At 39.2% G+C, this 248,171-nt stretch overlaps 34 protein-coding genes across 58 annotated transcripts in view; 27 read left to right on the top strand and 7 right to left on the bottom strand.

Annotated features, from left to right (window-relative positions):
- The first annotated feature begins 7,484 nt into the window (after positions 1-7,484).
- Positions 7,485-12,978, top strand: LOC108044082. The gene is made up of 2 exons (XM_044457072.1): positions 7,485-8,097; positions 11,873-12,978. The coding sequence occupies exons 1-2, from the start codon at positions 7,629-7,631 to the stop codon at positions 12,307-12,309; spliced, it is 906 nt and encodes a 301-aa protein (XP_044313007.1). The 5' UTR covers positions 7,485-7,628; the 3' UTR covers positions 12,310-12,978.
- Positions 12,979-14,459: 1,481 nt separating this feature from the next.
- LOC108044085 (glycine-rich cell wall structural protein 1.8) lies at positions 14,460-15,271 on the bottom strand. Of its 2 annotated transcripts, XM_017122949.2 has the most exons (3): positions 15,221-15,271; positions 14,946-15,159; positions 14,460-14,879 (listed from the first exon to the last, which is right to left on the bottom strand). In XM_017122949.2, exons 1-3 carry the CDS (start codon positions 15,224-15,226, stop codon positions 14,668-14,670), a joined length of 432 nt encoding a protein of 143 aa, XP_016978438.1. In that variant the 5' UTR covers positions 15,227-15,271; the 3' UTR covers positions 14,460-14,667. The 2 variants fall into 2 exon arrangements, with proteins under 2 accessions (XP_016978438.1, XP_044313176.1); XM_044457241.1 differs by having other exon boundaries at positions 14,460-15,159.
- Positions 15,272-17,463: 2,192 nt separating this feature from the next.
- Positions 17,464-21,642, top strand: LOC108038628. Of its 2 annotated transcripts, none has more exons than XM_044457036.1 (3): positions 17,464-17,741; positions 18,265-19,165; positions 19,961-21,642. In XM_044457036.1, exons 2-3 carry the CDS (start codon positions 18,526-18,528, stop codon positions 20,323-20,325), a joined length of 1,005 nt encoding a protein of 334 aa, XP_044312971.1. In that variant the 5' UTR covers positions 17,464-17,741; positions 18,265-18,525; the 3' UTR covers positions 20,326-21,642. The 2 variants fall into 2 exon arrangements, with proteins under 2 accessions (XP_044312971.1, XP_044312970.1); XM_044457035.1 differs by having other exon boundaries at positions 18,241-19,165.
- A 1,032-nt stretch (positions 21,643-22,674) lies between these two features.
- On the top strand, positions 22,675-24,884 carry LOC108039102. Its single transcript, XM_017116027.2, has 2 exons — positions 22,675-23,177; positions 23,690-24,884. The coding sequence occupies exons 1-2, from the start codon at positions 22,907-22,909 to the stop codon at positions 24,061-24,063; spliced, it is 645 nt and encodes a 214-aa protein (XP_016971516.2). The 5' UTR covers positions 22,675-22,906; the 3' UTR covers positions 24,064-24,884.
- A 7,213-nt stretch (positions 24,885-32,097) lies between these two features.
- LOC108042809 lies at positions 32,098-33,887 on the top strand. Its single transcript, XM_017121264.2, has 3 exons — positions 32,098-32,449; positions 33,053-33,258; positions 33,323-33,887. Exons 1-3 carry the CDS (start codon positions 32,208-32,210, stop codon positions 33,676-33,678), a joined length of 804 nt encoding a protein of 267 aa, XP_016976753.1. The 5' UTR covers positions 32,098-32,207; the 3' UTR covers positions 33,679-33,887.
- Positions 33,888-34,860: 973 nt separating this feature from the next.
- On the top strand, positions 34,861-36,881 carry LOC108042810. Its single transcript, XM_017121265.2, has 3 exons — positions 34,861-35,291; positions 36,013-36,165; positions 36,225-36,881. The coding sequence occupies exons 1-3, from the start codon at positions 34,973-34,975 to the stop codon at positions 36,395-36,397; spliced, it is 645 nt and encodes a 214-aa protein (XP_016976754.2). The 5' UTR covers positions 34,861-34,972; the 3' UTR covers positions 36,398-36,881.
- Positions 36,882-36,978: 97 nt separating this feature from the next.
- Positions 36,979-37,697, top strand: LOC123037216. Its single transcript, XM_044456993.1, has one exon. It carries the CDS (start codon positions 37,320-37,322, stop codon positions 37,629-37,631), a length of 312 nt encoding a protein of 103 aa, XP_044312928.1. The 5' UTR covers positions 36,979-37,319; the 3' UTR covers positions 37,632-37,697.
- A 927-nt stretch (positions 37,698-38,624) lies between these two features.
- Positions 38,625-39,911, top strand: LOC108038992. The gene is made up of 2 exons (XM_017115887.2): positions 38,625-38,989; positions 39,281-39,911. The coding sequence occupies exons 1-2, from the start codon at positions 38,674-38,676 to the stop codon at positions 39,802-39,804; spliced, it is 840 nt and encodes a 279-aa protein (XP_016971376.2). The 5' UTR covers positions 38,625-38,673; the 3' UTR covers positions 39,805-39,911.
- A 1,004-nt stretch (positions 39,912-40,915) lies between these two features.
- Positions 40,916-42,577, top strand: LOC108038991 (GATA zinc finger domain-containing protein 14-like). The gene is made up of 2 exons (XM_044457077.1): positions 40,916-40,956; positions 41,035-42,577. The coding sequence occupies exons 1-2, from the start codon at positions 40,916-40,918 to the stop codon at positions 42,575-42,577; spliced, it is 1,584 nt and encodes a 527-aa protein (XP_044313012.1).
- Positions 42,578-45,350: 2,773 nt separating this feature from the next.
- On the top strand, positions 45,351-46,238 carry LOC108043403. The gene is made up of 2 exons (XM_017122105.2): positions 45,351-45,366; positions 45,427-46,238. Exons 1-2 carry the CDS (start codon positions 45,351-45,353, stop codon positions 46,236-46,238), a joined length of 828 nt encoding a protein of 275 aa, XP_016977594.2.
- A 985-nt stretch (positions 46,239-47,223) lies between these two features.
- On the top strand, positions 47,224-64,205 carry LOC108043394. Of its 2 annotated transcripts, XM_044457168.1 has the most exons (10): positions 47,224-47,511; positions 50,199-51,837; positions 53,577-53,810; positions 53,970-54,226; positions 56,515-56,693; positions 56,821-57,213; positions 58,102-58,297; positions 60,708-60,818; positions 60,892-61,070; positions 63,567-64,205. In XM_044457168.1, exons 2-10 carry the CDS (start codon positions 51,171-51,173, stop codon positions 63,706-63,708), a joined length of 2,358 nt encoding a protein of 785 aa, XP_044313103.1. In that variant the 5' UTR covers positions 47,224-47,511; positions 50,199-51,170; the 3' UTR covers positions 63,709-64,205. The 2 variants fall into 2 exon arrangements, with proteins under 2 accessions (XP_044313103.1, XP_044313104.1); XM_044457169.1 differs by lacking the exon at positions 56,821-57,213.
- A 3,676-nt stretch (positions 64,206-67,881) lies between these two features.
- On the top strand, positions 67,882-69,589 carry LOC108038111. The gene is made up of 2 exons (XM_044457056.1): positions 67,882-68,408; positions 68,879-69,589. The coding sequence occupies exons 1-2, from the start codon at positions 67,967-67,969 to the stop codon at positions 69,331-69,333; spliced, it is 897 nt and encodes a 298-aa protein (XP_044312991.1). The 5' UTR covers positions 67,882-67,966; the 3' UTR covers positions 69,334-69,589.
- Positions 69,590-72,437: 2,848 nt separating this feature from the next.
- Positions 72,438-74,368, top strand: LOC108038114. 2 transcript variants are annotated; one of them, XM_017114832.2, is made up of 4 exons: positions 72,438-72,728; positions 73,079-73,328; positions 73,434-73,615; positions 73,968-74,368. In XM_017114832.2, exons 1-4 carry the CDS (start codon positions 72,528-72,530, stop codon positions 74,106-74,108), a joined length of 774 nt encoding a protein of 257 aa, XP_016970321.1. In that variant the 5' UTR covers positions 72,438-72,527; the 3' UTR covers positions 74,109-74,368. The 2 variants fall into 2 exon arrangements, with proteins under 2 accessions (XP_016970321.1, XP_016970320.1); XM_017114831.2 differs by having other exon boundaries at positions 72,439-72,728; positions 73,079-73,355.
- Positions 74,369-77,704: 3,336 nt separating this feature from the next.
- Positions 77,705-79,044, top strand: LOC108038113. The gene is made up of 2 exons (XM_017114830.2): positions 77,705-78,212; positions 78,270-79,044. Exons 1-2 carry the CDS (start codon positions 77,810-77,812, stop codon positions 78,707-78,709), a joined length of 843 nt encoding a protein of 280 aa, XP_016970319.2. The 5' UTR covers positions 77,705-77,809; the 3' UTR covers positions 78,710-79,044.
- A 697-nt stretch (positions 79,045-79,741) lies between these two features.
- LOC108038112 (protein D3) lies at positions 79,742-80,696 on the top strand. Its single transcript, XM_044457076.1, has 2 exons — positions 79,742-79,911; positions 80,193-80,696. Exons 1-2 carry the CDS (start codon positions 79,744-79,746, stop codon positions 80,694-80,696), a joined length of 672 nt encoding a protein of 223 aa, XP_044313011.1. The 5' UTR covers positions 79,742-79,743.
- Positions 80,697-80,970: 274 nt separating this feature from the next.
- On the top strand, positions 80,971-81,964 carry LOC123037238 (protein D2). Its single transcript, XM_044457086.1, has 2 exons — positions 80,971-81,111; positions 81,170-81,964. Exons 1-2 carry the CDS (start codon positions 81,031-81,033, stop codon positions 81,650-81,652), a joined length of 564 nt encoding a protein of 187 aa, XP_044313021.1. The 5' UTR covers positions 80,971-81,030; the 3' UTR covers positions 81,653-81,964.
- A 277-nt stretch (positions 81,965-82,241) lies between these two features.
- Positions 82,242-83,586, top strand: LOC108038115 (protein D3). The gene is made up of 2 exons (XM_017114833.2): positions 82,242-82,467; positions 82,962-83,586. Exons 1-2 carry the CDS (start codon positions 82,342-82,344, stop codon positions 83,439-83,441), a joined length of 606 nt encoding a protein of 201 aa, XP_016970322.2. The 5' UTR covers positions 82,242-82,341; the 3' UTR covers positions 83,442-83,586.
- Positions 83,587-84,004: 418 nt separating this feature from the next.
- LOC123037212 (probable small nuclear ribonucleoprotein Sm D2) lies at positions 84,005-84,707 on the bottom strand. Its single transcript, XM_044456969.1, has 2 exons — positions 84,563-84,707; positions 84,005-84,428 (listed from the first exon to the last, which is right to left on the bottom strand). Coding segments are annotated over exons 1-2 (360 nt in total). The 5' UTR covers positions 84,565-84,707; the 3' UTR covers positions 84,005-84,070.
- Positions 84,708-84,825: 118 nt separating this feature from the next.
- Positions 84,826-86,392, top strand: LOC108042149 (tRNA:m(4)X modification enzyme TRM13 homolog). The gene has a single exon (XM_017120290.2). The coding sequence runs from the start codon at positions 84,936-84,938 to the stop codon at positions 86,262-86,264; it is 1,329 nt and encodes a 442-aa protein (XP_016975779.2). The 5' UTR covers positions 84,826-84,935; the 3' UTR covers positions 86,265-86,392.
- A 2,641-nt stretch (positions 86,393-89,033) lies between these two features.
- Positions 89,034-91,285, top strand: LOC108048368 (nuclear receptor subfamily 2 group E member 1). Its single transcript, XM_044457187.1, has 2 exons — positions 89,034-89,761; positions 90,965-91,285. Exons 1-2 carry the CDS (start codon positions 89,137-89,139, stop codon positions 91,174-91,176), a joined length of 837 nt encoding a protein of 278 aa, XP_044313122.1. The 5' UTR covers positions 89,034-89,136; the 3' UTR covers positions 91,177-91,285.
- Positions 91,286-95,680: 4,395 nt separating this feature from the next.
- LOC108048370 (serine/threonine-protein kinase Pak) lies at positions 95,681-106,924 on the top strand. Of its 5 annotated transcripts, none has more exons than XM_017128957.2 (8): positions 95,681-95,762; positions 99,988-100,249; positions 100,335-100,489; positions 101,456-101,621; positions 101,769-102,368; positions 102,922-104,060; positions 104,374-104,592; positions 104,657-106,924. In XM_017128957.2, exons 2-8 carry the CDS (start codon positions 100,096-100,098, stop codon positions 104,738-104,740), a joined length of 2,517 nt encoding a protein of 838 aa, XP_016984446.2. In that variant the 5' UTR covers positions 95,681-95,762; positions 99,988-100,095; the 3' UTR covers positions 104,741-106,924. The 5 variants fall into 5 exon arrangements, with proteins under 5 accessions (XP_016984446.2, XP_016984450.1, XP_016984445.2 ...); XM_017128961.2 differs by having other exon boundaries at positions 95,718-96,149; positions 103,330-104,060; XM_017128956.2 differs by having other exon boundaries at positions 95,718-96,149.
- A 76-nt stretch (positions 106,925-107,000) lies between these two features.
- On the bottom strand, positions 107,001-113,823 carry LOC108048369 (transcription elongation regulator 1). Of its 4 annotated transcripts, XM_017128952.2 has the most exons (8): positions 113,536-113,823; positions 111,986-113,469; positions 111,461-111,794; positions 110,837-110,987; positions 108,557-108,979; positions 107,735-108,099; positions 107,345-107,674; positions 107,001-107,265 (listed from the first exon to the last, which is right to left on the bottom strand). In XM_017128952.2, the coding sequence occupies exons 1-8, from the start codon at positions 113,721-113,723 to the stop codon at positions 107,139-107,141; spliced, it is 3,402 nt and encodes a 1,133-aa protein (XP_016984441.2). In that variant the 5' UTR covers positions 113,724-113,823; the 3' UTR covers positions 107,001-107,138. The 4 variants fall into 4 exon arrangements, with proteins under 4 accessions (XP_016984441.2, XP_016984442.2, XP_016984443.2 ...); XM_017128954.2 differs by lacking the exons at positions 107,001-107,265; positions 107,345-107,674; positions 107,735-108,099; positions 108,557-108,979 and adding exons at positions 110,145-110,334; positions 110,393-110,562; XM_017128955.2 differs by lacking the exons at positions 107,001-107,265; positions 107,345-107,674; positions 107,735-108,099; positions 108,557-108,979 and adding exons at positions 110,146-110,280; positions 110,393-110,562.
- Positions 113,824-114,385: 562 nt separating this feature from the next.
- Positions 114,386-116,332, top strand: LOC108048372. Its single transcript, XM_017128964.2, has one exon. The coding sequence runs from the start codon at positions 114,421-114,423 to the stop codon at positions 116,308-116,310; it is 1,890 nt and encodes a 629-aa protein (XP_016984453.2). The 5' UTR covers positions 114,386-114,420; the 3' UTR covers positions 116,311-116,332.
- Positions 116,333-116,515: 183 nt separating this feature from the next.
- On the bottom strand, positions 116,516-119,555 carry LOC108048371 (carnitine O-acetyltransferase). Of its 2 annotated transcripts, XM_017128962.2 has the most exons (7): positions 119,317-119,555; positions 118,998-119,250; positions 118,837-118,915; positions 118,161-118,775; positions 117,655-118,103; positions 117,350-117,598; positions 116,516-117,294 (listed from the first exon to the last, which is right to left on the bottom strand). In XM_017128962.2, exons 2-7 carry the CDS (start codon positions 119,012-119,014, stop codon positions 116,736-116,738), a joined length of 1,968 nt encoding a protein of 655 aa, XP_016984451.2. In that variant the 5' UTR covers positions 119,015-119,250; positions 119,317-119,555; the 3' UTR covers positions 116,516-116,735. The 2 variants fall into 2 exon arrangements, with proteins under 2 accessions (XP_016984451.2, XP_016984452.2); XM_017128963.2 differs by lacking the exon at positions 118,998-119,250 and having other exon boundaries at positions 119,317-119,554.
- Positions 119,556-120,211: 656 nt separating this feature from the next.
- LOC108048367 lies at positions 120,212-125,614 on the top strand. The gene is made up of 7 exons (XM_017128949.2): positions 120,212-120,246; positions 120,335-120,812; positions 120,851-121,243; positions 121,329-121,475; positions 122,299-122,568; positions 123,179-123,573; positions 124,434-125,614. The coding sequence occupies exons 1-7, from the start codon at positions 120,212-120,214 to the stop codon at positions 125,530-125,532; spliced, it is 2,817 nt and encodes a 938-aa protein (XP_016984438.2). The 3' UTR covers positions 125,533-125,614.
- A 660-nt stretch (positions 125,615-126,274) lies between these two features.
- LOC108048375 lies at positions 126,275-128,536 on the bottom strand. Its single transcript, XM_017128970.2, has 2 exons — positions 128,295-128,536; positions 126,275-128,235 (listed from the first exon to the last, which is right to left on the bottom strand). The coding sequence occupies exons 1-2, from the start codon at positions 128,427-128,429 to the stop codon at positions 126,742-126,744; spliced, it is 1,629 nt and encodes a 542-aa protein (XP_016984459.1). The 5' UTR covers positions 128,430-128,536; the 3' UTR covers positions 126,275-126,741.
- A 500-nt stretch (positions 128,537-129,036) lies between these two features.
- LOC108048376 (general transcription factor IIF subunit 1) lies at positions 129,037-131,260 on the top strand. The gene is made up of 4 exons (XM_017128971.2): positions 129,037-129,202; positions 129,270-130,183; positions 130,260-130,850; positions 130,912-131,260. Exons 1-4 carry the CDS (start codon positions 129,179-129,181, stop codon positions 131,111-131,113), a joined length of 1,731 nt encoding a protein of 576 aa, XP_016984460.2. The 5' UTR covers positions 129,037-129,178; the 3' UTR covers positions 131,114-131,260.
- Positions 131,261-134,227: 2,967 nt separating this feature from the next.
- On the top strand, positions 134,228-136,571 carry LOC108048366 (phenoloxidase 3-like). The gene is made up of 4 exons (XM_017128948.2): positions 134,228-135,267; positions 135,329-135,424; positions 135,530-136,288; positions 136,350-136,571. The coding sequence occupies exons 1-4, from the start codon at positions 134,272-134,274 to the stop codon at positions 136,569-136,571; spliced, it is 2,073 nt and encodes a 690-aa protein (XP_016984437.1). The 5' UTR covers positions 134,228-134,271.
- Positions 136,572-142,285: 5,714 nt separating this feature from the next.
- On the top strand, positions 142,286-148,260 carry LOC108048374 (E3 ubiquitin-protein ligase RNF13). 2 transcript variants are annotated; one of them, XM_017128969.2, is made up of 9 exons: positions 142,286-142,590; positions 144,572-144,843; positions 144,949-145,121; positions 145,181-145,275; positions 145,543-145,736; positions 145,801-145,996; positions 146,196-146,552; positions 146,616-146,763; positions 146,917-148,260. In XM_017128969.2, exons 2-9 carry the CDS (start codon positions 144,739-144,741, stop codon positions 147,257-147,259), a joined length of 1,611 nt encoding a protein of 536 aa, XP_016984458.1. In that variant the 5' UTR covers positions 142,286-142,590; positions 144,572-144,738; the 3' UTR covers positions 147,260-148,260. The 2 variants fall into 2 exon arrangements, with proteins under 2 accessions (XP_016984458.1, XP_016984456.1); XM_017128967.2 differs by having other exon boundaries at positions 146,196-146,763.
- A 1,762-nt stretch (positions 148,261-150,022) lies between these two features.
- Positions 150,023-169,165, bottom strand: LOC108048373 (transmembrane and coiled-coil domains protein 2). Of its 6 annotated transcripts, none has more exons than XM_044457436.1 (11): positions 168,893-169,165; positions 168,673-168,827; positions 155,300-155,479; positions 152,788-153,438; positions 152,543-152,607; positions 151,975-152,483; positions 151,301-151,421; positions 151,120-151,224; positions 150,929-151,042; positions 150,667-150,842; positions 150,023-150,610 (listed from the first exon to the last, which is right to left on the bottom strand). In XM_044457436.1, the coding sequence occupies exons 3-11, from the start codon at positions 155,439-155,441 to the stop codon at positions 150,484-150,486; spliced, it is 2,010 nt and encodes a 669-aa protein (XP_044313371.1). In that variant the 5' UTR covers positions 155,442-155,479; positions 168,673-168,827; positions 168,893-169,165; the 3' UTR covers positions 150,023-150,483. The 6 variants fall into 6 exon arrangements, with proteins under 6 accessions (XP_044313371.1, XP_044313374.1, XP_044313373.1 ...); XM_044457439.1 differs by lacking the exons at positions 155,300-155,479; positions 168,673-168,827 and adding exons at positions 153,737-154,182; positions 154,311-154,390 and having other exon boundaries at positions 169,014-169,165; XM_044457438.1 differs by lacking the exons at positions 168,673-168,827; positions 168,893-169,165 and adding exons at positions 153,737-154,182; positions 154,311-154,390 and having other exon boundaries at positions 155,300-155,413.
- Positions 169,166-171,023: 1,858 nt separating this feature from the next.
- LOC108041297 (histone-lysine N-methyltransferase, H3 lysine-79 specific) lies at positions 171,024-218,440 on the top strand. Of its 7 annotated transcripts, none has more exons than XR_006417425.1 (9): positions 171,024-171,922; positions 206,853-208,104; positions 208,462-209,045; positions 209,170-209,345; positions 210,057-213,689; positions 213,841-214,059; positions 214,278-214,769; positions 216,020-216,527; positions 216,917-217,026. XR_006417425.1 is itself a non-coding variant. In XM_044457184.1 (9 exons), exons 3-9 carry the CDS (start codon positions 207,826-207,828, stop codon positions 217,939-217,941), a joined length of 6,408 nt encoding a protein of 2,135 aa, XP_044313119.1. In that variant the 5' UTR covers positions 171,024-171,190; positions 171,622-171,922; positions 206,853-207,825; the 3' UTR covers positions 217,942-218,440. The 7 variants fall into 7 exon arrangements, 6 of the variants coding, with proteins under 6 accessions (XP_044313119.1, XP_044313118.1, XP_044313116.1 ...); XM_044457184.1 differs by lacking the exon at positions 216,020-216,527 and having other exon boundaries at positions 171,024-171,190; positions 171,622-171,922; positions 216,917-218,440; XM_044457183.1 differs by lacking the exon at positions 216,020-216,527 and having other exon boundaries at positions 171,024-171,231; positions 171,622-171,922; positions 216,917-218,440.
- Positions 218,441-221,429: 2,989 nt separating this feature from the next.
- On the bottom strand, positions 221,430-227,652 carry LOC108041299. Its single transcript, XM_017119192.2, has 4 exons — positions 226,469-227,652; positions 226,157-226,399; positions 225,458-225,893; positions 221,430-225,402 (listed from the first exon to the last, which is right to left on the bottom strand). Exons 1-4 carry the CDS (start codon positions 227,206-227,208, stop codon positions 222,979-222,981), a joined length of 3,843 nt encoding a protein of 1,280 aa, XP_016974681.2. The 5' UTR covers positions 227,209-227,652; the 3' UTR covers positions 221,430-222,978.
- A 722-nt stretch (positions 227,653-228,374) lies between these two features.
- Positions 228,375-230,609, top strand: LOC108041296 (zinc finger protein 93). The gene is made up of 4 exons (XM_017119189.2): positions 228,375-228,642; positions 228,703-229,319; positions 229,905-230,039; positions 230,160-230,609. Exons 1-4 carry the CDS (start codon positions 228,499-228,501, stop codon positions 230,428-230,430), a joined length of 1,167 nt encoding a protein of 388 aa, XP_016974678.2. The 5' UTR covers positions 228,375-228,498; the 3' UTR covers positions 230,431-230,609.
- Positions 230,610-247,568: 16,959 nt separating this feature from the next.
- Positions 247,569-248,171, top strand: part of LOC108039748 (neurochondrin homolog) — a 2,307-nt gene continuing 1,704 nt past the window's right edge. Inside the window, exon 1 of the mRNA XM_017116835.2 lies at positions 247,569-248,171. This exon is cut by the window's right edge and continues 1,704 nt beyond it. Within this exon, the coding sequence (XP_016972324.1) occupies positions 247,614-248,171 (558 nt within the window). The 5' untranslated portion in view covers positions 247,569-247,613.

The raw sequence follows: 248,171 nt of genomic DNA, 5'->3' as shown, positions 1-248,171 counted from the left end.
TTTCCTTAAATTATACGTCTGTTTGTTTGCTTTGGCCCTACACAAGCCCGTTTTCACTTGCCCTCAGCGAGGGAGGACTTGCAGTCAATTCAATTTTATGTCTAATGTTTTGCTGGCAAATCTCTTTAGCAGGCGGCAAAAAATATTCTGTGGCGAATTTCAATTTCATTCGCCCTGCGGCCAGCGACAAGGAACTCAACTCACTTGACATGCCGCATTTATTTTTCTCGTGGAAAACGTTGCTTTGCATTTGCTCGCCTTGAAATTATCCCACAAAATCCCGAGGCGTGGGCCTGTCGTCGTTATGGCATATTTTGAGCACCGAAAAAAAACCTATTTAATTTAAAAATATTTTTTAGTCTATTAAATTCATAATCTCTCTTATAAATATTAATTTTGTTGTATTAATTAAATTGTGCTATAAGACTTTTCTATTGTATTTTTATTGCAATATAACCTAATCAAATCTTAATTTTAAACTATATAATATGTCTATTTCTAAATTTTTGACTTTTATTTGTCTTTCCAGGCCATGTGTCAGTTTATTGTCGATTAATATTTTTTATTGCCTAAAAAATTTGTTCTTAATTTTCCGGTGTAGTCGCGAAATTGTATGTTTATAAATAAATTTTTATCAATTACATCTGTGCTTAAATTATCATGGTTTCTTCCCGTGTGGTCATACATTTTTCTGTTTATAAATACATCTCCCGCGTAATTTAATCTGCCGCATAATTTATTTTATTTTTAAACGAATTTGTTCGTCATTTTTTCAGTGTGGACCTGAAATTGTTAACTTATAAATAGCTTTCTGTCGCCTATCAATTACATCCTTGTTTCAATTGTCCTTGTTTCCTGCCGCGTTGTCCTGAATTCGTCAGTTTATAAATTCGTCCCCCGCGTAATTTAATCTGCCGCATAATACTCAATTATGGCGGCACCACGAGAACACTTTGCAGCGTTTCGGGAATTTCGCAGTGCATATTTGCGGTGAAATCCGAGGCCCGATCAAGGAGTCCCACATGAATGGCAAAGCAAAGTTCACAGCGATGTTAAATGCCAATCAAGATGGCCGGCCGAGCCATCGACGTTTGCCGCTGGAGCAGTCGGCATCTGCTCATCAATCAACCTGGCAGTCCGCCACTGGTAACAGGCAACAGGCATCAGGCCACGGCCACAATAACCACTCTGACGTGGCTGGCGAAGAAAGTGGTGTGCGAGTCAATTGATTTAACAGACATCCCCAAAAGCAGCCGCATCACATTAAGCACTTGCGCATTTTCCTTTAGTTTGGCCACATTTTAGGTGAATTTAATGCCCCGGCAGTGTCGTTTTCATTGCCATTGCCATTGCCACAGGCAAAGACTTGACAGTCGGTCGGCCAAAACAAAATTTCATTTCATTGTGCGCATTATTATAATTTCTGGTCTCAGACAAACGGCGCCCGGGGCGGATACTTAATCCTGGGAGCAAATCTCACTTGAGGAATTTGCGCAAATAAATCACAATTTGAATATGGTTTTGGGGATGGTCGAAAAGGGATGGTCAAATGCGTTTTTTTCCTGCCTCTCTTTTGCGGTCGCCTAACAAATGACCAGGCTTAACCCCTTGCCTCGGTATTCCGTACCTTTTTGCAACAGAAACATTTTCGACTACGGTTCAACGGCCCCCACCGTTGGCCATGGATGATGATAAATTGAGCGGCAGGCGAACGTGACAACGGCCCAAAAAGTGAAAGCCTCGGAAGCTGGGACGGTGAAAATGCTGGCCAAGGAATGGATGGTTCCATGGCGGCGTTTTCCAGCAACCTTTACCACCGCTCCGCTCCAGAGTTCACTGCACAGTTTGGTGCATGTAAACATGTCGAGTGAGATCGAGATATATGCCGCCGCTCGTATCTGCAATTTCCAGCCTGGGAAGGCTGTGTCTGCGTTTTTATTTCACCTTTTTCGGATAGACGAAACTTTCGCGGTCCAGTGGTTTAGGGCGCCATTCGAACTTGACTCTTTAATTGTTGCTCGCTGCGATTTGATGGCTTCAATTAAAGACAACTCATTGGGGTCGAGAGCTCGACCATTACGCACTTTCGCATTGTAATTGGCGACACCTGAGGATTTAATTGCCATCGCACATGAGAGTATTCACTGGTCATCGGTCAGCGGTCAGCAGCTGCGAATGGTGGTTGCCGAGGTCTGACTGTACGGTGAACCCGCGGACATCTGCCGATTCACTGGAGTGAGAGGCGCCAAAGAAAGCGAAAAGCAACGCATAATAAATACTAACGGTAGTAGTAATGAGAAAATGCTTATCCACGATCCACTGAGCTCCACACACTCCAGTAAATCTCTATCTAAAGCTGTTTTTACGAGTGCATCCGTGTTTAGAGTTGAATGGCAAATGATGATGACGTGAAATTGTTTTTTTTAATAATATGAAGTACATATGCCATTTAACAACTTTTCAATAAACACAGCGTGTTCCTTAAAAATTCGCTTTTTCGTTTCTCGTCCTAATGTTTAACTAAAAGTTGCTTTAAAATTGAGAAAACGAATGGAACTTTGCAATTTAAAAACAACTTTAAGCTTAATACGGAGATGAAGAATCGGCTCCTAGAAAACTTTAAAATAAACCAATCTAAAGAAAAATAAAGTTATGAATCTCGAGTCTGTCACTTTACAGTTTAAAAATACTTAGCTTACAGACATAAAATTATCCTAAGGAACTATTTGTGGACAGAATAAATAAAAACTATGAATCAAATTTCAGGGTTCTTAAGGCCTAAGTATTTACCTAAGCCATCAGGTATCTCTGAATTTATTTATTAAACTAATTGATTTATATTTTTGGTAATATTGATACTCCTGTAAAAACATTTTAAATATGTTATATTTGGTTTAAATTTCCTATACTTTTAAAGAATGCCTTGTTGTTGTCTTTTTTTTTGTTGTCTCATTAGACTATTTTCTAAGCTCACGCTTTTAAAAAAAAATCCTGAAAGTGGGATAAATGGGCTCTCCCCACATTTGCTGCTGTCCACGCGACACTCGGCAAATAGACGGCTGTAAAAAATGCTGGCGATTTTTACTTGTAAAGTGCCCGAGCGAGCACAGCGCTTAAATAAAATGTTCGCAAATTTAATGAAAATCAGCAAAGCAGCAAAAAATATTGGCTCGTGACTGTCGTGCCGGAGCGGATGTCCAAACTAAATGGCCGGCTGGACAGCCGTGTGTTGATGCGGCTAAAAGCCGCCGGCTTATCGCACCCGTCGACGCTGATCCCATATAAAAGTTAATTAGCGTGAGATTTGTGCGAACGTTTGGCGGTTAACTTTGATTAACGTCAATGCGGCGTCAAAACATGCGATAAAAACCAACAAAAACATAGCCGCTAACAAGCAAATACAAAAAACTCACGCACACATCAACACAATAAACATTTTCTTTTCGCTTTCTTTTGTTGTGAAAATTGCAATTTTTATTGCACAAAAGCTGGGAAGGCAAACAACCCCCACGGCATGAAATAGAAAGTCCGCTCTGGCCAAGTGCAAATCGGGTTCTAAGCTATAACAAAAAAAAAAAAACAAATAAAACCGAAAGTTAATTGGCCCACAAACTTTAACCCGCCACAGTTTTTCGCACTCCAAGAATTTAGAACACACTTTTGCAGCCTTTATCGTTGCGGTAGGTTGTTGGTTTTTATATACTTTCTCTGGAAAATTTCACACACACTTAAACCGCAACGACTTCCATGAACTGAATGCAGCTGTTGCCGCTGCAATTGTTGTGGTTGTTGTTTATTAAAATGCAATTCTTCTTTTAATTTTTGTTGCTGTTGTGAGGTTGTCTTGTGCTTTTATTTTGTTTGGACTCGGCCGCAAAGTGGCACAGAAAAACTGTGAAAAATCTTTTGGCCAGCGGAGAAAAGTGCAAGGCGTGGCGACGATGGCAACTCAAAAAGTCACCGCGGGGCCAAAGGAAGCAGACAATGTTGTTGCCGTCGCCGATGTTGCTGTTGCAATTACTGTTGCTGCACTCAGATCAAATAGTCATACAATTTGTACTGGTATTTAAATATACTTATTCCTAAGGGAAATCATAACAAAGTAGTTCAAGTGTATAAAACTGTTTATATTTAGAAACTTTAAATAAACAAATTATATGTATTAAAAATATCATTTTTAAATCAAAAAAATTGTTTGGAAAAAAAGTGGGTCTCCTTGTCACTTTTAGTTACATGTGTTGTTATAGTTGGTTGATAACAAACTCCAGGTCAGCTTAAAAAAAAAACAAAAACCAATGTATGACTACTGTTGATCTTTTTATGTATTTTCACAAATTAATTGCATTATGTTTTTTTTAGTTTGAATATCTAAAAACCCTATTCAAAATATACAAATAATAACTAGATACTTGTAAAATATAGCTTTAGATCAGAAAAGCACATAAAAATAGTTATGACAAATGAAAAACAAAGGTTGTCCCAAGGCATTTTTAAAAATTTTTCAGTGTACTGTTGCTGGCCTTGCCCGCGGAAAACCATTGGCACGCAAAGGAAGGAAGACAATTGGAATTGTTTCACATGCTCATGCGCAGCTCCAGAGATATGGGCGTTTGATATGGATATGTGTCCGCCGTGGCACATTGTAGTCGCACAAGTTGCATTTGGTCGTGGTCCGCGGATGCGGATGTTTTCAGTTGCAGCTGCAGCACCCGCACAGTGAGTTGGAAAATCATATGTTGGGAAACTTTGGGGTACGAATAATGCCCCCAAGCTTGATGGACGTTTTGACAGGTCGACTTAGCATGGAATACAAACAATGATGCACATTAGTCGAATGGCTCAGCGAGTGGCATTTGGAAAGGCGAGGATAAGAATTTGATACGAAAGTGTCCAATGAAAACAGGCGAGGGGTTCACATTTACGTGTCGTAAAATTTCCAATTTATTCATGTTTGGGAATTAAGCGGTCTGTTGTACTGCGGAGATATTTCTTGGCAACGAAAAAAACGAATATCAATTTCATTCAATAAAAATATGTAAAACAAACAAAAATTATAAAATAAAAGTTTATAATGCATTAAACAATTAAAACATTTTTAAAATTGAGAATAATATTAATTAAACAAAAATCATCGGTTTCTTTTAGTAAGTCCTTGAAGAAAAAAAATATATATATTCTTTAGAGATTTTCTTCAGAGGTTGACTTGTTTTTGTAACATTAAGCTTACAAACAGAAATTAAAATATGTATTGTTAACGCTCACAGCCCATAGCCGAACTTGGAAAACTTGTTAATGGTCAAAAACTAAATGAGCTTATTAAAAAAATATAACATCATCAGTTTTCAGTACTCGAAGGACTGCCGCTTTTCAGGTTCACTGCCTTTCGGGGAAATCCCATAAACTTCCACTTGGTTTGGGACATTTATGACGGCTCCCTGGCGGCCAGTGAACCCAAAACGCTTTAGTTCTTCTTTGTTCAGCATGTGATACCTAAACGGAAACAAAGCTGTGTGCAAATAAATACTTACGCGCACTCAAGAGTGCTTCATGCAGATCGATGAACTGCCCCTGGAAAACCCCCAAGTACCTTTTCCATGGACGTTGGGCAGTGAAAGTGGCGTGAAAAAGAGGCGGTGGCCGACGAAATCAAAATCTAAGTGAGTGGCCCAGAAAAAAAAAGGGTAGCTGGGTAAAAGATACATTGCCAAAGTACCGACACTTAAACTGTGAAGCTGGCCCAGTGGGCAAAGTTGGCAGTAAGTAGCCGGCGTGGCTATTAGTCGGAAATCTTTGTGGCCGGCGGGGCATTAATTTGGCAGTTTATTAGTCGAAAATCGCTATTCGACCCTCTGGGTCCGGCTCATATTCCTTTTTATGCCCGACTGCCACATAAACCGATCGCAAGGCGAAAGCTTCAAAAAACAAGAATCCAGAAAATGCATTTTCCCCATGTTTTGTTTTTGGTTCAAACGTTTTGTTTTTATAGCAGCAGCATTGCCGCAAAAAAAGCCACAATTATGCGGCACAGCTTTCCTTTCCCTATGCCAGTCGCATGTGTGGAAGCACGTTCTATCAGATGCAGATGCATAAATAGCGTCTGTCGATACGAGATACACATTGCAGAGCTGTCAGCGAATTTCCATCTTGCAGGGCCAGTCAACGGCCTGGGGCCATTAGTTGCCTATCATCGTGGGATGCTGCCCACCTGAACAGCCTTCGATCTCATTCACACCCCCGCTGGCATTTGCATAACGTAGAAAAAATGGCCATTGGCCACTGTTTAGTGGCTGGCAATGACTTTCTTTATGGCCAAAACTCGTACTCGAATGGCGAAAATTGCTAAAAGCCGAATTGAAATTAAAGTGTCAACGGCAACGGCAGCCAGTTGCAGAAATGGTTAGATGGCAAAAAAGCCAACTCCTACCAAAAACCACTAATGCAACTAATATGTTTGGCCATAAACAACGAAAGCTATGGCTGGAAAAACTAGTCGAAACCCGTTGGAAATGATTTGGCCTCGCCTTCGCCTCACTGATGGGCGCTTTGGTTCATTGAGGAGTACTGCTGCCAACGATCATAAAGGCAATGGCGGTGACAGCTTGGCTTGATTCGAGCCAAATTTAAATAGCTGTGTTTAAGGGCCTTAAAGAAGCTACTATGGATAAGTTTGAAATCATTAAAAAAAATAAAAATATAGTGCCCTGGTTTTTATCTTCAAATACAACTTAATATATGTTAATAGTCAAAGTTAAAAAGCGATGTTAGGCCACCTCTTAAATAAAAGCATGTTCTCCATCCACGCCCAGTATTTTTAACTTGCAAGTAAAAGTGTGCTGAAATCTAATAAAAACTTTGTGATAAGAAATATAACCAATCATGACCTCGATTTAAGGCGATTAAACTTCGACTTGTATACACGAAACAAAAATAAAGTTTTTTTAGAAACACTCAGAAGTCTCGACTCATTTACCGCAAACTTGCAAACGTTTGACTAAAATTATAATACCCACTCCAAGGGTATACAAATACTCTTAAAAGCAATTAAAATATTAGAAATAAAGACGCTACACAAGGCAATATATAAACACAATTTTATAGTATTGAATTACTATTTAATTATTTGTTTACAAGATAAAGTTAAAATTTAATGACTTCCAAAATCATTTAAAAACACTTTTTCAAGTCGCAAAAAAAAGAAAACGACAGCCCATAAAAGAGCTCCAAAGGTGTTATTTCAATTAAGCAGTGGTAGTTGGCTTCTGCCGTTGGAAATCAGTAGTTACCAGCACTGGTGCTCATTCGTTCCCACTGTCGTGGAAAACCGAGCTCGGAAAAGAGCCAGCACGAACTGAAGCACCGAAGAAGCCGACGAAGCCGAGGAAAATCAAATTGCGATCAAGAGGCCGCCGAGCCGAGCAGCGCAGAAAGAAAGGTCTATAAAAGAACAAGGCGCGCCAAGGCTGGGCATCAGTTTGATTCGAGCCAGCAGCCAGAGCAGCTGCCCCCAGTGACTCCAGCCAGACTCCGATTTGTGGTCGAAGGACTAAACCCAGTGAAGCACCTGTCGCGCGGTGTGCCGCGAGTGTTGTTGTCGTTGCTTGTCGAGATCGAGTGTGAAAGTGCCCAGAATGCGTTTTAAGCAGTGGCCTTGGCAGGCCCTCCCCAGCCTGCTCGCAGTGCTCTTCCTCGCCGGCAGTTGTGGGGCGGCCACCGAGCAGCTGGGCAGTCCGCCCAGCCCCTCGCAGAACGCCGGGGCACGGACCCTCCTGCGGGTCTACGACGAGTGCACCCGCGCCGAGGCCGGCTTCGTGCCCTGCCTGAAGAAGAAGGCCATCTCCTTCATCGATCGCCTGGCCCCCATCGAGGCCATCAACGTGGCCGAGGGCATCAAGCTGGTGCGCCTGGAGACGGCGCCCCGTCCGCCGGCCACCAGCGAGAGCGACCTGGAGTCCTCGCTGCCCCGATCCGGCAGCGACCGCGACGCCAAGCTCACCAACATGCTGATCGAGCGGCTCAGCTACTTCTTCAACGGCCACTCGCTGCAGGTCAGCTTCCCCAAGCTCACATCCGATGAGATTGGACGCGGCTTAGAGGAAGGTAAGAGATCAGGGGGGAACTTTAGACTTTTCATCAATAAAGGCAATTCAATTAGGTTCCTTCATTTTAATCATCAAAAACAATAAACAATAAAACAATAATATCCGTATCCGAAGGCCAGAAAATCAAGTGCAATTCTTGACTGTTAACTTGACAACTGCATCAAAATATTATAGTCTTCCCAATTCAAGTCATTGAAAAGTTTTAAAAACATTTAACATCTCAAATATGGTTAAAACTAAAGAATTTAAAAAATGTGTTAACAAATTGTCTTATTTTAAATAAGCAAATTTGCCATTACAATTATTATTTTTATAATTTCTATTGTTTAAAGTATATTATAACAGTAATCATTTGACTTTTGATGGCCGGTTATTATATTAAAGCTCTGGTTACTGCCACGAAGTTTCCTACAATTAAGCTGGGATTTCTTCGGTAAACAAATCGATCCACCGAACAACGTACAATCATAATCATCACTTTCCGTGGGCGGTCTAATTGCGGTTACCGCTAATACCCCAGTATCCATTGCGCGTAACAGTGACATAATTTGACTCCGACCATGACTCTGGCTGCATCGCCGGTAATTGCCAGGCAGTTATTAGAGCCAAGAGAGCCATCATAATGCTCCAAAGTGTATCTTAGCCGACAATGACATTCGCAACTGCACCGTCAGCACCGCTGGCTGGCCCACTTCCTGGCTTATCATTCTGCATTGTATGTAAACAGGGCGAGTGGGCTGGCCGGGGGGTGGGAATCGGGAAACGGGGGGATACTAGCTCTGGGAAAACGCGCAATTGTTTTTATTTTTCGTTCGCTTTTTGTATAACGCACACACCAGAAAACTCGTTGAGCAACTCAGGAATGACCCAGAAACCTTAACAACGACATCATACAGACTGTGGCGACAACGTCGAATAAAAAATGTCATGCCAGAATTTCGTGTTGTCCAAAAACAGCCGAAAAACATAACAAGCGGTGCCATTTTGCCACCACGAAATTAAACCACTCTACGTTTTTTGTTCTCTTGTTACGCCAACGGAAAAAGTAAAGTAAAGTCACCTAAAGAATTTATTTCGAAAATTAATAAGCAACTCAATATTTATAATAAAGTTGTAATTATAAAGTGAAGGATCGACAGACATGTCAAGTAAAAAACACTTAAAAGTGGATAACAATTTTGTGCATATTTTAATCAAGAAAATGTTATAAAATACCCAATTTATATATACATTAAAATCACATTTTTTTATATATTAAGTTTTTACTTTATAAATCATAACTAACTAATATTATTTCACTAAATATTGACTACAAATAATGTATTTTTATTACTTCAAAACCATGACTTCCCATTTTGTCTCAAACCTAGTCTTTCCGATCTCAATCTTTCCAACCTTAAGCCCAAGTATCTAATCCCTGGAAGGGCAGAGTATGACGAGTTAAAAGCAAAAACTAAGTCATGTCTAGATGTCATGACCATGTCAAATGCAATGAAAGTGGCGACCACGTTTCTCCGTCGAGGCCACGAAAAACAACTCCTCGACTAAGCCATTGGCATTTCCATTTTGAATGCGAGCTGTCGTCAATTACAAATTTGACACAAGCACTCACTGCAACTTCCACATCAAGATCGCAATGCAATGCAATGAAAAGTGAACTTACTTTCACGCCACATGAAATTTTTCTTTTACTTTCAAATCATTGATCAAGATTTTTTAATCGATACGAGTAGCTGGAGTACAAGTTGTCCAACACTTTCCCAATGGCACAGCCATTTTTGGCTAATACTCGTTGCCAGAGATTGAGGGGATCGATTGAGATGCCTGTTTAGAGCTGGTTATGACTGTGCGATCATCTGTCTTTTGGGCAGCATCAGTGTCCGTTTCCATTTCCATTTCCATTTTTATCTTCATTTCCATTTCCATGTCCGTGTCCATATCCATGGACGTGCCCAAGTCGAAATGCAATTTTCCCCAGCCAGGCAGGTGAAATCGCCCGCAGTGTCCCTAATGAAGGCAGCGAAATGAAAGCCACACACGGTGCTGCCAAAACGGAATGCCAGAGCCTCAATCACCTGGGAAAACATTCTCGTATAGCCTTTGCTCAATTGAGCTGGCACTTTCACCGTCTTTTGAATATTTTCAGGTGTGGTCTGAAAAGCTCTAGAGATCTTGCAAGATCTTCAGAGATTTAATTATTCTGACTATTGTTATTGCAATACTTTCCTTAGGGCATTGTTTGAGCTCTTATCCTCTACATCATAAACCTAAATAATGAAGTTTACTTATCCGAATTGTATTATATGGCCAACTTTGCTTTTTATATATTTTTTTAGTAGGATTTAGCGCAAAAGAAGAATAATTTATAACGAATAACGTTTCTTTTGTTAGTTTTGTTAATGAATATTAAAAACATCTGACTTATTTAATTTGGGATATTTTTCCATAGTTTTCTTTTCTTTGTTTTGTAAGTGAAAATTTAATTTATACATTTTTTAGACGGAATGATTTTCAATTTTAAAGCCCTTACAAAAATGTAGCATACCTTTTTTTTTACCTTTTTTTCTCATTAAAATGAAATGTAAATATTTGATTTGAAATATTTTTATACCCTTGCAGAGGGTATTATAATTTCAGTCAAAAGTTTGCAACGCAGTGAAGGAGACATTTCCGACCCTATAAAGTATATATATTCTTGATCAGCATCACCAGGAGAGTCGATCAAGCCATGTCCGTCTGTCCGTCCGTCTGTCCGTCCGTCTGTCCGTCCGTCTGTCCGTCTGTCCGTTTCTACGCAAACTAGTCCCTCAGTTTTAAAGCTATCTGCTTGAAACTTTCCCAAAAGTTGTCTTTCTATTGCAGGTAGTATATAAGTCGGAACGAGCCGGATCGGGCTACTATATCATATAGCTGCCATATAACTGAACGATCGGAAATGCCATAACTTTGGTGTTTTTAAAGTTAGCAAGTTAGGAAGTTCTATGGGTTTTAGTTTTGGCTAATCAGTCTGACTTACCAAATTTCATAAGGATCGGACGACTATATCCTATAGCTGCCATATAACTGATTGATCGGAAATGCCATAACTTTGGTGTTTGTAAAGTTAGGAAGTTGGGATTATCTATGGGTTTTATATTTGGCCAATCAATCCAACCTGCCAAATTTCATAAGGATCGGCCGACGATATCCTATAGCTGCAATATAACTGAACGATTGGAAATGACATAACTTTGGTGTTTTTAAAGTTAGGAAGTTGGAATTTTTTATGAGTATTAAGAATGCATCATATAAATAATTTTGGAGAATATAATTTACAGAATATTCTGCAAGGGTATATCAACTTCGGCTCCGCCCGAAGTTAGCTTTCCTTTCTTGTTTTTCATTTGATTAGCAAAATAATATACACAAAAATAAATTAGTTGCTTCTTGGTAAAACTTTTTGTATTGGTATTTTAATCTTAAAAATATACACAAATATACACATTTCTCGGAATAAATTAAGAAATTTATTTTAATCAAAAACGACAAAAAGGATTCACTACTTATTTATCTTTGTTTCTGTCCTAAATGAATTTGTTTTGTGGTTTCTAGCAGGCCCAAAGTGCTAAATTTTATGTGACTTTTTAAGTTAATTAAAAGATACTTTTTCCCTACCTTACTGAAGTTCTGTGGTTAACATAAAAGTATCTTAATAAATTATGATTAACGTCTAGTTAGAATAGCCTGTAATTGTTTTGATAATAGCCCAAATTAACCCAATTTTTCTATTCCAGGCCGTGGCAAAATGAAGAAGATGATGGGCATGATGATGATGGGCATGGCCATGAAGATGATGGGCATGATTCCGATTGCCATGGGAGCGCTCTACATACTGGCGGGCAAGGCACTGATCATCTCGAAGATAGCCCTGCTCCTGGCGGGCATAATCGGACTGAAGAAGCTGATGTCGGGCAAGTCGTCGGGCGGCAGTTCCGGCTGGTCATCCGGCGGCGGCGGCGGAGGAGGCGGTGGCTGGTCCTCGGGCGGCGGCGGAGGAGGAGGAGGCGGCGGCGGATGGGACCGGCGATCCCTGACCGAGGCCCAGGAGCTGGCATATCGGGCCCACAACCACAAGCAGGAGCAGGCGGCACATGCGCAGAGCCATCCGCAGCTGCAGCAGTTGCAGCATCTGCATCCGAAGGCCGCGGCGCCGCAGGTGACCAAGTCGTAGGGCGGAGGAGAGGGAGGGGACGGAGGAGTGACACCAAGTGTTAGATAGCTGCATTTATCTTGTGGATAAATCACGGACGGCGGACGGATTGTAATTAGATATACATAAACTCTCTTTTTGCACTTGCACTGCGGGGCAGACAAGAGGACTTGATGCACTTCCAACGGTTCACTCGACGCACAGTGGCACCTATGGATACATGGGCTGAAATGTATCTAGAACGTGCGTTCCCACTGGGCATTGCATTTGATTTTTTATAATGATTAGTATTTGCTTTAATCGATTATGCTTTCTTCTATGTAACGCTCTGCCCTGCTCTGTTCTTCCACACGAGTTTACAGTTGCTGAACTCGGCCTCTGCATCTTTGAATCTTTGAATCTTTGTATCTGCATCTCGCTGTGCTTTACTTCTTAACTGCTAACTGCACTGGCTATTTTCAATTACCTATCGTACTTCCGCTTCTGCAGCTCCGTTTCCATCTCACTCCACTAGCGCACTCACATTAACTCTAGCTCTTCTAACTGTACGTAGCCACTAAGTGTAATAATTTATTTAACTTATTTATTTATTTACTAGCCGTAAGTGTAAATCGCATGTAAGCAGCAAAGTTTTCAAAAAACAGAAAAGCAAAAAAAATGTATACAATAAAATCACTGATACCAATCGAATTACAGGTTTCTTCGCTCAAGCATGGGAAGGTCAAGTTAAAGATACTTGGCCAAATACATACGCTTCCTGTAACCATTTGCCGGCAACTACTTCCGCTGCCCTTGGCCAAGTCCCAATAAAACCTGGACCCATCTCCGGCTCCCATAAATTCCACTTGTAGTGTCCCAGGGTGTGCGTCCCATATTCGGCAACCTTATGGAACATGTTTACTGCTTTGGCTCAAACAGACAAGCACACAGTAGATTTAAGCCAAGAAGCAAGTTGGTATACAGTTGGGCTGTGTAAACATTTTCCTGGCCATGATCACAAGGAGAAAAGTTAGTTAGATGTGCTAGTACTTCCCCCTTGACTTTAATCATAAGAGAATACACCCGAGATTCCAGGGTGGAACTGTAATGAATTACGCAAAACGAATCATCATCCAATTAGTAGTGTTCGAGTCGAGTAATATGTTCCTCAGGCAAATGAAAAACTGTGGGTGTGAGTTAAGTAAGTTAAAGCTGCTGGCCAAATCCACTTTAATTGAGTATTCTGCTTGCCATTGTGTTTCTGCATTTATAGACCATAAGCCGCAAGCTTATTAAAATGTGCTTCAATTAAGTGACCCAAAGATTTCGTAAATTTTAATATGGTAAATTTAAATTATATAATGATTATTAAATCACCCACAAGGAGCGTGCAGTGAAATTGCCTCTGCGGTATAAATATGCATTAACAGTTCATCTGTCAATAAAACTAGAAAGGCAAAACCGGAATTTTATTAGATTAAGTGCCGTCAATGCAATAAATTTAAATAATTATAACAATCAAAACCTATTACAAACAAACCTAAATAAGAATGGTAGATGCTATTAATTATGGAAATGTAAACTTATCAAGACTAATCCTATACAAATAATCTTTTTTGATTCAGATGAATATTCCCGATATTACAAGAACAATAATTTTAAATTTCACAAGGGAGAAGCCTTTCTTGATTTTTTTGCTACCCTTGCTTACATTTAATTTAAATAATAATTAAGAAATAGTTACACATTAGGTCTTTGCAATTACCGATTACTTCCTAAAAACTGTCACATAATATTTTTAGATTATTAATGGTAAGTCAAAAAAAGTTAACACAAAAATATTAGATATTATTAAATCCGGAAATTTGCAATTAATTTATGGCCTTAAAAAGCCAAGTTATATAATATAAAAACCGATTAAATCTCGGCGTGTGCAGTATAATGGCTTTTATTCAAGCTAAAAGTATTGTTCACCTTTAAATTATACAGAGTGTTATTTGTACGAGAAAGGCAGAAAAAGATTTTAATTTATAGTCCGGCTTCAGTTCCATAGTAGCAATTTATTTAATCTAAACGCTTAAACAAATTATGCTAAAAAAGGGAAGGCTCACTTACAAATGCAAATAGGCATTGATAAAGTTACAAGGCAAAAAAACGCTCTGTATTTAATTTAAATAAGATTCACTTTTTCTTTTATTAATGTGTTCGCCAAGCAGTCTGCCGATTATCTCAAACTAGTTTCGCTAATTTGGGAATAAATGACATTAAAGAGATTCAGACTGCTAGGCTATGGAAGATTTTTCAGGTACATAAACGAGTTTGTATCCGGATTGCAGATAAATGGAGGCGAGTTCTGGGGAATGGGGCATATATGGTGCTTGGTGAGCCGGCGTCTCCAGCTTACTTCTTTTTCCACCAGCCGGATTGACCACCGTAACCACCTCCGTAACTACCTCCGTAGCCACCTCCGTAACCACCTCCGTAGCCACCACCGTAGCTGCCTCCTCCATGAGTGGTCGTGATCACTTTGTAGACATCCACGCGGCTGCCGCCTCCATGGCCACCTCCGTAACCACCTCCGTAGCCACCTCCGTAGCCACCTCCATATCCACCTCCGTAGCTGCCAGAGTTCCAGCCACCTCCGTGGCTGCCGCCTCCGTAGCCACCACCGTATCCACCTCCGTAGCCTCCTCCGTAGCCACCTCCGTGTCCTCCCTCATAGGTGTTGATCACTTTGACGACCTGGACTCCACCGCCGCCACCACCTCCGTAGCCACCACCGTATCCGCCGCCATAGCCACCGCCACCACCGCCTCCTCCCTTCAGTAGACCCAGGAGTCCTGCATTGGCGGTTGCCAGAGTGGCGGCCAGCGCCAGAAGACATACAAACACCTAGGCAAGGAATAAGGATATCACTTCGAATTCAATCCTGTCCAGAATCCTTTACACTCACTTTCATTGCGGATTGCCAACGCTCGAGAAGCACAAGTAGAACTAATGCCAAGCCCGAAATCGCTTTCGGTTTAATAGCTGCCTGACCAAACCCCAGTAAAGGTGGCTTAGTGAGCGGCTTTATGTCGCACACGCTTTGCTCCTCTCTAAAAACAAGGTCTTTTGACTCATCACAGTGACTTTGCCATTAAGCCAAATCTTGTGCAGCTCTCTGATAAAAGTCGGTGTGGCCTGCACGGTTCCCGAAAATAAATTTATGATTTCCATTAAAGCAGGGCGTAGGAAGAGTTCTAAACTGAACTAGTTTTACTGCTAAATTAACCGGGTTGGACACAAAAGAACCCAAAAGAATGCAAGCTGTGATACAGAATAGAACTGTCGAAATAACAAAATCAATTTAATTTTTAATCTTATGCTAAAAAAAGTGGGAAAATAAAAATAAATAAAAACGGGAAGTGCAAATCACAGCCAGAACTGATTCGTGATAATTTAAGACAAATATTTTTTAAACCATATTCCACAATAATTAAAAAGAGATTTAAATACCTCACGGTTTTTAAAGCATAAATATGTTTTTGGTTACTTGACCAAGAAGTACACAATATAAAAACTAATTAACAAACTAACAAAAAAATATTAATGCACTTACAAGTTTTAAAATTTTTGTACGTTCGTCAAATAATGATCACATTTGAATTCGAAACTATGAAACCCTTAGGGTAAATTGGTAACCAGAAGCCAATACTTATTTAGTTATAGTAAAATCAAACAAATTATTAGTCTTAAATTCAGCAAATATTTTCTTAGTGTACTATTCTCTTGGTCGTACCATGAGGATTGCGAACAGAAATGCAAGACTGCTTGTCCCAGTTGTTAGCTCATCATAATAGTCAGCCGAAAAAACCAAAAACATGCAAATTTGCGGTGATAAAAATTAAATGCTATAAATGTCTTAAGCTAGCTTGAATCATGTTTGATCATCTGTTGCCAGCATACTCACACACGAGACAGCAAAACAATGGCAGATAAAATACGAGTTTTGGACTAGAGCAGACATCAAGAGAAATAAGCCACAGTCACTCTCCATTATGGTCTTAAGCGCCCCGAATGAGTTCCTTTGGCCACTATCAATCATAGCTAGCTGTTAATGGCCATGCTCTGAAAGCCATTTCAATTGCCATTCAGCCTAAGCCACAATTTGAGCCTACAACCATCACACTGGCCCACAAGCCTCCATTATCGCCCAGGCTATTTCACTTATTCAGTGCCATAAGCCTTTCTCATACATCACTCTGAATGGCGATAATGGAGAAACAAAGACAGGAAGGAGAATGAATCAAGCTAGGCACTGCATTCTGGTCAGGATTGCACTAAAGTTTCACATGAGTTCCAAAAATTACATCTGAATGGTTAGATGAACACTGACATGAAACTGATTTTAATGTATTAAATTTTAGAAAGCTAAGCTAATTATATTATGACCAAATTGATTTTTATTAATCAAACAAAAATATATTTAAATATTTCCCACATATTTATGCAGAGGAGAATTATTCAATGTATTATGGTAAAATACATTGTAAAGAAAAATTAAGTCCTTTGAACGTTAAGTTGATTGAATGGTTTGAATGGATATAGTTTGGTTAATTTCTTTTGCCAATAAATACCGAATTTACTTAATTTCTCTAAGACACTTTAAATCTTAATTGGTAAGAGTCATAACCAAGTTCAATTAAATTAGAATCAAATTTATACAGCATTTCGTACTCTGCTCTATCCATGCTAGCCATTTGCTGGTGGCTTTCTGTTTCTGTAAAGCGCAAGCCTGAAAGCAAGCTTCACTGAAAAGTGGAACCAGAGGAAAGTGCTTAAAAGCTGGCTAGGTATTTTACCCGGTTGTGGAGGGATGAACACATGGTGCCCAAAAGTATGTGACTACGAAACAGAATCTGCTGCAGAAACCGACTGACGGGGCACCTCCTCCGCCCACAGATTCACCTCTTGTGGCCCAGCGTCCATTTGGGAAGATTAACCGCACTGTGAGCACCTGAGATGTTGCATTTAAATAGAGGCAGAAACAACTTCATCCGCCAAAGGCAACAAGTGGCAAGTTCAGAGAGCCAATTAGCACGCACGGATCTACAATTACGCGAATTCACCCATTGGGCACACTTTCTCAGGGCCCAAAACCTATATAGAATAGTGGCAACGAGTGCAAGGCCACCAGTTGGACTTGTGGTTTTGAACGTGCAACAGGGCAATAAGGTAGTAAGGTAGTAAGGTGGTGAAAAGTGAAAACTCCCGAGTCGAGGCTTTAAAGCATTTTTTTCTAATTAAAATGGACATGCCTCAATGGGCTTAGCAGCACGTGTTGTGCTCCCTGGAGCGTCAATCTTCGATCTGCCAACGAGACCCCCACTCTTCATCTGTGAAAATTTACATAAGTGGGAACTGGGAAGTGGTCGGTTCTCTCCACCCAATCCGGTTTCGCCTGACGGATTACCCTTTTGGATGCATACACGGTAAAATAAACGGTGCCTAAAATTAAAAAACTCAATCTTACAAAAAATTATGATTACTTAAAAAAAAAGTGTTTGTGTAAATTAAGAAACGCTTGCACTTTTAACAAACATACTTTAACAAATGGCTTCCAATTTTGAAAAATAAAGAAAATTAAAGACAACAAAAAAACATAGTTTAAATAAATTAACAATAATAAATTGATGTTTGAATTACATATTTTTTAATATGATTAAAACATATTTTAATTACTTACATCGTATCTATAAAACACTTTTTCGCTGAAAATAGTTTTTGTAAATAGGTTATTATTTTAATCAAGGTTTCTTTATAATTGCTTTTCGTATACTTAATACTTATTTGTTTAACTAAAGCCCAAAATAGTTGACTATTGAGTGCTAGCCTTTCGATTCGAGATTTGGATACCTCGTATTTTAAACACTCCCTTTATACTACATTAGTTTGGAAAAAACACTTAAATTCCGTTTAAACCTTTATTAGACTATTTCTCTACGTGTGTGCTAGGTAAAAGTCTTGGACGTGAAAAGCTATCAGGGGGATCAACTGGGGGCTTGACCGCAAGCAAAAAGCCGCAGCACTTTTCGGCGAAAGGCCGCAAAATCACTCAACCAGCAGCGCCATAAATTGTCGAATGGCCCGTAGAATTTGGTCTACAGAGATCTCGAAACACTCACCTCCTCACAGTTTGATTCTTGACGTTGTGCGGAGTGCGTGTGTGAAGTGGGAAGCCCGTCCGAAGGATCCGCAACAAAAGTCCAATCCAAGATGTGGCAGCGACAGGTGTTGCTCCTCGGCATTTGCGGGCTCATAACAATGAAGGTGGCAAGGAGCACCGCCAGCCGCTTTAATGGCGCCACTTCCGCCGGCAGCCAAAACCCGCCACTGAAGCTGGAGATGAATGCATGGCAGCCTTTCACGCAGCACAACAATTGGCTCATCCTCCAGGCAACTGCGCCCAGTTCAATGCCGCCGGAGCGGCAGGAGATCCGGGAAAGGAGAAAGGAGCCGGAACGACGGCTTCCTGTCAATTTCTACGCCTACAACCATCGCTATAACGAGAGCTCCCCATCGACGGGCGGAAATTACAAACAGGTTCCTCCCAGCGATCCAGCCAGCTACGTTTTGGCCATCAGCCAGCAGATGCGACGGGGCCAACTCCTACGCCAGCTGCCGAATGCGGAGGAAGTCGAGCCGGAAGTTCGTAAGGTGGCTGCGACTTCAACTCACCCGGCTAATGGTGATGATGATGATGACGATGAAAGCGAAATCCTTCCCATGGAAGTCGGAGCGAGAGAACAGGCGTCGCTCCGGGGAATCGAATCCTTCTTGGCGCCCTTTGAACGCGCTTTAATAAAAGTGCGCAACTTCTGCGACACCTTGAGGAGTGTGATTAGCGACGAGTCAGGTGCGTATTTGCTCTGGGAATTCCCCTCGTGCTATTAAAAACCAAGAACTTGCCACATAAAACTAGTCTTGGCTATTTAATCTTTGCTATTAACATAAAACAGGTCTCAAGCCTTACAAAAATAAATTTTAATTAAATCTAAAGTATTAGAATTTACCATTTTCTTATTACTGTAATATTGGCAATTCTCGTAGTGGAAAGTAGTTAATAACCCCGTAACACAAAAGTTAAATAAGATTATGAGTTCAATAAGAAATTTCCACACCACAATATCGTCGTAGTTTCAGTTTAACTAAGAAATGTTTTTGATAAAAAATTGAAATTGAAGTTAAAACATTACCATTATCTTATATTATAATTACCTCTATTACGGTATTATTGGCATAGTTATCTGAAAATTAATTCCCAGAAGCAGTTACAATCATTATTAATAATGACAATAATGATTATGAATTCTTAAACATATCAATGAGACAATTTTAAAATAATTTTAATTAAATAAAGTATTTGCAATAATAGAACTCTGACTTAAAAAAACGAATTAATCTAATATGTTACATATATTTAAAATCTAAACTGTCAAGATGTTAAGGCTTCAGGAGGAAATAGTTATTAAAAAAGCTTGGCTAACTCCTTGAACGTTTTCTTCTCTATTTCGAAATCCAATTTATTCTGAATTAATTGCTTTCCAATCGCTTGCGATAACGCAAGGGACGTGTGACCATGACCTCAGGGCGCCTGCTACTGACCACTTAATTACCTAGCTAACTTATGACTCCACTTATCCACTCACAGATGAGGCCGGTTCAAGTAAATTGGATGCCACCACAAGCGAAGCAGCCACAGCACCATCAGGTGCACCGGCAACATCAAAGGAACTCCTGGTTCAAGGTCGCGCCCAACGTCTGGGCCCGGAATCGGAGGGCCGCAAGCTCAAGAAGCTGAAGAAGAAGATCCAGAAGCTGCTGTTCCCCCTGCTGATTGCCTACAAGCTGAAGTTCCTCACCCTCATCCCGGTCCTCATCGGCGGACTCACGCTGCTCGTGGGCACCACGGGTCTGGCCGGCTTCTTTTTCGCTCTCTTTACGGCCGTAATGAGCCTGAAGACCTCCGGCGGTGGCGGCCATGCCAGCAAGTCGCTCGTCTTGAAGAAACTCTGAGGAGTGCGGACTTTAAACACACTCGGATTTGGCTGTTCGCCTTGGCTTATCCAGCTGTGCAGCCAGCCAGTCGGCATTGATTTGTCTGGTCGGTGGCCATAAAACAAGCGACGCCGATTTTCTGAGATAGCAACGACGCGCCCTCAAGTAAAACCAAGTATGTACATAACAGCAAGAGTCCCAAAAAACGATAAACGAATTGAAAAGATTGCTTTTGCCTAGACGAATATAAAAGCTTTGCAGGAGAAATGTGGTATGGAATTTTATTAGGGTTTAGGTTTAGATTTTAATTATTTATTTATTTATTTCTGAGTTAAATCAAAGAAAATTCTAGACTATGTGTACACGTTTGTTCTATTTAAGCAACAAAAAAATGCAATCTTCTTTATATACATTTTCAATATTATTACTATTGCGGATAAAACTCTAATTCTTATGAATTTAAAATAACAATGTTCTATTAAGTAATTATCAAGGTAATGCTCAGTATGCTTTTAAAATATTTATACTAATTTATTTTACACATTTAAGCATCATTGTATTTATAGAATCAGCATCAATGATAGACTACTTTAAATGTTCTTTCCTAAGCTTGCGTACGCGACTTCTCTTATTTAAAATGAAAATGTATATTTAGTACAAAAATATGTAAGTGAAGAGGCATTTTCCAATTACTACAAACACACAATCCCCGAAAATTCCTTCGATGGGCAGTATATAGTTTCAGCAGCAACCGGATGCCAAATAAAAATACCGCTGACACCCAAACAACGATAAATTCCGCAGACACTTTGCAGTCGGTAAAGTCGGGGTTTTGGGCATGAAAAGTGACGACAGCAAAAGCGTTAACGAATGTTGACTGCTGACTGCGATTAGTTCCGAGGCACGCGTGTGCATTTAAATGTGTTTGGACTTAGACGGCCTGTGAATACATAGCATGCACATAGGCCAGAGTTACATATGTGCGGGTCAACAAGATAAGTCCATTTGTCTCGTCTGGGCCACACCTAATTCAGTTTGGAAGTTATTTGATTTCCCTGCGAATATACTCCCATCAAGCCAACTTGTGTAATTGTAAAAGCTCTGCTCGTTTGCTCCCTTAATATTGGGGAAATTTAATTAATCCTATTTCTGGCCCTCAGCCACGGGAGATTACCAAAAATTTACATAAACACGAGTTCAATAAAAGCCTTCAAAGCAAATTCAAATTATTTTCATGGCCATTCCTGTTGATGGCAATGTTATTAATGAATTTTTAATAACATTTTTATTGGGTCTGCTACGGCCACAGATTTGATTGAATTTCAGGGAAGCAGTTTTAAATTGAAAATTGATGACCAATTAATAAAGCAAACGTAGAAGCCTAAACTAAAGGCTTTTTAGAAAAGATATGCCAAGATAATACAAAATTATCTTCGGGCTATTATATAAAATTAATTTAATGTATTAGTTGGCAAATATTCGAACTTTTCAAAAATAAATATACTGGTTTATGTATTTAATTATATTTGCTTATGGACAATTTATTAGTTTATTCGTATTCTTTAAAGGCAATAGTGTTGCTTAGGCTTTAGCTTATACTATATTTTAATTTTTACTTAACCTAATTTTAAAATAAATAAATGCATACATCAATGAATGGGTTTGCGATTTTTTCTAAAGGGATAACAAATTGCCAGGGGGTAAATCCCTTTGTGAGTGACGTGGAGCATTTCCCCGAAAAGCTTTTCCTTGCAAATACGTCTCAGAAATGGGAAAACGTGGCAGCCAAACAAAAAGGGCAAGTGAACCGAAACGGACCGAGTAAAATGCTTTCCAACGATAATGAAGAGTTTTTACTTGTTGATGGTCGGAGCAATTGACCCCCGACAAGTGTGGTGCACACAGACACAACCCAGTAACAGCCACAACAAGAGCCACAGTTACAGTGAAACGTCTGCGGAAAGCCGCTCATTAAAGCAGGGAAAATTTAATGTGTCCGTTCACGCTCAAGTAAAACTGAATCGGCGGAGCAAAACAAAATCAGCGAAAACAAGGTAGAACACTCCGGGAAAAGCAGAATCATAAATCACCAGTGAATTATTTAGCTCAGAATGTTTCCTTCCTCAAACGTATGAGCAAGAATTTGAAATTTATTTACGTCCGGAAACATTCTTTAAATAAGTACATTTACATTATTTCAGAAAATGTTGCCATTGTTGTTTTAATTATTTGGGGATAACATTTTTATAAGTTCATTGCAAAGTTTTTAAATGAATAAGACATGTGCTGTATTTATGTCACTACGCAAAGACGTTCGTAGCAAATTAAAACTTTTACTATATACGCTCTATCGACCACATATTTCTTTTGAGTTTCATTAAATTGGCGATTTAAGTTCAAGTTCTGACTTAGAACTTTCTTTTTGTGTAAAAAAGAAGCGGTAGCGGTACAGAGTGGCCACCATTTGGCCAAGAATATACAGATACCAAATTAAATTGATATGCAGCGAAGTGCAACGAAGAGAGTGCCCCATTACTAGCAATCTGCGGTGGGTGCCCACTTTTGCTCAGTCGTCTGAGAACGGTGCAACGGTGTAAACATGTTGAAGATTTCGATCTCAATAACAATTTTCCAACTGCTCTGGCTGGTGTCCTTCGTTGGAGCCTACAGCCTTCCGCCGATGGTGCAGATGGGCGGTGCAATTGTGGCTGCCGTGGAGCAGGACGCCGAGCAGGAAGCTGCCTTGGAGGAGCGGCAGCGAGTGGAGCGGGAGTGGCTGGCGATGGCCGAAACCCAATTTCTCAGCCTGATCAACGACGATCTGAGTCCAGAGGAGGTAAACAACATGCTGGACAGCTGGTCAACAGAAGGTGGGTGTAACTCGAATTTCTTGAAGGATAACTGTTAGGAGAGGTTCAGGACCCCAGACGCCAAACAAAATATTTTACTGTATAAGTATAGGAAAATATAATTTAAAACATATTACAGAAAAATTTAAAAAATTACAAAAATTTTTAATGTAATTATCGAAAGTTTGAGGCTTGCCCCTATATTCGAGGTATTTTATCTCAAATATTAGGCATATATTATTCCTAATTTTGGCTTATTATAATTTATTTCGGTCCTCTTGTTTTTTTATTTAATAAAAGAAAATTCAAGTTTTTTTTTGTATTCAGGAATTACTTTACATGTTACTTAACACTTTTTATTTAAATTAAATATATTTTATTAATTTGGGTAACATTTTTTTCAAGAATAGCTATAATTTAATGTAAAGTAATCTGGAAATGCGGGGCTACTTGGTTAGTGTGATCTCTATTTTTTCTTCGTTGTTCTAATAACCATAAACTTACTTATTTAATAACTGTCTCTGGTTTTACAGGTCGCGGCAAGCACAAGAAGCAAAAAAAGCTAATGAAAATGGTTTATCCCCTACTGGCTGCGGCAGCTGTTGCAAAAATAGTATTGCTGCCTTTGGTTCTAAAATGGCTTACTGCACTTTCGGCCTCATCGTTTGTCATGGGTAAAATCGCGTTGGCCACCTCTGGACTGTTGGCCCTTAAATGGATATTGTCCGGAGGACATGGACACGATCGCCTGGAAATCGTTCATTCTCATGCGCCAGTCGTGAAGGGGTTGCATAGCACGGACCTCTCCGGCAGTGCCAGCAGTTGGATGCCCATTCGACAGCCCTTTATACCCTTGGGACTATCAAAAGATCATAACTTTGAGAACCTGTATAAACCATTTTTATAGACTCAGCCGGAACGAAAGTAAAATGGTTTAAAAGGAAGAAAAAGCAAAAGTCCTGTTACAAAAAAAAAAATTTTAGTTGCTCTGAAAGTATGAAAGCTAACAAATTGTAGAGAATAAATGTAAATATCAATCTAGTGTTAATATGCAATCATATCAGATTGACCATCATTACAAATATCACTTTTCCGGTAAAGTGTTGGCCAATAGGCAAATAAGGCCACGTAACTCCCAGCTTCATCAACGACTAATTAGCACATGACTCGCTCGACTTTGACGACGTTACGTGTGTACGCAAGGCAAAAATTAACAGCACTGCGGTTCCGTTATGCATAAAACGGTTTATTGCGCATGCGCACCGTCGGCCAGCCCTCAAATCCCCATCAAAAATCCCGGGCAATCGACCAGTGGGCAGAGCCAAGCCAAGCCATCGACGTTGTCGAATTGGAAGCGGCACTTCCGCAAGTGCCTGTTGCAATAAGCGCCGACAAACGACAGTCCGGCTTATGTAAAGAGCACGACCGAAAGCCAAAGTCAACAAACAGGTTGTCACAAATCAATCAGCATGCTGCAGCCGATGCAATGAAGACCCACGATCAACGCCTTGGGTGGTTCGAACTCTTTGATTGTGGGAGCGGCAAATCGAAAATAAAACTCGACAGCAATAGAACATTAGTCGACATTAAAAACTTTCTTTTCGTAAGAGTAAAATAAATATTTTATCCAATATATTTATAAGGTTAAGACATGTTGAGTTTATCTGCACAGGAGTTAGAACATATTTTTTAACATACAAGAAATAACAAAATTAGAAGGACTTTCAAGTTAGTTAAAATAATTTTGACTTAATTTTTGCTGTTTAATATAGAATTAGAATCCTTATAATATTTTTAAAATAATAATTAAACAAATTATTTTTTGATACTTATCTCTTAAACTAAAATTTTTTTTCAATTTATGTAAGCATTTTTGGAAACATTCTTAATTTTCTATATTGTAAAATATTCTGTAGATAAATAATTTTTTCTTTGTCAACACACAAATATATTTTTCAAAATATTGATATTTATACTTTTTTAGCTTCCAGAAATATTTATAATTTAAAAATAAAGAAACTTGTTTTAAATCACTACCATTTCCCGAAATTTATACTGTTCGTTTTTATAATTCGTTTTCATAGAGCTAAGCAACTTTCAAACAATTTATTTTATTGCAAAATGTTTAATTTTTTAAGAACCTTTAAGATTATAAATTTAAACTTTGTAACTAATACAATTTTTTATAGACCAAATAAAATTAAATTTTTCAAAATTATGTTTTGTATTATTAATTTGGCATTAATTTCTTGCTCAAAAGAGAACACGGATTACAAAAAGTTTGCCATGGTTGGCTGAACTTAAGGTAGCAGTCTACGCAAATCGAGCCCCCATTTCCGCGCAACAAGTGAAAGTTGTAGGGCGCCAAAAGCAAAAACACAATTGCAAGTATGACAGGGGCGGGGCAGCAGCTACAGATACATCTGCAGCCACGAGATACGAGGTACAAGACCCAGGTATGCGCATGCCTGTCGCGTATCTAACAGATCGATCAACAACAGGGCGTATCTTTCTTTCTAAGTGAGACGTTGAAAGTGAAGTCGAGACCCAAGCTGGGCAATTAAACTGAAGAAAGGGAGGGCGAAGGGAAACCCACTGGGCGGCCTTTGTCATCGCATCTCTGGCTTTGGCTATTAACAACATTCTCAGCTCCGCTGACTGCGCAATGTTTGCGGCTCTCACGAGATTACTTAACCAGGCCATTTAGCATAGACACCGCTTCGTATTTGTTGTCTGCGCATTTGTGTCATCAATTTCACTTTCTTTCGGGCCCAGCGGATGGGGTTAAACAAAGCGACGATACTTAGCCCTGAGTCCGGGCTAAAAAGTGATCCCACAGGCGCACTAAATCATGTTTTCCACCTGGCAAAAATGAACAAAAGCAGGAAATAAAGGCAGACCTGGGAAAACAAATATCAAAATACCCTTTCAAGATTATATTATATATTTATTTGTTAAAATACTTAAGTATTATCTTAAATATTTCCTCCCAAACCAAAATTTTACTTACCTTTAAAATATTTTATATGAATGTTTGTTTGTTTAATGTTTAAAAATCCTAAGTATGACTGCAAAACCATTTAAATAAAACCAAATAACACAGAAAAGATGTTCCTAAAATAAGAACCTTAAATTAATTAACTATAAATATAATCAAATTATTGATGCATCAATATTCACTTTACTTTGTAAGAGTATAAATAATATATAAGCTTCACAGCCCAAAATGGCAATTGCCCTAGCTCTCGTGGCAAAGTGAATTGAATTTGTTTTGGCTTTGAACCGCAGTGTGCCCGCAAGGTAATGGCTATGAATTTTTTAAATGCAAATACCATAACTAGCTACGACCCAAAAAAAACCTTTTCAGCCAAAAATACGTTATGTATATCCGCTCAATGCATGGAAAACGTTTCGCTTTGGCACTGCACTTTCTCAGCCGAGCGACAATGACAGAAACGAGTACGCACAATATTGACATTTCATATTTGCACAATTGAAAAGAAAATCAATTTCACCTGCTGGTATTTCTGCGTTTAACCCCAAAAGCTCAAAAAGATATAATTTAGCTGTGGTTTGAGTTTTCAGATGAGGATGAATTATTTTTGTGCAGCCGTGAAAAGGAATTAAAACACATTCTTTTCTTGCTTGAAAGGGGAAGATTAATGTTTAGGCTTAAGCTTACCATTTTTTTAGCTCTTACTATAAAAAATATATATACGCATTTTTCAGTAAAATAACAGTAATCTCTAATTTTACTCTTTTGTAAATTTGTTGACTAAAATAGCTTTAAAAATATCCATACGCAAAAGAAATGTTCAAATGTGTTCATAATTTATTAATGTATTAAATGTTTACTATCGGAAATAATTTTTATTGTTAAATGTAGAGTACGAGAAAATAATCAACCCTTTCAGGTTACCAACATATTCACAAATAAAATAAATATAAAAATCCAAGAATCAAATAAATAATAATACGGCATAAACAAAATTGTTGTGTTTCTTTGTCTGATTATTTTTCATAAATATCACATGCTTTAGGTTAATATTTTCCTTTTCAAATTTTCATTTTAAAATCGTCCATAAAACCACTTTTTATTTGAACTTAACATTTTACTTTTTTGAGTTAGATTCCTTTAAGTCATTTAAAGAATTTTGTTTCTGATTTCCAAAGAATTTGGGTTCTTTGCTCACGTTGGAGGGTCAGAGCTTGAATAGCCTTATGGCTGCCAATTTGAACTATTTTCCCTTTTGGTATTTGATTCAAACGAAATAAATGTATACCTCTTTCCATACACAAGCCCTCAGAAAATCCTCTGCTCTGTAGATTAATGTCTACCCCACTGTGTTGGAATTCCAATAATGCCGATGGCATTCCGATGGCTGAATTCGATGGAAACACACTCAAATGGGTCAGTAGAACGTACGCTGCCCAAAAATATAAAAACGAGCCGGCAGAGCCCAGAAATTCGACTGCGAATCGAGCAGGCTAATTTGAAAAGCAAACGCACATGAAACCGTCCGGCCAACCTGCCACACCCACATCACAAGAGTTTGAGGAAAGTGAGCTATCGATTTATGGCAACTTGTTGCCGGCTAATTGAGCGACGGCCAGCAACAAATCGCAAATCGAAAAGCGCACAAATGAAACGGAGCTAATTGACTTTGTGTAAATAATAAATGCCCACCAGGTTGCTGTCAGAAACGCATTAAATGAAGGGCAGGTTCAGGGAAAAAATCTTGGGAAAGGTTATCCCAAAATAAAATTACACTGTACAAAAAATTACAATTATAATTTTTTTTTTTTTTTTATTTTAACATACAAAATTACTTTAATTTATTACTGGTCTTACTAATCAACTCGTTAAATATTACATGTAAAAATATATATTTTTTATAAATATATCATAACTAATTAATTAAACCTTTCATAAATCGTTAAAAAAATATTTTAAATTATAAAAAAGTATTTTTTTTTTTTTGTTCTTATGTAATAATTTATTAATTTGTATTCAATATTTTACCTTTTCTATTTCATTGCAACGAAATTCATACACCGTTGGAGCAAAAGTGTTTTTTAAAAAAATATTTTTTGTTACCTTTCAGGATTACAATGTTATTTAGTTCAATAATAGATATAACAAAGTCTTTAAAAACTTTTATTTATAAAGTATAATTTAAATGGATCTGAAAAGCCTTGTTTTCCATTTTTTTTTGTCACTGCAACTTTGACAATTCTTGGAGGCAGAAACCGAAAAACCGCAACGAAGAAAAGAGAAATTGTTTATTGATTGGCATTTAGAAATTTTGTTTGATTTGACAGTTAGGCGGGTAATAAAACCCGACTCGTTATTGGCTGCGCGTTGGAGGTCCCCAGACATTTATCCGTCGATGTCGAATCGATGTCGATCCATCCGGTTTAGCAGTGCGCACTGCAGATTGCAAAATTCGCGCTAATATTACATAACTTTCACTCACGAAAACGATGACGCGAATCGTATGAATGAATGAAGGTGAAAAACTGGACCGCGTATGAGCCAAGCCAATGGCATGCGGTTTATCAGCGGCAGCGGCCCCGAATATCATCATCTTCATCATCATGAATGAAACGATACAATGCAATCTGGACTCCGCGGAACTATGCAAATTGGCGTGGCAAGTGAATCACTGGGCGAAATATGCTCAATAAGGCATGCCTAGCACACTTTCTTTTTTCGGGCCGCCTTTTGGCCGTTTTACGCAGCTAAAACAATAACCGAAAATAAAGGCGCGTCACTCATACGCAGCGTGTGACAAGCCGACGCCCGCGGCTGGTTTGCCCAGCAACAATCAGCCGGCAATAACAGTAACAATAAGCAAGACAAGAAAGCAACAATAGCAACAAAAACCCTAACACGAACAACAACATTGAGGGCAGGCAACATTTAGTGTCGCATTTCGTTGTAATATAAATGAAAGTGAGTGAGGCATTTTTTTTCCCCTCCGTTGAATGACTGTCTTTAATAAGCTGCTGCGGGACAATAAAAATACAAATTTTGTTGCTGCCAAAAATTGAAGCTGTTTCGATTTTATAGAGATCTTTTGTCAGGAACGCGAGATTTTACGATGCAATGCCAAGCAGAGAAACTCGGATAGCAACATAAACTGTCACAATGCAGGCCGTGATAACAGAACGTGACTGGGAAAATCTTCGGTGGCTGGATGTCTGAATGGATGAATCATAAAGTTCACACTACCGCTTGATAGACTTGTAAAAGTGTCTCAGGCTGCCAGAGAAACTATTTCGCTGGCTAAATTAGTGCAGATCCAGTTAAATGATAGGCAACATTTGTGGGTTGCTTGCAGAATTCGAAAGAAGGCAAATGAGTAAATTCTGCCTGTGAGTTCTCACAGTTTCTTTAACACAATACTGATGTTAATCCGCCAATCAAGAATTTTGATACCAAAATCTGACATCGATTTCTTTGTTGCTAGCGGCGTAGTAACTTTTTACTTTCTGTACAAGTTGTTGATGGAAATTATGCAATCAGAAAATAATTAACTCATTGTTAGCAAAAACTATAGGAATATTTTATTAAGTTTAAAAAAACTAACATAAAACAAGAGAGAACGCTATAGTCGGGTGCCCCGACTATCAGATACCCGTTACTCCGGTAAAGGGAGTGCGAGGGAGATGGAGATAGAAACTTTGATCACGCATAACTTTTTAACGAATGGTCCGATTTGAAAAATTTCTTCTACATTTCGATAGGTATTGATAAACACAATAAAACTGCATTTTTACTTTTCCGAAATATTTAAATTTTTAAAATCGTATATAAGCGATTGTGGGCGTTAAAGGGGGCGTGGCACCTTTTTGAAACAAACTTGCGCTGCGTAGGAACTTCTAAAATCTACATGCAAAATGCCGATCTTCTAGCTTTTATAGTTTCCGAGATCTCAGCGTTCATACGGACAGACAGACAGACAGACGGACAGACAGACGGACAGACGGACATGGCTATATCGACTCGGCTAGTGACCCTGATCAAGAATATATATACTTTATAGGGTCGGAAACGCTTCCTTCTAACTGTTACATACTTTTGCACGAATACAATATACCCTTTTACTCTACGAGTAACGGGTATAATAATCTGCAATACGACCATGCATTTGTAATTTCCTATTTATATGCTTTTATTAATAACTATCAATAAGGAGAAAAACAAAATGTAATCTTTGGACGAAACATAATTTATTTATATATAAGCAAATACTATATAATTTTGCAAATACATATAATTATTTAGATACATACCAAATTAATACATTTTTTTGCGTTAAATTCCTAACATAGTTGGCTTTTAAAGAAAGCTGTTTCAGTACAAATCGAGTGCATTAAGAGGTTAGCGGCAACGCTGTATTGTTCTACATACTTTGCTCAAGGCATTACAAAATATTTGCCATGTTTTTGTCAGTCCCTCAAACTGCTCTCCTCTCATTCCTTTAAACTTGTTATATAAATGCCGGCAAAAACATCTCATTCACCTCCACCTACTTTACCCACTTAACTTTCAATTATTACCACATAGACACATGCCCCACACAGTCCAGTTCAATCATCGAAGGTGCTAAACACTATTTCACCATATCCTAACAGTAACAGCAAAAACCACAGCAAATAAAAATGACCCATTTATGCTGGAGAAAGAAAAAAACACATTTTCGCGTTCATAAATGGGCTGCTTGAAATATACGGCAACCGGATCGGTTAAGAAGCGTCAATAAATTAGCAAATATGTGACTTGGGTATTGCGAGAGTCGGATGAAAGCTGGGCGCAAACGCGAAGGCGAGGGCTAACGCGGACTCAGACCTCTGGTAAACACAGCCTCATTGAGGGCGTGTGTGTATCGGACCCCGAAGCCCAAAAACCATGCCCATCTACACGCAGGGAAAATTAAAACTAATCTACTTTTTTGTATTCCTTTAACAATACAAAAATAATAGTAAGTTTTGTATTTAGAAACTGTAAAAATGCCTTTAATTTATATTTACTATTAATAATTATTTGGGTCGGGACCTAATATCCCATCTCCAGAATGCCAATCACCCACCTAAACCACTTATAGAATATTTATTGGCATTTGGCTTCCTTTAAATATTTTTTACTCGACATTATGTTCTTTTTTTTATGAATATTTATTTTTGCAATTGTATTTAAGAAAAACGGTATTAGCAATAGAACCAAGCGGTGTTCCTTTATACATATGTGACTCGAGTACTCTTCTTCCAATGGAATTATTTAAACAAGTTTTACAAATAATAAGATTACAATGTAAAAAATTAAATAGTAGTGGGCCTAGCAAAAACTTATCATTTATTATTAGTGGTAACAGAACTATAAGTTCAGCTTATTTAGCTGTTCAACAAAATTCTATTAAGTTGATATATTCTCAATTGTCTAAAATGTGTTTAAAACTAGCTTGAAGTGTTGTCTTTGGGTACTTTGGTTATGTAAAATCTGAGATAACAGATTTTTTTCGCCGTGCAGACCTTAGCCAATGATGCCGATTGTTTACTCCAGGGCGCCCCTTTTCGCCCAATGGCCAAGTCCAAGTACAAGTTTCTCTCTCCGCGACATTAACGTTGACGGATGACGACGTCGCCGGAGCGGCGCTGCCGAAAAAAAGGCAGCCCGAAATGAACATGTTCACTTAACAAACAAGTTGACTTTATTTCCCCGCCGTTCTCTAGATTTATGTGGCTGCGGCTGCGTCTGCGACTCTTTGGGCCGGTCTCCAATTCCGAGTGCGCTCTTTTCGCGTCTTTGCGTAGCTTCCGCCGTCTCTCGCCGGGCTTTATTTAATTTACTTTTGAATTGTTTTGTAATGCGCACCGACTGCGACGCCGACTGAGGGGCTGCAGCCGGCGGCCCAATATATAAGGCTAGATGTCCGCAGACGCATACATCAAACTCATCTCAGCGCTCCCGAAGAGAAGCAGCAGCCCGATCTTAAAAATCAGCCGGATCAGCTTTACAGCCAGGATTAACCGCGAATCAGCCGAAAAATGAAAGTGTTTGCCATCGCCTGTGTGACCCTCTTGGCGGCCAGCTGCGCCTTTGCCGCCCCCAGTGTCCAAGACAACCGCGTCGAGGGCGACAACACCCTGGGCCGTGCTGCTAGGTATCTGGGCGCCTGTCTGGAGAGCGACGACATGGCCACCTGCCTGGCCGTCAAGGGCATCACCGCCCTGAACCGCGCCGCCAGGAGCAACAACATCGAGCTGGCCAGCGGAGTCACCTTCCAGAGGTGTGTGTTTGTAGTGAAAGTGCCTAGTTCTTGAAACAAAAACGAATCCGAAAATGAAAACAAAATGTGCTTCGAAATGTAGTGTTTAGTAGTTAAAGTGTTTGCATCACAATTATTACGAGATATCTTATATGAAAGCTAGTTGAAAAGAAACTAAGTTATCGCCTAGATCAAGACAAAATCTGGGTTACATACGTACTAGAGAAATATTTCTCAAAAACGGAATAATAATTTAGAAGAGATTTCGAATTACATAATATGAGTTCCACAGTATATATCAATTACACAGATCATAGACGGTTTAAAGATAGTAAAAGTAATACTTTGCAATACTGAAGCATTTATGCAACGTAAGAGAATTTGAAATATTTCATACATGAGAAACCTTAAGTAGTTATAAACAGTGAATTTCATATAAAGATTTACATTGGTGAGACTATGTTAAAGCATTAAAATATTTGTTAATTAATGCTAAAAAAATGTCTATCTTAAATAGTCATTACGCTTTTTTGAAAAGATATACGTAGTAGATAAATTAGCAAGTCTTATGATGAGAAAATTAATTACTTAACTTGAAATTTCCAATTACCTCACTTCTTATAGAGATCCCGCCAGCCCCGTGTCCCGCACTGGAAAGTCCATGAGCGAACAGGACGTGTATGCCGAGCTGCCCCAGAATGCCGATGAGCGTACTGGTCGCCTAGTGGATCTGGCCATTTCCAGTGCCGCCGATTTCCTCGGCAGCCACAATCTGGAGTTCAAGCTGCCCGCTGAGACCACCCAGCAGGTGGCTCGTGCCCTCGATGAAGGTGGGTTCTTCCCCTCAATATAACCGCTGAAAACAGATAATAATTACCCAACAACCGATTACAGGCCGTGGCAAGATCAAGAAGATGCTGGGACCCGTGGCTCTGGCCATTGGCGCCAAGCTGTTCGCAGTCATTCCCCTGGTGCTCGGCTTCCTGGCCCTGCTGACCTTCAAGGCCGTGATCGTGGCCAAGCTGGCCTTCTTCCTGGCCATCCTGGTCGGCGGCTCCCGCCTGCTGGGCGGATTCGGCAACAAGCTCGGAGGAAGCTCCTACGGCGGAGCCTACAACTCGAACGCCTGGTCCGCACCCGCTAGCGCCGGCTGGAGCTCAGGAGCCTCCTCGTCCTATCCCTATGCCCGCAGCATCAGCGATGAGGCCGAGGCCCAGCAGTTGGCCTACGCCGGCCAGCAGCAGCAGTGAGCCGTGGAAATGGCCAGGAGTCAGGAAGCGCTCCAAGCTCCAAACGCCACAGATGTGCCTTCGTTCGAAACCTTTAGCCTGTAGTAATTTATTCGAAATGTAATTAACTAATTTATTGCCGCACAACGCACTCCGCACACCGCGACAGCATAGTCAAGTCGAATGTTTGAATAAAACCAAGAGTATTGCACCCGAAAAAAATCCGTAAATCCACGCACGTGTTTACCTGTGGGCAGAGACTTTCCCAGGGCTTAATTGAAATTCTGACAGACCCCAAAACAAATATCTGGAACTTTGCTCACTGGGCGGCAACAAGTTTGCAACTGGCAATTAAAACTTGTGGCAGGTTCTGTTGCTGCACAGCAAAACAAAATGTATACAATAAAGAGAAGAACTGATAAGCTGGGGAATTAGTTTTTGGCAAGTTTGTGGCCCTGCTCATAATTGGAGTTTCTAGTGGGCATGTGACGGCCGCTTGGCATGTTAATTGTTTACCAGAAACTTTCTACTTATGCTCATAAAAGTGTCACTTTGCGATTGAAAAGAGATATATGCGACGATGTGCTACAATTCAGCTTTCTTTTGGAGGCAGATTTAGAAGCAATTGAAATAGAAAACGAGCGAACGCCACTTGACAAAGGGAGAATGAAATCGAAAGCGTTGAAAGCGCCAGAGCAACTAAGTGGGCCAAATGGAGCATTAAGTCACCACCGACGGGGCATACCAAATACGGGTGGGTCTCGCAGATCCCCCACTAATCTTCGGGCCCTGAATGCCACGGGGAGGAACAGCCGGCCAAGAATCTGGCACAGGCAATCCGAACACGTCGCCCGAGACACCGCTGAATGCCAATTGGGACCCAGCTAACGGTGGACACCCGAAATCGGGCCACTTGCTTATATAAAATATATACAAAAATCATATTCAACCGGCCGACTGCCAGCCAGGCGGCCACTTCCCTTTCGTTGACATCGCGACGTGCGTGGAAATATGGTCAAGAAATTGCCGGCCAGGTAGCATACGCATATGCTTTGCATAAATTGTTTTTGGATTTTGGTTTTTCGGTATTGTTATTGTTATTGCAGTGCGACGCGGTGCGTTTTGGCCTGCCGCGCGATTTCTAGCCACAAAATTGGTAAATCGACGGCGAATCGAAATGGTATAAAACGCGGGGGCAGTGCATTCAATTAATCACAAAGCGATTCCCATTCACAAAGGCAGCACCCACCAGCTCCAGGCAGCCGTCCCAAGGATTATAACCCGTTCAAAGTACCGATCCCAAGTGCCAATCAAAATGTGCGCGAAATTCGTATGTGTTGTGCTGCTGGCCAGCCTTGTGTGCGGCTCCCTGGCCCTTCCCTCGCAGGACAACAGCGAGCGGGACCTGGTCAACATGCTGAACCGCCTTGACGGCGAGGAGTCCGTCTCGCTCTTCGGCGGCCTGAGAATCGACCGGTCGGAGGCGGGCCGCAGCTTCGGGGCCGCCAAGGCCGTCGAGTCCTTCGAGGACCGCGCCGAGCGCTACCTGGAGACCCACGAGCTGAACCTCTCCTTCTCCGGCGATGAGCAGGAGGAGCTTGCCGAGAACCAGTTCGCCGGACGCGCCATGGAGGGTGAGTGTTCTGTACTTTCACCAGGGAATCAATAATAGAGACTCCTAGGGAGACATTTTTGTGAGGTTTCAATAATATTTTTTTAAAGTTGCTTAGAAATTAAAGTGTTGTTAGAAATTCCTGATAATTATATTTCAAGACTTTAATTGATTGCGAGCTATTTACAAAAATATTATGAAATCGTCAATTTAATCGAAACTTAAACAGTACAAGTTTTCCCACTAATTAAATTTAAATAGAGTAATTTAAAAGCAAGTCAAGTTGATAATTATATTTCAAACCTTTAATTGATTGCGAGCTATTTACAAAAATATTATGAAATCGTCAATTGAATCGAAACATAAACAGTGCAAGCTTTCCAACTAAATAAATTTAAATAGAGTAATTTAAAAGCAAGTCAAATTGAGCAGATTATAAATGAGCACAGAAGCAGCGGCAACAGTACGTATGAGTGATTAGAAAACCCTACTGGCACTCAATTAAATTCATTTTGTTCGCCTTATAAGCACTTAAAGTTCACTTACAAACGGCCAAAAGTTTTACCAAAGTAAAGTCCACTCGACTGTGTACAAAGCCAACTGCCAGAGCAAAACTACTGGCATACTTAGTGGCTCTGGCCAAAAGCAATGTGAAAGCTTTCACTCGACTGCCAAGCATTGAATACTTTTTGGAGCATTTCTAAATTCCCGCTTTCACTTTGTTTTCTCCCTAAAAAAAACAGAGCCCCGCAGCAAGCGCATGAAGAAGATGCTGGTGCCCCTTCTTTTGGCCCTGAAGCTGAAGAAGGCCATCGTTGTCAAGATTATGTTCACCATCATCAAGTTCATCTCGCTGAAGGCTCTGGCCATCTCCTTCCTGGCCCTCATTCTGGCTGGTGAGTTTGTCTAAAGTGGACGCAAAATAGGACACTTTTAAAATTGGTCTTCCTCGCAGGTGCCACCTTCTTCAAGGATCTGCTGGCCAAGAAGAAGGAACACATCACCACTGCCTACATCACCGGCAGCCCCCTGAACGCCGACATCGTGCACTCCGACTGGAGCCGCAACGGTCAGGCTGGAGCCGCCGATCTGGCCTACAACCATTATGGCCTGGCTCAGCCCTTCTAAGCCCGAAACCACCAAGCGATCCATCCATACCACGCTGCACTAGCCCGAATCTTTCACCTGCTATATCTTACCCTACCAAAGCTGCACCCTTCTTCACCTTCCTCCCACTTCCCTCATTTCCTCCACCTATCCCTCTAAGACTTCCCTGAAGAATGGCCTAATTCGTAGTCAATAATTATTTAGTTACATTTAGTTAGATAGCTGCGACATACCAAAAAAAGAAAATCACAAAAAAAAGAGAACTATTGAAACGGTCCCACGACTCTTGGCTAGCTCAAGGACAATGCTTAAGGATACTAAAGTCAATCATGATTGCGCCATATTTATTGCACATTTCCACAATCCACATGTCTCTTGGCGGTTGTAAATGTCACTCAGGTTCATCGAAAACAACGAAGATTATGCCTGCTAAAGAGCTTACTTACTAAGTATTTATTCTGATAACTTAAAGCAATTGAATAAAAATGATTCATCAAATGCAAAACCAAACTTTTTTTCAACTTTTTTGCGGAAATCTAGTGCTAGATTAGTGCTCTTTATGTGAAGCAATTAATATCTAAAATGCGTTGATAAAAACAATGTCAAAAATAGTGAACAGAATATAACGGTTTATAACTAGCAAGCGGAACTAAAAAGAACAGACAAAAATGAAACTAGCAGCAAATAATTTATAGGAGTCCTAAATGAAATTGAAATCAGTTATTTCATTAGACTCTTTAACAAACACTTTCATTTTATCTTTTGCAAAAACAAAACCCATAAAAACATATTTTTGCTTAATTGTATTAGCAAATTTAATTGAATGGGCTTAGGCCCACGAGCTTTCTTTTCGTGAACTTCCTAATTGGTTTTTAATCAAATGTCCCACTTGGCGTTGGTATAAAACTGCCAATCGAGATGACCGAAAGTCAATAGATCCAAGATGAACGGCTCAAGCAACAAACTCATCGGCTGTCAGATTAAAATCGCCTTAATCGTTGGCCTGTTGGTCTCCTTGGCTTTGGCACTTCCTGTCGACGACGAAAAGAAGACACTTCCAGCCAAGGATGAAGCTGTGAACATTGAAGCTGCCCCGGTGGTTGAGGTTTCAGAAGACCTAGGACTACTGCGATTCCCCCCGTTCAATAATAATGGAACTGGATTTTTTGAAAGATTCGGTGAAAAGTTCAGAAACAAGTGGACTACAACTACGACAACTACAACCAAACCAACAAAAACTCCACCAAAAAACTAAGAAGCCCCAAAGGCAACAACTATAATCATCCAAATGATTGCCGTCGACATCACATAAATATTTATTAAAATTTCATTTTCTTGAATTATTATTTTAAATAAAAGTTGTTTTTTCTTTAAATAAAAATCTTTTATTGGTAAAATAAGAGGCTAAATTGCATTCAAAGGTCGAGCTTTTATTAAATATTTTTCCAATTAAACTAAATTTCTTATTTAAATTGGGCGACTAATCTATTGATCTAATATAGAATTGCCTTAAAATATTGGAAGATTTGTTTCTCATAATTTATATAAGCAGAATTTGTGTTTAATCATTGTACCCTTTCAAAAAGAGAAAAGTACAACATTATAGAGTATATAAGGTAATAAAACGTTCTATTGTTTCCCAATATTTCCCGACAGAGAATTATTACACCAGGCTGGCGATGAGCGAAAATCAAAAGCCGACCAACAAATTGGTCATTAGCACTGCATGTAATCTGAATACTAAACAGCCAAGACTTCGCGTGGAAAGATATATTACCTCATGGGCAATACGAGCAAAGAAAGTAGAGAAACGAGGCTAGACCAGACACAAATGAAAATGTAGTTATAATTAACAATGAATTGTTAGTTAGTCCCAGTTAGGCGGGCAAAATGTTGGGACTTAATTTATGGAGGTCCGAGGCACGCGACTTTTATCTGGCACTCTTAATTACCTCGATGCCCGAACCTGGGAGAGTTTTCTTCTCGGGCCCTCGGGAAATTCATTGGCTGGAACTTTTTGGTGACAGAGTTAGCCGGCCGATTCGCAAGACTGACCTGACCGCTGCCACCGAGGAAAGCGAAAGTGCCGCCCAGTTGGACGCAGCTGACTGACGCTGGGAAGAATTTCGACCACAAATCGTTTGGGTAATTAGAAAAGCACAGAGCCGTAGTGCGGAGTACGGCATTGGTGAAAGGGAAATGGGAATGGAAGTAGTGGCAGCGGGTATAAAAGCCAAAGCCATAAAATTGAGATGATGCAGTCTCTCAGCCAATCCCAAAAGCAGTAGATAGCAAATATGTTGGTGACCAAGACCCTGGAATACCTGTTTTATCTGGCCCTATTCGCCTTCATGTGCAAATACGCCCAGGCGGCGAGTGTGCAACCCACGGAAGCACCTGCAGTTGCAACGGAAACGCTAAGAAAACCCCAAAAAGCGGATAGCCTTCTCAATGGCTGCGAGACTTCTTCGTTCAGTTGGATGTGCCTCAAGATCGAGTTTGTCAAGATCATGGAAAAGCTAGCCGAGCAGGAGGAACTGAATGTTTTGCCCGGCATCAGTGTGGTTAAGGATGAGAATGCCACGGAGCTCAAGACATCGGAGTTAATGGCAGGTAGGTTCAGCAAACAAAAAATATGAAAAACATAAGCAAATATAATATTTCTAAAAAATGTATTTGTTTTTAAAATTGTTTGTATAAAACAAAAATACAATCTTTCTAAAAGTTTAAAAGTTACAGTTATCATCTCAACTTTGAAAGAAGGATAATTTGTTTCTAATTTGACATTTGGTCTTACATTTTGCACCTATAAGATAAAGTTTGTTTAGATAACGCAATACCTACCCATTTAAATTAAAAAGACCTTAAATTAAAATGTAGTTTCTTATCACTCTATTTTTGCAGAAGTGGCTCGCAGCTATCCTAGTGATCCCAGCACTCGTTTGAACGGCTACATAGTGGCCAAGCTGGAGAATCTCCTGAAAACGCGCTTCCTCCGATTTCGCCTGCTGGATGACAAGCCCCTGGTAGAGGGACGCAAGCACAAGTTTGGAAAGAAAGGAGGATTAGAGGCCCTGGTGGCAGCCGGAGTCATGATGAAGGGCATGCTTATGGCCATGGGCCTCGGGGCCATAGCCCTGATGGCCGGAAAGGCTCTGATGGCAGCCCTGATGGCCTTGACACTGTCTGGAGTTTTGGGACTCAAGAGCTTGGCCGGCGGCGGCGGAAAGTCCACCACCTACGAAATAGTGGCTAAGCCCATTTACACCTCCAGCCACTCGCACTCGGTGACCCACGAGGATGGGGGTCATGGACATAGTCCCCACTTTGCCGCTGGAGGTGGTGGAGGAGGTACCGCCAGTGGTTTCGGGTATGGGGGCTATGCCAGGTCACTAAAAGTGGATCAGTCAGCCAACCAAATCCAATAATATAATTCTATCTGACATTATCTCAATATCTCTATTGTAACATTATCTCATAATTTATTTATTTATTTTACTTATAAAAACGCAATACAAGCCAATCAAATTCAGCATAAAATCATCTTTTAGTTGGTGTGCATAATTTGGTGACATCTAACGAGAATCTAAATATGAGTTACAGGATCAAGTGACTGCATTTCTAGTAATTAAGAATTTATAAGTTCTGTGGATCTACCAGGCAGTCAAATTAAATATTGTTAAACACGTTAAGAAAAAATACAAAGTTATTTTTCGAGAAGCAACAAATAAATAGATCAAATGAAATATAAACCGGTTTCATTTGTTGACATGCTAATTAAAATTTCACGGAATAGAACTCTTATAAAATTAATGACAAGTACGATCATTTGTACTAAAGCTACAATACCCACAACAATTAAATCAACTTAATAGTTGAAAGCATTTAGTAACTTAATTTTAAAATTAGCAATTCATAAGATGCTCAAGAGTATTTATACACACTAACTTATTTGAAGACAAGACCATATCTTCACCACTATTTGAACTTATTAAGAATTAGTAGAAATTTTTGCTACATCAAAAAAAAACCTTCCAATTAGCAGAATTATTAGACATTGACTGTTACCAATGACACACTTTCCAATTTGCATTTCCATATAAAACGCCACATTTGTCAGGAGAACGTCAGATGATTTAGCATCACCATGGCGTCCATAAGTTTTGGTATGTACAGAAATATATTTTTACGAAAGTGGTTGCTAACAAATATTTCTTGTATAGCTCTCATCTTTTTAATATGCCTACTAAGCATAAGTTTTTCCCAAGCAAATGTGGATCAATTCTTGACCCCGCAAACGGGTAATAAACCAGCAGAAGAAGAAATATTCGATTTCGAAGTTCCGATTCCCATTAAGCTTAGCTATGGCAATCAAAAAATGTACAATAATATTAAACCACCGACGGGAGCATTAGAAGAACAAATTGTTAAACAAATCAATAAGATTAGTAATGACACTTATGACACAATGAGAGAGAGCACTTATCAAGATTATGAAGACCCTCCTTCTGGCATCGCCCTAAAAAGGTTCTGGGGAAAATGGAAACGAAGAAGAGCATCCAAGAAGCCACCCACAATGCGTGAGCAGTCCGACCCCAATGCAATTGAGACATCAACGGCAACTCAATCAATTCCGACAACTATAAAAACCACAACAGAAGACCCAGCAACATCCCCAGCAATTCCAACTACCACAACAGTAGATCCAACAACATCCCCAGCAATTCCTATCACAACAGAATCTCCAACAACATCCCCAGCAATTCCGACTACCACAACAACCACAACAGAAGCTCCAACAACATCCCCAGCAATTCCAACTACAACAACAGTAGCTCCAACAACATCCCCAGCAATTCCTACCACAACAGAATCTCAAACAACATCCCCAGCAATACCGACTACCACATCAACCACAACAAAAGCTCCAACAACATCCCCAGCAATTCCAACTACAACAACAGTAGCTCCAACAACATCCCCAGCAATACCTACGACAACAGAATCTCAAACAACATCCCCAGCAATTCAGACTACCTCAACAACCACAACAGATTCTCCAACAACATCCCCAGCAATACCTACAACAACAGAATCTCAAACAACATCCCCAGCAATTCAGACTACCACAACAACCACAACAGAATCTCCAACAACATCCCCAGCAATACCTACGACAACAGAATCTCAAACAACATCCCCAGCAATTCAGACTACCACAACAACCACAACAGAATCTCCAACAACATCCCCAGCAATACCTACGACAACAGAATCTCAAACAACATCCCCAGCAATTCAGACTACCACAACAACCACAACAGAATCTCCAACAACATCCCCAGCAATACCTACAACAACAGAATCTCAAACAACATCCCCAGCAATTCAGACTACCACAACAACCACAACAGAATCTCCAACAACATCCCCAGCAATACCTACGACAACAGAATCTCAAACAACATCCCCAGCAATTCAGACTACCACAACAACCACAACAGAATCTCCAACAACATCCCCAGCAATACCTACAACAACAGAATCTCAAACAACATCCCCAGCAATTCAGACTACCACAACAACCACAACAGAATCTCCAACAACATCCCCAGCAATACCTACGACAACAGAATCTCAAACAACATCCCCAGCAATTCAGACTACCACAACAACCACAACAGAATCTCCAACAACATCCCCAGCAATACCTACAACAACAGAATCTCAAACAACATCCCCAGCAATTCAGACTACCACAACAACCACAACAGAATCTCCAACAACATCCCCAGCAATACCTACAACAACAGAATCTCAAACAACATCCCCAGCAATTCAGACTACCACAACAACCACAACAGAATCTCCAACAACATCCCCAGCAATACCTACGACAACAGAATCTCAAACAACATCCCCAGCAATTCAGACTACCACAACAACCATAACAGAATCTCCAACAACATCCCCAGCAATACCTACAACAACAGAATCTCAAACAACATCCCCAGCAATTCAGACTACCTCAACAACCACAACAGAATCTCCAACAACATCCCCAGCAATACCTACGACAACAGAATCTCAAACAACATCCCCAGCAATTCAGACTACCACAACAACCACAACAGAATCTCCAACAACATCCCCAGCAATACCTACGACAACAGAATCTCAAACAACATCCCCAGCAATTGAGACTACCACAACAACCACAACAGAATCTCCAACAACATCCCCAGCAATACCTACGACAACAGAATCTCAAACAACATCAACAGCACTACCAAATACCATTTAAATATTTTTTAAAATGATTATATTTAATTTGTATTGTATTTGTATAAACCTAAAAACAATGAAGCTATGTAGATTTTTCGCTACATTTTTTGATTGTTCCAATGTCAGCTATTTTCTTGTAGGTTAGCGCAAAAATTATTCGGCATTAAAAATTGTTTCTAAAAAAACCCAGAGAAGAGATCATTTGATAAGTTAAGTTCCTGCTGATTACTCGCTACCCATAAATGGCGATCATGAACTTCTGGAATTACAAAAAGAAACCAATAAGTACATTTATAATTGCTCCCCTACTCGTTTTGTGTTCTTAGGGTCCAGTCTTGGCATCCTAGACTTTTGGTTCCAAAAAGAAAAAAGAATAATTCACCAGTGTGACCGTCTGCAATGGCTGAAATTTTAGTTCGCCCATATCTGCAATCATTTTTTTAAAGAACTATTTCAGACGTTAAATTTCAGGCTGCTGCAATTATTAAAGCACGACTTGGGAGACTTGGAGTGTTTGCTGTACTGCAGCTCAGATCCAAGCAGGCAAGCCGAAGTTCATATACACTTGCAGTTATTACAAAACGACTACATTTCGATTTCTATGCCTATATTATTAAAAACAAGAAAGGAAAGCTAACTTCGGGCCGAGCCTTGCAGAATACTCTGTAAATTATATTCTCCAAAATTATTCATTTGATGCATTCTTAATACTCATAAAAAATCCCAACTTTAAAAACACCAAAGTTATGGCATTTCCAATCGTTCAGTTATATGGCAGCTATAGGATATAGTCGGCCGATCCTTATGAAATTGGATAGGTCGGATTGATTGGCCAAAAATAAATCCCATAGAAAATACCAGCTTCCTAACTTTGCAAACACCAAAGTTATGGCATTTCCGATCAATCAGTTATATGGTAGCTAAAGAATATAGTCGACCGATCCTTATGAAATTTGGTTATATGGCAGCTATAGGATATAGACGGCCGATCCCGGCCGATCCCGTTCCGACATATATACTGCGTGCAAAGGAAAGAAGGGTGTGTGCAAAGTTTCAATTCGATATCTTTAAAACTGAGAGACTAGTTTGCGTTGAAACAGACAGACGGACAGACAGACGGACATGGCTATATCAACTCAGGAGGTGATCCTGATCAAGAATATATATACTTTATAGGGTCGGGGATGTCTCCTTCACTTTTGACCAAAATTATAATACCCTCTGCAAGGGTATAACAATGAAGCTAAGTCATCGTTTCTATGGCAGCTATATGATATTGTTTTCCGCTTTTGAGAAAACTAAAAGCATTATTTTGATATAGTAAATAATTACTATATCTCAAAGGCCTCGACGAAAAATGTCCGATTACTAGCCTTTTTATTTTATTTGAAAAGCGTACCAATGTATTTAATATCTTTGCGATCGTTTTGGTAGGATTTGGAACTAAAAGTATTCTTTTTTTTGTAAAGCGGTTTTTGTTTATTATTTTCTATTTTAACTCTAAAGCTAGCATTCTTGACAACTTTTTACGTGAGTATCAGACTCGGAATATATATTGTAAACTTTCCCTTTTATCAATTAGCACAGTAATTAAAAATTGGTTAAACCAGTAACCTAAAATCGAATTCTAGTTTGCTTTGCAGTATAAAAAGCTTTGCTTTTCACACAACTTGTATTATAATTTCGAGGCAACATGAAGTTTCTTAATAATGGTAAGTGTCAGTAAAAGCTTATGATAAATTTTCGAATGTGACAATTTTACTTTCAAGCTTTTTGCCTTATGTTCTTGTCAAGGATGGCATTCGGCCAGGCAGCTCTTAATGCTAGAGAAGATGATAGGAGTCCTTCAAACATATTACCAACCATTTAACCCGTTACAAAGGAAAAAGAATGTAGATCCATTTTAAATGCAGAAAAAACAACTTTATATAAGCTATAAAAAAAAAATCCCACTAAACCACCTAAAAAACCGAACCTTTTCTTTAATTATGGACTAGATTCTAGACCCCCTCTTCAGAATTTTTTGCAATCTCAATTTCTGTCACTACCAGGAATTTAAGAGAGTTCAGTTAAATTGCGACCGTCTTATCCACTTGTATACTTGCCATTTAACATAAATTTTCCGTTTCCTTTAATGCTTAACTTTGCTAATGACCATTTGAACAGTTCATTAAACCAAAAAATTAAGGACCAAATCGCTACTAAGATCAATAAAGTGAAGTCTCCAAGGCAGCTGGCTTAATAATAGCTTAACCAGTTTCCAAAACTACTTTTGAAAGTAAAATACTACACCAAACGAGCCCGTATAAAGAGTAATTAGGTTCAATAATCATGTCGTTTACTAAGCTCTACAAATAATTTTAAGCATTCTTATTTTTCTTTTATTTTGAATTTAAGATTTGAATGTAAAAATAAAAAACGATTGCTTAAAAATGTAATAAATGTTTAATTAAAAGTTAAGCGATTTTCTAAATTTTTGTTTGTACAGACATCTAATACAGTTCTTAAGAATCATATTAAAGGCAAATAAGCAAAAATCATAAAGCAAAGTTTTGTTCCAGAAAAAATTTATTTAATTAGCAAAATTATTACGAATTGATTAGCCGGAAACCTACTTTCAAATTCAACCAAAATCGGGCATATAAAAAGAGAAATTTATTGAAAGAAGATTAGTTTATACAAAGTCGCCATGAAGTTACTTTATGGTAGGTGGCAGACAAAAAACGATGAAAATAAAACATAAAGCTTTAAATTATATTTTACAGTTATCGTCTATATCTTATACGTAACAAGCCCAACTTATGGCCAATTGCGAAGTGAGCAGCCTTTGGCAGTGCTGCAAGCCAGTAGAGATGATCCAAAAACTCCACTGATTGTGCTTTCAAATCCCATTGCTAAGACAACATTTGCAGATTCAATCAAATCAGAACAGGATATTGAAACCACTTTGGTACCAGATGCAGCAACAACTGTTCCTCCAGTAACGGATGCAACGCACTCTACAGGAAAGCCAACTAAGAAAACTCGTCCTCCACAGAAGCAGAAACAAGATTTAAGTCATGGACAAAAACATAAGCTTCCACTGCAGGACTTTTTGCTTATGCCGGGAATGTGGGAGAGTTCCCCAATAACCGTTCCTCATGGACCGATGGAGGCAGTGGCTCCTCAACCGGTTTTCTATCCCGTGCCAGTCTACATCCCGTATCCCATTCCCTTCCAATTGATGCATCCGATGGGCAGACCGTCCAAGGAACAAGTGGAGGACCAACTCGCAATGCGTTTCAATGAGATGGTGTCTGAAAATCTTCTTACAAGCTCTTTCCAACTAGACAACGGATCTGAATGGCAGAAGATAACCAATAATCGGATAAGGCCGGCCAACCAAAGTGGCCCAAAAAAGTGGAGGGGTAAATGGCGCAAAACAACCACAGGTACAACTTCCTCAACAACTAAAGCTCCAGTTACAAGTCCGACAAAGCCACCAAGATTACTAATGAATAGCAGCAGTCAAAGAGAGAGTGAGGTAGAATCCATTGAAAACAATGCGAATAGTGAAACCACCGAAGCAGCAAGCTAATTGAATAAATTAAAGAAGCAGAAAAATATCTGGGAGCAAAATCGTGCTAATATATATGGCATGAAGGTCTACAAATAATAACTAATATTAATATTTAAATTGTTAAACAAATTATCAATTCCCATAAATACATACCAAACCATAAAAAAGTAGATGAGTATAATAATATTACGTCGGATTTGTTATTACATATTTTTTTGTTGTCCGTAAATTTTAGAAATGAATGAATAAAAAGACCTGTGTTCATCCGTCCGTCTGCTTGAAACTTTCCCAAAAGCGACTATATCATATAGCTCCCATAGGAACAATCGGAAAATTAAAGTAATAAAATAAAGGAAGAAAACATCGGCTTATATACCCTTGAAGTTAGTACAATACTACTACATTTCGATTTCTATACAATCTATATATTGTGACAAAACTAAAAGCGTAATTCTGAACTAATTATTATATCTCCAAGGAATATTTTGACAAATAGTAAAAGAGCAAAATAAATGTTTTTTTTTGTTTTATTCTATGGGAGCTATATAATATAAATGTCCAATTTTAATTTAATAAAAACCTTAATTTCATAGTATTTGAATATTACCAAATCTTATTGTTTGATTTCATTGATTGTTGGAATGTCGGATTGTTATATTGGCACATAGTAAACATATTTCAAGGTTTTACCGTTTCTTAAAGTTGTTTTCTTAAAATTTGTATATTATTAATTGCAAAGAGTTATAAACAAACTAATTAACACATGGGCTAAAGTAAGTTCTATTCAGCACTGCAGTGCACTGGAGCCTTTTGAAACAAAACAATAAAATTGTCGCATACTTTCAGGCTTGTAAAAGTGCTTACTTTCTCTCTATCTCTCTCATTGTTTCTGTGTGTTTGCTTGTATCTGTATCTGTATCTGTAACCGTACGATCAAACTCACCTACCAACACCCAAAGTTGGCCGCATCTTTCATGCGACGGCACCTCTGTTCAGTTGGTCTTCCACGCTCGCCGGTCTTCCACGTTTATCGCGCCTCTCTGGCTGTTTTTATTGGCAACTGTGAAAAGTGAAAGACGCCGCGGATTCTTGAAACCAAATCCACCAAATTATTTCTTGTGAAAACCGAGAGCGAAAGTGACCAGCGGACAAATAACAAAATATCTTGCTAATTAGACGTCACGCCATGGCCACAACAACAAATTGCCCCAAAGAATTATGAGTCAATGGTGATGGCGAGTGTTGGTTTAAGTGACTGTGCGTGTTAATTGCTGTTGGAACATCTTGCCAAGTGAGTAGGTAAAAGCAGGAAGCCAAATATTCCCACTCCAATCGAACTTAAATGCAAATATTTGACCCAGTTTCAAACGACTGAGTGACCAACAAAAAAAGCGAACAGCTGGCAAGCCGGTTGCACTTATCAACCGAAAAAACGGAAACCTGTTTGCCGGGGAAATGCGCTGCATGTCCATGTGCATTTAACCCAGTGGGTAAAAGTGAAATTTCCTGCGGTTCCAAGGCCCAGCCAGCTGCCTTCTTAAAGTTCTTAAAGACCCTCCCCGCCCATCTTGAGTTATTAGCGCATGCCAGATGGGAATCTCAACGCGCTCTAATACACATTAGAATCCCAATTAGTCTTTTGGCTTGCGTGCTCAACGGTTGTAGATTCTCGAAACAAAACAAACCAAAAATAATAGATTGTAAAAGCAATGATACACACGTTAAGAGCATGCCAGAAGAAAGTAACAAATGGTTTGGTCCAAGCTCAAATTGTGGTTCACTCAAAATAATCACATTTATTGAAAATGAAACCTTTCAGCTTAATTTGCAGGCGATAAACCGCAGCAATATATGCGAAGCAATGCGGTGGCAGAACTGTTTTTATTCCAATTGCGAGTTTTTACTGTTTCGCTGTCAATAATTACATTCAATTTGCTACGCTCCCCGGCAGATGGATCATAAAAAGTACGTTGAATCCGATCTATTTGGACTTAATAAGCCATTAGTGAGTCAAGTTGGTTAACCGCAACGAAAGTGAATTTGCTTTTTGGCTCGGCTTACCTATGGATTTCTCTGAAACGCAACCGAACAAATGTAGACAGAGTTAAAAAACTCTTTAAAATATTTGCACGCTAACACAAATCACACCACACTTGGCGAACTAAGTTACAAGCACGCATAAAGTGAAATTAGTAATCTATTAGATACATTCACTAGGCGTTCGACTGAAACCGAAAGTCAGCTCCGAACATTGATACAATTTAAAGAAATGTAAATACTTAAAAACTTTACATAACCGCTTGTCGAGTCGAGCATTCGCGATGTTCAGATGCGTGTGTCAGCCGAGAAATTGTCACATAAAAATGCAATAAAATCTCACGGAAATGCTGGGACTGACAGCGGCAAAACCAACGTGCAGGGAAAGCTTGTTACCTTCCGAAAACGTAATCTGCCGCCTGCCTGTTAACCGAGAGCTGGCCATTTTCGAGTGCCATTAAGATAGATGTAATTGAATCATTATTAAAAAGAGCAGAAAGCATTCGAGTGAAAGCCATCAACAGAAGAACAAGGCAGTCAAAAGCCAATGTATCAAGAGTCTTGCATAAGTAGTCCAAAAATAATCTTCAAGAGGACATAAATACACAGAAACGTAACTTTACTTTGTTTTGATGATATCAACATTTATTAGCTCAATGCTGTATTTAAAGTTTTAGCAACATGGGTTTTCTTATAAAATGATGCCAAACAGAATTCAAAAGCACTCGTACAAAAATTAAATAAAATATTTATTTCTCTGTTAGAAGTCTAAATTCCATGTTTCCAAGCCGCTAACCCTTAAAGACACCTAACGGTCGCACCTGGGTCTTCGACTCGACTTGAACCCGCGAAGAACTTACATCATATGGGTTTTTGGTTGGGGAGCGAGTTCTGTGGCTGCTGCCTTCCTAAACTTGATTTAGCTGGCCATTGTTTTTATAGCAATTGTGTACTCGCTGTTTTATGGCTATTTCTTTCGGCATGACATAAGCCGCCATGGCACTTTAATAGAATGTCTTTAATATGAAAAGCCATAACAACGCGACGCGTTACATGAAACATATGTCGTTTATGCACATTACGCATACGTACCGTCTGCAGAGAGCAACAAAGTAGCAGCTCGTTAAAAATAATAATCGTAAGTAGGTACTCCAGTATGCAGCTGTGCGCGTAATGCGGTCTAATTGATTGCATTGGAAACATGATTATAAACGGCTAAAACAGTTGGTGGAAGGACTCTTATGTCTAGGCCCATATTACCGACCATTTTCAGCTAATTAGAATGTAACAAAGGTATCAGACTTGTGGCAATTATATTCAGAGCCAGAATAATACAGCAATAATAAGGTCAATGTGCAAGCACCGAGATTGATATCTTGATCAAAGATGGAATATTACTTAAAGCCTTTTAACTGGCGGGTGAACAACAATAGAAGAATAATATGCCACAAGACACATCTTTTGTTGCTCATCGAAAGTGGTTCAAGTAATGGTGATTTTATATGACAACTTGATTGCTTTCTTTTGTTGCCGAGAACTGCTTTTCAATTCCGTTCTCAATTTAATCGCTGTGAATCCAAGTTAAGTTTTTAGAAAATTCTTATTTATGGGTTGTATTTTAGGTCGATGTTTGACCCATTTCCCTTAATATGTAACCAAAAAACACATTTTCTGTTAAGCTGCCAAATTTTTCATTAATTTTATGATCCGTTTGTCCTATTCAACTTTTTTATTGCAAATGTTGCTGAACTGAAATGACCATCTCACCAAAACAGGATTAAATTTATAATATTGATTAAATATACTCAGTTGTATGACTTTTGGCCTATTTTCTCTTTTGTCTTGAATTTAAGCTGCCGGAAAAATCAAACACTTGGTAACCATATTGGCGCCATAAAAACATAATAAAAATCGCTTTATATATGTACTTTGTCGTTGTAGGAAAACCCGTTTATTGGACACCAAATGGCCGTGAAAAGCGCCGACTAAGGAAGAGTCGCGCAAAAACAACGAGGAAAATTAACGTCAAACAAGCAGACAAACTGCACTTGAAACAATCTGAAGTTAACTGGAAAATGTATAAACAAACATAGAGAGGCGAGTGCAGACGGAACAACTTTCAGCCGCGGCAGAAAACTACAGTTAAGGTTTTGCGCGGCGGAAGAATCTGGCCCGAGCGACGTGCGAATGCAGGGGAAGATACCAGATACCAAATGCCAGATACAACCGATATTGCAGTGCAAAAAGTCAACGACAACTGAACGAAAACCACAAGAGAAAAAAGCGAGAGAGCGACCACTCTGCTGTTAGCCTGGCCGTGATCTTGGCCAGTCGTTTGGGCCACAACGCGCTCAGTTGTTAACCAGACGCGCACGCATGCGCACGCGAAACGCGCTAACAGGTGATTTGCATACCCACGAGATACAAGTTTCTGGCAGCCAGATACGAAATCCGTTAGACCGTAGGTGTGTCGCGATGAAGTAATTGCAGCTAGCTAGATAACCGACTAGAGCAAATAGAAAACGCGCTAAATGCGGCAGCGAAATTCCAAACAAACGAGTCCAAAACAAACACCACGAAGAAAGTACATTAAAACCAATAAAAAGAATTGAGTTGCTACAAAAAAAAACCCCGACCGACAATCAATGGAATTGTGTTTGCGTGCTAAGCCAAGTGCCCCATAAATTGATTTGTCAATTGGCTAACGATTTCGCCAATAAAGCCGGTCATTGTGTCCGCCGAAAACTCAGAGTTCCCGACCACGTAGCCCCAGCGAAATCAGCTAAATAAACAGTTGGGCTACAGCTAAATTGCAGGGCCAAGGTGCAATTGCCAGTGCAATTGCAGGTTGAAGGTGTGAATCGCCCGTCAGCAGTGCTAACTGGCTGAGTGAAACCGAAAACGAAACTGAAAATGCCCGGCACACACAGTGACTTGCCCCATAATTGGAGCTCGGGTGAGAGCCAGCGTCAGTGGACATCCTCAAGTAGAAATCACACCTGCAGTCGCCGCACTCAAAATCGCAGCGGCAGTCACCCAGTGAGCATGGCCAGATCAAAGAGTGGCCACTTGCTTTTCCTCCTCTTGATCTGCCTAATAAACTCGGCCGTCCAAGCGGATGGGACGGCTCGGAATGGTCGCCTTGGACGCCACCTCTCCACCACTCCGCTGAGCCACCTCGAAACGGAGGCTGTCGAGGAGCGGGATGCGGTGACCGAGTCGGCAACGGAATCTCCAGCGGAGTTTGTCACAACGGAACCGCCGCCGGAAGAGTGGCTGCCCGTGGTGAATGCCGCCGAGATTCCGGTCAGGGAGCAGATGGACAAGGCGGCTCCCGGCGATTCCCTGCTCCTCCGACTGGCCCGCCGATTCACCAGCGGAAACGAGCTGTGGGACGGCCTGGTTCGCGATTGCTATCTGAAGCCAGACGTCTCGTGCTTCCAGAAAAACGTCTTCAGCTACCTCGACGGCGCTCTGGATGTGCAGGATGTCAACCTAACGCAAAGGCTCAAGTTCTTCAAGAACCGAGTGGACTACGAAGTGGTCAAGGAGAAGGAGGAACACTCGGAGGCACGTGCCGGTAAGTGGGAATATTTTGTTTGAGGAGCTTTCCAAGGGCATCAAACAGACTTTCTAAGTGCCATTAATACAATACCGTTGCTTGGGTTAGCAGTTAGTGAAATTCAAGCTAAAAAATAACACAGGAATAAATATATGGTTTTGTTTTGCTTTCATTTTATTAGCATAGTTACTAAAAAGTTTTTTCAATTTTCTCAGCTTCTTATATTTCAAAACAGAAACAAATAATAATTTATTCAATTTTCGAATTCCGTACATAGGCTTTTGCTTTTGAAAAAAAAGTTTTTAAAGGAATAAATTTACAGATAACTTTACAGATAATTGAAATACCACATCTTGTAAACTTATCTCAGTTAGTTAACTGTCAGTTCTCGATTTGAAATTAAGTTTTTTCCTTTACGAAATGTTTAGCTAACAGCATCTTATGTAAGACCCCTTGCGGTCGATTTTTTGTGTGCGATCAGTTTTCACGTCGATTCTTTTCTTCGTTTTGTTTACTTATACCCGGGCACGTCCACAAAAAAATGCCGATGCCACTTCCAGTAACTTTCACTTGCCGCGTTTTGATTTGATTTTTTACGTATTTTAACTGCGCCAGAGAGCAGTAAAATATCTGCTGCGGCAACGATCTCTCATTTACGTGAGTCACGGCGCTTTGACTGCGCTCAATTATGCGGCTTTTTACATTCCGTCAGATGTTTTCTTTGCCTCGTATTATGGCTAACACTGTAACAACCGCACATTAACAATCATCGACTCGGTCAAGAATTATGTAACCGGCTGGAGATCGTTTAGAACTGCAAAGTTAATAAGATGTAGTGAAATTTCAGGCGAAATCTAGATCCAGATCTCATTTTAAAATATTTAGACTTTTAAGGGAACTGATATTAAGCGAAAAATATAAAGCATTAAATTAGGCCATACAAAGTAGTTTTGCTAAAAAGTCATAGCCTAATATTAGTTGGCACACAATATCAAGTTAAAGATATCCAGGCCAAGTGTGTGGACTGGCTCAAAGTTTAAATAAAGATTGGCCAAAATGAAAGTTTTGCCTTATAAAACAATTAATTAGGTTTAAGTTCATTGCAGTTTACTTTATTCCTTTCAATTCATTCATTTACGCAAAAATGGCAGACATAAATTTAATGTTTTCGGTTATTGGTTGGCACGAAGGAACCAACAAACCAAAAAGTTAAAATATTACTGTTCATTAATTATTACAAGTTGCACAATATAAGCAAATAAGGAAAAAGCCGCAGTGCAACCCGGAAAATGTAACTGCGATTTAGATTTCAGATTCTCATAGAAGCTAGTCAAACTTTATTTGGAGGTCCTCTGGCTTCGCTCAATTGGCTATCAGCCAATTTTTACTTTTAATCTTAACATCGCTATTAAATCCAAATGACTAGTGCTTGAGTACTTTCAGAATCCGATGTGAAAATTGCAGTTACACTGTTGCATAGTTTTATTAATAAGCAAAAAGCCCCAACAGAAAAATCCTAAATGGGTTTTGACAACTTTCGATGAAAGAGCTCAGAGTCCGAAGTGCAAATTTCGGTTAACCTGTTGTTTAGTGTTTGTAATAAGCACAGAGCAAAGATTAGGATGTGAACATTTACTCGCAGTTGCGCAAGAACTGCAGCATCCTGAGTGGTGGAAGTCGCCATCTGCACAACTTTCATTAACCCAAAAGCGTCACTCATGAATGTTTATCTTTCTAACTCTCCAATTCCCATGCAGCCAGTGCGGAAACCCCGATCGAGGAAGTGACCAGCGCTCTTTACGGCAAGAGCATCAAATTCGCCATGACCCACGATCTGGAGGTGGATCTGCCCGAGGTTATGTTCAACGGCGCCACATTCCGCATCTCGCCCCGGGCCATCGAAGGCAATGGAATCATCGCCAAGCTGGAGCTGATTCCCAAACAGGTAGTCAAGGCCCGACTGGCTGGCGCGATAATCCAGAAGAAGATACGTAAGTAATACTCGCAATTTGCATTCGCATCACGCAGTTGCAAATGCAGATGCAGATGGAGATGCGATTCTGCGGTCGAAGCCGCTTTCACTCTCTGGCCAATCTGCGCCAGCAACTGCATCCAAATGTCTGATTCGATTGCTACTTTCGTTTGTCCAGAAAAATTTCTACGCAGCAAACTGGTGCTGTCATTCCTGGCCTTGCTGCTGATCATCAAGATCATCAAGATCAAGTTGTTCTGGCTGCTGCCAATCGTCATCGGAGTCGGGGCGGCCAAGAAGCTGCTGTTGAAGTTCCTGCTCTTCCTGTTCCCGGCGCTTTCGCATCTCTTCAAGCTCTGCTCGCACTACCAGCAATCCTATCACGCACCCGCCAAGTACCACCACCACCATCACCTCATCGATCATCATCACACGGTGAGTGCAGATGGGCGATGATATTGCACAAATTGCATTGTGTCAACGGATATCTCTAGAAAGTCCAGAGGAAAATCGGTGGCTTGGTATTTATATCATAGTTACCATTTTATATCTTAAAACTTTACTAACTGTGGCCAAAACATTTGGTTTACGGAATGGCAGAGTTGATAGAGTATAGGCATAGGGTTACAACAAGTTTTATATAATTCCCTTACATGTAGGCCAGTTTTTTTAATTTTCCTAAAATATCTAGGCTAGGTTAACCTTAACTACATAAATGTTGTAGTTTTTTTACACATTTTCTTGGTAATTTGTTCTTTAGGTGTAGTTACCATTGACTGAAAATGAAATGTGGTTTTTAAAAGTAAGCAACCCATTCAAGGTTTTTATGACACTGACATATGACATTCGGTTAATAGAAATTTCTTCGATACAACCGAATCTATTAAACTGGTTTGGGTTAGGCCGATTATATTTTTCATGTTTTGGGCGTATTTTAGGAGAAATTTCATCAACAGTCGCGGTGTTATTCAGTTTTGTCTATAATTCTGCCGGTCGGAAATTTCTTTTGTTCACGTGCGAGCCCGCGCTCCCGGAAATTCAATTAGAAATGTCTGAGGCGCGTTCTCCGCCGGCAGTTGAAAAGTATTTTCATTGAAGATTCCCGGCTCAAAGTTGGCATAGCTAGCACGTGCCTTCGAAATGAGCTCACGCTGACACAGACAGCACCCGGCTTGACATATCGTCAAAGGAAATGCCGTCTTTCAATTGAGCCCATCGGTGGGGATTAGACAAGGCTGTTACCACCCATTTCCTCGCGAAAGAGTGCACACGCGTAGATACTCGAATTTATGAGCTGTTTATGTTCGCATTCGGAATTGTGGCTAGGAATGCCATTCCCAGTTCAATGGCATTCCTGAGCTCTCGGGATAATCCGGGTTCCCATGTTTGCATACAGCAATCTCTGCCTAAGTAGGCTTTCTTCGCGCATTGATTTAAGAATGCGAGCAATTTGGCAATTATAATCCTATAGCCACGTCGTTTATTGGGGGTTAGGCAAACTATAAAAAAAAATTTAACTGGAGAAAGCAGGAATCCATGGGGAACATTTGCAGTTTAACGTGTTCTTCAATAAAATACACGAATACATTATGTGTTGAAAGAGGAAAGCTTTGACGAGAATAAAAAGTGCAATATCGAAAGAGGAGTAGTTTATATGAATTCCAAGTGTGAATTTTCACCCGGGTGGCCAATGATATGTGCATATTTTCCAGCCAATTCGCAGTCTATTAAAGTTTTCTCGACATCCCTGGCTGCTTTCGAAGTCATTGTAAATTAAATTAAATCAAAAAGTGAAAGACTTCCCAACCATGAGGACTAAGAAGCACCCACTTTACATTTCGTCTGTTTGTGAGCGTTTGTCACCTCTTTACTAGGAAAAGTTTTCGGGCCGCACAGCATGAAATATGATTTAAAATTGGCGCACAATAAAAAGCAGAAATAATACGCAGAGCTTGAACTCAAAGTCGAGCTGCCAGGCAATGACATAGTCTCATTTTATTCGTTATTTACGACTATTTGGCAGTCATTGAACTGTGTTAAGGCGAGCAGCCCAGGCACCAGACAAAGTCGAGCAGCATAATACGTATTTATTGTCGATTCAAACATTGACTATAAATAGCCGAGGAGATGTCGCGCTGACAGCACTCGAATAAGAAGCCCTTCAGAGCAGAGTTTATTAAATGTCAAGAAGAAACCTCCCAGCATCCCTTGCTAAATTAAGTTTTTTAATTTGCGATTACTGTCTGCCCTTGTCGACACTTTAAGCAAAACGTGGACTATTATAATACTGCACTCTTATTATTTAAAAACTAATGTTTTTCCTTTTTATTTACTCTATATGCTGGACAAAGCATTATGTCCAAACATACAAATCTATCTTGAATATAAAAATATTAACTGATCTTTGTAAATCACCAAAAAGTTTACAGACAATACGTTGTGAGGGTATATTTATATTTAATTTTTAGCAAACATAAAAAATCTTAAACAAAAAAATATTACTTTTATAAAAAATATTAACATAACTATCCACTCAACCTATGAACGTGTGTTTAAAATAAGTGCCTAAGAGTTGGTTATTAAAATGCCGTTGATTGTATTAATAATAATTAGCAAACGCAAATTTAGGAAGAATGTTGTCTCAATTTATATCACCATTTATACTGAATGGTTTTTTTTACGAAGGTTAGTTATTTTAAATGGCCCTTTTCTTTCATTTTTAGGTGGTCCCGCCATGGCACAGTGGAGAGCACCACTCGGGTCCTGAAATCATCTACACGCACCCGCCGAAGGGTCATCCATCCGCCTATCTCCATGGAGCTCCGGTGCACGAGAGCCACGGCCCCGGATTCGAGCACTTCGAGGGAGCCTGGGAGAACAGTGGCCCGGGCCTGGGATCCGAGTAAGTTCCGCTTTTCTAGACCCCAACTCACGCTTTCCGAATCCGCATCTGTAACTGTCTGTGTATCTGTCTTGTCTCTAAACCACACTTACACATCACTCACAACAACCGACTTGAATCACCATAGCTACATAGGCGATATAAATCGCGTTGCACAAATTGAGGAGAATGCGCATTACTTTAAGCCCAACCCGGCGAATGATGCCGGGGTTCTGCATGCATGGGGCCTGGGCACCACACAGGGACAGCAGGCACAACAGGCACACCAGCAACATCAGGCACAGGCACAGGCACACCAGCAACATCAGACGCACCAGCAACACCAGGGCCCGCAGCAGCGATGGCCTGTCACCCAGCAGGCGAGGCCACCAACTCAGTCCAAACAGCAATCGCAGCAGCAGCAGCAGCAGCAGCAGCAGCAGCAACAGCTCAAGCTACAGCTGCAACAGCAATTAAGTGCTCAGAAAGTACAAGCCTCTAGTCACAGCTTAAACCCATTTCAAAGTCAGGACAAGCTAAGGTACATGTCACTTAAGGGCACCCGAAAACAAACAAACAAGTACACCTACGCACATGAAAAATCACTTGCACTGCCACAGCAAAACACACCCGCACTCCCATAATTTAGGTCGTAACATATAAGCCACTAACCCCAGACTTAAATCGACTGCTGGTATTTTCTGGTGACTTTATTTTAAAGTGCTTTTTTTACATTGCACTGTCCGCACTAAAACAAAGAAACCCTCTGTTTTGTTTGATATTTTGTTCCTTCAAAGTGAAGTAAAAATGCAAGGGTTAAAGACACTAATGTTAAACAAAAATATTCAATGATAACCATTAACTCTTATAAGTTTATTTATCAGAATTGTTTCTTTTTATTTTTGGCTTGCAATTATTAATTTTATTTTGGTAAATAAGAAATGTTTTTCTCTTAAAAATGTTTATTTGGCTTAGTAAAGTTAAAAAATACTGAAATAATTTATTAAATCTTTAATATAATTTCATACATACGCATTTGTACAAAAAAATCACTAATAGGAACATTTTTAACTTTTTAAATCCTTTTGAAACCTTTCTGTCCTTGACTTTACGTGTATTAAAACCAATAATGTAGTAGGTTGTGACTTACAATTACCGATCCGCTCGAATGGAAATTTTCCGCCATCGAATGGAACTGTTTTCTGTTTGTTTTCCCACCACTCCACATGTCCTTTCTGCTTATCCAAATGTAATTAAAAATTCTTTAATGAAAGCCAAACAACACACACTGTGGGGTGTGATTGTTGCCAATTAAAAAGAGCAACGATAGGGAAATTTTATTCACCGCTCCAATGAAACCATTGGCAACCCAAACTGACCGACCCACTCCCTCCGGCTTTCGGCACCTAATTGTCCCCGATTTTTCCAGCTCAAGGCCGGCACACACGCAGCACCATCCGGTGTTCGTTCCAGGACACCATCCGCCGCAGAGTGGACCCGGACTCACGGCAGCCGCCCAAATTGCCGCGCAGTATGATCCAGCTCGCAATAATCAGCAGCAGCAGCAGCAGCAACTTCAGTACCCACAGCAGCAAAATCAGGCTGTGCAGGAGCCACAACTTTCGGTGCGTATCACATTTCAGACCATTACGTTTAGATTTCTAGCAACCAAATGGATTCGGCGAATGTGCATTTGTTGTAACCGCAGAAATGTACACAAAAAGCGAGGCTGTGAAATCAGATAGCCCACGTATGGTTATGGGTGCACAATTTTCTGTTTAAAACACACTCAATGGAAAGAAACACCTTAGGGGAATCACACTCAGAAGAATTAGTTTAAATCAAACAAATATGGTCTATAAGAAATTCAGAGTAACAAAAGTATTTCACTTACAAAAGATTGTTATAAATGTAATGGCCCATAACAGTTTCAGATTAATTAATTGAAAAAAGAAATCCGTACACTTTTATGAATCATTGGTAGCTTTCCAAAAGGTTGCAACCAAATTAAAGCATAGAAATCAAGAACAAACAAATCTAAATACCGTGTTTTCTTTTAAAGTTTATTTAAAAATTCAAAATCTATATCGACGCTTTTTATTTATCTCAGATAAGTAAACTTCGTCAGCTGAAATAATGGAAAACATAATTGATAGAAATGGCTTGAAAATGATACCCAATTTGTCTAGAAATGTATACCTTTTTAATACTTCGCTTTTAAAAATATTTGTGAACCAAATTTCAATTTGCAATACAATATATCAAATATTTCTTAAAATTTAAGCTCAGCCATCTTGGTTCAGTAATTATAATATTTATTTAATTTATAAAATTTTAAAATTCACAACAAAAAAATCATTTATGAAAACTTTCCTCTTAAAGTATTAAGGAGATTTTAAATTTTATTGCTGTCTGTGCCACCAGCTACTGTGACTTACCCAGCTAGCACATTTCCCTGGTATCAAACTTGGGTGTCTGCGAACCTCCTCCTGGTTTACTACCATCATTAGTGGCTCCTATTTGCAGATTGCACATTTGCACAGCTGGACAACCAAGCAACAACACAATCAATCAGGCTGCTGCAGTTTCACTCACAAACAATCGTCTGGCACATGGCTGCATTTATTGACACTTTCCTCCGGAGTGGAAAATGTTTTCCTATGATGCAAATTGTTTTGTCCGCATGGCAGGTGTATTCTTTTCTCTTTTTACCCAACGACACCATTCGAGTTGCAAAGCCCTGCAAGGGGAATGGCTTGGCAAACAGTTTGGCCACAGCAGACCCCAGACCAACTGACTGACTGACACTCAATGACAGTTTTCACTTTCAAGTGAGCAGAGCCACATGTGGGCCGGGCTGTTAGGCACTTGGCTTGTCAACTAAGCCATAATTAAAATGCACTTTGCCATTGCACCGCCCGGCTGACAGCAAAATCCGTAGGCTTGCAAAACACCCCGCTGTTCACCTTAATTAAATGAGCACACCTTGCCAAAGCCACCCGAATATGATGGGAACTGGCCTTTCCTGAAAGTGGGTCTGCGGCACTAAACTCTGTCGGTTAAGCTGTCCGCAGCAAAAGGTCAGCAGCTCTCGCAAACTGAACCCTTTTCACACAAAATGACATTTGCTTTAACTCCATGAACAATTTGCATATAGTGGATATTTAACATACATTAACGCCCACAACAAGTTTATTTAAAGAGAAGAACGAATATATCTTGGGCTTTTAATGTTTGAAGCATGCTAACATTATTGGTCTCATTTTGACTTGAATGGACAAAATAGCAGGAATGTAGAAGAAGGAATGGTTAAATATGAAAACAATAAAAATAAACCTTAGTAAGAAACCGGTAACTTCATTTTTATAACAACTTAAAGGTCCTTTTCTTTTGGTGCCTTTAATGCACAACAGAACCTAAACCAACATTTTATCGACTTGCTAACACAAACATTGCAATTAATCTTTAAAAATAGAATAAGGAATCGCAATTTCATTTAAAATTTTATTTAAAAGTGTATAATATATACTTTTAAAAGAGTAGGTACTGGAAAAAAAACTTAGCCCAACAGCTGCGGAAAGTAAACACGGAGCCGGAAGTTTAATGGACCAGCCTACATCGAGCTGTTACGATACATAAAATAAGCTACCACTTAAGTTTCCTTTCTGAGCGGAACCAAAAAGTTGAAAAAGTTAGGAAAAGGAGAAAGATTCTTTTAACTCACTTTTTAAATGGCTTATGTTTCGTATGAGTGTGATTATGATTTGACCTAAGTAATTTTAAGACCTAATCGTTACCTTTTACCATTTAAAAGGCGACAATAATGTATTAAATTCGTACCACATAAGATCAGAAAACTAATAGAGACTCAGGTCCACACGTTTTAATTAAATAGTCTCCCATGGGATTTTCATAATTTTTGAATGTCTTTCAAATACTCTCTTTCTTTTATTTTAATCAATGGCAAACGATTAATTTTAACTGACAGAATTCTCTCCATGTCCTCCATTCCTCCCGTCCCCTTCTATTCCGCAGCCCGAACTAGCCGCCCAGCTGAAGGAGGCCATCCGCATTCAGGCCGAGCAGCGCCTCATCCAGCAGCAGCAGAAGATACTGGAGCACCAGCCATTCGTGCAGGATGGACAGGTTTGCCACTGCCCACATCCGCCGCTAAGCTGCTGGCATGGTGAATAATTTGTCCGCTTTTTGTGCCTTTTAGCCGCTGTATCCGCTCAACTACGATCCGTTCTACAGTCCCATTCTGCTGAAAATCGACAAAATCGTCGAGCAACTGGGCGTGAAGAACGACCTGTGCAAGGAGCGTATTGTGTGCAGCATGTACAAGGATCCGGCCACCTACAGTCCGCACAGCAACTTCATTTCCGCGGAGTTAAGTCGGTAAGTTATGGACACCAACTAGCGATTAACAACTTAGCAATAGCAGCACGGGAAGTCTATAGGGTCAAAACGTCGTAGAGGATTTACTTTTATTTATTTTTGTTCTTTTTCATACAATATAGTAATGTCGGTTTTTGTTTAAATAATTTCGCTTGTTTTGTTTGGAAATGCCGCTTATCAGTTACTCTCAAATAACTTAATATATTAATGCTAATTTTAACTATATATAAAAGGGAACTACGAAGTCTGCTCACAGTGAGGTACATTTCTTACAGTTTAAAGTCCCTTTTTAAGCAAAGATTAAAGTAATAAGCCTTAGGAACTTGGTTCTTATCAAAATACACTCAGTACAAAAATGCAATAGTAGGAAACTGTTATTTGACAGTTATCGGAAAATAAACAGCATATCACTTCATGTATATTCATCATAGTTTAAGTTAGATTTATTTCAGCTTTCAGTTTTCCAATCTTACTTTTTTAACTATTTTGGCCATAAACACATGTGACAGGAAGGACTAACCTTGTCATTTGCCATAAAATGTATGATTTTGTGCTCTAATTGCTCCTGAGCCATTGCAAATTGTGATGTCAGTCAGTCAAAACTAAAGTCATTTTGCAGCTAGCTTAGTTCGGTGCGTTTTAGCTGCGGGTAAGGCTTTAACAGCCCGCCCCGGACTCGGTGCCCCATCATTGCCTTTCAATTAATAGGCAAGAGCGTAAAAAGAAAGTGGAACTTGGAGCTGTCGGAGTGCAGTTTGTCGTCGCAAGTTCGTGGCTGTCGCGTCGCATCCTCTAATTGAACTGCACACTGCACATGGGCGGCCAAGTGGAACTCCCTGCCACATGCCGCGTGCCATCATCATCATCATCATCGGTATCGGAGGTGGTTCCACCCACTTCGGTCACTCCAGAGGCACTCGAGCATGTCGCAGGCCAGATAAACTCGCATTCGTATTCATCATTTTTCTTATGGCTCATTATCTTTTGGGGCATGTCTAGGCTGTTTTCACGCTGACAACAATGAGTGCAAAATTGTTAGGCCCGAGATAACTACGTTGACAAAATTGTGAGTGACAGCCTTTGGTCCCAGGAGAAGTCATCTCGACCTAGTCCCTTATGTCGCATGATTTATGAGTCTGCGTGCCCATGACAAGTCATTAATTGAGTGGCCCAAAGTGTGCCTAATTGCCTTAATTGCACTGACAATGGCCCGCAGCTCAGGTTTGTTGGTCACCGTAGTTGAAAATTAATTAAAATAAATTGGCCTAATATGTAATAAAAGGAGATGTTTGCTTAAAGCGCCTGCCGTCTGCAGTCAAGCGCATCCACAATAAAAGCATTCGTTATTACTTGATGAGCGTCCTGAAGTTTTTCGAGAATTTTCCATTCTATTGGAAAAGGATTAAGTTGTTAAAGAAAATTTAATTTTTGGCACCCAGGGGCATAGTTTAATTTTAATTGGGCTGTGCTTAGTTCGTATATAGTATCATAAAGCGAAATAATAGGCATTCTGAAGATAATTGTAAATCACAGAACTGTTAGAAAACAAAATATGTTGAGCCAAAGTAAAAAAAGAAGAATTCTTAATCTAAGTTTAAATTTGTTTGCTACCTAATATAATTAGCTTTACAAGTAACTGGGCTTGGAAAAGAATAAGTTACACAAGTTTGGCTACATTTAGTTCTTGTAAAAAAAGGGAGCCTACTAAAAAAACAGTGGAGCGCATTAAAAGTCAGGAAACATATCCTTGTCACGTCCTCCCATTCTTCAGTCGCCGGGCATAGAGCATAGGAAATCAGTTGGCTCTGGCTTATGTGGGTGCAATTTTACGGCCACCACCTCCCATCACGACTGACTAGTCACATAGAATCCATTAGCAGCACCCCGCCCCCTGAATCAATTGCCCCAGACGCCTTCAATTTAAGCTTGAATAGCTGAGCAGCACGATGGAGGATTGGGTGTGGGAGTTTTTGGGTAAAACATGGAATGTCTGGCGCACAAAAGGCGCGTGTTGGTAAGCCCAAAAGAACGCAGAAGCGATTCGACCTGCTTTCATGAAAACTTTGCTGCGATGGGCCAAAGTGGCAAAGTTAATTAGCCGACTTCCTGGCACCCACCAAAAAGGCATTCATGGGCTTTGGCCTGCAGCTAGGACTAACTAACTAAGAACACTAAAAAGAAAAACCGCCTTAAGATCTGAGAAATAAAATACGATTTATTTCCTGCACTATTCGTACAATATTGTATTGATTAATTTATATTTTTAAAAAAATATGTAAATAAAACAGGCAGTAACTATTAACAAAAATAAGGTGAGCTGCTGCTTTACCCAAATTTTTGAAGATTTGAAATGTTTAGAACGATTTAGTTTCCGAGTGTGCAAATATAAGCAAGAAGGGGAGCATCTGCTAAGGAATCACACAAATAAAAAATGCCACTTAATTAAATACGCCCAAAGTTTTTTTGCTAAAGTTTCTTATTTTGCGTCTGTTGCAGCGATACCAGCGAACTGGAGCCCGTAACGCATGCGAATGAGGCAGTGCGTCGTTTTTACCGACTAATTCAGGCTGCCCGAGATGGCCAGGATCAAAAGGACTGCGAAAGCCTGTATCCACAGTGCAACCTGCCGGCCAAGTGAGCCGGGAGTCCCTAATCTTTGTGAGAGGGAGACGGTAACCGAGTACGAGCAACTTTGAAGTCAACTTTTCCTTGTTAAAAACCGAACTGTAAATAGGATACTAGATCTAGGTTAAGAATAATTTATTTGTTAAACTCTTATTTATTTATTTATTTATTGTAGTCTAATGGTTCGTATACTTAATGTCAATTTCAGCTCTTCGGTCACTTAACCGCTGCATTAATATTCATTCTGATTTTGTTGAAGCTAGCCTACAAATTATTCATTAAAAATGGCTGCGGTCAGTACACTTTTTAAATTTTCCACGCACATACACAAACGTGAATGTCACACAAAGAATTCAAAGATAATTCACTAAAACTAGGATGTAATGAAATCAGAATATTTATTAAATGCCGGTCAGACGAATGAGGCTGAAAATTCAATTAGTCAATACGCAAAAATTGTTATTAAAGGAGTTTTTGTCGCCAGCACATAAAATGAGAAATAAATTTAAATTGTGTTAAATGTGTATCATTTTGACTTTGGGCCAACAGGTTTAATATCCTTTATTAGAGATAAAAAATAAAATATATACAGAGGTTAAAATAAATTCTTTGCTTAAGCTAAACTAAATACTCATTAAATAAATTAAATTTTTGACTTACTCTTAATTAACATCCTGAATATTATTATGCATTTGCAAGATATTTTATCTTCAAAACAACATCCACTGAAAATATTGATATGTCTTCGATTTTTTCAAGATAAAAATTATAATAAAGTTATTTGACAATATACATAAAATATTTCTAAGTCAAGAAAAAATTACCTGGAGGCTTAGCCTAATTTAGCATATATATGCTATATATACTTCATTGATTTCTGCTGCCTGGCTATAGATTCAATGCTGCTAATCCAAGGCAAGCTGCATGTATATTTAAACAGGCTACATTACGAACCCACATGCTGGGAAATCACTTACTCAGACCAGCAGATTCAATAATAACACGATTTCTTTGCATAAATCAGGGCGCCTTTGGCCCAGCAGGAATGACGTGCCAATATGTCGCTTAATTGTCGTTGGCAAACAGTCGGAATGGAAAGGAACCTATTTGCATAAATATATTTATTAGGCAGTGTATTGGCGTAATGGGCGACTTTGATGTCTCCATGACGAGCACGAACTCATCTGAAATTAATATTTATGTAAATTCCAGGCACAATTAACACGCAAATGGTAAGGCTTTCACTTTTCTTCCAGCACAAAAATTCCTTATTGCCCAAACAGAAAACAAAGGCAAAATAAAATCAGAAAAAAATATTCAAAAAAAAATTACAACAAAAAACGGAAGCGTAAGTAAGACATTAAGATTCGTGGGCCCAGCCAACTGCACTGACATCAAAACACCGATTGCCAAATTGGCAGCTCATTAAATGCCAAAGAGGCCCAAGTACTTCGACACGAGGGCCCAACGCTGTCGTTGTAATTTCCACGGACTTGGCTCATTTGTTGCCTTCGTAAATATTTCCGCTATCCGAACAATTTTTAATGAAATCAAGTTTCAATTTCCAAACGCTGTTAATTAGTGTAAGGATTTTATAAAATTCCAGCTATCGTTGACCTGCTTTAAATAAAATACAAGGAGAAAAACTCATTGAGACGGAAATTGATTGAGATTGCTTTTCTATTTGTTATATTATTTTAAAACCTTTTAAGACAACAAGAAAATATTTATTATACCCGTTACTCGTAGAGTAAAAGGGTATATTGTATTCGTGCAAAAGTATGTAACAGCTAGAAGGAAGCGTTTCCGACCCTATAAAGTATATATATTCTTGATCAGGATCACTAGCCGAGTCGATCTAGCCATGTCCGTCTGTCCGTCTGTCTGTCCGTCTGTCTGTCTGTCTGTCTGTCTGTCCGTATGAACGCTGAGATCTCGGAAACTATAAAAGCTAGAAGATTGGCATTTTGTCATGTAGATTTTAGAAGTTCCTACGCAGCGCAAGTTTGTTTCAAAATGGTGCCACGCCCCCTTTAACGCCCACAATCGCTTATATACGATTTTAAAAATTTAAATATTTCGGAAAAGTAAAAATGCAGTTTTATTGTGTTTATCAATACCTATCGAAATGTAGAAGAAATTTTTCAAATCGGACCATTCGTTAAAAAGTTATGCGTGATCAAAGTTTTTATCTCCATCTCCCTCGCACTCCCTTTACCTGAGTAACGGGTATCTGATAGTCGGGGCACCCGACTATAGCGTTCTCTCTTGTTTTCTCTTAGATTTGATACTGTTTGGACAAAATTTTAATTGGAAATTAACAAAAGCTGCGTTTCAACAACAAATGAAAGATTTATCGATGTCGTCAAGTTTTACACTCAAAAAAATGATTTGCCAAGTTATGGCGGAACAAGGAAAAAAATTAAAATATGGACTTTGAAATTCCCGTTTTAAATAATCCTTATTTAATTAATTTTTAACTGTACTTATAGCTATTAGGTTTCCAAATATCAGCATAAATATCTTTAAACACTTTGCGATTTTTTTTAAAATTTTATTCTGATGCTTAAAATTAAGTTCGAGTCGATAGCCAAATGTCAGTTATAAAAGTAAGAACGGCCAGGAGCGAAGGACTAGCTGCCCAAAAACATATTTAAAACCTTATGGCAATCGAGAAAAATCTGGATAACTTTCATATTTTGTATCTTTAAATATTAAATATTTCTTTAAATATTAAACAGGTCAAAAAGTGTATTGATTAAATAAACTGTTGGTCGTCGTTCTTGGAGTTTTTATTCTTTAAATAGCGGTCTACACCAGTTGTCAGGAAAAATCATAAGATAACAAATTGGTTATCTTAATAAGCCGGTAAAAATATTTGAACGATCTGTTACTATACATTCGTGTGTATAAATCTAAATAAACATAAAACAAGAAATAAATTTGGTTTAGCTGTATTAACTAATCTTATTAATTGTTTCAACCTCCGGGAGTTATTGGTAGACATTGTCATAAAAGTTATTAAGTAACAATTATAGGGAACTTTTTTTTTATTTAAAAACTATTAACTTTCATACCTAAACGCATACCGAACTCAAGACAGAGTTACTCAAAGGTTTTGATAAATTTATTTATATTAGAACATCGACCCTATTTGATTCCTATATATATGTACATAGATATACAATGTGGTACTCCATAGTTATGAGGATAAGGAATATGCCATAAAATGTTTAAAATACAATAATTGTACTAATTTTAATTTTTAATAGCTTACCTTAAAACCTTGTTTTTTACGGAGGCTAACAAGCTCCTATCTAAAGAAAATAAAAAAACGACTAACTTGTATCACTTATCGAAAAATGAATTACAGATAATTTTTGGTAAACGGCTAACTAGGATCGTATTATTTTTATTATAATTGACTGACATCTTATAAGACGTTCTGGTAACGAAAAAAAAGTATATTTTTCCGAAATGTAAATGTACATAACCCCCACCTCCACGATAAGCAAAATAAATTCTTGGTAAAGTGTTATTAACGGTGTCTTTGATGTTCTTCATATTAGCTCAGATACAAATTGGTTATTAAAAAGAATTCAAAGCGACTCGCTTCACAAAAGAGAACCAAATGTATTTCATCTGCTTCAGTGGTCAGCAGGTGCAATTGATTGCCCATGCTGCGGGCAACCAATCTGGGCAACTGGCGAAGAAACGAGCGCTGGGAGAGTCGTGCCGTATTCTAATTTGATTTCCAGGCACGCACCTCGGATTGCTGGGCACTTGATTTTACGATTTTACGAACGGAGTCCCCGGCCGTCGATGCAGAAGAAGCCATCAAATAACTTTCAATTATGTGCGGCATATTATGGAGGGTATTATGCGGGAAATCGTCGCGATGAATTCCTCCGACAAAGAGAACAGCGTGCCCATAAAACGTTCGCCTGACCCAATGGACTATAATCTAGGAATAGAATCAGAAGCCAGAAGCCGTTAAGGCCATACTCGCCCAAAGGTGAAACTCAGGTGGTCAACTTGCGCTTTCCATGACTTTGACAACAAAGCGAAATGGTCGCTAAAGCTGGAGCCCAAAGCGGCGTGGAAAAAGAGCCCCGTGCGTAGCTGGCATACGCAATTCAATTAGCAAAGTACCGCCGTATAAAAACCAAGCGGTGCCCGTGCGACATTTGCATAACCCGCTGAGTGGCCAACGCGTGCGCACCACCGAACCAGGAGAGAGTTCAGAGAGGGATCCACAAACCACCGCAAGGATGAAGAGCACCGCCGCCTGTCTGATAGTCGCCCTTGCGGCTCTGTCCGCCGCCCACTCGGCGCCCACCGAAGGTCACCGAGCCCCGCAGAGCGCCACCCAGCTGGCCCTGGACATGTACCACGGATGCCTGAAGGACCTCAGTGTGTCGTGTGTGCGCCCCAAGGCCCTGCAGTGGTTCAACTCGGCCCTCCAGCAGCCGGAGGTGCGTCTCACCGAGCGCCTGTCCATCGTCCGCACCTCGGAGAAGGCCGAGTCCCGCTCGCTGAATCCGGAGGAGCGCCTCTTCGACGACATCGACGGCTACCTGGGCAGCCACTCTCTGAGGATCCAGGCGCCCGAGTACTTCCGCAGCTCGGAGGCCCGCGCCCTGGTGCCCGACTTCCTCATGGCGAATCCCCTCACCCAGGGCGGAGTGATTCCCCTGGCAGCAGCCAGCGAAGGTGCGTACAGAATAATGTAGTCTCGATAGCAAAAATACCTCTGAAAAACTAAAGTCTTACTAAAGTGGTCATCAAAAAAAGGGCCTTCAAAAGGGATCGTCTTTAATCAAATTCCATGAATTTGTCTTACATATTGAAGCTCTCCAAACATTATAAGTAAAATCGAAAAAAATCTAAGTTTATGGCTTGGTTTTGAGTTTTGCTTTAAATCTTAAAAAACAAAAAATTATTTTTTTTGCTATTAGTGTATTTATTTAAATTTAAATGTTGCCAGGACCAAACAAGAGAAACGATTTACACACTTAACGAAATAGCTTATATTCCACATAATATATATAAATTTGAGATTAATGAGAATCAGATGACTAAATCTTAGATAAATAATTGAATTGCATTTAAGATTTGTGAATGTATACTGTATGGAAAACCGAAAACCATTTATAAAACCTAATTTCAAACCCTATTTCCAGGACGCGGCATGATCCGTAAGGCAATCCTACCCTTCCTGCTGGGTCTGAAACTGAAGACCACCGTCCTGGTGCCCCTGGCTTTGGGACTCATCGCCCTGAAGACCTGGAAGGCCATGACTTTGGGTCTGCTTTCGTTGGTATTGTCTGGCGCTCTGGTTATTTTCAAGATTGCCAAGCCCAAGATCGTCAACTACGAGGTCGTGCATTATCCCCACCATGTGGATCACGTAGTGCCGCACCACATCGAGCATGTGGTTCCTCACCACATCGAGCACATTGTGCCGCACCACATCGATCACCACCTGGAGCACCACATCGATCACCATGTGGATCTGCCCGTGGAGCACATCGAGCATCTGGAGCATCCCTCGCCCGCCTGGGATCCTCATGCTTGGGCCCGATCCTCGCAGGAGCCGCAGGATGCCCAGGACTTGGCCTACGCGGGCCAGAAGTGAGCCTGGGACTAGAAACCAAAACCCCTTTTACGAAAATTGGCCAAACTGCAACCTTATTTATTTCGCTCTAAGTTAAGTAGTTGAAACGCACGGCTCTCGGCGTATATGTTTATTTATTTATTTATTGAGAAGTGTACAAAGCAAAAATCCATAAAAAAGAACAGAACCCCAAGGGTGTTTTTAAAGGTACTAAGTGGGAATTAGCTCTGGTATCTTTTTGTGTAAATATTTCTGCAATAAAAACATGCAAAAATGATGTGCCAAATTGAAAACTTTTTTAGGAGTTGGAACCCCAAAGTGAAACGGGTAATTAACCCGAAAACTTTTCAAATGCGCGGAGTTCCCTTTTAGAGAGATCCGTTGATGGTTGCCTAGGAGATGAATACCACAGAATAATGAGCCCAACTTCTGGCCAAAGTGCATGATAAAAATGCCAATGAGCACTCATGTTAAATTCAACAGACTTTCAAGGAGGTGAAACCAGCGATAAAAAAAAAACAACGAAGAACCCTTTAATGGAATGCACAAATTGTACATGCGAGAAATAAAATGCTTCTCTATACTGCAAATACCTTAGGTACTAGAAAGGAAAGGGGGTTCAGGTGTTAGAATTATGTCTTTTTATATCATTTTATTCGAGCTATGACTATAAATAAGTAACTCTCTTAAACGTACAAAAATATTTCAGGTAAAACATAAGGTGAAAGGTAAGACATAACAAAAAAAATATTATTTTATTAATTTAGTTTTTATTATTAATTAGGTATTAATGTTATGCTATTAATAAAAATAAAATTACTGTGTTTAATGGCATTTGTGTTTAATGGCATATCAACATATTTTTAGCATACTTTCAGGAGATTCTATCGCCACTGGGTAAAAAAAAAATTTAAAAGCCAAATGGAACAATTTATATATTGCATTCTTTTCTTACTTTCTGTCCAACCCAGAGAGAAAATCAATGGCCGGTGGTGCGGTCATATCAATTGCCAATAGCCACCCAACAAAACCACCGCACCACCTGGCGCAGGTGGGTTGGAAAGCTGCCCCAAACACACACCTCTTAGCTATAATGTCGGTGGCGACGGCGTGAAAAAATGCAAAATGGCAGTGGCGCCAACAAAAAAGAACGTGAATTTCACAGCAGAAAACCTGAAATTGAAAAACAATAACACCATTGAGCGACGACACTTCATTTATATTTAACGGCATGCACTTGGCCGCCATCGCTCGGCCATCGTTTCTACGCAACAATTTGGAATATGAAAAAGTTTTCCAATTTCATTGGCTCGAAAAAGAAATGCGACCGGAATGGCAAATTGTCCGCCAATGAAATGGTGAAACTTTTGACCAAACGACACAATCGAAAACTGAAAAATGGCAGAGAAACACTGTCAAATCAATTTTCATGGCGAACAACGGGTAATCAATGCACGAGATTCATATTTTACCCGTATTTCGAAATTCAGCGCATGACTTTGATTAAACGGCGAAGCGGAGGTGGACATGTCACTTTCGCTTTCGCTAAGGAAAAACACTTTCTATTCATTGACATTTAGGCGGTCACTCTTTTTGGCCACCGACCAACCAAAGTCCATTGAGCCGTTTCCATATTCCTTGCCCAATTAATAATTATTATTATGATTTGAGTGCGGTAATTAGTTTGCGCAATTTGGCGTGCCCGGCTGTATAAAATTATGTGTTGCGATACTTAAACTGCTAGTTTTCTGTGGCCAATAAACGGTTTATGACCACAGGAGGTCCCTGGGATTTCCTCCCACTATAATGTTATGATTATTAATTACGAAAAAAAATATTTTTTATTATGGCCAATTAAAACTTTTTAAAGGCCTGCTAATCGATTTTCAGTTTGAAAAGAGCCAGGAGGTACACCTGTTTAATACCTAAGAGTAAAAACAAGAAAAGAGGAGAGAAGAAATATGGTTATTACAAACTTTTTTTCATACTTCGTAACTTTATATGCCCTATTTATTCTCTATTCCCTTTTCCCTTAGGAAATTCTTAATAAACAAAGTGAAAAATTCTGCTTGCAACTGAGTTTCTTAAATTAGTTCTTCCTAGTCATTAGGGTGCGTTAAGTTTACTTCGGGTCAAAAAGTTAAACAAGGTCTTGTATTCCTTTGTTTTGGAATAACAAGAAGCATCCCAAATATTCTAACTAATTACCAAAAGTAAGTGGGGGAAAATTTATTGTCACCAAATTCAATCAGTAAATGGTCCCCAACTTTGCTTCCTCGATGGCACTTCATAATCTAGGAGCAGACTGTTGATTGGCATTCCTACAGTTAGAAAAAAATTGTGAACCGGTTTTCAAATAAACTTTATAAACTTAATTTGGGAAATATTTATAAGATAAATATTTTATTTATTTATTATTATCGACAATTTAACATAGTATTGTCCTTTCTTTAATAATTATTATTGGAATTTCATACTTTATTTATTGTAAATTACAAAAGCAAGACAACTTAAAATACAAGAGAGATTCAAAATAATTTTCTACGTAAAGAGTCTTATTCATTTTATCTAATCTTACTTAAAAAATGGTCCGATGTAAAAAATGTTTCAATATCTATTATGTAATGTTAGTATTTTAAGCTTATTTAGGTTGGGAGCTTGAAAGGTTTTATGTTTCATCAATATTCCTGAGCACTTGTTGTTCCCAAAATTTTGACCTTCATACACTCCTATAAGCATACATACAAACGGACATGGCCGTATTTACAAATAATTGAATAAATTATTTATCAACCTTTCCAGAAATAAAAAAAGTTAAAAAGAACCAAAATTTCATAGCAAAAGGCCATATGTCAGCTTGTTTTGTTAAATAATTTTAAGTGCAGCCATCCACCCACATAGAAAACTCTTGGATGCGACCGGCACGCGTTCGAAATAAAGCCACATTAAGCATACGACACGTGGTGCGCCGAGGCACGCACACAGGCAAGAATAACAAAGTTGGAGCGGCTCTGTCGCCGTACGTTTCATTCATGTCTTCTCCGGCCATTTCTTTCGCCCAGCCATTCGGCAGCGAACGAGTTAAAGATCCAGTGAGTATAAAAAACGTGAACAATAGAAAAACGATTATTAAACGCAATTGTGCCAGCACAGAGGCGAGTTGTGTGTTAACCAGCGGCGAGCGACGAACCTGAACAAACAGCATAAACAGCAAAATGGCCAAGTTGCTCCTTGTGATTGTCGGTGTGGCGGCCCTTGTGGCAGTGGGACAGGCGGCAGGTGGCTCCACGGAGCAGCTGCAGCGACTCATCGCCGAGGAGCAGTCCAAGTGCGCCAGCGGCCAAGACTCGATGGCCTGCATCAAAGAGCGGGCCATGCGGTTCGTGGACAATGTGATGAGCAAAGACAGCTACCAGGTGAGCTTACATTGGAGATAAGATAGGTTTCTGAATAGAAAAAGTACATTTCAACCAGCTTTAAACCCTTATTGCGTTGTTTATTCTCTGCATGTTAAGATGGACATTTTGATTTTAGCTATGTTATAATAAGGAGATTATTTACTGTACATGTTTATTTCATTTAAAAATTTAATAATTCACAAGTAAAATACATAGCTAAAATCATTATGGAAATGATCTTTTTCACTTAAAATCATATAGGAAATTAAACATCTTCCAAATTCATAAAATCTGAGGAAAAAACCATAAAATCTTGCCGAACTTTAAATTTGGTGATTTTGTAAATTAAACTTATAATGTGTGAATAGGTTTCCAACCTGGAGGTGCGCTCCAATGGCCAGAAGACCACCCCGATCAGCGAGGCTCGTGCCAGCAGTGCCGATGGATTCGTGGATGCCATTGAGAACTACATCCGGGGACACGATGTCAGCATGGACTTGCCCTTGGCCGACGCCAAGGTCACCGTCTCGGCCCGCAATCTTGCGAGCAACCAGCTGAGCCTGAACCTCCAGCTGAATGGCGACGAAGGCGATGAGGGCACCGATGTCGAAGCCAGGGGTAAGAAGGGCAACATCTTCAAGAAGGGTGGGTTCACTTTCCGCATGCCTTTTGCCACACCGATTGGTTAGCACCTACTGACCCGCAAAACTCTAAAAATTACAGGCAAGAAGCATCGTCTCCGCAAGCTGGCCATGCCCATCCTGGTGCTCATCCTGCTGAAGGCCATCACAGTGATCCCCATGGCCATTGGCATTCTGAAGATCAAGGCTTTCAATGCCCTGGCTCTGGGCTTCTTCTCCTTCATTGTCTCGGTTGGTTTGGCCATTTTCCAATTGTGCAAAAAGGTAAGCCGACCAGGATATTAAAACCGATCTCCAATTGTCTTCTAGGCATTCGCTGGATGTGGTAATTAGTATGCGTTTTGTGTGTTGGGATGATGTTGGGCGTGGAGTTCGAAGTTCGAGGCAAGCTTTATTGCAATTAAGTGTCATATGTAGTGCATGTATGTATAAGAAGTCTAGAGGGCGGCAGCAGCAGGGTAAGTCGAGCCAGAACCCTCGCCCACACTCTCCCGCTTCCCAACTAAACCACAAAACTGACTACCCAACCAACACTAGCATTTCGAATATTTATGATGAACGTCAAGTCAAAATCTGATTTTCAAATTCAATATTTTCCCCATTGTTCTGCCCTTAGATTGCGCATGATCATCATCACACCGCCCACATCACCGCCCATGGTCCTTGGGACGGTCGCACCTTCGGCTCTGTTCCTGCCCCCGTTGTGGAGCAGCCCCAGAAGTTGGCCCAAACCCTGGCCTATCAGGCCTACGCCTAAGCCTCAAATACAAATCCCGGAAAACCAAGCGGAGCAGAGCAGTTTGAAGCCAACAGGTGGTCTCAAAAGCACAAAATTATTTGTTAATTGTTAGAAATGTTCTGTCACTTTGGGCCATTTTCCATCTTAACTGCGCTGCTCACTTCATTAGACTTTATTTATAATATTTATTAACTATTTATTGAAAACAAGAGATTAAGAAAACAGAGAAGCAAAGCACCAAAATAAAGTAGCAAAATAAATGCCTTGAATATGCTAAACTCGATATCATTTACTAAAGAACCTGGGCGGAGGTCAACATTTAAGTCCAGATTAAAGATTAACCCACGGCGTTTGACCAAAAACAGCCTGTGGTTAAGACCGCAACGGTTGTATGCTTAGGCCAGCAGGCCTAATTAACATTTCCACCCTCTGGCGATGTTCCCAGAGTCTCGGCCAATTTCACTTGGCATACAATATGTATAAGCCATCGCCGGCACAGCAATTGTGTCCTAATTAGCCAAATTTAATCCATTGCAAGCGCCGACCCTCGGCAGCAAATCTAATTAAATATTCCACTCAAGTCGCTTTTAAGGCCCGACTGGAAGAGTCGATTAAATTGATTAACTGCTCATAATTTAAAAATTTAAATTTCCTCTTTTCACTTGTGCGAAAGTTGCCAAGCGTCAGAGAGTGAAAGTCTTTTTCAAATTTTTTTCAACAGAAAAGAAGGCCAATAGATCAGGACCTTTTTTTTCTGCGAATGCCGTTAACTAAGGCATATAGATCGCTGTAGACACAAATCGATAAGTGTCCCAAATGAAAACGGGAAAATAAATTAAAAATAGAAGCTATAAAATATTTATAAATCATGAAAGCAAGACTCAGTTTTGATTACGTTCAAACGTGTAAGGTCTTTGCCGGAACTCGCAAAAATATTTGCTTTCGGAACCATCTTTTCGATTTCAACGAATTCGTAGTGATGGGCTTCTGAAAAAGTAGTAATTGGCTTAACTTAAATGTTTTTAAATTACAAAAATCGCTTAGGCCAAATATAAAAAAATATCAGACATCCTTTTGCAATGGTTATAAATTGCGTTAAAATCTGAAAATTTTAAATGAATTGGAAATTTAAAAAAAAAAACACCAGCACTTTCTATTGAAAACAAAATCTTTCAACAATTTTCTTGCACTCCAATCAACTTATTTTGTAAAGCTTTATTATTTTATGTTCATCCTGTAGATGAGATAATATAAATACATTTTATTGGACCCAAATTGAATTCTTACCGAGGGTCATGCAGCAATTTGCCATGCATGTATGTTTTGATAGCCAAGAAAGTGTGAAAATTGGCTTAATGCAGACATTTTCGGGCACTGGCCTCTCGCTTTGGCATTTTCACAGAATTTAAGCTAATTTATCAGGCGAATGAACTGGTGTCGGGGGAGTTTTACTGGAATTCGTGTGTTATGGCAGCCACCTGCTCAGGTGGCGGTGCCTTCAAAGCCGCTTGGCATGCATAAGGACGCTGTTTTGGTCAGCACACCATCGTCAGCATCGAGTTAAAGCCAAAGCACGAGCTTATGAAAATGTATCGTATCGTAATCTTTTTTTGGCACGATCCGAGCAAAAGTGTGGCGCTAGTGAAATAAACATAAAGCTGTCCAATTTCTTTTATCGTAGGATGCGAGTGCTTCACATAAAAATAACATGTCGCTGGTATAAACGCAGCAGAGACACCTTTTGAATTATTTAAGCTGACCATTAGGTAATCTATGATGATTTCAATGATTTTGGCAAGCAAAATAAGGAGATGTTTTCTTGTGTAATATTTGTGCAGTTGTCTAAAGAGTGTTATTTTTCAAACAAGCCAATCAAATGAAGTAGGTCGTTTTATTTGGTAAAAAACCTATATTGTAATATATGAAGTAAAAATTATAGTTTTAGATATATTGACATGCTGCCACTAAAAATTTAACGTTTTTCCCAATTTAATAAATGGTTTAAAATTCGATAAATATATATTTTTTTATTAAGAAAAATATTATTAGGTAAATATTAAACTTAATAAGTGGTTTAACTAAATTTTTAAGTAATGTTTAAGTCGTAAATGTATTAGCTTGTGGGCGTTACACAATTTTAAATATTAAATACTCAACATAAGTGATTGAATTTATTCAATTAATTTATTTACCCATTGAGTAAAATGGCGACATATATGGACAGGAACTCCCTTTTTATGTAAATCATTAAAAAGCGTGTCACCTAAATATAAGTGGCACAAATAAAAACGAAAATCTATTTCGTAATCTGAGAAAAGCAAACAAAATAATAATTGAAGCCGCTGCAAAATCGAAAAAACAGTTCCGTGTACAAAAATGAAACAGAAACGTATTAAATCCAGTGGGAAGTCAATACCAAATCGTAGTTGAGTTCCGTACTGATTTCTTGTATCGAAATTTGACACAATACGCCGAAGTATGTACGTGTCTTCGATTTGGCTTTCTTGTGGACGGTCGCGTAAGAGTAATGGGCCTGCATACTAATAGCCAACAAAAGTTATTTCCATCGAGGCGTCAGTAATGCAACTTGGGCTGGTGGGAGGGTTAGGTGTCTGAGGCCAATATGGAAAGCGAGAAAGCTTGAGGGGCAACCCAGTTAACAGAGGAGAGGCTACTGTTTTAGGGCTGGGTAAAAGAAGTGCAAGGGTATATCGTATCTAGACAAATATATTAGAATACCTCGAAGATTAAACCATTTCTAACTCCTTAAAATTTTCAACTTCTTAAAATTTAAATTAACATGTGAAGCAAAGAACATTTACGAAAGCGGAGCTCAATATCATTCATTTAAAAATGCATGAAACTAAACAAAAAAAATATAGAGGTGCAAAGGTCATCAAAAAACTTTGCTATATTAACCTAATTTTATGTGATTTTTTATTCAAACTGTAGGTATATAAAGGGAATGAATTTCGCCGCACTCTCTACTTCAAATAAAATTTAGTTTAATAATACCAGAATAAATTCATTTTCTAACAAAATTTCGGCAGCCTTCTAAATTTACCATAGGATACATAGTATCACATAACAAAATATACAAAATCAGATAGTCAGTGCATTATGCAATAAAGTTGATTAAAATGGGATGATCGACATTTCATGTTTTCTAAATGTTTCTTATTAAAACTAAAAGGACTTTTTCAGGGCACCAAATTTGATATCCTACCCTTACACTTACATTAAATGTTTTTATTTTCTCTTCAACACACAATATAGAAACGCCTAAAATCAGTGATTTAGTTTAAAAGATCGCGATCGAGACTTGAGTACCTTTAGGGCTTGTGATATGAAATTTCATTATATCTAGGCAGTGAAGAAACGGGTATTTAATATTCGTGACACTCCGCCACAGCGTTCTTGTTTTCTTTTCGTTTATTTTTTTTTGTGAAAAACTTTGGCCACTTGCTTTCCGTGGACTTGGCCCGGGGTTTGACTTTCGTCGCTCGTCACTTGCTGCGTTGGGCTGTCCAAAACCGAATTGTGCACTCCAAAAAACCAGCACGGGTCTTTTTGACGCTCTCGGGGAGCGGCAGTATAAAACCCCAACCAATCGGCAAATCATCCAACATTGTCGCCGCACCGTCTCCACAGTGAACACTACGCGCTCTGGTAGTGTCAAAACTTAATATTTAATTGCAATTAACTCGACTGGAAACACAATGGCTTCCCGTTTCACGTCCTTGCTCGCGATCGCTTGTGCGCTACTGCTGGTGGCCTCAACTTCTGTGTCCGGAGCTGCCATCGAGAATGCGGTGACCCCGCGCATCCACAGCTCCGACGAGCTGATCTCGACCATTGTGGATAAGTGCTTCCATGCCAATGCCATGCATTGCCTGAAGGAGAAGGTGCTCAGCTACCTGGACACGGTGGCCAACGTGGAGGAGGAGGTCAGCGGACGTGCCCTGAACGACGACGTCATCGACAAGGTCATTGTGGATCGTCTGGGTCGCATTCTGAACACCAACGAGATGAGGTTGCAGCTGCCGCAGACCTTCTTCGCCGGCTCCGTGATGACCTATCGCTCGGACCGCGGTTTCGATCTGGAGCTGCCCAAGGAGGAGGGTCAGTAGTCGAGGGAGTGTGACCCTTAATACATGCTAATCTAGAAATATTATTCAGGTCGCGCTGAGAAGAAGAACAAGGACAAGCTGTTCCTGCCCTTGCTGCTGCTGATGAAGTTCAAGCTGAAGGTGATCATGCCCATCCTGCTGGCTCTCATCGGTCTGAAGGCCACCAAGGCTCTGATTCTGTCCAAGATTGCCATCAAGCTGGTGCTCGGTTTCCTGATCTACAACCTCATCCAGAAGTTGGGAGGCATGAAGATGAACATGGTGCCCATGCCCGCCCCAGTTCCGGCCAGTGAATACGGAGTGCCCAGCACCACTGCCTCTTCCTACGATCCCAGCAGCTGGGAGCCCATGAGCGGAGGACCCTATGCCCGTTGGGACTCGCAGAACCTGGCCTATAGCTCCTACCATCCCAGCAGCTCGTCGTCCTACTCCTCGGGATCCTCGTCGGGATCCTCGGGCTCTTCGTCCAGCTACAGCTCGTCCTCTTAAGTAGGGAAAAGCAATCGCCCCATTGTACATACCAAGGATATGTGTGGTCCTTCCCAGGAGGGATCACTGCGAGTCACACAGACCAAATGGAACCGGAACCTGCCCAGGCCATAATTGTAGTCGTTAAGGGTTAAGCACGCGAGAGTTTTAGCCATTCTTCAGCTGTAACCACACCCCACTTAGCCTGATTTTCCCCTCTTCATACCATCTTCTTCCTCATTGCCTCTTTTTCTTTTTGCCTTCGTCATTTCGTCACAAATCGATCAAAATCACACTGAATTGAATTAATATTTATTTAATTTATTAAAAATGCAAAACTTGAAAACATCAAAAAATCGTATTGTTTACTTGAGGGTGTACTTGGGTTCATTTCATTGAATTAAAAGCAACATATGCTCGGGATTATAAAATATTTAATTTTCTCTGATACATTAATTAAAAGCTTCTTTATATTTAAAGTTTTTTTGTTTGTCAGATATTTTTATATATGTAATTTTTTTTTTTAATTGTGGGATCTTGTTTGTGGGTTCCTTTGGCTTTTGTTGTTTTGTGTTAATTTAAGTTATGTCTTGTGTATAATTTTTTATTTACGCATAAATAATCCTATAATGTGTGGAATAACTATACGAACTTTCTGCGGTTTAAGCATAAATAAAAAATTATATAGAAAATATAAATTAATTAAATAAATCAAATTAAAAGGGAAGTGTAATCGAGATTTGCATGTGAAAAAGTCAACGGCACTTAGCTTAATAGTCTGTCAACTAAACGAGGTACTAACTGATATTGTATTGCATGTTTTTTTAGAACTCGCCATCACGCAAGTGATGAGGGTGGTAGACCACTAACTGCCCGGCGTCACGACCAATTATTTTATAAAGTTTGAGGAGAACACCGAATGGTGTATTAGCTAAACTTAATGGTACTGACAGCTGTTTTGCTCAATTGGCCAGGTAAGAACCATCTGTTAGATGGACTAGGTATTTAAGGGCAGGAAGTCTTAGTTCTTTAGTCAGTAAATAAGTTGCGAGACTATGTGGACCATCATATGGATTGCTCTCTTCTCGAGATTTGGTATGAGTCTGAGCCTGAGATTTACCAGGGCAAATGATCATCAGTCGGACACGGAAGTTAGCAAGATCATGCGGACCCTAGATGTGATACCAGATTTAATAGAGATCGGACCCCAGGAGTTTCTCAATGTGAGTAATCAAAAATCAATTTCAAAAATACAAAAAGTAGACAAATTAACTCAAAATAAATTCAAGGAACATCTTTAAATATATAATTAATATAAATACAACGATCCAATTTGTATTAGTTCGGATTTGTTTAGTACCAATTCAATAAATTAATATTTGGAGAACAAAAAAGTGTAGGTATAGGCGCATGGGATAATGAAGCTTTACTTCGAATAGCTTAAATAATTTTAAACTAACTTCCTTCTTTGTCTAAGAAATCGATTCGCTTGTTTCCAACGAAGGTTACATACCACGGTCATGTATCAGCACATGGTGGAAAATCACTGGAGCCCATGCAAGTGCGCGATGAACCCTCCTTAAGATGGCCCACAGCACCGGAAAACTACTACACCCTGCTCATGGTAGATCCGGATGTACCCAACGTCATAACGCCCACCCACCGGGAGTTCCTGCACTGGATGGTGCTCAACATCCCCGGCAATCGACTGGCCCTTGGCGATGTGCGCGCGGGATACATGGGAGCCACTCCGCTGGTGGGGACCGGGACCCATCGGTTCGTGTTCCTGCTCTACAAACAGAGGGACTATACCAAGTTCAACTTCCCAAAACTGCCCAAGCACTCGGTTAAGGGACGCAGTGGATTCAACACGAAAGACTTCGCAAGGAAATATAAATTGGGCTATCCAGTGGCTGGAAACTTCTTCACAGCCAGCTGGAGTGCGGATGTCCCAGCCCTTATAAAAGCCATCTCACATGGTGCCCGCTTGGCCACGAAGATGAGATAATTTTAAATAAAACTATTAAGAAATTGTAAGCTTTAATAAAACAGGCAGTTAAAATTTTAATAAAAATTAGTTTTAATGGTAAAAAAAGTCACATAAGAACTCTTGTCCCTTTATTGTTTCCATTTCACAGTATTTTCTTGCAGTCCTTTCTTTAGAACTTCATAAAATCAGAACTTTATTTGTCCAGCAATTTTATTTTTTAATAACCTAAACATTTAGGGCCATCACTAAGACATATTTGAGACAAGTGTCGGTACTATATGAACAATGAAAATTCAAACGAACAACACTGACATCTCAAATTTTAACTAAATTACTACTTACTCTGCCAAAAATGACCGAGGCCTCCGTGTGTTTTTCGAAACACAAAATCGTGCCGGATATCTTGAAAACGTGCCCCACAAATTTGCTTAAGGTAAACTCTGCCACACATCCCTTACAATCTCGAATGCCACATATTTGTGTGCTCCCAGGTGACTTATGGCGGCGGTGAGGTGGTGGACATGGGCGGAGAACTGACGCCCACACAGGTGAAGGATCAGCCCAGGGTTGAATGGGATGCGGATTCGAACGCCCTTTACACGCTGATCCTTACCGATCCGGATGCGCCCAGTCGCAAGGATCCGAAGTTCCGCGAGTGGCATCACTGGCTGGTGGTCAACATTCCAGGCAACCAAATTGAGAACGGCGTGGTTTTGACCGCCTATGTGGGCTCAGGACCACCGCAGGGCTCCGGCCTCCATCGCTACGTCTTCTTGGTCTACAAGCAGTCCCAGAAGCTCACCTGCACCGAGCCTAAAATCCCGAAGACGAGCGGCGACAAGCGAGCCAATTTCAGCACCGCCAAGTTCATGACCAAGTACAAGTTGGGCGATCCCATTGCCGGCAACTTTTTCCAGGCTCAGTGGGATGAATACGTGCCCAAGCTGTACAAACAACTCTCCGGCAAGAAGTAACTAGTACCATTTGTTCCAAAAATAAGTCTTTAGTTTTAAAAAGTATTGAATTTAGAAATTTTTTAATAGGGTTATTGTTACTTGACTCCAAATCCAACCAAATTAGCCTGTAAAAATAAACTAATAATTGACATAACTATGGTAATTTCTCGAGAAGTATACCTAAACGATTTTATCAACATATTAATATGTTAGGTTTTCTATAAATCCCTCTAAGTGTATATATAAATTGAATTATTGTAAAACTCATTTCATCGTTAATCACGTGCCTTTCTATCATTAAAAAAATTATTTAATTTCGCATAAAGTAAATAAACACCAGTTATTTATTTTGTACCTATATTAAACAAAAACCTTCTTTGGTAATTTTGCTCCAACCATGTTTTTATAATTTACCAATTACCCTAACAAATCACAGATTCTAGCAAACAAAATTGTTTACAATTTAAGTTGGATGCATATATATTCATTAAAGCGTGACTTTAAACAAAGAAATCGTTAATTACTATTCTGAAAACGCTTTTTCCCAGCTGTTCATAAAATAAAAAGCTTTCAGCTTATTTTTAAAAGTGTGGCATCTCGGCAAACTGGTTTTAGTTGCTAACAGGCCTTCCTCGGGAGCAGATCTCTATTGTTAAAAGGTTTTCTTTTCATTCTTATTAACTAAAAAAACAGTATACTCTATAAAGATGCTGTTGGTACTATTACCATTGTGCTTCTTGCTGACTGTCCAAGCTGGTTCCTTGGAGGAGGTTTTCATAACCCATCAAGTGGTTCCCGATGTCATCCCCGAGCCACCAAACCAGTTATTAAAGGTGAGGCAACCTATAAAAACTATTCACACATTTTCAGCAGAAATAAATAAATAAACGGTGTTTAAAAACTTAACAATCTAATATAAAATATTTTAAGCCGTGCTTTGGATACTAGCCACTGATGTTTTACATTTTTTTGTTGATTCCAATTACTCCCAAGCTTAATTGAGACATACAAATTTTACTAGTCACAACTTTCTGATCAAAGGTCACAAACTTGAAATTTATTTAAGGCATATATTCCAAAAAAAGCGTGTAAATTATTATTTTAGAATAACTATTTGCATTTTAAGAAAATATAAAAAAAGATGACCCAAAATGTATATTGTATTTCACTATCTTTCCAGTTTATAACAATTTACAAAAATCTTTATCAGAATTAAAATATAATTTTAATTCATTCACCTAAAATTTAATGTACCGAATAAAAAGTAACCGTGAAACACCATTTAGAGTTCTAAAGCAAATAACATGTAAACAACTTTTCGCTAAAGGTCACTTACAGCAATAACCTCGTGGCCAAGGATGGAGTGGAGCTAACACCCACTCAAGTTAAGGACCAACCGACTGTGGAGTGGGACGCACAGCCGGGCGAGTTCTACACCCTCATCATGACCGACCCCGATGCACCCAGTCGGGCGGAGCCCAAGTTCCGCGAGTTTAAGCACTGGGTCCTGGTCAATATCGCCGGTAATGATTTGGCCAGCGGGGAGGCGATCGCCGAATACATTGGCTCCGGTCCTCCCCAAGGAACGGGTCTGCATCGCTACGTCTTCCTGCTGTACAAACAGTCCGGCAAACTTGAGTTCGACGAGGAGCGCGTGAGCAATAAATCCCGCAAGGATCGACCGAAATTCAACGCAGCCAAGTTCGCCAAAAAGCATCAGTTAGGAAATCCCATCGCCGGCACTTTCTATCAAGCCCAGTACGATGACTATGTACCCAAACTGCACCAGCAACTTTCAGCAAATTAATGATGTGTTGAACAATGGTTTACTAGCCATTCAGAGACTATTAAAAAATTCAAAACCAATAAAATAATGCGTTTTTAACACAAGAATCGAAAAAGTGTTAGTACGGGAGACAAAAGGTTAATAAAAAGTTCATTGGATCTAAAAAGTTTTTAAATTATTGGTATATCAGTTATATCATAACAATTTTGGTAAGTGAATAACTTCATAAACTGTTTCATATATTTATAATTAAAAGGTAAACGTTTTTTGAGGAGTCAATAAGGGTTGGATATTAAAATAACAATACTTTATGGAAAACTATAGAATTACTAACAGCGAAACTATAAAATAGATTCATCATCAGATTATAAAGACAATAGCCTTTTAATCACTGTTATTAATATAACACAAACAGAAGCAAAACTATGAAATTAATAGACATGCGAGTATAAATTAGACGATGACTATACAGATTAAGCGCTTTCGGGTGCATTGGTTTACAACTCCTACAAACATTTTTAAATCAGAACTTGATACTTGTCTGTGTTGTCTGTGAAATAAATGCTTAAAACTTGGAAAAGGAATCGGTTTTCGGATTTATTGAGTGTGGATGGTGATTATTGGTTACTCTATGCTATCGCTATAGTAGACTATTTTCCGGCCGCAGTGGCCAGGGGATTCCTGAGTACCAGGATCACCGAGTCGCCGCGCAGGAACATCTTCGATATGAAGCGGTCCTTGTTCACGGGCTTCACCTTCTTCTTGCCCTTTCCGGTGCGCGGCAGCTCCGTCCACATTTCCTTGACGTTTTCCAGGACCATGTTGCAGTGGCGATCAAAGGCTTTAACCCTGCCCAGGAGCTTCTTGTTGTTGCGGCAGTTGATGAGCACTTGGGTATTGTTCTTCACGGATTGCGTTAGCACGGACAGCGGACCGGTGTTGAACTCCTCCTCCTCCTGGCGAGCCAGCTCCTCCGGCGTCAGTTCTGATTTTGGTTTTACAAGGGCCCTGCAGAGAACAAATGTATCTTATAGAACTCGCAGATTATTTAAGTACAACCAACATTTCAAAATGCCGGCCCACATGTCGATGCCCATTTTCCCATTCCTGACTGCTGGTCTTCACGTGTTCGCGTTACTTACATTGCAAATTATACGTATTTCTTGATAAATGCAGTTAAAAGTCTTTTTATTATGGTTTTCAGTGGGATTTTGCGTTTATTGTCGACAAACGATTTTCCAGCGCGGCTTCTTTTCGTTGCTTGCTTTTCTAGAGGTGGCACGCTAGCGATGGCACTATCGGTAATTAGTTTGGTATGTTTTAGTATATTTATACCCCTACTTTGGGTATTAAATAAATTATACACACGAATGTGAACGAATGCCAAGTGGAAACAAGGTTTTATCAAAGTGTAGTCGTATTTGCAAATACGTTTTAAATCTCACCAGGATTGGTCTCACTGTCACCCACGAGCTGTAAATTCATTTTTTCGTTATTTTATTTTATTTAAGCTGAATGGCAGCCAAGAAACCGAAGATGACCGTCGTAAAGAAAGATGACCCTGGGACTACCACCTGCTCCTACTGGGTGCCACGCAAGAAGCGCCGCTGCAAGATGACTGCCAACAAGGGCAGCCCCTTCTGCGGCGCCCATGCCCCGCCCACCATCTCGCCCTCGAGTCCGGATGAAAAATCTGTGGACGATGCCTTCCAGGATCGAATTCCCTGTCCCCTGGATCCCAAACACACCGTCTTTAAACGAAAGCTAGCTAAGCACTTAACCATCTGCAATGCAAGGGATCAGGAAAGTTCACTGCCCTACATCGTCAAAGGAATAAACTCAGGGGAGTATTCGGAGGAACAACACGAGGAACTGGATAAACTCAACCAAATTAAGCTGCACGAGCTGCCGGACGAAGAATTCTACGGATTGATAGACAAAGTAAAAGAACTGTACGATAAGCACATCAATTCCAGCATACAGACACTGCAGTTGGAACACGCATCCCTGAAGGAAGAACTGAATAGAAAGGACTACGGCCAGGAAACGCTGCGACAGCTCACACAAGCCTCCAGCTTGCTGGCCATCTTAGAAAGGGATCAGCAGCTCACGGATCACACCAGCTTCGTGGAATTTGGAGCTGGAAAAGGACAATTAGCATATTATTTGGCCACCGTTTTGGAAAATCAGCAATTGAATAGCTCACAAGTGATCCTTATCGACAGGCTGTCCCTTCGCCACAAGAAGGACAACAAGGTGGCCAACAAGGAGCTGGTGCATCGTATTCGAGCGGATATTGCCGATCTGAAGCTTTCCGCTTTGCCTGAGCTGAAGAAAACCCAACGAACTGTGGCACTATCGAAGCATCTCTGCGGAGCGGCGACGGATTTAACATTGAGATGTATACTGGGGGATGAAGGTGCCTCCACGGACTATGTGCTCATTGCCTTATGCTGCCATCATCGCTGTTCCTGGCTCTCCTATGTTGGACGTTCCTTTCTGCAGGAATCCGGCATTGGACCACGAGAGTTTTCTATTCTAACCAAAATGGTCAGTTGGGCGGTTTGCGGTACGGGATTGAGCCGAGAGCGGCGCAAGGCCTTAGAAGCAGCGGACGATCAGCCGGTAGAGACAAACACCCAGCGACTAAGTCGCGAGGAGCGGGAAAAGATTGGTCAACAGTGTAAGCGGCTGTTGGATTACGGACGACTAGAGCATTTGCGATCCCACGGATACCAAGCCGAACTCAAGTTCTACGTTTCGAGGGATGTAACTTTGGAGAATGTGGTCCTGCTGGCCAGACCTTGTACCTCTAAAAGTAATTGCCAAAATAAATGCAGTTGACCATAGTTAAAAATAACGTTTTCTTTTACTCCGAATGATTAAATAAAAACTGTATCTTGACATTCGGGACTTTGTAGGGCCTTTTATAAAACTTAAAGGGTACTCTAAAAAGAACTGTGCTTATATATATACTTCACCTATCACTTCTTAACTTGGGGAAGAAAAAGTCGGGGAAATCAAATATTTTGTTTTTACCTACTTATATACAGTCATGGAAAAAATAATAGAAACGACAATTTTTTTCGTATTTTTCAAACTTTTCTTCAGTCAATTTTTTTTTTTTAAGTTTAATAATTTTGATTGATATTCGATACAATTACGTGTCAAAATATACCAAAACAATTTGGTGGATTCAATGGGACAACGGTGAACCAATGACATTAAAAATTGCGGTGGCACAACTATATATTAAATGTATCATCTAAACTAATAGGCTTTGAAGCTACAAAACTGTTTTTCATAGAATTAACTCAGTCGTTTCTACTATTTTTTCCAGGCCTAAAAATTTTAAAAATTATTTTTTAGTTCATAACGTTTTTTGAAACTTATTGTTTTGGTATATAATTGTATCGACTATCAATCAAAATTATTAAACTGAAAAAAAAAAAAATTGACTGAAGAAAAGTTTGAAAAAAACGAAAAAAAATTGTCGTTTCTATTATTTATTATTTACATTTCTTTTTCGTAAGAGAAAATTATATAAAATGTTTTTTTTTGTTAACTGGAAAGTATTATAATTTTGCGTAACAAATTTGTTACGAAATTTTGGATGTTGTCGTCGGTATTTCCTTATACTGTTTAAAGGCGTTGTTTCAGAAGATTACTAAAAAGAAAATTTGGTTGCTTTGAAAATAATTGCATATAGAGGAGGATGAGGCAAATCCGACCGGGTGAAACCTGCTCCTGACAATACTGCCGGCAGACCATCTAGCTCTTTCAAAATAAATAACTATCAGAATTAGGAAGTTAACTGTTTTTATTATTTATCTACTGAGCTGTAGCCTTTTAATGTAATTTTACCCTAGATTTTAAGTACAATGTTTAATTCCATGCTTCAGGAGTTTTAATTAGGTGGAGAGAGTTGTGAAACAATTATATATAAGTTTACGAATTAACTTAGATAAAGGAAAATAATTTGAAATGTGGCTTTTTACACATTTTTAAAAAAAGCTAAAAACTAGTACTTTTATATTAATTATGTGAATTTCACCCTAAATATATTCCAAATTCAACTCGCGATGCCAGCTTTACGTTCTTTGACCTCAGTTTATAATAAACCTGTGTGAATTCTCAATGACCAACACTAACACACCCCACAATATGGGGCCCTGATTAAAGTTAACTGAAAAATCCGGAAACTTTAATATTTTTTCAAAATTTGTTAGATCAGATTCATTTAAATTTACTTCGCAAACTTTACACTTTAAACCGATTTTAAAATAAATATACCTTCAAACATATATGATTTTAGCATTTTCCAAGACGTGGAATTCCTTACTCCAATACAATTATATATTGACCGATATTGGAGGATTCCATATTCGTTTTAAGTTCGGGGTGTATTACTAGAATCTACAATTTAAATTCCCCAATCTTTAGCCTTTATAGTTTAATTTTTTTGCTGTAAGCTGAGGGCTGATATGAACCGAATCACTTTAATCATTTAATTTATGAGTAATGACCTTAAACTAATAGGTACACAATTTAATGGAAGCCTTAGATAAACTTATGTATCACCCTGGTATTTACCCTGAATTACGCTGCTACAGCGGTGACTTACAGCTAACATTCAATTAAACAGTTTCCCAGATTTGCCGAAGAATTGCAGGAATATTTACCAGTAGACTTCTGAACCCAACCCCATTCCACCCACGGTCGTTTTTGGTGTTTACCGAAATGGCAGTATAAAGGAACCTCAACGCGGACACTTCAAGTGGCCAGCGCGCGTCCAATCACAGAGCAAAACAATAATTGTTTACAAATTGTTAACACGCTCCGGAATAGCAGTAGATGATTGTCACTTTTGACGCGCAACGCCCCCTTTCAGGAGCGTCTCGGGCAAACAAAAATCCTCAAATCACGCTTGGGCACAATGCACTCTCACACTGAGAAAAAAAGTTTGGTAATCTGTTTATATATGGTTCAATTTATATTTTAAACTTAACTCGACCGCAAAGCTTCCGAGTCACTATTTGAACAATGAAATCAAACAGTAATTAGGATTCAAATGAATTTAGGAAAATATCCTTGAGAGAACTTAGTACTTATCGTCGCCTTGCAATCCTAGCCTTGTATTTTCGAAATCAGTTTTAAGGCTCTCTACTGTATAAAATTGTAGAATCATAAGTTTGGTAACATTTGGTTAAAACATTTGTATTTTGGCATATACTCTATACCTAAATGTATGTATGTTCTAGTTTTAGTTTTAAGACTAGTTTAAGTTTTAAGATTGTTAGAGATTGTTTCTCATTTTTGACCAAAAGGTGTAAAATTTTTTCTGATTTTTCAATTAATATACTATAAATTGTATCAAATAGGAAATCTGATTCTCTATGTTTTCTGCTGCGTAGCCTCTACTTTTAGCTATATGTTTTAAAAAGGGAAATTATTGGCATAATTTTGTTATTTGTGAAGTAAGCGGCTCTTAAGGATATTAAAATATATGAGAGTTAATAAACCAGGACGAACTCCTGTTATAATCGAGTTTTGAAGATTTTCCATAGAATAAGTTTCAAAAGCTTGGCAACGTTTTTTTTGTGTAGCCGGTTCGCACATCATTTGCGGGTGTAGGACATCCAGGTCGCATATAAAACCACCATTATCCAGAAGGACCTGGTTCAGTCCGGGGCGACTCTCATTGGCGGCGGTAACCATGTCGAACCTAAGTGCCTGCGCAGTGTGCGGTGATCAAAGTTCCGGGAAGCACTACGGCGTAGCCTGCTGCGACGGGTGCTCCTGCTTTTTCAAGCGGAGCGTGAGGCGTGGCAGTAGTTACGCCTGCATCGCCCTCGCCGGGAATTGCGTGGTGGACAAGGCGAGGCGGAACTGGTGCCCCTCCTGCCGCTTTCGGCGATGTCTGGCCGTGGGAATGAACGCGGCCGCAGTTCAGGAGGAGCGGGGTCCACGCAACCAGCAGGTGACTCTCTACCGGAATGCCCGGCGGCATCCTCCGCTATCTGCGCCGGCACCATCCCCAACGCCCCACTCCCAGGCGCTGCACTTCCAGATCCTCGCCCAGATCCTCGTCACCTGCCTGCGACAGGCGAAGGCCAACGAGCTGTTCGCTCTGCTGGAGCGCTGCCAGCAGGACGCCATCCTGCAGGTGGTGTGGAGCGAGATCTTCGTCCTGCGAGCCTCCCACTGGTCGCTGGACATCAGTGCCATGATCGAGGGCTGTGGCGATGAGCAGCTCAAGCGCCTCATCTTCGAGGCCCAGCAGCTGAAGGCCGACGTGCTGGAACTGAACTTCATGGAGACTCTAATACTGTCCAGAAAAGGTAAGGTTTTTAAATTAATTAAGATTAAATCGACTCTCTCAACATAATTCCAAGCTACAGATTTGTCAGTGTTTCAAAAATCCCGTTAATTATGAGTAAGGGTTTTTAAACCAATTATGGTAGAACCTGCTTCAAAAATACTTACATACTTCGAAACACAGCAAAAACTGTGAGGGTTTTAAAACTGTGAGCAAATAAATCTATGCTGTGCTTTTGCAGTGTAAATGGAAAATATTGTTTTATTTGCTTTGAAATATACTATTATTTAATTTATTTAATTTATATTATTATTTAATTTACTTTTGCTTTCACTTTTGGAAACCGCATTTTGAGCTTTAAAAGGCAAAGCAAAATATTGCTATCGTGTTCCTATTAGCAATTTAGATTTTCGATTTAGAATAGGGGAAATAGATTGTTCAAATTAACTTGTTTAATTTCTGAAAAATGCTGAAACATTGTTTTGAAAATGTATAAGTTGCATTGAAATTGTTGTCTCGCAATAGTATCATTCGGCTTATGTTTCTTTGCTTTTCTTTCGGCATCCAAATTGTTAGCACCAAAGGCAAAAAATGTAAAGCATTTTCCAAGCCTGATTTACATGCTTGAGATCGCACTTTTGAGAAAAATTAATGTGTAACGATGCGGTTGCTGAATTCTATTGGACCTGTTTGGATCGTGTGTTTCCTCTCCCAAGAGTCACACTAAAAGACAAGTTTAAGTGAGGACTTATATTTATGTAAAATATATTACAAGCTAAAATCATTAATATGTCCGTGGGTCTATTTACAAGTATTAGATCTTCGGGGGGATGCCTCGGATACGTGGTTCTTAGGTTTTGATCTTGTGGCGACTGATATTCCTTTGTGGTTGGATCAAACTGTTAATCAGGGCATCGCTATGCGGCCATCTGTGCCATCTCCGGGACGGCAGAATGGAGGTTCATAGTCTGTATCCGGACTGGGCGATCATGAAAAGCTTTGGGACTGGTTCATAAACCATATCTGTCAGAGTTAGATCTACCTCTATCACCAAATCCTTCACGAACTATTGCCGAATGAGAATGAGGCCGGATTCTGCTTGTAGTGATTCCGTAGTTCTCCTAGTTTAACGCCCCGACTGGTTTTATCTACTTAGGCGAATTTTTCAAAGACCTTTAAATCTTTCCTCATTAATCATTTAAATCGTTTGGCACGTTATTTTCAGAATTGGCTATCAGTGCGCAGTACGGCGTTATTCTAGGAAGCCACTCGAACGCTGCCCTCGTATCCTTGGCACGATACACACTGCAGCAATCAAATTACTTGCGGTTTGGACAACTCCTTCTCGGTCTGAGACAGCTCTGCCTGCGACGCTTCGACTGCGAATTATCTTGCATGTTTCGCACTGTAGTTAGGGACATATTAAAAACTATTTGAGATTGAGTTAAGTACATTTGTAACAGATCTGCTTAATTTCAGATGTCAAGCTTGTCAAGCTACAACTATTAGAGTAAGATTGGATTTATTAAATAGCATTATATCTACTATATATATCGAGATAAAAAGGAAACAGTTTCTGGAATCCATAATATGAAATATGTTTGTATATATGTTCTGAAATAAAAAATACTTTAACACACTTGACGTTAGCACAAATCAAAAGACTATTGGTTGCAGATTTTATGAACAAACACTGAAACAGTTGCAAAATACCTTTATGAGGTTTCTGCACAAATAGCTCCAGCTCCTAGAGCTGATAGGTCAGACCGTCGGCGTTTAACACAACGATTATATTAGTCACATAACTAAGAGGTCTCCAGAGAGTGATTGCACAGTTTCTGTAGCTATTTGGTAAATTAAGGACCGGTTTGGAATATCTTAAAATTTCCTAGATATGGTTATTGGAAAGGCTGTTGATGGTGAATTTGCTGATTTTTGGATCGATGTCTTTTTTAGCCAATGCTGTATTTAGCTGGGCCTAAGGATCAATAAAGCAAATTATTAATGAAGCAAAAAGAATTTGTCTATATCATTTAGCCTAGTACTCAGATCAACCAAATCTGTTCGTCAACTATGAGAGAAAGCGAGAGGCAAAAAGGCTCTTTTTTCACCACGGTACTCAGATAGAAGAATGCATTTTGGGTGAACATTCGTCAGGCCCCAGCGCAAAGATTAAAAAATTTAATCTTTTGGGGTTCCTGTTGTCAGAGCAAAGGTTTTCAAAGATAAACAAGAAAGAAAAGCAAACTTGGGGCGGGGCCGAAGTTGATATACCCTTGCAGAATATTCTGTAAATTATATTCTCCAAAATTATTCATACTCTTAAAAAATTCCAACTTCCTAACTTTAAGAACTTTGGATTTCCAATGGTTCAGTTATTTAAATAAATTTGGTAAGTCTGATTGATTGGCCAAAAGTAAAACCCATAGAAAATCCCAACTTCCTAACTTCACAAACACCAAAGTTATGGCATTTCCGATCAATCAGTTATATGGCAGCTATAGGATATAGACGGCCGATCCCGGCCGATCCCGTTCCGACATATATACTGCGTGCAAAGGAAAGAAGGGTGTGTGCAAAGTTTCAATTCGATATCTTTAAAACTGAGAGACTAGTTCGCGTAGAAACAGACAGACGGACAGACAGACGGACAGACAGACGGACAGACGGACATGGCTATATCAACTCAGGAGGTGATCCTGATCAAGAATATATATACTTTATAGGGTCGGAGATGTCTCCTTCACTTTTGACCAAAATTATAATACCCTCTGCAAGGGTATAACAATGAAGCTAAGTCATCGTTTCTATGGCAGCTATATGATATTGTTTTCCGCTTTTGAGAAAACTAAAAGCGTTATTTTGATATAGTAAATAATTACTATATCTCAAAGGCCTCGACGAAAAATTTCCGATTACTAGCCTTTTTATTTTATTTGAAAAGCGTACCAATGTATTTAATATCTTTGCGATCGTTTTGGTAGGATTTGGAACTAAAAGTATTCTTTTTTTGTAAAACGGTTTTTGTTTATTATACCCTGGCAGAGGGTATTATAATTTCAGTCAAAAGTTTGCAACGCAGTGAAGGAGACATTTCCGACCCTATAAAGTATATATATTCTTGATCAGCATCACCAGGAGAGTCGATCTAGCCATGTCCGTCTGTCCGTCCGTCCGTTTCTACGCAAACTAGTCCCTCAGTTTTAAAGCTATCTGCTTGAAACTTTCCCAAAAGTTGTCTTTCTATTGCAGGTAGTATATAAGTCGGAACGAGCCGGATCGGGCCACTATATCATATAGCTGCCATATAACTGAACGATCGGAAATGCCATAACTTTGGTGTTTTTAAAGTTAGGAAGTTGGGACTTTTTATGAGTATTAAGAATACACCATATGAATAATTTTGAAGAATATAATTTACAGAATATTCTGCAAGGGTATATCAACTTCGGCTCCGTCCGAAGTTAGCTTTCCTTTCTTGTTATTTTCTATTTTAACTCTAAAGCTAGCATTTTTAACAACTTTTTACGTGAGTATCAGACTCGGAATATATACCGTAAACTTTCCCTTTTATCACTTAGCGCAGTAATTAAAAATTGGTTAAACCAGTTACCTAAAATCGAATTCTAGTTTGCTTTGCAGTATAAAAAGCTTAGCTTTTCACACAACTTGTATTATAATTTCGAGGCAACATGAAGTTTCTTAATAATGGTAAGTGTCAGTAAAAGCTTATGATAAATTTTCGAATGTGACAATTTTACTTTCAAGCTTTTTGCCTTATGTTCTTGTCAAGGATGGCAGTCGGCCAGGCAGCTCTTAATGCTAGAGAAGATGATAGGAGTACTTCAAACATATTACCAACCATTTAACCCGTTACAAAGGAAAAATAATGTAGATCCATTTTAAATGCAGAAAAAACAACTTTATATAAGCAATAAAAAAAAATCCCACTAAACCACCTAAAAAACCGAACCTTTTCTTTAATTATGGACTAGATTCTAGACCCCCTCTTCAGAATTTTTTGCAATCTCAATTTCTGTCACTACCAGGAATTTAAGAGAGTTCAGTTAAATTACGACCGTCTTATCCACTTGTATACTTGCCATTTAACATAAATTTTCCGTTTCCTTTAATGCTTAACTTTGCTAATGACCATTTGAACAGTTCATTAAACCAAAAAATTAAGGACCAAATCGCTACTAAGATCAATAAAGTAAAGCCCTATAATCTAAAAAAAAAAAAAAAAAAGTCTCCAAGGCAGCTGGCTTAACAATAGCTTAACCAGTTTCCAAAACTACTTTTAAAAGTAAAATACTACACCAAATGAGCCCGTATAAAGAGTAATTAGGTTCAATAATGATGTCGTTTACTAAGCTCTATAAATAATTTTAAGCATTCTTATTTTCCTTTTATTTTGAATTTAAGATTTCAAATCTCTCGTAGTTTCGGGGATCTCGACGTTAATACGGACGAAGAGGCAGTCGAAAATATTTACTTTATAGGTTCGCAAACGGTGCCTTCTACGTGTTAATTAATTTCTAACGAATACAATACTAAGATTAATCAACAACCTGTATATTGTTTAACTCATATTAATTCGATTCGATATAAGCTATGAGTAATCATCCCACTCAAATTTGTAACAAGAAAGGAAAGCTAACTTCGGGCGGAGCCGAAGTTGATATACCCTTGCAGAATACTCTATAATTATATTCTCCAAAATTATTCCTATGATGCATTCTTAATACTCATAAAAACTCCAAACTTCCTAACTTTAAAAACACCAAAGTTATGGCATTTCCAATCGTTCAGTTATATGGCAGCTATAGGATATAGTCGGCCGATCCCGGCCGTTCCGACTTATATACTGCGTGCAAAGGAAAGAAGGGTGTGTGCAACGTTTCAATTCGATATCTTTAAAACTGAGAGACTAGTTCGCGTAGAAACAGACAGACGGACAGACGGACATGGCTATATCAACTCAGGAGGTGATCCTGATCAAGAATATATATACTTTATAGGGTCGGAGATGTCTCCTTCACTGCGTTGCACACTTTTGACCAAAATTATAATACCCTCTGCAAGGGTATAAAAATGGAAGGAAAACCCCTACAAACCCATAAAAATCGCCTGCAAGAATTTAGGGCAGCTACGATCTCTAAATTACCAAAAAATGTTCAGTCATTAAAAAATAAAACAACTACTAAATTTAAATTTTATTGTTTTCAAATTTCTTTGTATAGCGGCAGAAATGTCTTACCAAAGTAGCAAATAAGATTTTTGAATTTTAACTGCTTGTTAACAAGCCCAGCTGATTGCTTGTACGACCGTAGCACACTCAATACTGATGAATTCGCAAAAATGCTGTCACATGGAAAGATTAAAGTCTTTTCACTGGCGAATCCGTTTTTCGATCTAAGTACTAGACTTTTGTATGAACAAAATCATTTTTCTTGTCAGCTATGGGACAAATCGAGGATCAAACAGCTAGCGGACACTTTTCACTTGGACACTTTTCGTCAGGCCTTTTTTCATCCCGGTACTCCGGCCCTGTTTCTTAGTTCAAAAATGGAAGAAAAACCCAAGAAATTATCAGTAAATAAAAAAATAACTAATACATTAAAATTGTATTACTTTTTAATTTATTTGTACACCGGAGGACTCGTTTTGCCAAGGTAGTTGAGAATATCCTTTCAGGGTCGTTTCCTGCAGATAAGTGTTTGAATTTTAACTGTTTGTCAACAAACCGACCTGAATGACAGTAAGACCGTAACACACTCAGTGCTGATGAACTCTCAAAAATTATGTTGAAATATACCAATTTTAAACGATACGCAATGAATTTACTTTTTTCTTGATATCAGCGTCGAAATATACCATATAAGCCATAAATACCATTAAAGCTGAAACATATCGATATATAGTGGATTATCACGATATTTTTGAACTCATTCCTGGTTTATATATCGATATTTTGGTATATTTTGGCCATCGCTCGTGTCTGCTGCGGCCGTTTCGTTTCTGTAATTATTTTTCATATATTACTAAGCCGTGAATAATGTAAACTAGTTAGTGGGTAAACCAAGGGCACAAAATGTCCGCGCGCGTTGCCAAAGCAGCTAGAAAGCTATAGAGTTTGCAAGCCGCAATCAGATTCGCTTGCTTTTTCTGCTCGTGCTCCTCGTCCGTCGGCCATTAAGACACACACCAGAAAAAACGGAAAAACAATACAGCGTGCGTGTGTGTGGAGTGTGTGCGAGTGTGCGGTGAAGTGTTGTGAGCTCAGAAACCTTCAAGAAGCCAGTGAGAAAAAGAAAATTGTGCTCCAATCCAGGCCGTGAAATTCTTAGCGTTTCCTCAACTGCAAGCGGCGTACAGGGTGAACCGTGCAAAAAGAAAAAGCATCCAAGGTACCTACCTGCAGTGGGTTCAAGTGGCCAGAAGGCGAGGGGAGTGTGGAGAGCGGATAGGTGGAGAGCGGGACGAGGGAGTTTCATTCATAAAAAGAGAGTGCACCGTTAGTCCAATTGGTCTGGCTTCCAATACTCAGACGCGCACACAGGCTCAGGAGGTTGCACACATTGATTTTTCCAACTTATTCTCACATGTGTGTGTGTTGGTGGATTAAAGAAAAACGTTTCAAGTGGTTCTCATTCCATATTATTTGTGATTGAGGCATTTATGCTCTCGATTTTCCAGCATAGAAATAAAGCAGGCAAATGTCAACAAGCTGTCCCTCCAAATCCCTATTCTCATCGCCCCGCAACCAACACACGTGCAAAACAAGACATTTGCATAAAGCACTAACAACATTTCCCAGTCGATTTGGCATTTAACAGTAAGCGTCCTAACGGCACATGTCCAGTGCCCCACACCCCCGCCCGTGGAAAAACATATTTGCTTAGCATGATCACAGGTAAAAAGAAAGGGGAAGGGGGGCACAGAGAAGGGAACTAGAAAGAGGAATATAAAAGGCATAACATTTCCGCCTGCTGCTTTCGGCTGGCGTCCGCAACAAAAATAGACAACGTCGCAGTGGCAGAGTCGCCACCGCCAGCGGTTATGGGTGGCCATTAAATTAGAAACCAAATCGCGAACAAGTTGTTGAAACATACTTATTCCCTTCATATTGTTAACTTGTTCCGTTTCCAATCTAAAAGTCGAATTTACCTTTCATTACCCGAACTTTGCAATCTCTTAATAAGTCAAACTATTTTTATTGGCCATTTGAGCTTTAGAAGATCGACTAAAAAATTAAAGAATACATTGAAAAATTTAAAAGTTTTAATTTACAATCAGTTAAAAAAAAGCATTGCAATTTCTTGTAAAATATCCTACATGTTTGTAGCATAAATATATAAATTTTAAAACTATACAGATACAAGGAATCGAGATTATCGAATTTGTAAACCCAATGTCTTCTGGTTATCGCGTGCTTTCGCTCCGCATAAATGCGTTGAAGAAGTCTGCATATGTTTGTGGCTTCTTTCAGCTCTTGAAGCAAGCGCCACGTTTGCGTTGCTGTTGTTGCAACATGCACCTAGGCCTTAGCCACTTTGAAAGTCCTCCTCTTTTCTTGTGCCCCCCTTTTGCACCTCCTCTTTTTACAACCCCTGTCACTAATTTAAATGCCGCAAGTGTTGTCGAGTTTCCTGTGGCTATGTGTGTTTTGCTCATTAGGGAATAATTTTGCTATGGGCCTTGCAGAAAGAAAAACATATATTTTATTGATTTTACCTGAAGTTTGACCGACAACAAAATCAAACTCAATGCGGTACATGGTTAACCCAATTCTAGGCGCCCACGCGCTCCCGAAAAGTTTGTTGTTGCTTGATCTAAAAACGAAATTCTCACCTATGCATGTACATATGTATGTAAAATAAATATGTAGAGATCTCTAGGCAAGCAGCCAACAAACCTACAAATACCAATAAAGCTGTTAGTACAGATAAACAGCTGGGGTCAAAACTTTATCACTAAGAATTTGCAATTCAAAGTCACTTAAAGTTTAAAGTAAAACTTGTTTTAAATAAATTATGTTTTTAAATTAATTTGTAATGAATGAGTGCAATACATACGTTGTCCTCCATTTCTAAAACTAGTTCTTGAGTTTAAGGCACTCTGTGGAAACGAATATGCATTCACTTATTTTTAATTATTCTAAATAACAGGGAACCAAAAGGACTACTGGGTTCTGTTTTTATTTGGTTTGCGGTTTGTATTATTTTTTTAAACTTTGCTGGCAAGAGAAAAAATAGTTTTTTTCTTTTCAATTAGGTTGATTTGAATATATTTTGTGGACAAGAGTAAAACAAGCTTTATTTGCCACTTTAAAATGCATTGGCAGATTAGTACGTGCGGCAAACTTTGTAGTGAATAATTTTTTCTTAAAATTTACCATAGGTAGTTTAGTTCTTGACGGATTGAAATTGAACAAAATATAAGTTTTTATTTGATCTCAGCTATTGTTTTGACCTCGGCTGTTGGTACTGTACGTTGTTGTTTGCCCAGAGTTTTCACACTTTTCGCCCCTCTCATCTTTGGCTCTCCCGTTAGTTGCATTGACTCTTTACGCCTGACGTTGATAAATGAATCATAAAAGCAGCGCTGTCGACGTCGCCGGCATAAGCAGACGGGCGCCAAAGTCGCCCTATGCCTCTCTCACACTCCTCCCCTCTCTGGTCATATGTTTGCCTGCGTTGCCGCCCACACGAGTTTTTCAATGTTTTTGTTGTCCCCATCGTTTTATTTCCTCTTTCGTGTTGCTGTAACTCCTAATGCGTGTGCTGCCTTGTTTTTGTTTCGAGCGATAATCGAAGCCACTCTTATTATCGCAACGAATTCTTTGTGGCTCTCGATCGTTAACGTGGGCGAGAAAGCAGAGAAAGAGCGCCCCGTTGATACCGTTGAAGTGTGTTGCATGGGGTACAGTGGTTGCTCTCTACTTGGAATTCCAATAAAATTATATTTCTTTTCTGGAAAATGTTTTTTGGCATGGAAATAACAGATGGTTTCAATAAAGTCAATTGTTGAAAATTAATTAATAATTTAGATCAGAAAATAAATCTTCTAAAAATGTGCGATTTGAGAAAAAGAAACTGCAATAAATAAAATTGATTTGAAGCAATTATTTGTCAGCATTAGAATATACTCATTTTTTACACTTAGGTTTAGTAATAGCATTATTTATACCATTTCGTGGCTTAGAGGTAAATACCTTAAATGATTAAAAAAAAAGGTCATTAAAATACTTAAAAGCCGCTTTTGAAACACTGTAAACTGCTGCACTCTCCCGCTTTATGTTCTCCGCTCCCGTTCTCTTGGCGCGATATGTGTTGTTTGTTGCCTTTTGCCGGCTGCTCTAGTGGCAGTGACACTCGAGAGTGAGAGTCACACCGACGGAGCAACTGAGCAACGGCCCCACAGTCCGATTTAGTTCGCCGGACGGCCCATATTGATAAATTTATTATTGTGGCTACATCTTTCCTCTCCTGCACCAGCTCCTTGTGTTCGTGTGTGTGTGGGTGTTTTTTTAACATTTTAAAAAAGCAAAACAAAATGCTTTTCTCATGCCAAAAAAATTGAGAGCACACAATTTTGACGTGATCTTCAAGAAGATCGAGTAAAAAAACATTAATAAAGTGCCAAAGTTGTATAATTTTGTGCAGAATTCTGTGAAACACACAACGCTTAAGTGTTCGCGAAATATATGCAAACAATCTTTCTTTTATTGTTGTATGACAAATTTAAAGTTTTGCGGAACCATATGACGCGATTCTAATAGGGCGGAGAATACAGAAAGAAATATATAGTAAGATAAGCTGCGGTACACTTTTTCGATAGATAACAGAGGGTTGGAGCGCTTGAAAATACTCCGAACATTAAATCATTTTTGCACAGTTCCGGTTTTTAATATCAGTAAAATTGTTTTAATTCGAAATCACGGTTTATTTTACTAATTAGCTTTAAGTTTTTTCTCTTAGAAAACTTTTCTGACATTAATCACAGTCTCATTTTTGGTAAAATTGCTTTCAAGAAAAAAGCTGTGTTTTTTTAAATAATAGTCTAATAAAATCACAATCGTTAAAATCATTTTTAATAAAGCCACTTTGTTCTTCAAATTAAATAACACTGAAAACTTAATTGCTATCTCTGTTATTTTTAGTTGGGAGTTTGTTTATTAACGAAAATGAGAAGAGTACTTTTCTTATTCCGCAAACAATGATCTTTTTCTCCCACTCTCGACAGCTGTTTTTCTGGCCTTAGAACAGCTGTGAATAAAGGGGCTGTACGCGAACCAGAGGCGGAGAAATTTGGAGCTAACCAGAAGAGCCAGAAGCACCCAAAGTCAAAGGCATGTCCAGCGAGGAAGACAAACCGCCGGCGCCGCCCGTACGTCTTACCAGCAATCGAGGCGGCATCGAACGATCCGTGGGGGGAGGTGTGGGCGTCGGCGGCGGAGGTGGGGGTGTCGGCGATGTGCCGCCCGACATGCGTCCGCTGCCCAAAGGTGAGTACGATTCGATTAGTTGTGTACGGCATGTGGACATCGCTGGTCCGCTTAACAATGTGTTTTTTTCTCTTTCCCCCAAAAGAACCTGACGACTCCGACCGGAAGAAGAAAACGCTGAAGAGCAAGATCAAGGGCTCGAAACCCTCGCACGCGGACTCCAAGCCAAACATCTCATATCCCACGAACTTTGAACACACGGTCCATGTGGGTTTTGATGCTGTTACCGGCGAGTTTACGGTGAGTTCTTATTATGCCCATTCCCGAACACCTTCAGTCGTGGTTGCCTCGCTATTATGTTTACGAGAATAGCAAGTCTGATATCTTCGGTTATTTATTGCTAATGTCCTCTATTTGATAAACAGTCACCAGCATACGACTTTAAGTTTAGCTTCCAGGCTTAACATTTTTATCATTTTTGGGTGATGAGGGTAATTATAATACATGTACGATGAAACATGTATTTACCTTTATTAAATAATAAAGGGTTTTCGTCAGACCATAAATAATAATCGTATAAACTTAAGATCACCTAAATTTTGTAAACGAATATTTAATAACAAATTTTTGGTATGAAAATACATTTTTTTGATTACATAAAATATTTACATTGTTTAGTATTAAATATTGCTGGCCCGTTCACCCAAAGATTTTACTATTTGTACTTTTTTTTGCCGCTTTCAAAATATATATTACACCGTACTTGTACATACATTTTGTTGTCTATATCTTTCTCTCGCGATACGTGCTCTATATCGATTTCTATTATCCATTATAATTTCAAGCTGCCAATGAAAGTAAGTAAACTCCACGACTAACTCTTCGGAACTTGCCTTCATTAGTTACTCAAAAATGTCTCATTGTGTTCCTTTGTCTATCCAATTTGTCAACTCGGTGTTCTCTTCAAGTTCAATCGTTGTTATTCATAGTTTTCATTTTGTTTGTTACGACTAGTCCTATCTTTGTACTTTCACAATATTCCTACACTAGACCATACAACATAACACCGACCCATGCTGCCTAGAATTAGTAGTTGAAATGCCTTTTGTCGCCGGCTTTACATTTTCCCCTCCGATCGGAATAATTGGACGTGCATTGATGTACCCAAAATCCAGGAATTTTCTTTAACCCATTTAGATGTACTCCTAATGCTGTTATTGTGTTAAGTAATAGTTTTTAATAGACTGACCTGTGGCCTTTTTGCAGGGCATGCCGGAGGCATGGGCGCGACTGCTGATGAACTCGAACATCAGCAAGCAGGAGCAAAAGAAGAATCCCCAGGCTGTACTCGATGTGCTCAAATGGTTTGATAACACAACTAAACAGAGGCCAAGTTCCAAGTACATGACCAATGCCATTACGACGCATTCAGGTTGGTCACTTTATAGAATTTATTATAATTTAAGAATCTTAAAGTTTGACACTAACATTCCTATAAAAAAATAATAATAATAAATTCCTATCCTTATTAATATCTGTTTATTTCCTACTGGTTCTAATGAAACCCCTACATTCCCAGGCTCGTCGCTTAGCCGTGTCAGCAGCAGCAGTCCAAGCAGCACACCCACGGACTCAGAACTGCACGGATCCAATAGCGGTGGCAACCTGATCGGCGTTCAACTAGGCAGCATGACCTTGGGACCCAATGCCAACAACGTGGCTGTGGCTGGCCAAATTCTGGGCAACCACTACCAACAGCAGCAGCAGCACCTCCTTCAGCAGCAGCAGCAACAGTTGCACCAGAATCATAACCAGCATCACATGGGCATAAGTCAATCGCACTCGTATAACTTTGTCGGACACACGGCTTCCGCATCCACATCGCAACATTCATCCGCCAACGAGGACGACATGCTGGGATCGCAGCATCCGCAGCAAGTGCAACAGCAGCCGGCGCCCCCACCGGTGGCTTCAAGACCGGAGCGCACGAAATCCATCTACACGCGGCCCATCGAGGATCTGCAGCCAGCCATCTTGCCCATCCCAGCGGCACCAGCGACCACGCCTACAACTCCGCTGCAGAATCATCGGGCGCAAGTCGGGATGGCGGCGCCAGTGGCGTCGCCGTTGCTGCACAACAATGCCACGACGACGCTGGACAAGAACAAAAACAATGCAAGTACGTGCCGCTCCAGGATATGTGGGTCATAGCTTAGTTGCATCTACCTTATGAAGAGCCTGGGCAGCAAGTCATGTAAAAGCTATTAGCTGCAAAATTATTTTCACTGGAACAATACAACTCTGACTTTTATTAGAAATTCGTTTTTTGGTAAAGAAATATTTTTTTGTTCCAAACTTGTTAGCCAAGCTCAACATACTTAAAATGGTACAGATGGTTAAAGACATTAAAAACATTTAATATGGTTAAGTCAAATCATATTCGTAAATATGTTTGCTGTGTTGCGAATACAAGAAGCTTTGATCTTACGTAGCTAACTTACTTGTCTGCTGCCAAGGCTCAAAGGTTTCGATGTGCCGCTAATAGTTTCTCTATGTTGCCTATTTGGTAAAACTATAAAATTTTTGTGGTGATATTGCTAATGAAGTTTTAATGAATGTGTATTTTGGTATTTGTATCGCCTCTCTGTGTTCTGTTCTGTTTTGTTCTGCTTCTAATTGCTGCTAAAAAAAATTAATTAAACAACGTAATAAAACAACTGCGACGACGCCAGCTCCAACGTCCCCAACAACCACAAAAACAACAGCAGAAACAGAAGGCACCGATGCAACATCAACTCTTTTGTCTGCTACTAATCCTAGTTGTTCTACCACTCCTACTACTGTTCCTGCTCCAGCTGCGTCTCGCGGTAGTCTTATCGAGACAACAACAGCACCAGCTACCACTGCAGCAGCAACAGCAGCCACAGCCACAACGACTAATCACCATTCCTCTGCTTCCTCCTTTTCATCATTTCCCTCGTTCCACGACGACGATGCCACACACCACACCCTGCCAACGATCCATTGTCCTACGCCGACGTCTTCCGCTCGCAACTCAACGGTTCCGCTTCCGGTTGCGGTTCCTATGCCGCCCATCATCACGCCCGCTTCGCCTACACCCGCCTCCGTTGGATCATCAGATCTGTATACGCCGGAACCAACGGCGGCACAGGTGGCAGCCGCTGCTGCTCCTCCGCCGGCGGCCGGTAATCAAATCGCCGTGCCCCAGGCGGCATCTGTCGCGCCCAACACGCGAGCAGCTAACGCCAAGAAGAAAAAGATGTCCGATGAGGAGATCCTGGAGAAGCTGCGTACCATTGTCTCCGTCGGCGATCCAAATCGAAAGTACACCAAGATGGAGAAGATCGGACAGGGTGCCTCGGGCACCGTGTACACGGCCATTGAATCTTCGACGGGCATGGAGGTAGCCATTAAGCAGATGAACCTGTCTCAGCAGCCCAAGAAGGAGCTAATCATCAACGAGATTCTTGTGATGCGGGAAAACAAGCATCCGAATGTGGTAAACTACCTGGACAGCTACCTGGTGTCTGAGGAGCTGTGGGTGGTTATGGAGTACCTTCCTGGCGGCTCGCTCACCGACGTAGTCACCGAGACCTGCATGGACGAAGGCCAAATCGCAGCCGTCTGCCGCGAGGTGTTGCAGGCCTTGGAGTTCCTCCATGCCAACCAGGTCATCCATCGCGACATCAAGAGTGATAACATCCTGCTGGGCCTTGACGGCTCTGTCAAGCTGACTGATTTCGGTTTCTGTGCGCAAATATCGCCGGAGCAATCCAAACGCACAACAATGGTGGGCACTCCCTACTGGATGGCGCCCGAGGTAGTCACCCGGAAGCAGTACGGACCCAAGGTTAGCAGACTTCTTAATCATTGCAAATTAAGGCAATATCCATTATATTATATATATTGAGACCCACATAAACTATTTAATAAATTATTTTCAAGTACACTTTTAGTAGCTAACATCTTTCTGAGTCCCAGTTAACTTTCTTTATTGTTATGATTACTAATTATTATACATCAGTAAACACAATTTTTGATTTTTCGTTAGTTAATAAAATTAAAATAAGTTGAGTTACCTTAAAAATATCAAAACTTTGGCGTTATTATAGGAAAATCAATTTCTAAAAAATTCGAATTCTGACGTCCCTTTTTTCGCGCAGGTGGATTTGTGGTCGCTCGGCATAATGGCCATTGAGATGGTTGAAGGCGAACCGCCCTATTTGAACGAGAATCCTCTCAAAGCCTTGTACCTCATTGCCACCAATGGCAAGCCAGAGATTAAAGAAAAAGACAAGCTGTCCGCAGCATTTCAGGACTTCCTCGACCAGTGCCTGGAGGTGGAGGTGGAACGGCGAGCCAGTGCATTGGACTTGCTGAAGGTGAGTCTCTCAGTCGACCTGCTGACCACTCTCCTATCACAAGCACCTCCTCTTCCCATTGCAGCATCCCTTCTTGAAACTGGCCCGTCCATTGGCCAGTCTGACGCCTTTGATCATGGCCGCCAAGGAGGCGACCAAGGGCAACTGATTGACAACCAAGAAGAAACCGCTTATTTAACCATTACTAATGAATTACTACTGCAGAAAACAACAAGAACAACAACAACAGCAACAACCACAATAGCAACAATAACAGTTATGCATATGAACAGATGATGAATTATTAATGATTATGATTACTATTATTAATTATTTATATAAACGTATTATATACACACATATTATTATATTATATCTATTCTAATGAGACAAACAGCAAAACTAAGAAAAACTGCTTACGACAAACAAGAGACACGCGTAGTTCAATTTCCACAAATCGGTTTTCTGTTTTTATATATAAAAACAAAAAAGGAGTGCATGTTGCTTTGGCATTACATCATCGAAATACGTTTCTGAACATTTGTTATACCAAAACATAAATTTATATTTGTATAGACCCGAAATTTGTATTAAGCATTTTGAATGCTTTTCAAATTGTATGCTTAAAAATGACCTATAAAAGAGAAAACAAAACACTTATAAATAGTTGTCAAGATTGAAACATAAAAATTGGTAACTTTTGCATTTAAAACAAATGAAAATATACATACAAACTTGTACAATGTATAAAGCACTTAATTTCATTTCTTTTGTCATTACATTTCTATAAGAAAGCTTAAAGAATAATTATATGAGAGTATGAACTTTGGAACGCTGTTACTAACCTTATGACTTGGAGTATTATTGCTGATTTTAGTAAAAGTTTCATTAAGTTCATAAACTGCTTTATTTAATAAATATATATTTTTATATGATTTTAAAATTTTGTTTTTTTGCTTGATTTTAAGTTGCTTCGGCTTGTTATTTCTGAAACTTTTCCTTTCGAGAGAAATATCCTTCTTTTTACACTGACCAACACATCCCTAACTCCAACACAACTTCCACCCGCCCGTTTCTTGCAATTTTTTTATGTCTGTATATGTAGATGTATATCAAAAAGAAACATTTAATTGTAATAGAATTTACTATTTAGATATAGACACATATAGAAACACAAAGACACCTGTATTTTTCAATTTACAACAATAGAATGTGTTTTGCACGTCAAAAAGAACAACAACAAAACTGTAGCAATATATTAAAATATAATTGTAATGAGAGGGAATTATGGAAACCACACTAAACTGTTTAATTGGTAGTAGCCACTAAATATAACTAGTAAATAATGAATAGTGTAAAAATTCAATCGTGAACCATGAGAAAAGAGAAAGATAAAATGAAAACCAGTTACTTTGTGCCTAACCGAAACCGAAAAATGAAATCAATAAGAGCAACAACAAGTAAATATTAACTGATAGTAACTAGCAGTTGTAGCGTAACATAGAGAATCGAAATTCTAGCATATATAGAGCAGTCAACTAAAACACCAGCTAACATAGATAGCATGCTTGAATGGGTGCGTGTATATTGGGGTGCTGAAAGGATCGGTCGAAAGTAATAAAATTACAAACCATATTTCTTTAAAATATTAAGGCGAATGCATTTTCTCATTTAATTCATTATTTTGCGTCTCAGGTCATGCTCAAATTATGCTTTACTGATAAAAAAATCGATCTTTATTTGAACCACTTAAAAATTGTACAAATATTTATTGGAGATATCGGTAATAATTTGTTGTATTCATTTTGTGCGACGTTTTAAAGATTTGAGTCAATCAAAATAGGTTTTTAATTATTTACGTCAACGGACTAATTATTCTACCTGTTTTGGTTTAAAAATATAATTCGATGGAAACATTGAAAGCCAGAGCCTGCATCATAATCCATACAGCGTGGACGACAACTCGATTGTGCTACATAACCGATCGTGCCCTTCAAAACAGGGTTATCAAATTAGTTAAGCTTGTGCTAAAATCATTTAAACACCAAAATCAGAAATAACTTTATACAAACGAGAGGAAAAGATTTCTTTGAACACTGAGAAAACATTAATTTCAATATAAGTTCCTAACACATAAACATTTTCCACGAGAATGGAAAGAAGTCTGGCTTTGAAAACGAATAAAATTACGGATTATTTGTATTTATTTTTAGATATTAGAAAACTTGGCTCCAGTGCAGAAATAATGTGTATTAAACAATAACGGTAGCGATGAGGCAAACCGATGAATGGGTAAATAAGTACATAAAGAATTATAAAAACCAAATTGCAAAATGAAAAGTAAAACAAGATCAACTTATAGATGAAAAACTTTAACATAACGTATAAATGATCAATAAATATTTATGAATGAAAAAGAGTTGATTGTGTCATTATTTTTAATTGCATTAATGTGTGTATTTTAATTTATTCATTTAAAATATTAGAAGTTACAGAACTTCGGCTTAGTATAATAATTTAATTGTTATGATTAAATTGAATAGTTTGCAGTTTACTTTATAATGCCACTACTTGTTGCGACGCGTTGACTCAGAAGCTGTTGGGGGTGGTGGCGGTCCGCGCTTGTTAAGCTCCTCCAAGAATCCGAGCACAATAGTGTTTCTCTCCTCCTCCATGTGATCCAGCACCAAATAGCTATGAGGAAATGTATATGTGTTAACATTTGTAACAAAAAATATACTCGATTATACAATATTAGGGATTCTAATCTTACCGCTTGTCGTTCTTCAGTATGTCCTGAATCTCCTTGAGATGGTTGGGATTTTCCTTGATGAGATCGCTGCTCTTGTGGGTAATAAACTTACACTCTTGCAAGAGTTCCCGAAGGGAAGTCTTTGCTGTCATCGTTTTATCCTTTATGTAGTCTCGGAACTCGCGCTCTCCTTTGTCCGAATTGTACTTCAGATATCGCGGATCCTCTTTGATCAGCTTTTTAATCTCCTTCCAAGTGCTAGTGAGCTGCAGAGTGCCAATCTCGTCCAGCATTTCGCGGAACCGCTCTCGCTTTTTTTTCATCAGGTTGTCAATGTGCTCGTTGAATTTGCTGTAAAGGTGAAGTTATTCGTAATACACTAAAATATTATATAATTTGTTGTCCTCTTACCGCTCGCGGTCTTCTCGATCGAGGGTCTCAATCAGTTCCCAGCGATGGTCCTTCCGCAACTGGCGCTTGACCTCCTTCCATGTAAAGTCCGGCGTACGCACTAGATCTGTTAGCAGAGCCGTGAAGTGACCAATGCACTCTTCGCGCATGTGGTGCTCGCGCTCCTTGTCCCGATCCCTCAGATGCCCGGCCAGGGTTCGTTGCACCTCCTTCTCTCGCTCCCGGATGCTTTGCTCCGCCCTCAGCTTCTTTTCGCGCTCTTTTTGCTTTTGCTCAGCCTCGTTTTCCCGCTGACGAGCCACCTCGCTGTCGACGCTGCCCGCTCGTTCTTCTCTATCGGAATCCTCGCGATGCTCGCCCTCCTCCTACAGAAAGTAGAAAACAATTTTTATTTGGTAAAGCTGATTTGAATAATGCCAGTATAATGTGAATATAATCGATGGTATTACTAAAACCATATCAATTTTTCCAGTACAAATTATAAGGAAATATTTCAAGCTTTCAATTCGTATGTATACATTTTTTTGCTGCTTACTAAAAATAAATTAAATATCACCTTTGTGACTTTAATCTTTGAGATAAAAATATAAATATGTCAAACAAGGTGGTTTAGGCATTACTTATATATGGGTATATACATTTGAATGGAAAAAATGGTTAAATCGCCATGAGCTATAGCAGCATCGACAAGAATATTTTTGCGTTATGGAAGCTTTGCCCTACCTGATATATACTATCTATTTCTAGAATGGAAATGATGGTATATACACTAACAAATGGTATGCTTTAATTTGAAGCTATTAAATGTAATTTGTGACTTACCGGAGTAGTATCCCGTTTCTTGATTTTCTCCGACTTGCCCTTTTCCTCCTTTATTTTTTCCTTTTCCTTGGACGACTTGCGTTCGCGATCCTTGTCCCTCGAGCGACTGCGTCCTCGATCCTTGCGACCCTTGTCCTTATCCTTTTCCTTGTCCTTGTCCTTCTCCTTGTCCTTGTCCCTATCCCTCCGATCCGATTTGCGTTCGCGATGCCGCTCTCGTTCCCGCTGTTCACGCATTTCTCGCTCCTTTCGCTTCTCCTCCTTCATTATGTGCAGATAATCCTCGAAGTACTCCTCCCGATACAGGGAGTCCACTATCCGGTAGCGGGGGTCAGACTCAAACTTCTTCTTGATGTCGTACCACCTGGTGTGGCGTTCGATGTCGTGCCTTTCGCGCAGCATATCCAGAAAGTCCTTGCGGATCTAGAGTTTGTGAGTGTATGTGAAAGGAATATTGACATGACAGCCATGCGGAAGAGAAGAGAAATGCGAAAAAAAGATCGAATTAGAGGTCTGGCATTGATGCGCCCTTCACTTAACATTCTATTACTTAATGGTCTAACCTAAAGCTTAGGACTAATGTTTCTTAAGCTATTAAACATAGTTACACGATTTTGTGCCTGCAAGAGAAGGGTTTTGATTAGCGGTCAAAGACTTAACTGAAAAAGAACGCAAGATTAGTTCAGGTCCTGCTGGCTGAGAGAGAAGGGGGCAGGAACAGACTCGAATCGAACCACGGAATCAAGTAATGGCAAAATAAATAAAGAAAAATGGTTTCTTAAAGTATAATTCACTGAGCTGTCGGTTTGATTTAAGTGCATAAATCAAATTGCCAATTGAATTTTTTAATACAGTCTACGGTGTGACTGACAACATTATTTTTTCTGAAATATATAAAGATCTGGATTTGAAATACGCACTAATAAATGTAATTAGCTAAGCGAATTATACTCTAATCTTATATCCAAAAATAAGAAGTGCGGCAGGTATGCAAGTATACAGTAGTGCTTGATAAAATTAAAACATACAACAAAGTCTTGAGTAATGCAGGTGCTAGGAAGAAGCAATAGTTGTAGGATGTGGTTGTTTATTACAAAAAACGGACCAGCTAACCCCTTCTCCTCTCTCTTGACTTACAGGCCGACGAGTTAAGACTTCAGCAAGGCCGAAGGGTACAATAGTCAATAGATCTACAGTAAGAATATGGTATACGGTAAGGATACGGGGCAAAGAGCCTTTCAGCGACTTTGGGCCGCTGTCTGAACCTGCGAGAGCAAAGTTTTGAGATGTTTCGGCTTAAAAATCTCGTAATTCTTTGGTCTACGCAGGTGGGATTGGGCTGAGTTCGGTTCCTTGGTCTTGCCTCTGTCAGGTGACAAACTGCTGAGTGTTTTCATTATTTGTAAACAAAACGAAAATAGTGGGTTAATTAAATTAAGTATTATTCATACTGTTTGCTCAGCGCCGCAGACACCTGCAAATGTATTGCTGTCGCTCTGGATCTCCGGAACAATCTCTCTGTCTGTCTCCTGCTCGTTGGCATCCATCCGAGAGCCCAACGCGAACTTCAAACATCATCACTCATGATCTCCCAATGCCAATCACATCATCGCATCATCCTCTTCATCACATCGCATATTACATCCGAGAGGGGCGACGTGGGGCGTAGGGCGGGAAGTGGAAATCACACCAACGATTATCAGGTAATTTTCAGTTTGGCAAACCTTTCGATATTTTGTTTTTATTGTTTTTATATTTGTTTTTTTCCAAATTTGTTTCTTATTGCAGAAAAACAAATTTTAATGTTTTTGCTTTGTATGTTTTCAAGTAACTCACCACACAGATTGCAAGCATGTGCGTGGTCAAGTAGATCAGTGGACGGCGATGACAGACGGCGGGCGGAATTGACTGTTGAGGTGGTTGTACAGGTGATTCTTGATGCTGTTGCTGTTGTGTATTTTGGTGTTTTGGGTGGTGCATTTGTGCTGTAACCTGCTAGCTAGTGGCTAAGGTATCGGGTGGCAAACCACCGGGAACCCAACACGTTCAGGGGTAATGCAATCGATCAGGGTTCGGATTCGGTTTCATTTTCAGTTTGGTTTGATTCGGTTTCGATTCACACGTTGTTTATGGTTTAAAAGTTAACAGAAAATCAATCACATTATGTAAATACTTTTGGCATACAGGTAAGTTAAATATATATAAAGATATGCATTTATGTTTAAACATCGAGATACGTAAGGTGATGGGGTTTGGCGCTCGACTATACCCAAAGCCTACCTGCTCTTTCTTCAGCTGCTTGTCCTCCTTCTCGCGCCGACGCACCTCCACGATGTACTCGTTGAAGAGACTCTCCCGCTCGCGGACCTTTTCGATGGCCCGATACCGCTCTTCCTTCGCGTTCTTCTGGCTGAATTCCGAGAACGAGGATCTGCAAAAAGATCTACGGTTAGCAAATATAAAAAGCAACTTTTCCCAGAAATGGTTTCTCAGTGCAAATTAAAAATACCTTTCAATATGTTCCATTTTAAAAAAGTTTAAATAAAATTTAATAAAATCGTTACAACGATATTAAAATAATGTAAAAGAATAACTTTTAAATTTGGATTTTAAAGGGAAAATTGCAAAATTTGTTTAAGTGCTGAAAAAAGTAGTATCCCCTTTTTACTAGGCTAATAAACTCTATATTATTCGTTTGAACTGTAAAACCAAGTATAAAAGTGCAGGAAATTATAAAAGTTCAATCTCTTTTTACTGAAATATAAGAATCTATCTTAATTTTGTATGAATATCAAATGGATTTGCATATTCCAACTTGTATAGCTCACGACGGCTGTTAATAACGATTATGTTGTTGTCTATATATAAAATCTAATAATATATGTATAATTCCCCAATACTTACTTGCCATGCAGCCTGGCTTCTTCCATTAGGCTACGGAAGTCCTCCCGCTTCTGGCGCATCTTGTTCCGTTTCTCCTTACGCTCTTCCTCGGCCCGATCCTTGACATACTTTTCAAATACCTGTTTGCGTTCCTTTGACGTCAGCAGCAGATAACGCGGATCGAACACGATCTTGTGAAGCTCCTTCTCCCATGTGCTGAAAGCCGATACGTCCTTCTCCCTAAGCATCTCCTTGAACTGGGTGACGCGCATCTCCAAAGGTACCAGGGCCCGCTCCTTGGCCGCCCTCTGCTCAGCCTCTAGGGCAGCATCCTCGGCCCTTTTCGACTTTGAAACTATTAGCATCGAAAGCAAAAATAGGTTAAAAATAAGTTAGGAGATTTCTCAGTTTATAAAATTAGTAACGGAAACGAAAACGGGGCTCAATTTACAATTAATGTTTTTTTTTCTGATATACAAAATATTAAAAAGGGTACATTCAAAAGGTCCCCTTTAAGGCCTTTAAGGAAAGCAAACAAAAACTTACTCATTCGCACTCGTTTTGTGGGCACTTCCTCCACACTGGACTCGGATTCAGTGCGTATCTTAATCACCTCGTCGTCATCATCATCCTCTGCTTCCACTCGTTGCACCTGCTCTTGCTGCTGGGTTTGGACTTGAGCTTGAGCCTGTTCCTGTGCGGCCTCCTCGCTAGATTTCTGATCCGCTTCAGCTGACTTCTCCTGCGGGGTCTTCAGCTGTTCGGGTCGCTCGTTTACCGCCTTGTCAACGTCCTCGCGATTCATCAAATCCTCGGGGCGATCCCAAACTGAAGTCCTCGTCGAAGGATTATAAAAGAAGACGCGGGCATCTCCAGTCCACACGACACACCAGGGAGTTCCGGCAATGGGTGTACTTGTCACCGGTCGACTCTTGTCCGTCTGCTTGGCGGTGGCCGCCGCCTTCTTTTGCTCCTCCTCCTTTTTCCGCTTCTCTTCCGCCGCCTTCTTAGCCTCCTTTTCCAGAGCGGCAGCCTGCGCCGCCTTAGTGTTCTCCGAATTCGCTTTCATTGCTGCGGCAGCGGCCGCAAAAGCAGCATGCGGGTCGAATCCCGGCGGCGCAGAGCCCGGTGGCATATGCATCATGGGATTGGGTAGCAGATGGGGTGGCAATCCGGACGGAGCCACAGCAGGCGCCACCCCAGAGTGGGCTGCCATGCGGGCGGCCTCCATGTCCCTCAGCGCCTGCGGCTTCTCCCAGACACTCTCCCCTCGACCGGCATGAAAATAGTACGGTCTGCCATCGGGAGCACGATGTTCTGACCACTCTGCAGCTCGTCCAATTACAGCTGGATCGATAACGCCCGGCTTGATAATCAGCGACTTAGCTGGCTTATTATCCTGGCCTCCGTGCATGTGTTGCTGTTGTTGCCAGGGCGGCACGCCCACGCCCCAAGGCGCTCCACCTGGAGCCGCTCCTCCAGGAAATCCGTACGCCGGTGGCGGCATGCAGAATGGCGGCTGTCCAAATCCGGGAGGCGGTTGCATCCCAGGTGGCTGAAACATGGGCGGTGGCTGCTGACGCACATTTGGTGGCGGCTGAGATAGCAGAGGAGCTGCCGCATTTGGTGGTGGTTGACTCATCAGATGTGGCGGCGGTTGCGAAGTGAGATGGGACGAAACTGCTGGAATCTCGCCGGTCGTCTCGCTGTTTTTGGGCTCCACCTTGGCAGCCTGGGCTGGTCGCTTCGCCATCTCTTCCACCTCGGCCTGGGTCATAATCTTAACATTGGGTCCTTCGGGTCGGGTCCAGGTGGTTTCCCTTGTCACCGCATGGTAATAATAGGACCGTCCGTCCTCCGCCTTGGTTTCTACCCAGATTTCCGGGGGACCCGTCACACCATTTGCTCCAGGGGGAGGTTGTTGTTGCTGCGGCTGCTGCTGTTGCGGCTGTTGCTGCTGCTGCAGAGCCTGCTGCTGCGCTGTGTGCTCCCCAATGGGTCGACCACTGAATGCATTGAACGGCTTGCTCCTAAAATTGGGTCAAGGTAAAAAAAACATGAATGAAAAACGCACTGACTTTTCCCTGACTACGCACCACTGGGCTTCGTTGGGTTTTTCCTTGGCTATAGCAACGCCATTATTCGGGGCCTCCTGGCTGCCACTGCCACTACCACTGCCGTTTCCATTGAGGCCCACTCCTGGAGGGGATTCCTTCGCCTCCGTCTTGCTGATCGGCGAACTGGTGTGCTCGCTGTCCATGCTCTCCTCTAGACTCGCTTCCATTGCACACAGATCTCACTGTACGCACTCTCTCACTTTGCATTTAGAAATTTTCAGAAAATTTTCTGCACTTTTCTGCCGCTAGAGATGTAAAAACAACCAATTGAAATCGATAAGTACGTTATCGAATAAAGCGTACCATGTGGCAGCACATGATGCAAATGATGTTGCCAGACCGGTTCGAAATGATTTAAAAATATAAATACCTAACATAATGTAACTTAGTTATTTTCCACATAAGGCCATTAGATTAAAAATATTTCATGAATATTTATATGGGCAGTCAATCAAATCACATCCCTTTTAATAATAACAACCAATATTCTATATTGAGTGTTAAGTACTTAGCATGACAATCTTCATAAGATATGTATAATTTATCTCAAGTTAGCATTATTAACATTATGCTAAATGAATTGTGGTCAGCACAGCATTTTAAGTCGTGCTAATTTGTTTTAAACTTGACATTAAGACCATAAAAAAGAAAGGACGTTAGCTTTTCTTAAACGAAATGCGCAAAATGGCGTATATCGAAGCTTAAATAATTTCATCATATATCCAGACGTCCTGGTGAACGCGACCTGTGATCACTGATCAAGTGATGCTGATGAACGCACCCATATTTTGCGTTGGTCCGAGCCTGTTAGGTTTTCCTAGCGTTGCTTGGTCACACTGCTGCTTGTAAACACGTGCAGTTGCAATGGGAAAAGTCCGGAAAGTGAAGACACGGACGCCCTCCGGCGTGGACACGTCGGCGGATCTGGAGCATGTCCTGGGCTTGGAAGCGGAGGGCGTGGCGGAGGGCTGCGGGCCCATCGAGGCGATCTGCGTGCACCTGCAGCGAACGGATGTGGAGGACAAGCTGAACGGACTGCACTCCTTCGCCGTGCTGGCGCTGCGCAAGGAGAAGGTGCGCGAGATTTGTGGCAGCGAGCTGGTCCGGATTGCGGCCCCCCTGCTATGCGACAAGGAGAGCGCCATCCGGAACGCGGCGGCGGGGGCCTTCCGGAACCTTTCTGTTTTTGGCACGGAGGTGTGCGACTTCCTCGTGGAAAACGACATAATGACCGCCCTGCTGACTCTGATCCGGGGCTACGACCTGACCAAAAATGGCTTTGAGAACGAACTACAAGCGGACACCTTCCTGCAGGCGATTCATCTGCTCCGGAACTTGTGCGAGAGCTCGCCAACAGCCACAGAAGCCTTCAATCAGGCAAACTTCCTTCCCAGCCTGCTTATGGGCTTCGATTACCGAAAATTCGGACTGGAAATTGCCATTTCGGTGGCCCAACTGGTGTTGGTGGTGTCCGAGAACAACTCCAGCTCATGGAACGTCCTGGCCGGCAGTAGCGCGCTACCAGAACTCCTTAGTGTTCCGGCAGAGAGCCACGCACAACTTTACCTTAACGCCCTGGCCGCTGGTATATTATGCAACGTGCCCGCCTGCTCAGCAGCCCACACCCGGGAGATCCTGACCAGTCTAGACAAACTGCTCACCATCGATCCGCAGGCTCAGCTGTTGAGTTGTAAAAACGAGATACTGAATGCCAAATCGAACAATGAGGCACCAGTGCTGGAAATCTCAATGGAAACCGAGGAGATGACGGAATCCCAGAGCGCCAATCCGTCCAAACCTAACCAATGCGATGCTGACGTGACACTCAAGAACCTGGAGCACTTGCTTGACGCCCAACGACTGGTGGCTGAGATTGTCACGAACTTGGGATCCAGCGATGAACAGAGCAACTGGGATACGGACAGCGAGCAGTCTGAGACCGAGATCGTGGCAGATTACGACATGGAAGACGATCCAGTTGACAGCGGTGCGGGTGGATTGCCCGCCAACTTCTTGGAGACTATCAAACAAAACAAGGTGGTCGAGAAGCTTTGGCAAAAAGCACAGCCTTTGGATCCAGCTTTGGAGAAACTTCTGTTCCAGCAGGACAATATCAAGGAGAAAGTGGTTAAATTACGAGTGTCCTATTTGATTTGTCTCCAGAACCTATGTAACGTGCTGGCTGCAGAAGATTTGGGCGGCTACAGTGAGGTCTACAATATGTGGATGAACTTGGGTCAGCAAGCCTTTAAGGGAACCGAAAATGTAGATGTACTGGAGGCTATCACCTCGCTGATGCGCTCCTCACTGAGTTTGCTTAAGTCGCGCAGGGATCTCTTTAGTCAGATGACCGAAAACGACCTGAACATGATTATCGAGGGAGCCAGCAACTGCACGGATTTGAATATCCGGGTTAACTGGAACCGGATGCTGGGTACTCTGGGCTCCCTCCTCTCGGAGCCACTGGTTAAGGTTATAGTGCAATTTCTGTTGACTTTGTGTGCCAAGGAGGAGGATCTGTGGGCCTTGTCCGAAGGACTCGATGCTCTTATGGACATTTTTGCAGTGGACGACTGGCCGCAGATCATCGCGGAGCTGGAGATGTGCGATCGGGTGCAAGCCCTGGAGGAATCGTTCAAGGCAAAGCTGCGCCAACAGCGACGTGAACTGAAGGAGAGACGAGCCACCATCTACACAGTAAAAACCAATTTTTCACGCTTCGTCTCGTATCTGAGCAAGAACTGTAAACAATAAAATTAACCTGACGACAAGTAAATGTAATTCTTTACTTCAAGAAAAAGTTATTCTAAGATAATATATTTTACTAAGCTGAAAAGCAAAGTATTTGTTTATCTTCAAAATATTTTTACATGCTGTATGCCCTTGCAAATAGTATTCTAGTTAGTTTTTCCCCGTTTTTTTTCAAGTCAATAAATAAATAGACATTAAACATTAAATATTCAGTTCAGTTTATATATTGTTTAATGTTTTCTTTCTTTTTCATTTGTAAACTGTTCAAGTCAATGCAGAAAAATATAGTGTTGCAAATATCGCCTTCACTGCGTTGCATACTTTAAACTAAAATTATAGTGCTTCCTGCAACGGTACTTTTAAGGCAATATAAATTAAGCCGTTCAAGGTGTAAACAATCTGCAAAAATATATTATTTTTGATTATTTTTACAATTTGGATTTAGGCGTCACTGAATTTTCCAGGACATCCTTCATTTGAGAAAAGGATTGCTCCAGGATCTTAGCGAACTTCAAGTGATCTGTTATCGGACAATAACGCCAAGCAGATATGGCCAAGATAATGTCGTGTTCACGAGGATTATAGCAGCAAGCATATCCATCGTCAGTAGCCGGTCCATATCCCATGAAAGCTTCATATTTAGTGGCTACCTGCGAGGTGGACATGCGAAAATGACTGGACTTTACAAAGCCAGGTGATGAAAAAAACTCTGGAATAGGCTGGCGATTCTCCTGAGCCATCAGCTTTAGTCCAAGAAGGTGACGATCGACTCCTTTCCCTTGAAGGGCTAGTTTAGCATACATCTGATGAGACATTACTGCCTCACGAAGTTTATCAGCCCGCACCTGGTCTGTGGCATTCGAGTCCTGCATAGCGCGGCAGAAGGCCAATGATTCGTTGGAACACGAGCGTATAGTTTCAGTTCGTCCGCCATCGAATATGCGCAAGTGAGCTGACTCATATTGCGCAGCTGGCTCAGAGTGCATTCTGCAAATAATAAGAGATTATTGTGAAAGATCTAACCGTAAGTTAAACCACTTACTTGAAGAAGGCGAGTTGCAACGCTATTTGAATAAAACTGTCCGGTCCCAGACGTTGTTTTTTAATGAAGTCCTTTCCAAATCTGTCGAACTTGAGAACCTTCATTTGAAGGTCTTGTGCAAGTTTATCAACGTTTTGCTGTGCGACGGCCAAAGATTGCTCTACGCTTTTGTTAAGGGAAGAAATCTGTATTTTCTGTGCAGGAGTAAAGTCCTCTGATCCGCTTTGCCCAAAGTTAGGATCATCCTTCCTAAAAATATATGCATTAGCGTAGCTCCTTCTTGTATGTGAATTTTTTGCTCTTACATCTTTTGAACAACATAGTCCATCATCATTGCAATGGGCTGGCCCTCAGCAGGTGAGTGCTCATAAGTGAATCCAACGTTTCCATTTGGGTTCACCACCAACTGAATAGTCTTGTCCATCCAGCGGTTTCCGCTGTTGACTTTGCTGCCACTACCATGGATCAGCGATAGAATTAGTTCGTCGACATCTTCACCTTCTTTTAAGGTGGTACCCTCGTCGAGGGAGACGGTAAACAGAGCACTCTGAATAGTTTTAAGGGCATCTCTGTTGCTAGGTGTATCGGACAGAAGTTCGTAGGCTTCGGCCCAGTTGTCCCTTGAATCGGTGGTTAAAATACCATAGGGAATTCCAACTTTGGTTTCCTTCAACATGATATTCTCCAGTTGAGCACCTAGGCATTTAGCAGCAATAAGCTTTCCCTGCTTGTTATATATTTGCAGTTTGTAAAACTAGGATAAAATTAAATGGTTAAGTATATAGAATGATATAGTATGGTTTGTACTCACATGATTCCTGAAGATCACCACTACATAGTCGGAGCTGGGATTGTAGACAATCTCATCTGTTCCCTTTCTTGGTATCCGGCATGTGCCAAATACTTTGCCGAACTGACTGTTGTCCAACTCGTTCTTGCCCATTTTAACAATAGGAATTTGGTCGGCATGCACCATGTCATTGAACTCACCCAGTCCAAAGATAACTCTGGCCGTGTAGTCGACAAAAGCGTGTGAGTCCTTGAAGTTTTGCTTGGGGAAGGTCATGCCTGGACTCACAAAGACAGTCACTGGCGATCGATATTGTAAGTAGGCAGCCTTGAGCCAGCGGTGGGCCAGCCAGTTTTTCTCCTTACTGCCAGTTTCCTCCAAGAGCTGCTGCAAATCACGGCCTTGCTTCTTCAAGAACTGAGCAGTGATCGCCTTCTGCTGTTCCAGCTCCTCTGGAGTCAGCAGGGGCTCAACAGTGGCCATAAAGCGATTCAGCGTTTCTTCGAGCGGCAGAACATGGTACTTCAGGAGGTTTGGCTGCTCCGAGGTTGCACTTTTTACAGCGGTGCTGTATCTGGCGGGTAGCACCCTTTTGGCGATCCCATTTTGAGACTCCTGCGCCAGCGAGCTCTTTGTCTGGAATGCGAATGGGATGTGCATTGTAGAAGGCTGTTTCATGAGTACTGCAAGATCTCACCAAATTCCACAAAAGCTTTCCATTCCTAGGGAACTTCATTTCGGCGTCGCGTTTTTCGAGGCAGCTCTCAAACGATGCGCTGCAAAAGGGAGAAATTGAATACATATGTAGGTCAATTCTTGGCCCGTTAGCACCCGTGGCCGTTCTAGCACGAAATTAACCTTTGGTATTTGTACATAATCTAGAAGCCGCTATGAGAAGCGATAAACAAATGGCTCACGATTAGCACAAGCTAGCAGTTGACAATCAACTTGCAATCAGACGAGCGATTCCACGTAGGCAGAAGGTGAAGAGCTCAACTCAAATGCTATCAGCGACCGGTTTACTTTCACTCTCACAGGTTGCGACTTTTCGAGGTCCATCGACGCTTCTCTGCCAGCGTTTTGTTTACTGGCTTCATTTCTGATAAAATATCTGCATTGAATTGCACCCGCTGTCTCCCACAATTATTATTATTACTATTAGGTAATTTTTGCTCACTTTTCTATTGTTTCCCCTCAGTTTATTATTATCCATGTACAACTCAAAACAAAGAACAGCTGTTATCATACAGCAGTTGGTAAGCGCTCAATTCGAATCTTTGGGTTAACTATGATGTTGAAATCAGACTCGTTTGAGTGCGCCGATTGTCCCAGCTTTAACGCGAACAAGATAAGATAAAAAAGTAAAGAATAATTAAATTTAAAATAAATAACTATACTATAAACTTTATACGGGAATATCGAGTTTAACAACTATCGATGTCATACCACCTCTAACGTGAGCCAGATAAAATAGGGGGATTGTGGTATACAAACCAGATAAAATTCAGGGACTCCGAAATACATTTAAATTGGATAATTCGAATTGGTGCAAATAAAATAATGGTCTAAGAAAAGGAGATTTTAAAATAGACAAAAACAAAAATATATATCCATAACAATTATATATATTTTTTATAGGATTGATTAGTTTTGGTAAGTTTTAAATTTTCAAAATCCCGTCATAGCAGTGACATACCAAACAAGAAAGGAAAGCTAACTTCGGGCGGAGCCGAAATTGAAATACCCTTGCAGAATATTTTGTAAATTATATTCTCCAAAATTATTCATATGATGCATTCTTAACACTCATTAAAATTCCCAACTTCCTAACTTAAAAAACGCCAAAGCTATGGCCTTTCCGATCATTCAGCTACATATATGGCAGCTATAGGATATAGTCGGCCGATCCGGCTCGTTCCGACTTATATACTACCTGCAATAGAAAGACAACTTTTGGGAAAGTTTCAAGCAGACTGAGGGACTAGTTTGCGTAGAAACGGACAGACGGACATGGCTAGATCGACTCTCCTGGTGATGCTGATCAAGAATATATATACTTTATAGGGTCGGAAATGTTTCCTTCACTGCAATTCATTAGCACAGAGATGTAGTTCCTATCCCAACTATTAGGTGGCAATCCAGATCCTCCAATCTAGTAGCTTTGCCTGGCCACTTTGATTTTTCCTGGATGACAGTTGCCATTTCCCTTTTCCCCATTTTCATTTGGCATTTGTCACCCGACGAGTGAGCAGCAGCTCTGGAAACGAAACAAATTTGGTTGAAGAGTTGCCCAAGGAGAAGAACACCAAGGCGAATGACGGGGTAAAGCCGCCCACCAAGCGGCAGAGGAAGGATCGCCGGGAGCGTAAGGAGCGCAAGAATCGCAAGGAGGTAATCGCCGCCGGAGGAGAAGGAAAAGGAGGAGCAGCTGGTCCAAGAGTTAGGAACAGGTCGCCCACCCCCTTGATCGCCTCGGCGAGCAGCGATTGGAGCGACAGCGAGTCCAGCGAGTACACGGACTCCAGCTTCAGATCCACCGCATCCTCCAGCTACCTTAGCTCCACCACGCGCATCCGCATCCGCAACATCAGCCCGTTCCGGCTTCCGCACCAGCCCCTGCTGCAGCCGCTGTTCCTGCCTCTGCTCATTTTCATGCTCCTGATCATGTCCATGGTCATACTCATGGTCATGCTTATGCTCCGGTGGTCAAGCCAGCACCCCAGGTGGTGCCCATGGAGCATCATCACCGCAAGACGCGCGTGCCCTGTTCGGGTTCCGGCTTGCAGAACCTCGTCCCGGCCACCAGCAGCCACAACCAGGCCGTCTTCCAGTCGAAGCCCATCACCGTCACCAAGAGCACCGCCACTTCCACTGCCACTCCCAGTTCCACTTCCACCGCCATAACCATGCCCAGCGATGGCCAGTCGATGGGCAATCCCTCGGATGGCAAGATCAAGGTCGGCGGTGCCCGATCCTCCGGCACAAAGACACCCCTTGCCAATGCCATGGCTAGCAAGCCCTCCAACCAGCTCAAGACCCCGGTGGCCAGCTCCTCTTCGAAAGCTATGGCAAAGCCTGTTAATCCCAATTCGAGCCACTCCACCGTCGGCAAGCCACCGGCATCGAAGGAGCACAGCAAGAATCCGGAGTCCAGCAAGATTGGGACGCCCACTGGTCCGGTACCAAAAGGTCCCAGAGGAGGAACCAGAGGAGGAACCAGAGGAGGAACCAGAGGAGGAACCAGAGGAGGAGCCCGAGGAGGAGGCCCTGCACATCTGGGACTGGCTGGACTTCGCTTTCATCCGCTGTCTGCGGACGGGCTGGCGGAATCTGATGGTGGGCTTGCCGATGCGTTCTCCTCGGCCTCCTCCTTCTTCTCCTCTGGTTCCTCCTCTGAATCCTCTTCTGGTTGCTCCTCTGGTTCCTCCTCTGGTTCCTTCTCTGGCACATTTTGGTGCCGGACCAGTGGGCGTCCCAATCTTGCTGGACTACGGATTTTTTTCCATACAAATAATGATATTTATACAAATAAATTTATTTATTTGTATGGAAAATTAGATTATAAAGTTATAAGATTCCGTGCATCAAAACGTTGTTGAGAATTTAGTTTTTGGGGCCAAAGGTCCAAATATAATTTCTCAATTTCAAAAACAACAAAATTTTGAATGCATAAATTGTGGTATACCATTAAGACACTATTCTAATAAAACATCCTGGATGGTTATCAAACTTTTTACTTTTTGCTTATATCAACTCAGTACGCGATCCTGATCAAGAATACATATACTTTATAGGGTCGGAGATGTCTCCTTCACTGCGTTGCACTCTTTTGACCAAAATTATATTACCATCTGCAAGGGAATAAAAATAGGAACCAGTTAATTAAGTTGCCTTGATACTTTTTTTAATAATTAAGTCAACACTAGGTTTATTCTTTAGTTTAAAGCAAAGCTCAATACGAGATTTCAAAGGTTTATTTAAAGAAACTGTTGTTAAAAAGTTATAAACGATTGGGTTCCTTTCTCCTACTAGAATTATTTACTATACATTTTACAATATCTTCTGAGATTTTTTTTACATCTGTCGATTTCACGAGCCTTGAAATTTTTAATTTCACGGAACGATGGCTTTTATAAATATTTTGAAAAATAAAGTTTAGTACGCCATGATCTCTAGATGGGTATTGTTGGTTTTTGACAGTCTTCTGATTGCCAGTTTGGCCATTCATTTAACAACAGCTCAGGAGGCCGCATCAGTTGCTCCGGAAACCACACCAAGTGCAGCGTTAGAGGAACCAGGAAATGTTTCTCCAGGAGCACCGGAAAAAAAAGAAGAACACTCCAGAAATGACACGGCATTTAATGCAGACTACTGCGATGCCTCATTGTGTTCCGAAGGCAAAAAACATGTAGCTTGCAACGGCATAACCGTAAGTTACTAAACTAATATGTGTGCCACGTATGCAACCTGCTTTTGTTTTTTAATTTTTGTTAAATTTTATCTTTATACTTAGTCGAACAAAGGGCAATTCTAATGTTGGTTAGTATACAAAAAAAAATAACGATTTATCAGCTTTTTAAGAGCTACTGTATGTCCGTGAACTAATTAAACGCCTGTTCGTACATTAAATAAATTAGTTATGGCACTTAGTGTTGGAATTGATTACATAGAAATGTAAAAGTAATTTATATACTTCTTAAGATACATTTTGTAAATTTAATGAAGTATTTTTTTTTAATCAGCAACAACTGAAGTCTGCTAAACTGAATAAGTTCAAACACGAAGGCCTTGTTCTTTATGGTAGAGTTAGCTTACGTAAACTTTTCGGTTGTAATAAGTTCACTGTCTTAAGTGGGGACATCATTTTCTTGACATTGTTTAACATAACCTCATAGGGCCCGTATATGATCGTATTTTAAGATCCAACAGTTTGAATTTAATTAGTAGTCATCACAAATCAAGATCTTTTTGACACAATATTATATGACCATTCCCTTACAATACTTACAGTTATGGTATATTACAAACATTTTTTTTAGCGACTTCACAAGAAGTGCTCCTTGGACGCTGAGGTTTTAGACATAAATGATAAGCTGCAAAGATACTTAGTGGGACACTTTAATGAGTTGCGGGACAGCGTGGCCAAGGGCGGATTCAACGGGTTGAGTCCGGCTGCCCGCATGGGCACCTTGAAGTGGGATTCGGAACTTTCCTACCTGGCCGAGTTCAATGTACAGGACTGTTTCCTGAAAAACGACGAATGCCGGAACACAAAGACATCAACTCGCGTTGGCCAAACTGTTGGTTATCGAGCTATGAGAGGAAAAATCCCAGAGCTGGAGGACATTCTTAAGGCCATAATTGGGCTGTGGATGCGGGAGAACAGCGGTACCTCGATGCTGGACATAATGAAGTATAAAGATCCTCAAAAAGGGTGAGTCACGACCAAGCATAATAGAACTTTCCCAACTTATTGCTTTTGTTTCCATGGGAGTTTTATTACATTTTTTAACCGTAATTGTTGATTAAATAATTTCCGTATCTTACCAAAAAACTTACAAATGTTTGTTTTAGCAAGTTGCTCTTATTTCACATTGTGATACCCAATCTTAAAAGTGAAAGGGTAAGAACAGCTGTTCCTTAGTCTACCTTTTAAAGGTTTTCGAATGATTAGGAAGTTTTCTTTTTACGTAAAATTAAAAAATATGGTCCTACCTTGGGCACTTGAAAAAAAAGTAAAAAAATAGATTAATATTACTTGTACCTTTCTTTAATATATTAATTATTGAAAGTATTTTATCGACAAGATAATAAATATATAATTCTTTCTATCTTTTTTATTATAATTTAGCAAGATAGCCTTTTTAAAGCGTAATTAAGTAAATAACTTTTAGAAAATATATGCCTTCTCAAACCCAAATATCTAACTTTTATGGTTCCTGAGATCTCCACGTTTATATGAACGGACTAACAAGCGGTCAGAAGAACGCGGCATATTTTTCATTTGTTATGTTTTTTACAATTCTAAACGCTTTAAATAATTTTGATCAAAATGGACATAAAAATGAAAAAGTAATCATAAAATAGAGTTGAAAGGCCTATACTGATAAATGGAAATTGTAACATCTGCAAGGGTTTATAAGTATCATTGGCTTGCCGAAGTTAGCTTTATTTCTAATTAAAAAAAAAATTATTTCATTATTTAAATATTTTCAAAGTCATTACAAGGTTTTTTTTAAGGACCATGAAATCCACTTTCATTGTAAATTAATATATTGTTTATATTTCCCTTAGGCCGCCCAAATACAACTTCATCCAGATAATATTGGAAAATGCCGGTCTAGTGGGCTGTGCTATCCTTCAGCAGACCCGAAACGACTGGCTACAAACGTTCTTCACGTGCAACTTTGGCCATGCCCCCGTTTTGGGTGCGGAAGTATACGAGTCCAGCCAACTAGCTGCACAGTCTTGCAAGACCGGAGTCAACCAGAAATACGTACATCTGTGCTCCGATAGCGAGATATACGAAAAGAAAGAGCCAAGTGTTGGGAACTCGGTAAATGCGTCAAAGAACGCGAGAACTGTGAGAAAAGAAGACTTTGTTGCGCTTAAGAGCGCAACGGATGGTGCCGCACCAGTTGGAATTCAACCTAGAGATGGAGGTGCTGCTCCAGCTGCCGAAGGAGCAGCAGTTCCTGCACCTGAAGGAGGAGCGGCTCCAGCAGCGCAAGGAGCAGCAGCTCCAGCAGCTGTAGGAGCAGCAACTCCAGCAGCTGAAGGAGCAGCAGCACCAGCAGCCGAAGGAGCAGCAGCTCCGGTAGTCGAAGGAGCAGCAGCTCCAGCCGCTGAAGGAGCAGCAAATCCTGCAGCTGAGGGAGCAACTCCAGTCGCAGGTGACACACCCATCCCCGCTGCTCCACCCGAAGGTGAAGCAGTGCCGGCAGGAGCAGAAGCACCCAATTCTGCTTCCCCGGGAGGTCCTGGTCCTCCCACAGCTGCACCCGGGGAGGAAACCACATTTGAGGGTCTACTGGAACCCACGCCAACACCACCCGATAAGGCCGCGCTGCAGAAAAAATTCGCCCGCTTCCTAGACCTGATGAACCGGGCTGAAATGCACCACGGTCGTCGCAAAATCGTGGTCATAACCAGCAATCATATGGTGGACGATGATCGCGTGAAGCAGAAGGAAGCGGAGGAATCCGCTTCAAATTTAAACACATTGAAGGAAGCCGTCTTTAGGACTATACGAAGCCGTCGTCAAAGAATGACACGCAGTGGATTAATGGCCCGGTCCATGAGCCACGGTTTCAGATTTAAAGCGAGAAGTCACCACAGGCGAGGCCATCAACGGAGTTCCGATTTCGCTCCCCAATGGATTGTTATAAGTTGATATTTTAATCTGTAATTCTGGATACTCCGGAAATTCAAATCAATATTTAAACAACAAAAATCTTGAATTATAAACAAATTTAGAAAAATGTTTGTACTTTTGAATGGAGAGTGGTGCTTATTAAGGAAGAGTCGGGCAAGGATGTAGGTTAAGAAACAGCAAAGTTTTAATTTTAGTAGTCTTTTTTGCCCTTGCAGAGGGTATTATAATTTTGGTCAAAAGTGTGCAACGCAGTGAAGGAGACATCTCCGACCTTATAGAATATATATATTCTTGATCAGGATCGCGTCCTGAGTTTATACAATCATGTCCGTCTGTCTGTCTGTCCGTCTTACTGTTTCTACGCGAATTAGTCTCTCAGTTTTAAAGATATCAAATTAAAACTTTGCACACACCCTTCGTTCCTTTGCACGCTGTATATAAGTCGGAAAGGCCGGGATCGGCCGATTATTTCCTATTTTTTCTTTATGTCTAATGCTTGAGTAGTAGCTATGTGGTAATCTGCAATTATAGCTTCAGCTCCTCGAGTTATAAGATTCAGATGGTTCAAAAGTACAAAAACAGTCAGAACTTGTAATAGGCCAATAACGCTTATTTAATTTTACAGCAATATTTTTTTTGTAGGAATAAGTCTATTGGTTATACAAGCTCTCGGCCCTGAGTTGAATCAATAACTCACCGTTCCGCTGGGATTTTTAAAATGTGCATGTTCTTAATATGTGCAAGCACTAGTTTAAAAAGGTTTGTCATATCATTTCATAATTTTATTTACTATTAAATACTAAGATGCACAACTAATGCCTAAAACTTATTGTTAATGCCCAATCACATCACTTCAAAGTAAATGATAATGGTCAAGGATCAGGCTATTCGCCAAGGATCAATATATTAATATATAACAAAATTTCATTTAATTGCATTAAAAAAATTTAACTAAATATCTCCAAGAAAAATGGTATCTTTAATGAAATTCGTTATATATATATGCGTTAAATATTATTATATTAATTATTAGATAATTAAACAGTTTTAAGTCTTACTACTATATTTTAGTGTAATGACATAAGAATAATAATAAAATTTAGTTATTTATGGTATGTTTATATACTAATGAAAAATTACTGATCAATTGGCATTCACTTGGTGCCTCTAGGTGTGAACCTGAAATTGGTATTCAAAAATCATAATCAAACCTTAACTAGACTATATCTAAAGCTTTTCACGTTGCATCGCCTTCCAGATAACATTCATTCGCAAGTGCCCTTCTCGCAGATTATTCAGCATGACTTCGATGGTACCCTCAACTGGTGAAATTGGACGGATGATTCCGGCTCTTTTACAAACGGAAACGTGCCGATCGTGGAGCCCTTTAGTATTGAACACTCTGTTGCAGTGCTCACAAGCTAAACTTTCCGCGTCCTCATCTTCTTCGTCATCCGGCTTGCCAGCTTTTCCGGACCTTTTGGGACTGGTCCACTTTGGCTCCGGCTTGATAAGAAGTTGCGTCTTGTTTTTTCGCTGCAGCTCCTCCTGGTGGTTGTAGCGAATGTGGTTGAGGATCTTCGAGGTGCTGGTCTTGGTTCGCTCGCAGAGTGTGCACTTGAGATAGGATCGGTAAGGCAGATGCTTAAAGCAGTGCTTCTGGAGCTGTGACCGCTGAGTCGTCGGCTGCACCTCGCGGCACTGCAAACACATGGCTTTGCGCCCCGGATCTAGAATCTTGAAGCTATTCTCGATTATGTGCTCGAAGTCGTGCTTCTTAAACACGTGCGCTCGCCATCCGTCCATCGTGGAGATCTCCTTGCCGCACTTGGGGCACAAGTACGAGATAAGCTTCATAAGTCCATTGGTGGACACCTCCGTGTCGGAGTCTCGGGTGGGCGTCGCGGACATGCGACGACGCTTGGCCGCTTGACCCGATGATTCCGATTTCATTTCCTTCTTCAACTGGGCCACCTCCTCTTTGCCGAGTGCATCTATCTCAATAATTATTACTTCCTGATTTTCCTGCTGCGGTTGCCCATCTAATAACTGCTGCCCCACATCTGCTCCTCCTTTGCTGGTGGTGCTATTCTCTTCAAAGAACTCTTGGCAAAGGGCATCCAATTCGGCGTCATACTTGGGCACCTTCTCCTCCTCTTTTCGCACAATGTCCTCGTAGGCATTCAAACACCGGTCCAGATTCTGTTCACTGACATTTGCATTGCTTTTCGGTGCGGATGCAGGAGCTACTGCTACAGATGGTTGAGTTGGGGACTTCTCCAACTCCGTGTTAAGATCGATGTCCATTAGCGCCTTTTGCAGCAGATCCTTCTGCTTTTTATTCCCAGATCCTTTGGGACGCCCTCGTGTCCTTCCTGCCGCCGTTTTATCTGGACTCCCTAGACCAGCTGTTCCCACAGTGGTGGGTTTTTGCTGCTGCCGCTTCATCTGTCGCAGTTTGTTCTCGTACTTCTCGATCTCCCTCATGTGTGTGTCCAACAGGTGGACATTCAGAGCCCGGCGCCTCGTGTAAGCCATGCGGCAGTGCACGCATCGATATGTTTCACTGTGTTCCAGGTGCATAAAGTAGTGGTACTGCAGCAAGGCGATCGTTTTGTGGGCATTCTCCACCCACTTGAAGCACAGCTGGCATTCGTGGAAGCGCTCATCGATCTGGATAAAGTTGAAATCGGAGTAGGTCTTCTTCAGATAGTCGTGTTTCTGTGGTCATACCAAAAATATTAAAATATGCCTAGTTTAAGAGGATATCAGCAACTTGCCGTGTTCAGATGTTGACGCCACTCTGCCTGCGTGCGAAATGCCTTTCCGCACTCCGGACATATATACACCATGTGCGCCTCCAAACGCGCATTCAGCCGACTCTGTTCATCCGAGAGCGTTACATTCCGCGACATTTTTCTATAAATTAAGTTGTCGAATATTATAATTAAACCGAACAAACATAACGCGGTGCGCTTCGCGAGATCTAACACTAGAGATGAGCGATAACCGGCCAGGAGTCGCTGCTGAAACTGTTACCGTGCGAACGATGACGGCGGTCACAGTATTAAATTACGTTTATATTTCAATTTAGATTTTTTAGCTTAATTAGCCATTACAAGAGTTAATTATTTTAATAAACAATTATAAAATTTCGGCATTTAAGCAACTTCTCTAAGATGTTTAATTATGGTGTTATCGAAATAAGGACCAAACTATCGAATGCTTAGAACATTTTTGGCTATGGCCAAAACCGATAAAAAAAAACTTAAAACAATAAAAGACTAAAACAAATAAGTAAAAGTAACTGTCTATTATAACTAGACTGTTATAAAATCTGTGAATGTATTTTTAGAATGTAGCCATCAGTTCATTTTTCATTCTCTTTATAGTCTCGTTCAGACTGACTAGCATCAGAATTTATAAATCTCAAATTTGTTATGCTAGGGACATAAATTGAACAAATAAAAATATGACAATTTTTACCGCTCTCGATTAATTCTAGGACCATTCACTGTGGCTATGATATCGGGCCATGGCACATCACTAGCATGTCCCACTCTTTTGCCTGTGATTTGATTTGGAATTGTTTGGGAAATATATAAAAACAGCAATTATTAGCAATAGATGATTAGTGGAAAGCTCTAAAGTGGAACAAATAAACATGTCGAGTGCGTCAAAGTCGACGGTAAGGCGAAACCCAACAATTTCCCAGCCTAATCTTAGTACAAGAGCTTAACTTGATATTTTTGCAGCCGAGCGCTGCTAGCTCCACGTCCGCAGCTGCCGCCGCCGCTGCCTCTGTTACCTCGGGATCCGCCTCCTCATCTGCTAACGTACAGGAGTTTAAGATCCGGGTGCCCAAGATGTCCAAAAAGCACCATGTGATGCGGTTCAACGCCACGCTGAACGTGGATTTCGCACAGTGGCGCAATGTGAAACTGGAGCGGGAGAACAATATGAAGGAGTTCCGGGGCATGGAGGAGGATCAGCCCAAGTTCGGTGCCGGGTCGGAGTACAATCGGGATCAGCGCGAGGAGGCGCGCCGCAAGAAGTTTGGCATAATAGCGAGAAAGTACAGGCCGGAGGCGCAGCCTTGGATTCTGAAAGTGGGCGGCAAAACTGGAAAGAAATTTAAAGGCATCCGCGAGGGTGGCGTGGGCGAGAACGCAGCCTTCTATGTATTTACCCATGCTCCAGACGGCGCCATCGAAGCGTATCCTCTGACCGAGTGGTACAACTTCCAGCCCATTCAGCGCTACAAATCCCTGTCGGCGGAGGAGGCCGAACAGGAATTTGGTCGCCGCAAAAAGGTGATGAACTACTTCTCCCTTATGTTGCGAAAGCGTCTGCGAGGGGACGAGGAGGAGGAACAGGATCCGGAAGAGGCTAAGTTGATAAAGGCAGCCACCAAAAAATCCAAGGAGCTCAAGATTACTGATATGGACGAATGGATCGATTCCGAAGACGAGTCCGACTCTGAAGACGAAGAGGATAAGAAAAAAAAGGAACAGGAGGATAGCGACGACGGCAAGGCCAAGGGCAAGGGCAAGAAGGGCGCAGATAAGAAAAAGAAAAAGAGGGATGTAGATGACGAGGCCTTCGAGGAGTCGGACGATGGAGACGAGGAGGGCAGGGAAATGGACTATGACACCAGCTCCAGTGAAGAGTATGTATCCCTAATAAAAGAACACATTGGTAGTACAATGTTGAACACTCTGACCACTCTTTATGCCTCTTTTTAGCGAACCAGATCCGGAGGCAAAGGTAGACAAGGACATGAAAGGGGTGGCCGAAGAGGATGCGTTGCGGAAGCTGCTTACCTCCGACGAAGAGGAGGAGGACGAAAAGAAGTCTGATGAGTCAGACAAGGAGGACGCCGACGGCGAGAAGAAAAAGAAGGATAAGGGCAAAGACGAGGGGTCCAAGGACAAAAAGAAGAAGAAACCATCCAAGGACGATAAAAAAGGGAAGTCGACTGGCAGCGGCGACTCGTCCACAGACTTTAGCTCAGACAGCACGGACTCCGAGGACGACCTTAGCAATGGTCCCCCGAAAAAGAAGGCCACGTCCAAGGACAAAGACAAGGAGAAAGAGAAGGACAAAGAGAGCGCTGCCAGCAGCAAAACCTCAACCAGCAGCAGCAGCAATGCCAACAAATCGCGTTCGGCTACGCCGACGCTCTCGACGGAAGCCAGCAAACGCAAGATAAACAGCCTGCCCAGCGATCTCACTGGATCGGACACCAGCAACAGTCCCACCAGCACCCCTGCCAAGCGACCCAAGAACGAGATCAACACCTCGTTGCCCACTTCCTTCTCTGGCGGCAAAGTCGAGTAAGTAAAACTCTGGGTCCTATAATGGAATTGCAATTATTTCTGTATTCATATTCATTAGGGATTACGGTATCACCGAGGAGGCAGTGCGTCGCTACCTCAAGCGCAAACCCCTCACCGCCACCGAGTTGCTCACCAAGTTCAAGAACAAGAAAACGCCCGTTTCGAGCGACCGTTTGGTAGAGACGATGACGAAAATCCTGAAAAAGATAAATCCCGTCAAGCACACCATTCAGGGGAAAATGTATCTCTGGATAAAGTAGCCAGCAGTCATGTGATTTTAAGATTTCATAATCCAAATGCATTATTGTTCCAATTAATATATAAACGCAATTATTTGAAATATAATTTTTTAATTCGGTTTAAAAAAAGAAGATTTTATGAATAGAAGTCACTATAAATAAAAGTAATTAAAACGAGGACGGAAGCTAACTTCGGCAAGCCGAAGTTTTAATACCCTTGCAGACTTTGACGAAATTGCTAAAAGTGAAAAAGTAGCGAAAGGAATAAGGTATACATAAGTAAACTAGATTTGCATCGTTTCAAGTCAATTGCTTTTATACTGCAAAAATGTCATATACAAAAGGGATACTTGCGCAGCCTTTAACAATTTTTCCTATCTCCTTTAAGATATAGACTTCCGAGCGGCAAGCGCTTTTACCCTAATCAAGATATGCGTAAATAAATAAGAATTGGAAAATTTTATGTTAGTAGCTTACACACTGCGCGAAATATTCTGATAATCATCAAATTTGGACCGATTTCACCCTATTGTTCCTATGGGAGCTATAGGATATAAACGTCCGATCGGCACGCGCTTCCACCTTGATCAATGTATGCATAAAAAAATAGGATTTGGAAAGATTCATGTCAATAGCTTGTATACTGCGTGAAATATCCTAAAAATCATTAAATTTTAACCGATTTTACCCTTTTGTTCATATGGGAGCTATAGGATATAGACGTCCGATCGTCACGCGCTTTTACTCTGATCAAGGTACGCATAAAAAAATAAGATTTGGAAAGATTTATGTCAATAGCTTTTACACTGCGCGAAATATCTTCCATTCTTGCAAGTTATATCCGATTGTTCCTATGGGAGCTATAGGATATAGACATCCGATCGGGGCGGTTTTCAAACTTGATCTGCGTACACTTGTTTTAGGACGACTGTGAAAGTTTCAGATCGCTAGCTTTTAAACTGAGCTCGCAAACGGTATTGAAACAGACGGACAGACGGACAGACGGACATGGCTATATCGACTCCCCTATTGATCCTGATCAAGAATATATATACTTTATAGGGTCGGAAACGTCTCCTTCACTGCGTTACAAACTTCTGACCAAAATTATAATACCCTCTGCAAGGGTATAAAAAGATTAGCTATACGTAATTAATTTAATTTTTAAATAGCGGATGTAGTATGTACTTGTCTGATTGGCAGCAACTTTTACCCTGAGCAAGGTGTACATAAATAAATTAGATAAATTGCATAGTTTCATGCCAATAGCTTTTATACTGCAAAATTGTCATATACAAATAGGGAAAAAAGGGATATTTTCGCAGCCTTAAACAATTTTTCCTACGGAAGCTATACGATATAGACGTCCAATCGGCAAGCGCTTTTACGCTGATCAAGGTATGCGTAAATAAATAAGACTTGGAAAAATGTGTGTCAATAGCTTATACACTGCGCGAAATATTCTAAAAAACATGAAATTTTGACCGATTTCACCGTATTGTTCCTATGGGAGCTATAGGATATAGACGTCCGATCAGCACGCGCTTTTACCTTGATGAATGAATGCATAAAAAAATACGATTTGAAAAAATGTACAGCAATAGCTTTTACACATCGCGAAATATTCTGAAAAACATCAAATTTGGACCGATTTTACCCTATTGTTCCTATGGGAGCTATAGTATATAGACGTCCGATCGTCACGCGCTTTTACCCTGATCAAGGTACGCATAAAAAAATAAGATTTGGAAAGATTTATGTCAATAGCTTTTACACTGCGCGAAATATCCTAAAAATCATTAAATTTTAACCGATTTTACCCTATTGTTCCTATGGGAGCTATAGGATATAGACGTCCGATCGCCACGCGCTTTTACCCTGATCAAGGTATGCATAAAAAAATACGATTTGTAAAGATTAATGTCAATAGCTTTTACACTGCGCGAAATATCATAAATTCTTGCAAGATATATCCAATTGTTCCTATGGGAGCTATAGGATATAGACGTCCGATCGGGGCGATTTTCAAACTTGATCTGCGTACACATGTTTTAGGACGATTGTGAAAGTTTCAGATCGCTAGCTTTTAAACTGAGCTCGCAAACGGTATTGAAACAGACGGACAGACGGACAGACGGACAGACGGACATGGCTATATCGACTCCCCTATTGATCCTGATCAAGAATATATATACTTTATGGGGTCGGAAACGTCTCCTTCACTGCGTTACAAACTTCTGACCAAAATTATAATACCCTCTGCAAGGGTATAAACATAGTTTACTACAGGGCAAGTCAGATATAAGGTCCATCGATTCAAATTAAAGATGACTGAAGATATTTTATTTGTTTAAGGACTCAAAATAAAAGTTATGGGCAAAATTTTTAAACTAACATCTGCGGTTTCTCGAAATATTTTCAGAATTCGACATATTTTAAATAAAGTTAATTAAAAAGTGAAACGCAGCCTTTATTTCAATCAAACAATATTCTCTTTAAATGTTGTGACGAAAAATTATTACATTTATGTTTGAATGATAACTCCGTCGTTTCTAAATATAAATTTTTGTTACATGTAGGAACAGTTAAATAATAGAAAAATTGACTACTCTTTGTTCTTTTTAACATATTCGTGCATTTCCAAAAATTAGTTACTTTCTATGATTTTAAAAATACTTTTTTACTTCATAAACATTAATTAACTTTATCTCATAGCTGCCATACAATTGAACTTCCCTGTTTTGAACATATAAACATAATTAGGCGTTTTATAGAAAACAAATTTTTGTTTAAGCTGCTAGAGTAAATATATTAAGTTTTCGGACTCCCAAAGAAAGCTTTCTTTCTTGTTTTTTTACGTGTATTTTTTTACAGATATTCAGTATTTTTAAATGTGCCATAAAACAGATTATCAGCTATATACCCTGGTCCAATTTAGTTAAACTTTTTTTTTAACCTCCCCGTGGGATAAGCGGTTTAGAATGATAAGCATATGCATATGCGGTTTCCAGACCCGTAATTTCGCGGAAGAGTTTCCGCCGATACAGTTAGTTTCTTACTTCGCAAGTTTTGTATAAAAAGGTAGTTTATCCAACTAATGGTCTCAGTTGTAAAGTGACAGGGCTGACATTCAGCCAGTGAGCTTTCTTAAAGGACCTGTATAGCTTAATTCCATCCAAATGGTCAACAAGAAGGATCTTCTCCTGCTGTTCGATCACCCTACCGAGCCGGTGTTCATGGACAAAGGCGGCAATGGAACCGTTTTCGAAATGCCAGACTCCTTCCTGACCGAACGCTACAGCCGGGTCAGCAAAAATGTCCAAACGCGGGTCAGCGGTGAGGGTAAGCCAAAGATCTTTGTGAAGGACATCACAATTCCGGATCTCAGCTTTCCCGAGTCCCTGAAACGGAACCAATCGTTCTCGCTGTTCGTGAAATCGCACCGCCAAATGGCCGGCTACCTGATCGAAGTCTTTACCAAATTGCCATCCGTGGATGACCTGCTAAGTGTGGCCGTGTACGCCAGGGATCGCGTTCACCCGGTACTCTTCCACTACGCCCTTTCGGTGGCCCTGCTCCATCGACCGGACACTCAGGGACTGGATTTGCCCTCCTTCTGGCAGGCATTTCCCGGTCGCTTCGTCGACTCGGCGGTGATGCAAGAACTACGCGAGGAATCGTTCGTGGTGCAGAGTCCCGGTGATCGTAGACCCATGGTCATCCCCACCAAGTACACCTCTTCCGATTTGGACCCTGAGCAACGCATGTGGTACTTCCGCGAGGATATTGGCGTCAACCTGCACCACTGGCACTGGCACCTTGTCTACCCCACCGAGACTTCCCCCGGCGCCGACCGTAGGATCGTTGAAAAGGATCGTCGCGGCGAACTGTTCTACTATATGCACCAGCAGTTGATTGTCCGTTACAATGCGGAACGATTGAGTAACTACATGGCCTCGGTGCAGCCGTTGAATAATCTGGATGAGACCATTGCCGAGGGCTACTTCCCAAAAATGGACTCGCTGGTGGCCAGTCGTGCGTATCCTCCTCGCTCCGACAACACCAGGCTTAGCGATGTCAACCGACCTACGGAACGGTTAAGAGTGGGAATTGACGAAATGAAGCGCTGGCGCGAGCGAATCTATCAGGCAATCCATCAAAGATTTGTTATTGACGTAATTCATTCGTTTCTGGTGTTCAGTCAGGAGAGTAAATACCCTTTTTTCCGAATTTCAGACAAATAATAAAAGGATTCCCTTAGATGAAGTAAATGGCATCGACATCCTGGGAAACATGATTGAAGCCAACGCTCTGTCCCCCAACCAAATGCTGGTAAGATAAACATATTCAATCATTATATACAACATATATTCAAACTACTTGGGTATATAATTTTAAATTTATCTTAATTTTAATTTAACCTATCTAAATCTCCAGTACGGTAACTTTCATAACATGGGACACGTCCTGATCGCGTTCTCCCACGATCCGACCAACAAGCATCTGGAGCCTGCGGGCGTGATGGGCTATGTATCCACCTCCATGCGGGATCCAGTCTTCTACAAGTGGCACGCCTTAATAGATGACATTTTCCAGGAGCACAAGAAAATTCTGCCCGCGTATAAGGCGGAAGACCTGAGTTTTCGGGACATAGATGTCAGCAGCATTCAAGTGGAGAGCAGAGGTCAAAAAAACAGACTGACCACATATTTTAAGGAGTCCGATTTGGATTTGTCCCGCGGCATGGACTTCCAGCCCCGCGGCAATGTCTACGCTCGATTCACCCACCTGCAGCACCACCCATTCCAGTACAACATCGTTGTGAACAACTTCAGTGGTGTCCAACGATATGGCTATGTGCGCATCTTCATGGCGCCCAAGTTTGATGATACTGGTTTACCCATGGTATTCGCGAACCAGCGTCTAATGATGATGGAGCTGGACAAGTTTGTGGTTATGCTGCCACCCGGACAGAATACCTTTACTCGCAACTCAACCGATTCGAGTGTGACTATTCCGTTTGAGCGCACTTTCCGTAATCTGGATAGTAACCGCGGAGCAAGGAATTCTCCTGAGGAGCAGGAGAACTACTTCTGCGGCTGCGGCTGGCCCAACCATATGCTGGTGCCCATGGGCAGAGCTGAGGGCATGAGCTTCGATCTGTTCGTCATGGTTTCCAACTATGAAAATGATAGGGTAAGTCCTTCTACGCAGTGCTTTGTACTTCTTCCGAATTTTACTCTCTTACCTCCTTCAGGTTGATCAGCCACGTATGGATGGCTGCAGCGATGCCGCTTCTTACTGCGGAATCCGCGATCGTCTCTATCCGGATCGCAAGGCCATGGGCTATCCCTTCGATCGCGTGCCCCGTGCGACTGCCACCACCCTGAATCAATTCCTCACGAGTAACATGCAAACTGTGGAGATTACTATCACACATGACAGCACCATCGATCGACTCCCGGCATTGACGAATTAAAACTGATTCTCTTTATATTCCCTGATAACCATTATTTCATATTCCATTATATTGCAATAAAAAATATAACTATTTTACCCAATTGTGTTTTTCATTTAATCTCACTAAAGGGAGCCAAGATTCATCTGGCATATATAGTCATTTTATACGGTAGAACCACACATTTCAATCCCCAGTCGACAGTGTCGTATGTATAATTTTCGGATTTAATTTTTTCAAACTGGATTAAAAATAATTGTTCATTTGTCTATAACATAATTTAATATATTTATTTTTACTAACAATTGTCATTCGGTATGCATAAAAATATAATAAATGTTTAAAACAAGAAAGGAAAGCTAACTTTGGGCGGAGCCGAAGTTGATATACCCTTGCAGAATACTCTGTTAATTATATTCAAAAAAATTATTCATATGATGCATTCTTAATACTAAAAAAAAGGGTGTGTGCAAAGTTTCAATTCGATATCTTTAAAACTGAGAGACTAGTTTGCGTAGAAACAGACACACAGACGGACTGACGGACATGGCTATATCAACTCAGGAGGTGATCCTGATCAAGAATATATATACTTTATAGGGTCGGAGATGTCTCCTTCACTGCGTTGCACACTTTTGACCAAAATTATAATACCCTCTGCAAGGGTATAAAAAGAAGAAAGCAATACCCATGCAGCTGTTACTAAAATGTTTGTATACCCTTTCAGAGAATATTATAATTTCAGTCAAAAGTTTGCAACGCAGTGAAGGAAACATTTCCGACCCTGTAATATATATATATATATATATTCTTGAACAACATCACCAGGAGAGTAGATCTAGCCAAAGACCAATATAATTATATTGGTCTTTGATCTAGCCATGTCCGTCTGTCCGTCCGTCTGTCTGTTTCTACGCAAACTAGTCCCTCAGTTTTAAAGCTATCTGCTTGAAACTTTCTCAAAAGTTGCCTTTCTATTGCAGGTAGTATATAAGTCGGAACGAGCCATATATATATCATAAAGCTGCCATATAACTGAACGATCGGAAATCCCATAACTTTGGTGTTTTTAAAGTTAGGAAGTTGGGATTTTTATGGTCTTTATATTTAGCCAATCAATCTGACTTACCAAATTTCATAAAGATCGGCCGACTATATCCTATAGCTGCCATATAACTGAACAATTGGAAATGCCATAACTTTGGTGTTTTGAAAGGTAGGAAGTTGGAATTTTTTATGAGTATTAGGAATGCATCATATGAATAATTTTGGAGGGACTTTTAATTGCATTGATTGAGCAGAGTTTCTGTATGCTGTAGCAGAGAGCTGTATGTGCCATATCTCTAAATGTTTGCGTAGAAACAGACAGACAGACGGACAGATGGACATGCTTATATCAACTCAGGAGGCGATCCTGATCACGAATACATATACTTTACAGGGTCGGAGATGTCTCCTTCACTGCGTTGCACACTTTTGACCAAAATTATAATCCCTCAGCAAGGGTTTAAAAAGCTATAACTATTTATTAAGGTTCCTTCATCGTACCAAACTTTCTGAGTTCCTGCTTTAAAAACATTTTAAAAAATAAATTTATTAAATATATTTCCGCTACTTATTTAAATATTAAATATCAAGGAAATCAGCTATTCGACAAATAATATTTTCTATTGGATTGTTACCAGATGATACCTTTTTACTTCTATTAGAACGCTTTTAATCGATTGAAGGGTAGTGTTCAACGATTCAGCAATTCATTAGCACAGAGATGTAGTTTCTATCCCAACTATTAGGTGGCAATCCAGATCCTCCAATCTAGTAGATTTGCCTGGCCACTTAGTTTTTTTCTGGATGACAGCTGTCATTTCCCTTTTCCCCATTTTCATTTGGCTGCAGTCACCCGACGTGTGAGCAACTCAGCAGCAGCAGCTCTTGAAAACAAAAAAATTATGTTGAAGAGATGCCCAAGGACAAGAAAACCAAGGCGAATGACGGGGTAAAGCCGCCCACCAAGCGGCAGAGGAAGGATCGCCGGGAGCGCAAGAAGCGCAAGGATCACAAGGAGATAATCCCCGCCAGAGGAGAAGGTGAAGGAGGAGCAGCTGGTCCAAGGGTGAGGAACAGGTCGCCCACCCCCTTGATCGCCTCGGAGAGCAGCGATTGGAGCGACAGCGAGTCCAGCGAGTACACGGACTCCAGCTTCAGATCCACCGCATCCTCCAGCTTCTCCAGCTACTTCAGCTCCACCAGCAGCAGCTCCTTGTCCAGCAACAGCGATGAGGAGCCGGAGGGCTCCACCAGGAAGCCGGATTGTCCGAAGCACTCCTGCTGCCGCCATCGGCACTATCACCGCCATCGGCGCCACCTCTACACATCTCGCCACTCGCACCGGCGTCGTGGGAGTGGCAGCCTTCTTCTCCTCCTCTGGTTCCTCCCCTGGTTCCTCCTCTGATTCCTCCTCTGGCACCTTTTGGTGCGGGATCAGTGGACTCCGGATTTTTTCCATACAAATAAATATCTTTAGATTCCTCCTCTGGTTCCTCCGCTTGTTTCTCTTCTGGTCCCTCCTCTGGTTCCTCCTCTGGTTCCTTCTCTGGTTCCTTCTCTGGTCCCTCCTCTGGTCCCTCCTCTGGTCCCTCCTCTGGTTCCTCCTCTGGTTCCTCCTCTGGTTCCTCCTCTGGTTCCTCCTCTGGTTCCTCCTCTGGTTCCTCCTCTGGTTCCTCCTCTGGGTCCTCCTCTGGCACCTTTTGGTGCCGGACCAGTGGGCGTCCCAATCTTGCTGGACTCCGGATTCTTGCTGTGCTCATTCGATGCCGGTGGCTTGCCAGAGCTTTCGAAGAGGAAGTGGCCACCGGGGTCTTGAGCTGGTTGGAGGACTTGCTAGCCAAGGCATTGGCAAGGGGTATCTTTGTGCCGGAGGATCGGGCACCGCCGGCCTTGATCTTGCCATCCGAGGGATTGCCCATCGACTGGCCATCGCTGGGCATGGTTATGGCGGTGGAAGTCGAACTGGGAGTGGCAGTGGCGGTGCTCTTGGTGACAGAGATGGTCTTCGAATGGAAGACGGCCCGGTTGTGGCCGCTGGTGGCCGGGACGAGGATCTGCAAGCCGGAATCGGAGCAGCGCACGCGTGTCTTGCGGTGATGATGCTCCATGGGCATCGTCTGGAAAGCTGGCTTGGCCACCGGAGCATGAGCATGACCATGAGTATGACCATGAGTATGACCATGAGTATGACCATGAGTATGACCATGAGTATGACCATGAGTATGACCATGAGAATGACCATGAGTATGACCATGGGTATGACCATGAGTATGACCATGAGTATGACCATGGACATGAGCAGGAGCATGCGCAGGACCTTGAGCAGGAACCTTCCTGGAGGAGCGCTTCGAGGAGCGCCGTGGGCGAAGCGATGGCGGCGGCTGCCACTCCCACGACGCCGGTGCGAGTGCCGCGATGTGTAGAGGTGGCGCCGATGGCGGTGATAGTGCCGATGGCGGCAGCAGGAGTGCTTCGGACGATCCGGCTTCCTGGTGGAGCCCTCCGGCTCCTCATCGCTGTTGCTGGACAAGAAGCTGCTGCTGGTGGAGCTGAAGTAGCTGGAGAAGCTGGAGGATGCGGTGGATCTGAAGCTGGAGTCCGTGTACTCGCTGGACTCGCTGTCGCTCCAATCGCTGCTCTCCGAGGCGATCAAGGGGGTGGGCGACCTGTTCCTCACCCTTGGACCAGCTGCTCCTCCTTCACCTTCTCCTCTGGCGGGGATTATCTCCTTGTGATCCTTGCGCTTCTTGCGCTCCCGGCGATCCTTCCTCTGCCGCTTGGTGGGCGGCTTTACCCCGTCATTCGCCTTGGTTTTCTTGTCCTTGGGCATCTCTTCAACATAATTTTTTTGTTTTCAAGAGCTGCTGCTGCTGAGTTGCTCACACGTCGGGTGACTGCAGCCAAATGAAAATGGGGAAAAGGGAAATGACAACTGTCATCCAGAAAAAAACTAAGTGGCCAGGCAAATCTACTAGATTGGAGGATCTGGATTGCCACCTAATAGTTGGGATAGAAACTACATCTCTGTGCTAATGAATTGCTGAATCGTTGAACACTACCGTTCAATCGATTAAAAGCGTTCTAATAGAAGTAAAAAGGTATCATCTGGTAACAATCCAATAGAAAATATTATTTGTCAAATAGCTGATTTCCTTGATATTTAATATTTAAATAAGTAGCGGAAATATATTTAATAAATTTATTTTTAAAAATGTTTTTAAAGCAGGAACTCAGAAAGTTTGGTACGATGAAGGAACCTTAATAAATAGTTATAGCTTTTTAAACCCTTGCAGAGGGATTATAATTTTGGTCAAAAGTGTGCAACGCAGTGAAGGAGACATCTCCGACCCTGTAAAGTATATGTATTCGTGATCAGGATCGCCTCCTGAGTTGATATAAGCATGTCCATCTGTCTGTTTCTACGCAAACTAGTCTCTCAGTTTTAAAGATATCGAATTGAAACATTGCACTTACCCTTATTTCCTTTGCTCGCAGTATATAGTCGGAACAGCCGGGATCGGCCGACTATATCCTATAGCCGCCATACAACTGATTGATCGGAAATGTCATAACTTTGGTGTTTTTAAAGTTAGGAAGTTGGGATTTTCTATGGGTTTTATTTTTGGCCAATCAATCCGACCTACCAAATTTCATAAGGATTGGTTGACTATATCCTATAGCCGCCATATATCTGAACGATTGGAAATGCCATAACTTTGGTGTTTTTAAATTTTGGAGAATATAATTTATAGAATATTCTGCAAGGATATTTCAACTTCGGCTCCGCCCGAAGTTATCTTTCCTTTCTTGTTAAAATTCAAATAATCTTTAAATGCGTAAATAATAAAGTAAGAATTTGTTTATGATGATTTTACTTTTGTGTATCTTGGTTTGTGTAATTGAATCAAATTGATCAAATAATTTTCTGAAATTACCACCAGAGATTTTATTCAATTGGAAAATGAATTTGGTGTTTTTTAAAATTCGAAAACTGAAGATGGGACTTCTGATGGAGCAGAATGTACTCATATATTTATTTAGTTAGCTTTAAACATAAATGGTAAAAGATGAGCAGCAATTTGATCGTGTAGGTGCTTCTATATTCAACTAAAAAGGAATTTGGGGAATACTGTTAATTCGGTTTTATATTACCAAAAATCGAAATCTTACTTTAATTGAATACTAATTTTAGAATTTGTTCATATACATTGACTGGTTGTGTTCCTATTGGCTATATAATATAACTTTCCGATTTTTATTAAATAAAACCTTGTTTCTGATATTGTTTAATTATTTTCAGTTCTATGCGCATACGTTTAAAAACAACAATTCCTTTGGTAGCCTTTTGTTATAGCACTAATCATACAACATTGTATGTTGTATGGTTAGTGGTTATAGCTAGCTGATATAAAAAATGATCTTTTTTAAAGTTTCATGAAAAAAACTTAAGTCTGAGAAATTTATTTGCATAGAATTGCATAGGTTCGTTATGCAAATCATGGTAAAAACCTGTTATTCTTTTCTGCTTTATAAATAATTTCAAAATAAGTTCAATTTTTTGAAAAAAAAAATTAAAAGTCTGGGATGTGACATCGTTTGGCAATATATCGGTAAGTATCGATATGGTCAAATGTCTAGCACCATCGATAGTACTGCTTCAACATCGTTTTTTTTTCACCTCTAGGTGTGTGTGTGTGTGGGCGCTCTACGGATGTAAATTCTAATACCCGATAATTAGCAAAGTCGAGCCAAAGTGTCCCTTATTGCAACTGTCATGCTCTGGCCGAAGCTAAGGCGCCTTCCCCGTTGAAATTGAACCACGAGCCAAGGAGTCCTACGTCTACGAGCAGGAGCAAAACAAAGTAAAACGCAATTCCACTGCGATGGCGACGAGTGAAGGGGCGAGCGAGTGTTGAAAAAATCGGATTTTATATAGGAACTGGCCAAAAGTCGGCATAAACAGTCAGTCAAAAGCACGGAAAACCATAATCAAGTGAGTGAGCAGTGGGTAAACGTGAATAAAAGTCGGAAAAGCACAAGAAATCACTCAGCTGCTTTGTTGTTGTGTTAATTAAACGCACACACACATATGCACAAATGCTCGGGTCCCAGTAGAAACGCCTGAAAAAAGCATAACAAAAGCGAATATACGAAATTGAAGTACATTAACTTGTGGCTGCTGTCTTCAATTGGGCGCATTATCACTTATCCTTTGGGGTTTTTCACCTGTAACCCACGATTGTGAACACTTCGGGGAACATATGTACATACATTCCTACAAAAAGAAAACCTTGAAATCACATTCGTGCCTTGTAAAGTTCAAGGTGTGTGTGCGTCAGTGTGTGTGAGTGTGGGTGGGAGGGCGCTGCGTGTGCTGTGTAATGTGTAATTCAAAAACAAAGCGAATTAACGCGAATTTCACGGAATTCAGAGTCTAAAACGTTCCTAATTGAGAAACTTACTATCGATGTGCCAGGACAATTTGGGTACTTGCATATGCTACACCTGTTTGTTTTACTAATTTTTTAAAACAAACATTTTGCAAAATATGTTTATTTGTAGGTTTTTCAAATTTTAAAAAAGTTTGTTGATAAGTAAAAAAGTTAACCAACACTTTAAATGTACTTTTGTTGTATTTATTTAAAAAACAAAACTTGTAATTAATGTTAAAATCAAAAGCTTAATGATTTAAAATCATATTAAATAAAACAGGCTGAATGTTGTTACAGAGCAAAGCAAAGGGCTGTACAAAATATATGGTCATTTAATTTCATAAAATGTTGTATAAAATAATGTTTAAATGTAATTTCTTTCTTGACAAATTACATTTATATTTTTTTAACAATTAATTTTGGATGTCTCTTTCTTAAAAAGTGATATCATGTTGAGTCTCTTTTCTTAATTCTTTATGTTTTATGACTGTTAAATTGCCTTTCATGAAATATATTAGTAAAATGCTAGGATTACTGAGTGATTAGTAATTCATAGCAATCCCTAGAGCGAAATGCTGCTAAACGCACGCGCCTCCTCAGATTGAATTTCGCATTGGAACACCATTTGTCGGCCTCCCATTTATTGTTTACCCATCCAATAAAAATAAAGTCACGTTCTCATTAAAGCCTCTGCTCCGTTTGTCTATCGATGTGCTAAAGCCTGTGACGTTCTCTTTGTTAAATCGTAAATTTAATACACATTTTGTGACATATTTGCACACAGTTCCCGGGTGTGTGTGCCAAACATATTAGCAGATACAATAATTTTTCGTAAAAAACTTTCCACATTTGTTTCTCTTCCATTTGTGGATCCAACAGCGTTCTGGCGGCGATTGGTAAATGGGAATCCGAACTGGGTGTTATCAGCAAAAGCTGCTCGTGACTCATCTGGTTTAAGCCGGCAACAGAACTCTGTATTAGTTTTGATTGCTGCAGCTGCCCCTAATATCTCGGTCACTATTGGATCGCGATAAAATCAATTGGTGGCAAATTGAGCTCAATAACACCAATACAGCAAAATGCGTTGATTTTTTATGTTAGGTAAGAATAAAGTGCATTCGCGAGAATCTGAACTGAGGAAAGCTGAGTCAACAAAAAAAACAGCTGTTTGACAGAAGCTGCACCAGCATGACTGAAGAAACGATACATTTTTCAGAATCAAAGAATCAACATTACCCCCAGTTGCTCGTGAAATAAAAAAACAATGATCATAAGCCGTTTATCTTATCAGCTGAACTGTTTGTTTGCCAACGACGCGTTGATGGGAGGAGTATATGCAGGCTCCTCATTATATATTTAAATTTCTTATTCGGTTACCTGTGGAAGTATTTGTGTCTGGGTTTTTGCAAAGAAGATTACATATTAAATTTTTAATTTTTGTGTGCAAACCATACTTATGTTTGTTAAAACTTCATAAGAAGCATCTCAAGGTGCAATCCATATTTATCAGTTGTTTAACATATTTGTCTTCTTCTTTTTCAGACCCAAATCCAAAGGCACAGAATCGCTGGCGGTTACACACAGATGAGACATGCAAATAGTGCGGATGGTAAAAACGAATCGCAGCAGCAGTGGACATAGCGGACTAGAGCAATAACAGTATAGGCGAAGACCCGATCGTCTCTAGAATTAGTGTCCTGGGTGACAGAATGAGGAGTGGTCACATACTCGCCCTGCTGGGTTTCTGCCTGGTCTGTCATGAGGCGACAGTGGTCGGGGGTCATGTGCTGGTATATCGAAAAACCACGAGCCAGGTAATTTTAATAAGGGCAAGCTGATAAAAACAAACGGAAGTTTATGCTTACATATATTTGAAACTGAAATGAGAGATGACAAAATTTGATATTGTTAACTTTCAGTTAATTGAGGAATTTAATGATCTGCCAGCACAATTCGGATCCGAACTGCCTTCAAATGGTCTTAAAGTCTATGTAGTTCCCGCCAGGCGCCCTTACTACGGTTGTGATGGTCTGGACAGACCCCCGCACTTGAATTACCCACCCACAGCCAAATTTGTGGCACTAGTATCGCGGTGAGTAATATAAATAAAATATAAACGCATTGTTTTGTCTTAATTCGGATCTTTTGCAGCGGTGGCAAATGCACATTTGAGCGGAAGGTACGAGTGGCCCAGAATGCAAGCTATTCTGCTGTGATTGTTTACAATAACGAAGGCGATGATTTGGGTAAGCAAGCGCTCATCTGTAAAGAAGTCGAAAAATAAATAGCACTGGGATTACAACTACTTTAGAGTGTTGCATATTTTAATACACGTTGTTTGAGATTGAGCTTAGCTTTTCACTGTAAAGGGTATTAAAAATATTTTTCAACAGTTTAAACCCTTGTGATAAAGTGGGAAAATAATTTTATTTTGGTGTTGATTATTTTGTAGTAAACCTGGAGTAAGCATCAATCTATTTGCCCAGTATTTTCTATTTCTACCCAAATTGCAGAGCAAATGTCCGCCGACAATTCTTCGGGCATATTCATACCATCGGTTTTTGTTGGCCACACGTCGGGAAAAGCCCTGGCCACTTATAACACACCCGAGGTGGTGCTAATCATTAACGATGAGCTGCCCTTCAACATCAATACCCAGCTGATATTGCCCTTCTCCATACTGATTGGCCTATGCTTCATTATCATGGTGAGATTTCCGAAGCTTAATCGCTTGTTTTCGTTCTGACTGGATTTCATTGTTTGTCGGATAGGTTATCTATATGATCTACAAGTGCATCCGCGAGCACCGCCGCCAGCGTCGCCATCGACTGCCAAAGAGCATGCTGAAGAAGTTGCCAGTGCTCCGATACACCAAGAATAATGCGAACAACAAATATGACACTTGCGTGATTTGTCTGGAGGACTTCATTGAGGACGATAAGCTACGTGTGCTGCCCTGCTCTCATCGTAAGTGAACTTCTTCATTAAAACTTAGTTGTTTAGTAAGTTAGAAATAGAATGATAAGACCATAATGATGACCTATAAGGAAAACAACAGAACTCAGCTTACAAACAACTTTAGGTTACAGACAACCTTTAGCATGTTCTTTGTATTTTTAGTTTTGTTTATGTCAATCCTTGAATTAAACACCCTTCATTCTTTTAGCTTATCACACACACTGCATCGATCCCTGGCTTACCGAAAACCGGCGTGTCTGTCCCATCTGCAAGCGCAAGGTTTTTACGAAGCGCGAAGCGCGTGCAAGTCGGAGTCGACAGCCTTCTTTGGATAATGTCACCGATACAGATGATGATACCACGCCGCTGCTGCAGCAGCAGCAGTCCAACGGTAGACAGACGTCCCAGGTGAACTCCGCCTCCTCGGCTACTGGAGTAGCTGCCGGGAGCAGCTCGAGTGTTGCTGCGGCGGCTGTCGCCGGAACTACACGGCACGGTACCTTTCGACGTGGAGATGGTGGTCAAAATCCCTTTGAGGAGTCGCAGAGCTCTGACGATGAGAACGGTACGTCTGCTGCCGAAATTGATTCCCTGTCTGTTGAAATTGCTAATCGCCTTGCTTGGGCAGCCCTGCTGGACTATGCTGTACGTCCGGCCACGTCTTCTGGAGCACAAGAACGCATCAATCCCTTCGATCGTGCTCCTAATCTGCCGGCCCACCTAGCCGAACAGTTAACTGAAGTTCGACCCTCGGTCTGGTCGCGCATCAATTTTTTGTAAGTATAAATTTATTTTTAATTTCGATTTATTTATATCTAAAAGCAATGCTTTGTCATGACCTATAACTTACATATTTAATATGAGTTAATTTTGCCACAATTATGTTTTTATTAAAATCCATAAACTAAATAAACTTTTACTTTCTTTAGCTCGTTCTTACGCCGCCAACCGACTGCGATTAGTGTGGCGGCGCCACCATTTCTGGAGCACGTTGAGTCCGGTACCAGTGTCATAGGACTGCCGGCAACGGGGACAATTGCTGTAGCCACGCCCGCATCGAACAACATCCTAAATCCGAATTTAAGCGGCTCCTTCAAGGACGACGAAGATATGCCACCGCATCGCTCGATCTACGAACCGATAGCAATCAGTACGCCTGCGGCAGACTCGGCAGCCGTCGACGAATCGGCGTTCCTGCAAACGCCCACGCAGGGAGGCATAGGCGTGGCTGCCCTGCCGCACAGCGCCTCCGATCGCCAGTTTCTCATATGAGGCGAGTTAGTTCGCCCAGAGTCCTTTGCCTGGAGGTTGTCGGTGATCGCCGACTCCCGAACCACAAACCCGGTTCCGAGTTTTTTATTGGGGTTTGCGATCAATGCTGTGGCTGCCAGCTGCTTTGTTTTAAACAATTAACAAATGTTTATTATTAATATTAATAAATATGTAGCCGAACCTTGTGTTGGACTGTGCGCTGTCCAACTTCCAGGACACCCACCCACAAACACCCACACAGACACAAAACACTCGTCATTTATATGCGTATACAAATTGTGATTTATTTTATATACATTTTACAATTAACCCGATTGGCATATTAGATACCGCCTCGCTGCAAACTCTCAACCAAAAATTTAAACAATATATGGAAAACGAAGAATACCAACTTACCTATCAATTAAGATTTATTTGTTTACCTGATTCGCATTAATCATTGGTTCTGTTTTTTCAAATCAAGCAACACTCAGACACACCTATTAAACTGATTCACTAAAATAGTCATGTTTTATTCAATAAGTGGTTGTTTTATTTCGATGTTTTTGAGAACTGTTTTCCAACAAAATCACAATGAAATTAGTTAAAACGCATGATTATGTGGAATTGGCCCGTATATTGTACATTATTCTCGATTTAACTAATTTTAAGTTTACTATATAGAATATAAAACTAAATCTAATGATGTAATAGATTTTCAAACCCTTTTTTAAAAAAGGAAAACCTTTTTTTTCCAAATATGATCAAATTATATTTCAAGTCAAAGTCGTTGCCACACTCCACTTAAAGTAGAAATCTTAGGCGCTAGTTTGTGATTATTTTCCCAAAAAAAAAATACATGCAACCAATAAAAGCTGTTCACAACAAAACGAAATCAATTAGGGCATAGATGCAGATATATATTTAAAAAAGCTGTGGCAGTGTAATCTAAATTTAATTTACATTCAACCAAATAAACGTAATGGATATAAAATAATAAATTGCTTTTTCTTACAAAATAATATATATTGTTCAACCATTGAATCGTAAAAATGGAACAGTAAATTTATAAGATAAAATTATGGGCTGTATTTAAGGGTATTTTTTTAATTTGCAATATTATTATAAATTAAAAGCGTTTGTCTGGTCGGGATCTCAATCTGGACTTTTTTGAAACTTGCTTTAACGCTTCACGCTGTGATATGCTATGAGCATCCCTTTTTCGAACTATCAAATTTGATTTGCAAATTATTACAAAATTTTTTATTTATGCCACTCTGCATAGAGGCGGAAATATATTGGAGGCGGATCAATATCGGTTTATATTTATACCCTAGCAGAGGGTACTTTTCAAAAAGTAAAAAATTAAAAATAAAATTGTAACTTGATAGACATTTTGAACGACTTCAGAATTACGGGTTTTCTTTATATAAACAGGACGCAAAATTGTATGTCAAAATTGAACTATCTTCATTGTTTTTTTTAAGCATCGAAATCGAACTATAGAATATTTCACTTGATAAATATATAATCTTTTGCTTTCTTTGTTGTTTAAATTTTATGTGCTAAAGCAAAGGGTCAAAAGCGTTTTCGACTGCCATCACAACCAAGATACCTAAAATTTAAGGCATCTCCCAAAAATCTGGTCATAGTACCTCCATGGCATTTCCTCGGCAATTTCCCCTTCCATGTCAATCATGTTTGACGCCAGTGCAATTCTGACGGGTTTAGATATTTTAAATGATTCGTAGAATGATGTGCCTTTATAGGTGAGAACAAAAACGTCTCAACAATAACATCTATAGTTATATATTTTGAGTCGATCAGATAGTTATATTCAAGGTAACTGTAAAAATAAAAATCATCTGTGTCAATGCCATAACAAAACATAATAGTAAAAGGGATTCGATTAAACTCTCCTATTTTATTTCCTTATTTTTGTAAAATTTGGTTTTTAAGCTTTTTCAATGCATTATACTTAAATTGGCGCCTAGGAATTTTGTGTTTAATGTATGCCGAACATGGTACTTTAAAGTGGATAAATCGTTAGGTAATTTAAGAAAAGAAGACAGTCCAATAATCGTACAGAAAGTATGTAGAAGGAGATTATAAATGTTTTTATCTGTTCGTCCGTTTCTTTGTAGAATTCAGTAGTCTAGCAAAAAAAAAGAAGCTAAACACAACAAAATGTTGATCCTTCTAATATGTAGGTAAGTATTTCGATAAAATATTGGTAACTAACATTTTAAATACTCTTTTTTCCAAAAACAATGTAATTATGACTTTGAATTTACATAGTTATCCAAAAAAGGTGTGAATCTGGACATTTAAAAGGAACTTTACAAATTGTGAATCTGAAGAATTGAAGCAAACTTATCGTGGGTAGTAAGTAATCAATGGTGACCTTATCCCTCCACCCGATCGTTCGTTAGAAAGTATTATATTTACTGTTAACATTTATTTAAACCCTTTGTCAGCCAAACCAATTGATTGCTCAAATTAGAAAGGTCCCTTAAACCAAAAGTTAATAAAACACTTTTTTTAAATATTGTGTTGACATTAATCTATATTTTTTAAGTTTTGTACAAGCTGGGAAAGTCTACAGCCGTTCAAATTAACATATACGAACTGTGTATACATTGGTATGTATATGTTTTTTCCACTATTAAAAGTTAGTAAATTGGTAATAAGAGCTATTTAGTCGATCATTTTTGTAGGATTTTCTTGTTCAATCAACTACCAGTCTGCAGGCATGCAGCCTGCAATGGGACAGAATTTGCAATGTTTTCGGGACTGGCAAACCCTGTTATTTAAGTTTTCCGATGGTGAATAAATTTCCGACTTATACAAAGTTTAATATTATATAATTTCAATTTGTTTTATAGTAATGTAAATATTTTTTATAGATTATACATATATGATGTATGTTCAAATATAGTTGAGTAATGCACGGAGACATGTCAGCATTTTTAAGTTATTACATAGTTTAAATCAATTTTGCTACATTTTATGCGAGAGTGTGGTGTGATGATTAGGTGTGTGATAAGACGTAGGAGTATGGATGTTTTGTACAGTTTCTCGATAGTGTGTGTTCGTATTGATAATTGATACAATTTCAGTTAAAAATAATTGTAGTAATCGTTATTGATAAGCTATATACAAAATATGCACTTTATAACTTAGTCTAACTAAATAACGTATGAACCACTCGGTAGATGAGATGGTGGCCACCAATCTGACCAAGTTCACTTGACCACCAGCGATTGCTTCAGATGTCTCACAAGGCCGGACCCAATATCCTGAACATCCGGCCACTGTCGTATCACAAATATGACAAAACAAATAGACAAAAATGTGGTAAGAACGCGAATCCTGGAAATAAGTATATTAATGACCCGCATAGTGGCACAAAATTCACCAATAGTTACCTAGTTTTCAGAAAAGGCATTATGATGCCTGCAGCAGTGGCCACCAGCAGGAGAACCACTTGCAATATCGTTAATACCACATTGATGAGTTTCACAACCAAGGCTCGTGCATTGGAATTATCAATGCCCTCGACGGTGACATATTGTTGCTGCGACATGTGCTCCATTTTTGATATCTGTGAAAGAACGCGGTTAGATTCGGTTTACATTTGGTTGCGATGGGGTTGGGTTGGGACTGGAGGCTTAAAACGTTCAAACTTACCCTCGTTTGACAGTTCTCGAGCACTTCGTTGACGTCACGTAGTCTTTCATCGCTTTGGTATTGTACTTTCTCCTCCATGTCGGCAATCGTTTGCTTCAGATTCTCAATTTCATTCTGTCAAACAAAGGTGGCAAAGCATAAGCACGAATGTCGGGCAAACTGCCAAGGCAGCAGCCAAGTGAACTACGAACCTGATGTAATTCCGTCAAGTCGTTGATTTGCTCCTCGAGTCCCTCGGCACGATAGCGTTCACTTTCGAGTGTGGCGGTCAAATTGTTGAATTCCTTTTGGCCCGTCTACCGAAAATATAATATAGGTTAAATAAAATATTGTTGGTAATAGAGCTGTGATACCCCCAGGCTTTCTACGTACCTCCAGCCGTTCGATGCGTTCCTTAAGCTTCTCGTTCTCGGCCTTTCGCTCGGCCAGCTCTGTTAGCAATGTCTTGAGCACTATGTGGTATTGGCTGGCACCAGACTGGCTTTTGCCAGACCTTTTAGTGATAAATAAACAGAATTAGCAGGGATTTTAACACGATACTATTTTATCTTGATCAATTGAATGGATTTTGAAAATAAAAGAAAAAATCTTTAAAGGTTTTAAAATGCTTCAGAACTGACAAAAAGGTTCCCACAAACAAAAACGTAGTGAAAACGTCATAAATGTATAATTTTTCATAGTTAATTATAGTCGTAGAATAATTTGTATTTTTCGAAGCTGGGAAAGTCTACAGCTGTTTGAATTAATGTATACAAAAATGAAATTATAAAATTATAAAAAATTTTTAATGAGCATGTAAGGTCCATCCATTAACGCGAAGCAGTACAATTTCGGATTTCTCAAATTTTATTTTTGAAATCGGTAAACACTTTATTACGAAATATTTAAACATAGTGTCATTATATATTGATAGACTAACGACTTTATTTTTGTATAAAACTTTTTTTCGTATTTCCTTGTTTGGTTTTTCTTTCAATCCATCAATAAATTTAACAAAAAACAGCTGGTTTTAATAATAATAATATTATTTATTGGTAAGGTCTTACCCTCCTGGTATACTTTCGCTGGTCACGCTACTGCATTCACTGCCATTGTCACTGTTAAATTTTCCCGTACCGCTGCCCGCTCCACCTATGTTGTTGTTCTGTCCACCGCCACCCGAACCCGTTGAGGTACCGGCTCCTGGCACTTGCTGCAGTCGCTCACTGCCCGCCAATACGTCGGCATTTGTGGACTGCATGCCCTGCAGCTCGGCGTCGCTCATCTGGTTGATGTTGTCGGCGCTACCAAACTTGTTCTTGATCAGATGCGCAAACTCCCTTGGCTTGGACATCACGGACCCCGAGAAGCCGGTGATGCCATCGCGGATATTGCCCCCTACATTGCGGAGTCCCTGGCCCACATCCCGCAGGACTTCACGAGGCTGACGGTGCTGGCTCTTCGTCTGGAACTGATGATTCTGCAGATCCTTGGCCCTTTTTGTGTAGTTGTCCAGCTTTTTTTGCAGCTGCGAAATGTTGTGTGCGCTCTTCTGGTTCTTTTTCTCAAAGACAGCCTGTCAAGGAGTATCAAATTGAGGAAGATGCTTTTAAGGGGATAAATGGATGAACAAACCTTGATACGCTGCAGCTGCTGTTTGTCTGCGCTGGCTGCCAGCTTCAGATACTCATTGACATTATCTTAAATGGGTGAATTGAAAGATATTAATTAGATAATTTAACTAGACAATATTTATTTTCCTAATTGTGAAAACTTAAAAACTTTTAACCCTTTATTGATCATTTGGTTGTTTTTTTGTTAAGTGTTGTTGTATACTATTGTCCTGGAAATTGTTATAATTTAGGTACGATTTTACTCACCATCTCTGGCAGTTTGCTCCTGGCGGATGGACTCCTTGGTGCATTGGATCTTTGTGTTCAATCGGTCTATGGCCTGGGCGCTAGAGCTGCGTTCATGGCAGCGGCGGTGGACCTTCTTGCTGCCGTCGAACTCGTCTGACACAAAGGAGGAGTAGTAGTCCTCGTTCCCGGACAGCCGGGAGTCCTCCAGGCCGCTGCCTGTGCCGGCGCTTCCTCCTCCCCCTCCACCTTGCAGTGGCCCCATGAAATCCGTCATGTCGGTCACTCCGAGACCGCTGTAGGCCAGCAGGCCGCCCTGATCAGAGCCATGGGTGCGCCGTTGGCGTTCGCGACTGCGGCGTCGGTGGGTGGGACTGTGGCTGCGGAAGCCACGAGCCGCCACCCCGCCGCTGCCCAAACTGCCGGTCACCGTGTTGCCGCCGCTGTAGACAGCCGCCTGTGCAGCTGCCACTGTGCTGGATGAGGCCGAGGAATTGCTGTTCGTGTTCGCGGAGTTTGCTCCGGACCCAGAAGTGGCACCACCAGCCGCCGATGTTATCGCTGCCACAGGTCCTCCACCCGATCCTCCCGCGGATGTGGCAGTCGCCCCTCCCGCTGTCGCTGCTGCTGTCTGTGTGGCTGCCGCTGCCTCGCTGGCTCGCTCCCGGGACACTGGCGAATTGTGGCGCATAGAAAAGTACGTCTTGGGTTATTTTCTAAGTCTAATCTGTGTTTTTTTTGTTTTTAAATTCTGTTGATGAGGCGCGTTTTAGCAATGCAAAAAAAAAATTGTATCACATATAGTTTATAGTATGAACGAGAGGTGGTGATGGAATTAATTATCTGCTGGGTATTATTTTTAGCTCACTGTAATTGTGATGGAGTGAGTGAAATTTAAATTTACATTTGTTTATGCAATTTGATTATTTTTTCATGTTTTTGTATTGTTATCTGTTTGGTTTAAACTCACAATTTTTAGAGGTATTATTTTGCATACAATTATAAATTCAATCTTGTTTAAAATATTTGGTTATCCGACTCGGGTTTTTGTCAAATTAGCAAACTTGTTTTTATTTTTGTTGTCCTTTGTTAAAGATTTATGTTTTTAAAGATAATATTTGAGAAATTTTGGAGATTTTAAAATTATGATTTATCAATTTAATATTTTAAGGAATTTCGATTTTATTTAACTCTTTCATTAGGTTTTAAAGTTGCTGTGATTAGAGTTCCAAGTGTACAATGTGCCATGGATAAGTGTTTCAAAATAGTTATTTCACATTTTTGATTGACAGTTGGACAACCTGTGCGTGAGCCGTAGAAAGAGATATACAAACAAGAAAAAATAGAGACAGAGAGCGGGAAAAAGAAGAAGCAATGGCAGGCAGTTTAATAGCGTCTAAAATTGCGTGTTATTCGCTGTGAATAGAACCAAAAGATCAGTTAAACGATTATGTGAATGAGTGCGTGGGTGTACAGGTGAAAGTGCTTGCATTGTGTATTTAACTTGCAAAACAAATGTATTTAAATTATATTGGTATACCTACATTTATCAATGAGACTGATTGGTTTGATTTGATTTGCAAGTGTAGATAGTTAGGCAGGCTAACATTCAACGGTTACAAAGCTAAACAAGGAAAAATAAAAAATAAGTTATAAAAAACATGTAAAGTGTGAAATCAAACAGACAGCAGATGTTAGGCACAGTCAAATGAAGTAATATAATGAACGAAAGCACTCAAAAGTAGGCTGTACTTTTTGATTTATACATAGCTATTTGTAAGCTGGTTGATGCCGAACTCATAACATTGCGAATAATGGGCGTAAAGGGGGTGTTTGGGAGGGCTTTTGGATTCTTACAGATGAGTCATCGCTCATCATCTGGCGGGGTTGTAATTTTTGGGTTCGAACATACAGAGAACGCCTGGTAAAAGGATATGCGTTGTGAAAAGACATCTTTATTTAATATAGTTTATTTTTAATTCAAATTCGTATCTTAAGAATTTAAAAAAAAAACCGATTTCCATAACAAAGCCCCGACGAAATGAAAATTCATATACAAAAGTCACTTTTGTAAACTTCTAAAATTCCCCAAAGAAAATTGCTATATTTTAAAATAATGGAAATATAATAATAAAATTGTAAGCAATAAAAAATTTAGATTTCGTGTGGAAAGTGATTCTGCATACAATTTTTTTAGTCCAAGATTTCAGATTAAAGTGTTGCACAAACGATAAAAGTGCTCTTCTATCTTAAACATTTAATTTTCTACAGCTCTACAAACTATTCGATGGCGGAAGAACAAATTGAATAGGACGCCCACTGATAGCATTCCCCATTTAAATAGAGCTCGACAACCTCATCCAGGCCCTCAGATTGACATTAGCCCCGTTGATAAGATGCCGGAAGTACAATCTTCAACACGAGCCAATCATTCCAATTATGCGACTAACTAATGGAAAAGAAGGGTCCCAAGGAGGGGATAGTGCTTCAGGGAGAGGAGTCCGGAGGATTAATAACCATAATTGATAATTACTTTGCTCGGTGCTTCGGCTGGCTGAGGGTGAGCGACTAGAGCGCAGATTAGTGCTGGATCCGCGAGACGGACGCAGAGGCTGCAACGTTAGGAAATCCCGATTTTGGATCGGATTAAAAGCCGCATTAGGCGTGGAGTCCATTATTGCACACTGCCATTCGATTACCACGATTTCGTTGCCTGCAAAGAAACAATGGACGCGAATAAATAACAATATTTTCAGAACATTTTCTAGGCTAGGTTGCAAAGTCTAAAGGTGAATCAACTGCCTGCCAGCTGATAATCCGCGCATAATCGGAATATATTTTTATATACAAGTGTGAAGAAAACTAGAGCACATGGAATTCTCTACATTCCTAGCATTTCGTGGCATATGGAATTCATCTTGTAAATTTAAATACCCAAAAATACTGTCATCACTGACACTTCAAGTGCTTCGCCTTCAGATATGTATACAATCTATTCTTAACCAGATAAGGTAGCAATTTGTTAGAGATATTGCCCCTAGCTACCAACTGCCTATATCGGCAAACCTTATATAGATTGATTATATGATTATATACATTCTCCGTCTGAAAAGTGTAGAACTCAAGTGTCATGGGCGGCATGCCAATGATGTTGGTTTGTTGGGGAGAGACTCTAATAAAGTCGGCAGACACATCATCGTTTTCAGTGTGTGAGTGCCACCCTGATATGAATTGTTTACTTAATTATAAACATTTATACATCAGAGCCTTTTTGTTTGCTTTGTTGTCCAGCACACCCAGTTGAGCTCTCCTCCCATTAATAAATTCCACTGCATACAATCCGCCCGATGAAATATCCCAAATTCCATTAAAGTTATGTATGCTTTTTCCAAGTGAATCGGCTAATCTTTGGTGTTTTTGTTGAGCTGGAAGCCCTTTCGAGCGTAATCAGCTTTAATGGATGCCACATTCACGCCCGCCGAAGACCTACCCCATTGTTACTTCACTTGAACCAATTGAGAATCCACAAGCACTTTCTACTCGCGTTCCGATTTTTCTTTATGCACTTTAAATTTTTCGGGTAATTTTCCGTTGGGTAAATCCCTTTAAGCTCACCCCCACAATCGCACAAGTTCAGACATTTTAACAGTCTATAAATTTGCATTGTAAGCCCTCGAGCTGTGTGGCCAACTTAGCTATTTCTTAGCTTTATCTAGCTATAATTTAAAACTATTTTTTAAAGCCCGCATCAATTTTCAGCATACGGACATACAAAAATATATATTACGAGCAAGGTACTAAGATTTGTTCGCTTTTAAGCAATTGTTTGGAGAGAACTCCCAATAATAGATAACTTTGAGTTTAAAGACATTTTAAAATATAAAGCTTTAAGAATTAATTACTATTATAATACGGCAGTTTGAGTTCAGAGAGCTGTCAATTTTTATACATGTGGTATTTCTGTTCCTAAATGTATAGCTCTTTGTCAAATAACAGTTTTGGATTGCTCTTATTGATTGATATAATCATAAAAAAATTGTTATCTTTTTATGCAAAGCTACTTTCTTTGTACTTATTTTTAATCTATGGCTATAAACTGAGGAGTGAGTGAGAGAGGATATGGGACAGAGAAAGAGAGTTGAAGATGGTCTTCACTCAGTCCGTTGCGCTTTCAACCCAAATGCTCATCTGCACTTGACTGCTCCACAGCTGATGGGTCTGCGGAAGAGGGAAGTGGGTGGGAGGTTCGGTGCCTTTGGCTACGACGATTTGCTGTGTGAATCGAGCATAATCATTTTTCTTTGTGCCCCTTTCTTTCGGTTTGTTTGTGAATTTTAATCAACGTATTTTGTAACCTTCTTCTGTTTTTCGTGCTTTGTTATTCCCGCGACTCGCGTCTCTTTCGCTTTCTTACGCAGTTTTTTTGTTCGTGTGCTGACTGATGTTTAAACAGAAAACAAAACAATAACAAAATAACAATAAGCGCATTGAAATTATATATCAAGCGAAACGAAGAAAGACCGCCACGAATAAGGAATGCTCTTTCTCAGATTTACAAAATTTTTAATTATTTACGAACAATCTTAATTGGAAATATAAATTTTAAATTTAAAATGATATTCCAACTTTCGAATGATTACAATTATTTTCCGAGTTTAATTGTGTTAATGAATAATATTTACACTTTTTAATAAGCTATTAAACATAGTGTTATAAACGAAAATAACATAGTCCCCTAAAGTAATCTTATCAATTCTTTTAGTAAGTGAAGAAAAAATGTGAATTGAAAAAATGTTCAGGGTCACTGCACTCGCGACTTTGAGACGCATGCTGTCGGAGTCTATAATATCTCGTATCTCCCTCTTGCTGATGTTTCCCATTTTCAGACTTCTGTTTGGAAAAAGTCGCAGTTTGTTGCGATAAGAAGTAGTAGGACAGAGCAACCACATCCCAGAGAAATTCGGTTATCAATAGTCTGTCTTCGAGTGCACATGAACACCAGAGATCCATCAATGGGAAACGATTGGAACTTCCGCATTCTTTATCTCTTAGCAAGGAATGGAGCGTCCAAAGTCCAGAGATTGTTAATCAAAGGCAATACCTATGACATTAGGTAATGCATTATCATAAACATAGAGACTATCAAAGTTATAGCACTGCAATTTTAAATCGTGGGATGTTTTTCTTTTTTGTATTTTACATTAACTACAATACGGCTGCTTTTGTAAGCATATAAATATATCAAAAAATAATATAATTTAAATATTGTTAAAAGCAGTATTACGTTAATATATATAAAGGCCAATTTTCTATCTTACAATTACTTGCTTAAAACATTTTTACAAAACATACTTTAATTGTTATTATTAGACCCACACGTATACATATGTACATGCATATTTACATACTGAGTATGCAGATTCAATTATGTCAAGACGTTTGCTAATGACTCGGTACTGAAATACCACAACGTTCTACAGTACAACATCTCGGGATTCCGACTTGGCAGCGCAGCTGGTTATCTTCTGTGAAGGTCACCACGCTTGGATTATAAATATAAAGAGCCGCATTAAATTATAAGTCCGTGCATACAGACGGCAGCCAGTCAACAAGTAATTACACGACCGTCTCTCGGTCTGGTTTGCATTCCCACCCAGTCTCTCTATGTCCACCCCCCTAAAAGGCCCCTCTTTCTACATCACCCTATGAACCGTGAGTAATTTCTATCATTAGCCAGCATGTTGTTGCCTTTTATAGACTTTGGTCCACATTTCTGGCATCTGAATAATGTTGCACTCGACTGTCTGGAAAATTTCCAATTCAAATGACCTCACGATTTACTGTTTATTTCAATAAGAATACACTCATTTGTTCCAAGAGCTCTAGACGATTGAAAACTATTAAGAAATACCAAAAACTTTTTCAAGGTTTGACTATGTAAAATATTTTGGTCAAAAGAATATTTAGGATCTCAGATATGGATAAAATAAACTTACCAAATTAAAATTAATCCGTTTGAAATATAGATTGTTTACTCTAAACTTATAATTTTTTTTTAATTTGAATGTCTTTATACATACATGCTATAATAGGAGAGTCTCAGTATTTTTTTTAGAATGTTACACAAACACTATATTTGTATAATATTAGGTCAATCATATTCTTTCTCTGCATGCCTTATGTTTCCTTATCGTAATTTAAACTTTTTTATTTTTGCCCAGATTATGAAAGAGCGACAAAGCCCGACAGTATCATAAATGTTGTGCAGGTCAGGGTATTAAAACATATATATGTACACCAACAACCATTGAACTTCCCGCGAAGAATTGCAAAGTTTGCTCAACAAAACCAGTAAAAGCCAAGAAAAGAGGCCAAAGAAAACAAAAACAACTGAGTGAGTAAACTTTTGACTGTTGGCCCATTACCTCAACAATTTAACAAGACGCAATGTTGTCAATGTATTTTTTATAGATGTTACTTTACTGGCGTTGTTGTTTCAGCATTTTGCGTTGTGTTTTATTATTGCAGGTGTTTAAAATGCTGCTCGGGACAAGCCAAAGGTAAGTTGTAGCCTGCCAGTTTATTTTTTATTGGGGCTGACGACTTTGTTCTCATTTGTTTCCAGACAAAAACAGGGGGTGGTGAAAATAGCGGCGAAAAGGCAAATAAAAGCGGGTGGCAGGGCAGCTGGCAGGTGTCAAGTGCGAGCCGTGATTCATGCTACACATTGAAAAACAGAAAGCCAAGTGAAAATTCACTTAAATTGAAGCAATTGTTTATATACCTCATCGTAAATCTTAAAAATAAAAAATACAAACATTAAACCATTTGCCAATTAAATCAAAAATGTAGTACCTTGTTTGTTATTTATGCTTTTTAAACATAAACACTTATATACACTTATATAATCTTTACATTTTCCTTATTCACTTTTATGACAGTTAAAATCTACACAAACACGACGAGAAAACATTGTAGTTACAAAATGTGATGTGGAGGGCCTGAAAATTATAATATCCTCAGTAAGGGTATTGAAAACAACAAAAGAATTGCGCCACATTTTGTTGCTGTATTTTTCTTTTAGATAAGCACACTTGGAACTGTCATAATCGACAACCACAACCACAAAAAAATAACTAGGAAAAGAAAAGAAATACTTGTGTTATTTCCAATAAGCTTATTATCGCTGCAATGGATACTCAACAGATCTATTTTCAAACTGCCACCGAAAGATATCAGCCATTGCAATTGTATTTTAATTACAAACCTTATTTATCAATCAATCAGCCAAAGATGTTGTGTAACTCGGAAAAGTGAGAGGGGAAATTTATTTCACTATCTGACATAATTAGTGGGTAACACGAGTCCAAATCGAATCAATAGCGTTTAGATAACGATACAAATATATTTGTGTACATATTTCGACATACTTTCTTTTTCTATTAGCAACATATTACAAAGTATAATAGTAATTGAAGAATATCATCGTCTTAAATAACCAAAATTAAATTTAATTTATGGCTAATCATTCTCCTTCTAAATACTGCTTCACAAAATGAAACCAAAATGGAGAGAGTCAGAAAGCGTTGGGGAGAGATAGCGCCGAGCTAAAACAATAATATTTCCAACCATTTGGGGGTTTCTTTGTAAAATGGGAGAAATGATTAAACAAAAATATATATTATTTCAGAAACCTATAAGGGACTAGCAAAGGAATGTGAAAATAGAAAATTTGTAGAAAAGCTTTTGCTAATAGGCCAAATATAAAAAGTTTTTGAACCATTTTAAAAATAGTGATACATAATGCAAATACATAAACTGGAGCCCCTGTGTACTTTTGTAATCAAAAATAAGAAAAATATTTAACTTCATAATTGCGTTAGAACTGCTTATTTCTAAGTAACATTTTATGGTTGTCTCCCATTCCACACGTGTTTGTTTAGCAAATAAAAGTTATTCACGCAAAGAGCTTTTCCCGGGAAGATTGACTATCAATTGACCGGCGTTACTTCTTATCTAATGCCCACAAGAACCCACAACCTACCCACCTGACTTTAATCAGCTCTCAGGTGTGGGATAAGCCCACATGCAACTGGTGCCACATCGAGTGTGTAAATATAAAAATTTGATTCACCACCTTATTAATCAGAGGACAGCGCATGAAGGAAACCTGATATCGTAATTTCTGTATACGGAAGGCGGAATCGGAGGGGATAGAAAAACTCAGAATGACTCCCAGAACAACAAGCATATGTTTATTTATACTTCTTATAGACAAACCGATTCCTGTAAAATAGCAAACCATTGCAAAAAGGTATTACCTAAAATGTAGCCATTGAATTATGAACACAGCCTAATTACCAGTTTATAATTTAATCTTGATTGCTTTGTAATTAGTAGCATTAATTTTGTTTGATTTGTCACTTCAAAGCAAGGTTTTATAATATTACCCGAAGTAGAACATCCTTTAAAATAAAAGATGAACAGAGTATATTGAAATCGATTCGTTCAATGCCTTTCTCTTCGGTTTTCTTTTTACCTGAGGTTTTTGTGGTGCGGAAAAAGCTTTTCAACTAACAACAGAGTAGTCAGCCAGGCAATTACCTTTATGACAGTTATCTAATGCCTTTTGCCCAAGTCTGTGGTGCTACTTCGCCATTTTCTCTCTGCGGGACCATCTCTTCCGCTGCGGCTTCCCATTAACGCAATTGGTTTGTGCCACTTTCTTTGAGATACTCGCAGCACGAGTCCAGCATGTGGGGCCTGATGCTGCTGAAACTTGGCAGATACTTCTAGTGGGCCAGACGATGTTTCGGTCATAACTCATGACACATTTAAAACTATTTTATGGCTTACTTCTACACAAGAAACCGCAGCTGTGGGTGCTTAGTTTTTCCTTATATTTTGTGTATAAAAATAAAAGATTATTGAAAGACTAAAACCTTGACCCCGCCTACAGGTTAAGGTTGTTCTATCGCATGATCAAAATGTTGTTGAAATAGATTCGATTTTTTGCAAATCTGTTTGGATATTTTTTTTGTAAAATAGTTGATATAAAATGTGTGTATATTTTATATACATTTTTATACCCTTGCAGAGGGTATTATAATTTTGGTCAAAAGTGTGCAACGCAGTGAAGGAGACATCTCCGACCCTATAAAGTATATATATTCTTGATCAGGATCACCTCCTGAGTTGATATAGCCATGTCCGTCTGTCCGTCTGTCCGTCTGTCTGTTTCTACGCAAACTAGTCTCTCAGTTTTAAAGCTATCGAGTTGAAACTTTGCACACACCCTTCTTTCCTTTGCACGCAGTATATAAGTCGGAACGGCCGGGATCGGCCGACTATATCCTATAGCTGCTATATAACTAATTGATCGGAAATGCCATAACTTTGGTGTTTGTAAAGTTAGGAAGTTGGAATTTTCTATGGGTTTTATATTTGGCCAATCAATCCGACCTACCAAATTTCATAAGGATCGGCCGACTATATCTTATAGCTGCCATATAACTGATTGATCGGAAATGCCATAACTTTGGTGTTTGTAAAGTTAGGAAGTTGGGATTTTCTATGGGTTTTATTTTTGCCCAATCAATTCGACATATTAAATTTCATAAGGATCGGCCGACTATATCCTATAGCTGCCATATAACTGATTGATCGGAAATGAAATAACTTTGGTGTTTTTAAAGTTAGGAAGGTGGGATTTTTTATGAGTATTAAAAATGCATCATATGAATAATTTTGGAGAATATAATTTGCAGAATATTCTGCAAGGGTATTTCAACTTCGGCTCCGCCCGAAGTTAGCTTTCCTTTCTTATTTATAATAATTTTGAAAAATTTACAATTTGAGCAGCCTTTTGGAGTGCATTAAGAGTCTAGTTAAAGCAATCTCTTCCAATGGACACTCATTTTCTTATCAAAACATCTTAAGTTTTTGTCAATACTTCGGTTATATACCGAGGTTTTTTCAAACCAATTTTTTAAATCCAATAACGCTTTCAGCTTCGATTTATGTCCCCTAATCAATGTCAACAATCGATGCAATCAAACTAATTTGGTTTTGCTCATTACACAATAATTAGCTAAATAAAAATACAAATTATTGTTTGCACATTAGCTAATAAAGAAGTTTAATAAATTATGCATTTAATTATTTTTCATACATTGACCACACCCTACCCTATTGTTTCATCAATCCATTTTGGGCGAATCGCTTAATTGACTTTAGCTGCGGGTCAATAACATTTGTATGGCAATCAGAAAACTGAGGAGAAAGACGAAATCCAAAGAGGTTGATTTGGGTTCGGACATACACTTTATGGTGTCATGGCATTTGTCAAATGAGACACTTTAAGCTGAACTTTAAGCTGCCCGAACCTTGGAGCTCGGCTTGAGAAATCCGAAACAGTTACTTAAGTTCGGGTAGTCTTTCTGACTCATTTTTATTACTCATTTAAAAGAATAAGAAAAAATGTAATAGAAGTTTTTGAGAATATATAAAGAGGGTTTAGATTACCCATGTACATTTGAAAGGTATTCGACTACGTTTAAATGAATATTATTTGTAAAAACTTATTTTTCAATTGATAACCTTTTACCTCTTTTGACTTGCCAATTTAAGTCAGCTGCTTTTGCCAATTTAATATTGACCAATGAATCATATGGCAGATATTAAACTGATTATCACATAAAGGCAAAAGTCCCATCGAATTATTCTTTGAAAAATACATATTTAGATGAATAAATAAGATTCAAAATTATTTATGTGCGAGACTTATGCTTTTCTTAGAACCATTTTTCATTGACATCTCTTCTATGAATAAACATGAAAATTATTTTATTTTCCCCTTACCCACCTTTTACACGTGTTTTTAGTTTCATAGCGTTCTATAGGATTTTGTCACAGCTCAGCTTGCCGTGTTCTTTTTAGTTCAACAGCTTGTTCAGCTGTTGTTGATATTACTCATCGAATATTCGAACAAAGATCAACCTGCTTATCATTTTCACACTAAATGTTCAATGAATTGACCGACGACCAAACGTCGTCAGCAAAAAGCTCGCATGACTAAAATGCAAATTTGAAATAATAAATAAAATAACACGAATAAACAAATGAGACGCTGCGTGAGTCGTGCTTGAAATATTAAACTCATGAAAATCGAGAAAACCGGAAAGAAAAGCACAAATCACGCTGCTAACTTGCCATATACACAAACAAAAAATGTGTGCTCAATTTGGTCATTGTTTTTTTTGTCGAGTGGAACACAGAAATCAAAACCAAAACCCAGAACGATATACACAAAGAAAAAAGATCAAAACTCGTTTGCTGCAAGAGCTCGTGTTTTGGAAGGAGCCAGAATGAAACAGCCCAGCATGAGGTGGGGGTTTCAATCCCCACCCACTTAACTCCACCTCCACACCCAAGCCCACAACAGCGGAATGATTCATTGGTGCCTGCCTGTGACGTTAAATCGCATTCGGTTGATGAATTTAAATTGTTCTCATCCAAATGTGTACACTAGAACTACAGAAGGGAAAATAAATGGTGTTGCTTTCTGAACAAAATATCCGTATCATTCTCTTCGCACCTAATTACGGTGATGTCTTAATGCAGATATCATCAAAAATAACAGAAAATATTAGTATTCTTACTACAAAGCAAAGACGCTTTTTTTTAGCAATGATAAACCATGATTTTGTTGATAATTGACATTGACAATAGTTTTATAACTATTAAAAAAAAATTTGAAATAAAACTTTTCGTCAAAATATTGATGATATTTTTATTCCATAATTTAGACCCATTATTAGTTTTTACTTTACTTTTACTTTTTAAAATCAATTCAAAATGTTCGTTAAAGTGACTTAATTTTTTAAGATATTTGGTACAGTTATATTGTTATATGGTTTGTAAATTAGGGTAGGAAATTTATTTTCGTGTAAACTAGTCATCTTTAAGCAGTCATCTAATAACATTCACAAGTGTAAATTCACAGAAAGAATATTAATAATCGATCCCCACCATAGTCATTAAAACCACAAAAAATGTCTATTTCATATCCAAGCCGCTTGCATTTCCATTCATTGTTTTTATGTGTCGCTCTGTCATCCTGTTGGTTTTTTTGTTAGTCTTGAAAAACAAATAGTTAATTATTGATTGACAAGTCCTCAACCCTTTCCATTTCCCATATAGTCAGTCCCCTTCTTTGCAACACAAACCGGGCAAAACTGAAAAGGTGAAAGTGAAAAGTGCCGTTTCTATTGTTGCTTGTCTTTTTTTGTTTGTGCAAAACAATTTAACAATTTATGTGTAAATTTTCACAACGGAAGTTGTTGAAACTTATGTGTGGGGCCAACAGAGCGGCAATAGCAAAAATAACAAGCTATAAAGCTGTAGTTTAACTCATAAGGTCATTGTCATATTTGGTCATCTGATAGAGCATTTTTTTAAACTAGTTGATGAGTCACCAGGTCTGAGAAGCCAATACTTTCATTCATAAAAAATGCCGCCAAACACTTTTACCAGAATTTTATAGAACAAAGAAAGTTTTAAAATTTTTTTTGTTTAATAACAAAATGTAAAATCTTAAAAGTTTTAAATCTTAAAGCGTATTTTAGCGACGCTTACCAAATTATATGGTAGGTTTTACACTAAAATCAATTCAAATTTATTAATAACTAATGTTTGGTCTAGCCAAAGGAGCTGTATGTATAAGCATTTAATCTAAATTAGCATGTTTGACATTATCAGCAAACTGAAAATAACCAAAATTCTAGCTTAACCTTGGTTACTGAACTTTAATCTATAAAAGAAATTCAATTTTACGACATTCCTTATCCATTTCTGCGTATTTAGCTCTGAATTCCATTGAAATTAAATTAAGAAATATTGAATAAGGATCGAAACATTTGGTTCATTAGCCAGTCATGATTAATAAACACAATCTAAACGATTAGCAGATAAGTGGGCAACAAATAGCTGCTTATACTAAGTAGTAAAAGTAAAATGTTCTTTACAAAATACATAGAAAGAACACGATAATTCGGTTTTAGAGGCGGAAATGTGATTGTTTCTGGTTATCTGGGGCGATTGTTCATTATTGCCTAGAGCACAAGGGCTAATCAGGTAAAACCTAAACCAATTTTAGGAAAGACCGCAAAATGAATTATTTTTGTTGGGTAGTTCGGCGCTTGTTGCCAGGACAAAATCCATTCAAAGAGCCACATGGCTCTCTCAGTTCGCCTCTCTCTTTTGGGCACACGCCCAAAACAACAGAAAATAAACAGAAAGAAATAACATCGGGAAAACCAAAACAAATTTAATCGGTTCGAGAAAAGTTCAAGAACAAAATAAAACAGCACCATTTTCCTTTTGCTTATTTTATCGCTTGCCTTCGCTCATCAAATAAACTTAATTAAATATGCAAAAAAAATGCGTGCCTTCGCGCTCTTATTTTATGTCTTGATTTATTGCATAATGCACGATATTCGAAGATTAATGAGGATGTGAAGTAGAGAATCGAAACTAGGACTCGGTCATATCCGAAAGTAATTTATCGGTTGATTCATTAGAAAATAGTTTTCGATCCAGGCTGTGAGATTGAAAGATTTATCAGAAAAAGAGAAAGCTTACTAATGTTGATAATTAATGATTGAAGTAAATTTATCAATAATTGAGTGATCGACAGACAACTCCGTATTACCTTATAGGAAAATGCTAAGATCATTGAAGAAAATTAATTTTTTCTAGACCTGTATGTGAGTATATTGTATATTTGTTTAGAAACATTAACCTTTAAAATAAAATATTTTTGGTATGCATTCTTGTATTTAGTATCTTGATGATAATTTTACAATTTTTTCTTATATTTTATTTACATATTTTTTTATATTTATTGGTAATCAAATAGCAAATATTTTAAATATTAATATAAACAGATTTAATTTAAATGTAAATAAAATACATGAATTAAGTACACCAAATTTCCTTCTCTCATGCTAATTGTGCTTCGTTTTTAAATCCCCCTAAAAATAATACAACTTATTCTTCTCTCTCATAATCCAGCACTTTACCAGAACTCCCACCACCCACCTGATCTTTGACGTCATCAGAGGCTAATGTGTAGGTCTTGGCCCTCTTGTGGGCTTTCAAAATTCCAGATTCATTTGTGTGTATGTGCTTTTGGCGCCGTTGGCAACAAAGTGATGAGCAAAAGCTTTTCTAAGATCGTGGCTAATTTTGAAAATCAAATTTACCAAACATTTAACCAATAGAATTTTTTAATAAAATATTTGATATGAGCCCAGAGTCTCATAAATAACATCATCAGTTGTCACAGACCAAAATAGATAAGTCGGTAGAAGAAAGAGAAGGTTGATCTGCACACGAAATTAAATAAATAATATAAACACTACGCCAAAAATAGCTGACAAGCAAACGAGTGCAAGCAAGAAGGCTACACTGTAAAAATAAAGATAAAACCAAATACAATTAAAGCAAATATTGGTTATATCAATTAATATATGTAAATGTAGAAAAAAAACAATTGTTTATTATAACAATTACCTCCTTGTAAGGATAGAAACAGATACAAATAAACATACAACTTTTTACATAAAAAAGGTATTATGATTATTTAATACGAAAATCTAAAAAGTCGCGATTGTTGACACAACCCTACGAAGGGACAGTATTTCTAGTCTTCGATACATATAAATTTTTAAATTTTAATTTTCTCTAAATTACTCTATAAATGTATATTATTATACTCTATAGTTTTGTTCTGTGTAGAAACAGCCTCGGTATAAAACCAAAATCTTTTTATTTTCCGTCCGCTTACATTTATCATTCCCGTTGAATTTAATTCAATTGCTGACAAAAACGTGTTGATATAGATTCAACCGTGCCTGTCTCCGAACAACAACAAAAGCAACTGAATGATAATAACAACAAACAGGAAGAGGCTATAGCTTTCTATAGCTTGCTTAAGACGATCTCACACAAAATGTGCAGCTAAGTGAATTGATCGAGGAGACGTTGAGGAAAGTGAGATTGTTTCCATGCCACAAAACGCATTCTCTATTATTATAAATTGAATTGAAGTTGTTATTAGCGTTAATTGTGTGATGCATATGACGGGGGGCGTGTGGAAAGTTTAACAAATAGTAGTCAAAGTGCAGCGGCAGGGAAAGCGAGGCCATCTGTATCATTTTCCAGGAGCGGAGTTTATCGGCCTCGGGAGGATTTAAATTCCCCCATCTGGATATGATATATGACAATTTAATAACCAACTATAGGTGCTCGCTTGTAATACAAACTGCAGTTATGTGTATAGTGTAAAGTGCAGTAGATATGCGCGTAACCTTTAGTTGGAACCGAAATTCATTTGTAATTAAAACTTTGAATTTGATTCGAAAATCTTTATTGGAGCTATATTCAATAAACCATTAAATCAACATTATAATATTTATATATTATGTACTAAATATAAACTTTTAAAGTTTTTTTTTTCATCCACTTAGATGAGTATTATACTTAATAAATAATACTATTGCAGCCGCAAATTTTCTCATGTTTTTTTTAAACAAATTCCATTCTGCTAATGACTAAAACTTTTAAGCTGACTAATACAAAACTCTGAATGCATAGCTTTTAGTTTTGTTTACGTGAAGTAATCTTTTTTATTTAAAACGTTTACCTAAAACTTTATTGAGGCCGGAAATATGAAACTTTGGATCAAATCCCTTGGTTTTTTGGCATACAAAATGACCAAGCCATCACACACACGTTCACAGCCCCGCACGTACGTGCGTGCGTGTGGTTGTGTCTGTGGGCCTGGTTGTGTATACACTTAAATAAACAATTTTGAACTATAAACAATATTCGGCACGCACTCACCTTTGCAACAACAGTTATTGAGGTGCAGCCACCCGCTCTCTCTCTCCGCTCTTTTCGCTCTTTGCCTCTCTCCTTTTTTTTGGCTGCTGCAGCTTGATTTTTATGCACACATCAATTTTCAAACTGCGACGCCCTTTTTCCGATTTTCTCTCTTACTAACAAAACAACAACTATAGAACACACACGCTCACACTCTGTTAACAACAATTTGGCTCCTCACTTTTTGTGTATTAGATTTTCCACTTTGATTTTCCTTTCGCTCTGCGCACCTCGCGAAAAGTGTTGTTACTTGACTGAGCAATCAGCGCTATTTATTGTTAAACATTTGCGTTGTTTCTTACATTTGATTTTCTGCCTTTTCAACTTTGCAGCCAGTTGCTGCACTTTACTTTTTGTTTGTCGTCTTCCCTTCGCTTCGCTTCGAAATAGCTCCGACACACGACCATCCGCCGCTTAAAATCAACACAGTGTTCGCTAGAGGTGGAGGAACATCGATGCTCACATCGTTGTTATCGATGTTTACCAAACCAACCGTATCATCGATTTTTAAAAATATCGATGGTATCGATATCGCGCACAATCGATGTTTTCTTCTCTAACAACTATCAAAAATTTGACTCCAGTCATAGAGTAATAATGTATAGAGGCGTCATTTGCTCTGCCTGCGCTCTTGAGTGACATTTCCAGTGATGCCACCTAGTCGAAAAACGGAAAAAAAGAGAGTTTTTCATTTGTTTCATCGAACTGGAATCGAGTCTTATGGTGAATTTCTGCAGCTGCACTGGTCGCTCTCATTGTGTATTTTTTGACTTATGGGGAATGTGGGCGAGCCACCGAAATGGCCTTATGACTTTGCTTTGTTTACAAATATGTTGTTATTGTTTTCCTTTGATGGGCCTGAATTCAACGTCCACACGGGCTGAATTCAACGTCCACAGGGACTGAATTCAACGTCCACATTTCAGTTGGCTTTTAATTTGATTTCACTTGAAAGGCAACAATTGGAATGGAATTAAATTCCAAATGGGAGTTAAATTATATATTTGTAGGAATTAATTTTAATATTAAGCCAGGCCAAATATAGTTTCTTACTCTATGCTTTCCATGCGCTCCCGATTGACTTTTCCAGTGATGCCATGTGGGGGAAAAACGAAAAAAAGAGAGTTTTTCAGTTATTCGATCGATGAAACCACGATGTTTTCTATTTATATGTAATATTATAAATATAATTTAAAATTCACAGTGAAATTTATATAAATAAAATACATAACATTCAGTCAACAGAAATTGCAAAAACAAAAACATAAACTCATGCGATCAGTCTTACAAACTAGTAAGACTTGTTAAAGCTATCATAGTTTTTGTTTATAAACATGAGCTGATTAACTACCCCTGCCTTCAATTGGCTAAAAGCTCGTTCGGATTTACACGACGTAGCAGGAATACAGAAATATTTTTCTACCAGTTCCTAAAAGGCTTAATATTTTTTGATTACTCCTAAAATTATAATTATTTATTTTGAAATAATCATTATATGCAATTTATAAATGCATCGATGTTTCCATCGATGTTGCTGCTCCTCTACTCGTCACTCTTTTGTGCCCAGAATACCTCAATGTAAAAATAGCATAGAATAATCGATGTTGACGGACATCGATGTTTTGGCGGAAAGCATCAGAGTCTTATCGATGTTTAAATAAAAAAATTAATTTTACTGCAAGCGTTCGATGGGGGAAATATACTTGATTTGGCATGAGTTGATGAAATGTATCAAATCCTTCCAGACCAAAATAAAAGGAACGTAAAAATAGTACGATATTTTGTTGATGATGCATAGCTGATTGGGAATATTAATGGGAAATAAATAGAAATCTATCGTAAGGAATGTTACAAATTAGTTTTTCAGCTGAAAAAATAGACACTCTAAAGCTAAAAGGTGTCTCAAAGTTTTACTAATTCAAGTGTTCAGAGAATACCCTCAATTATATATTAAAGTCTCACAATCATTATTTAAAAAAATATATCATAGCAACGCAATTTTGAGAAACTTTTTGCGCTGAAAAATCCCAACTTTTGGTATATGTATGTGTAGACCGTCAAAAGCTGAATGCTAGGAATATTGGTCACTTTGAAGTTATCGCGTTCGCACAATTGCTTTCAAGGTGGTTTTATTTGAAGAAATATATAATATTTAATACATTTCTTTTTACAAAAATACAATTAAACCGTCGATTATTCCCTTCTTGCCACTAATCGATCGAGTATTCGATATCTGCCAGGCGTTAGGCAATTTTACGCCACCCGTTAGGGATTATCCGTTTCCCTTATTGTCATCTTCCTTTTGTGTTTTTGTTTCTCTCTCTCGCTGGAACATAACGGACGTGTCGTTGCGTCGTCCTCTTCGTCGCGCGTGTGTGTGTGTGTGTCTGTGTGTAGTGAAACATTTTGGGGTCGCAGCAAATCGGAGAAAAACTTCTTAATTATACAATACTCGTGCTCGTTCTCGCAGCAAATCTAAGTAAGCAGATTGTGCAATTTAACCGCAAAAAAAAGAAAAAAGTTAGCTGAATTACGTGAGTAGATGGTGTGTGTGTGCCAGAGCGAGGCGGCAAATCAGTGCGGTGTGAATGAGAAAGAGCACCAAAATATAATTTTCTGCGATTGCTTCTGTGTGTACGTGCCTTTGTGTAGTGTGCATGTGTGCTAAAACAAATGCCTAAATTGCAACAAAAGAAAATTGTATGAAATATACGAAGCAAATAGCAGAGCGAAAGCGAAAAAGAGGCTGCTGCTTAAGGAAGAGCATGAAGAAAAAGAAGCAGCAGCAGCCGCGAGTTTTTTCGCGCGAGTGTTAGTGTGCATATATATGTATATGAAAAATAAAGAATAAGAAGAAGCAAATCATCAAAAAGTGAGAAAAGTTATCTTATATTTCCATATTTCTTATAGCGCTTGACAACGAAAATAATATTTAGTAAATGCAAATACAACAGAAGTTAATTTTAGTGCTTAATAATCAGTGAACTGCGGTTTCAAAAGTCGTCGTCTTCCCCTTCTTTGCATTATCTTAACTGAAATGCCACCGACATCAAATAACCAAAATCCACAACCACAACAACGAATGGAATAAAATAAAAACCAAGAACTTTGAAGAGAGGCGTCGGCTAACGGCTTATCAATTGACGAAGCACGAGGAAAAGAAAGGAGAGAAAGACGAGGAAGAAGAGACAATGCGCTGAGTGCGCGAAATGTGAGTAATGTTATAAACCGAAAAGAAATAAAACTAAGAGTTGAATCCAGGAAATGTACATTGCATTCTGTTTATACGCTGACCAGAGAGAATTTAGCAAATTAAACTTGCACAATGGGTTAAGAAAGTGTGTTCACTGGTTGTGTTAATTTTTCGCGACTCTGATAAGATCTGAACTTTAATAATAGACCTTGGAGTCTTATTTATTTATTGGTTTCCCATGTGCCGGATACTTTGGAATCTGGGACAGTTAATTATAAATGCGAGTGGGAGGACAGTGGGCGTTCGCTTTAACAGCAGTATGACACTATGACATTAGGGGTTTTAAATTTAAAGTAATTTAATATAATATTGGATATTTTAGATGTAGCCGTGTAAAGTATTTTGAAAACCGTAAAGAACACAAACAAAATACAATTTTGGTTTATTTTCCTAACAATTAAATAAGTTCATATTTTTTTTTAAATTTGTCCTCAACGTTTAATGATTTTTAAAAGATTTGAAAACTATAAACAAGTAATTAAATTTTTTTAAAGAGCCAGAACCTACATTTTAAAAACTGTCTTTAATCAAAATATAATTTGTTCTACATTATAAAGTTTAATTATTTATTTAGAGAAATTATTTATCCATATATTTATAGAGCAAAACTGTTATAATTTGCTAAAAAGAGTGTTTCAAAACCGATCTGCTAATTAGTTGTTGTCACTGCAAAAATATAATTTGTACATTTTTTAAAATATTGTGATCAGTAATTATTTATTTATTGATAAATAACATTCTCCACAGAAAACCCAATAGGAATTTGGATATTTACATGTGATTTCTGTTATTTTGCCAAATACAACTTGGCCATTACAAGTTATTCATGCTCGTCAGTTTCAGTCTATAAAATCCAATTAAAGGAACACACGAAAAGCCAACGCACTGGAAAACAAACAAAGAAACAAAAATGCCTAAAGCCAAGTTAGAGACTTTTTCTTGTTGATTACAGGCAAAAGATTCGAAAACCAAAAACCAATTATGGCTAACTAGTTGGACTGGCTATAAATTGAGGGCCGTGCGGGGGACTGGCAACATGCGAACCATTTCGTCATTTCGACTTTGGCCATTTAGCCATTTATCCTGACCGCAAGTTTTGTGTCAATTAAAAGTAGTTGCGATAGTTTTGTTTGCCTTGTGATGTTCATCTTTATTCTTTTTGCATACACACAGAAAAAAAAATTGACAGGAGAAGGATGCAAGAATAAGGGAGGTTACCAAAATAATTTCTCTTTTCAAGTTTTTGGGTTCTGCTCTGTTTTGCAAAAGTTTAAGCTTAAAATGCTAAAATACTGAAAACACTAAAAAAAAAGTCCATAAAAGGGATAATAACAAATTTTGTTTGGCCCTTATTGACAATATCTTATATTTATATTTATAAATTTCCATGATTTTTAAAAGTCACCATTTAATTTAAATATCTTCATATTAAGACATTAAATTAATTAAACAAGTATCGTTTTTTTAAAAAGGTTTTTTTTTATTTAAAATATATTATTATTAAAGATTTAAAAAAAAAATTGAGGAATTAGTTAAGATATATTTCATCTGCTTCGGTTCACTGTATGAAACGTTTACTGTACATATTTTATTGTTGTTATTATCGCGGCTGCTGCATTGGATACACACATAGTCACAAGTAAAAATAAATAAATAAAACAAAAGAAAAACAGACAGCTTTTGCTTCCCACTTTATCTCCGTGACTTTGTTGTTTTATTTTCTTGTTGCCATTGCACTCCATTCCGCCTACAGCTTCTTCTTTTTCTAGCCCGCTTCTTCATCTTCTCTCTGGTAACTTTTGATGCCTTCATACATATGTGTATATGGTATGGTGTGTCTGTAAAAAAGAGATACCGTTGCCAGTCAGCCAGCAAATGTTTATTTGTATTAGTAACGTTTTTTTTTTGTTTGGGCGCTTTTCTTGTGCCTCGCTCTTTTCATATCTTCCACTTCTCTTCCTGGTTGAGTCTTCTCTTTCACAAATTACAACGTTCCTTTTTATACCCTTGCAGAGGGTATTATAATTTTGGTCAGAAGTTTGTAACGCAGTGAAGGAGACGTTTCCGACCCCATAAAGTATATATATTCTTGATCAGGATCAATAGGGGAGTCGATATAGCCATGTCCGTCTGTCCGTCTGTCCGTCTGTCCGTCTGTTTCAATACCGTTTGCGAGCTCAGTTTAAAAGCTAGCGATCTGAAACTTTCACAATCGTCCTAAAACATGTGTACGCAGATCAAGTTTGAAAATCGCCCCGATCGGACGTCTATATCCTATAGCTCCCATAGGAACAATTGGATATATCTTGCAAGAATTTATGATATTTCGCGCAGTGTAAAAGCTATTGACACTAATCTTTACAAATCGTATTTTTTTATGCATACCTTGATCAAGGTAAAAGCGCGTGGCGATCGGACGTCTATATCCTATAGCTCCCATAGGAACAATAGGGTAAAATCGGTTAAAATTTAATGATTTTTAGGATATTTCGCGCAGTGTAAAATCTATTGACATAAATCTTTCCAAATCTTATTTTTTTATGCGTACCTTGATCAGGGTAAAAGCGCGTGACGATCGGACGTCTATATCCTATAGCTCCCATAGGAACAATAGGGTAAAATCGGTCCAAATTTGATGTTTTTCAGAATATTTCGCGATGTGTAAAAGCTATTGCTGTACATTTTTTCAAATCGTATTTTTTTATGCATTCCTTCATCAAGGTAAAAGCGCGTGCTGATCGGACGTCTATATCCTATAGCTCCCATAGGAACAATACGGTGAAATCGGTCAAAATTTCATGTTTTTTAGAATATTTCGCGCAGTGTATAAGCTATTGACATACGTCTATATCCTATAGCTCCCATAAGAACAATAGGGTGAAATCGGTCCAAATTTGATGATTATCAGAATATTTCGCGCAGTGTGTAAGCTACTAACATAAAATTTTCCAATTCTTATTTATTTACGCATATCTTGATTAGGGTAAAAGCGCTTGCCGCTCGGAAGTCTATATCTTAAAGGAGATAGTAAAAATTGTTAAAGGCTGCGAAAGTATCCCTTTTGTATATGACATTTTTGCAGTATAAAAGCAATTGACTTGAAACGATGCAAATCTAGTTTACTTATGTATACCTTATTCCTTTCGCTACTTTTTCACTTTTAGCAATTTCGTCAAAGTCTGCAAGGGTATTAAAACTTCGGCTTGCCGAAGTTAGCTTCCGTCCTCGTTGGCGCTGTTTTCACATTCATAGAAAGAAATATTTATTTTTTATTTATTTTATGGATACAATTTTTGTATCTTATGTTTAATATTTGTAACATCTTTATGAACATCTGTATTAAATATACTTTTTTTTCACCTTGCTCGTTTATAGATCTGTTTAAACATATCTTATGAACAATTCGACTGCCTGCATTATTGCATCCACTCACACTGGCGAATTGACTGTGTATCTATGTGAGACAAAAATAGTTGTATTTTGGAGGTCTGCACTTTCATGGCGGAAACTCGAAAGCGAAACAATGCCATAAATACAACAAACACACATACAGGGGCACTGAAATTAAAATAGATAACTAAATGCGGAAAAGAACAAGGGAAAACTTTAACAGAATGCGAATGCAGAGGGAATTCGGGAGGGAATCCGGAGTGTGGTAAATGGCCTGCTGTAAAATGTATTTGACTGTTTAGAATTTGAACTTAAATTTAGATCGAAAAGTCCGAACGCAGCTGCCGGAAAAATATACATATATAGAACATCGGGAATGGAGGATACACAAATATTAAAAATGTTTCAAGGAAAATAAGAAGCTCCAACGTTTTTATTTAAAATCTTTTGTATGCACGTCGTAAGCTTCGATCTTTGTTCATTCCCATTTATTTATTTTTTGTCTGTCTATGCCCCTTTCCATGTGTGTATAGTGGTTTTTTGACAGTTGAATGAACTCAAGCATTTATAAAAAAAGCAAAACAAGAAAAACGGAAAATAAATAAAGGCTATAACACACAATAATAAACAGAAAGAGCGTACAAGATAATAGAAGATCTACAGTTGCGGTCAATATTGTAGTAAAATTTAAATATAACAAATGCAAGGCAACTTTTCATACGAGTGGATTTTCGAGAATGTGAGCCAAGGAAATTTTCAATGTCACAATAAAAGTACCAATAATGTGATGATAACTTAATAATATATATATTTTTTATTCATAAGGGCGTTTAACCAAAAATGGAATTTTTGTCTTTCAAAAGCTTAACGTCAAATAAAAAATGATGACTATTATTTTGACCACAGCTGTAAATAGATAGTTGGAGGAAGCAGTGCAGATGTAGAGGGAATGAGAGTGAGATAAAGACAATAAGAGCGAGATGGAGAGACCTCACCAGTCAAACCACAAAAAGTAATTTTGTGTTGGAGCTAGAAAAAGACAAAAAAAAAAAAAAAAAAACACTGCATGCAGGCCTTTCAATATATGGTGGCATGTGCGACGGATAAGGGAAGAACCAGGAGAAAGAGGAAGGAAAGAAGTGGAGGAATTGGAGCCCACAGCCAGACAGTAAATGAAGTTTACGTGGAGTTGTTGGCCGGCAATGTTTGTTGCCTTTATTGGGTTTCATTTGCCTCTTTTTTTTCTGTTGTTTTGTTTAGTTTTATACTTTGTTATTGTTCAGATACGCTAGATATGCAACTTTGTACGGGACATTAGATAGAGAGAATTGGTCTTTGGTCACAGAAATAGCTCAACATAAATATAGTTGAAGTTCAGTGTGGTAATTGGAATAAAAACATTTAATTCATACAAAAAAATTAAGCTTTTTTTCAGATTAGACAAGAAAAGTTAATGGTCAAATATGATTGTTTTAAAAAACTTATTATTGTTTAAATTTTAAGTCTAAAATAGATAACAGAAATATTTGTGGGTTTCCTCTTCATTTGTAAGAAGCTGTGATAAGAAAAATATTTAATGAAAAACCAATTATTTATTAGACTCACATATATATTTTTTCCAACTGATGAACTCATGTTTTTAAATAATATAAGTCTTTGTATTTTTATAATTTTGGCACGGATGCAAACAGATTGGATACAAGGGCCAGACAAATTATTAATACACTTTATCTAACTTTTTAATCGATAAGATAAATATTTGATTCCACTCCAAGACTCTCTTTGGGCGCTGTTGCCGACTTTCAGTTTCTGTGTGCCTAATGCCTTATGCATTTTCACTCTCCTTTGAAGTGGGTTTAAAGTGGATGTGGGTGGTTTTCCCCCGATTTTTTGAGATATGATGTGGGCAGAGGGTTTTGTAGAGCTCTTCGAGTGTTTTTCGTAATAATGGTAATATAATTTCATAGGTCGCACATGACTTTAAATGTGTTTTTACACATATTTCATTCATAAAAGCAGATGCAATCGACGCTATAAATTGAGCTCGTTCTTCGTTCTCTGCATTCCATTTTCCAATTTTTCGTGCTGATTCGTCGTTTAATGGGCTTTGCTTGAAATCGAATTAACCAGGGACATACAAATATACATATATCTATATTTATATACATATACCCCCTTTTTGGGTCGTTGGCAATTTTTGGTAGCTGTTTTTCCATCACGCATGACGCGCGCGTTTTTCGTGCTGCTCCAGTTTAAGCTTTAAGTTCTCTGTGGCACATAAATCGATAAATGCTTGCTTAATTCTTTTTTCTTTTTCTGGCTCCCTCGGCCACACCTTTTGCTTTTGCAGGATGAAAACAGCTTTTTGTTTTCTGTTTTTGTTGTTTTGCTCTAGATTTTCCTGCTGCCTGATTTTCCTATGTGGCAGCTGCTGCAAAAGAAAAGCCAAACAGCAAAACATGTGTTTGAAAGCGAAGCCAAGACAAACTGGCGTCGCCTGTCAGAGTAAATACTTCTTGTAAAAAGCAAGAAAATAAATATATATGTAAAAAGGGGTCCCGGTCCAGCAGAACCGTCCAGGGTTACAAAAAAAGCAAATGGTGAGGCGGGAGTATGAAACTAATAATATGGCTTTTGCTGCTGCCTGCCAAAAAAGTTTACTTATATATGCTCTATACTAAAAGTTGTACAATAAATGTATTTTATTGGATTTTAAATTTAACTTAAATTTAAAGCGCTGACTTGGTTTCAAAGAATATACCCTGAATTTAGTTCTTTAAAAAAATATTTAATGTGAAAAAATAATTTTTACCTACCATTTTATTGTTTTTTTTTTTAATTTTTTAATAATTTAAAAATTAATTCGTTTTATTAGTAAAAGTTGTTATCTTCTGTAAAATGTTTGAATTTATATATCCTATAGCTGTCATAGGAATTATCTGGTGAAATGTTTTTTAATACTTTTTTTTATCAAATTCAGGTAAGAATATAATATAGCTATAGCTGTTATATAATTTCCATACTGTCTGTCTGGTTCGATAAAGTTATTTCGCGCAGGGTAACGGCTATTAAAAAAAATTTTAATTGTTTATGTGTATACTGATCATGTTAAAAAATGTCGCTAGAACGACTTTATTCTAAAGCGCCAAGGGTATTGGCGAAAGCTAGCTTTTTGCTCCTTTTTGTTACTTTGTAATGTTCTGTCATTTTCTTGATAAAAATACGCACGTACGGCAGAGAAACCTTACAGCAAAATATATATTGTATATATTTTGTATATACGAACAGGGTGAGAAAATCAGGGTCTTATTGGGTTCCCATTTGAGTCGTAATCTTTGATTAAATGTCGTGATTGACTGATTTTTCAAAGATTTTGGCATGTGACTTCTTGTCCGAACTGTCTGTTGTCCCTTGTTTGTTTTATCTTTAGTATGGTTAAGTAATGACGATTATGATGACTAATGTTTTGCCGATTATGTTTTATTTTCAGAAAGATCTTTTCATGGAACTTATGGTTTTGTAAAATAAAACAACAAACCCTTCAGTTAAAAATTGTATTAGACCAAATAAAATATATTATTAATTATTCCACCAAAAGTTGAACAAATACGCAAATAAAACAACATAAATTAATAGTAAAGAAGAATGGTATCGAAGAAAATAAGATAAACTTCTTTAGGTATGGCGTAAAATTACATTTGTTTTATTTGTGTAGCTCGATGAGAAGTCAAGATAGGTAAAAGTTTCTGGCAGATGCACGGATATTGTTTTTCCCTTTTCCACTGTTGAAACTCAGTTTTTGTATCCATTGGGGCGTGCAACTTTAACCACTCACGCAGTTTTAGTAGTGGTCAGAATAATAGCACTCAACGAGTACTACAAACATTTGTCACACATAAGAATTTGGAAATCCGGTTAGAAAATTATAAGAAATAAAATACAAATTAATTGTGCATGATAAAACTTTAACTGATTTTTTATAAACTTTTTGAATAGAGTGATTACTATTGAGTGTTTTTGAAAAAATATTGAAAATGAAACCATCTCGATTTTTAGTTATTATATTTTTAAACGCGACTGTGAATGTTTTCTATCCTTGAGATGCTGTGGCGTCCGATGCTATGGATAGATAGATGGTCTTACTTAGCCACTGCCGTTATGCTAAAATGCCATAAACATAAACAAGGCACACACGTACGGTCTACCTCATCTCTATTCCCTGATCCCCCCTCATCCCTCTAGGGCCAACTTCCTCTTACATGGCAACAGAGAAAATCGATAACAATTTACGTAGCGTTGTGTATATACCCAGGCATATAACTTATGTATTATGTATTCGCTGTACATGCGCAAAATTCCACAGCCAACACACATACATACACTAACTGCAACTTTTTTTTCGTAGACAAAACAAAACAAAAAGCAACGAACAAAAGCTGGAAATCCAACACACCACCTACTTTACCACCCCAAAACACCCACTCAAATGCCGCCCACATTTTGTCCGCCCCCTATTTTTCCTTCTCCCCTTTATACCCCTCTTTTCCCTACCTCTCTCAGTCAACGCTGTCATTATTTTCATTTTCAACTTTTTCTTGTGCCATCTAAGGCAGCAAGAACCACCCACTCCCCACCCACCATTCGACCTCATTCACACAGTGAAAAGCTCAGCACACTTTTCTCAACCCCCGCCGCTCGGAAAATCCCTTTTTCCCCTTTCCGCAGCTGGCAACGCACATTTTGATAACATTTTTGATAAAAATAATGCGGCAACAACGCCCCAAGCTCAACTTTTTGCTAAAGTGGGGTGGCACTGTCTACTGAGGGGGAAAAGAGGGGCCTTGGGGGTTGGGGGAAACGTGCCAGGTCAGTGGGTGGCGGTTGGGTGGGCTGGAATCTTGTCTGCAGCTGTAGCAATGTGCGTTTGTGTTTGTGTAACTAGTTTTTGCGCCCATTTTTACTTTGGCATTCTTGACGCTGCGCTGTTGCCGCAATTCTCACACTGAAAAATAAAAAAATCTCATAAACAAATTGATTGATTGGTTTTAAATTAAATAGATATATATTTTTTTAAATTGAAAGAATAATGGCTAAGTGCATTAAATGATTTTAAACCCTAATGACTTAAATGAAAGCTTATTCTTTTCAGTGGTTCTGACGTGGCATTCAAAAATGTAATTTAAAAATAAAAATATAAATAGGTTTTGAAATGCACTGGAATTTAATTTCATTTAAAAAACGTTTTAAAATTTTTAGCTGGGATAGTCTCTATTAGCTTTTACATTTTTTAAATACTTTTTTATTTTTATTAAACTTTTAGCCATTTCATTAGGCCAATGTGCGTGTTCTTACGATACAAATTTACAAAACAAATTTTTGCCTGTGCACTAGCTTGAAGCTGCAAAGCCTGCCTTTCCGTATAAGCCATCTTGCTCTTGTTCACTTTGATGCTGATAATTTAATTCATTGAATATAAGGATATATTGCTTGGCTTTTCCATTCTTTAGGAAAAACCTTATCTTAAATTTAAATTGGTTTAACTTTCTGAATTCTTGGTTATTTAAAATTTGATTATAGCTCTTTGCTTCTATCATGGCTTTACGTTTAGCAAAACGGGTGGACAAAAGTTTTGCTTACTGTAATTGTTGTTACAGCTTCATTAATCTCCTGTCAGTAAAGATCTTAAAGCCCAAAGTCAAATGCTAGGAACATTTGGGATAATTTGTGACGATAGCAAAAAAAAGAAAACGAATGAAATACGGGCGAGAGTGGAGACAAGACCTAATGGCCAATTATGTGGCACAAATTTTGATAGCTTATCCATGAAAATGAAATTGGAAAACTTTTGGGCTTTAATAGAGAGTGTATAATGGTCTGGTTTAAAATATTTATACTCACTTATGAATTTATAACTATTGTACCAGAACATTAATATACAAGTTTTTATTGTTCTTGGTTGATTGCTCGAAATTTTGTTTTATTTTTTGATATATTTATATAAAAAAGTCAACAAATATAAATACATATACTTTTTTCCAGCAAAGGTTCTAAGTTCAGATTAAAACATTGAAAAACCTACTAAATGTAGTCACAGAAGGGCATAAAGTGAGAAAGGAAATTTGCCACGCCCATTTTCCCCCTCTAAAGTGTATCACATTACCAATAACAACAAAGGCCAACTCGGAAACAATCCCCAAAACACGACCATCCAACCCTTTCAACCATAAATTTGCCGTGTTCACATTAATTTAATACAAAAACAGCAAAGAATTTTCCCAAACGAATAGGAGTGAAGAGAATACGTCTTAACGTCCTTGCCAAAAACTTTGGGGGAAATTTAAATGCAGACGCCATTTTCTATTACTCCACACATTAAATTTGATGGCGCGCCTTATACCAAAAAACAATATCCTGCCAGGACAGCCACACCCACAACACCCTCTTATCCGCTACCAAAAAAGTTTTGCGAGCCGAAAATAAAAGCAAGCGAAACAGAAGCCTCTTCTTCTTGCTTCTCCAACTGCTCCTTTTCTGCCATCTTCGTCCTTTTTGCCACTGACAGCGCCCAAAAGGCAGCACTAAGACAGACCCGAGAAAGCGAAATGGAGAGTGAGGCGCCTCCCACTGCACAGATTTGGGCAAAATAATAGGATCTATGAGTTAAGAGTAAGCAATGCATCTGACAAGATAAAAAATCTAAATTATTTTGTACACATCTAAAACTTAAGGTATTCCTGCTATTATAAAATGCAAATAAAGTACCTTTAACTTACTGCCTTATAAATAGAATATTGCCCCAGTAAAGTGCCTAAATCTAGGATCTTGACCCCAACTGTTAGAGCAGAAGATCCCACAGCCCCTAAGGACTCTACTTTTTCAGCTGCTGCTCTGCAATTTGAAATATTTTGCCAGGCACCGCCCAAAAAAAGTTTCTTAGGGATTTAAGGGTGGTGCCGATGAGGGGATGAAGGTGGTAGCCGTTGTGGGAGTGGGAGAACTCCACAAAATGATTATTTTCATGCTTTCTCATTTCGTTTTACTGCCTTTGCTCACACACAACCACACTCGCGCAGTCGGAAACTTTCACAATAATGCTGCCTTGGGGGTTGCAGTCGCTGCTTCTGCCGCTGCCGGCAAAATAACACCCATCCACCCACAAGAGGCAGAAGAAGAAAAAGCAGCAGCCTCACGTGCGCTGCCTTCAAAAGCAGCGACGTCGACAGCGGCATCAGCATTGTCTGCCCTTGATTTTATCGATTTTCGCTCGCCCCGCTCGCCGCCCTTTGGCCTTTTTCGGCTGCTGGCAGCGACGTTAGCAACTCTCGAAAATTAGTGCTGCCCACTGTAGATTACTAAATAAATATAGTGAAAGATACTTTTAAACCACAGATGGATAAGGCAAATCATTCAGTAAAAAAGATAAAAATAAGAATTTATGTTGCAAGTCAATAAACGATCTTAGATTTACATAGTTTTAAAACGGAAGTTTTAAATATATTTAAAAAAAAACCTAGGCTATAAAGCCATCTAAACTGACAACACTAATTCATTGATTTCCAGTAGCTTTTTAAAGAAGTAACCTTTGATTAATTGCATATGTCTTTTATCAGTAATACAATTCTTCCTACCGCTATTTTTTAATAGTTAGGTCAGTTTTGCATCCACCCGGTAGCATTCAGATAACTAGGTTAACAGATCTTTTAATCTCCATATTAGGTAAAAGTTCTAAAAATCAAGATAGGGACTTACGAATTTCCTTATTACCTTTAAACTTCTAACAAAAATATCATGCTTTTTATCTTTGGAAATGTCCAGATTTGACTGGAAGATAGCCAAATATGCAACACATCTTTCTGTCTATCCCTCTTTCTCTTATTATATGGCTCTCACACCCCAAAAACGGCGCACACAACCTAAGCTTTTTGTGAGTATGTTTGTGTATTCCCCGGCCGGCTATTTCTCTCTCTCTCTCTCTCTATCTTTCTCCCAGTCTCCCTCCCCTTTTCGCTTCCTCTCTGTTTTGTATATTATGTGCTTGGCTTGTATTTTATGTGCTGACTGCCGCCTGTTTCGTTATTTATGGCATTTAACCCCACACGAGCAACGAACCACTCACTGCCCAACCACCCACTAACCCACCCAGCCACTCACTGAAATTGCTTTATTCAAACCGATGCAGACGCACATACACACACAAACACTAATAAATGTGTGTAAATACATTCTGAGAGTATATGCGTGCGCTTTAATCTTTTGCCGGCAAATATTTTGCAGCATTTAAATTTGTGGCCTTATCGACCATTTTTGGAGCATTTAAGTTTTCAATTTTTCCGTTTAAGCGACCAACGCCCTCGTTTCTTTTCCTCTCGCTCTCGCTGTCGCACTTCTTTTGTCCCACTCTCTCCTTTCTGAATGCAAAATGTTGTCCGAGGTCCGGTCCAAATTGTATTTGCAATTAATTTTCAAATGCTTTTGCTAGTTTTATTTTCGTTTATGTGTATATCTGTGCAGGTGCATTTTGTATGTGTTTTTGAGCGGCCAATTTAATTTATACGTATTGTGTGTTAAAGTGAGGCAATCAATTGGGAAATGGAATAGTAAAAGCGGTGCAAGAGCGATACTTCAATGATACTCAATTGCATTTAAATGTTCATTTTAAAAATAGATTTGGACTAGGAATTAGGAGCAGGTAGTATTTTAACACCCCTCTTTTTGTTTTATTTATTGTGAGACTAAGGTTTTTATAAGTTAAAAGCAAATTATTTAACATTAATTGATTTAAATTAAAATAATAATAGTTTAAATAAAAAGCGACCCTTAGACCCTTTTTGTAAACATTTAACCAATACATTTTTTTTATTCAAACCGAAGTTAACTTTTTCTCCCGTTTTTTATAACTCAACACAACTCAAAGTGGTTTTAAATAAAAATATGTGCTTTTCCATGATTTTATACCTGTTCAAGTTAAGTACCTATTCAATTTTGGCTCTTGCTCTTTTTTTTAAATTTTTTTAAGCCAAAAACAAGAAAAATAACCGAAATACCATCCATACTTATCAATTAGTTAATTTCATATAAATCTTTATTTTAAGAAAATCTTTATTTAAAAAAGGACCACAAAAAATAATAGGTAATTTTTATACTAACTCATAGATTAAACGGGTATATTGTATTCGTTGAAAAGTATATAACAGGTTTAAAGAAGAGTGGCAGATACTATAGAGGATATGTGATCTATATTAATGATATAGCATGCAGATTCTATTTATGCCCTCGCAGAGCAGGTTTATTTTAGAATTTACAATTTTTTAGCGACATGGGAGATTATATATATATAATTCAACAATTATGAACCCACTAACAATTTCCCAAATCGAACAATTATTTCACAAGTAATTAAAAAGTTTAACATAACTTTAAAACTTTCATATATCCTTGCCTTACAATTTTTGATCTAGAAAAGTAAAGTTCTGCCGACAAACCAACAAAAATTCCTTCTATTTTCATACACTGGCAGAGGATATCATAATTTCAGCCAAATGTTTGCAACGCAGTGAAGGAGACATTTTCGATCCCAGCATCACCAGGAGAGTCGATCTAGCCATGTCCTTCTGCCCCTCCGTCCGTCAGTCCGTCCGTCCGTTTCTACGCAAACTAGTCCTGCAGTTTATAGATATCTGACCAAAACTAAAGTCCATAGAAAATCCCAACTTCCTTACTTAACACACACCAAAGCTATGGCATTTCCGATCAATCAGTTGTATGGCAGGATATAGTCGGCCGATCCCGGCCGTTCCGACTTATATACTGCGTGCAAAGGAAAGACGGGTGTGTTCAAAGTTTCAATTCGATAGCTTTAAAACTGAGAGACTAGTTTGCGTCGAAACAGACAGACGGACAGACGGATAGACGGATAGACGTACGGACGGACATTCTTATATCCACTCAGGAGGCGATCCTGATCAAGAATATATATACTTTATAGGGTCGGAGATGTCTCCTTCACTGCGTTGCACACTTTTGACCAAAATTATAATACCTTCTGCAAGGGTATAAAAAGAAAGGAAGCAAACTCGAAGTTCATATTCCCTCGCAGTTATTACAATACGAAGTTTGCTTCCTTTCTTGTTAAAGTTAAATTCTGCTAGGAATGTAAGGTAACCTATTTCTTTATTTTCTTTGATATCCATTAAAATAACAAACTATTCGCACATTCAAACCGATACCAGTAATTTCTCACCCGTCTCTGGTTTCTGGTCTGGTTTGTTTATCAGATCTCACCTTTTTACTCTCTCGAAATGAGTGTGTTGCCCCCTGTTTAGACCAGCATAAAACAAAGGCTAACAACGAAAACTGTCTACCGAACACGCCCATTTTTGACAAAAGGCTATTAACACCATTAAACGGTAAAGCCGGTAAAGACGGTAAAATGAGGGCCCAGGGGTCTTCAGACAGACAGAGCTCTATAAGTTGGGTGTGGTTCTTACCTTCTTTCAAAACAAAACGCAGCACCGCTGACTGTAATAAAATGCGAGTCGCGTGCTAAGGCATCATAAATATAAAACTCACAGGAAGACGCAACTTAACCCTTCGTAAAAACCGCCCCTGACCTCCCATTCTCTCCCAATAAAATTCCAAGGTAAAGTTCTTAAAGTGCAAAGCACTTGAAGTGAAATGTAAACATGACAGACATGTCCTTAAACTTTTTGCACACACTTTTCGCTACCCGTCTCTTTCGGTTTCTTATTCCTGTGTTTCTCTCAGCTCAACTCAACTCAGCTGAACTCATTCATTTCATTCCACTCGGCATCGCGACTATGCCGTTGACAAGCCCTTTTTTACGCTCTTGCACTTTTATTTATGCGATAAAAATAAAGCGATAATAAATGTGGCGGGACACAAGCGAAAAGTTATTGCACTCTCACCGTCTCACTCGCTGGCGATGTCGCGGTCTCTTTCTTTTGCAGCAACAGCTGTTTGGCTTAAGAAAGTTACTGCAGCAAAAGTTCAATTGCCTTGCGAACCCTCTGTACCCCTGAAAACCCGTTCCACTCCGCCACTGCAATGCATTTGCATTATTTATTAGCTGTGACTGAGCTTGGCTTCCATTTTGCATGTGTTGCGTAATATCCGCTGAGCAACTCGGTGATCAAGGGAGTAAATGGAAAAGCAGGGAGTCAGGTAAAGAGGTAGGTGTAGGTCAGGTCTAAAGGGAAAAATCAAATAAAAAATTAGTATAAAATCAATTTAAAACCTGGCCCCAATTTTTTTAAAACAAAGTTGAATGCAAAGTTAAATTAAGTTACAGAAATAATGTTTATCAACTTTATACTAACTCGTTTTAGATATTCCTTAATCTATAAGTTAATTTGTTCTAATTTCCTTTGAAAATAAAATAATGCATACAATAGGTCATTTACAGACAATTATACTTAACAAGCAATCAAGTAATCCATGTTAAATGAATAAACTATAGAGTTCCTCCCCATTATTGACAGAAGTTTGATTATCCCCTCGATTTGCATTTGGAATTAGTTTAAAATGCGACAGACGGCTGCTTTCATATATTATATAATGACAGTTAATTTAATAATAATACACTATCGATTTAAAGATAATTACGAGAAGCAGTTAAATTATGTGCCCCTTTCCATTAACAAATACCATAAATTACCCAAGCGATGAGAAACTCAGTTCAATGGATCCTTTCTATACTTCAATAGGGTTTGGCTATATAATTAGAGCAACCGACGGGTTAATTACTTACTTTCCATTTGCACATTTTATTTGCAATGCAATCGCAACAACTGTGTAACTTTTTTGTGGTTAACAGCTGTTTTTGCCCTCTGCTTCTGTTTTCATTTTTCCTAACAAAATCAACCACAAAATTCTTGTATTCGATACGGTCTACTGTAATCATCAATGAGGGCGAAATAAATTGTATGAAATTCTTGCCGGATTTCTAAGAATCGGCATGTTTGCAAGTGATAAAGCGAGTTTTATAATTTGTTTTGCTCGAAATGAGTCAATAGTAATAGTAAAACCCAGTGAGTTGTGGGAAAGAATGTTTTTCCCTTAATTCCGGCAAAGGGATTTTTTAACGGATAATTAAACATTGATGAGTAATATTTTTAAATATAAAATAAAAACTGTTTTCAAATATGTTTTTATAAGTCAGTAACATTACTTGGGCCATTGGTATATAATTATTCAAATGACAATTAAAATAATTAAAAAAAAATATTCATAACAAACAGGTTTATTAATCGACCAGAATGTTCATCCAGTGTAAATTAAAATTTCAGTTTGTGCATAACTTTGGATTGTTGCTTATTTACTGAGTGCCATTTAAAGAAATATTATATACAGTGACAAACTTAATTATTGGCACAGCAAGCATGTTAAACTTTGAGGCTATTTTTCTTCATATAATATGCTGATATTAAAATAAAACAAAATATTTTTAGATAGAATCATTAATTTTATGTTAAATACAAGTGACTTCATTAATTTATCTTTTATAAATAATTTATTAAAAATAAAAAACCAAACAATGGACCAAATTTGCCTGAACAAAATTATTGGCACACTTGGGTTTTAATTAACTATTTTGTTAAAACTTTATCGATTTGGCCACTTTTTTTTTATTATCACATTTGCCTCTATAATCTTAATGGTATAATGATTAATTTTATAGCTAAAATTGTTTTAGTGCCTTAAAATAAAGGAAAAGTTGTTTGACTTTACAAGGTAAAAATAAAATCAACCGCTTGTGTCCAAAAATTAAAATTTAATAAGCAGGATCAATGCAAATCGAAAGTCAACATTGGGGAAAGGATGCCCAGAAGCCATTTTCCCATTCGGAGTCCTTTGCCGCATTTAAAGGACCCACGCAGTTGCAAAATGCAGGGCACACTGGCTAATCCATGGCTTTGAGAGGCCAGGAAAGCGTAAGGATCGTATAAAAGGACAATGTCAACCCCCAGATCTCCTCAACACGTATCGAAGTTGATGATAAGAAGGACTTTGGTAAGGATATTCACCCAACAGCCTTTATTTAGGCCCTGCATGATGGTTTCTATAAACGAATTGAACCTAGAAAAAATCAATAGATTTTAAAAGTCAAAAACAACCTTTTAGTGCAGCGAAATTGATATCTGAGTATGCCAATCGACTTTTGGGTCCTTTCAACCTTCTCGTATGATTTAATTATCCTTTCCCCAAGCAAAGAGCTTATGTTAGAACCCTTTTCAAGCCGATGGATTTTTTCTAGGAGCAATTCGTTTGTAGAAACCATCATGCAGGGCCTAAATAAAGGCTGTTGGGTGAATATCCTTACCAAAGTCCTTCTTATCATCAACTTCGATACGTGTTGAGGAGATCTGGGGGTTGACATTGTCCTTTTATACGATCCTTACGCTTTCCTGGCCTCTCAAAGCCATGGATTAGCCAGTGTGCCCTGCATTTTGCAACTGCGTGGGTCCTTTAAATGCGGCAAAGGACTCCGAATGGGAAAAATGGCTTCTGGGCATCCTTTCCCCAATGTTGACTTTCGATTTGCATTGATCCTGCTTATTAAATTTTAATTTTTGGACACAAGCGGTTGATTTTATTTTTACCTTGTAAAGTCAAACAACTTTTCCTTTATTTTAAGGCACTAAAACAATTTTAGCTATAAAATTAATCATTATACCATTAAGATTATAAAGGCAAATGTGATAATTAAAAAAAAAGTGGCCAAATCGATAAAGTTTTAACAAAATAGTTAATTAAAACCCAAGTGTGCCAATAATTTTGTTCAGGCAAATTTGGTCCATTGTTTGGTTTTTTATTTTTAATAAATTATTTATAAAAGATAAATTAATGAAGTCACTTGTATTTAACATAAAATTAATGATTCTATCTAAAAATATTTTGTTTTATTTTAATATCAGCATATTATAAGAAGAAAAATAGCCTCAAAGTTTAACATGCTTGCTGTGCCAATAATTAAGTTTGTCACTGTACATAATTTCAAAATAACTGAAAAACTTTACGATTAAAACTGTCTAAAAATAATATCCGAAGCCAAACACTATTCCAAGCAGAACATTATTTAAAAAAATTGGAATTCCAGATATAAAATTACTTAAAAAGACAGTTAAGTTTATATGGATTTAAATTTTTTTAAGCTGAATATTATTTAAAGGAAATGGAATTCCACAGATTAAATTACTTAACTTAAAATTAAAGATTTTATGGATTTCATATTTTATTTTGAAGTTTTTGTGTCTACTATTCATATCTTTTATAAAATCATTAAATTGATCATGAAAAATATTATTTAATTTTTTCTGCACCCAAAAAAGAAGCAGAAGCCAAAAAACAGCAGTGAATATTTTTACACATTAAACACATAAATAAAATCTGTGTCAAATAAACTTGGCATGTTTATGGTGAATTCTCTTCGCTTTGCAATTTTATTATTGTTGCTTTTCTGTTTCATATATTTAAGGGGAAACGAGATGGAAGGAGCGGTTGACCTGCTTTTTAAAGCGACGCGTGATTCACGAAAGAGGTACCAGGTTCAGTTGGAATAAAAGAGCAATGAACAAGTACACAAACAAAAAACACAATCTAATGTATATATGTACAAGTGTTGCGTAAAAAAATTACTTTGTTTTTATTTAACTCACAGTAGATGGCGCCACTTCGCTTTTCGTGGATGCGTGCAAAATGCGATAAAAATCGCTCACGAATCGTTCTGGAGAAATAAAATGTGAAATGGGTGGAAAAAAATTAAAACAAAAAACAACTGTTGTCTGCCATTTGTTGTTGTTGTTTTTTTATTACACCGGCGCAAAACGGTAAATTGTAAGCTGCTATTACAACTCACACACTTACCTGTCAGGGGCTCTGCGTGCAAAAGAGAGATGGCATTAAAGGAAACTGAAAATTTGCCACCGCCGCCTGCACTTAAATTGGAAAACATGCCAAGGCAAGAGAAAAATATGAATAAAAACCAGAAAAAAAATTGAAGATAACGACGCATGGAAAAATAACACGAGTGTGCCAGACAGGTTGTTGCTAAGCGTGTTTGTGTGTGCAGAAAAAGGCTCAAATGAGACTCAAACTCGAAGTTATTAAATTGCAGACGACGATCCGGAAAGACCGACGGGGGTGTTAAAGGGGCTTTAGGGAAGGAAGGGGCGTGGGGCGGTACGCAAGTCACGCACAAATGAACGAAGAAGGCGAGTCAGCAACCCTGAGCAAAAGAGAACGAGGCGAGAGAGAGCAAAGCCGAGAAGAGTCAAAAATCGCCTGACTTAGCTGAAATTACAGTCGTACTTCGAGCGATAAATTCATGGGCCCCAAATTATGTTTTTATGTCCATCGTGATCATTTTTCATTTCAATTGCTTTATTGTGCCATGTGATTTGAGCAAATTCACATTGTAAAAATTATTATTATTATTTTTGTTTGAATTGATGGTAGGTGCCCTTGGTGTAAAATGTTCTGAATGTAAGACAAAGGTTAAAGTTGTCAAACCCTATAAATTGACCAAAGCTAAGCTTTAGTGATGGAAGTTGCACTGTAACATGTTGGGTTATAAAATGAGTGAGCGAGCACCAGAAGAAGAGCAACCGTATTCGAGTGGTTGTGTGTGTGCGAGCGTGATAAAGGTCGTTGGCCAAGCAGCGACAGCAATAACAATGTTGGCAGAGAACGGGATAGAAGAGGAAAAAAAGAGATAGAGACAGAGAGAATACTGGCGATGAGCAACAAACACACGGCGACGTATTTAGCCTAAGGGCATGAAATGTATTGCAGGTTTTTGTCAGTCAGTAGTTGTTGCTTGCTGCTTTTGTTGTTGTTGTTGTTGTTGTGTGCTATGTATAGGCCGCGTCAGTTTTTGGTCGTCTGAAAAAAAACACGTTCCCATGCACCAACAGCAACTCCAACACCAACACACTGAATAGACAAAGCCAACAAACCCACAAAACGCAGACAGTAAAAGAGACAGAATGAGTCGGATAGAGAGAGACGACATTATATTCACCTTTGTGTGGGTGTGTTTGGCAGCCTTTAAGGCCATATCAAAATGGGAATGCTAAGCATTGCTGCCAACTAAAAATCGGAGGGCTTTAAAGACTCACGAAATATGAGCCATCATCCAAGTGGAAGCTACAATAGTTTCGAGGAACGTGCCAATATGGATCCAGGTTCAAGCAAAAGGAAGAATTAAAAGACCCGGTTTTTAGTCTTACAAAAGTTTCTTTTAAAATAATAAAATGTATTAAACTTTATGTTCTATTGGTTGGTAATAAAATCAATTACCAAAATCATTCGTCATTTAATAGAAACAGAACGTATTTTTTTTACCTAATTTATGTTTCTAATCGTTAGAGAAAATATAAAAATTGTTGTTTAATTTTTTAATAACGCGTAAAACATTAAAATTGGTTTTTGTAATGTAAATATGCATCATGTTCAATGCTACATTATTTAAGTTTTATATCAAGAGTTTGAAAAGCATAATTTGAGCACCCTTAAGTTAGACAAAAAAAAACTCGGAGACCTTGGAAAATAAGTAAAAACTATTTGTCAGGGGCACTTAAGCTGCGGCGATTACCTCATGCAAAATATTCTAACCAGCAGAGAACTCAACAAGCCAAAGTTAATTAAGCAAATTCCTTTAAAGTTGCAAGTTCAAAGCTGAAATAAATGTAGCCTTAAGGCAAACACGCACACTGAGAAGATAAATACGAATACTTTAAGCGATGACCTTTAAGTTCCCGCTGCGGGAGTAGAAATCGTACAAATGTATGGTATAGTGATTATAAATAATAGGTTGTCGGAGCAATATAAAAATACCAAGGCGAAATGCATTGCATAACCGAGCCAAAGCCAATAAAAATAGACAAGTAGAACTTGTTGTCACTTCCTTATTTAACGTGACACTTGTTAGCAGCGCATGCAGTGAATTGCATTGAAATTGAGAAGCTCTCTATCTTTTTTTTCGCTCTCGGACTGAAAATGAACACCTGCGTTTGGTTTTGTTTGGTCAGGTTTGTTTTGCTGTTATTGGTGTTTTTTTGGGTCTCACTGTGAAGTGTGTGGCGTACGTGACTATCACTCGATGCAGTTATGCTGCTATTACGTCGACTGTGCACCAACGCAAATGTAAACACCAGCACTGATACAAGCCCAGACACGCACGAACGAACACCTGTCACAAATACAGACTCAACTACTTCACACTCTCAGAAACTCATCGTGAAAGAGACGATCTAATGCCGTGGGGCTATCAGCGCGCATCTCTCTACAGTGGTTGTTAAAATACTAGGCCATTTGCAAATAAAAATAAAGATTTTATTTTTTAAAAAAATGCCTAAGCTTAAGAAATATACATATGTATGTAAATTAAGAATGGATTTTGCTTTCGTAATCCGCGATTTCTGATCTTTTCCAACCGAAAGTTCATAAACATTTTTTGCATTTTATTTCTGGAACACCCCGAAATTTACGTTGCTACATTTTAACTTAATTTTATTTTTCTTGGCCCTTAATCAAATTCAAATTTAAGTCCTACAAAAAAGTATATCAATACATTTAAAATATTTTAATTTTTTTAATGGATTTTTTTCTTTTTTTTTTGTAAACGGTTTATACTTTTAAAATTTGTTTTCTAGCTAAATGTTTCGTTTTATTAAAAAATATCAGTTTTTTGCCGTTGCTTACACCTGCATACATAACCACATTTAAACAAAATCGAATTCTTAAGAAAGAAATTACACAATGATCTCTACCTTTTTTCAGCTGCTGATTCTTTAAAGCTGCTGTTGTCGTTTAATTTCCCAATTGCTTTTGTCTGCTGTTTTTACCTCCTTTAGTTTTCCTGTTGTGTTGCTGCGTCACGTTTTTCATATTAAAATGTTTGAAATTCTGATTGCGATTCTGCCGCTGGCGTAGCAGAGTTTTTTCATCTGTTTGTTTGCTTTACTTTTTCGTTAGTTGCGTGAGCGCCGTTGCCAAACTTCAGGCAACACACAGCCACCAAATCTTGGCTTTAATTAAAACAGGTTTTCTTGTGAGACATTGCTCAGAAATAATCATGATCGGAACGATAGCCCCCTCACCTCTCCCCTTTTTACTTTTCTCTCAATCTCACATTGGGCTTCACTTGTTGTGTCTGGTTTTTTGTTTTTGTTTTTAGTATTGTAAAATATGTTCACTGACCTTTGCCGAATTACCAGTTTTTTTTAACGTATTTTTGTTGATCGCAAAAGGCTTATTTTTGTTGATCGCAAAAGGCTTATTTTTGTTGGATTTCGAAACGAAAAACGTTTTATATTTAAATTAAATATACACACATACGAGGCAGCGTATTTTCTTTGTGGCCAATGACCATAATTTACACACACTCTGAAACAAGAGAGCGACCTTCAACTTGATTTTTAATTAAGTTCGGTTCAATGAACTGAAACTGTCAACGTCTGCTCTGCTGTGTGTTTAATTTTAATGTTTCCTTTTTTTGTTCCATTCCCCATATTTTTGGGCAAATGCAAACACAAATGGTTCGCACGTAAATTATTTCTCTTTGTTTTTTTTTGTTTGAGCCGAATTAAAACTATGTTTAAACCAAAAGCGATGTTGTTGACAATTTTTGAATAATTAATGCAATGTGGAAGGTTGCCAATTTTCACTCAAATATTTAATTACAGCTTCACTCGCTTCATATTTAAACTTTCTACTCTTTGGTTTCGTTTTATCTATCGTAACTCATCTCGGCTTACAGCTTCCCATACTATAGTTTTGTGTTAGCCATAATTCATGAAATTTAATCGCTTTTCTCAACTTACTTTGTACCTTGCCTTCCTCTATTTTATTTGTATTAGTTTTTTTACCAAACTTTTCTTCTACTTTAGTTTATGACTCTCCCTATGCGCGTTTCACCATAAATTTTCTGTCTCAACCTCAAACAACAATATTTTTTTTCAATTTGCATTTTTTTACCATACATATATCTTCTGACATTTCTCTGGGAAACCAACCCCCCTTTGTATGCCTACTTTATTTTGCGCTGACACCAGGCAGCAACAACAGAAATGTTTCAAGAGAGCTTCCCCCATTTACATTCACTAAGTTGAGCTCCAGACCATTAGGACCGATAACTCCAAACCCAATACTCAAATTCTAAGCAACCCGAACCACCCAATAACGTTAGACAGATTTTATTACGGCGCTTTTGTTACTTATCCGGAAATACTTGTCGCTCTCTTTCCACTTCCTTATACCGAGAGCATTTGGGAATATTGATATTTCCTTGCTATTTGAAGTAAGTAAAATAATAAGTCTTTTTTTATGATAACAAATTTAATATTTAAAAATGTCTTTATACCTGCTAATTTTAAAATCAACATTTGGAATGTTTTTAATAATTCTATTAAAAATATTTGTTTAAATATTATGCAAATTAATGTTCAGGAAATAATACAAAATCAGTAGTATGTAGTATTTTTTTCTCTGCATTGGCATTAGAGCATTGCACATCGACCATCCCCTCCGGGACGGCTTTGGAGTCTCTAGAATTTCTGGCTGGCAACCCTTGTGTCAGGTTCTTCTGTTACACACACCATGGAAAATTGTTGCACTACTGACGCTGGAAAAACTCACCCCCGCAAGCCACTCAGCCACCCCCGGGGCCACCTTTGTTTGGGTTTTCCCATATAAATTTCATCAGTAGTTTGGGCAACCACCAACCTGACAAACGCTTCCCAGGAAGGATGTTTCAATTTCTATTTTGTTTTATGTATTTTTTTTCTTGCTCCATCGTTCATTCCGTTTTTATCGGTCGTTTGAGCTTCTAGCTTCTGAAAGTGGTAAGGCAACCCTGTCTGTGCTTAGAGTGGTGAAAAATGGCAACCTCGCGTTCTATTCTTGGGATTCATTCAATTTTGCCGTTGTCCCTTTTGATTTTGTTGTTCTCTTTTCCGGGGGTGTGTAGGTTGTCGCTGTTCTTTTGATTTAGTTTGTTGATTTTCTTTTTTTTTTTTTTTTTTGGGTCCCTTTGTTGTTCCGCTCTACATTATTTTCTTTTAACTCTGTAATTTAGCCAGGCTTTTCTCTTATTTATTTAAGGCATTCTGCAATTTCCTTTGAGTTGCGTTGGTTCCCTTTTGTATTTTCAGCATGTTTTAGTAATGTTATTGGGTTCGATGTTTTTGGGTTTTTGTTTGGTAGACTGTAAATTGTAATGTTCGTTACGTAAAGGCAGCCTGGATTGTTAAATATATTGTACGGTGGTAGATAAGACTTTTTTTTTCAAACTGTTACATTTTTTTCTGGCTATAAAAATATGAAAAAGTTGCTGCGAAATAGATAACAAATTTTGCCAATCAATAAATTTCAATAAATATTTATACAAAAATATAAATGGAATATATGTATTTTCAATAGAGATTTTCTTTTCAGCTTATAACCTCGAGCATTTAGACTCTTTTCAATTAGCTAGATTTTCTTCTATGTTTTCTCTTTGATTTCATCTGCTTCATTTTTTGTTCCCGTTATTTCTAATTCACATTCTTTTCTCTTTCTCACTCGACATATAAGTTGGACATTTCCTTTAACGATTTGATATTTTTTTTTAACAATTGAAGCCTGCAGGCGATGAGTCTTAATTACTGACCCATTTCAAGTTTTTTCCTCCTACGCCGCGATGTTGCCGCATTTCAGTTTATCTTAAAAGCAGAAACATTAAAAGCAATTAGAATAAGTGAATTGTAAAAAGAAATGGGTAAACTATTAAATATAGTTAGTTTAGATTTGCTTTTGGGGATTTATTAATTGGTATTTTCTTCACTACTGACCTAAATATTGGGTCTTTTGGCTTCCTTGTCGCTTCACTTTAGATTCCAAAGCATTCCAAAGAAAAGAAAATAGATAACATAACATAACATTGCTTTTCGAAGACAATTATTGTTGGATATTAATAAATTACAATATTAAAAATATGTATTTGTAGATCTTTAATGCGATTAAAGTCTTTAAATTCATACGAAATGGTAAAGCATTTAATAAAAGGTTTGTACAATTTTCTTGTGTCACCTTGAAAATGGAAAATTAATTTTCGTGAAAGATTTTAATTGATAATCATTTTATAATATTAATTTTTTTCCTTTATAATGCGGCATTGCCAAACTTCACTACAGGGCAATTTACATAATAAATAAATATATACCCTTAATAGCTTATACAACTCTTGTTATACCCTTGCAGAGGGTATTATAATTTTGGTCAGAAGTTTGTAACGCAGTGAATGAGACGATTCCGACCCTATAAAGTATATATATTCTTGATCAGGATCAATAGGGGAGTCGATATAGCCATGTCCGTCTGTCCGTCTGTCCGTCCGTCCGTCTGTCCGTCCGTTCGTCTGTCCGTCCGTCCGTCTGTCTGTCCGTCTGTCTGTCCGTCTGTCTGTCCGTCTGTTTCAATACCGTTTGCGAGCTCAGTTTAAAAGCTAGCGATCTGAAACTTTCTCACTCGTCCTAAAACTTGTGTACGCAGATCAAGTTTGAAAATCGCCCCGATCGGATGTCTATATCCTATAGCTCCCATAGGAACAATCGGATATAACTTGCAAGAATGGGAGCTATTTCGCGCAGTGTAAGAGCTATTGACATAAATCTTTCCAAATCTTATTTTTTTATGCGTACCTTGATCAGGGTAAAAGCTCGTGACGATCGGATGTCTATATCCTATAGCTCCCATAGGAACAAAAGGGTAAAATCGGTTAAAATTTATTGATTTTTAGGATATTTCGCGCAATATACAAGCTATTGACATGAATCTTTCCAAATCGTATTTTTTTATGCATACATTGATCAAGGTGAAAGCGCGTGTCGATCGGACGTCTATATCCTATAGCTCTCATAGGAACAATAGGGTGAAATCGGTCCAAATTTGATGATTATCAGAATACTTCGCGCAGTGTGTAAGCTACTAACATACATTTTTTTCAATTCTTATTTATTTACGCATATCTTGATTAGGGTAAAAGCGCTTGCCACTCGGAAGTCTATATCTTAAAGGAGATAGGAAAAATTGTTAAAGGCTGCGAAAGTATCCCTTTTTTTCTATTTGTATATGACATTTTTGCAGTATAAAAGCAATTGACTTGAAACGATGCAAATCTAGTGTACTTATGTATACCTTATTCCTTTCGCCACTTTTTCACTTTTAGCAATTTCGGCAAAGTCTGCAAGGGTATTAAAACTTCGGCTTGCCGAAATTAGCTTCCGTCCTCGTTTTAACCTAAATGTTGTTGAAGTTGCTTGTTTCCTTTTAAACTGCAGAGTTATAATATATCTTACTTTAAATCAAGTCGGGTGCTAAATTTAATGTTCAAATTTTTGTGCATGTTCTATATTTACTTTGTAAGCGAGTGGTGGGATGGGCATGGTGTTTGTAATTATGCAAATTTACATAAACATAACCTACTAACTAAGCACGCAATTGAACCAATGTAGTCGACTGCCGCCCGCGCCCACCCACAATTGCCCAGTCCTCCCGCCTCTTTCCACTTGCAGAAATAGTTGACCTCGTTTTTTGGGGGCTTTTGGTTGCACACACTTTTACTGCATTTTTTTTTGCTTCGCTGGTTTATTTTTTTGTGCATTTACAGAGAAGTTTTTGTTAAGGCGCCGCCTGGCGGTCTGTAGTTGTAGCTGTTATTTCTCTGCCGGCGTTGAACTCATTTTGCATGCATTTCAGTTTTTTCTTTTTTCCTCTTTGGGATGGCAACTCTGTCGCTGTTTTGGTTTTTCAGAGTGGGCGGGAAAATGGGTTGGCCTACATTTGCTCTCTCCCCGGCTTTTTGCTTTCCTCGACGTTGTTTGCGAACCTTTTGAAAATTGCGGCAGGTGCATTTTTTCCGCTTTTATTTTGCAAAGCGTCATTCAGCAAATGCATTTTCTTTCCTTGTTTTCCACTGCCTTTTCTTGTTTTGCCGCCCACTTCCACCCATTTTTTCCAGTGCTTCTTATACACATTCATTCACAGTAACCAAGGCAGACGGAAAGAGTGGGAAAGACGTACATAGTGTGAAAGAGAGGGCAACAAACGAGTGGAATTCACCAGCTTTGTTTTATTTTCCACGTCCTTGTGCTAAAAACAACAAAAAGCATCAGAGGGTGGGTGGATGCGGTGGTTGCTTGGGGGAAATGCTCGAAAAAAATCGATAAAGCAATTAATGCCAAAAGAGTGGCAGGCTCTACCAATTTCCACCTACCCAGCAATAGAATGGGAATCGTAGAATCAGCAACCCTGTGGGCAAAAATAAACAAGACGATGGCGTTGCCGATGACGAATGAGAAGTTGAGAGGTCGGGAGGTCGAGGAGAAAACCAGAAGCTGAAGTAGAAGAGACGACTAGTCGTCTGTGTTAATAAACCGCCCCATAACCACCAAGAGCAACACCATCCCATCATCAGTTTTATATTCGTACTCATACCCAGCTTTAGCAGCTTCTGTGTTATTACCTTTTGAAAACATGGGATCACTTCTTATTAAACTGTGAGAAGTTAATTAGCATAAAAAATATTTTTTCTGAATTAGTGATAAAGAAAGATAAAATGTTAATACTTTTTTTTTAAATAATAATAATTAAACAACACTACTTATTTTTCTTATAAAATACCGCCAGTTTTTGAAGATTTATTTGAAGAATTTAAAAGATTTTTTATTTGTAATGATAAACAAAATATGGTAGTACAGAATCTTAACATGTGTATTTAATATTATTTTGTAATATCTCATAGTAGATAGGCTTTAGTTCATTCTAGTCCAAAAACATCCTTTTAAAATCTTAATTTTTGTCTAAAATATTTCCCAAAGCTCTTTTCTTTACTTCTCGCACAATTTAATTGCAAATTACCCATTGTTACTATATTCAACCCTAAGGAGAAAATTGCTGCCGACATACAAAACAAAAAGAAAAGCACATGCTTAAATTTGAAATTTCCAAGCGAAAACTTAGCTTAAGGCTTATCTGCCATTCTCTTTTGTGTGCTTTGCAAACAATATTGATTATGCTCAAGGCATCATTTAACGGACAAATCCCTTCCCTGCATAAATGTTTCGCGTTCCATCTCGCTGCCTTTGTTCCTATAAAATAAAAGCTTTCGGAGTTATTTGAATTTAAGAAAGCAAAAAATTATTTGTGATGTAAGCTTCATTATTATTATTAATTTTTATTATTATTATTAATTTTTATTATTATTATTAATTTTTATTATTATTATTAATTTTTATTATTATTATTAATTTTTATTATTGTTATTAATTTTTATTATTTTTATTATAATGTTGGTTTTTTTATTATATTTTAATTTGTATAATATTATATTTTTATACCCTTTCAGAGGGTATTATAATTGCAGTCAAAACTATGCAACGCAGTGAAGGAGACATTTCCGATCCTATAAAGTATATATATTCTTGATCAGCATCGCTATGAGAGTCGATCTAGCCATGTCCGTTAATCCGTCTGTCCGTCCGTCTGTCTGTCCGTCCGTCTGTCTGTCCGTCCGTCTGTCTGTCCGTCCGTCTGTCTGTCCGTCCGTCTGTCTGTCCGTCCGTCTGACCAATTCTACGCAAACTAGTCCCTCAGATTTAAATCAGTCTATTACAGGTAGTATATGTGTCGGAATGAGTCGGATCGAGCGACTATATCATATAGCTCCCATAGGAACAATCAGAAAAAAAACAAGAGAGAACGCTATAGTCGAGTGCCTCGACTATTAGATACCCGTTACTCCGTTTCCTTTAATAGAAATCCTTATCGAGAATTAACGTTAACTCTGTTGAGCACCTTGGCCAGCTGTTCCAAAATCATCCGTTAGATGGCGTCATGAAAGGCGGAAATGTAGGCGCTAGCCAGGCTTAAGCGTTTAATGGGTTTTTGGGCGTTAGAGTGGGCGTGGCAAACTTTTATTAGGCCAATCGATAGGTATTGACGAAACAAATACATATCAATTAAAATTTTCATAATAGCATCAAAACTGTGGCCACAGCTTATGGCTTGTGGGCGTCAGAGGGGGCGTGGCACCATTTTGAAACAAACTTGCGCTGCGTAGGAACTCCTTAAATCTACATGCAAAATGCCAATCTTCTAGCTTTTATAGTTTCCGAGATCTCAGCGTTCATACGGACAGACAGACAGACGGACAGACGGACATGGCTAGATCGACTCAGCTAGTGATCCTGAACAAGAATATATATACTTTATAGGGTCGGAAACGCTTCCTTCTACCTGTTACATACTTTTGCACGAATACAATATACCCTTTTACTCTACGTGTAACGGGTATAATTAAGTTTGCTTCCTTTCTTGTTATAAATATATTTTGTATATTTTATTATTATATTTTTAATTTTATATTTATATTATGTTCCTTTTTTGTTCAAATTATTGTAGTGTTTTTATGTAAAATTCCATGATTAAGAAATTCAAATACTCAAAGCAAGCAGGATAATTGCTATCCAAATTGTTCGCCTTTCATTCACAAAAGTTATATAGGTTTACAAGTTTAGTTTTATAAAATCAATGTTTTAGCTTCTAGCTTTGACATTTTAAAAATTGTTTAGACGTTTTGGTACTGGGGCTGCACCAGCTTGTTGTTGTAAAATTGAGTTTGAATGACTTTTGGTTGGGTATATTTTTAACATCACTTTTAGCCTCTGACTTTTATGGCCCCACTTTAAAATCATTCAAACCAAAAATCCATAAGGGCTTCGTTTCTGATCTCCTTGTTTTGGTGTGTAAAGTTATTCTCTGGCAAGTGCTTGTGGTAATTTAAAATCGATTACTCCCAGAGTTCTTGTCTAATTTATACTCTTCTTTTGAAGTTTTGTTCACCTTTGCTGGCAGGAAAACCAAAAAGCTTTTGTGGGTGGGGTCGACGTTGTTCCCTCTTTTTTATTTTAGGTTTCTTGGTGATTCTTTGTGCATTTCAAGTTCTGGGTGTGGCAGCTCCAAAATGCGTTAATGTGTATTTGGGTGAAGTTTGGCAACACCGTGATGCGGGAACATAGGTTTTTGACTGGGTTTCAATTACTCCAAACATCTGGTTTCATAGGTTTCAAAGAACTTTTGGCCTTATATTTAAAGTACAAATTAATTGGTTTCTATGATTTAGGTCATTTGATGTGTTTAACTTAATACTACTTTAATAGGTTTCATACAGTTTACAACTTTTAATGAGAAGTTACTAAACAAAACATGACTTGAATTCAGTTTAAATGTAGATTTTCTTAAATTTGTATAATCTGTATAATTTACCCTTTATAATGAAGTATGTGATACGAGTTCATTTTTCGCCACGGACTATTAATTCACGGCAAAATCGATATATTAAAACAAACCCATTGGAATATAGTTATCTTCATTTTATGCGAATTTAATTACAGTGCTTGCTTGGCATACCCAGCAAGTGCCTCCGATAATTATTTGTACATGTTAGTACTGGATGCTCCAGTCAAAAGCTCTGAATTTTTTTCTTTTTCCTGCTGGCCATGTGTTTACAAATGCAGCTGTTTCTTCTTACAAAACCGCAGGACACAAAATTATATATATGCAATGCGATTGATGACCTTCCCGTTCGGATCTTAAAAGGGGAGCTCAAAAAATAAACAGCAGGGGAATTCCCCCTGGCACGTACCAAACCGATATACTGGCGATCTTTTGTTTTTTTTTCTTGCGCTACCCGGCAGGTGTTTGACTTGCAGCCTGTTCCAAAAACAGCAGGAAAAATATGCAACTTCCTTCATTGCGGTTAATGTCACATGGTTACTTCTTGTAAGTTTTTTTTTCTTCCATTTTATTTATTTGGTTTTCGTTAATAAAAACCATTCGTAAGTAGGTCAAAAAATTCGTATCTTATCAGTGTACAGAACAAACATTTGGTGGCCTCCACATGCCAACAGGTTGTGCTTTTATACAATTTATTCAACATAGAAAATTCTTATCAGTAGAAAATAAAAAAAAATTGGTTCCTGGAAATATGATTACATTCTTCATGATTCAATGAAACTACGTAAATACATATACCGATAATGGGTGACCTCAATGCAGTTGAAAAACAACAAATAAGCTAGATGACCAATATTATTAAAATGTATACAAGCAAAAAAAAATATATAAGTGTACTTTACAAATATTTTTTATAATTTTTTTGTATTCTTTTGAGTCTTAAAAAAAAAGCTTGTCAAATAAACACTACCAACAAGGAAAATTAAACAAAAATAATAAATTGTAAAATGAATTAGTTATTTGTGCACTGGTGGAACAATAATTAACGAGAAATCAAAGCGTCAACTATTTTGACCTTCGGGCAGCAACAACAATTACAACACGTGACCATGGGAACAGAGAAAATAAAAATTAAATTAGTACCAAAACAAAAGCAAAGGCAAATGCAAATGTAATAGAAAATGAATATAGGAAAACATTTATTGTCAGAGTACAAACTTAAGAAAAATCGCTTTGCGATTAAGTAACACAGTTAAATATAGAAACGGAGAACTGTAAGCGAACAGATATAACAACATTAAGTGCAGGAATATATAACTAATTTGTTAATTGCTGCCACAATTGCTGACCTTGACACACAATCGCCATGATAATAAAACTAGTCTCCAATTCCCCCCCTCCTCCTCCCGCTCGAAATATTCATTTTCAGAACAGTTGTACACGGCTCACACTTTATAGGCAATTTGTTTTTATTATTTTAGTTTGGGATATCAGCAAACACAGAAAATGAGAGATGCCGAGCTGAAAACAAGGCAGACAGCGTGGCAGGCATAGTCATAAAATAAAAAAGAAAAGGCAAACACAGAAAACAACACACGCAAATAATATTGCAAAAAAAGAGAAAAGAATAATAATAATAGCGGTTTGCGTGGGCGTTGTCTGCTACTACACAGAAAGAAAAGCTATAATGATGATATTTAAATAAAATAAAAAATTGTACAATCGATACATTTTTATATTTTTTAATGACAATTAAAATCTGACCATTAAGGGGTTAACTAAAAAATCGAGTTATTTTTCAAAATTCATTTGAATTCATTTACATTTATTAATCTTTTGAGAAATCTTTTGTTTTATTTTTATGAAGAGAGGAAAAAGTGAAAAGTGTATGTGCTTTTTAAGTTGATTAAAATCGCGATGTGCCGATGGCTATATGTGCCACCCCCTAAGCTCCCTGTTATCTTCTCTCCATGGGCCTCATAATTGTGTCAACTTTTCTCAGTAAATGTTTGTGTATATACTAGAACAGCGAAATGTGTGTCACGCTTCCACGGGCAAACAAAATACGACACAAAATATACATATATGAAATATATAGCATCGGAAAAAAATTAATACAGTTTCAATAGTTTAACATTAAATTCCTTTTGATTGTTCTACCTTTCGAAAAATGTACTTACTATACTTCAACCCCGATGCAGGAAAAAAATAAAAATTCACAGCCCTTTCTAAAATTTTTTGTTGGATCATGTCTGATGTCTTGAATAGAGTTCCATTAGAAAAATGCGAAATTGCTCACACATGCCTTCAGTTCGGCTAGACAGCAGCAAAAGGACCAAAGGGATGATATAGGCCAAGGAGTGGGATTCTTCTTAGCCGTAAGTCTGGGCTACCCTAATGAAAATGACTTTGACTTTCTGATTTGTTGTTGCAAACCGCAATTTACTGTATAACCAACAATCGACAACGAATAGGTTTGGTGGCAGACTAAAAGTTCAATGCCTGTTAAATGGGCTTGTTTGGTTTGGCCACCGTCTCAGGGTCTAGACTTTATACCCAGCAGTGATGTCAAGGTTTGCAAATAACCAATCTTAAATTATTGGATTGGGGAGAGAATTAGGATCATGGTGGAAGCTGGTTATTATTTGAGAAGATAACAAGAAAGGAAAGCTAACTTCGGCCGGAGCCGAAGTTGATATACCCTTGCAGAATACTCTGTAAATTATATTCTCCAAAATTATTCATATGATGCATTCTTAATACTCATAAAAAATCCCAACTTCCTAACTTTAAAAACACCAAAGTTATGGCATTTCCAATCGTTCAGTTATATGGCAGCTATAGGATATAGTCGGCCGATCCCGGCCGCTCCGACTTATATACTGCGTGCAAAGAAGAGAAGGGTGTGTGCAAAGTTTCAATTCGATAGCTTTAAAACTGAGAGACTAGTTTGCGTAGAAACAGACAGACGGACAGACAGACGGACAGACAGACGGACAGACAGACGGACAGACAGATGGACAGACAGACTGACAGACAGACAGACGGACAGACAGACGGACAGACAGACGGACAGACAGACGGACAGACGGACATGGCTATATCAACTCAGGAGCTGATCCTGATCAAGAATATATATACTTTATATGGTCGGAGATGTCTCCTTCACTGCGTTGCACACTTTTGACCAAAATTATAATACCCTCTGCAAGGGTATAAAAAGGTCTTTCTTAATACAGAAAATGTAAGTTCCCTAGAGCATTTAATTTAGTTATTAAAGTATCTCAGCAAGTTTCCCAAATTGACAAATATAATATTTGAGATATATTTGAATATTTTGTAGCTCTCATCTTTATTTCTATATTTATTCAGTATCTACAAATTCGTTGTTATCACTTTCCCATCAGCTTTTCATTGTCAGACGCACATTTCTCTTAAACTGCAAATGGACGATGGCGCTTAAATACTGAAAATAAAATTCATTGCCCCGTTATTGATTAACAATAAATTGTTGACGTCGTTGACTCTGTCGCTATCCGTTGTTATAGCTCATGTTGTTGTTTGTCGGCTTGACCGGCGAAATGGGCGACCTGTGGGCGGTATATGTTTTCGGAAAAGGGGCAGTGGCTAGAAAGGGGTGGAGAAACAGGGAGGAGACAGATGCCACATGGAGCTTTTGTCTGGCTGTCTGTTGGGGCTGTCATGGTTGCACATACATCTATATATATATATAGATGCGGATACACACGCACAGGGGATATATATACATATTTCCAAGCGGGGAGGTTGGTTGGATGCGCACACGTGCATGCATAAACAACAACGATGCGATGCCACATAACGTCGCTTGTTTATATAATGTACTGCAATTTTGTTTGCAGTTGCCAGACGGAGCTAGAATATACATATATCTAACGCTATGTAATTTTCGTCCAAATGTGTGTGCAGGCCAAAAACCCATTCAATTTAATGTGGCGCTTGTCTAGCCAAAAATTTGAACGCCTCACTGGATATCTATGGGTTTATTGAAGCTTTAAGCTGCGACTAAGCCGCCTCAACGGTGATTTAAAATGCCCATGGCGAGTAAGCTTTAATTAGAAAATATCCAGGTGACGGACATTTTCAGTCGTTCTTTAATTCAAACCCCAGGCCTTGGGGTTGCTATCGATTTTCTGTGGCCGGCTCTTCCCTACTCACCTCGAGAAAAGCTGTCGTCAACGCTGTTTATGCTAATGAAGTGACATTGTCGCTGACTTGCGTTTACGCCCACCAAAAATAGAAGAAGCAAAAATGAATGGCATCGCATTAAATACAAAGTAAAAAGTAGATGAAAAAAGCCATGAAACGTGCCTGGCATGACTAATTAGCATAATAAACAAATATAACGAAAGCCACCCTGAACAAAAAACATAAAGCAAAAACCCGCTGGGAAAGAGGTGTTGCATATCAATGATAAAATATCTCAGTGACAGCCCGAAAAAGACTCCATTGAGGGAATGTATGGCAGTTACAAATAAAGTATAAATATGTATAAAATATTGTAGGAGCTAGTAAAAGGCATTGCATCCAGTGACCAGTATTATGGAAGTCATTTTATAGCCCTCTAAGACCGTAAAACATTTTAAAAATTTCGAAGATTCAAAAAAACTACGTTTTTTCTTTCGGTATAAAAATTCTAATACTGAAATTAAGAGTGCGAAAGGGAGCACTGCAAAATTTAAAACAAACAATATTAATTTTCTTACCATATATATATATACTCAATATGTACAATATGTTTATTTTATCAGGTTACAAGGCCCTTATCCTTGTTACTTTCACTTGGACGCATAAAATGTATATACATATATTTCTAAATTGGTTGATGACTAAGTAATCTTTGTTATTTCGCTCAATAACTGTCAAGAGCATAACCAGTGAACACACATTAAAATAGTTAAAGTTTATTTAAAAGGTGTTCATCATAGCTATAGTTTCCACATAAATAAGCTTAACTATAGAAAGTATATTTTATCTCTACCATATTTAACTCAGCCCTATTATTAAGCACATCAAATTTTTGGCATTGAACCGCATTTTCAATACTCGCTAACCATAAAAATCATCGAATTTTATATCCCGCATTTTTGTTTAAACAATTTGATTTGATTATGTTGCTTATTTATGTTTTTACCATTGTCTTCTCTTCTTTTCTTTCTTGTTACAGACTCAAACTAGAAAACACTTTTAACTCTGTATATATATTAAAAGGCGCGTGTTGGTGTGTTGTAAAGCATTAAAGCAGCTAATTCCATTGAAACACTTGCCACAACTGGGCCGATGCGCGTGCAATATGCGCAACGGTGTTCGGGATCGAACGAGTGCCACGGAACGCACTGAATCGAAACGGAACGGTGGGAATCTATAATGCAACAGCAACAGCGGCGAGAAGAATTCGAAACAGAAATTATTGGGAGAAAGGAAAACATTTGGAAAATGTTGTTCCCGCACACTGAAGAAAATGCATCGTTTTCTTAACATCCAGCAAAATATCAAACTACGCAACTATCATCAGTTACTTTTGTATTTTGACGCTGCTGCTGAAGGAAGAGCGGAAGTGAGAGGAAGAGGAACCGGAACCGGAAAGAGAAGCGGCCGCAAGGGAAGTAGAAGAGGAAGCAGAGCAGCAGCAGCAGCAGCAGCCGTAGCAGTAACGTTAAGAGCTAACGCAACGTAACGCCACAAAACGCAACGTCAAGAGTAGCTGAAGCATAATATTATTCTATTAGCCCAATACATTAACCCAACGCTGCCACTGTTCCTAAGACATCAACAACAACCAGAAGAAGAAACCATTTAAAATAAACGTAGACCATAGTCGTAGCCGTAAATCGTAACGCAAACGCTGCTACACAAGATAGAATACAGAAACACAAATCCTATGCCAATTTTTGATCATCAAGTCGTTTAGCACCTATCATCGACTCACCCCCATAAACGCATTATCAAAAATCAAAATCTCAAACGACACGACACTACCGCAAACAAAAAAAAATCAACTAAAACAACAAAAATCAGACGTTGTTTTAGAGCCCAAAAACCCCAAAAAAAAAACCGATCTCGCCCCTTGCCACGCACACCAAAAAACACAACAAAATAGACAAACAAAAAAAAAGCCTGGCTAAGGAAAGCGGAAAAATATGGCCACACCCCAAGTCAAGGACTTGGTGTTGCGCTCGCCCGCTGGCTCCTCCGATGTCATTTCCTTCGCCTGGCCCCTGCAGATCGGACACGGACAGGATAAGCACGATAATGGCATCGACATTATCGACACTATTAAGTTCGTCTGCGATGAACTGCCATCGATGTCATCGGCCTTCGAGGAGACAAATCTCCATCAAATTGACACTGCCTGCTATAAGACTATGACCGGTCTGGTCGATCGCTTCAACAAAGCCGTCGACAGCATCGTTGCATTGGTGAGTTTCCTTACATAATATTTCCAGCAAGAAAAAATTATGAAAAAAGAAAAATGGCTGAAAGAAATACAATTCCTACCCGGGATTAAGAATTGTTTCATTGACCATAAGTATTTTTCAGAATCTATTTTCAAAGACTACCTTATTGAGAAAACGAATAAATAATTTAAAGAAAGAAATATTTTTTAGCTAAAGTAATACAAACTTATCTAATTTCGTCCATTGTATTTTAAAATATATGCAGTTTGAAAGTCTTGATATGTTTTTCTTTTTGATAAACATTTCTGAAATTTATACTAATTTTATGAAATCATATTTGTTCAATTAGTTGTAATGTACTATTTTCGCTTCTTTTAGGAAAAAGGAACTTCACTGCCCGCCGAGCGCCTGAACAAGTTCGCTCACCCTAGCCTTCTAAGACACATTTTGCAATTAGTTTACAATGCTGCCGTACTCGACCCGGATAAACTCAACCAGTATGAGCCCTTTTCGCCAGAGGTTTATGGCGAGACGAGCTATGAGCTGGTTCAGCAGATGCTTAAGCACGTCACCGTCAGCAAAGAGGACACCTTCATCGATCTCGGTTCGGGAGTGGGCCAGGTGGTCCTCCAGATGGCCGGATCCTTTCCCCTGAAAACTTGCATTGGCATCGAGAAGGCGGACACTCCGGCGCGATATGCGGAACGCATGGACGTGATCTTCCGCCAGTATATGGGATGGTTTGGCAAGCGCTTCTGCGAGTACAAGCTGATCAAGGGTGATTTTCTGGTCGATGAACATCGTGAGAAGATCACCTCCTCGACGCTGGTGTTTGTTAATAACTTCGCCTTTGGCCCAACGGTGGACCACCAGCTCAAGGAAAGATTCGCGGATCTGCGCGACGGAGCGCGGGTCGTGTCCTCCAAGTCGTTTTGTCCCCTGAACTTTCGGATTACGGACAGGTTGGTTGTGGTTTTAAAAACCTAAGGTACTATGCTGGCTCTCACAATTGAGAATTATAGCCAGTATAAAACCTTTAAACTCTAATGACATACATATTTACTTATTCCTATTATTTTATTGCAGAAACCTCAGCGACATTGGCACTATTATGCACGTCAGCGAGATTCCACCCCTCAAGGGGTCCGTTTCCTGGACCTGCAAACCCGTCTCGTATTATCTGCATGTGATCGATCGCACCATATTGGAGCGATACTTTCAGCGCCTGAAAACGAAAGGCGGCAACGATCACGAGAGTGTCGGTAAGTTCAGAAGGACGATATGCGACAGAGATAAAGGATGCACTAAACGGAAATCAAACAAAGACACAATAGACACAAAAACAGTCATTATCGTCATATTCCCAATCAATCAATCACTGTCAAAGTCCAAAAATCGTTTAATTTCTTATGATTTTTCTCTAATTAATCACAATTCGAATGAAAATATGTTTTTGTGTTTTAGTAATAATTTTCTATCATAAATTCAATGTTGTTTAGATATTTAATAATGAGTTTTAAGAAAATACTTCTTATTGTACTGATGTAATAGATCAGTTAGTTCTTTAGGTTTATAAGTTACTTAACTAAGCCACATTATACTGGCTTAAAGGGAAATATTATTTCCTTATTGTGAATATTAAAATTTTGTACTGATGAAATGAATTAAAATTATATTTATTTTTGTTATAATGGATTTTTATTTTGAGAGTCCATTTAATCCTTTTGGGCTATTTTTCTCGTCTTTGTGCCAGATTTATTTGTTTTTTTTTTTATTTTAAATAAATTGTACTTCTCAATGTTACTTTAAAATTTTAAAATTTGGTTAGTTTTTTGTATTGACAAAGGAACAATATGATCCAGACATTCGTAGAAATGGAAATTATTTTTTAATCTAGGTCCACAAAAGTATCCTTTTATAATTATGAAAGTTATTTATCAAACTAATGAATTCCTGTTTCCCTTGTTTCACAGGTACTGTGCGGACCACACGAGATCGCGCCAAGCGTGAGGCGAACGTTGGCCAGAACCATCACAACAACCATCATACAAACAGTAACAATCACGCCAACAGCAACAACCATCAACGGGAGCGGGAGCGGGAACGAGAACAGTCGAACGGAGTTTCCGCTACCACCGCCCATCAGCAGCGGCATCAGTCCCAGTCGCCAGCCAATGTAAGCGGCGGGGCAATAGCAGCTGCCAGTGGGCAACAAGCCGCCTCCAAAACACGCCAGCAACTGCAACAGCAGCAGCATCAACAACAGCAGCAACGCAGCCTGGACATGGAGAGCAGTACGGAGAGCGATGGCGAGGCGACGAATGGCAATGGTGGCAACACCACCACGGCCACCAATACCACCTCTGCCTCAAATGGGCCGATGACCAGGAAGGTTTGGTCCGACTGGTGCAGTTCCAAGGGCAAGAGTTCGCAGTCGGATGACGAAGAGAACAATAACTCCAACAGCAATGGTGGTAGTAATGGAACGGGATTGGGAGGAGGAACAGTTGGTCGCCAGGCACGAGCAACCACGCAGAAAAAGCGTAAGAAGTTGACCAGAAAAGCTGCGATCGCAAGTAAATCAGCTGCAGCAGCCCAGAGGGAAGCGGAGGCTGCAGCAGCAGCGGCGGCGGCAGCGGTGGCCAGCAAGGAGTCTAGCTCCAAGGAGGATCAACCAAGGGCAGCCAGTGCCGGACCTGGCCGTAAAGGCCGAATGAAGAAGGGGGCACGTGGTAGAAAATCCCTGAAGATTGTTGGTCTAGAAGCTTTGCACAAACAAACGGTGTTAAGCACATCCCTAGACACCATGACCAAGAAGTTGCCAGCAGCTCCTGGGACCGTGGATCAACAGCTAACAGCTCTGCTCACGGAAAACATGGCACATACGGAGTTGGATATTCCAGCTGCGCCCCAGGATACGCCTTATGCCCTGCAGATTCTCCTGGATGTCTTTCGATCGCAGTACACGTCGATGATTGAGCACATGAAGTCCAGTGCCTATGTCCCGCAGGTTCAAAAGCAGATTGCCCAAGAGCAGGAGCGCATGGCCAGGCTGAAGAACAGAGCCAGTCAGCTGGATAAGCAGATAAAGGTGCTGATCGATGATAGTGTTGCCTTGCTAAAGGTGCGAATGAACGAGCTGGGAATCCATGTGAACTCTCCCAACGATTTGATCGCCCAGGCGAAGGAGATTGTTGGCAGACATAAGGATCTTCAGCACACTGCAAGTAGAATGCGGAACGAAGTCACCTTCTACGAAGGTGAGCAAAAGCTACTGCTCAACAAGCAGTTGAAGAATCTGGCCGAGTACCAGAAACTCTGTGGCACAGTTAATGGAAAGGTGAAGCTGGAGGTGGCACCGGAACTTTCGGAGACCACTGCCCAGGAGTTGGTGCTGAAGGAGATTGCCAATACACTAAGCCAACGCAAGAAACTTTACGCCCAGGTGTCCACCATCGAGCAGGAGACTACGGTGCTGCAAAAGACAGCGGAGGAAAGGTCCACTGCCGCGACGCTTCTGGCGCAAGGGACAAATCTGATTGTGTCAACCGGGGCTTCATCTACCTCCTCCGCCGCCATCCCTACGAATTCTCTGACCGCGCAAAACAATAAATTAAACAGCGTGAAGAACTCCCGCCGCAGTCGCGAGCATCGTGCTCGTTCGCAGGAGTGGCCGGAGGTCCCAGAAGTGGGCAAGATCCAGGAAAGCAATCCCGAAGTGCTGGCACAGAAAATCGTGGAGACCTGCCGCCAAATTGAAGCTGGCAAGTTCCAAGGAGCAGCTGCGCCCTCTTTCCAAGTGAATGGAAAGAATAAAGCGATTTTGGATGCAGCTGGACCACTTCCGCCCACTGCTCCAGTTAGCATTAAATCCTCACCGGGCCACCACTTCAAGGATAGCACTCTGATGCCAGCACCCAAGCAACAACAGCAGCTTTCTCAGCTGCCCAAGTGCGAATTACCTGGACTCTCGGCCAGTCGTAAGCAGGAGTCCCCCAAGGTTGCCAACTTTGAGGATCGGTTGAAGAGCATCATCACCACAGCCTTGAATGAGGATCAGGAGCTGCGGAGCAAGGCAGTGGATTCATCACCATCCCCCTCCCCCTTGCACAGTCCGGCGCCGAAGCGATCGAAGCAGCAACAGCCTGCTGCAATGAACCCAGCCCAGTCGCTGCCCAACAATCTGCACAACATCATCACCGTGTCCACTCAGGGTTTGATGCACCTGAACGCCAATACCACTATTTCGCCCATAACACCTCCACTGCCGGGTCCAGGGGCAGGAGCCACCGCATCGACGGCGCCGCCCCCGCCAGCAAATCTTCCCTATGGAGCATACGGCGGGGCAGTGGGCAAGGCCACGGGATCGGGCAAGTACCAAACAGCTAAAGAACCGAAGTATTCGCCGGTTAGGCAGGCACCACCACCACCACCGCCTCCACCCTCCCACATGGCTGCTTTGTATGCAGCTGGACAGCAGACAACTCCGACGGATCTGGGCTACCAGAGGCGACGCAGTTCCGTGAGCGCTAGTAGCTATGAGCACTTTATAGTCCAGCAGCAGCAGCAACTCCAGCAACAGCAGCTCATGTTGGCAGCAGCTGCTCATGCGGCACAGCGTCAGCAGATGCGAGTGGAGGAGCAACAACAGCATCATCACCAGCAGCAACACCATCAGCAACATCGTATGCAGCAGCATGTGCAGCATCAGCATCCTCATCCACATCATCCCAATGAGTTTAAGGCACCGCCTGCTGATAATCATCTCCAGCGTTCGAGCAGCCGTGAGCAATTAATTGTGGAGCCACAGCAGCAACCACTGGAGCTCCTGCCGCGTGCAAGTTCCGCCAACTCGGATTACAGCGGCTATCGCATCCGTCCGCCAAGCAGGCCAAGCTCGAACTCATCGCAACCGGATTACACGCAGGTTTCACCAGCAAAGATGGCCCTGCGTCGTCACCTGTCGCAGGAAAAGCTCAGTCAACATGTGACACCGCAGGCCACGCCTCCGCTTTCAGGACAAGGAGGAGTTCCCACCTCGGGCAAAACCATTGGCGATTTGGTTAACGGGGAGATTGAGCGAACTCTGGAGATCTCCCATCAGAGCATCATTAATGCAGCTGTGAACATGAGCACCAGTGGCGCCAACTTCATGGAGCGGGCCTTCCTCAATGAGCGATCCAACGATCGGCTGCTAATCAACTTGAATGCCCAGCGACCGGAGAGAGTGCATGTGCGTCCGCTCTCGGAGGAGTCCCAGGAACCACATCCCACCAGCTATGCTCAGGAGAGAGGACCTAGTGTTGGTGCTGGCGGAGCAACAGCAGGGGGAAGCAGCAATCTGGCCACTTTGGCACATGTAGCCTATGCCCAGAAGGCACAGGGCGGCGCTCGAGCCAATGCAGGAACGGCACCGCCTACAACCCACTCCGCTTCTGTTCGTTCTGGCCGGGACTATCAGCCGGTGGCCCTGCCCCGAGCGGAGCTGAAGGGCAGCATCGAGGCCTATTTCCACGAAGAGCAGAAGCAGTCTAAGAGCGCTGGATCGGCGGGAGCAGCCTCTTTGCGGGGACCGCGTCTCAATGGTGCCAATCCTCCACTCGAAGGTAAATATAAGATACCCTATAATTCTTGGAACCTTTAAACCAATTAGCTCTTTGTTATTTACTCCAATCTCTGCATCAATAAGTTTTAAATATTTTAAGTTAACAATGTTCTTTTTTATCTTTGATCAAAACACATCTTAATTATCTTTAGGACTAGCTGCATCGCTGCAGGATCATGTGCGCGCTAGGAAGTACAAGGAAGAGACCGAGGAGCGTCAACGCCGTGCAGCAGCCGCCGCCTCTTCGTCTTCAACGGGAGTTCCGCCTCCTGGCTTGGACCTGGCAACGCACTATGCTCATCAGGCGCCGCCGGCCCACAGCTACCATCACCATGGTGCCAACCTTAATGGAACGCCGCACAAAGTCGAACGTAAGCATTTAAAGGGGCCTGAGTTGATTAAGGGGCGTATAGCTTGCATTTTATATGCTTACATTTATTGCACTAATATCTTTTTTATATATCATGCTTTAAAATTTTAAAACTTTCGCGAATATAAAATGTCAGTAATTATAATATTGCGCCCAAATGTTATTTTTCGAAACATCTGAAAAATTGAACTTTTGTGAAATGATAAATTTTTCTTTTAGTTGGCATAAAACGAAGCTCTCCGCTGGCGCCGCACCAGCAACCGCCGCGACCGTCGAAACTGGCCCACTATGAGCCGGCACCGGCTCAGCAGCACCACGCGCACATGTATGTCAACGGGCAAGTGCTACCGCCGCCTCCAGCTCACGACGCGACCACGCCCTCCCCCACTCCCTCGTCATCATCATCGTCATGCGGACGTCGCAGCAACAGCAACAGTGGCAAGTTGCTGGGGGAACCGCCACTACTAATGAGTCCCGAGATCAATTCGCTGTTGGGCGATGAACGACCTCTGCAGCTGTCGCACCACCCACAGCAGCAGCAAATGCTGCACCATCATCAGTCGCAGCAACAGCAGCAGCAACACCTGCAATTGGCCCAGCAGCAACTGAGAGTGCCGCATCTGGGACATGGTCTTGGTCACGGCCACGGGCACAGTCACAGCACCACGCCCACTTTAGGCGGACAGCGCAATGCCAATGCCGCCGACGATGGTAAGCTATACGTAGACCAAGCCACAAGCTTGCCGAGGGTATCACCACCCAAATATGCACCACAACAAGCACCACCACCAGCACACGTAGCCTACATGCTAGAACCACATATTCTTCACCAGCACAAATACCAAACTCGACTAGCCGCCCAAACGGTGGCAGAAGATCTAACCATGAAGCGAGAAGAGCCGGAGCGGGAAAAGGATACGGAATCTGAGTCGGGAGGGGCGGAAGTGGTTTCCGAAGATGGCGGTTCCGATAGCGAGCTTTCATCCTCGGATTCTGGCTCTGGCTCAGGATCTAACTCCAATTCTGAATCGGCTTGATTTGCTTTTCAACACAGCACACACATTAATTATATCTACATTTAGACATTTTACCTTTTGTAAATACAACATTCAAAACAAATTATCTAAATTTCTCACTTTCGAAGTCATTTTAAATGTTGCGTGTTTTTCGTAGTTTGGTTTTTGTCCATCACACTCTTGTAGTTCACACTGTTATTGTAGCTTGATTTCATTTGAGTAGTTTTAACTATTTTATTTTATTTTATTTGATTATGATTTTGAATTGCTTTTTGTATTATTATTTTTGCCATTAACATTGAAATAAAAACTTTAGAGAGTAAAAATAACGGCGAAAATCAGAGAGTTTAACCAAAAGTATTGAAGTACTTTTTGTATTTAACCGCAAGAAATACTAAAAACAGAAGACCAATTTCAAGATTATCGCGAGGAAAGGCATACAATTTTTCTCTATATCTGTATTTTTATATTTTATCGATGCCTCAACAAAAATTATTGTATTATATTAAAAAAGACAACGACCACAAAATCAAAGCCAACAACATCCAACATGCTGAAAGTAATTTAGCTCCTCTTTCATCTTAAGCGTCATGCCAAATCAATCATCTATACCTACTGCATATATAATATGTTACCCAGAGCCACCCGCAAACACAAACACACACATAATGCTAAAAAGTTCTTTGTAAAAAACATACATAAATATACTACACACATACACCCCCATAAGCAAACATTTATTTCAAAATTAACCCAAAAAAGCAACTTTCTGGAATGTTATTATAATGCATAATTAATTTTCAATTTTACTAAAATTTGAACAAAACTGCAAAAGCAAATTGGTAATGCTAAAAACCAAAAACAACCAAAACAAAACCAACAAATTATGTCCCATCTTATCCAGCCTTCTTTATTATCCCTTCTATTATGCTCTACTCCATACAGTTAACGATTTGGCAACGCAACGTACTATAACTAATTACGATCCCAGACGTCGCCTTCGCACGACTTTGTCTGGCTCAACGAAACTATCAGCTGCCCATAGAAATCAGAATCTGAACGGATATGTTCTGGCCGATAGTAGTAGTAGTTGCCCCACTGTACCCCAATAACCAATGATCGATTGCATTGAATTGACTTGCATTGAACTGAATTGAATTGAATTGATTGACTTGCATACCTCAAAATTCCTCAAACAAACCAAACGAAAAGTAAAACCGAAAACATGTTTGTTGTTGGGCGAAAGAAACAATCTTCTAATAACCATAAATAATAAGCAAAGTACAAATATATCTGATGAAAAACAAAGATTTCAAATCAGAAACCTACAAAAGACAACTTTTAATTTTTGCGTTTAATAATTTACCTACTAAAAGTACAGAACTTATATGCCAAAATCCAAATTATAATTAAAAATCCCGAACAAAATTTATGAAATTTTTACGAGCATGAGGTAAGTTCTGTTGCGCCTAATTGGTTTCTTTCATTTAATTATGATTTAGCTATGATTTATTTATTTTACTTTCATTAAGTAACACCTTTGTTTTAACATCTACCACATAAAACACATAAAAAAAACACCCATAAACACATAAGAACACGAAAACAAATCCCTTGCACGCAAAGCGCAACGCCACTGTACCAAGAAGATAAATTAAATATGGAAAAAGCTTAGGACACGACGCGTTATCGCCAGTGTTATCGTTATCACCCTTTCTGACTGACTATTCCCTCAAAATCCACCGAAACTCACCTCACCCAAACAGAATAAAAAAAAATCGCACTTTTAGCACATGTTTTAATTGAACTAAACTAACACCGATTTTTGGTCAATTTTCCCAGATGATGTAATAGCCGCAGACGATGAATCCCACTGGCAGCATCGCGTAAGCTCTGGTTTCGATCGACTGGTGGCCTTCGCTAGCACTGAATTGGATAAAACCAGGCGAAGCATTGATGGCGATACGGTTCCGGCTTCTATCAGTTGCAACACGTCGCCGGATTCGGGCATTACGCACAGCAGCAGCAACTCGGATGCGGTCCGCACGTTTTTGTCCACCTCGTCTAGCTCCTCGCAACTGGAACTGCCTATCGGAAGCGGTGGTAGCAGCAGCAACAGCCTGTACAACCACCATGGTCAGCTCAACAACATCAGCGGCGGTGGCGGCAACAACCACCACCAGCAGCAGCAACAGTTGCAGGCGCAGCACCAGCAGCAGCAGCACCACCTGTCCGATCACTTGAGCGATAGTAGCATAAAATCCTCTGCATCCTCCTCGCTCCATGCTGGTAGTTCCCTGAAAACCGTGTCGCCAGTTGATCCCAGTGCCATTGAGTCGCCGCCGCTGTCGGACGTTGGATTGCCAAGGACGCCAAGTCCCAGTGCAGCCAGTGTGGCCACGCCGCCTTTGGCTAGTGGACCCCCTCTGTCCGGCGAATTGGGTGGAATACCGCTAAAATACCAACGCAAGTCGAAGAGTAGTTCGGAGAAGCATTACAAAAAGAAGTTCTGCGAGAGGAACTGGGAATATGACTGCGACGAGCTGCTAGCCTATTCGAACTCCAGTGCACCACCCACGGCAGCTGACGCGGCGGGCAATGGGCCACCTAACCTGGACCCTCCGAATAATAACGGAGGAGTAGCTGCTCCTCTCCTGGGGAAATCTGGGAAATCGCCGAAGGAGAAATCATCACCGCACCACAGCGGCTATAACCATCAGCAGCACCATCACAAATCCTCCAAATTCCGACCGAAGGGCAAGGACTGGGACTGGTCAATGGACAGTCGTAGTCAAACGGGCGAGCTGCTGCCTCCCAATAACAACATGAATATAAACAACAACTCAACCGCCACAACGAGTAATTAATTTAGTAAACTAATTTAGTTCAATTTGCTGAATGAAGCGGAGAGGAGATATCCAAAAAAGTTTGCAATACCTTGCTGCTTTTTAGCCAGATTATTTTAAATGGATCGCAGTGGATCCTGTGAATTATACTGTATTTAATGAAGATTTTTGTAATTTTAACTAAATGAATTGTGTATGCATAGCTAACTTATTGTATAGCCCAGCTCTCCAATTGCCTTGTTTTATTTGATTATTGCTATCCACCACAACTCCTGTCACCAGTGTGTTTTTATTTCATTGATAATTATAATTAGACTAGAGACGTTTTTCGTATTTGGTTATAAGGTTGAACCCGAATAAACCCAACTGCTAATGAACAATGTTACTGACTTCTTTGTACCGTTTACCAATTATTATGATTATGTATTTAATTTGAATTATTGTTTAATTACGTTTGCCCATAAGTTGAGTGTTTTGTCTTTATTATTTTGAAATAAAATTGTAAACTAATGTTAAAAAATCAATGTTTTAATTTTCTTGGTATTTTGCTTATTTCTTGGTTTTGGTTTAAATACATTATTGTTTAAATACGCTGTAACTGTTTTGCCACGTTGAATTGGGACCAACCCTCAAATTCTAAAACCCGTTTTTTTCAAAACGACGAAGATGGATGGTAAAATCGAGTGTATACATATAAGGGTTATTGAAAAGAGTCAGTGTCGCAAATATTTTAATTTAGAGGCTTGGCAATAATATTTCAATATTAAAACATCAAAAATATATTCATGTATGGCACAAACAATTTACCGTTCATTTTGAAAAAATTTTAGTCGTTTTTTGTTATTTTCCTATTTTATTATATTTCCAAACGCATATAGGAATATACGTATTTTGTGTACTGGATGTGCTCAAAAAGCAAGCAGGGGATATACAAATACTTTAAAAGTTTAATCACAAAACAATAAATCTAAACTGAAGTAGAGAGAATTAGATAACGTATACAAGCAACATGCATTCGCAACCGCAACAGCAGCAAAAGAAGCAGAACAACAAGTAACCTTATAAATTATAATGAATTTTCCACCTCAGCGAGATAAACAACAATTTTATAAATTATATTATATTATAGCAGGCATATACAAAATATATACATATATATTATATACGATCGAGCAGCGTGGGAGGTAAAAATATCAGGAAACCAATTGAACCGTAAACAAAGAAATAAATGATTTTCAAGCATTTAATAAACCAGCATAAACAACAAATATTTAGCAAAACAATGAAATATAAAATTATATGATTAACGGTACTTATAGCGAATAAAGGGAATTTCAAATGTGCTATTAGCGTAGTGTAATATACGATCAATAAAAGAGTAAATAAACTAATAACTATACTAAAGAAACAAGTACATTAGTGCGTAAAATGATTTTTATACGTAAATTATTATACTGACTCCGAGCTAAATCGGACACAAATGTGGCGTAATGAAACATGAGTTGTAGCAAATGGAATATTATTTTGGCGCTATTAAAACAAATGACATGTATAATGCATATAAAATTAAATATTATTAAATAGTTAAATTTACCTGTAAAATTTATAAAACCATAAACGAAGAAAGCAAAAGTAAAATATTCGGGGAGTTGAGATACAGAGGAAGACATTAAATGAGCACACACGCATATTAAAATTAAAGGTATTATTATGTATATTTAACAAATATTAATTGCATATTATTATTTTAAACTTAAACGTTTAATAAAAAGTATTACTATATAATTAACGCAAATGCTATAATTTATTTGTTATGGGTTGAAATTGAAGTAAGTTTGTTCAAAAGAAAAATGAAGCTTATTTTGGACCTGTTTTTTTTTTTAGAATAATTGTCGGCCACAATTAATAAACGACAATTCGTTCCCATATGGTATACAGTCAACTAGTTTTCACAAAATTAAAAACAAAATTACTGAAATCTTGTCTCAAATTGAGACGAAGCTTTGTTGATCATCAAGTCCAATATTTTTATTTAATTAAAGCCATATTTGTAAAATCGTAAAAAATTGCAAATCACAAAATTTTAAAGTATTTGTATAAAAACATCGAAGCTATAATTTTTTCTATTATTCCTAATGCAGCTTTTTTAGGTCCTCAGCTTTTAGACTGACCTAGTAAATGGCACCGGTTATTTAAAGCAAGCCGAAGTTTATATACCCTTGCAGTTATTACAAAACTACTACATCTCAATTTCTATGCCTATATTACTAAAAACAATAAAGCTATTTCAATTTTGCGCTGCATTTTGCCATAGTTTCTATCGCAGCTATGATATTGTTGTCCGATTCTGATAAAACTAAAAGCATAATACTGATAAATAGAAAATCAGATATGTAAAATTTTTTCATTTGAATTTTTTTTTTATTATTCCTATGGAAGCTATAAGATATAGATGTCCGATTTTAATTTAATTAAAACCGTAATTTGATAGTATTTAAATATTACCAAATACCAAAGAACAATAGAAATCTTAAAAACAACAAAGTTCTACTTTTCAGTACTGTTCCAATGGGAGCTAAGGGACGGAAGGACGGACATGGCTATATCGACTCTCTTGGTGATGCTGATCAAGAATATATATACTTTATAGGGTCGGAAATGTCTCCTTCGCTGCGTTGCAAACTTTTGATTGAAATTATTATACACTATGCAAGGGTATAAAAATATAATAGCAGAGAAAATTCAAAGATATTTGTACCCGGAGATCTTTATATTTTTGAAATTAGGAAAGGGTTAAATTAAAATTTGTATGCGACATTCAAATTCACATTCGGGTATCAAGACAAATTCACATAAATATTTGATAAGGTAAACGAATACGAATTTCCTGCTGACGAAGAAGTATAAGATAAGAAATTCTTCCAACATTTTTACGAACCAATAAATTTTCATAGTTTTCGTTTCTGTTATCTGTATTTTATGTCATTCAAATATCTTATAAAAAAGTACAGTTTTGGTTTGTTTAACTTTAATGCATTGTTTCTGTATAATTGCATATATCTCATCTAAAGTGTTCCCGGTGACAATATGTTTATTTTTATTACCATACTTAGGGCTATTGCTATTTTTACTCGTATGTTGAGAGCTGTTGTTCAAAGCGGACTGCGGGGTAAGTGGCACTGCTTAAAAATAAATAAACGTTACACTTTTTGCTTTACATTTTAGAATTTAGCTGACAATGTTTACTCTAGACTATGGGTGCAGTTCTGGTTATTGTATTATTTTCTTGTTGACTATCTTTTAATTACTAGTTGAATCCGAGTATCTAACAAATTCATTTGATTCCCTAGCCTTGGTTTTTGTAAATGAGTGTATATTTAATTATACTCGTATAACGTTCTATTAATCTATTTATTTGTGTATACATAGCTAGCTTTTTCTTCGTTTTCACTTTAGTTTTTAATGCATTTTGTATGTTTGTATGAATATTTTTGTTGTGGTATATAAATTGTTTTACAATAAAGCCTGAGGCACATTTATGATTTATTTTCTTCACACTTTTTAAAAGTATATTCTGCTTACAGGAGCTGAATTATTTGTTTTAGAACGAAAATAGGTTCGGGGTTTGTGTTTTACTTTGTTTTACAAACAAATTAACATTCATTTGCAATGTGAATTATAAATAAGAAGTGTTTAAAGCTAAACTTTGTTCAAAGCGAAAAAACAGAACATATGACTCTGATAAACTGGGCACAAGAAACGACATTAGGCATTAGGAAACTTGAATTACGAACATTGTACAAAATCCATTTATAGCTCACTAAAGTACTACACGCAGGTCGGACCGAGAAAGCGCGAATTAAACAAAAATTATAAACAGGTATAACAAACAAACACTTACAACTAATCGAAGAATCAAAAGCGTTTAAGATAGACAGATAAATTTATACCGTAACAAACATAGTATCTAGATCGGGGCTGGGTTAGTAAAATCGAAGATTCACGTCAGGAGGCCAATGAATTAATGAACAATTGACGAAGCTCGTTATTCTCAATACCTTACAACACCATACAAACACACATTTAAATTTGACAATTTTGAACTGAGACTGGTTTCCCTGCGACCCCTATAAAATCCGCGTGGAAATCGTTCTATAAATATATATACTTATATATGTACAATCGAGGGTCGCAGGAAGACAAACTCGTCGAGCGCCGAGGTTTTGTTCTATAGTTCTAGATGTACATTCGTTTACAGTTACATTTTGTAAATTTGTTTTCGTTTTTAAAACCGCTGCACACGTTTCCTTCATTCAGACTTTAAGTTCGTTTCATTTGTAATGTTGTTCAACGATAAAACTATTCAACTACATACAGCAAGCGGAAACCGATTTGCTGCCCTACCTTCGCTATCAGTGTGTTAATGTTAATGTTTAGTAATTATAACAATATGCCAATAGCATACATACAACGAGAGCCTGAGGGGGGACGTTATATTACAGAAGTCGGCTTAAACTCAAACCTCTAATGTTGTTGGACACTTCATGAAACCACTTAGAGGCACAGTTAAGCTGTTGATTAATTTAGACAGAGGGAAGATAGGATTTTGTTGGATTTTTCTTGGCTTGCGAGTGGCATGAAGAGAAAGCTCGTTTGTGGAGGAGGTTTTCACGGTTCTGTTCTGTTTTCTATGTATATTGAATCTCAGTTGATAAAAATTGGCTTGAGCCGTATTAGCTCTGTACAAAAAGACTTTTCTTAAAAATTTCGTTAAAAATTGATTTGTTTAAAATTAGCTTTTGCTGTGAAAATATGTTATAGAAAAGTGATTGATATACTCTGAACAGGAACAGATAAGACACAAAAAAGTAACGAGACATGAGCACAGCAAGAGACGGATGATAGAAGGCTCTACAACTGGTCCACATGCTGCAAAAGACAGGCCATTACATTAGAGTCCTCCTTTGCAGCTGCTTGGACCTCATTTTCCTGCACTTCATCCGGCGCCTGCCGCTCGGGTATTTCAATATCCTCCTGAGCTTTCTCTTCATGCAAATTCTAAAAGTCGTCGAGTATGTCTGTAACACCGATCATCGCCTCCACCACATCGGCGCTGCTGGGGGCACTGTCATCGATCAGAGTGTCCGTGCTCAGAGCTGATACAGGATCCGTGGCTCCCCCTACAGCTCCAAAAGCGGATGAAGTTAAACTATCGATGGTATTGCCATTAATGAGGAAATCACGGTGCACCTCAGCAGGACTGTACCGAAAACGTTGCGTTGCAATCGGCGTCGTTGGCATTGATTTGGAAATGTCCAGTGGATTCCGAGTACCGTAAGTATGTGCACTGTAAGCAACCTGGCTACCATTGCCCGTAGATCCTTCCCAGTTAAACAAGTCCGAGATGGTGAAGAAGCCATTTCCTGTTCCGCAGCTGCCTCCATTTCCGATTCCCGGAATACCTCCTCCGCTGGCTGTTACTCCGCTCCCTCCGTTCAAGGATGTTAGGCTGCTTTGGTGCTGGTGTGGCAGCGGAGTGGAGGGCACCGATCGCGAAACAATTCCCGCAGAGCCGCCGCTGCTATAGCCCGAGGATGAGCCCGCCGAGGAGCTGCACGTGGTGGCCGTCTGCTGCGTAATGCTATTAAACTTGTTGTTGAAACTGGGCGAGATCAGAGAGGCAACGTCCACATCCTCGTAGATCAATCCTGTATCTTTAAGTGGCGCCGACTGCTGGCTATTGCTGTTCTCAGAGTAGAATTGTAGGCTTGGTGACTGTTGGCTGCTCCTTCGTTGCAATTGAGACAGTGGCACCGATTGTGAGCGCTGCATCTCCGAAGTGTCGAGTTCATTTCCTCCCGTGAGCGCCAGACTTGTCTCCAGGTCCATTGAATTTTGGTTTACTAGCGGGTCGGCACTTTGGCTGTTGTCGGCAAAACTAGCGTTATTCCCGCCACTTAACGACCAATTGCCACCCACCCATTGTTGGAGAAGCGAAGGACTCGGTGGAGCGGAGGCCGACGTGCTCGTCGGATAGCTGTACACATAGCCTCGACCCTTGCGATGAGCTCCGATCATGGGATCTCGGTTGTCGCAGTCTAGGGATTGCTGCTTGCTCAACAAGTTGGGTCTTTGCCTCATCCTGGTCAGACCCGGGCTAGCGAAGCAATTTTGGCTGGGATTTGCCGTCCCTTGTGCGGCAGCGGTCGCCACTGTTCCATTGGATCCGTTTATGTTTGGTGAAATGGGCAGGAAAATGCAGTTCTTGTTGCTACCGTTGCTGGAGGCGTTGCTCAGGCTGATCTTTCTCTTGTTGTTGTTGATATTGGGCAGCTGCTTAGAACGCTGCAATTGCTGTTGCAGGTTCTGAAGTTGGTGCTGCTGTTGATGCTTTTTTGACATTAGGGCCAGAGACGCTGAGGCAGAACCCACTCCGGCCTGTCCGGGCAGCATCGAAGACGCTGGCACCGGCGCCAGCATCGCTGCTGCTGCGGCGACGACGGATGCTGCTCCGCGGCCGGGAGCGGGCATCGCCTCCGGTGCAGAGCCCATCGTCGTTGGCTCTTGTGGATTCCTGTTCTGTTCGGCAGCATCCAAGGAATTCAGTTGTTTTTCCTCAGCGTCTCCCATCTGAAAATATTGGAGCAGCTCGGTGTCGGGCTCCTCGGAGTTCTCCTCGTCCTCGCCAGGCAGAAAGTAGTCGTCTAGCTCATGCTTGTCCATGTTGCAGATGCTAATCACACGCTCTCTGGGCAAACCCAGGTTCTCTGGCAGTCCGGAGTCTTCGGCAGCGGCTGCCAATGCGGCATTTTCCGCAGCCATTAACCGCTTGGCCCTCAGGATCATCATTTGGTTTCGGGAGGCTACCTTGGGCGTCGTGTCCACGCTGCTCGACGGGCTCACTGAACTGGAGTTCATCATCAGCGAGGGTGGGCCCATGGAAAGTCCTGGCCCAGGAACTGGGGAATTGCCAGAGTTCGGCGGCGGGGGTGTGGCCGAGGTGGTAGTGATTGTTGGGGGTACCAGAAGACCGCCAGCTCCCGTTGTCCCACTGCTAGGAGAATTGGCCCAGAATCCTTTCGTCTGCTGCGCCTTCAAAACCTTCTTGCAGAAAATGTTTGAGGTGTAGTCCTCAACTTCATCCTTGATGACTATGCCCGTGGGCGAGGGCTCCTGCTGGGTGAGCAAAACGGCTGGTGAGCCCATTTCCATGATTTTGGGCGTGAGGTTGCGCACAGCGCCACTGCTTCGCTGATCTGTAGCCAGGTTCATAGGCGTCACCTGTTGTAGGTAGCCTATAGCAGGTTGCTGGAGCTGAATGGGTGAGTCTATGATCTCCTGCTTGATTTTCAGTAGCTGTTCGTCGGTGGCATCTTGGCTGCTGCCGGCGTCCTGACCAGTAACTAATTGATTGCAGCTAGATTCCGAAGATGTGGAGCCCTTGCGTTTCTTTTTGCGTCGCTTCTTCAGTGGTCCAATGTCCTATAAACAGGGATACAATTACGGATCTATTGTTCGGGAACTTTCTTCAACTTACTGCTAAAACTCTCTTTTCCTTGGGCTCCCGGGGCGTGTACTTTTTTGCCGAAACTGTGGCATTGTTGCTCCTGATGCGGGAGCTTAGATCCGCCACGCTTTCTAGCTTGGTGTTCAGCAACTTTTCTGCCCAGCTGCGCACCACAACCCAGCATTCCGAATCGCCCCCTGACGACGACATTCCACCCAAACTCGAGGTTTTATTCAGCTGACTAACGTCAGCAGTGGGATCACCACCAATGATCTGCTCGGTCTTGCAGAGTTGCGGTAATTGTGGAGGCGTCAGCTTTGTGGTCTTTCTCATGGCTGCGTAGCAGTACCGGGAGTTACCACGCGTTCCTAGTCTCCGAGGACGCACGCCGGGAAAGACCTGCTTCATTACTTTGCCGAAATCCGCCGTGGAAAGAGGTTTGATGCTGAGGCGTTCGCAATAAGCTCTGGACGAAGATTTAAAAGAACAATTTTATTAATACTGTTTCGAATACAGCAGGTCTAAAGTTTGGGCAGTGCAAAGTACCTATTACTATTTTAAACCAATTATTTTTACAGTCGAAGTAAGAAATTGATAGATTAATTTTCTTAAAAAGACTAAAAAAAATTACTTTTGAAGCTTTGTATTAAATAATTTTTTTAAACTTTCTTATCAAAAACCAAACTCTATACAGGAAACCGGTCTTAAGAGTAAAACCAAAAAACTCACATGTAATCGTTGTACACATCCTGCTTCGGTATCGACACCTGTGCATCGTGCTCAAGATGGGAACGCACCCAATTGATGGTGTGGTTAATCTCCGAGCGCGTTCCCAGCGGATTTTGTGGCTGCCTAAGCGGATCTGTGTCTGCACACTCGCCGGGCAATCTAAGATAAAGGAATAGCTTCTCAATGGGCTTCAAACCCGAGACACGCTCAAGGATCTGCGAAATCTGCAGCTTGGCATTGTCGCTAAAAAATAGGAAAGCCAGATAAGTTAGCAAAAAAACATGGTTTATTATTTTGTTTAACAATACTCACTCCAAGCTGCCCTCAATCACCTGCTGTACCCTTCGCATTTTCTCATCATTGGGCACAGAAGATGAGTTGGAGTTGCTCAAAGCATTCATAACATTCTCAGCAATGGTTGAGTTGATCACTCCAGTGGCCGCTGGCACTCCGTCACTCGGATGCCTTTGCCCAGTTATTGTGGGAGCCGAAGGAGCAGGTACTGCTGAATTTGTGGTGACTGGTACGGGTACTGCTGACCCTCCAGCTGTGGCTCCTCCCATGGCATGCATGATTTTACCCAAACCCAGGTGTTGGGCCGTGTTAAAGGTAAAGGCATTAGCAAAGGCCAGTTCCGCAACAGCAGTTCCTGCTGCCGTGGCAAAGCGATTTGGGGTGACATTGCCCCCGGCGGCAATGGGAAAAGGAGGCGGAACAAAGCCGCTGGGCGTGGCAACAGGTACAGGTACATGGGTGTGGCTCGTGGGCGAGATCTGGGCGGCGGCCGGAGCTCCTCCACCAGTGCCCACGGGCGTAATGGTCAAGGGCGACCCCTTAGCATGGATAGCAGGTCCTTGAAACCGGGTTGCGTTATATACAATGTCCGCTGGCTGCAGGATGCAGTTGCCATAGGGATTTGCATTGGGTTTCTGGAGGGGAAGCGCTACGGGAATCGGTAGAGGTTGGGGGATGGAATTGGAGGCTTGTGATGATGCTGCTGGCGCCGCTGATTTCGTCCACTGCGCACCCAGCTGGCCGTGCTTCTCGGACATGTTAGGTGCTAGTGCTAGCGGCGCCCCCGTTTCCCTCCACCTGCTGCTGATCCTTCGCTGCTGCTCTTGATTTTGTTGTGGTTTCTGGCCAAGATTAAGGGCGCTTCCGCTGACAGATTACGTATGTGTGCTGGCCTGCGTGCGATTGAGTGTGTGTGCTTTAGGAGATGGAGATTGTCGAGTCGATAACTGGCGCGACGAACATTTTGACGGCTGCGACGGACGAAGATACGGATGCCAGATAATGTTGCTTTTCCATTTTCCCCTCGGGCGAAGTGCACGGGGAGTGGGGCGTGGAAGGTTCCTGGCCTTCTCTACTGCCAACGAGCATGCGATTTTCCGAGATACGCACCGATCGAAATGAAATAATCCATTTTTTTTACAAGACAGATAAGAAATATCTTGCGTTCTGCGTCTCAAAAAAAAATATGAGGCGTTGCCAGATCGTGGTGGATGGAAATGGACTATTTTTGGCAGGGCTTTCGGATGTAAACATGTAGTTTTATTCGGAAAGTCCCATAAGTAAATAATTTATTTAGTCTTAATTTTTATTAAATCGATATAGAAATGGCTATTTTATTATAAGCGTGCAAAAATTAATCTTTTATATAGATGATCTTTCTGTTATCGTTATCGGCACAGTCTGAAGCTACGAACTAGCTCATAGCTGTTTTTTATTTAATTGCTCGAAAAGCCAATATATAAAATCATAAAGTAGCGGTTTATATAAATCTATATTTTCTTCTTTAATTAATTAATGAGATTCTCTAAACAAAAATAAAAACAATTTAATTTGAAATACATTTTCATTTCACTTAATTTGCAATTAAAATGTACTTAATGGCATTTATGTATTTAAATTTTAATGAGTCTCCATAGCTAATTATGCACAAAAAAGTCCGAATTTTATTTTATAGGTTAGTTAAATCGTTAGACTGTAATCAGCCGATTTGAATTTATTATTGTACAATGTTAGTTTAACTTATGATAGTAAGTTGCAAGTTCAATAATTTCAATTATATTTTTCATAGCACGTATACGAGTGAGTTTAAATAGAACAATATATAATCATGTATTTACAATTATTTTGAAGTTCCAAACCTCCTGCACGGAACCAGAGAAATGAACCACCGTGCGTGAGCGTTGACGCTGTCCATCCCTGGTAAGAAAATGGCGATGCCTGCGTTTCTTTTTTTCAGTCGCTTTACACAACACTTTAGCAACACAAATTTTAACACTAAAATACTGCGCGAGCGGTTCTTTTAATTAAATTGCAAGTAGGAAGCAAGAATGCGCGGCGAACTTACCCCACAGACGTGCCGAGTGTGCCTGGAGCCCTGTGCGCGGCTGCAGCGCCTGGACGAATCCCGCGAGGAGGGCGAGGAAACGCCAAACGAGATGTTGATCCAACTTTTGGGGGTTTCGTACAGCAAGGTAAGTGCATCCCCGATCTATATGCAGTCAAACTGATGATCAAGGATCTTGTCCGCTTAGCTAAACGACAAGGAGAACATCCCAGATAGCATCTGCAAGTCCTGCAAGGTGGAACTTAACATGGCCTATCAGTTCCGCGAGAAGGCTCTCCGAAAGCAGGGCGAGATCGAGGACTACTGCCGGGAATTGGGCCTTCTGGACGAATCCGATGATATGTTGATCAAAGAGGAGGACGGCTCGCAGACGCACTGCGACGAGGAGATGTATATCCTGGAGGAGAGCACCACTGGGGAAGGAGATCATCACGACGATAAGGTGCAGGAGGAGTATCTGGAAGTGGAGACCAGCGAACAACAGGAGTGCTTAGGCGACACCATCGAGTATCTAGAAGATAACTACACAATCGACATGAACCCCGACCAGGCGGAGATCGTTCTCGAGGCTGAAAAGCAATACGAGGAGACACCCTCCCAGCAGCTGGCGCTCCAAGAGGCGGCCAAGGCTAGTCTGAAGGCCCGGCGCGGACGGGTTCGCCGCGGGCTCAACTCCCTGACCACATCCGACGGCACCGAGAAGGGCGGCTACATCTGCGACGTGTGCGGCAACTTTTACGAAAAGCGTGGCCGGATGATGGAACACCGGCGGCGCCACGATGCCATCTGCCAGTATGCGTGCGAGTAAGTCCGACCATCTTTTACAAAATTTATAATAACTCTTATTGATTGCCAATTCCTTACCTCAAAGAATGATTTATTAATGTGTTCCAAACAAATTCTAACCAAAAGTCAAGCATTTTATGCTGATGTCATAGTAGGCCCGAGAAGCGATGCGATACAAGAACAGATACTATATTGGACTCTGATTCTTTTTGAGTGATTGCCTTTAAAAACCCCTCTCTATTTGCATAGCGTTGCTTCGGCTTCTTACTCTGACATTAGCCTTAGTATCTCAGGAACCTATTTGACTTTCACTAAAAATTTTAAAAACAACAGAATCCTGTTTTACCCAAACGTAATAAAAATCTTCAAAAATGTCAACACTACATATCGAAAATCGGGTATCAAATAATCTTGGTAAGCATACCACAGTCAAAATGATCTGAGCAGTTTTAAAATGTTGTCTGGCCACCAAATCATAATTTTGGACACCCATTATTAAAACTTCTTTATAGAAATGTAGGACAAGAACAGTTTTCCCTTTTGTTTGTAATAACTTACAAAATCATTTTCACCACCATAGATAACATTTACTTACCTTTACAGATTGTGCGATGCAAAGTTCCAGGTGCGTGAGCAGCTGCGAAAGCACATGTACTCGCACACAGGCAGCAAGCCCTACAAGTGCAGCTTCTGCAGCCGACAATTCTTCTACGAGAGTGTCCTGAAATCCCATGAGAAGTAAGTAGTCTGCTAGAAAAAAGTCAATTTTTTACGCAATTTTTTTTCTGAAAAACGACTTTTTTGTAATTTATTTATTGTTTTTCTGTTTATAATATAATATCCCTATTTTTCATTTAGTGTTCACCGTGGCATCAAGCCTTACGTGTGCAAGGTGTGCGACAAAGCATTCGCGTACGCTCACTCGCTGACCAAGCACGAGCTTATCCACACAGATATCAAACTGTATCGATGCGATTATTGTCACAAAGACTTCCGCTTGCTGCACCATATGCGTCAGCACGAGGAGACAAAACTGCACCAGAACGCCGTAATGCTGGCCGAAAGCATGAAGGTGGAAATGGTGGCCGAGGAAGAGGACGCGCACGAAATTAGACTTCAGGCTCATTGACGTATTACACTCCAATAGATCTTGTTTTACTTTCTTTAAACGTACTGTATAATATCCATATATAATACCAGGCAATTTGTAGTCCTATTTTCTAGTTCATAGAAGATATATGTAAGAACGAACTCTTGTTATAGAGATTTGATTCTTAAATAAATAAAGGTTATTTTTGTTAGACTGTATATTGTTGTTTCTGGGGTTAAATAACTCTGAAAATGTATTGGGATCATTAAGTTCTACCAAAAGAGATATTATATAGTTAATGTAACTTAACCTTTGGAGTACAAGATCAGCTAAAAGCGTTCGATAAGTATATAAGGTAGCCGCTTTTATTTTTTCCAGATAAAATGTATATTGGGTGGAAATGAAATTTTTAAAACAAAACTTATTGTAATGATACATCAATTTTGTATCACATGCGTTTAATTGGAAGAACAAAAAAATGATCTAAGAAAAGAGCTAATATAAGTACAACAAGAAGGCCAACACAGCTATGGAAAAAAATGTTGGTTAATAAATTCTTCTTTCTACGAAAAAAAAATGATTGGAAGAAGAAGTAAGCCTAAATATTTGTTCTCTTATTATTCAAATTGCAAATAAGCCTAAGCCATTGGTTTTTATTTCTTGATAATTCTTAAGTAATTGTTTTATTCCTAAAAGACAACACTAATATTTTTATTTTCGAAATTATTTTTAATTGTATTGTATTTAAAAATGTTGTTTTGCAGTTTTTGACTAATCGATGATTTTTTGTTGCTAAAAATTCGCAAGAACATATTTAGGAACAGGGACCATGACGTACAGTGGATCGCAGCTTATTTCGTGCAGTTACCTAAAAAAAGTTCAAGTCGTTATTCCAGCTAAACTAAGAAAGATAACAGAAAAATTTAAATGCAGTATTTTAAAAGGAAATATTAACTTGTTTATTAAATTAAAACGATTTCCTTAATCGTAAAAACAAAATAGTTATTAAATAAAAACAAAATGTGCAGGCTTTTTTCATGCCGCAGCTTATTTCGTGCAGTTCATTCTTCTTAACTTATTATTTGTAATTTAAAAGCTAATATTTGGTATGTCCTCATTTCTGGTTCAGGACAGCTTTAAGACGATTTCCCAAGGAAGAAACTAACTTTTAAGTGGTTTCCACTGGAATTTTGGCCATTCTTCCATAAGAACACTTTACATGTCGTTTTTGTTCGAAATCTTCCTCTTCCTTATAGCGATGTCCAATATTTCCCATAAATTTTTGATCACATTTAAGTCTGGAGACTGTGCTGGCGTTATGACGGCATGAGGGCAGTTTCAGACATGATAAACCTCCACAATTCCTGCTGAATGCTTCGGATCGTTGTCCTGGTAAAATCGAAATCGATCGCGTATGCCCAGTTTTTCAGCAGTTTGGAGCAGGTTTTCCTTATGAATCTGTAGGTACATCTTGGCCATCCATGATAACTTCAAAAAAATCGAGGTTGCCCCGCCAGAAGCTGCCATACAGGCCCAAACCATAACATGACCCCCTCCATGCTTGACCGTAGCTTATAGGAGTTTGCTTTCCAGCTCTGTATTAGGAACAAGGGAGCATATTCTTCTTCCGATTTCGTTTTGGAATGACGTGTTATTTGCAGACGAGTCAAAATGTAACCTTTTTGCTTTAATATGTTTGGCGGCGACCTAATAAAGAGCTCGAAAACAAACTTTTAAAAGCTACAGTCAAGCATGGCGGGGGTCATGTTATAGTTTGGGCCTGTATGGCAGCTTCTGGCGGGGCAACCTCAATTTTTTTGAAGTTATCATGGATGGCCAAGATGTACCTACAGATTCATAAGGAAAACCTGCTCCAAACTGCTGAAAAACTGGGCATACGCGATCGATTTCGATTTTACCAGGACAACGATCCGAAGCATTCAGCAGGAATTGTGGAGGTTTATCATGTCTGAAACTGCCCTCATGCCGTCATAACGCCAGCACAGTCTCCAGACTTAAATGTGATCAAAAATTTATGGGAAATATTGGACATCGCTATAAGGAAGAGGAAGATTTCGAACAAAAACGACATGTAAAGTGTTCTTATGGAAGAATGGCCAAAAATTCCAGTGGAAACCACTTAAAAGTTAGTTTCTTCCTTGGGAAATCGTCTTAAAGCTGTCCTGAACCAGAAAAGAGGACATACCAAATATTAGCTTTTAAATTACAAATAATAAGTTAAGAAGAATGAACTGCACGAAATAAGCTGCGGCATGAAAAAAGCCTGCACATTTTGTTTTTATTTAATAACTATTTTGTTTTTATGATTAAGGAAATCGTTTTAATTTAATAAACAAGTTAATATTCCCTTTTAAAATACTGCATTTAAATTTTTCTGTTATCTTTCTTAGTTTAGCTGGAATAACGACTTGAACTTTTTTTAGGTAACTGCACGAAATAAGCTGCGATCCACTGTATATTTTTGGTTGTAATATTAGAATACGCCTCTTACAACTTATACTTCGGTAAATATATAAAAAGTTAATTACAAGCACTAAATTCAAGCTTAATTTTTATTTTTTTCATCTAATTCCTCTTTCCATATTTTACCGTTGTGTATTTCAACGCATTATCTTTCATACGTTGCAGACTTATACATAAAAGTATTTAGTTGGTGTTGTTATTATAGTTTTTTAAAATGTTTTGAATAAAAACAATCGTCCAAATTCTATTGGAGTTTTAAATAAAAGCCAATATCGTTTTGGTCCCGCTTACTTCGTTCTTTATATGGCTATTCAGATATATTCGCTGTATGCGAATACATAAGATAAGTAATAAAGAAAAATAATTGAAAAAGGAAATTACTACATATTATTTACTCTAATAATACATGCGTTTTTAAACAATTATAAGTTTGGAAACGAAGAAACGAAGGAACCAAAAATCACAAAGTTATTGAAGTGATGGGCATAATTTTCCGTTTCTTTATTTACACAATCAATGTTCGGGTCATGTGTGTGCGAATGGGAGTTATTCTGAAAATTATGCAATAAATATGGGCGTCTACGTGTCGCTGAGAGTAAATAAAATGAAATGGTGAAAAAAAACAAATTTGGACAGAACGCATACAAAACAAGTGTTTGTACGATATCAAAGGACGTTCCGAAATTACATGACTTGAATAAGTTTTTTTTTCATTGGCTGTTTTCTTTTTTGTTTTGCTTTTCCGCGAATTTCACCACTTTAGTGTAAACAACAAAAAGTTCTTATGGACACGATAAAGCCTTTGGGCCTCCTGGGGTTTACGTATTTGATTAAAGGGGGTGTTACACGAAGAAAACCTGTTCATTTTTAATAATATTAGTGTAAAAACTAAAACTAAATCTCAAACACATCCCTTACATCGGCAATTCATATAATATCGAGTTCCAATTAATAAAACAACCCAACTGCGAAATTACCATTGAATTTTTTTTTACCTAGCGCAAACAAATATTTTATTTTGAGTGTAGGATATACAGTGGCTCACAGCTTATTTCAACCAGTGCTCAAGTAAAACTTTAAGTCGCTGTATTTGCCAAATTAAGAGAGATATTGGAACACTTTAAACGCAGATTTATAGCTCTGTATTTTAACTTTTATTTAATGAATTCCTAAATTTTTAAATATTTTTGTAATATTTATTTTGATTTTAAGACTCAAATAACAGGTAAAATGAATGCCACAGCTTATTTCAACCAGCCCTTAAAAGTATATATTTTTTAAAGATTAAGAACTAAAAATGATAAAATAATATTTTGTATGACCAGCCTTCGTGTAAACAATCATTTTAAGTCTTTTTGCGATTGATTCGACCAATTTTTAAGTCACTTGGGGACTCATTTTGGCCCCTTCTTCGAGTAATGCGTTTTTTAGGTCCGTTTGACGCTTTCGAATTTTTCTGTCCAATATAGCCCATCAATTATCAATAATATTATTATCTGGAGACCAGGCTGATGGTTTCATGATATGCGGGCAATTTTAAATGAGCCATATCTGCAGAGTTCCCGATGTGTGCTTGGGATGATTGTCCTGATAAAATCGGAATTTATCACGAATTCCCAGATTTTCTCCACTTTGCACCAAAATGGACTTCAATATGCTTAAATTAAGAGTTTTTTTCATTGTTGTGTCCACCAAATCCAAAATCCCGGCTCAAGCTGCCGACATACAGGCCCAAACCCACCACCAGGCTTGACCATTGCCTTTAAATATTTTGTATGCAGCTCTATCTTTGGTTTTCGCCAAGCATAAGAAGCCCCATCAGATCCAAAAATATTAAATTTTGACTCGTCGGAAAGTATTACAGTGTTCCAGAAGCTGGAATCCTTATTCAAATGCTCCAAAGCGACTTAAAGCTTCACTTTTGATACTATGTGCATTTGAACCGCAAGCATGGTGGTGGGATCGTCATGGTTTGGGCCTGTATGTCTTCAGCTTGAGCCGGGATTTTGGATTTGGTGGACACAACAATGAAAAAAACTCTTAATTTAAGCATATTGAAGTCCATTTTGGTGCAAAGTGGAGAAAATCTGGGAATTCGTGATAAATTCCGATTTTATCAGGACAATCATCCCAAGCACACATCGGGAACTCTGCCGATATGGCTCATTTAAAATTGCCCGCATATCATGAAACCATCAGCCTGGTCTCCAGATAATAATATTATTGATAATTGATGGGCTATATTGGACAGAAAAATTCGAAAGCGTCAAACGGACCTAAAAAACGCATTACTCGAAGAAGGGGCCAAAATGAGTCCCCAAGTGACTTAAAAATTGGTCGAATCAATCGCAAAAAGACTTAAAATGATTGTTTACACGAAGGCTGGTCATACAAAATATTATTTTATCATTTTTAGTTCTTAATCTTTAAAAAATATATACTTTTAAGGGCTGGTTGAAATAAGCTGTGGCATTCATTTTACCTGTTATTTGAGTCTTAAAATCAAAATAAATATTACAAAAATATTTAAAAATTTAGGAATTCATGAAATAAAAGTTAAAATACAGAGCTATGAATCTGCGTTTAAAGTGTTCCAATATCTCTCTTAATTTGGCAAATACAGCGATTTAAAGTTTTACTTGAGCACTGGTTGAAATAAGCTGTGAGCCACTGTACATATACATAGGAGTATGGGGAAAACCAATTCAAACAAATTTGCACGCGATTTGACATGTCGAATCCATAAAAGCGCTTCAAACGATTGGATTATGGGTGTGAACGTCGAGCCACAACCAGCCAAACTCAATTGCCGAATTGAGATTCGGCCCTTTTAAACTGATTACGAACCAGTCCGGGCTATCAATTGCAAATTTATTTTCCCCAAACCACCCAAAAAAACCCTTTTCAGGAGCTCACCTCCGGCCTTGACCTGGCCGTGACTTTGCATTTGTGGAAATCGACTAAGAATGTCGGAACTTGACTCATCACGCAAGTCCCGCCACCTTTTTTGTGGCAAACAAATCAGTAAGTTTACGAGCTGAATTGCAAATTCCGCGTTGGCATTGGAAAATCTTCAAGAGTTTTTGCTTACGGAGCAGGTGGAGGAGTCGAAAAACTTTCGATACCCCAGGACATCTTTTTGATGCAAGAGCTCAAGATAGCACAGTAAACAATCTTAAATGGTAAAAAAAAATGGTATATTAGAAAACTGATAAAGTTATGTAAATTGAGTTAATTACACCCTAGAGCAATTAATTTTGTAACAAAGAACAATACAAAACAAATATTAAAAAAATATTTCAAGGACTCGATATACTCGTAAAAACTCATATGTATATAAACATAGAAAATATTTAACACTGAATATTATAAGAGTTTCAGTCTTGTATCTTCTTGGTAAGGGGCTTGAGATTTATTGTTATGTGCATTTTTGAAATCCCCTGAATTTTCTTAATTTCATAGATTTGGTTATTAAATTTATAAATACATAAATGTTTAATTTTCACTTTATCGGTAAATATTTCCTTTGCTGTAAATACTGCATCCTAGCTATAATGTTTATGTTTGCGTGTCAATGTCAAGTGGCTGGAGAGAAAGTTAAGAAAGCAACCCAGGCCAGTTGTCTATATCTACAACTGTCACTCGCTCCCATTAAGTATTCTGCATAATTCATGTATTTTATTAAAAGAAAATGCAAAACCAACAACGAATCGTGTCCCACACCCCCTGTTCAGTTCCCCTCAACCCACTCTTTCAAAAACTGGGGCGAGTGCTTGTCAAATGGCAGCTGTAAACTAAATGCTTTATATTCATTTATTCCGGAGCATAAACAATGTGAACATCCTCGACAAACCGGAAGACTTGATGAGCTCCTTGTGCCTGGATATATATGTGGTGCAGTATAGAATGTGTGTGTAAGTTTGCATAATGTTGTGAATGCCATGGTTAATGCATGTGCAACAGGATGCTATTCCATTTGCGGTTGCCTCATCTGAGGAAATTAGTTGCTCATAGTCGCAGCATCCGCTAGAGAATGTGTGATGTTGGGGTTGACACATTGTTTTATAAAAATAATATAAAAAATATTGTTTGATTTTTAATTTAAATATACAATGAATCAAAAACAATAAATTAAAAATATTGCTTTTATAACGAAATGACAAAAAGAAAAAAATCTTTAAGCGGAAATTCCCGGTATGTAGATTTTTGTTGTTGTTTATTTGTATTCTTAAAAATCGGAGAGATAGAGGATATTTTGTGTTTTTAGGATGCATGTATAATATCAGGCAAACCAACTGCCTTTACAGAAGGAATGATAGGAAATACGTGATAAAATGTTTTTTGTTTTTACAGTAAAACCGTATTTATTATTGCTTAAATAAATGTTATAAATAATTGTGTGTTGCTTAATAATTTGTTATTTGTTTATTACAAGTCATGTTATTTACACCTCTATCTATAACAAAATCGTAAATGTTCCTATAAAACCCTGGGACTTTAAACGTTTCACAACTCGCTGACCAATTAATCTAAATGCAATTAATATGTTTTCAAAGTTCTAATCGCACCCCCTGACAAATACCATACTTACGCAATTGGAGGGGAAACCCATTTAAATGCCGAGAAATCCTTTTCAATGTAGCGCAACATTCACGCTTGACAGCCATGCAAAAACAAGGGCCGCAATCAACGGGGGAGGCAATGAAAAAGGGGGCGGCAGGAAGGATGCCCCATAAACCAGGCACGCCACCGCCAATCAATAAAACCCGAAACAACTGGCGCTCTGGAGCATCAAATATTTGTAGGTCTCGGCCAAAGTTAAGATGTGGAAAATCCCCCGAAAAAACAGTTGAACCATTAAAAGTAAACGCTGTGGAAAGCGAACGATGTTTCCTTCAAACGTGGCCCGACATTGGACGAGATTTGGCCGTAATAAACACAAACAAATGAAATAATTTCGACTGCAAACAAAAGAGCATAAATTTATATATACGTTTATGGGTTGCTTCGGCCCAAGAATGCTTGATTCCCAAATATCTATATGAACGCGTATCTATGTATAATGCATAAGCGAGGGAAACGGGACGCTTAGACAAGGGGCGTGGCGTCCTTGTCCAGTCCGCTTAGCCAAATTACGCATACGCACAGTTGTGGCGCTGGCGGGAGACGCAATAATTCATGACACACGGCACTCGGCACACGATTCACGGATACGGTCTCGAGTCCGGACCGGGACACAACCCACGGACACGGCCTGCGATGAAGACATCGGCTCCGTAAATTGGTTTAAGCTGACGGCAACGGACAGCCCACCCAATCTCCTCGCACCCAGCATCCCAGGCATCCAGTGGCACACCGACTTTGACCTATTGCCCGACCACGCAAAACTTGCATAGCTAGTGGGATCAGCAGGCTAGAGAAAGAGTACACGGGAAAAAATGTTCTTCTCTACAATTTTCTTTAAAAGTAATTTCAAATATTGCCAGCTTGATAAAAATTTATCGATAGGCAAATTGTTATCTTAACTTATTTTATTATATTATTTATATTGTAATATATGTATTTGTATATTTTTTTTTATTTTTCTGTGGTTTTAATTAACATAAGTATAGTTAAATAATTGTTAGTAGAATTTTAATAAAATAAAGCAAATTTTAATAGAATTTGGATGCTACCCATGTTACTATTTTTATTTAATTTCAATTCATAATTCAATTAATTCATTTCATATATATAAAGATATATTTATAAAAAATAGCATGTTTTGGGACTTAAAAAACCTTAACCTTTAAGCCAAAAAATTACATGTTTGAATGAATTATGCCAGTTTGTATTGGTAAAAGTGTTATTCTTTATTGGTGGACGAATTTATCCTCTGTGTATCTAAGCAAACAAACAGGAGGCAAATGGGGTTCTATGGCCCAGTGGCGCTGCCCAAAAGGTTATGCCAAATTACGAGAATTTTTGAGGCTCAGCAATAACAGGCGCATTGGCCTGGCTACTGGGAGGAATTCCGTCCCTCCCACTTTGCTCGCACTCCTCCACCACCGCTTCCGTTTCGGCTCCTTCCTCCCTTTGCCGCCTTCTCTTCAGATATAAATCATTTAAATTAACAACTTTTGGTTTATTAACAGAATTTATTGGCAGCCGTTTCTGCAGCCTCAGCGTGCCTTCCGCTGATGTTGTTGCCGTTGAGGTGAACACGTTTTGGGTTACCCGACCCCACCACCTTACTTCCCAGGATAACGCTCGGTTTGCCCGATGATTTGTTATTTGTTAGTGAAATGATAATAGCAACAAATGAGCTTTTATTGTTCCAATGACCGAGGCCTTAAAGCCGCGTCGTCATTGGCTTTCCGTTTCGATATAAATTCATGAAGGATAAGCCATTCAAAAGGGGATTTGCATAATTTGTTGCCGACTCCTGGACCCCAATTTCCCATCGCCCCGATTTCACTTTTGCCACTTCTCTTGTTGCTCGCACAATACAACTCAAGTGAACAATGGGCCACAATTACAAAAGTTCTACGGTATGACGACCAACCACAGCACACACTGAAAAACAGTTCCTCTATTGAATTCAAAAATTGGTTTGCTACTAAATAAAAATTAAAAATGGCTTTAAAAAAAATTGGAAATCACAAAAAAATCAAAAACCATCATTTTCTTCTTAACTTTTTGTTGTTGTATCTATTTAATTCCTAAATTTTGTTTCTTAATTCAAAAAATAACTAAAGTGCAAAAAATGTTCGCTTAAAATTCCATACTCACTTTTTTATTAAATAAATCAGATTGTATTACAACAAGTATTATAACTTTTTATTTGGTTTAATTTGAGAAACATTTATTAAATTAGAAGTGTAATGTTTGGACACTGAGAAAAATGGATTTTAATATGCGGATCGTTAATCTAAAATAAACCAAAACTTCATAGGTCCATTTTAAACTTTTTAATAATTGGCAATATTTTGACTTTTTTTTCGTTTGCAAGTACTATTTCTCCGTTTAAATAGAAATATTTAAAAAGTATTAAAGTATTAAGTCTACAAGTACATTCTCTTTACATAATACCAAAAAGGTATTCATAAGTATTATGCCTTGTTATATTGGCTGAGCTACATTGAATTAAATATCCCTAATTTAATTTAGCTTCCGTATAAGTATCTAAAAAGTCTTAACTCAAGGACGACTTAGATAAAAATTACTGTTATAGAAGAAATTTTTTTTGCAGTGCACTCATTTGGATTCCATCGGCCCGAAAGTCGATCTGTTCTAAGCAGTTACAACGAATCTGCTATCCTGTTGAATCCTTCAGGAAACTACGCTTTATTCCGCAGTTGCCTGTCGCTCACATTAATCAGCCATTAATATTGTGTAAACCAAAACCGTTAACAGCAAGCAGATGCTTTCCTGAAAATATGATTGTTTTCTGCTGTTGTTGGCGCTGCCGCCTTTTGAAATTTAATTCTATTCTGTTCGCAGGAATTTTGATTCGGTTTTTGCATTTAAATTTAAATATAAATTGACACGTGCCAGCAGCCTCCGCAAACAATCAGCACACGCTCGCCGGCAAAAAAAGGTCCGAAAGTGGGGAAATCGAAGTTGCTAACAGGAGAAACAGCGATGTGCACGTGTATGAGTGATTATTTTGAACTCATCTTTGGGGTGGTGCCGGGTCCTTGCTGGCGAAGAGGTTAACTTTCATGTGTTCGGGCACAGCTGTGGGATGTTTTACTTGGCGTGCAGGAAGTTCAGATTGGAAAGTGCTTTACATTTTTTAAGCTTCCGCTGAGATTCTTCAAGCAATGTGTTCAACGGAAAAAATTCTGGGTAACATAATAAAAATTAAATCAATTCATTTAATTCATCAAATTTAAAATCAATTTTTTTTCTAAGTTCCTTTAAACCTTGAAAATACTTCGTATTTAAGATTGGCTATATGTATCGGAGAAAAGTTTAAATTATTAAATTATTGATTACCTTTAATTTGAAAATTTCACAATATAAATAAAAATCACGCTATTATTAACCAATTAAACAACTTAAATTGTCATTACTGTTTGATATTACTCTTTTTTAATATTTCTTTAACATATCTTTTGTTTCGTCAAATATAACCATCTTTAATAAGTTCAAACAAAGTCTTAATCACATCATTTAAAAGGTTCAACAGGTGTAACGGGCCACGAAAATTCTGAAATCATCTCCATTGTTCAAAATAAATTGGACAAATATTTCCTCTCATAAATCAAAACAATATTATCTTGTTGTATTTACTGAATGGTTGGCTTAAATTGTCCTATTATTGGGAATATAATGAAAGCGGTTTGCTTGTATAAAATGTCTTCCACATTATAAAGATTAATTTCCGACTGCCACAACTTGCCTGAACTTAAATGGGTCGCGGTCTGAACTCAAGCTCATCGAAAGCGAAATGATTCGTTGACCAACTTAAAGCTCGTAATGACAGACAATTTATTTTTTGTGGACTCCTGGCTGCAAATTGGACCAGTGCCACGCCCACAAAACAAACTTGGACTGGGTGGAGCTGCTGAGATGATGACAATCATTGCCTCCGAAAAGTTGAAATCAATGTTGATGATCTCTAGGCCAGCTAAAAGTCGAAACTTTCTCATTGCTATCTATGCGATTTCGGGGTGGAGCACATGAGGGGGAGGTGGACTTGCCGCAGAAGTGTCGCCATCGGGGGCTTCGATGAAATGGAAAATATAAACAAAATCATTTGTCAAAATATTTCGAAACAGTTCTGCAAACTCTGGACTGTGGTCCGAAAATCGATGCTCGGAGCCTTCGATTCGCACAAAAGGCGGCGTGTGAGGAAGGAAGCGGAATTGAAAGCGGAAGGATAAGTGAGAGTTCGAAGGACTTGCTAAAGAACTGGTGGTCTCCTTCTCTATTGCCATTACACGGACAATAAAAATCTATAAAACACAATTTTTATTTAGAATATAATCACAATAAAAAACAAGAAAGGAAAGCTAACTTCGGGCGGAGCCGAAGTTGATATACCCTTGCAGAATACTCTTTAAATTATATTCTCCAGAATTATTCATATGATGCATTCCTAATACTCATAAAAAATCCCAACTTCCTAACTTTACAAACACTTACACTTATGAAGTTTGGTAGGTCGGATTGATTGGCCAAAAATAAAACCCATAGAAAATCCCAACTTCCTAACTTTACAAACACCAAAGTTATGGCATTTCCGATCAATCAGTTATATGGCAGCTTTAGAATATAGTCGGCCGATCCTTATAAAATTTGGTAGGTCGGATTGATTGGCCAAATATAAAACCCATAGGAAATCCCAGCTTCCTAACTTTACAAACACCAAAGTTATGGCATTTTCGATCAATCAGTTATATGGCAGCTATAGGATATAGTCGGCCGATCCTTATGAAATTTGGTAGGTCGGATTGATTGGCCAAATATAAAACCCATAGTAAGTCACAGCTTCCTAACTTTAAAAACACCAAAGTTATGGCATTTCCGATCAATCAGTTATATGGCAGCTATAGGATATAGTCGGCCGATCCCGGCCGTTCCGACATATATACTGCGTGCAAAGGAAAGAAGGGTGTGTGCAAAGTTTGAATTCGATATCTTTAAAACTGAGAGACTAGTTTGCGTAGAAACAGACAGACGGACAGACGGACAGACAGACGGACAGACGGACAGACGGACATGGCTATATCGACTCAGGAGGTGATCCTGATCAAGAATATATATACTTTATAGGGTCGGAGATGTCTCCTTCACTGCGTTGCACACTTTTGACCAAAATTATAATACCCTCTGCAAGGGTATAACAAGAAAGGAAAGCTAACTTCGGGCGGAGCCGAAGTTGATATACCCTTGCAGAATACTCTTTAAATTATATTCTCCAGAATTATTCATATGATGCATTCCTAATACTCATAAAAAATCCCAACTTCCTAACTTTACAAACACTTACACTTATGAAGTTTGGTAGGTCGGATTGATTGGCCAAAAATAAAACCCATAGAAAATCCCAACTTCCTAACTTTACAAACACCAAAGTTATGGCATTTCCGATTAATCAGTTATATGGCGGCTATAGGATATAGTCGGCCGATCCTTATGAAGTTTGGTAGGTCGGATTGATTGGCCAAAAATAAAACCCATAGAAAATCCCAACTTCCTAAATTTACAAACACCAAAGTTATGGCATTTCCGATCATTCAGTTATATGGCAGCTATAGGATATAGTCGGCCGATCCTTATGAAATTTGGTAGGTCGGATTGACTAACCAAATATAAAACCCATAGAAAATCCCAGCTTCCTAACTTTACAAACATCAAAGTTATGGCATTTCCGGTCAATCAGTTATATGGCAGCTATAGGATATAGTCGGCCGATCCCGTCCGTTCCGACATATATACTGCGTGCAAAGGAAAGAAGGGTGTGTGCAAAGTTTCAGTTCGATATCTTTAAAACTGAGAGACTAGTTTGCGTAGAAACAGACAGACGGGCAGACGGACAGACAGACGGACAGACGGACAGACGGACATGGCTATATCAACTCAGGAGGTGATCCTGATCAAGAATATATATACTTTATAGGGTCGGAGATGTCTCCTTCACTGCGTTGCACACTTTTGACCGAAATTATAATACCCTCTGCAAGGGTATAATAATTAAAACACAAAATGTGTTACATTGTTTAGTTTATATCATATATTAGCTTAAGAGAGCTCCAATTGCCATAATAGTGGATAATATGAAATAGTTTTGAAAACAAATGCAAATCGACGAGTTATAAACAATAAATTTACTTGTATATTCAAATATATGTATGTCAGTCAAACCCAATTTTCCGATTGGACTATTATAGCAGATTTTTATACCCTTGCAGAGGGTATTATAATTTTGGTCAAAAGTGTGCAACGCAGTGAAGGAGACATCTCCGACCCTATAAAGTATATATATTCTTGATCAGGATCACCTCCTGAGTTGATATAGCCATGTCCGTATGTCCGTCTGTCCGTCTGTCCGTCTGTCTGTCCGTCTGTCTGTCCGTCTGTCTGTCCGTCTGTCTGTTTCTACGCGAACTAGTCTCTCAGTTTTAAAGATATCGAATTGAAACTTTGCACACACCCTTCTTTCCTTTGCACGCAGTATATAAGTCGGAACGGCCGGGATCGGCCGACTATATCCTATAGCTGCCATATAACTGAACGATCGGAAATGCCACAACTTTGGTGTTTGTAAAGTTAGGAAGTTGGGATTTTCTATGGGTTTTACATTTGGCCAATCAATTTGACGTACCAAATTTTAAAAGGATCGGCCGACTATATCCTATAGCTGCCATATAACTGATTAATCGGAAATGCCATAACTTTGGTGTTTGTAAAGTTAGGAAGTTGGGATTTTCTATGGGTTTTATTTTTGGCCAATCATTCCGACCTACCAAACTTCATAAGGATCGGCCGACTATATCCTATATCTGCCATATAACTGAACGATTGGAAATGCCATAACTTTGGTGTTTGTTAAGTTAGGATGTTGGGATTTTCTATGGGTTTTATTTTTGCCCAATCAATCCGACATATCAAATTTCATAAGGATCGGCCGACTATATTCTATAGCTGCCATAGACATAACTGAACGATTGGAAATGCCATAACTTTGGTGTTTTTAAAGTTAGGAAGTTGGGATTTTTTATGAGTATTAAGAATGCATCATATGAATAATTTTGGAGAATATAATTTGCAGAATATTCTGCAAGGGTATTTCAACTTCGGCTCCGCCCGAAGTTAGCTTTCCTTTCTTGTTACGTATTCGTTTGTAAATAATTTTATTTTACTAGTTTAGTTTACTTGTATTTCCTTAGAAAATGTTGTATTATTTTTTTTTTTGAATAGTTTATAGTTCGGTTAAGATCAAATTTAATTGAATTTTTGAGCGACTATTTAAACTACATTTTCTTCTTTAAAAAATCTGTATTATCATTTTTTTTTAAAGTAATAGATCAAATAATAATATTTTAATATTATGCCATCAACACCTGGAATGTGAACAATATTATTAAAGAGAATTTTTACTTTAAAACTTTAAAATGAAAGTCCAAGTCAATATTAAATATAGGAAGTGAGAAGTGTATAATAGTTTTCCTGGGTGTACTAAGGGGTCAGTTTCTGAGTTTTGGTGTGGTTCGATTTGGTTTCGTGATTAGTGATAAGAGTGTGTTCTTTTTTGTCCTGTGTTTTCTTTCTGTTTTCTGTTCTTCCTTTTGTGAGCTCTGTTTTTCAGTTTCTTTTCTGGTCCTTGGCCGAACATCGTTTGTCAAGCGATTTATTTCAATTATTGATGTTGATGCTGCCTTTTTGTTGGTTATGTACCGAGTTAGATAAGGGAACTGTGATGTGTCCGGGTAAGTAGCCAGTTTGTGGGACATTTTTCACTTTAGTTCACTCGTTAGCTCTCCTAATTTAAGCGCACTTTTCGCCACCGCCTTAAAGTAGGCAACCAGAGTGTGCAAATCGGAACACCCACATAAAAGTGCAGCAAAAAAAGTGGGTATCCGAATCAGCGCAAACAAACACCCGTGGGCGGCCAGCATATTTCCGTTTTATAATTATAATAATAACAATAGCAGCGCATTTACCAGGCACATAATTAGTGAAATGTAAAAATTAATCAATTTCGTTATAACCCAATTATTGAAATTGCTAGCAACGCAATTAAGCCGCGTTTGCCCAAAAACGGTCAACCGACCACATTCAACGACCACTTGGCCCATGTCGGTGGCAGGACCGCCAATATAATAATAACAAAAGCAAACAGAACCGATATGGGATCCGATTTGGGTCCTATGCTGGTCGAGTGCTGGTGCATCCATATCCATATGTGTAAAATGCATATTTTTTGCTGCGCTGAAATCAAGCGGGGCTGCTGGACCAGACAAATTTGCATTTTGTTTGACAGTAAATAATCCAGAATGGATAAAGTTTTTCATTTGCATTATGACCAATGGCGTCCGAATAACCGACATTTCCGTGCTAAAGATTTAATGGTTATATGTTTGTGGAAAGAGCAGAAAATGGCCAAGTATTTTTCTCGCTGTTGAACAAAATTTCGTAAATTTGTCAGATTCTATGGCTCATTAGCAAATAAATATCTAAAACTGTGCTAAAAGAATTAAATGCCAAAAGAATAAATAGCTCGCATGATGTCTTTTTCGTCGACGCTGTCATTGTAAATATATATAACAGCTGTTTTTTCAGAAAAACAAGAACAAATTCAATAACAAAAACAATGGTGAAACATTTTCCGATTGAAATAATTGTTATAATTGCCATTAGACCAAAGCTGATACACAAGTTTATGAAAACATGTGTGTCATTTAGTAAAAATTAACAATAAATCAGCAATTGAACATTTAAAAATAACTATAGTTTAAAATAAATGTCATACAAATAAATTCATTGACCTCATCGTGAAAAAGCATTGCACTTAAATTAAATATGCAAATTTTCGATCCATATATGCGAACAACAATGTGTCTATTTAACTAAGTTAATGTTTAATTTATGTATATAAAAATATGTGTATTTGGTTTGTTGAAACCCGTTGCACAGAATGGTTTATTTATATGTCTGGATATTGATGCCGACACACCTATATATAACATAGTACACATATATATTTCAATAGATATTTGTGGCCACATAGGAGCTTATGTACTGCGGAGAATGCAAACACATATTGAAATTATTCTGGAAGAAATGCAGCCGGCAGCGAACATTTCACAGTTGACTAAAATGTAAACACGAAGATGTCGGAAAAACGAAAAATCATTTTCTAATTATAAATAGCGATACTCAAGAGAGCGCAATACGGGAGGAAATTTTGCGAGAGTGGAAAAGCGAAGTAGGAAAAGCCGAGAGCAAATAGGAATGCATTGGTCATCCATTTGATCTCAAGTGATTTTCAAATTCTATAGGCCGAAGAAAGTAAAAAAGTCCATCGTGAAAGATTAAATACACTTCAAAGTTAGATTTTAGGAAATAATAAAAATTTTATTTGAAATCGCCTTACATACCGAAAACCATTCTATGTTCTACGGTCAATTTTTATCTTTTATTTGAAAAGTAATATGTACCATAACTTTATATACAAATGTATAAAAATTATACTAACCGATTTAATTAGAATTCTTTTTTAATAAAAAACTTTTTTATTATTTTGTTTTTAGTTCTTGGTTTACAACGCTTACATTTATTAAGAGTAGGCCATTTAAGGTCTTTGTCTGCATTATTAATTTAAATTAAATAGGATATATTGGTAGGAAGGTGCCGGAATATTTCCAATATCAATTCGCTATTGACAGATCCCCGGCCCGAATAAGTGTATGCTTTGTGTATAAATAAATTGTGTGTAGGTTTTCCCCGTTCGAATGGCAACAGCTGCACAGCTTTTGGAAAACTGGGAAAGCCACTCGCGAGTTTTCCGCTGGCGGCGATCAGTGAGCGAGAGTGCGTCGTCGAGCGAAGACACGGAACCCAGAACCCAGCGAAGAAAGTGTTCGGCAGAGGAGGAACCAACGGGAAAGCTGTAGCCAAGTGAAAGTGTGAGGAGATATTTTTAGAAGGCCACGGCGCACACATATATCCAAGCAGCGGATAAATATATAGGCCGTACATAGGCACATAGGTACGTGAGATACACAGCCGGAGAGTCGGAACCCAGGATGACGGATGTGCCGGAGCCCGTGAGCAAGTGCGCCAACCTGTTGAAGGGCACTCGCAATGACACTGAAAAATTCGCGGCCCTTTTTATGGTCACCAAATTGGTGAAGGGCAAGGACTGCAATGCGGCGGGCAAGAAGCTACTCTTCGAGGCCATTGGATTCCCCTTTCTCAAGAAGCTGCTGGTCTCCAAGGATCTGCCAAGCGACTGTCCCCCCCTGGTGTACAAGAGTGTGGCGCTCTCGATCCTCACCTGCTTCTGTCAGGAGGAGGAGTTGGCCACCCACAAGGACATCATCGATGCCATACCCACGCTGCTGGAGATCGTGGAGCAGGCCGACGACGAGGACTACGAGGATAACCTGATTGTGGTCAGCGAGGCGTACAGTTGCCTCAAGAGCATCGCCAGCCATGAACCAGGTCAGCAGGCGCTTTTGGCCACCGGTGCCATCCCCAAGATGTCCCAGATCTACTCCGCTCAGAGTTTCCAAACGGATGAGGCCCTGCACCTGATTGTCCTCCTCGTTAAGCAGTTTGGTGTGCTGTCTTGGCCCGAGGAT

The sequence above is a fragment of the Drosophila rhopaloa genome, unplaced genomic scaffold (assembly GCF_018152115.1).
Source record: "Drosophila rhopaloa isolate 14029-0021.01 unplaced genomic scaffold, ASM1815211v1 contig_155, whole genome shotgun sequence".
Classification (NCBI taxonomy): Eukaryota; Metazoa; Arthropoda; class Insecta; order Diptera; family Drosophilidae; genus Drosophila; species Drosophila rhopaloa.
The sequence above is the reverse complement of the archived record's forward strand: the minus strand, read 5'-3'. Positions and strand labels throughout refer to the sequence as shown.

Coding starts and splice junctions, on each gene's coding strand:
- LOC108044082 (XM_044457072.1), top strand. CDS start 7,629: ATGCGTTTTAAGCAGTGGCCTTGGCAGGCCCTCCCCAGCCTGCTCGCA. Junction 8,098..11,872: donor TGGACGCGGCTTAGAGGAAG/GTAAGAGATCAG, acceptor TTTCTATTCCAG/GCCGTGGCAAAATGAAGAAG.
- LOC108038628 (XM_044457036.1), top strand. CDS start 18,526: ATGTGGCAGCGACAGGTGTTGCTCCTCGGCATTTGCGGGCTCATAACA. Junction 19,166..19,960: donor TGTGATTAGCGACGAGTCAG/GTGCGTATTTGC, acceptor ATCCACTCACAG/ATGAGGCCGGTTCAAGTAAA.
- LOC108039102 (XM_017116027.2), top strand. CDS start 22,907: ATGTTGAAGATTTCGATCTCAATAACAATTTTCCAACTGCTCTGGCTG. Junction 23,178..23,689: donor GGACAGCTGGTCAACAGAAG/GTGGGTGTAACT, acceptor CTGGTTTTACAG/GTCGCGGCAAGCACAAGAAG.
- LOC108042809 (XM_017121264.2), top strand. CDS start 32,208: ATGAAAGTGTTTGCCATCGCCTGTGTGACCCTCTTGGCGGCCAGCTGC. Junction 32,450..33,052: donor AGCGGAGTCACCTTCCAGAG/GTGTGTGTTTGT, acceptor CACTTCTTATAG/AGATCCCGCCAGCCCCGTGT. Junction 33,259..33,322: donor GGCTCGTGCCCTCGATGAAG/GTGGGTTCTTCC, acceptor AACCGATTACAG/GCCGTGGCAAGATCAAGAAG.
- LOC108042810 (XM_017121265.2), top strand. CDS start 34,973: ATGTGCGCGAAATTCGTATGTGTTGTGCTGCTGGCCAGCCTTGTGTGC. Junction 35,292..36,012: donor CGCCGGACGCGCCATGGAGG/GTGAGTGTTCTG, acceptor TAAAAAAAACAG/AGCCCCGCAGCAAGCGCATG. Junction 36,166..36,224: donor CCTGGCCCTCATTCTGGCTG/GTGAGTTTGTCT, acceptor TCTTCCTCGCAG/GTGCCACCTTCTTCAAGGAT.
- LOC123037216 (XM_044456993.1), top strand. CDS start 37,320: ATGAACGGCTCAAGCAACAAACTCATCGGCTGTCAGATTAAAATCGCC.
- LOC108038992 (XM_017115887.2), top strand. CDS start 38,674: ATGTTGGTGACCAAGACCCTGGAATACCTGTTTTATCTGGCCCTATTC. Junction 38,990..39,280: donor GACATCGGAGTTAATGGCAG/GTAGGTTCAGCA, acceptor CTATTTTTGCAG/AAGTGGCTCGCAGCTATCCT.
- LOC108038991 (XM_044457077.1), top strand. CDS start 40,916: ATGGAAACGAAGAAGAGCATCCAAGAAGCCACCCACAATGC. Junction 40,957..41,034: donor CAAGAAGCCACCCACAATGC/GTGAGCAGTCCG, acceptor AAACCACAACAG/AAGACCCAGCAACATCCCCA.
- LOC108043394 (XM_044457168.1), top strand. CDS start 51,171: ATGCCCGGCACACACAGTGACTTGCCCCATAATTGGAGCTCGGGTGAG. Junction 60,819..60,891: donor CATTCGTGCAGGATGGACAG/GTTTGCCACTGC, acceptor TGTGCCTTTTAG/CCGCTGTATCCGCTCAACTA. Junction 61,071..63,566: donor ATTTCCGCGGAGTTAAGTCG/GTAAGTTATGGA, acceptor CGTCTGTTGCAG/CGATACCAGCGAACTGGAGC.
- LOC108038111 (XM_044457056.1), top strand. CDS start 67,967: ATGAAGAGCACCGCCGCCTGTCTGATAGTCGCCCTTGCGGCTCTGTCC. Junction 68,409..68,878: donor CCTGGCAGCAGCCAGCGAAG/GTGCGTACAGAA, acceptor CCCTATTTCCAG/GACGCGGCATGATCCGTAAG.
- LOC108038114 (XM_017114831.2), top strand. CDS start 72,528: ATGGCCAAGTTGCTCCTTGTGATTGTCGGTGTGGCGGCCCTTGTGGCA. Junction 73,356..73,433: donor GGGCAACATCTTCAAGAAGG/GTGGGTTCACTT, acceptor TAAAAATTACAG/GCAAGAAGCATCGTCTCCGC. Junction 73,616..73,967: donor TTTTCCAATTGTGCAAAAAG/GTAAGCCGACCA, acceptor TTCTGCCCTTAG/ATTGCGCATGATCATCATCA.
- LOC108038113 (XM_017114830.2), top strand. CDS start 77,810: ATGGCTTCCCGTTTCACGTCCTTGCTCGCGATCGCTTGTGCGCTACTG. Junction 78,213..78,269: donor GGAGCTGCCCAAGGAGGAGG/GTCAGTAGTCGA, acceptor AATATTATTCAG/GTCGCGCTGAGAAGAAGAAC.
- LOC108038112 (XM_044457076.1), top strand. CDS start 79,744: ATGTGGACCATCATATGGATTGCTCTCTTCTCGAGATTTGGTATGAGT. Junction 79,912..80,192: donor GACCCCAGGAGTTTCTCAAT/GTGAGTAATCAA, acceptor TTTCCAACGAAG/GTTACATACCACGGTCATGT.
- LOC123037238 (XM_044457086.1), top strand. CDS start 81,031: ATGACCGAGGCCTCCGTGTGTTTTTCGAAACACAAAATCGTGCCGGAT. Junction 81,112..81,169: donor GCCCCACAAATTTGCTTAAG/GTAAACTCTGCC, acceptor GTGTGCTCCCAG/GTGACTTATGGCGGCGGTGA.
- LOC108038115 (XM_017114833.2), top strand. CDS start 82,342: ATGCTGTTGGTACTATTACCATTGTGCTTCTTGCTGACTGTCCAAGCT. Junction 82,468..82,961: donor CACCAAACCAGTTATTAAAG/GTGAGGCAACCT, acceptor TTTTCGCTAAAG/GTCACTTACAGCAATAACCT.
- LOC108042149 (XM_017120290.2), top strand. CDS start 84,936: ATGGCAGCCAAGAAACCGAAGATGACCGTCGTAAAGAAAGATGACCCT.
- LOC108048368 (XM_044457187.1), top strand. CDS start 89,137: ATGTCGAACCTAAGTGCCTGCGCAGTGTGCGGTGATCAAAGTTCCGGG. Junction 89,762..90,964: donor TCTAATACTGTCCAGAAAAG/GTAAGGTTTTTA, acceptor CGTTATTTTCAG/AATTGGCTATCAGTGCGCAG.
- LOC108048370 (XM_017128957.2), top strand. CDS start 100,096: ATGTCCAGCGAGGAAGACAAACCGCCGGCGCCGCCCGTACGTCTTACC. Junction 100,490..101,455: donor CTGTTACCGGCGAGTTTACG/GTGAGTTCTTAT, acceptor GCCTTTTTGCAG/GGCATGCCGGAGGCATGGGC. Junction 101,622..101,768: donor TGCCATTACGACGCATTCAG/GTTGGTCACTTT, acceptor CTACATTCCCAG/GCTCGTCGCTTAGCCGTGTC.
- LOC108048369 (XM_017128952.2), bottom strand. CDS start 113,723: ATGGAAGCGAGTCTAGAGGAGAGCATGGACAGCGAGCACACCAGTTCG. Junction 108,100..108,556: donor AGAAACGGGATACTACTCCG/GTAAGTCACAAA, acceptor TACTTTCTGTAG/GAGGAGGGCGAGCATCGCGA. Junction 107,675..107,734: donor GATCGAGAAGACCGCGAGCG/GTAAGAGGACAA, acceptor TCACCTTTACAG/CAAATTCAACGAGCACATTG.
- LOC108048372 (XM_017128964.2), top strand. CDS start 114,421: ATGGGAAAAGTCCGGAAAGTGAAGACACGGACGCCCTCCGGCGTGGAC.
- LOC108048371 (XM_017128962.2), bottom strand. Junction 117,599..117,654: donor GACTATGTTGTTCAAAAGAT/GTAAGAGCAAAA, acceptor ATATATTTTTAG/GAAGGATGATCCTAACTTTG. Junction 117,295..117,349: donor TTGCAACTCGCCTTCTTCAA/GTAAGTGGTTTA, acceptor TATTATTTGCAG/AATGCACTCTGAGCCAGCTG.
- LOC108048367 (XM_017128949.2), top strand. CDS start 120,212: ATGTTTCCTTCACTGCAATTCATTAGCACAGAGAT. Junction 120,813..120,850: donor TGCTCCTGATCATGTCCATG/GTCATACTCATG, acceptor CCGGTGGTCAAG/CCAGCACCCCAGGTGGTGCC. Junction 123,574..124,433: donor TATAAAGATCCTCAAAAAGG/GTGAGTCACGAC, acceptor TATTTCCCTTAG/GCCGCCCAAATACAACTTCA.
- LOC108048375 (XM_017128970.2), bottom strand. CDS start 128,429: ATGTCGCGGAATGTAACGCTCTCGGATGAACAGAGTCGGCTGAATGCG. Junction 128,236..128,294: donor GGCGTCAACATCTGAACACG/GCAAGTTGCTGA, acceptor GTATGACCACAG/AAACACGACTATCTGAAGAA.
- LOC108048376 (XM_017128971.2), top strand. CDS start 129,179: ATGTCGAGTGCGTCAAAGTCGACG. Junction 129,203..129,269: donor CGAGTGCGTCAAAGTCGACG/GTAAGGCGAAAC, acceptor ATATTTTTGCAG/CCGAGCGCTGCTAGCTCCAC. Junction 130,184..130,259: donor GACACCAGCTCCAGTGAAGA/GTATGTATCCCT, acceptor GCCTCTTTTTAG/CGAACCAGATCCGGAGGCAA.
- LOC108048366 (XM_017128948.2), top strand. CDS start 134,272: ATGGTCAACAAGAAGGATCTTCTCCTGCTGTTCGATCACCCTACCGAG. Junction 135,425..135,529: donor TGTCCCCCAACCAAATGCTG/GTAAGATAAACA, acceptor CTAAATCTCCAG/TACGGTAACTTTCATAACAT. Junction 136,289..136,349: donor CCAACTATGAAAATGATAGG/GTAAGTCCTTCT, acceptor TACCTCCTTCAG/GTTGATCAGCCACGTATGGA.
- LOC108048374 (XM_017128967.2), top strand. CDS start 144,739: ATGAGGAGTGGTCACATACTCGCCCTGCTGGGTTTCTGCCTGGTCTGT. Junction 145,997..146,195: donor TGTGCTGCCCTGCTCTCATC/GTAAGTGAACTT, acceptor TCATTCTTTTAG/CTTATCACACACACTGCATC. Junction 146,764..146,916: donor TGGTCGCGCATCAATTTTTT/GTAAGTATAAAT, acceptor TACTTTCTTTAG/CTCGTTCTTACGCCGCCAAC.
- LOC108048373 (XM_044457436.1), bottom strand. CDS start 155,441: ATGGACTCCACGCCTAATGCGGCTTTTAATCCGATCCAAAATCGGGAT. Junction 153,439..155,299: donor CAGCCGAAGCACCGAGCAAA/GTAATTATCAAT, acceptor ACAATTCGCCAG/TGTCCCGGGAGCGAGCCAGC. Junction 151,225..151,300: donor AACGCATCGAACGGCTGGAG/GTACGTAGAAAG, acceptor TATTTTCGGTAG/ACGGGCCAAAAGGAATTCAA.
- LOC108041297 (XM_044457184.1), top strand. CDS start 207,826: ATGGCCACACCCCAAGTCAAGGACTTGGTGTTGCGCTCGCCCGCTGGC. Junction 209,046..209,169: donor AACTTTCGGATTACGGACAG/GTTGGTTGTGGT, acceptor ATTTTATTGCAG/AAACCTCAGCGACATTGGCA. Junction 214,060..214,277: donor AACGCCGCACAAAGTCGAAC/GTAAGCATTTAA, acceptor TTTTTCTTTTAG/TTGGCATAAAACGAAGCTCT.
- LOC108041299 (XM_017119192.2), bottom strand. CDS start 227,208: ATGTCCGAGAAGCACGGCCAGCTGGGTGCGCAGTGGACGAAATCAGCG. Junction 226,400..226,468: donor GTGATTGAGGGCAGCTTGGA/GTGAGTATTGTT, acceptor CCTATTTTTTAG/CGACAATGCCAAGCTGCAGA. Junction 225,894..226,156: donor GATGTGTACAACGATTACAT/GTGAGTTTTTTG, acceptor ATCTTCGTCCAG/AGCTTATTGCGAACGCCTCA.
- LOC108041296 (XM_017119189.2), top strand. CDS start 228,499: ATGCGCGGCGAACTTACCCCACAGACGTGCCGAGTGTGCCTGGAGCCC. Junction 228,643..228,702: donor TGGGGGTTTCGTACAGCAAG/GTAAGTGCATCC, acceptor TTGTCCGCTTAG/CTAAACGACAAGGAGAACAT. Junction 229,320..229,904: donor ATCTGCCAGTATGCGTGCGA/GTAAGTCCGACC, acceptor TTACCTTTACAG/ATTGTGCGATGCAAAGTTCC.